Below are 246324 nucleotides of genomic sequence, written 5' to 3'. Positions count from 1 at the left end.
GTGAGGGGACAGTTGGTCTTTTTGTTTCCCCCTCCCCCCCCCCTCCTTTTTTTGCTTGCACAGGTTGCACTATTGAAAAATTGAGATTGTATAAACCTGGTCAAAAGCTGCAAGATACCAATATCTTGTAGATGTTAAATAAAAAGTTATTATTACTAATGAAGTGGACTCTTGTTTAGGCCCTCACTGGGGACTTTTAGAAATAGTCTGATGGGGCTCTGTAGAAGTTGGTATGGCCTCAGCATTCCAGGTAGCTTTAGAGTCTGTATAAAATTTGCTTAAATTTGAGGTATTGTTGAGGAAAGGGTAACATGACAATACTTTTGAAAACTGAATTGTTCCTATTGTACCTTTTTAAATTTTCCAGAGAATTGAGTGAGATGTGTGTTAAGTGATAGAACCTGATGAAAAGTTTAGGGCTTTCATCTTCTGTTTCTTTCAACCTGAGTTTGGTTATGTTTACCCAGTAAGTTTTCTTTGGATTTATTTATTCTTAGTGCCTAAAGAACAAATTGAGAGTCACTCTTCTTGTTGTGTACACTTTGCCCAGTAGACTCTCATCCTCAGTCTAGTCCATGTGTCTCAGGCAGTTACCCATATACATACCCATCAGTGTCCCTGTCAGAGCCACTAGGTCCAGCTGACAGCCATGAGCAGAGTTGTGTCCACCTTCAGGATAACCTCCAAGTTAGTGCTTCTGTTTTTAAGCTGGTGGTAAGGTGAATGTGAACTGGGGAAGGGAGGCATATCTAATTTGCTCCCTCCCATGAGATAAAATGTTGGGGTCAGGAAAAGTACTATGAGATTGTTTGACTCTTCCCCTTTCTGGGTGTGAGGGCATCTGTTTTAGCAGGTCCTGGCATTTTATGGTGTTTTCAGAACAGCAACAGCAGATTCTTCGGCTGATAGTTAAGTGATACTTCACTCACTCTACCCCAGATCATGCTGTCATGTTTGTTCTTAGAGTAGTCACCTTGATACAGAAGGGCCTATGTAGGTTCTGTTCTTTGTAGAACCTCCTTTTTGTTGTTTATTTTAAAAATAAGATCTAGAAACAAGGCATCTGAAAGATTTCCAAAAGGTGACCAGTGTGGATGGATGGGAGCTGGGGTGCCACATGCCCACATCTGTTGTACATGTATAGCACTGAGGGCTAGTGCCCAACCCCTGGAGGTGAATATCTGGCGTCTTATACCATGCTCCTACAAAAGTCAGCAAGTCTATGTTGGCCGCCAGGGAAGCTCCAGCATTCAAGGGCTTCTGTCAAAAATCAAGTCTTCATAACAGCTAATCTGTGTAAAATAGGTTTGTGTTTTTCAGGATCTAAATGCCACGTCTATACCCAGAGGCCTTGTTAACCCAACGTGAGTCCATTCGGCCTCTCCAATGCCTTTTTTCCTCTTTAGCAATATGACTCTGAGCATGTGGGTTTGATTGTAAATCATCAGGGTTTCAGAGTTCACAGTGCCGATCATGGTACAAACCACTCCCTGAGTCCAGAGCTGCTCAGTTGTCCTAGTTGGGGAAGTGGTGTTCCCCTCACTCAGCAGCCTCCACACCACAGGTTCTGTCTGCAGTCTAGCTGCCTTATCCAGAGAGGTTTTCAGTGTTGAATTCATGAAAATATTAACAAAGTATTTCTTTAAGCAAAATTTGATCAAAAAGTGGATGTGTTAAGCAATTTTCCTTTGCTAAATTGCAGATGCTCTTCTTATTTTCTCTTTACATGTATATAAATTAGCAAGAACCAGCATCCAAAGCAAGAATGTATTAATTCAGTAGCACTTCAGAAACCTTTTTGAGTTGCAACAATGAAGAACCTTTAGTTTTGAGTTTGCTCTATCTATAAAGGTAAAAGTTTTAGATTATGAAACTTTGGAGGAATATAATCTTTTAGAGCCACAGTGTTTTACTGTAGCCCCTGAGGCATCGATTGGCTGGTCTCCATATGATGCTCTATTAGAACAATTTCTAACAGGGAAGAAAAGGGGTGCCAGGACACCTCTTACACTTAGGACCCCCACCCCCCTTTCCATTTTAGCATGAGGGCAAAAAGCAATAGATTAAAGTGATAGCTGCATCTTACATTATGAAGGTAGGGACAGAAGTTCCCTTCAGGTCCTTTTCTTGGTAAGATGGGTCTTATCCAGGTAATCTCATTTTAAAAATGAACCTAAGCTGTACTGGGTAGTTTCTAAGAATGGTGCTATGAAGGAGCTACTGTTGGGCTGGATCCAGATGAGGAATGTTTTGATTAGTTCAGGAGTCCCAATGGCATACAACCACTGTGACAGTGGGCATTTGTTGTCGCCCTTGTGTCTGTGGTCTGCGTGGCTAACACCACACCCCATGCACACTTTGCTGCTGAATGTAGCAAGTATTCCGTGTTTGGCTGCAGCTCAGCAAGAGCATTTTCAGAACAATAATCCTCATTCAAGGCCAATTGTTCATTACAAATGCCAGTGTCTTTTAAGTGAAAGAAACATCTAGATACCTGCAACTCAAGCTTATTGGCTAGTAGATTTTTGTCTGAGTATGTTGGTGATATCTAGAGCCCACTCTCAGATGTATGCTGTACTTATATATGTGTACATATGTGTGTATATATAGAAATGAGAGTTCTTTTGAATTCTGAATGTAAATATTTCTTGTACATTTGGGACCCTACCTGCTTGTTTTTCCCTTTCCCCTCTTCCCTTCATTCCTATTTATTCTTTTGACTTCCCAAATGGGGCATCTTACTTTTTTTTTTTTTTTTTTTAATAATTTAGGAAAGTATGGAAAACTTGTTTTATTTGAAATTGTTCCTATATTTTGGTATTTAGTTTTGCATTTTGCTATAGAATTCCTGTCTGGTTTGTGTTAATGTTTTTCAACATGCTTGTTTGCATTTTTATTACAGTTTTTACTACGTGCAGTGCATTGTATTGGGGGGAGTGCACTTGAGTGCCATTTCTGATGCTGTCATCATTCATGTTCTTTGGAGGCTGTAGTGAGCCTGATGTTTTCACATCTTAAAAAAAAAAAATCCCAAAACTTGCTTGAAGCTCCTCTAACTTCTTCAGTGCATTTGGGATCAAGCCTAACTCTTGAGGAAACCTGACTTGCCTCTGCCCTTGAAATTTTCAGGCCTGTACCAAGTCCCAGAGCTCCAGCTTTCCACTGACAGGAACATCTTTGCACATTTGAAACAGTGGCTCATGGCCTGCTGCTGCTGCTGCAGATTCCTTGTGTTTATTTAAAGAAGTTGGGGCTGACTATACTTTTAAACCATATAGAACAATCAGAAATGTACTTTGCAGCAAACCCAGCTTTGGGTGCAATTTGTTGACCGTGTTTTTAACAGGTGGGAGACAAGCCTGGGAGAAGGTTGACAGGTAACTTTAGAGAATGTGCATTAAGGAACATCTGTCCTCCCTAGGAGAGCACCACCACCAGTGAATGCTGCTACAGCCTCCAGCACACCACAATTTCTGTTGAAGGGCCAACCAGTGAGTCTCCTCCGCTGCTGCTCTCCCCTATGTTGGGGACTTAATCCCACCCCCCTCCTTGTTCTAAGAATTAAACCCAGGGCTTCTTACATGCTAGGCAAGTTCTCTACCACTGAATCACACCCCAGTCCTGGGGACTTGACTAGGTCAGACATGAAGGTAGGAGCTGGGCTGGAGTAATGTGTTCTAATAGTGTTAGCAATAGGGAAGGCCCTGGGCTGGTTTTTAGGGACAGTGGCAATTATCACCCAGGAAGCAAAGATTTTTTGTGTGTGTGTGTGGGGGGGGGGGTGTTTTATGGTGCTGGGGATTGAACTAGGGCCTTGTGTATTAGAGGCAAGCATTCTACCAAGTAAGCCATATCCCCAGCCCAACATTGGGTTTTTACTTACAGATTTTGCACCTTTAAGAAAAATGTTCCTCTCTAGTTTTCAGGAAAGATTGCCCACTTCCTGGGCCTTTCCTTCATGTACAAATTTCATTCATTATTATTTAGCTTGGTAGACCAGTTGACATTTCGATGTTGTCTGCATTTGGAGACAATTGGGGCCTGTCACAAAGCCTCCCAGCGTAAGTTGCCCTGCTGTCTTTTCTGCTCCCAGCAGCAGTTGGCCCAGGTGGTTTGCAGCAGCAGGTGGCAGGGTTCAGCTAGGCTAGATTACCTGTCCAGCAGAGTTGATAAAGGAGGGAAGCCTGAGGAGCTGGTTCTTTTTTAATTTTGCAATTGTGGCCTCTTCAGGGCTGAAGGTAAGTCTGCAGGTTCCTTGGGGTGACACAACTGGCTTTTACACTTGCAGCCTTCTAACCTAGACCCTGCCCTGAGCAGGTATCTCTGGCTTGTAGGCACTGAGGGCCTTTCTCATTGTGGCAGTGTTTGTGGCACTGAAGAGGGTAAAGAAGCTGGAGTCTTCCCTCTGGCTCCCAATTAGGGGACAGAGAGAGCTTTTTTCCTACATAGCACATTGCAGTCTCACCACTATGCAGAAAAAATCATCCTGTTTGTGATTTTTATACTGAAACTGCAACTACTGATATTTTTCAATAGCCACTTGTATCTACCATCAACCATGAGAGGTGTGAAGAGGTATGCTGTATCTCTGCAATAAAACTTTTGCCAGGTTCTACCTCCTTGAGCAAAGGATATTTTCTACGTAGGCGTAGATCTTCCTTCTTTACTAGTCCGACATGGTGCATCTTGAGACGACATCTGGTGGAATCCAAAGACCAGAGGTGGATGTGAACTCTGGGTTGTCTTTGTTCTCTTCTTTCTCTTCAGTCTCCCTTTTTGTGTTGCTGCTCTGTTCAGGAGCGTCGGTGTGGAGGGTGCGCACTGTTCTCAGTGATGCTACACTGCTGCCTCGGATTGTCCTGGGAACACAGTACCAAGCGTCCAGAATCGACTGTCCCCACCATTTTGATATATGTGTAACTAAACATCTGTCTCATGCAATAAAGTGTGTCGGCTGCATCTAGCAACAAGGTTTACTCTTGCAAGTAAAAAGATCAACCATGAAGCAACAAATTCTGTATTTAGGTTTTTGTTTTTCTTTTTTCTTTTTTTTTGTAAAATTCTTAAATAAATAAATGAATATGCTTCTCTCTCAGCTTCTTCGCTTCTGTTGCCCTGTGTCAATGCCATCTCAGTCACCTAGAGAGCTGTTTTCTCTGTGGGAGATTGGGGCTTTTTTGTGGGCATTGTGTTTAAATGAGGCAGGAGGATCATGAGTTCAAGGCCAGCCTCGGCTGCTTGATGAGACCCTATCTTAAAAAAGAGAGGGGTGAGGGCTGGGATTGTAGCTCAGTGGTGGAGTGCTTGCCTACCATGCGTGAGACACTGGGTTCAATCCTTGGCACCATAAAAAAATAAAGAGGGGAGTGAAAATAAGGGTGCCTGGGGATGTGGCTCAATGGTTAACTGGTTAAGCACCCTTCGGCTCAATCCTCATACTACCAAAAAAAATTTTTTTCTGGAGGGTATGGAATTAGGAGAGGAACTGAAATCAGGAATGCAGCAAGGGCCTGGGGACCCTTTAAGGAGGCTATTGACCCCTGAGCCAGCACCAGGAAGCTGAATGTCTCTGGGATGCAGGTGGGTGGGCTGGAAGGGACTAGTCCCAGCATAGATGCACAGGGACTGACCCAGACGGCTAGCCTACTCCCACCCTAGAAGGGAAGTCAGGAAATTGGAAATGGAGGGAAAGCACCACCAGAGAGGGAAGCAGGGCTTATTTACAGCTGCCTACAGATAACTCTGGGTGCGGGGGTGGAGGTGTCTTCACCCTCCACAACTGCTTTAAGCCTTTACATGTCCCTGTGAGGTTTAACTGTCAACTGTTTACAGATGAAACAGACTCAAGACATCAAGAAAGCCTGCAGGGCTGGGGCCTGCTTCCAGCCAGGTAATGTGGGCCCAGAGCCGGCCCTGCTGTCTGCCAGACCTCTGTGCACACGGGCTGGGGGAGAAGGAGTGAAGCCCCAGGGTGGATTTCTTTTGGGGGTGTGTGGGTGGAATGCCAGGGATCAATCACTGAGCCACATCCCACCTCTTTTTTTATATATATTTTTAAGAGAAGATCTCACTGAGTTGCCCAGCACCTCCCCATTGCTGAGGATGGCTTTGAACTTTGATCCTCTTGTCTCAGCCTCCTGAGCTGCTGGGATTACAAACAGGAGCCACCTTGCAAGAAGTTTATGGAACGTGACCCTGATGAATTAAGATTTAATGCAATTGCTCTTTCTGCAGCATAGCTTGTTGATAATGGAAATACCAAATACTGTATTATTTGCAACAAAAGTTAAACTTCTGCTGCCATACACTAACTCAGAAATTCTGATATTTTCATTAACTTGACTAATTAAAAATTAAAAAAAAAACAAAACAAAACAAAAAAAACAAACAGGAGCCACCACACATGGCCCCCAGGATGAATTCTTAACAATGTTTAGAATGTGGCTAGTTCAGGTTTCTCTGTGGTGTTCTAAGTGCTTGAAAGAGTTGTATTCAATTTGTAGGTTGAAGTATGTAAGTGAATTTAAACAAATTTATGAAAAAAAAAATTTAAACAAATTTATGAATGGTGTTAATATTTAGGGGAATTAAATCTATCAAATATATGGGAGTGCATAATTGAAAAACAAAGGGAATGTTTTAAATTTCAAATAAATTTTTTTTTTTTTAAATTCTTTTTTTTAAGAGAGAGGAGAGAGAGAGAGGGGGAGAATTTTTAATATTTATTTTTTAGTTCTCGGCGGACACAACATCTTTGTTGGTATGTGGTGCTGAGGATTGAACCCGGGCCGCACGCATGCCAGGCGAGCGCGCTACCGCTTGAGCCACATCCCCAGCCCTCAAATAAAATTTGACATACTTGTTGAGCTTGAAGACTAAAAGGAAATTTATGTTTTAAAATTTATAACTTTTTTTTCTCTGGGGATTGAACCCAGGGGTGCTTTACCACTGAGCTCCAGCCCCTCCCCCCCCTTTAAGGTTTTATTTTTAATTTTTTAAAAATTGTTGATAGTTGGGGCTTGTGATATAGCTCATTTGGTAGAGTGCTTGCCTAGCATGCACAAGGCCCTGGGTACCAAAAAAATAAATAAATAACAATAATAAAAGGTGTCTACTTTTAAGAATTTGTTGATAGACCTTTATTTTATTTATTTATATGTGGTGCTGAGAATCAAACCCAGTGCCTCATACATGCCAGGTGAGTGCACTAGCAATGAGCCACAACCCCAGCCATATTGTTCATTTTGAGACAGGATTTCATTAAGTTGTGTAGAGCCTCACTAAGTTGCTGAGGCTGGCCTCGAACCTGCAATCCTCCTTCCTCAGTAAGTTTGATAAATTAAGTATTGGCCAGATAAGCTGGCACATGCCTATAATCGCAGCGACTTGGGAGGCTGAAGCAGGAGGATGGTAAGTTTAAGACCAGTCTGGGCAACTTAGACCCTGTCTAGAAATAAAGGGTGGGAATATAACTCAGTGGTAAAGCACTCCTGGGTTCAATCCCCAGTACCAAAATAAATAATAAAATAAATTGAGTATTAATTTAAATAAAAAATTAGAGATAAAAATTCTAGCAGAGCCTCCACCATCCTCTTGAGTTTTCTTGCTACAGTTTAATATGCTTTGACCTCATTGTCTTCAGTGCTTTCTTTGTCTCCGAGTCAGATTTTAGCTTTGCCATGTGTTGCCCTGATCTTGGCTCCACAGACTTTTGGCTCTGGCCATTGTGGTGGCGACTGCCCTTGTCAGCACCATCCCTGGCTTACACCCACCAGATCTCACTAGTGTATACTCCCCTCCCATTTGTGACAACCCAGAATGCCTAAGTACCCCATGAGGGGCAAAGTCATCCTTGGGAACCCCATTTGAGCAAATCAGCCATAAAAAGGCAAAAGCTCATGTCTGTGTTGTGTATGTGTACGCAAGTACACTTTTGTGTGCATTTCATAGAGGACAAATCCCATGAACAAAGGGCGCCACCCCTGAGATACAGAAAATACAAATGTTAGTGGGCTGATGGCTTGGAATGCGTACAATACCATTTCCATAAGTATGAATATTTATCAGCTAGTCATTTGAGAGCATGATGTAAAGAAGCCATCTGTGGAGGCCTTTATGGGGAGAAAGAAGCTAAAAGAAATGTGCAAAGTGCTTATTTTTAGAGTCCAATTCTCTGCAAGTTGGCTTCCTCCTCTGAAAGCTGCCCACTCTGGGTGTCAAGTGTATTACTGGGTTAGGAGAGGCAGTGCCATGCTCTTGAATCCAGATCATTGTTGACCAGAGAACTACCACTGAGTACATACAAAGGTAAGATGGCTAGGGCGATACTTAGTCTGAAATACATGATTTTACTTCTTCAGTTGGTGGTTTGCTTGAATAAGTACGAGCGCACGGCAACAGGCAGATGAGAAGGTACAGTGGAAACTGCTTTCCTGCTCTGCTGCCCCATTCCCTTTTCCATGCGGACATTCTGTTCAGTTTCTTCTTTTCTCTAGGAACTTCAGAGGGTACATTTTGCAGTCTCAGAAAATGGTCTAACATCTGTTGTTTAGTTCGGTTCCAGGTATGATTTCGTTTTTGCAAAGATTGATGTGAGAGCCCTTGGTTGCTGGAGAAATCCAAACTAGAATAATTAATAAAATTGTAGGGCTGGGGATGTGGCTCAAGCGGTGGCGCGCTCGCCTGGCATGCGTGCGGCCCGGGTTCGATCCTTAGCACCACATACCAACAACGATGTTGTGTCCGCCGAGAACTAAAAAAAAATATATATATATATTAAAAAAATTTTTAAAAAAAAGATGTTGTGTCTGCCGAAAACTAAAAAATAAATATTAAAATTCTCCCTCCCTCCCTCCCTCTCTCTCCCTCTCTCTCTCTCTCTCTCTCTCTCTCTCTCTCTCTCTCTCTCAAAAAAAAAATTAATAAAATTGTAGGAAGTTAGCTGGACACAGTGGCTCACGTCTGTAATCCCAGCAATTCAGGAGGCTGAGGATTTCACATTGCAAGCCAGTCTGGAAAATTAGGCAAGACCCTGTCTCAAAATAAAAGCTCAGTAGTAAAGTTATCCTGGGTTCAACCCTCAGTGTTTTCTTTTTAATTTTTTAGTTTTAGGTGGACACAATCTTTACTTTTTTATTTTTATGTGGTGCTAAGGATCGAACCCAGTGCCTCACACGTGCTAGGTGAACGCACTATCACTTGAGCCATATCTCTGGCCCAAATTTTCATTTTTTAAAAAATATTTTTTAGTTAATAGATGGACACAATACTTTTATTTATTTATCTTTATGTGGTGATGAGGGTCAAACCTAGGACTTAACACATGCTTGGCGAGCATTCTACCGCTGAGCCACAACCCCAGCCCAAACCCTCAATATTAAAAAAAAAGTTAGGAAATCCGGCAGCATTAACCTGCAGCCAAAAGTAAAGTGTTTGGGGTTGGGTTGAGGTGTGGCTCAATGGTAGAGCACTTGCTTAACATATCCAGGATCCTGAGCTCCATCCCAGCCCCGCCCTATGTGGGGGGGAGATCCCATCTTCATATGGATGTATGAAGATGTGCAGGCACACACACACTGAAAGCTGTGGAAACAGAAAGCTAGACAAATCAGTGTCAATGCAGGAATTGAGAGCTTTGTATTATTTACTTCAATTTAGGACTAGAGATGAAAAATGGAAACTTTGAGGAGTCTATTCCCACCAAAACCTTTTTTTTTTGAAGTGCTGGAGACATGCACATGCCGTCAAGTCCTCTACCACTGGGCCACATCCCAGCCCTGGGGATGGGTGTTACGTCCTCATGTTTGCGTGTCCCATCTCTGGCTTTCTATCCATAGGAAATCAACTTAAGGAAACCCTTGCTGGGTGTACCCCTGTAATCCCAGGAACTCAAAAGGCTGAGGCAGGAGGATTGAAAGTTTGAGGCTAGCCTCAGCAATTTAGGGAGACCCTGTTTCAAAATAAGTAAAAAGGGCTGGGGATGTGGCTCAGTGGCCAAGGGCCCATGGTACCACAAAACAAAACACTATTTCATTCAGCGTTTTCTTTCTTTTTTTTTTTTTTTAAGAGAGGGGAGAGAGAGAGAGAGAGAGAATTTTTAATATTTATTTTTTAGTTCTCAGCAGACACATCTTTGTTGGTATGTGGTGCTGAGGATCGAATCCGGGCCGCACGCATGCCAGGCGAGCGCGCTACCGCTTGAGCCACATCCCCAACCCCATCATTCAGCGTTTTCAATGCTGTGACTAAAGGATCTGACAATTCTAGAGGAGGAAAATTTTATTTAAGGGCTCACAGTTTCAGAGATCTTAGTCCATAGAAGGCTGGCTCCATTCTTCAGAGCTCCAGGTGAGGCTGAACATCCTGACAGTGGCAGAGGGAAGCAGGTCACTTCAGGGTGACCTGGAGGCAGAGAAACTCCACTTGTCCAGAGATACCACTTCAGTTACCACTCAAGTAACCCCTGTCTGGGGATTAATCACTGCCTGGGTTGACTCTTGACGGCCCAGTCATCACTCCTCTGAACCTTCCGCATTGTCTCCTGTGAGTTTTGGGGACACCTCACATCCAAACCATTAACAACACATCATCTTTGTTGACACAACATCTTTGTTGGTATGTGGTGCTGAGGATCGAACCCTGGCGAGCGCGCTACGGCTTGAGCCACATCCCCAGCCCTCGCTGACCCCTTTTATTGAGGAGAAGCTATTCAAATGAGGCAAGGGGTCAGGTTTCAGGGGGCTGAGTCCATCTTCATGATGTCCACTGTCGGCAGGTTGACTGACACCTGGGTAGACCACACCCAAGGGCACAGTAAGAGGAGGGGACACACACAAGGCACTTCCATGGAAGATTCTATCCTAAACAGGGCAAGGGGTTATATTACAAAGGAATAGGTGAGCATAGCTTCACCCATGGGGCTGTAGCAAGACACACCCATTTCTGTGACTGAGCGCCTCAGCACCCAGCTGGGGAGTGTAACTCAGTCACCCATAAGGTTGGCCTCCCACAAGTGGTGCTGAGGATTGAACCCAGGGCCTTACACGTGCTAGGCGAGTGCTCTGCCTCTCAGCCCCAGCCCCATGAGACCCATCTTAAAAACAAGACCTGCCTTGAGGGTGAGTGCATGTTGGAGCACTTGCCAGCATACTTTCTTAGGTCAGTGATCTCTAAACTTTTTTGATCCAATTGCAGGGTACAGGGGGAGCAAGGCACTGTAGCACTTGCCTGTAATCCCAGTGACTTGGGAAGCTGAGGCAAGAGGATCGCAAGTTGAAGGCCAACCTCAGCAACTTAGCAAAATGCTGTCTCAAATTAAAAGGGGGTTGGGTTGGGGCTGTGGCTCAGTGGAAGAGTGCTTGCCTAGCATGTGTGAGGCATTGGGTTCAATTCTCAGCACCACATACAAATAAAGTCTATTGACAACTATTAAACAAAATTATAAGGGTTGGGTGCGGTGATTGCATGCCTGTAATCCCTGCAGTTAGGGAAGCTGAGGCAGGAGGATCCTGAGTTCAAAGCCAGCCTCAGCAATAATGAGGCACTAGGCAACTCAATGAGACCCTGTGTTTAAAGAAAATACAGAGTGGGCTGGGGATGTGGCTCAAGCGGTAGCGCGCTCGCCTGGCACGCGTGCAGCCTGGGTTCGATCCTCAGCACCACATACCAACAAAGATGTTGTGTCCGCCGAGAACTAAAAAATAAATATTAAAAATTCTCTCTCTCTCTCTCTCTCTCTCTCTCTCTCTCTCTCTCTCTCTCTCTCTCTCTCTCCTCTCTCTCTCTCTCTCTCCTCTCTCACTCTCTCTTTAAAAAAAAAAAATAAAAAAAATAAAACAACAACATTTGTTAAAAATACAGAGTAGTGCTGGGGATGGGGCTCAGTGGTTTAGCACCCCTGAATTCAATCCCTGATACAAAAAGAAGGAAAGAGATCTGCTTAGGTGAGTTTTGTATATCGACAGTATTTAGCCACTTCCCCTTTGACAGTTTATAACTCTTAGAGGAGGAAGGGGGAAAAATCCCAATTCTTTTTGAAGCCTAATGAGGTGAGTTGAATGGTTTCCCCACCAAAGGGGTAGATGTAACTTTATGTGAAAAAAGATGTAACTCATTTAAGGATCTCCAGATGAGATCAGCCCAGTCTAGTATGCGCCCCTAATTCCAGAGAAAAGTAGAGGACACTCAGGGAGGAAGGCCATGTGAGGGAAGGTAAAGGCAGGCTGGAGTGAGGTGGCCACACACCTGGGGCCACCAGAAGTTTAAGGAGGCAAAGAATCTTCCCACAGCCTTCAGAGAGAGAAACTCCACTTGTCCAGAGAGATTATTCTCCAGCCTGGAGAATAATAAGTGAATGAAGTAGGGGTAAGGAGATGATCCCAATGTGGTAGGTGAGAAGATAGCTAAATAATACGCCATGGCTAGAATGGGTCCCCTCCCTGCCTCCTTTCTTTTCTCAGTATTGGGGGTTGAATCCAGGGGCACATTACCACTGAGCTACATCCCCAGCCCTTTTTATTTTATTATTTTGAGACAGGATCTTGCTGAGTTGTTAAGGCTGGCCTAGAACTTGTGATTCTCTTGCCTCAGCCTCCCAAGTAACAGGGATTACAGGCATGTGCCACTGTGCCTGATTAGAATATGTTTCTGGACAACATGGGGACTGTCCTTCCCAACTGCCCCTAGAATACTGTCTGTCAGTAGATGGTACACACATACACACACACACACATATACGTGACGATATTGATTCTATCTCTAGGACTCTATCTCCAGAAGAATTGAAAACATGTTTACACAGAAACAAAGAGGAAGACACATGGTCTCATTAGATGCAAAAAAAGCATTTTACAAAAGGGAACATGTTTTCATGATAAAAAAATCAGTCAAAAAGTAGGAATTGGGGCTGGGGATGTGGCTCAAGTGGTAGCACGCTCGCCTGGCATGCGTGCGGCCCGGGTTCGATCCTCAGCACCACATACCAACAAAGATGTTGTGTCCGCCGAGAACTAAAAAATAAATATTAAAAATTCTCTCTCGGGGCTGGGGATGTGGCTCAAGCGGTAGCGCGCTCGCCTGGCATGCGTGCGGCCCGGGTTCGAGCCTCAGCACCACATACCAACAAAGATGTTGTGTCCGCCGAGAACTAAAAATAAATATTAAAAATTCTCTTCTCTCTCTCTCTCTCTCCTCTCTCACTCTCTCTTTAAAAAAAAAAATATTAAAAAAAAAAATTCTCTCTCTCTCTCACTCTCTCCCCTCTCTCACTCTCTCTTTAAAAAAAAAAAAAAAAAAAGTAGGAATTGAAGGGAACTTCATAAAGGACATCTACGAAGAGCCCACATATAACATTGCACTTAATGACAAAAACCATCGTTACCCTCTGACCAAGAATAAGACAAGGATGTCTGCTATTGCAGCCACTTCTGTCAACATTGTACTGGAGGTTCTGGTGAGGACAGCTGGGGGAGAAGGAGAAATAGAAGGCATCCAACTGGAATCAAAGAAGTAAAACTATCTCCATTTGCAGATAACTCGACCTTACACACAGAGAACCTGGAGAGCCAGGGACAGTGTTGCATGCCTGTAATCCCAACGACTTGGGAGATTGAGGCAGGAGGATGGCAAGTTTGAGGCCAGCCTCAGGAACTTAGCAAGACCTTGTTTCAAAATAAAAAGGACTGGGGGAAGTAGTTCCATAGTAGAAAACCCCTGGGTTCAATCCCCAGAACTACAAAAAAGAAACCCCTGGGGCTGGGGATGTGGCTCAAGCGGTAGCGCGCTCGCCTGGCATGCGTGCGGCCGGGTTTCGATCCTCAGCACCACATACCAACAAAGATGTTGTGTCCGCCGAGAACTAAAAAATAAATATTAAAAATTCTCTCATTCTCTCTCACTCTCTCTCTCTCTCTCTGAAAAAAAGAAAAAATAAATACATAAAAAAAAGAAACCCCTGAAGATTCATGCATATACTGTTAGAGCTAGCAAGTGAGTTCAGTTCACATCTCTTGTGGGATACAAGATCATCATTAAGAAAAAAAAAATCAGTTGTACTTCTACGCACAGCATTGAATAATCCAAAATGAAATTAAGAGAATGGTTGCATTTATAATAGCATCAAAAACAATGAAATAGGGCTGGGGATGTGGCTCAAGCGGTAGCCCGCTCGCCTGGCATGCGTGCGGCCCGGGTTCGATCCTCAGCACCACATACCAACAAAGATGTTGTGTCCGCCGAGAACTAAAAAATAAATATTAAAAATTCTCTCTCTCTCTCTCTCCTCTCTCACTCTCTCTTAAAAAAAAAAATACTAACTTAAGTGTGAATGAAAAAAAAAAAAAAAACAATGAAATACTAAGCCAGGCATGGTGGTGTATGCCTGCAGACTCAGCCACTTAGGAGCTAAGGTGGGCTTTCCAGCCAGCCTGGGCAACTAAAGATCTGTCTAAACAAACAAACAAAATCAGCTTTAGGAATAAATTTAACCAAACAAGTAAAAGTCTTGCATACTGTGAGCTACAGAACATCATCAAAATTTTAAAAAAATTAAGAGAAATCAATGGAAAGACATTCTGTGTTTATGGTTTGAAAGACCTGGTACTGTGATTAAGTGGCTAGGGTGTAGCCCAGTGGTAGAGCACTTGCCTAGCATGCTTAAGGTCCTGGATTTGATCCCTAACACCTCCCCCTGAAAAAAATATGAAGATAGCCATACTCCCTAAATTGAGGCTGATTTAGTATTAGCTCAAATTTTTCTTATGTGGACAACCTGGTCCTGAAACTCATGTGGAAATAAATGCAAGGAATGAAAGCTGGGTGCGATGGCACATACCTGCAATCCCAGCAACTCAGAAGGCAGTGGCAGGAGGATCAAAAGTTTGAGGCCAGCCTCAGAAACTTAGTGATGCCCTAAGCAAGACGATACCGTTTCAAAAAATAAAAAGGATTAGTGATGCAGCTCAGTGGTAAAGCACCTCTGGGTTCAATCCCCAGTACACGCCCCCCCAAAAAAAAATTGTGACCCATAGAATGGGAAAAAAATCCCATAACCATTGAGAGTATAGCATGGGGGGGTTGGGGCTGTGGCTCAGTGGCAGAGCGCTTGCCTCGAACATGTGAGGCACTGGGTTCAGTCCTTAGGACCACATACAAATAAATAAACAAAATAAAGATATTGTGTCCATGTATATAACTAAACAAACAAACAAAATGAGTATAGTTTCTTCCAGCGTGGTGGTATACACCTGTGATCTCTGTGGCTTGGGAGGCTCAGGCAGGAGGATTGCAAGTTCAAAGCCAGCCTCCGTAACAGCAAGGTACAAAGCAACTCAGTAAGACCCTGTCTCTAAATAAAATACTAAAAAGGGCTGGGGATGTAGCTCAGTGGTCAAGTGTCCCTGAATTCAATCCCTGGTACCCCCCCCCCTAAAGAGTCTGGTATCCACAATGTATAGAATTCTTACAATTCAGCATAGTAAGACACATATCCCAATCAAAAGTGGGCAACTGCCAGCTGCAGTGGGACAGGCCTGTAATCCCAGCCCTCCGGAGGCTGAGACAGGAGAATCACAAGTTCAAAGCCAGCCTCAGCAATGGCAAGGGGCTAAGCAACTCAGTGAGACCCTGTCTCTAAATAAAATTAAAATAGGGCTGAGGAGGTGGCTCAGTGGTTGAGTGCCCCTGAGTTCAATCTCCAGTACCAAAAAAAAAAAAAAAAAAAAAAAAGTGGGCAAGGAATCAAAATAGAAGTTACCTCCCCCAAGGAAGATATGCAAATGATCAGTAGGCACCTGAAAAGATGCCCGGGTCACTATTCAAGAGGAAAATAGAAATCAAAGCCACAAGGAGATAACAGCTCTCACCCACTAGGGTACTTAAAAAGAAAAAAAGAAAAAGCTATTAGGAAATTCGGAAGCACTGGTGTTGATGTGGATAAATTGGAATCCTACACTGCTGGTGAGAATGTGAAAGGGTACAGCCACTAAGGAAAGGAGCTTGATAGTTCTCCAAAAGTTAAAGATGCCAGGTGTGGGGTATAGATGCCACCTGTAAGCCCAGCGACTGGGGAGAATGAGACAGGAGGATCACAAGTTGGAGGCCAGTCACTCAGTGACTTAGTGAGAGCTTGTCTCAAAAAATTAAAAGGGGGCTGGGGATGTGGCTCAAGCGGTAGCCCGCTCGCCTGGCATGCGTGCGGCCCGGGTTCGATCCTCAGCACCACATACCAACAAAGATGTTGTGTCCGCCGAGAACTAAAAAATAAATATTAAAAATTCTCTCATTCTCTCTCACTCTCTCTCTCTCTCTCTGAAAAAAAGAAAAAATAAATACATAAAAAAAAGAAACCCCTGAAGATTCATGCATATACTGTTAGAGCTAGCAAGTGAGTTCAGTTCACATCTCTTGTGGGATACAAGATCATCATTAAGAAAAAAAAAATCAGTTGTACTTCTACGCACAGCATTGAATAATCCAAAATGAAATTAAGAGAATGGTTGCATTTATAATAGCATCAAAAACAATGAAATAGGGCTGGGGATGTGGCTCAAGCGGTAGCCCGCTCGCCTGGCATGCGTGCGGCCCGGGTTCGATCCTCAGCACCACATACCAACAAAGATGTTGTGTCCGCCGAGAACTAAAAAATAAATATTAAAAATTCTCTCTCTCTCTCTCTCCTCTCTCACTCTCTCTTAAAAAAAAAAATACTAACTTAAGTGTGAATGAAAAAAAAAAAAAAAACAATGAAATACTAAGCCAGGCATGGTGGTGTATGCCTGCAGACTCAGCCACTTAGGAGCTAAGGTGGGCTTTCCAGCCAGCCTGGGCAACTAAAGATCTGTCTAAACAAACAAACAAAATCAGCTTTAGGAATAAATTTAACCAAACAAGTAAAAGTCTTGCATACTGTGAGCTACAGAACATCATCAAAATTTTAAAAAAATTAAGAGAAATCAATGGAAAGACATTCTGTGTTTATGGTTTGAAAGACCTGGTACTGTGATTAAGTGGCTAGGGTGTAGCCCAGTGGTAGAGCACTTGCCTAGCATGCTTAAGGTCCTGGATTTGATCCCTAACACCTCCCCCTGAAAAAAATATGAAGATAGCCATACTCCCTAAATTGAGGCTGATTTAGTATTAGCTCAAATTTTTCTTATGTGGACAACCTGGTCCTGAAACTCATGTGGAAATAAATGCAAGGAATGAAAGCTGGGTGCGATGGCACATACCTGCAATCCCAGCAACTCAGAAGGCAGTGGCAGGAGGATCAAAAGTTTGAGGCCAGCCTCAGAAACTTAGTGATGCCCTAAGCAAGACGATACCGTTTCAAAAAATAAAAAGGATTAGTGATGCAGCTCAGTGGTAAAGCACCTCTGGGTTCAATCCCCAGTACACGCCCCCCCAAAAAAAAATTGTGACCCATAGAATGGGAAAAAAATCCCATAACCATTGAGAGTATAGCATGGGGGGGTTGGGGCTGTGGCTCAGTGGCAGAGCGCTTGCCTCGAACATGTGAGGCACTGGGTTCAGTCCTTAGGACCACATACAAATAAATAAACAAAATAAAGATATTGTGTCCATGTATATAACTAAACAAACAAACAAAATGAGTATAGTTTCTTCCAGCGTGGTGGTATACACCTGTGATCTCTGTGGCTTGGGAGGCTCAGGCAGGAGGATTGCAAGTTCAAAGCCAGCCTCCGTAACAGCAAGGTACAAAGCAACTCAGTAAGACCCTGTCTCTAAATAAAATACTAAAAAGGGCTGGGGATGTAGCTCAGTGGTCAAGTGTCCCTGAATTCAATCCCTGGTACCCCCCCCCCTAAAGAGTCTGGTATCCACAATGTATAGAATTCTTACAATTCAGCATAGTAAGACACATATCCCAATCAAAAGTGGGCAACTGCCAGCTGCAGTGGGACAGGCCTGTAATCCCAGCCCTCCGGAGGCTGAGACAGGAGAATCACAAGTTCAAAGCCAGCCTCAGCAATGGCAAGGGGCTAAGCAACTCAGTGAGACCCTGTCTCTAAATAAAATTAAAATAGGGCTGAGGAGGTGGCTCAGTGGTTGAGTGCCCCTGAGTTCAATCTCCAGTACCAAAAAAAAAAAAAAAAAAAAAAAAGTGGGCAAGGAATCAAAATAGAAGTTACCTCCCCCAAGGAAGATATGCAAATGATCAGTAGGCACCTGAAAAGATGCCCGGGTCACTATTCAAGAGGAAAATAGAAATCAAAGCCACAAGGAGATAACAGCTCTCACCCACTAGGGTACTTAAAAAGAAAAAAAGAAAAAGCTATTAGGAAATTCGGAAGCACTGGTGTTGATGTGGATAAATTGGAATCCTACACTGCTGGTGAGAATGTGAAAGGGTACAGCCACTAAGGAAAGGAGCTTGATAGTTCTCCAAAAGTTAAAGATGCCAGGTGTGGGGTATAGATGCCACCTGTAAGCCCAGCGACTGGGGAGAATGAGACAGGAGGATCACAAGTTGGAGGCCAGTCACTCAGTGACTTAGTGAGAGCTTGTCTCAAAAAATTAAAAGGGGGCTGGGGATGTGGCTCAAGCGGTAGCCCGCTCGCCTGGCATGCGTGCGGCCCGGGTTCGATCCTCAGCACCACATACCAACAAAGATGTTGTGTCCGCCGAGAACTAAAAAATAAATATTAAAAATTCTCTCATTCTCTCTCACTCTCTCTCTCTCTCTCTGAAAAAAAGAAAAAATAAATACATAAAAAAAAGAAACCCCTGAAGATTCATGCATATACTGTTAGAGCTAGCAAGTGAGTTCAGTTCACATCTCTTGTGGGATACAAGATCATCATTAAGAAAAAAAAAATCAGTTGTACTTCTACGCACAGCATTGAATAATCCAAAATGAAATTAAGAGAATGGTTGCATTTATAATAGCATCAAAAACAATGAAATAGGGCTGGGGATGTGGCTCAAGCGGTAGCCCGCTCGCCTGGCATGCGTGCGGCCCGGGTTCGATCCTCAGCACCACATACCAACAAAGATGTTGTGTCCGCCGAGAACTAAAAAATAAATATTAAAAATTCTCTCTCTCTCTCTCTCCTCTCTCACTCTCTCTTAAAAAAAAAAATACTAACTTAAGTGTGAATGAAAAAAAAAAAAAAAACAATGAAATACTAAGCCAGGCATGGTGGTGTATGCCTGCAGACTCAGCCACTTAGGAGCTAAGGTGGGCTTTCCAGCCAGCCTGGGCAACTAAAGATCTGTCTAAACAAACAAACAAAATCAGCTTTAGGAATAAATTTAACCAAACAAGTAAAAGTCTTGCATACTGTGAGCTACAGAACATCATCAAAATTTTAAAAAAATTAAGAGAAATCAATGGAAAGACATTCTGTGTTTATGGTTTGAAAGACCTGGTACTGTGATTAAGTGGCTAGGGTGTAGCCCAGTGGTAGAGCACTTGCCTAGCATGCTTAAGGTCCTGGATTTGATCCCTAACACCTCCCCCTGAAAAAAATATGAAGATAGCCATACTCCCTAAATTGAGGCTGATTTAGTATTAGCTCAAATTTTTCTTATGTGGACAACCTGGTCCTGAAACTCATGTGGAAATAAATGCAAGGAATGAAAGCTGGGTGCGATGGCACATACCTGCAATCCCAGCAACTCAGAAGGCAGTGGCAGGAGGATCAAAAGTTTGAGGCCAGCCTCAGAAACTTAGTGATGCCCTAAGCAAGACGATACCGTTTCAAAAAATAAAAAGGATTAGTGATGCAGCTCAGTGGTAAAGCACCTCTGGGTTCAATCCCCAGTACACGCCCCCCCAAAAAAAAATTGTGACCCATAGAATGGGAAAAAAATCCCATAACCATTGAGAGTATAGCATGGGGGGGTTGGGGCTGTGGCTCAGTGGCAGAGCGCTTGCCTCGAACATGTGAGGCACTGGGTTCAGTCCTTAGGACCACATACAAATAAATAAACAAAATAAAGATATTGTGTCCATGTATATAACTAAACAAACAAACAAAATGAGTATAGTTTCTTCCAGCGTGGTGGTATACACCTGTGATCTCTGTGGCTTGGGAGGCTCAGGCAGGAGGATTGCAAGTTCAAAGCCAGCCTCCGTAACAGCAAGGTACAAAGCAACTCAGTAAGACCCTGTCTCTAAATAAAATACTAAAAAGGGCTGGGGATGTAGCTCAGTGGTCAAGTGTCCCTGAATTCAATCCCTGGTACCCCCCCCCCTAAAGAGTCTGGTATCCACAATGTATAGAATTCTTACAATTCAGCATAGTAAGACACATATCCCAATCAAAAGTGGGCAACTGCCAGCTGCAGTGGGACAGGCCTGTAATCCCAGCCCTCCGGAGGCTGAGACAGGAGAATCACAAGTTCAAAGCCAGCCTCAGCAATGGCAAGGGGCTAAGCAACTCAGTGAGACCCTGTCTCTAAATAAAATTAAAATAGGGCTGAGGAGGTGGCTCAGTGGTTGAGTGCCCCTGAGTTCAATCTCCAGTACCAAAAAAAAAAAAAAAAAAAAAAAAGTGGGCAAGGAATCAAAATAGAAGTTACCTCCCCCAAGGAAGATATGCAAATGATCAGTAGGCACCTGAAAAGATGCCCGGGTCACTATTCAAGAGGAAAATAGAAATCAAAGCCACAAGGAGATAACAGCTCTCACCCACTAGGGTACTTAAAAAGAAAAAAAGAAAAAGCTATTAGGAAATTCGGAAGCACTGGTGTTGATGTGGATAAATTGGAATCCTACACTGCTGGTGAGAATGTGAAAGGGTACAGCCACTAAGGAAAGGAGCTTGATAGTTCTCCAAAAGTTAAAGATGCCAGGTGTGGGGTATAGATGCCACCTGTAAGCCCAGCGACTGGGGAGAATGAGACAGGAGGATCACAAGTTGGAGGCCAGTCACTCAGTGACTTAGTGAGAGCTTGTCTCAAAAAATTAAAAGGGGGCTGGGGATGTGGCTCAAGCGGTAGCCCGCTCGCCTGGCATGCGTGCGGCCCGGGTTCGATCCTCAGCACCACATACCAACAAAGATGTTGTGTCCGCCGATAACTAAAAAATAAATATTAAAAATTCTCTCTCTCTCTCTCTCTCTCTCTCTCTCTCTCTCTCTCTCTCTCTCTCCTCTCTCACTCTCTCTTTAAAAAAAAAAAAATTAAAAGGGCAAGAGCTGGGCACAGTGGCTCATGCCTGTAATCCCAGTGACTTGAGAGGCTGAGGCAGGAGGATTGAGAATTCAAAGCCAGCCTCAGCAACAGAGAGGCTCTAAGCAACTCAGTGAGACCCTGTCTCTAAATAAAATACAAAAAACAAACAAACAAACAAACAAAAACCAGCTGAGGACATGGCTCAGTGGTTGAGTCCCCCTGAGTTTAGTTCCCAGTACCCAGTACCCCTTCCCCCCACAAAAAGGGCAGGGGACTTAGGCCAATAATAGAGTGTCCCCCAGTTTAATCCTCTGTAACACACACCCACACCCACATACACCACCCGAGTGACTATATTAATTGATTCCATTTCTATGACTCTATCTCCAGAAGAATTGAAAACATGTTTACACAGAAACTTGTATACAGATGTTCACAGCAGTAGCAGTGACTCAAATGTCCATAGATTTATGGAGAAACAAAAGGCTATGTCTATACAAAGGAATATTACTCAGTCATAAAAAGCAGCCAGAGTACTGACACATGCTACAATGTGGATGAAACATGAGAACAAGACACAAAGTATCTTCCCCAGGAGGCCTACACCCACCCCTTTGCTGTTGTCTTTTCTCTAGTGATTCCTGAGAAGTTCCAGCACATCTTGCAAGTACTCAACAGAAATATCCATAGGCATCAGAAAACAGCCTTTGCCATCACTGCTGCTAAGGGTGTGGGGCGAAGATGTGCTACTGTGTTGAGGAAAGCAGATGTTGACCTCATCAAGAAGGCTGGAGGGGGCCTGAGGATGTGGCTCAAGCGGTACCGCGCTCACCTGGCATGCATGCGGCCCAGGTTCGATCCTCAGCACCACATACAGACAAAGATGTTGTGTCCGCCAAATACTAAAAAATATTAAAAAAAATTAAAATCTAAATGTAAAATTACATATTAGCTTGTGTAAAAGGGGTGGCATTGACTTCTTCATGAGATAAAATGTCACTGAGCAGCCTTCCCTAGAGCTGGCCTGAAGCTGAGCAGGGGAGCTGGCCAAGCTGGGGAGGGAGTGTCTCCTGCACCTTTAGCCCTAAAGGGAAGGAGGGAAGGCCTGGGCGGGTGTTGCCTTCCTTCTTGGGCAGAGAGGTTGACGCCTTTGTCACCAGATCCAGAGATGATGTTTGAATGTGACTAATTAAAAAAACCCTGCAAACCATGGCGATTAAAACAACATAGAAGGGTGGGCGTTTTATGTAATTCGAGGAGCATTACTATTCAGACAGAACTCCAAAATATAGTACCTTGGGAAGGTTATTCATCTAACCCTAAATATGTTCAGTCCCATCCGGGGATGGGTGGGGGGTGGGGTGGGGTAGAAGGAGGGTCAGAAAATGCAACGAACTCCAGGGGAGCAGAAACTTGGACAAGTTCCTCTCTGGTTCCCTCAGCGCCTAGCACGGTGCCTGGCATACAGAAGGCGCTCCCCCTAAATCCTGGCACGAGTTAACGTGCAAAATTACGTGGTCGCGAGGGCGAATGTTCCGGAGGAGGAGGCCTCTCGCTTTTGTCAGTCTCAAAGGAGTCTGAGGTCCCCAAAGGGTTAAAAACCACTTAATACAGGCAGGGACATGAAATTTATTCGAAATCAATGTCAGGAACGGGCTATTCTAATCCTGGGGCACAGCCAGACCTGGGCATCTGGAATAATCTACGTGCTTGAGAGAAGACGGGTCGCCACCATTTTCTCCAGGTAATTTTCCACCCCTGCCCCCACAGTCCCCAAAAAAGTACTTCTCGGGTCCCGCTGGCTCCCTGGGAAGGGGCAGGGGCGCGCGGGCGGCGGCGGGGGGCGCGGGCCGGCACCGCCAGGACCCCAGCCCCCCAAACTTTGGCAAGTTGCGGGCGCCGGGCGCCGCCGGAGGCGCGGGGCGCGGCCGCGGGCGGAGCCGCCCCCTGACGCCGCCGCCCCTCCCGGCCGGGCCGGCCCCGCTGGCTCGGCTCAAAGTTTGCGGCCGCCCCTGCGCCGCGCGCCCGATGTATGGGTGATATACTGCGGCGGTGTCAGGGTGAGGGACGGCCATATTTGCCGGTGCGGCCCGAGCCGTCAACAACAAAAAGTGCGCGGGCGCTCGGCGGGCGCTCGGACGGGCGCGGGGACGCGGGGGCCGCCGCGCCGCCGCCCGGCCTCGCCGCCGCCGCCGCCCTCGCGGCCTGGCCCGGCTGCGCCCGGCGCGCCCGCCGCCCGGGGGGATGTCGTACAAGCCGAACTTGGCCGCGCACATGCCCGCCGCCGCCCTCAACGCCGGTAAGTGAGCGCGCCCGGGCCGCGCCCCAAGTGCCGCCAAGTTGGGGGCCCGCGCGCGCGGCCCTGCCCGGCGTGCCCAGGGGCTCCGCGGCGGCCGGGGGCGGCGGGCGGCGGGTCCCGGCCGGGGCGGCGCGGGCCGCCGCCATGATCCCCACGCCGCGCCGCCAAAGTTGGCTGGTGCGCCCCGCGCTCAGCGGCCGGGGCCGGGGCCGGGCGGCCGTGGGGACCCACGCCGGCGGCCGCGGGCGCGGGGCGCCGGGCGGGGGAGGCTTTCTCTCGCTCCTTTTTCCTCCGGTTTTTGGGCGGCTCGGCGAGGGCCCCTGCCGGCGGGAGGCGGGAGCAGCCGCGCGGGGGGCGCGGGGCGCAGGCCGGCTGCGGGCGCGCGTGCGGGGCCGGGCCGCGCGTGGGCAGGGCGGGGGCGGCCAGGTGCACGGGGCCGCGGGAGGGGCTGGGGGCGCGGGCGGCGGGAACTTGTGGCAGGGGCCGCGGCCTGGGCGGGCGCTGGGGGAAAGAAGTTGGCGGAGAAGCGCGGCTGCGGGGGCCTGCGGGCTTGAGGGGGCAGCGGAGCCCGGGTCTGCGGGGTCTGCGTCCCGGAGCCGCCGCGTCCGCGCCCCCAGGGCCACTCTGCAGAAGGCCGAGGGGCTCCTCTCCCACCCGGGCTGGCGTTGAGCGCTCTGGGAAACTCCTTCAGAAGTTGTCAGGCAGCTCTAGGCTCTGCCCAGGGACTGGCCCCAAGCACCGAGGGAGCCTTGGGGAGGGGTGTGAAACCGTGGCCTTTGGGGGTGACCGGCTTTGGGGCCCTCTCCAGGGCCCCTCCTCCTGAGGCACTTGGCTGAGAATGAACTTAAAAAGCGAGGTGCGTTGGGGGTGGGGCATGCGGAGAGGGCAAAGGGTCTGGAGGAGCTAGGGGACTTGCCAGGCTGGTCAAAAATGCCATGCTGGCGGCTGGCTTCAAGTTCAGGGCCTTGCCTGCAATCATTGATTCCAGCACTCTAAAATTCCCAAGAAAGACCCCAAAAGCGAGTTTTTTTTTTTTAAACTAACTTCTCAGGGGCTGACATTTGGGGTTTGGAAAGGGTTAAGATTCGGGGTGCTAGTGAGGGAGAGTTGAATTGCTCACTTGTGAGCTGAGCGCCCTTAGAACAGGCAGCCACGATTTGGTCTCTGTCACCCGCCTGGGGTCCCTAGACCTTACAAAGACAGGCTTTGTTGCCAGGTAGGGTTTCCTGTAGCCTTTTCTGTCTGTGTCCGGGTGGGTGGCACTGCCAGCCTGGACAGGGCTAGAGATCTTGGGCCTGTTGTGGGATACTTGGAGCGAAGGCCCTAACTGGGACCTTTAGGGCTTGGGGTCATAATGACAGAGGTGCCCACTGGGATCGAAGCCTCTCTGTTCTGGGTGGCTAGTACTTGTGTGCACCTTTTTTTCTTTCTCCTGTGGAGGAGTGCCAGGAAGAATACAGAGGTCCCCACCTGTCTGGGGTTTTAGTAGGAGGCCACCCACCTCCTGGGGGACCCCTTTGCAGAAAGCCCACTGTCCCCTGCCATCTGCATCCAAGATGGACTCTCACTGCCGCTCCTGCGGCTTCCCTGTCATCATTCCTCACGCCCTCCAGCCCTGCCTCCTGCTCATGGGTTGCCAAGCTGCGGCCTGGCCGGTGGTGGCAGTGGCGGAGTTAGACAAAGCCCCTGCCTCCCCCGCCCGAGAACCCCCCCAGGCGCCCCAAGTGGCGGGAAGGCCGCCAGCTCCCCAGGCCCAGGCTGCTCTTTGTCTGGCGTGGGGGCGGGGAGCTGCGCCTGGCCCCAGGAGCTTCCTGGCCTCTGCCAAGCCCTCCCAGCTCCCTGTACACTGTGCTCATTGTCTGAGATGCGCTGCTCCATGGGCTTGTGCTGACGTGGAGCTGCCTCTCGGTGGCCTCCCCTGGCCAGGTCCCTGTGTCTGCAGGAAGGAGTGGGCGTGAGCGGCACTCAGGGCCCTTCCACCAACTCTCCCTGGGACCGTGCATACCCCCAACACTGAATAAGGGTCTGGCCCTGGTGAACCAGGGTCCTCTGCCACTGCACCTGGGTGACGGGAATGCCAGTCTTGGAGCTATTGCTCAACTCCTACAACTGCAGTGAGGCGACTTATTCCTCTTCTCCCCATGCCCAAACCTTTTCCAAACCTAACTTCATCAAACTGTAGATTCTAGACCTATTGGGGAGCATTGCCTCTGACAGATGGAGAAACTGAGACCCAGAGAGGGAAGCACCTTGTTGAGGATCACACAGCCAGGGGTGGTACAGGTGCTATGGGCCCCTAGTCCAGTAGGGAAGAAGGGTCCAGGGGAGGTGAGAAACAGTGAAAAGAGCTCCAAGGAACAGGGCAGAAGGTGGTTCAGGGCTTCAAGGACGGGGCCAGCCCACCTCCTACCGGGCACTGGAGTCTTCTAACCACCTCCAAGTGCTGTGTAGTGGCATGCCAGCCTGTCACAGCTGCTCTGCCTTTCTGAGCCCAGAGTGATGTGATGGCCTGCAGCAGTCAGGATTGGAACCTAAGCCTCGGACTGTGGAGCCTGTACCCCCAGACCACATGCAGGCCACATCTGAAGGCTCTGGATACTGGGGTCTGGCTGTTATGGTCAGGGAGCAGGAGGTTGCCACCCTGCCTGTGTGTTGGTGGCTGTATGGCCATGGTTTCTTTTTTTTTTTTTTTTTAATTTTATTTATTTATTTTTTAGTCGTAGTTGGACACAATACCTTTATTCCATTCTTTTATTTTTTTAAATTTATTTTTATTTTTATTTTTTTTTTTAGAGAGAGAGAGAGAATTTTTTTTTTAATATTTGTTTTTTAGTTCTTGGCGGACACATCATCTTTGTTGGTATGTGGTGCTGAGGATCGAACCCGGGCCGCACGCATGCCAGGCGAGCGCGCTACCGCTTGAGCCACATCCCCAGCCCTATGGCCATGGTTTCTGTGGATGGGGGTCATAAGTATGCTTGTCTGCATCCCCATCCTGTGCAGCATGTCCCCATAGCACAGGTGTCTAATCATCCCCACTGAGGGGCTTAGAGCCTGGGCTTGGAGTGGACAGTGCTCAGTCCGGCTCAGGGTCTGGATCCACACTGGAGCACAAACCTGGGTCCCAGGGGGGAAACCGTGCAGGCCAGACCCCTAGGAAGACACCTCAGCTGCTCTCCCCAGCTTCTGGGCAGTGGGATTGTGGGGCGCTGGCTTGTTACTCAACCTCTTCTGTGGCTCTGAGCCTCTCTGCAGTTGGGGCTTGGATCCAGGGTTCTCAGGGCCCCTCCCAGCTCCAGCAGCCTGGGGCTCCTGAACTTCCTCCTGCCCCTCCCTTCGCCCATACCAAATGAGCAGCTGGTCTGTTGGCTGGCCTAGCACCAGCTGTCCATCCCTGGGGCCAAGTCCGTGGAGCCCGCTGTATGTGAGACACCGTTTGGCTCTGGGGGCGACAGGCAGGCAGCTGCTGAAGAGGACTAGGTAAATTCTCCATGGTTACCGCTGTTTGTAATTCTGCAGGACATCCTTTACCCGCTAATGGCCACTCGGACGCCATTATGGGTCTGCATGTTCCTGCCACTGCCCCCCACAACTCACATCCAGGAGGTGACATTCTTTTAGCTGGGCTCTGGACTGTACTTGGTCCCCAACTGCTGGCTACAGACAGCATGCCCAAGTGTTGCATTCCATGGGTGGGGCCTAGCCCTCCCCTCTCAGGGTGCAGAGCCCTCGGGGGCATAGACTGTCATCAATCCTGTCCCTTTTTGGGGGAGGAATGACATTGGCTCAGAGTGGTTGAGATGCCTGTCTGAGGCACACAGGCTGTGATGTTAAGAGTGCTGTTCTGGTGTGCAGGGTACCTGTCGACAACTGGGGCTGGGCTCAGTTCCTTCGAGACCTTCTGGTCTTCAGTCTCTGTTACATATTGTGTGCAGAGACCAAGCACACAAGAACAGGGGCTTCCATGTGTATGAGATCTTGGTCCTGGGGGACTTTGTAGCAGGGACATGGCTCTGGGTCACCAGCCTCTAGTGTGCAGGATGCAGGGACAGATAGTAAGGATTAGACTGAGAAGGGTAGATTTTGTCTTTGGTGCCAGTCCCCTCTTGTGTGGAAGGCTTGCGTGGCCGGGAAGGGCCAGTTATCAAGGCTGCATGTCAGGAACGTGACCTTTGGAGGTCAAGAGCAGAGTTCTCTGCCCTGTGAAGAGCAAAGATCACAGATGGTGACGTGGGTCCCAGTGTCCTTGCCTAGGGTGCAGTTAGCTAAGGCTGCAAGGTTCTTACCCTTCTCTCCTCCCTTACAGCTGGAAGTGTCCACTCGCCTTCCACCAGCATGGCAGCATCCTCCCAGTACCGCCAGCTGCTGAGTGACTATGGGCCACCATCGCTGGGCTACACCCAGGTAGGGCAGTGTGGGCGCCTGCAAGGTGAGAGGGCCTGGGGCTCTGGGGAGATGTGCTCATAGACTGAGGCAGTCTCCTCAAAACCTCGCCCAGCCCTGTTGGGTCATGGTTAGGACTTGAAGCGGCAGGATGGAGAGGTAGCCAGGACTGAGTGACAGGGGCAAGTAAGGCCTGACCGACTCTGGGCTGTAGGCTGGGTCAGAGGTAAGGCCTCCTCATCAGGAGCTGGCAGTTACCAGTGTGGTCCCCAAGTGAGTGGTTCTGCACTTAAGGGACTGCAGCCCCCCTTGGAAACCTCCAGGAGACTCGGGGTCCTCAGGGAAGGAGGGAGCCACCACTTTAACCACAACTCGGGAGATATGGTACCCGGGGAGGTTCCCAGTCCTCTCGCAGCCCTGGTCACCAGCTGAAGATTCTCTCTTGGGCCAGACCCCAGGCCGAGTTCTGGGGTTGCCATGGAGCCTGTGCTGGGGTTGAGGTGGCCTCTCTGTCACTGAGTGTGGTTCCCCAGCCATGCCCCGGCAGGCTGTCTTGTCCCAAGAGGAGAAGCAGGCCCGGACCCGGGAGAGGGACCGCCTGAAGAAGCGGCGACGGCGGGAGGACGGGCTGCGGCGCAGCCTGGAGCGGCAGCGCAACGCTCTGGCCATGCTGCGCCGGCGCCGGGAGAAGCGCGAGGCCAGGAGGCAGCTGTGCCAGGAGGCCGGGCGGCTAGGCTGGGCCTCGAGGCCTGCTGGCGAGGCCAGGGAGCAGAGGCGGCAGAGGCGGGAGGAGCAGGCGAGGGCCTTGCAGAGAGAGCTGGCTGCCCTGGTGCCACCGAGGGCTGAGCAGGCCCAGGAGGAGGAGCGGCCTGAGCCTGGCGCCTCGCTGATCTGGGTGCTTGCGGGAGCGCTGGCTGCAGTGGTCTGGAGAAAGGGACTTTCTGGCGGGTGGGCCCTGCCTATGGGGAGAACTGGGTGATTTGACATACTCCTGGCCCCGGCTGGGGTCTTGGAGTTCCCATTTCCACCTCACCTCGGGGTGGCTTCCATCTGCCATTGCTGTGGACACTCAGCCCCCAGAGACTCTCTCCTCATGGTCCCAGGGAACTCCCTGTGAATTCTTTTCCTGGAGACAGTTCTTTATTTTCCTTTGGGGTGGAAAGGAGCTTTCTGGGCTCTTGGGGGTCAGTCTTCTCTGGTGTTGTCCCCACAGTCTTGGGAGCCCACCCCAGGCTTTCCCTGCTCTGATCTTGCCCTGGGCTGTGCCTGTTTGTGGTCGGGGCCTAACCATGGCATTGGGGTCAGGTTCAATGCATTTGAAACCCTATCCTTGTGATTCTAGGGAACTGGGAATAGCCAGGTGCCCCAGAGCAAGTATGCGGAACTGCTGGCCATCATCGAAGAGCTGGGGAAGGAGATAAGACCCACCTATGCAGGGAGCAAGAGCGCCATGGAGAGACTAAAACGAGGTGAGCAGAGGTCCTGGGGGACCTACAGGCTGAACCAGTCACTATTTTGAAAGATTTTTTTAAAAGCTGGTCATGATGGCACATGCTCAGAGTCCCAGCTTCTTGGGTGGTCAAGGCCAGAGGATCACATGAGCCCCCAGGAATTTGACGCCAGCTGGGGCAACATAGTGTGATCCATCTCAATAAAAAAACTGAAAGGTCTTCTCGGGAAAATGCTAGAGGTAGAAAAGGGTCTCCTGCTCCATGGTCTGCTTTGCTGCCGTGCAGTGGGGTGGGGGCAGGGCCAGTGATGGCTGGGTGTTTCAGGTGGAGTTTGTAGTCCGCTGTCACTCTGGCATGCTGCATGAGAGGCCCTGCGGCTCCAGACCCTGAGGCCATGTTCCCTGCCTGCTCTGTCCCCTTAGGTGATACCAGCAGGGAGCCAGCTGCAGCAGGCTCTTCCTGGGCAGTGTTGTGCAGAGGTTGCTGGAAGGCCTGGGTTTAGGGCTTCTAGTTGTCCATGCTGCCCTCTGCTGTCACATCTTTGGCACAGGACCAAGGAAGGGGGCAGCCTGTCTTCAGTGTGGGGCACCCTCAGGTTCTTTAGTGCTGGAGGCGAGAGGAAGGTCAAGAGGGTGCTGTCACAATAACTCGGGAGGAGGATGTGAAGTAGCTTGCTGCCTCATGACATCAGATGCATGCAGGGAGAGGAGGATTTCTAGTTAGAGAAGTTGGCTGTTCACTGAGCTACATCCTCAGCAGTTTATTTATTATTTTTTTGAGAGAGGTTTTCCCTGAGTTCCCCAGACTGGCCTGGGATTTGTGACTCTTCTGTCTCAGCCTCTCGAGTGGCTAGGACTATAGGCATCTGCCACTGTACCCAGCAGAAAGCATTGTTGATAGGTAAACTATAGCCCATGAACTGAGAAAGGTTTTTATAGTTTTTATTGGTGGCAAAAAAAAAAAAAGTGATTTGGAGACATATGAAATTGAGACTTCAGTGTTCATAAATACAGATTGATTTGGACTGGCTACACTCATGGTGGTTTGTTCATTATGCCTGGCTGCTTTCACTATATGCTAGCCGAGTAGAGAAGCAGTGACAGACCCTGTAATAAATGCTGTCTGACGATTTGAGAAAGTTTTCTGAACCTCTGAGGCAGATTGTAAGAATACTGGGTGTGGACGCCTTGTTTCAGCTGCTGGTGATTTGGAGAGGTGATCATAGTGGCCTCTAGTCATATACTAGAATAGGATTTTTGGTGTCTGTTTAAATGAGATTAATATTTTATGAAGCTCAGTAGGGGCAGAAAGAAAAAGTTAGCCACCAAACCACAGAGAAAAAGTTGGGGAGCTTCATGGGCACAGGGCAGCTGAAGTTCCTGGGGGAAGGATGTCAAAGTGCACCAGCAGTTCCACAGGTGAGCAGTGTCTTCTTGTGCCTGAGGCATGTGGGCTGGGGGTTTCCTCTTACCTACTTGACACTGGCTCATCCCTTTCTAGGATTTAGAATTTGAAGAAGCCACGTTGTGTCCATAGAATTTGAAGAAGCTACATTGTGTCCAATGTAAAAGAACTTTTGCATTTTTTTCTGCCACCCTCCAACAGAATGTTGAAAAGGATAGCTTGCTGGTGCCACTCTGAGTGCAGGATAGATTTTAGCAGTACAAAGAGGTTTTTTTGCCTAGGAGCAAGGAGCTTTGAGAGGTGGGACTGTTAATGTCCCTTAACAGCTCATATATTTGGGTTTTCTATTGGAGGCAATGGTCCTCAATGTTACCCAAGGTGGTCTTGATCCCTGGGCCCAAGTGATCCTCCTGCACCACCCTCTAACAGCAGATACCATAGGTGTGCACCTCAACCCCGGCTTTGAGTTTTTTGCATGTAGTTCCCTTCTAGTCTGAGGTATTATTTTTATTTCTTATTTATTTATTTATTTGTGGTGATGGGGATTGAACCTAGGGCCTTGTGCATGTGAGGCAAGCATTCTACCAACTGAGCTATATCCCCAACCCCTTATTTTTAGTTTTTGCAGTGCTGGCAACCCAGGGCTGCACTCGTTAGGAATATCTTCCAACCTTTGAGCTATCCCAGCCCTTTTTTTTTCTTTTTATTTTGAGGCAGAGTCTCACTAAGTTGGCAAGGCTGGCCTTGAACTTGAACTTCTGGTCTTCCTGCTCTAGCTTTCCAAGCATCTAGGATTACAGGTGTGAGCCAACATACTGGGCACAATCTGAGGAATTTTTTTTGGGGGGGTGGGGGGTTTACCAGGGATTGAACCCAGGGGTGCTTCACCACTGAGCTATATCCTCAGCCTCTGTTTTTTTTTTTTTTTTAATTTTTAGTTGTTGATGGACCTTTATTTTATTTATTTACATGCGGTGCTGAGATTTGAACCCAGGGCCTCACGTGCCAGGCAAGTGTTCTACCACTGAGCCACAACCCTAACTCCCCTCAGCCTTTTTTTTTTTTTCCACTATTAATAAATTTTATTTCTACATGTTACTACTTTATAAATTCTTAATATCCCCTCAGCCTTTATTTTTTGAGACAGGGTCTTGCTAACATGCTGAGGCTGGCCTCAAACTTGTGACAGTCTGAGGGTTTTATGATGGATCCTCCTGTTCTGGAAAGGGTGCTGATTGGGTTGATTCCAGACCTCGGCTTCTCTTTCAGGCATCATTCACGCACGAGGACTGGTTCGGGAGTGCTTGGCTGAAACGGAACGGAATGCCAGGTCCTAGCCTCCCCACCAGCTTGGGGGTTCCTGGCTCTCTACAGCTCATCTCCCCTGTTCAGATGAAATACTCATTTTCAAAATGGTAACAGTTTAGTTTTTTTCTCCCAAGGTTCACAGTCTCAAAATATTGGGAAAAGATTTCGAAGTTAATTAGGATTTGCATTTTAAGTAGTTAGGAACAACCCAGGTTGTTTTTGTTTTTTAAGATGCATGTGAAGTTATTTTACAGCAAACTGTTGTTTGGCTCCAAGATACCAGTGTCTCCCTTTAATCTTTTGAATACTTTATGTCACCCAAATTGTTATTTGTACCTTTTCATAAGCTCATTTGATCCCAAGGACTTTGTTTTAATGCATCCTGACCACCTGCTTCACTTAGCTGGTCCCATGTGCCATACAGTGTAGATTCTGCTTACTGGCACTTCTTTTTTGCTTAAGCATTTGCATGACTCTTAGTGCTTTGAAGTCAATTTTAAGAGTGCACAAGTTATAAATACAGAAGAAAGAGCAACCTACCAAATCTAATAAGGACCCCGAAATTTTTCATACTAAGACTGTATGTAGATTTCAGTTTGTGTTTACTGTAAGTTGATCAAAACATCTGGAAGAAAATGACTAAAACTGTTTGCATCTTTGTATTTATTACTTGATGTAATAAAGCTTATTTTCATTAACAATGTGTATTGAGATGTATATTCCTTGAATTTCTAAGTGCAATTAAAGCAGTTCAGCCTTTGTGAAAGATTGGAGGTGACCTGTCAAAGGACATTTTCTGACATAGTTCAGCTGGGTGGAGAAAGGACGCGTTTGCTTTAGCTTAGGTAGGGAAGATGCAGAGTTGCACGATGGGTTTATTTAAGCTGTAGTTAAGTGTATGCTAGGAAACCTGCGGCAGCCATGGACTGCCCTTTCCGCCAAGGTGTTAGGAGCCACAGAGGCTATTTCTCATTCCACATGGTGGCGACTTGGGTGTGCGCTGGAGGAAGGGTCTGCTCTGGAGCTGAGAGGAATGACTCCATGTGGTGCTTTCCAGCAGTGCTTCCCACAGGGGCTCAGTTCATTTCTGCTGTGCAACCTCAGCACTGACCCCTGTGGTGAGGGTTTGCCTTGCTGAGGGGTAGACCCAGGAAAAGGGAGGGAGTTTTGCAGGTGGGAGGCAAGAGCAAGATCGACTGGTGGGCGTGGGCTGTGGTGGGGTGGCTCCTCTGCACCTTCTCCAAGCATGTGACAAAGGTGAAGAGGAGAGGTCAGCTTCTGTTCTTCCTGGCTGTGGCTCTAGGTCTGCCTTCCAATCTTACTGGTTTCTTGGCTCTCACTGAAGAGACTACTGCTCAGGGGAGGTGATGGGTAGGGTCCCTGACGCACCAGTGGGAGGCATGGAGAGCCCTGCTCCGATGTCAAAAGGGCTGGGCTGCTGGATGGATCAGTTTCATGGCAGGTGATGTAGGCCGGGTTTCTGGCAGTCTGATGGTGGCCCCCTCACCTCAGTATTTTCCCTACCTGCAAGCTGTTAACCATGGATATAAAAAACCCAGAGAACAACCACAAAACCAAACCTATAAGGTCAAGTCCAGAGTGATGCAAACTCACAAACACATCAGGTTTTGGAACCTTATTCCTAACACATCTGCTTGCATGTCAACACAGAATGACATGTTTTTCTACATCAAGAGACGTTACTTGGCAACATACAGTGTCTTAGTAAATGGGCAAGTAACTTGAGTATCTTTTTTTAACTTTCATCATCACTTTCTCTTACTCTCAAACCAACCTTAGGATAAATGAGATCTTTTTTTTGTTCAGGGATTTTGTTCAGTGCTTAACCACTGAACCACACATCCCCAGCCCCCTCTTTTTTTTTTAACTGTTTTTTTTTAAAGAAAGACAGAGAGAGAGAATTTTTATAATGTTTATTTTAGTTCTCAGCGGACACAACATCTTTGTATGTGGTGCTGAGGATCGAACCCGGGCCGCACGCATGCCAGGCGAGCGCGCTACCGCTTGAGCCACATCCCCAGCCCCCTCTTTTTTAAAATTTAGTTTTAGGTGGACACAATATATTTATGTGGTGCTGAGGATTGAACCCAGTGCCTCATGCATGCTAGGCAAGCACTCTACCACTGAGCTACAACTCCAGACCCTATCCCTATCCCTATTAAAAAATATATATATATTTAGAGACTGGCTTTGAATGTGTGATCTTCCTGTCTCACCCTCCCAAGCCACTGGGATTACGGGCATGCACCACCGCATCCAGCAAATTTCTAAAGGTTTTATACAATAGACAATCAGGACTGGGATTGTGGCTCAGTGGCAGAGCGCTTGCCTCTCATGTATGAGGCACTGGGTTCAATTCTCAGCACAACATAAAAATAAATAAAGGTACTGTGTCCATCTACAACTAAAAGAAAACTCAATCACATAAATCAATGGATAGCTTCAAGTAAGGTAAAGAATAAGCCAGGTGTGAGGGGAACACTTTAGTCCCCACTGCTCGGGAGGCTGAGGCAGGAGGATCACTTGATTCAAGAGTTTGGGGCCAGCCTGCCTTTCTTTTCTTTCTTTTTTTTTTTTTTTTTGTGGTTCTGAGGATTGAACGTGGGGCCTTATGCATTATAAGCGAGTGCTCTACCTCTGAGCTCTGCAGCAGCCCCAAAGACCCTTTCTTTGGAAAAAAAAAAAAAGGGCTGAGGTTATAATATTGGAAGGGTACCCATCTAGTATGTGTGATGCTCTAAGTTCAATCCCCAGCACGCCACCTACCACACTTAGACCCATGAGCAGGTAACTTCCAACTGTTGCCCAGGTCAAGAAACAACTCCTCCAGCCATCCTGGAAGCCACATCAAGTGCCTCCCCCCAAAAGTAGCCAGTACCCTTTTATAGTGACAACTTTTTTGTGTTTTATAGTTTTATTCCCAAAGTGTGCATCAATATTCACTATAGTTTAGTCCACCACTTAAAAACTGATGTCTGTCAGTTATTTCTTTAAAAGCTTTGTACCAGTGCTGGTGACAGGAGTCGCCACCATCTTTCCCTGGAAGCCTTCTGGCGAAGTCAGCTGGAATCAGTGATTACTTTCTCAGTAGAATTTTTACTTGATTCCCATAATTGTTTCAATAGTTTCTTTTTTTCTAGAGTTTCCTTTGCTCTTTTTTTCCTGTCTTGCTTTTTCTTTGCTGCCTCCCGTTTTTCTTTGTAAATAGGACTATTTTCACCATTGTAGAAAACATCCACTTTCTCTTGTAGGATTTTCCGAGCAAGCTTTCTGTTGTGATCAACAGATCTTGTCTGATGGCACTGCAAGAGATAATGTTCCATGATGTGAAAATCATAGGTGTCAAGAGATGGAAGGACCTGTGAGAAATCTGCCCTTTATGGTCTGGTCAGGCCAGGGAGGCACAGAGTTCCCCTGAGTCTGTGACAGTGAATACCATATCCTTCCTGCCTTTGCTCTAGGTCTTTGCCTCTTCTCACACCCCAGCTGGGTTATGTGACTTTCACTGTGTCTGTTTTATAGTTGTTATTTTTTTTTTCTTTTTGGTACCAGGGATTGAACCCAGGGTCGCTTATCACTGAGTCACATCCCCAGCACCTCCTTTTTTTTTTTTTTTTTTTTTGAAGAGATGGATCTCACTGAATTGTTTAGGGCCTTGTTAAGTTGTTGAAGCTGGCTTTGAACTTGTGATCCTCCTGTCTCAGCCTCCTGAGCTGCTGGGATTACAGGCGTGTGCCACCATGCCCAGCAGTTATGTTATTTTTGTTTAGAAGCAACAATAGCCTTTAAATAGCTTAAGTCCCCCCCCCCCCCAAAATTGTGAAAACATTAACTGATGATCTGGCTGTGACCAGGGAACAAACCCGTGCATCATCTATATGCACCATTTGTAAGCTAAAGACTCTATCTAATAGAGGAAAATACTATCTTTATTATTAGCCAATCACAGCATTCCTTATATAAAGGCATTGTCATGGGCAAATAACTTGCAAAGCTGGTTGACAAATGAAATACTATGAAACAAGAGTGAAAGAATACCAGAAGCAAGCCAGAAGCCACATGAAGTAGAAAGGCTCAATAAAAATTAATGATACAGGTTTTCAGAATTTCATTACTTGTGAATGACAGTTTTCCTTAGGAGGAAAAGAAAAGTGATTTGAGCTTTTAACTGGTATGCCCTTGGCTTCCAAAGTTGGCAGTAAAGTGTAGCTATCAGGAACATGGACCCTGGATTCAGTCAAACCTTGGGCAAGTTATGTGACGAGCATGGGGTTGTGGAGATGGAAAAAGTCAGTGTGTATGTACAGTTGCTTATAAGAGTGTCATGTGATGTGTGGGTATTTGCTACTAGTACCTGGGGACGACTCATTTGCCCCTGTGCTAGCTCTCTCTAGTGCCCTCCAGGCTGGTGTTGCTTTGGGGCCCTCTAGTGATAGATGTGTGGTAAGATGGGCTGGCAGCTCCAAGACCAGACCAGGAGACAGGTGAGAGCACTTCACCACTTGCTAGAGGTTCAGGACTGGCTGAGAGCTGGTGGTATTTTTGATAAGGGATTTTTTTTTTTTTTTTAAAATAAGGAGATGCCTACAGGTAGCTGTATAGAGCACTTTTTCTTCTGAGGCTCAACATGATTTGCTGGATGGGTAGGTGTCACTGACATTGACCAAAATGGCGCCAGAAGAACATGGAGGATGTGGCCATTCATTAGCCAGCCATCAGCTGATGGCTGCCACAGCTAGCAGGCAGCATGGGCCCACTTGCTGCCCCTCAGAGACCCAAGGCCACAGCAGTGCCACAGGTCTCTGGTCACCAGTAGCTAGAGTGGATTTGAAGGAAACACGCTACCCAGGGACCTGCCTTTACCAGCCACCACCACTTTGCCTGGTTGAGATGCTGCTGTGTAGGCAGCAACCAGACACCACCAGTGCTGCCTGCTAATTCAAGGATGGCACTAGTACCCTGGCTCCAGAGGGTCCTGGAACCAAGCTTCTAAGGCTGTATGGGGAAACTGGCCCAGGGCACAGGGCAGATCTGTTGGTAGAGGATGGCCCATGCCAGGATGAGAATGCCCTCAGCAAACACCACCTGCACTTAGGAGAAGCCCACTGTGGCTGCAGAGCCCCTGGCCTCTCCCCTCTACCTTGACAACGATGCCGGAGGGGATATGCTTCAGCACCACACAGTTGCTGGTTTTGTTGGTGGCTTGGCCCCCTGGTCCGTGTCCTTTCACAAACTGCTCTTCAAGTTCATTCTCATCCAGGGGAAGCAGAGCAGGACAGTCCTTCTTGCCTGCCATCTGGACCACCGTGGCAGCTATTCCTGGGGATAGCAGCGTCAGCTTCTCCCAAAGCCCAAGTCCCCGAGGCACTGTGCATAGTCTGGTCAGTGATGCAGGAAATTGGAATAAACCTGAGATGCTCATAAAGGATGTGGCTGGGCTTATTCAGGACCTAAAATGGACAAGGAAAAAGACCGGCTTTTCAGGAAGATGCCTTTGCTCTGAAGATGGCAGAACAAGTTCTAAGGCAGCTTTTAATACAATTCAAACGATGACTCACCCCACCTGAGAAGAGATGAGCCACTCAGCACCTGCGTCCAGCTGGCCTTGCCCATGGTGTCCTCCCCAGTCCATCCCTGCCAGCTAATAAATATCTCCTCCTAACAGGCCAAAAATATCTTCAAACCACCCAGAGGTGCTGTTCTCTCAGGAAAGAGAGGTTTGAGTGTGAAATTCAAAGGAACAGGGACATAACTTGATAATTATTTAAATAGCACATGAGGCAAGGATTAGGATGTTAATCAAATGACAGTATTTAAATGTCTGTGAATTTGAAATCAAAATGTAAAGATGACAGTATGACTCCATTTTAGAGCTGAGCTTAAACAGTCTGACACAGTAAACTTCACTATCAATCAATGTCATGATTGTTGTTTTTCAATGTTTCCAGTTTCATGAATTTGAATAAGAACATCTGTTCCCCTGGACACACTGCCAATAATGTGATCCAACTGGTCCTCATTGCTAGGACTACCAAATCAACCAAGTTTCATTAAGGTGCCTGTGAAATTTGAAACCGCATGTTCAGTGTAGTGAGGGTTAGGAGATGAAAAAGAGCTGGCCTCTGTCTTCATGGGGCTGACAAGCTAGTATGAGAAGATATTTAAAAAGCAAGTGAGAGTTGAGATGCTGAGGACTGAACACAGGGCCTCGTGGTGCTGAGCACATGTTCTACCACTGAGCTACATCCCCAACACTGGGAAAGTGGGAGAGGGAGAAGGAGAGAGAGAAATGTGGGCTATCTCAAGACATAGACATTTTGGGGGTAAAGAAGTAGAAAAGGGGCTGGGGATGTGGCTCAAGCGGTAGCGCGCTCGCCTGGCATGCGTGCGGCCCGGGTTCGATCCTCAGCACCACAAACAAACAAAGATGTTGTGTCCGCCAAAAACTAAAAAATAAAATATTAAAAAAATTCTCTCTCTCTCTCACTCTCTCTTAAAAAAAAAAAAGAAGAAAAGTACATTGTTCAATATGGAGGATGCTGGCCATCTTGAGTGAGAAGCTTTCTGGGTGAAGCAAGGAATACACAATTAAGGGAGAATGAGGGTCATTTAGAGATGTGGAAATAGCCAATAATAAAATATTTAACTACTTGAGATAGAGCATAAGGTTGAAATCACTTAGCTGGTAAATGAACATGCAGGAATATCAGCTATGAGGTGGTGGTGAATCCCACAGGCCTTTGCTTTTTTCAAAGGGACAAACCCAGATGAATCTGGTCTCCCCAAGAACAGGGAGAGCTATAGCCCTGGGCCTGAGTTCTAAATTGGAAAATGGGTGAATTAGCCCTTCTCCACCCATCCCACACAGGCACAGAAAAGACCAGAAAACAAGTGTTCAGGAGAGGGCTCTGTGGGTGCCTTGTTTGTTTAAGACTAATTTATCAGCCAGGTGGATGGTGGGAACTGCAGCTCTCACGCTTGCCGACGGTGTATTCGGTGTATTCGTTGGGAGACAAGGTAGTGAACAGAGGTGCTGCTCTTTGGTGACGGCTCTGCCAACTCTCAGGGGTGGGTCACTGCCCTAGCTCTGCCCTCAGCCTGTTCACCTTCCCCACACTGTCAACTGTGCCTGCTGACATCACTGAGCACACTCGGAGCTCTGGAGGAGTGTTGCGGGGGAGTGACCCAGGTGCTTTTCCTATTACTGAGTGATCAGTACCATTGACACTGAGATGACACTGGTCATCTTTGAATGACAAGACAATTCCCTCATCTTTACCTCTGCTGTTTATGTGGGACTATAATGAGACCTCACACGACAGGTTTTCCAACCTTCTGCTCTGCTAGTTCTCAATTCTATGGGTTATACGCATGTCTTCTTGTGGTGACCACGGCATGCTCAGTCTCAGTAGGCAAGGAACTCCTTGGCTGTGGAGGATATGTTTTGAAAGAGTGCCAACGAAAATGCGGCTTTGAAAACTGTTTTGTTTAATGTATGTGAAATATTTTACAAGTATCCTCAAGAAAAAGTCAGAAACTTCCTCCACAATCTCTTCAACAATGGACTATGCGTGGTAGAGAGAGTGGACGAGTCCATGTCCACAGTTCCCCCTCCCCCGTTTTTGCTCTCCATCTGCAGAACAAAATTCCTTTGTGTGTCAGCAGCTTCTGGACCCGAGAATGGATTCACTCTGGAACATGAGCCCAGAGCCTCTCTGGGGTTTCTCTTCCGCTCATTTGTGAATTGGAGGAGGCAGGACAGCACTGGTAGATGGTGCTGCGACAAAGAGAGGAAGACGCCTAGACGAGGCGAGCCCAGACAAAGCAGGCAGTGGAGAGATTTCAGAGCTGCTTTGTTACAGACCATTGTTCAAACCTTGGCTCTTCTGTCCCAATTCAGAGCTGACAGACATCCTGGAAGATCTCCCACCCAAATGAAGTTCAAGAAGGTCCTCAGTGTTTGGTTACTGGCTGCTTCCCTTAATGGTTAATTCCAATAGCCAAGCAGACAATTCTAGACTCTTCTAGTATCTCCTGGAGCTTTGGCCCTATTCCAATGACTGCTAAAAGCGACAATCCCCTTTCCCAACATCCAAAGAATATGGATTGTATTTCAGTTTTTGTGATATACACAGAGCAATCTAAAGTTTTTGGAGAACAATAAAACAGCTCAAATTATAGCTCATCATGACATTAAAAAAGAGAAAGAGAAAAATGGTAAAAAGAAGTGCGAGTAAGGAGAAACCAGCAGTCACAACAGCTTTGCCCTCATTCTGGGAGTGTGGGCTCTGAGGGCCGGCTTTGTCCCCACTTCCCTCTGCTCTTCCTTCCTCTGAGATGGCTTTCACTCTTAAACAGCTCATCAAAGTTTAGAGTAAAGCCCTCAGTCCATTTCAACTCAGAGATGACAGGTCTGAGGACTTCACAAAAGGAAATGTTAATTTCCTACTGAGTTTAAGGCATAGGTCTCAGGGAGCCCAAGGAGCCTATATCATAAAACAAAAATTAAGACATCTATAAAAATGATTCATGCCATAGCCCAGGACAGACAATATGCTATTGAGCTGTAGTTCTCAAACTTTAATACGGCCCCAAATCACTCGGAGTGCTTGTTATCAAGACATGGAAGCTGCATTCCATTAAGCTGCGCCTGTCTTCATCACTGGATCCAGAGAGCACATCCCCTCCTCTAGCTCCACAATCAGTTCAACACAAGAAATACAGCTAGCTGCAGGGATATAGGCTCAAGTCAGCACCAAGCCCAGATGGGACTGTCTGAGGTTAGAATTGGACGCAGGAGGCAAGGCCATACCACCAACAACTGCACTGCTCTGGGGAGGGTGGAGGGTGGTGGTACCTGCTGCTCCTTTAGTGTCCCTAAGACAGACAAAGCTACTTGATTTGAATCTGTTTTTAGAAAAGCACAAGATTTTGATCTCTGGACCTGTCTTCTAGATACTGTTTATTTAAAATTCACTATTTTAAGTGTTTTTCTTAGGAAGGGAGAGTACTGGTTTCCCTTAATCACAACTTTCACACTCTGCAACCTTGCAGAATCAACTGAAGGAGCCGATGTGGAGACTTACTGGAACAGGATGCTTGAGGAGAGATGTTCACAGCCAGGCTCACCACTCAAATTCCAATTCCAATGCGCCCCCTTCTCCACCCCGGAGTCTTTCTAAATCTGACGCTGGTTCTTCAGTGGGGAACAAGGCCTCAGATTCTGTTTTTCTAACCAGCCCCTGGTTGAGGCTATTGCTGCAGATCCAGAGACTGTACTCTGGGTGTCCAAGAGCTTTAAGCCAGGCTGCTGCAGGCACCCTGCACTTAAGGTCATGTGACTGCTTGAGGAGAGCCTGGGGTTGTAAAAGAGTGTGGTGGGAGGGTTGGGAAACCATCTAGACCAGAGAACTGAAAGATTGTTGATTTGAACTCGCAGAGAAGGTGACATGGCAATGCATGGATTGAAAAACTGGGTCAAATGGAAAGAATACAAAAAATGTTGCCTCTGTGGCATTAATGTTCCAGAACCCAACGGAAATATACTGCTAGCTGCACATGAATTCTAAGTTTTCTAGTAATCATACTAAAAATCATAAAACTGATTATTTATAATATATTTAGCACAATGTATTAAGAATATTATTTCAGGGCTGGGATTGTAGCTCAGTGGTAGGTAGGGCGCTTGCCTGGCATGCGTCGGGCACTGGGTTCGATCCCCAGCACCACATAAAAATAAACAAATAAATGGAGATATTGTGTCCATCCAAAAAAAAAATTAAAAAAAGAATATTATTTCAATAGGTAATAAACAGCTGGCATGGTGGCCCTTGCCTGTAATCTCAGCAACTTGAGAGGCTGAGGCAGGAGGATCACAAGTTTAAGGTCAGCCTCAGCAACTCAGCAAGACCCTGCCTCAAAATAAAAAGGATTGGGGATGTAGCTCAGTGGCAGAGCACCCTCTGCGTTCAATCCTCAGGGCAGGGGAAAAAAATACAGCTACTGTTTATTTTATTTTTATAACATTTAAGGTGAGAGTAGAATTCAGAAGGGTTGAGTAATTGCTTATTCATGTGAGTCTTCTCTCCCCTTCCCCAATAAACCACAAGTCTCAAAACAAAAAAATCCAATAAATGATGAAGGATCAAACATGTTGAAAATGTCTTTAAAAAGACAAAATGGCCTGCTGATGGCACAGAAGCTAAGAGAGAGGAGAATGACTTTCTGAGAGTGTGGATTTTTCTGTTGTTGCTGTTTGTTTGTGTCTGCAGTGCTAGGGATCAAAATCAGAGCTTTGTGCACCCTAGGCAAGTGCTCTACCACCGAGACACACCCCAGCCCTCAAAAGTGTTTTCTGATGCCCCCTACAAAATGGGAGTTAAAAGAAAGTAGCCTTTCTCTGTTTTTCGCATGTAGCTCATCCCCCTATACCAGAAGGCCTGAAGTCCTTGTAAGGGCTGACTTTCCTCTCCAAAGGGAACTGCTGGTGTCCTACAGGACAGGCATGGGGCTTCACGCTGAGGATAAAGCACCTCTTACCCACAGTCAGTGTTCACAGAGAATTATTTTTCCAACAAGTACAGCACAATAGATCCAGCAGGAAATGCAGAGCTGTCATCTTTGATTTGGGGGACCAGTGGAAAAGATGACGGCTCTGGGTCTGGTCTAAATGTAATAGGCTCACTGCTGCAGAGTTCAAGAGACAGGTAATGAAGTATATAAAGAGAAACATCCAATTCATATAATACTGACATCCTGTTCATCTTTTTTTTTTTTTAACAGAAAACTTTAAAGAGAGTTACACTTGTCCTATCTGTGAGCACCACTGTGATTTTCTTCTATTTATGGCATCTCACAGGAACCTTATAATTTATCAACTACATTTTAAAAACAGAAACACATAAAAGAGCAACAATAATACTACATTTTCTTCTAAAAGTCTCAAAGCCTATAGCCATTAATGATGCCTTGTATTTATTTAGTACTTAAAATGTTTCAAAGCACTTTAAAATGTATTATTGGATTTGACACAAATGAAGAAAATAGGGAAGGTACAATATATGGATTCTCTCAGGAAGACTTATCTTGGAAGATCACTGAGTTTTCAATTAATTTTTTTTTCTTAAGCTGTAGATAGACACAATACCTTTATTCTATTTATTTGTACTGGTGCTGAGGAGCGAACCCAGTGCCTCACACGTGCTAGGCAAACACTCCACCGCTGAACTATAACTCCAGCCCTGGTTTTCAATGTTTTTATCTTAAATATTTTTTTTTAGTAGTCAATGGACCTTTATTTTATTTATTGACACACGGTGCTGAGAATCAAACCCAGTGCCTCACACATGTAGGCAAGTGCTTTGCCACTGAGCCACAATCCGAGCCCCGAGTTTTCAATTTTTGAAACTAAGTTTATCCTTTCTTTAGCTTCACCAAATAGTTCTTTTCCTAGTAAAATGTCTCCCTGCCACTCTCTGTCCAGCATTCAATGTCTCAACTTTCTGTGTAACTTTGGCCATGTTTCCTCATCTGTAAAATGGAGACAATAACATCTAGGGTGAGAACAAATCCTACATGTTGCCACAAATGTAAAGCTCTAGTGCTCACTAAGTGGTAGCACTTCAACTGCCTAAACTACAAAGCTGAGGAACCTCTGACTAACATACCACATAAGTCATGGTCTTATGGCATAAACCCAGGCAATATACTAATTATTCCATGCACTTTTCGGAGTTCAGATTGAAAAGGCAGCTAGAACAGTGACCTGCAAGTTATTTTCTTTGGTTTGTCCAATTTAAGAAATACTTGGAAACCACAAAATTGCAGGAGACAGTTATTTGGTGAGGTCATAATTCTGGTCCATGAACTGGGATCATTATGATGCCAAAATACAGTTTGAATTCTTGGCAGGCTCCCATTGAAAGATAAGAACACTTACAGCAAAGTAAGCCCTGGCTCAAACACAGCTGTATCTAGGAATACAGAAAGAAGAAAGATATAGAAAAAATTAAATGTAAGGTTGGGGATGTAGCTTAATGGTAGACCAACTGCACAGCATGCTTGAGAACCTGGATATGATCCTAAGCACCATGAAAAAAATTTGAAAGTGAACCCAGGGCCTTGCCCATGCTAGGCAAGCACTCTGAGTTATATCCCCAGCCCATTTAAAAAAAAATTTTTTTTTGAGGTAGAGTCTCCCTTAGTGGCCTAGGTTGGCTTCACATTTGCACTTTTCCTGCCTTAACCTTCCCAAGTGGCTGCGATTATGATGTGAGTCACCATACCTGGCTTAAAGACTCATTATTTCTCATTTTATTATTGTGAAGACACCCCCCACCCCCACCACAGCAAATTGTTTGGATATAAAAGTCAATGACAGGGCTGGGGATGTGGCTCAAGCGGTAGCGTGCTTGCCTGGCATGCGTGCAACCCGGGTTCGATCCTCAGCACCACATACCAACAAAGATGCTGTGTCCACCGAGAACTAAAAAATAAATATATATATAAAAGTCAATGACAAAAAGTAACACCCTGGTTAACAGGAAATATCTCAAGTCATCAATGGCCTCTATTGCTCAATAGCTGTTTGATTACTTAAAAACTATTAATTTGAAGCTTTCAAGACAAACAGGAAATACTTGAAAACTTGATGTTATGATAAAACAATAAGGTAATCTCATACCATTATAAAAGTCATAATGAGTTCACTAATGCAAGGTCTCTGGCATGAGGGTTATTCATATTAGACAATTGTGTTATAAGACATTACTTGAATTTTTGAAGCCTCTGCTTTTAGCTTTCCTTGGACTTTAAAAACAGACATTCTTGGCTTGTTTACAAAGCTTTTTAAAATACATTTCTTAATCCAGTAAAGGCAATTTCCACTTTGAATTTTTTAAAATTAAGACTCTACTAAAGACATATTGGGGGGGGCAAGGGTTGTGGCTCAGCAGTAGAGGGCTCACCTAGCATGTGTGAGGCCCTGGGTTCGATCCTCAGCACCACATAAAAATGAATAAATACATAAAATAAAGTTATTATGTCCATCTACAACTAAAGAAAAAATAAATATTTTTAAAAAGACATATGGTGTAAGCAATCTTATCAAAATATATCACTGAATCATTTAATATGATAATATAATGTTAGATCCTGAACACATTGGCTTATTAAGACATTCATGAATTAAAAAGAAATTACCTACAAGTCCACTAAAATTGCTCTGCCAAAAACTAACTAAAAAACACACTCCCAGCGCTGGGGTTGTATCACAGAAGTAGAGTATTGCCTAGCATGTGTGAGGCACTGAATTCGATCCTCAGAACCACATAAAAATAAAAGTCCATCAATAACTAAAAATAATAATAAAAACTCCAAATACACTATCAAAATAAGTCTGATTTTGTAATCAAAAGCAATGATCAACTACCTTCTTCATGGTTAATAACTAATCACTAGTAATAGCTTTTAGGGCTAATATTTCTTTTCTGAAACAGATCTTTGGTTGTCTAGAACTCTTCTCAGTTCTTCTGAGTGCGAGATTCTATAGTGCCTCTCAGCCGAAATTAGTGATAATTTTTTTTTGTCTGGACCTGATATATTGTCACTGAAAATACAGCCAGGTGCTGAGAACATTTTGATTTTGGTTAGGTGTTACATGAGCATAATACTGATAGGTGGATTACCACACGGGGTCTGGGTTTCCATTTATTTAAGCCTCAGATCTGACACACTGATGGGGTTTTGGATGGAGACTGTTTTACTGTTGAAAATAATAGGTATTCTAAGGAAGTGCAATGAGATGGAGGCCTCCAGGCACATTAGTCATTCCAAGGAGAAATACATCCTTTGCATCCTGGCTTCTCAGTATCATCTCTGGCACACTTAAGTGACAGTACCTGCGAATTATCGCTCAGGCCAGGACACCGGGGGTAGCCTGACCGCAGGAAGTATTCGCTTAGTATTAAAGGCTAACTAGAAGAACATGCTGGTCAGTACGTATCAGATGGGCTGAGGCCCACGGGAAGTAAAGAGGCTTTCGGCGGTCTTCCCAAGCTTAGCAAGGGCAGTGCCGACAACTACTACATGCCACTCCCAGGACAGCACTTGCTGCGTGGCCACAGCTGCAGCCCGCTCTGCTTAACATGCAAATTAGACCTTTCTCTTCGGCCTCCGGGAACTGCTCTCTCCAGGGCGGGGATCCCTGCTCCTCTCCCGCGCCCCGAGGGCTTGAGGACCAGCAAGTCTACCCAAGCAGCTTAGGGTAAAACGCGCGCTGGGGTCGGGACCGGCTCCTGCTCCACCTCGCCACCAGGCCCCCGGGTAAGCTGGTTGTTTGACAGTTCGCAAGACCGGAAAAACTCAGGCGTCTGGACTCCCAGGTCTCTCCAGAGCCCTGGACAATCGTGAGCAGCCCTAGGGACTCTGCTTTCTTCGCGGATGCTTACCTGGTCTTGGCACGGACCTCCCTCCGAAAACGTTCAGAGTGAACCGCAGACCTGGGAGCGCGCAAGTGCGCACGCGCAGTACGCTCGAAGCGGTCCCTCACCTGCCGGAGGCGCATTCCCACTAACTGCGCATGCGAGAAGCTGAGACTTCTTTCCCGCGTGCAGCGGTAGGTTCCCAGAGAGCCAATCAGAGGGGAGATCTTGACAGTAGCCCCACCCCCCACACCCCTAGCTTCGAACCTTCCCGTTTGGCGCGCGGGGAAGTGGGTGGCAGATGCGCGCACCGCGCTTAGCCATCTCCGCCCCTTTCCGAGCAGCCAATCGCGGGAGAGACGCCGGACGCGCGCACGTCCCCTGGAGTTTAACGGTCGCGCGAGGCAGCTCGGCCGACCCTGACTTCGGCAGTGGGAGCGGTGGCCAGGTAAGTGACAGTCTGCCTGCGGAGAGCTGCTGGCCGCGGGGCATGGGGCACGAGATGTAGCGGACACCTGAGTGCGCAGATGGGCCAGGGTGAGGGGAGACAACTGTCAAGGGAGCAGCCCGGCCAGAGCTCACTGGCGTGTGGGGTTCTTCAGCGCTGCGTGCGCCTTTTCTAGACTCGGTGCCCTTGAGTGACACCCGCGCGGCCCAATCGCAGAGCGGCCTTTCTGAGGGGCAGGGGGGGCTTTTTTATTATTAATTAATTTCTTTCTTTTAATTGACAAGGTGCCTGGGTGCCTGAGTCTCCGCGGTGGTTTCTGCCACCAGCGCTTTTCTGTCCTCTCTGGTTTGACGCGGTAGCCGCCTCCAGCAATAGGGGCTGTGGCCTCCGCCCGCAGCGGTGCCGCGGCCGCCCTGCGGGGAGGACGCCCTGTCCACCTCCGGCTGCTGAGGGCCCCACCGGTGTTCCCTGTCCCCACCCCCGTTTTCTAGTGCGTGGGGGCGGGGGCGGGGGCGGGAGATTTTGTTGCTGGAAAAATATAAAAACGCCTCTGTTGCTATATTTATTCCCTATCAACTTTCCCTTTTTTAAAAACATTTTGCATCTTATGTCAGCCCCTCCCCCGTTTTGCTGACTTCACCCACCCCGCGCCCCAACCGGAGAGGCCACCCGGAATTTCTGGTTTTCCGTCGGGTTCCACCGCATCTAGTGGCCTGGTGGCCTCAGCGGGGGAGGTAATAGATGGGGTTGCAGATCCGGCCCCCTGGCGTGGCGCGGGGTGGCTGGGACTCGGGTGTGGAGCGGGCAGCCCCTGGCTTGTTCAATGCCCCGTTTGTCATTGGTGCTGGGCCGAGCCACTGGGGAGGCCTGCATTTAGCTCGGTCCGGTTACCCTGGGCTTTCACACCTGTCCCCGAAGGAGATGCTTCCTTGATGAGATGATAGCTTTTGGTGTAGTGCTTTTCTAAAACCAGGCCCTAGGAAGTGGGAGCCCTAGGTAATGGTCCTCGGTTGCACTCTTTAAAGGCTTCTTACTGTGATCAGCACAGGGTTTTTTTGTTTTTTTTCCCCTCCTTTTGTCTTTCTTTTCCCCTGGTTTCCTCAATTATTTTTAAATGCCTGAATTCGCAAAGAAGGAGGCATATTGTAATAGTTTAGTTATAATTCAGTTAAAATTTAGTTGACCTGACAAATAGTTTATTTTTAAAGAAATGATACATGCACAGAGTACAAAAGACTAGATAGTGCAAAGTTTGCTTTCAGACAGTAGGGAAACAATCGTGTTACCAGTTTTCTCTTTTTAATAATAAGCAGTTAAGTTCTTCTAGTCACTGTATGAAACTAACAAGAATTTATTAAGTGAACAATGAATGTAAGCATTCCAATTGTTACATAATAGGATTGTGTCTAGAAGCTTGATTATTAAATACAAAATTCTGAAAAAGATGCTGCTGTGTTCATAAATCACCCTTAATGTAGATTTTTAAATTGAGATCTATAATTCACATGCCATAAAATTTATCCTTTTCAAAGTGTAAGTTTCAGTGGTTTTTGATGTATTTACAAGGCTGTAGAACCATCACTAAATGCAAAACTTTTCATTACCCCCAAAAGAAACCCTGTACCTATTGCAGTCACTCTGATTCTTTCCTACCTGCGACTGCTAACAAATGTTAATCTACTCTCTGTCTCTGAATTTGCCAATTTAAGTATTTCATATAATTGGAATCATACATTATGTGGTTTTTGCGACTGACTTTTACTTAGCATTGTGTTTCATTCATGTTATAGCATGTACCAATACTTCATTCCTTTTTAAAGCTGAATCATACTCCATCATATGAATGTGCTACTTGTCATCATCCATGCCTCTGTTGATGGACATTTGGGTTGTTTCTGTATTTTGGCCATTGTGAATATTGATGCTGTCTTTAATGTATATTTTATAAAAGAAGTGAAGATTTCCAAAGTCACAAAAGGACAGTTGCTAAGTTAGTGGCTTTTTGTACAAGTATTTTTCCCCCATTCATTTTCAGACTCTCAAGGAAGTTTAGGATATTTCACAGTTCTGAATGTTAGCAACTGAAAATGCCGGTAGACGATGAAGCATCTGAAGATGACCCGGATTCAGTTTCCTCAAACAGTGAAAGAGCCTATATTTTCAAATAAGAGAGTATAACAATTTCTGTACACTATGGAGGATTTTGACTTGGTGAAAACCTTACAAAAAGCTTCATCTGTAGAATCTGATATCAAAAATCCTCCCCATTCTCTTGGATTGAGCTTAAATACTAATAGGTAAGAATGGGATAGATATTTTGTAACAATAAACTAAAATAACTTTATTTGCATAGTTTATCAGTTTATCCAAATAGTGTTATAGTTGCTGATTTAAATGTGTTAAAAAAAATCAGGAACTGTTCAGGAACAATTATTTAAGTTGAGAATAGTTTTAGTTCTTTTGTGTTTTTCATTTCTTCTAGAAAAATGTGTTTTTGCATGTGGAACATTGTGAGAAAGAACTTATTTTGCTAATTGTTTCTTTATGCTTTTTTAAATTTTTAATTTTTTGCTTTGGTAAATAAGAATATTTAAAAATTTTTGTTGGGGCTGGGGATGTGGCTCAAGCGGTAGCGCGCTCGCCTGGCATGCGTGCGGCCCGGGTTCGATCCTCAGCACCACATACCAACAAAGATGTTGTGTCCGCCGAGAACTAAAAAATAAATATTAAAAATTCTCTCTCTCTCTCTCTCTCTCTCTCTCTCTCTCCCCTCTCTCTTTAAAAAAAAAAATTGTTGCCTAACTATTATTTCTGCATTTTAAATTAATGGTACAACTAATGTCTTGTATTGCAGAAATACCTCAACAATCTGGAAAGTTTAAAAATTTTGTTTCCTAACTATTATTTCTGCATTTTAAATTAATGGTACAACTAATGTCTTGTATTGCAGAAATACCTCACCAATCTGGAAAGTAGAGATTAAAATTAAATATTAGGAACTAAGCAAAAAACAGACTCTGAGATAACAAAATAGTCAACAAAATGCATCTTATTTTTAAGCTATTCCATAGTTGATTTTTTGTTTTTGTTTTGTTGTGTTGGATGGAACCTGGAGCCTTGTGCATGCTAAGCAGACCCTCTATCACTACCTCTGAGTACATCCCAGCCCGGTGTGGGGTTTTTTTTGGTGCTGAGATTGAACCCAGGGGCTCTTTTCCACATTTCCAGCCTGTTTAATTTTTTTATTTTGAGATAGGGTCTTACTAAGTTTCTGAGGCTGGCCTTGAACTTGTCCTTGTGACTGGCAGTTAAATCTACATGATGAAACTAGATTATTAAAACTGTATAAATCCCTTATGAACAACATATCATGTTCTTCTTTCCCTTGAAATTTTAATACTCTACCTGTCCTAACTCTATTATTTTACTATTATTTTTCATTATTACCTCTTTCTCTTTCTCTTTCTTTCTTTTCTTTTTTTTTTTTTTAACAAATTCTTTGTGAAACAAAGCAGGGTATCAGGCTGGGGATGTGGCTCAAGCGGTAGCGCGCTCGCCTGGCATGCGTGCGGCCCGGGTTGGATCCTCAGCACCACATACAAACAAAGATGTTGTGTCCACCGAAAACTAAAAAATAAAATATTTTAAAAAATTCTCTCTCTCTCTCTCTCTCTCTCTCTCTCTCTCTCTCTCTCTCTCTTAAAAAAAAAAAAAAAACAAAGCAGGGTATTAATAAAAATTAAAATGACCTTTCAGTGCCTAGATTTTAAACAAAATTCAGTATCCTGAATAATGATTTATGTGTTTATAAAACAAATCTGAATTAATTAGGTTTGGAAAAATCAGTCTTCCTGGAAGGAATCACAATGAATAGGCTAAATAAGTCCTGAATATTTGCTGCTAATTTGCTTGGCATAAGCACCAGAACATCACACCAATGAGGGCATCCAGGTGACAAGACTTGACTGTAATTTTGGAAGTGGAGAGAGAGTCCCCACTACACAGGGAAGTGCTATTCTCCAATTAGGCCCAGATAGTGCTCTGGAACATAGAGATCCGCACCTGGAGACTGCTTAGTACCCGCTACCACAGACTCATTTCCTGCTGATTCTTTGGAGTGTTTTCATTATGCCTGAGAGGTCTTTCTGTTGGGTTTTTTTAAAAAAAAAATTCTAAGCACTGCCTGTTATTTTACTGATGTCTTCCTTTTGTAACCAGACTTATGATCAGATTTTCAACGATTGAGGTACCAATAGAAGGATTAAATATCAGTGGTTTTGTATTACTTTGCTAAATCTTGGATTGCTGAATTATTCAACACTTTGGTAGAATGAAGAAAACCATTTGAATTATTTATGTTTCAACAGAAGTAGTACAAATGGGGTATCCTCTTTCTCAGGGAAGACCAGACCCTCTGCCATTCAAGGTACAGCTGAGTTCCTAAACTCCTTAACGCACGAGCTACAGAACAGTGGAAAGACTGATTCGGAACTTTGGAAAAACTGTGAGGTATTGTATCTTGTTTTGTTTTATTTTGATAATTTTAAAATAATTACATTTAAATGAACTTCTACTGAATTCTATTATGAATTTGTATTCAGAAGAGCACAATACTTATTGTGGAAGTAGTCAGGTATGTTTGTTGGAGAACAATATTGAATGTAAAAAAGGTGATCAAAAATATTTTTGGGCTGGGACTATAGCTCAGTTGGTAGAATGTTTGCCTTGCATGCACAAGGTCCTGGGTTCAGTCCCCAGCATCATAAAAAAAAGTATTTTTGATGGGTCTCACAAAAATAGAAGGGAGACCAGTAGAGTAGAGGAAGGAGGTGGAGAGAGCGGGAAAGGGGGAGGCATGGGAAGTGAGTTCACCATGTTACACAGTGTCCACATAGGAAGACGCCATGGTGAACATGGCTTATAATTTTAATGCACTGATTAAAATAAAAATACTAGGGATGGAGATGTAGCTCAGTGATAGAGCACTTGCTTGGCATGAGTTCAATCCCCAGTACCTCAAAAATAAAGTCAATAAAATAATAAAATAACAGCGATAATAATAATAATAGAAGGGAGATCAGTAGAGTTGAGCAAGTGGATTAAGGGAGGGAGGAGGGAGGGAAAGAGAAGGAAAAAAAGTATTTTTTAACAATATATTAGTGATGAAACATTTGTATATTAAATATGAACTAAAATATCTTTGTTCAGAGAACTGAGAACCCCCATAATAATAATTAAAAATTACCATTAAAATTATTATTAAAGTAATTAATAATTAAAATTATTGGTCTTTAATATTTTAAGTAATTTATATGGAATTATCCTCATTTTGGAAAATCTAAATCCACTTTGAAGTATTTTGGCTGTTGTGCTTACGAGTTAAAGCTTCTAGTTAGTACTTTACCACAGGTACCTATTGTACCTTGCATTATATTGTTTTAGGTCAGCCTTTCTTCAATTCACAGATAATTATTATTTTTAAAAATATTTTTAGTGGGCTGGGGATGTGGCTCAAGTGGTAGTGCGCTCGCCTGGCATGCGTGCGGCCCGGGTTCAATCCTCAGCACCACATACAAACGAAGATGTTGTGTCCACCGAGAACTAAGAAAAAATAAATAAATGTTAAAATTCTCTCTCCCTCTGTCCCTTTCTCACTCTCTCTTAAAAAAAAATATTTTTAGTTGTAGATGGACATGATACCTTTATTGTTTATTTTTTTATTTTTATTTTTGTTCCCATTTATTTATTTATCGTTAGTTTTTTTTTAAAATTTTTTTTAATATTTATTTTTTTTTAGTTCTCAGAGGACACAAGATCTTTGTTGGTATGTGGTGCTGAGGATCGAACCCGGGCCGCACGCATGCCAGGCGAGCACGCTACCGCTTGAGCCACATCCCCAGCCCCTATTTATCGTTAGTTTTAAAAGAATTTTTTTTTTTAAAGAGAGAGAGAATTTTTTTTAAAAAATATTTATTGTTTAGTTTTCGGCGGACACAACATCTTTGGTTGTATGTGGTGCTGAGGCTCGAACCCGGGCCGCACGCATGCCAGGCGAGCGCGCTACCGCTTGAGCCACATCCCCAGCCCTTAAAAGATTTTTTGATGGACTTTATTTTGCATATTAATTTATTTATATGTGGTGCTGAGATTCGAACCCAGTGTCTCACACATGCTAGGCAAGCACTCTACCACTGAGCCACAACCCCAGCCCCCTTATTTTTATTTATTTTTTTTAGTGTGGTGCTGAGGATCAAACCTAGTGCTTTGCATGTGCTCGGTGAGTGCTCTACTGCTGAGCCACAACCCCAGTCCAAATTCATAGATTTTATATATATATATATATATATATATATATATATATATTTATTTATTTAAAAAAATATATATATATTTTAAATAAATATTATTTTATTTATTTTTATGTAGTGCTGAAGATTGAACATAGTGCCCCACACATGCTCAGTGAGCGCTCTACTGCTGAGCCACAACCCCAGCCCCATCATAGATTATATTGTGATAAAAAAAAAAAAATGTAACAGAGCGAGGCCCAATAAACTGGCATGCACCTGTAAACCCAGCTATTCTGAAAGCTGGGGTAGGAGGATCACAAGTTCAATACAGCCTGGGCAATTTAGTGAGACCCCATCTCATAAAAAAAGACTGGGGTTGTAGTGGTAAAGTGCCCCTTAATTCAATCCCCAGTTCTGCAAAAAAAAAAAAAAAAAAAAAAAAAAAAAGTAACAGTTGCTTTAGGGATATGTTATTCAGTGGTAGAGGATTTGACTAGCATGTGTGAGGCCCTAGGTCAGTCCCTAGTACAAACACACACACACACACACACACACACACACACATACCCCAAAGTAACAGTGAAAAGAAAACTTGTGTGTAAGGCTTTAGATCTAATAAAGTTGCGCTCTACTGAAAAACAGGGACAGTCTATCTTGAGCATTATTCAACAAAAACATTACCCACACCTTCTATTTATCCATATTGCAGGTTACATAAAAAAGGGGTAACGATGGGCTGGGGCTATAGCTCAGAGGCAGAGTGCTTGCCTAGCATGCATAAGGCACTGGGTTAAATCCTCAAAACCACAAAAATAAACAAATAAAGGCATGTTGTCCATCTACACGTAGAATTTTTTTTTTTTAAGGGGGTAACTAGATGTATTCTTATAATCTGAGTGATATGGGAGGCTGAGGTAGGAAGATTGCAAGTTGGAGGCTAGCCTGGGCAATTTAGTGAGACCCTGTTTCAAAAAAAATAAAATAAAATAAAAAGGATGGGGGGAGTAGCTCTGTTGTAGAGTGCTCCTGGGTTCATTCCACAGAACCGCAGCAGGGGGAAAAAAAAGTGGGGGAGAGTTGGTGGTACCCAAGCTTCTTGTCTTTATATTTTTGTATTAAATATTTAAAAAAAACTAATTTTGCTTATAAACTTTAAATTAAAATCTTTATTTTTAAAAAGCCATATCACATTGAAGGAATTTTTCTGTGAAATAGTTAAAATTTTTTTAACTAAGATATTTTATAATTAAATAGACTAGGTGGTTACAGCTGTTCAATTTGGTGGAAAAACAATGCCAAGAACAAATAGTTGCTCAGCAAGAACAGTTCCACAACCAAATTCAAGTAAGTAATCATTTATATTGATTTTCTTTTTTTTGTTTTTAGTATTTATAAGATTTTCAGCAAAACAATTTATACTTTATATCAATTTTTTTGTGAACTAAAGATATGTTTAGAGTGATATATTGTAAACATGGCATTTTTATAACATTTGTAAAAATGTGATGTGAATATAGTTTCTTACCCAATCTTTAACTTCTTGTCTGCAGCGTATACAGGAGGAGATCAGAAATTTAGTCAAATTGCAGATCAGTAATGGTTCCTGGGCTTCCAGTGATAAAAGTCCTTCAAGCAAACAATTATTTTCAGAAAGTCAGATGGGTTTTTTTTCTGAAAATAGTGAAAGAAATGAATCTGTTATTAGTTATCCCGAGCCTAAGGAGCCCGAGATGCAACAAGAAATGTCCACATCACAGCCAGACTGCAATGTGGACGGCAGCTCTGTGAGCAGTGGGTATGGCACCTTTTGTATCTCAGAATTGAACACCTACAAATCCAAGGACCCTGCAGAGCTCATGGAGCACACAGGCCTTCCCAAGGGACAATTCCCAGCACCAGGAGTGCAGACAGATTCGCCTGTAGATGGCGCAGGAAATGGCAGTTTTTATGCACAATCTCCCGAAGAGTTTTGTGAATCTTTAAAGGAAGATATTTCCAGTTTTCCTGATGAATTTGAACATAATTTTCTTGGTGAAAATAAGATTTCTGAAGTATACAGTGGAAAAGCAGATAGGTAAGTAGAATTTCTCCATCATTCAAGAGGATTTTTACTCGTTGATTACATTCAGAATCTAGTAAATACAGTTTCTCTTAACTGGACTGTAAGAGAATAAGATTTTTTAAAAAAATATGTAACAGTTTTAGGGCTGGGGTTGTAGCTTAGTGGTAGTGTGCTCACCTAGCATGCATGAGGCACTGGGTTCGATTCTCAGCACCACATAAAAATAAAGACACTAAGTCCATCAACAACTAAAAATTAAAAAAAAAAGAAGTAACAATTTTATCATTAAATTGATTTTTTATTTGTTGCATGTAGAAAATTGAAATAAAGTCTGCTATATACTAAGAACATTTGACTTTCTTCCCATTTGCAATATTATAAGACTATTAAATCTTAAGATAGGAGGCCTTGCCAGAAAAATATTTTTTATGTTTCTTACAGTGACTAATATACAAATTTGCTAAAAACTTAACAAATTATAATAATTACATTACTAGTGGGATTTTGTCACTCATGTTCATGTGATTTGAAACCAAAACTTATGTACACACATACTGTTTTTTTAAAAAATATTTTTAGTTGTAGATAGATACCTTTATTTTATTCATTTACTTTTATGTGATGCTGAGGATTGAACCCAGGGCCTCCCACATGCTAGGCTAGTGCTCTACTGCTGAACCATAACCCCAGCCCCATACTCGTTTGTAAAAATAAATAAATAAATAAATAAAATAATAATCTTGTATAATTTTGGAGTTTACCCTAAATTTTCAGTTTAATATCTTCACGTCAGATGTGTCAGCTAAAGGTGCTTAGCGATAGCAACACAAATCTTATTACCCTCCTCAAGTATAATTATTCATCTTTGCCAATGATTATGTTCTTTTTTAAATTAATAAGTTTATTCTAATTTGTTATACATGATAGCAGAATGCATTTCGATTCATATTACACAGTCGGAGCACAATTTTTTTTTCTTTTAAAGAGAGAGTGAGAAGAGAGGGGGGGAGAGAGAGAATTTTAATATTTATTTTTTAGTATTTGCCGGACACAACATCTTTGTATGTGGTGCTGAGGATCGAACCCGGGCCGCGCACATGCCAGGCGAGTGTGCTATTGCTTGAGCCACATCCCCAGCCCAACAATTTTTTATTTCTCTAGTTGTACACAAAGTATAGTCACACCATTCGTGTCTTCATATATGTAATAAGTGTGTTTTTTCTTTCTTTTTTGTTTTTTAAAGAGAGAGAATTTTTTTAATATTTATTTTTTAGTTTTCAGCGGACACAACATTTTTGTTTGTATGTGGTGCTGAGGATCGAACCTGAGCCGCACGCATGCCAGGCGAGCACGCTACTGCTTGAGCCACATCCCCAGCCCTTTTCTTTCTTTTTTTATGAACCAGGGAACTGAAGTACATCTCCAGCCACCCCCCCCCTTTTTTTAAAATTTAGACAGTGTCTCACTAAGTCACTGTCCTCAAAACTGTAATTCTCCTGTCTTTTTGGGGGTGAGAGGGGGTGGTACTGGGGATTGAACTCGGAGGCACTGGACCACTGAGCTGTTTTGTATTTTATTAGAGACAGTGTCTCACTAAGTTGCTTAACACCTTGCTTTTGCTGAGGCTGGCTTTGAACTCACGATCCTCCTGTCTTAGCCTCCTGAGCTGCTGGGATTACAGGCGTGTGCCACAGGCCTAATAAGTGTGCTTTAACAGTAGAGATAATATTTAGTACTTGAAGTGCTGGGGGGTGTGTTTTGGTTTTTGTTCTTGTCCATGGCCATGGACTATATGTATTGTTTTTTTTTTTAATTTTTTTTAAGAGAGAGAGAATTTTTTTTAATATTTATTTTTTTAGTTCTTGGTGGACACAACATCTTCATTGGTATGTGGTGTTGAGGATTGAACCCGGGCCACACGCATGCCAGGCGAGTGCACTACCGCTGAGCCACATCCCCAGCCCCCTATATGTATTGTTAATCACTGTTAGTCTCTTTGCTTTCTTTGCCTTTGGTAATTAGAAATTGAAAAAAGAAATTTAGGTGAATAACTAAAAACCCATCATCTTTCCCCTACTAGAAAAACAACTCCAAGCATTTCCCACTGAAGCAGTATTTATTGTGTTTTCCCTTATATGTGAAAGACAGTATCTAAAAAAAGTATCTTGGCTTTCTCTTCTTTAATAGTAAATCCATAACATCATGGGCACAAAAGCTGAAGCAGAACCAAGCCAAGAGAGCACATATAGAGGATGGATGTTCAAAGTCTAAGCAGGGGAGTGAGCATAGCAAGAGACCTCCCAATGAGAAGGTAGGTGCTGGTCCCCTCTCTGGCTGCCTGAGCTCTTGGGCTTGCCGAATTCTCAGTGTCATAATTTTTTTTTTGCTCTTTCTTGTTAATTGTTCAATTACAAATTTTTCTTTTATTTCAAAAGATTGAACATAATGACTTGCTGTAAATATTGCTTCTTTTGTAGCCTGGAAATTAGCTCATGAGGGATAAAATACTACAAGCATGGATCATTTGTAAGGGTCTTCTTTCTTTGTGAACTGTGAATGTTTACATTTAGCCTGAGAGTAACCCATTTAATGGTTTAATAAAACCCTTCAGGGCTGTGAGTGGAGCTCAGTGATGGGGTACTTGCCTAGCACATTTGAGGCCCTGAGTTTGATCACCAGCACCCCAAACAAACAGCAGAAAAACCCTTCAAATAATTCATATTACTATTAAGTTGTAAGGAGTAGTACTCTATGTATTGAAGCCTTAAGATGCCTTTATAAAGATATTGAAATTTGGACAAATATGAATTTGTAATCCAAATTACAAGAGATTGAATGTTTAAATTGATTGTGGCCCCCATGCCAGTTTAGTAGCTCATTAAAGAGTTCCAGACATGGAGTAAGTTTCAGTACTTTTTTTTTTTTTGGCGGGGGAGGGTGGGTGGGATACCAGGAATTCAACTCCTGGGCACTTAACCATTGAGCCACACATCCCTAGCCCTATTTTGTTCTTTTTTTTGTGTGTGTGTGTGGAGCTGGGGATTGAACTCAGGGCCTTGTGCATGTGAGGCAAGCACTCTACCAACTGAGCTATATCTCTAACTCTCGATCTTCCTGCTTCAGCCTCCCGAGCTGCTGGGATTATAGTCACGTGCCACTGCACTTGGCCAAGTTTCAGTATTTTGGTATAGCCTTTGTTGGTCTCAAGTATCATAGAACAGCATTACTTAGTATAATATGTTGAAATTGCGGGGCTGGGGATGTGGCTCAAGCGATGGCGCGCTCACCTGGCATGCATGCGGCCCGGGTTCGATCCTCAGCACCACATACAAACAGGGATGTTGTGTCCGCCGAAAACTGAAAAATAAATGTTGAAGTTCTCTCTCTCTCTCTCTTTAAAAAAATATGGGCTGGGGATGTGGCTCAAGCGGTAGCGCGCTCGCCTGGCATGCGTGCGGCCCGGGTTCGATCCTCAGCACCACATACCAACAAAGATGTTGTGTCCGCCGAGAACTAAACAAAATAAATATAAAAAAAAAATTCTCTCTCCTCTCTCTCTCTCTTTAAAAAAAAAATATGTTGAAATTGCAAGGTCTGGTCTTTTTTGTATTTTATTTTTGGTGTTGGGGACTGAACACAGGTCCTCATGTGTGCTAGGAAAGCATGCCACTCCTGAGCTACATCCCCAAACCCCTTATTTCTCTTTTCAACGTGTGATATTAGGCTTTCTAATATCATCCTTCTTTGAACTTTTTCAGATTTGTGTTCAGGAGGAGGGAAGTGAAGGTGAATACAGCTGCATGAAACATAAAAACTTTTGTAACCTAGAAAAGCCCTTTGGTGCCTCCTGGGCAGTTCTGTTCTTTTGACTCATATGCTATCAAGGATGGGCTGTCCTTGTGTGTGTGATAGCATGCAAACTTTTGGAGACAGATAAAAACCGCTTTTTTTGATGTTGTTCTTTTTATACGTGGCATAAATGGAGAATGTTCTCTAATGTAGTTTCTTCTGTTGTTTGGAAGGCCAAAACTGAAACTCCCATCTCTAAAATTTTTTTTTTTGGTACTGGGGATTGACATCATGGCCTCAAGTGTACTAAATACCTGCTTTACTGCTGAGCAACACCCCCAGCCTCAAGACTTTTCTCCTTTGTGTTATGTATTTGGTGGATTCAGTGGGTTTTTTTGTTGTGTTTTGTGATTGAATCTCAGTCTATATTTGATGTAGTCCAGTAGTTCCCAAACTTTTCTGCACATTAGAACCACCTGAGGAGGTGGAAAAACATACTTATCTCGGCTGCCAGGCCCAGGAGTCCTGACTGCCTTGGCGTGGGGGATAACCTGTGTTTGAGGAGTTTTAAAAGCTCCTCAGGTGATTCCTATGTGCAATGCAGTTTGGGAAAGGCTGGCCAGCCTAACTTTCCTCCTCAGGTCAAGGGTGAATCAAATTAATTTGATTTGCTACCGCTGCCTGCCTGTTGCTCAGAAATGCCCTTCTGACAGCATCTCTCCCCTGGCATCTGCAGGGCAGCCAAGAATCTGGCAAGAGGTGATGGTCCCCTCTGAGTCTTTTCAAAACCTTTTTTTTGGTCATCTCCTATGCATGTTTAATTTTTCATTTTTTTAGGTGAATGATATATTTGGTATTGAATTATTTGGGGTAAATCAAGTTTCTTTGTATTTCTGAACTTTGAATGATTTTGAGGTGTGCTGGTTGGTGAATCAGAGGCAGCACACTTGAAATGCATTCTTCCTGCATAATTCTGGCTTCACAGAGTGGGCACTTTCCTCTTGATCCTCTTTCCCTGTTGTTTTCAGTTTCATTCTAAAGGGGGAATGCTTGTCAGATTCTCTTCTGATCTAATTTTCTTTTTGCACAGTGCTGGTTTATTTTGAGTAATAGCTGCTTTGAAGTACATCTTGAAATTGTATATTGTTTAGCAATAGTGTTTTCTAGAGTTCAAGTTGTTCTTTGTTTCCTTGGTCCTTTGTCTTGGATAGAAGTGAGTCACCCATTTCCCAGGCTGTAGGACTTCTGAGTGTTTCTCCAGAGGGGCCCCTTGACTTGCATGATTAGCAGACCCTCGTGCTCAGCTTGGACTGGCTTCTTGAGCTCAGAGGGTTTATGTTTTAGAAGGGCTTTTTGTTGCACCATGCTTATATTTTCCTCCAGAGCAGGACATGTTTTCTTCAGTGGTGCCTTGTCTGCCTTCTGTGGGCAAGCTGCTGTGTGCAGGGAGCCCTGTGCCTATGGTGTCCACCCAGTGCACTGAAGCTTGTGCTTCAGTGCAGCGGGGAGAAGTATTCTACTTGGGATTGTTAGATTTGGACTTCTCCAGCCACCTTTCCTGGTCCAATAGGTAGGAGTTTTTTTTTTTTTTTTAATTTTTATTTTAGTTGTAGATGGACACAATACCTTTATTTTTATGTGGTGCCGAGCGAGGATCGAACCTAGGGCCTCCACATGCTAGGCAAGTGCTGTACCACTGGAGCCACAACCACAGCTCCAGGTAAGAGTTTTAAGAAAGGAAGTAGATTGAGGAATTTGTCTCTTGAAAAAAAAGAGGCTGAATGGTGCTTTATAGGCTCGTGTGATTAACGTCCTCTTGTAGATAAAGTGTTGCCATCTCAGTTACTGTTGCTCCTGCAGTGACTGCATGAGTGGTCATAAGCAAATACAATTTAAAGACTTTTAAGAGGGCTGGGCAGAGTCAGAGAATGTGAGTGAGGTGACCTGGGTGGATTTCCCCATGTAGAAAAGTTGTTTAGTTGCTGAGGGTTAGCCCAGGGAGTATATCAACCTCTGGAAACCATGTTTCATTTTTCTTTTCTGTTTTTTTTTTTTTTTTTTTTTTTTTTTGTACCAGGGATTGAACTCAGTGGCACTCAACTACTGACCCACATCCCCAGCCCTATATTTGTATTTTATTTAGAGACAGGGTCTCACTGAGTTGCTTAGCACTTTTGCTAGGCTGGCTTTGAACTCGTGATCCTCCTGTCTCAGCCTCCTGAGCTGCTGGGATTACAGGTGTGCACCATGGCGCCTGGCCACAACATTTTAAATTTGAAAACCTCTGTGAGTCAAGGATAAGATCTGTTTTCCTGTGACCTCAAGGAGTCAATAAACTAGGATTTACAAGGTGGAAGCTATTGAAAGATGCATTTCTACCTAATTAATACTATCCAGAAGTATTGGAGACAAATTTAAGCTTACTTTTAGATTCTAGCATTATCACTTTATAAAAATGGTGGAGTTCCAGGCACAGTGGCACATGCCTGTAATCCCAGTGACTTGGGAGGCTGAGGCAAGAGGATCACAAGTTTGAAGCCAACCTCAGGAATTTAGTGAGGCCTTGTCTCAAAAAATAAAAAGGACTGGGAATGTAGCTCAGTGGTACAGTGCTCCTGGGTTCAAGCCCCACTACCAAAAATTAAAATTAAAAAAAAAACCAAAACTTTTTAACGGGAATGAAAACTTTCATGATGGAGGAACTGATAAGAAAAGCTTCCATGGGGCCAGGTGTGGTGGCGTACACCTGTAATCCCAGCAATTTGGAAAGCTGAGGCAGGAGGATTGCAAGTTTGAGGCCAGTCTTAGCAATTTAGTGAGACCCTCAGCAACTTAGCAAGACCTTGTCTCAAAAATAAAAAGGGTTGGGGATGTAACTCCATGGAAAAGCACCTCTGTATTCAACCCCCAGCACCCCCACCCAATATAAATAAATAAATAAATAAAACTAAATAAAGGTTCTATGGAAATATCCATGATACATATCTCTGTTTGGAAATAGATTTCTTGTGGCAATCAGAGAGATTGTGAAGAGAAGTTAATACAGTATTTTTATCAGAATGGATGATAATAAGCATTTTTAGCCTTTTTTGTGTCTCATAACCAATTGTGTGTAAGAAATACTTTACTATTTAAGGTTCATATTATTGATATGTGATCTTCAGAATTAATTTGATTTGTTATAGTTGTAACAAAAAAAATTGTTAAACATTCATTTTTATCCTTTAATTTCAGGCACCTCAAATCTCTTTTGGAAGTAGACAGCAAATGATAAATACATTTTTGTTCTGAACTCATTAGACTCAAGTTTTCTCTTTGTAGTTTCACAGAGAACCAGAATGAACTTATGAATTACACAGGGGCAGGAAAGTCCTTCACTGTTGGTCCTCTTGCTTTGTGCTTTTATAACTAGGGAAAGCAGGACCTTCTTCCCCATGGACACGCTGTAGGTCTTTACCTGGTGTGGTGCTGGTAGTCACTCATTGGGTCAGTGGTGTGTATGCAGTGATTTTAGTGGTCTGGTGTTTTCTTTCTTGACTTGCAGTCTGATTTTGCTGCTGCTGCTGCACACCCTCGTGCTTTTTACCTCTCTAAACCAGACGAAGATCCAAGCTCGTGGATGTCTGATTCAGGAACAGGTATGGAAAACTTTTAATTTTTGGATTTTTTTTTTCCTTTTGCCCGCAAGGTTCTGGTTTGTTGGTTTAGTTTTTTTTGCAGCTGGCTGCATTTCCCACTCCATGGTGATACCACACATAGGGTAGGAGTATGGTTTGTGTGAAGGCGCCACATGTTGTGGCATCCCCTGGTAGCCATGACTTTCTTGCTTGCATTAATAAGTCTGTAAGGACAGAGGAATGAGGTACTTTTGCAACAATTTCAAATGGCTGCAAAAATCATCTCAGCCTTTTTAAGTTTCTCCAGAATGAATTAATAAATTCAGAGCCTCTGTGAGCCATTTTGTGCAATCCTTGGTGAGCTATTCTGGTCTGAGTGGCTGACAAGTTTAGGTAGCTCTTCTCATCTTTATATATTAGGGCTCCCTTCCTTTTTTTCCTTTTTCTTTATTTCCCACATCTAATTTATGAGGATGGATTAGCTTTACCTTACAGGTATCACAGGATCCAAGCCGGATTCACCTCCTTCCCTGCTGCCACCCGTGGAAGGCCTCCCCTCCCCATTTCTGCAAGCTTCCTGACAGCCCTTGCTTCCCCCTCCCCCCCCTTCATCCTCCAACCTGTCCTCAGCGGAGTGGTCAAAGGGGTCCTTTCAGAAGATATGTTAGGTATGCAACTCCTCTGCCCTAAGGCCTGCAGTGGTTCCCTGTTTCCTCAGGATAACAGAGATCCAGGAAGCCCAGCATGCCTGCTCCAGCGCAAGCCAAGTTCTCATTTCAGGGCTTTCTCATCAACTGCTTCCTCTGTTGAAAGTGTTCTTCTCTCCATGTGGGGAGACTTCCTCGAATGGTGAAAATGGCCACATACCTAGTAATCGCTACCCTCTCAGCTAGCCAACCCTGATCACCCTATGAAAATAGTCCTGCCTCCTCCCTGAGCCATTTATCCTATTATGAAACTTTGCGCTGAGTGCTTGTCATCTTGCAATCTCCTGTGTATCCTGCACTTGTTCACTTCTCATTCCTTCTGCCTCGCAGCCTGGCACAGTAAAAGACATTGTCTGTTTTAAAATGTATTTTAAGGGCTGGGGCTATGGCTCAGTGGTAGCGCACTTGCCTGGCATGTGTGAGGCACTGGGTTCGATTCTCAGCACCATGTAAAATAAATAAAGGTCTATCAACAACTAAAAAAAGAAAAAAATAAAATAAATAAAAAAGTAAAATATATTTTAAGCCAGGCACGGTGGTGCATGAGGCCCTAAGCAACTCAGTGAGAGCCTGTCTCTAAATAAAATACAGAATAGGGCTGGGGATGTGGCTCAGTGGTTGAGTGCCCATGAGTTCAATCCCTGGTACCCACACCTGCAAAATGTATTTTAAGTTGCACTAATTCATTTGGCTTTTAATAATATCTGTTTTAATATTTGCATCATTAAGTCAGGATTCTGACATGGTAAGGCATTTATTTGATTCTTTATAAAAATTCAGCTTGCTTTCCCCAGGTAGCCAGAAGCTAGTTCCTTGCTATTTTTCATCTTCCTTACATAGTACTAGTTATTTTAGAAAGCACTTTTGCTCTCTCCTCACTCCTTGTTGTTCTGTGCATTTGTCATGTCAGGACTGACCTACTGGAAGCTGGAGGAGAAGGACATGTATCGCTGTCTGCCTCAATCTTTAGAGAAGACATTTGTACCCTGCACCTTGGCAGACGTGTCACCGAACCAGGTAATGAACGTATGTGGGTGTGTTTGTGTTTTGTGACTGTAGTTAAGTTCTCCGTTGTAAGTTCTGTATTAGACTCATATTCCTTTGCTTATGAATTGTGTCTGACGTTTATTGCCTGTGTGATTTTAGAAAGCTTACTTATTAAAATGGAATTAAAAATGACCAGTTAGTGTTGTGAAACTAAATGAAATGCTTTCATGCCTGTCTTCAGCTATTAACGACTTCCCTTTTTCCAAGATCTTCTGATATTGATTTTCCATTCTGTCACATCTCCCACTGATCCATTTGTATCATAATTATGGGCAAATTAATTTGCTCTGTTTTCTTTGAATAAGAAAATAATATTTCTTTCTGTAAACATTTTATTTACTTCAGAATAACCAAATAAATAATACCATCTTGGATGTGTGTGTGATGTACATACTTTATTTCTGTATTTTGATCAGGTAATGAGAGACAGTAGACTGGGAAAGGAGAGAGAATCTAAGAAGCCAATGGTGAGGTAAAAAAATAGTGACATGTAGGAACAGACCGGGTAGTGGGGACATCAAGGTATTTGTAAGTATCAGACTCAGAAAGTGACTGGAACTAATATCCCAAACTTCAGGGAAGAAACAGACAGATGAACACAAGAGTTAAATGAATTTTGGGGAGGTGGGATAAACTAGTGAGACCCTGTTTCAAAATAACGCTTTTCTTTTCAATTCAGTGTTGGTTTCCATGTTTTTCTACATATCTTTCCACCACCAACAGTGATTCAATGGTTGAAATGGTGATTGAACAATTCTCTTTTTTTTTTTTCCTTCTGGTGCTGGGAATTAGACCCAGGGATGCTTTACCATGCAGCTGTGTCCTCAACTATTTTGAGATAGGGTCTCACTAATTTGCTGAGGCTGGTCCTAAACTTTCAATCCTCCTGCCTCAGCCTCCCAGGGTGCTGAGATTATAGGTGTGTGTGCCACCACACCCAGTGGTTCGACATTTCTTTAAAAAAAAGGCAATGGTACTGAGTTTTACCTATAGTAATGGCTTGCTTTTGACTCCCCTATAAAAATCATTGCTAAACATGGGTGGTTAACCCTTTCCTTAAATAAGGGCTCTCAGAAATTCCTTTGTAGTCTCCAAGATTTTTATTCTAAGCTGCTAAGACCTATTTGAAAAGTTTTGATGGTTTTGATATTTGCTTATGAGCAGGCAGTGACCATTATGTCACAACTGTTATTTGACTTAAAGCAATTGAAAGATGCCATTAACTACCGGAGGCATTCTCACTTCAGAATATTAAAATATGAAAGAAAAGAATATCATAAAAGTAGTGAAAATAGCACCTTATTGTCATGAGCTCTAAGTGTGAATGCCAGCTGCTCACTCAGGCCACCAGGCGGGGACTCTTCAGGCTGTAGCCTATAGCTGGAGTGCTGCTACTTGTCATGAACTTCAGGACTTGTGAAGGGCCTTATGGTCACTGAGTAGAATTCCAAAACAGGATTATGGGAATTGTACATTGTAAAGGTTTAGTTTTTAACAGATTAATGTCTTTAATGCATGCATAAAAAGTATAATTTTTTTTTTTAAAGAGTGAGTGAGAGAGGAGAGAGAGAGAGAGAGAATTTTTAATATTTATTTTTTAATTCTCGGCAGACACAACATCTTTGTTGGTATGTGGTGCTGAGGATCGAACCCGGGCCGCACGCATGCCAGGCAAGCGCGCTACCGCTTGAGCCACATCCCCAGCCCCTAAAAAGTATAATTAATTGTCCTGTTCAAAAGCTAGTTATAGGTTTTATTTATTTATTTATTTATTTATTTAAAGTTGTTGATAAACCTTTATTTTATTTATGTATTTATATGTGGTGCTGAGAATCAAACCCAGTGCCTCACACATGCCAGGCAAGTGTGCTACCGCTGAGCCCCAGCCCCAGCCCCTGGTTATAGGTTTTATTAAAAAATATTAATTCATGGTAAGCCAGGTGTGATGGGACCTGTGGTCCCACCTACTTGGGAGGTTAGGTAGAGAATTGGTAATCCCAGGAATTTGAGGCCATCCTGGGCAACATAAAAACAGAAAGGATTCCTGGTACACTGCAGGCTTTGTAGGTCTGGAAATGAGACATAAGCTCAAAGCTGTATGATGAATATCCTATCAGTAGATTTCTTGTTGGATCTATAATTTCATTTGCGGTAACGTCCACAGTTTAAATTTGAGGCCTAGGTTTAATTGGTACCTGTGTCACAACCTATGGGTTCCACCTTGAAATAATACAACCCTAAAGATTTACTATTTAAAGCTTTATAGTAATTCTGTGACATTTATAGCATAGTAAAGCCCTTGAGCCATATCCCCAACTGTTTTTATTTTGAAACAGGGTCTCACTAATTTGCTGAGGATGGTCCTCAGAATGCTTGAGAATGATTTTAAGCTTTAGAAATTAGTGTTGAGTCTTATTTTAATAATTAAAGAAGTTTATTTTTATTGATTAACTTATTTTCTTTAATTTTTTTAAATTGTAGATGGACACAATACCTTTATTTATTTATTTATGTGTGGTGCTGAGGATCGAACCCAGGGCCTTATATGTACAAGACAATCGCTCTGTCATTGAGCCACAATCCCAGCCCCTCTTTATTTTTTTATTATCTGCCAATTCTTAAAAAAAATAATAAATATTACCAAGTAGATGAGGAATTCTATCTCTGTATACTTGTCCCCATGTCACCTGAAATCAATTTGGCCAGAAGTTTTCTTGTCCTGCTTCAGTCAGTCATTGTGAGGTTTTTTTCCTTACCTGAAAACTTGGTTCTTTTTTAAGTGGGAGGGGTGTTGGAGTCAGCTTTGCATTGCTGTAATAAAATAAGTAAGATAATCAACTTAAGGGAGGAAAGGTTTTTTTTGGCTCTTGCTTTCAGAGGTTTGTTTGTGATTGCTTGGCTGTGTTGCTTTGGGGCCTGTGGTGAGGTTGTATGTCATGGCAGGAGCTTGTGGCAGAGAGTACTGCCTGCCTTGGATGCCAAGGGGCACAAAGGAAAAGGAAAGGTCCAGGGTCCCAACATCTCCTTAAAAGGGCCCACCCCGAACCTGACTTCTTTCTACCAGGCCTCACCTCCCAGTAGCGCTGTCAGCTGGGGATCATCCTTCAACACATCAGCCTCTGGGGATATTCAGAATCCAAATTGTAACAGGAATTACCAAGGGGTCATATTCTTTGGAAGTATTCATAGGCTGCTAAATAATTTAGGTTCAAATTGTCCTCTTGGTACTCATTGTTAGGAGATATGAAATTTTTTAATTCTGAAGCAACTTAACATAGGAAATTCAGCTTCCAAACTTGTATTCTTAATCTGACTGTCTAGATTTTCAATTTATTTAAAAGTCTTTCAAAAAATTTTTATGGTTCTTATCTTGATGTCAGTAAATTTTTTTCATTGTTGATGATACCAGTTAAATAATTTTGTTTCATATCTTTAAGTCTAATACTAGTAATGAGATGAAGCTCCTATCACTGAAGGATATTTATCATAAAAAGCAAAGGGAAAACAAGCAGTTACCTGAGAGGAATCTCACTTCTGCTTCCAACCCAAACCATCTTCCAGAGGTAGAGTTGTCACTGCTGAGTGGAAATGGAAGATGCTTCTGACGCTGACTCTTACCGTGAGCTTCCTTGTCCCCAGGAGGTGTAAAGCCTACTCACTGAAGGCGAGCAAAATGCCTGAGTGTGCCAAGGGAAACTTCTGGTTGTCTGTCTTATTTCTAGGTCCTTACTCTAGATCCGACGTTGCATATGAAGCCAAATCAGCAGATTTCGGGGATTCAACCACATGGCTCTTTGAATGCTCTTGATGACAGAATATCCTTTTCACCAGACTCTGTTCTGGAACCAAGTGTATCTAGTCACTCTGACATCGACTCATTTTCACAAGCAAGCAATATCACTTCTCAGTTATCCGGATTTCCAAAATATCCTTCAAATGCAAAAGCCTCATCAATGGACTCTTGGAAGAATCATGCATTCCAAAGTGAAAGTAGGACCAGTTCCACATTTCCTTCAGTGTACACTATGACGAGTAACAATATCTCAGTCAACACTGTAGATGAAGAGAACACTGTCATGGTAGCGTCAGCCTCAGTCAGTCAGGCCCAGCTTCCAGATGCAGCCAACAGTGTCCCAGAATGCATTTCATTGACTTCCCTGGAAGATCCCGTGATATTGTCTAAGTATGTATTTCGGTGACGGCTTGTAATGTTAACAGATTTTCTGTGATGTCTGATTGAATGATGAGAATGATTTTTTTTAAATATTGTTTTTTAGTTGTAGATGGGCACAATAGCTTTATTTTATTTATTTATTTTTATGTGGTGCTGAGGATCGAACCCAGCACCTCGCATGTGGTAGGTGAGCGCTCCACTGCTGAGCCACAACCCCAGCCCTGAGAATTATTTTTATTGAACCTTAGTAATGTATAAAGATTTAAAGATATAGCATTTTTAAGATAAAGCATCTAAAAACTAAGTAATCTGTCTTTTTCACTTTATTGTCAGCTTTTGGGGGATTAGAGACAACTGCTGACATAGCCAGTAAACGGGGGATTGAACTCAGGGGCACTCAACCACTGAGCCAAATCCCCGGCCCTATTTTGTACTTTTAAAATTTAGAGACAGGGTCTCACTGAGTTGCCTAATGCCTTGCTTTTGCTGAAGCTGGCTTTGAACTTGTGATCCTCCTGCCTCAAACTCCTGAGCTGCTGGGATTACAGGCCTATTGTGTATTTTTATATCTTTATGTCTAGAGGATGCTGAGCACACGGAGCATCTGCTTGTTTCCTTGGGGTGTGCACAGGAAATAGACTGTACTTTGCCCATGAGAATGAGTGTGCTCTTGGTTTCTCCTGTGGGAAGGAGAGGAGGGATGTGCTTTCTCAGTCATGTGCTTCACTCTTACCAGCAGGATTAGGCAGAACCTGAAGGAGAAGCATGCTCGGCACATAGCTGATCTTCGAGCTTATTATGAGTCAGAAATAAATAGTTTGAAACAGAAGCTGGAGGCAAAAGAAATTTCTGCAGTTGAAGAGTGGAAGAAAACCAATCAAATTCTTGTAGACAGGTAAAACTTACATTAACTATGAAGTTAGTGTTTTTCCAATTTGGATGTATTGCCTCTACATAAGTACAATCTATGTTATGATAATAAACCTTCTGAAAACATGTACTTAGGATTCGAAATTTTAACAGATACGTTTCCTAAGTAATTTTTTTTTTTTTTTTTTTTTGGTACTGGGGATTGAACTTAGGGGCACTCAACCACTGAGCTACATCCTCATCCTGTTTTGTATTTTATTTAGAGACAGGGTTTCACTGAGTTGCTTAGCATTTCACAGTTGCTGTGGCTGAATTTGAAATTGCAATCTTCCTGCCTCAGCACCCAAGCCTCTGGAATTACAGGTGTGCGCCACCTGTGCCCAGCCACCCCAGCTTTTTTCAAACTGAAAATTGCAAACAGGGTCATATATTGCAAGCCAGCTGTGATACCAGATATTATGTCACAGTTGCAACCCTGGGGACAATGTTCTCTAGCATGGCAGAGTCAGTGTGTTAATAAAAACAGTAGAATGCAGTTAATATGCACTTGACTATCTAAGTGGTCTTTCTTACAAGAGCAGTCTTATTCCAGGGTGGTATATACATGAATGATAGAGCACCTGCCAGGCATGTGCAAGACTCTGGGTTTGGGCCTGGGGATGTGGCTCAAGTGGTAGCGCACTCGCCTCGCATGCGTGCGGCCCGGGTTCAATCCTCAGCACTACATACCAACAAAGATATTGTGTCCGCCGAGAACTAAAAAATAAATATTAAAAATCCTCTCTCTCCTCTCTCACTCTCTCTTTAAAAAAAAAAAAAAAAAGACTCTGGGTTCAATCAATCTCCAACCAGACCTCCCAACCCACTAAAAAAGACCAGTTTTTCAGTATTTTATCTTTGAAGGGTATTAATGCATAGTGGTTAGAAGCATAAACTCTAGAGCCTGAGTATTTGGCTTTAGAATCTCAGCGAAGGGGCTGGGAATGTAGCTCAGTGGTAGAGCATGTTCTTTGTATTTATAAGGCCCTGAGTTCCATCCTCAATACTGCAAAAAAACAAAAAGTTCAGTGAGGCCCCTTACCCCCATGGGACCTTTAATCTAGGAACCCAATTTTCTTTAAAAAAAAAAAAATTTTTTTTTAGTTGTAGTTGGACACGATACCTTTATTTTATTTATTTATTTTTATGTGGTACTGAGTTCCGAACCCTGCTCCTTGAATGTGCTAGGCAAGCGCTCCACCGCTGAGCCACAATCTCAGCTCCTAGGAACCCAATTTTCTGTCTTTGTTATCTCATCTGTAAAATGGTACTGTTGATCATCATAACTCATAAGATTGTGAGAATAAATGTAATATGTTTAACGTAGACCTGGTATATAATCAGTAATAAAAATAAGACTTTTATTCCCAGTATATCATTGAACACTAAATCAAAATGGTGACTGAATTCTATATATTTTGTTATTTTGAGGTTCTATAATTTACAAAGGAAGTCTTTAAAAAAATTCATACTAAGTTTGAAATAGTACACAAGAATGTAATAAGTGTAATAACCTCACTGGGTACAGTGTCACATGCCTGTAATCTCCCAGAAACTCTGGAGGCTGAGAAGGAGGAAATCAAGTTGGAGGCTAGCTGCAACAATTTAGTGAGATACTGTCTGGGGATGCCGCTCAGTAGTAAAGCACTCCTGGGTTTAATCCCCAGAAACAAAAAAAAAAAAGAATGTCAGCTTTCCTACTCCAATCCCTGGTCTCAGCGTACTGTATTTAATCTTTCATATCCTTCCAGAAATTATAATGCACGTGTGCACGCGCGCATATATGTACACATTTTTTTTTCAAACTCAAGTCAAGCTATTTCTTCCTTCTTTCCTTCTTCCTTCCTTCCTTTCCCCCTGCCCCTTCTCCTTTCTGCTGGAGATTTATCTCAGGGATGCTCCACTACTGAGCCACATCTTCAGTCCTTTTTATTTTTTATTTTGAGACAGGGTCTTGCCAAGTTGCTTAAGGCCTCACTACATTTTTTTAAGATGATTTTTTAATATTTATTTTTTAGTTTTCAGTGGACACAACATCTTTATTTTTATGTGGTGCTGAGGATCGAACCCAGCACCCCGTGCATGCCAGGTGAGCGCGCTACCGCTTGAGCCACATCCCCAGCCCTAGGGCCTCACTACATTTTTGAGGCTCATTTAGAACTTTGCTGTCCTCCTGCCTCAGCCTCCCGAGTTGCTGGAATTACAGACATGTGCCACCGTGCCTGGCTTGTGAAGCTTTCTTTCTTTTTAAATTTTAAACACTAAATCATACATAACAAAATTCACCATTTTGAAGTGAACAGTTCAGTGGCCTAAGTGTCTTTACATCATTGTACAACCATCATCATCATCTGTCTCCAGAACTATTTTCATTTTGCAAAACTCAAACTCTTTAAACAGTCACTCCCTGTTACCTGTTTCCCCCAATCCCTGGCAACCATCATTCTGCTTTCTTCCTTTGAATTTGATTACTCACATAACTGGAATCATGCAGCATTTGTTATCTTGATCCTGACTTATTTCACTTGCCATGATCTTTTCAAGGTTCACCGTGTTATAGCATGTGTTAGTTTCCTTCCTTTTTCACATTCAATAATCCATTGTATGAAGTATCATGTTTGTTTAGCTGCTTATCTATTAAAGAATGCTGTAATAGAGCTGCTGTGAATACAAGTGTATAAATACCTGTTTGTACCTTGCTTTGTACTCTTTTTTGTGTGTGTGTGCTGGGACTGAACCTGGGCTTCATGCTTGCTAAGCATGTGCTCTACCACTGACCTACTCCTCATCCTCGTTGCATATATTTTTAGGAATCTCTTCCTATTTGTGGGGGTGTACAGGAATTGAACTCAGGGGCACTCACCACTGAGCCACATCCCCAGCCCTATTTTGTATTTTATTTAGAGACAGGGTCTCACTGAGTTACTTAGTGCCTCACTTTTGCTGAGGCTGGCTTTGAACTCCCAATCCTCCTGCTTTAGTCTTTTGAGCTTCTGGGATTATAGATCCTATTGTTATTTTAGCCTGTTATTTTCTCCAGATACTAGACCATCTTCAGAGTCTTTGGGATATATTTTACTATGGTGGCATCCTGGATCTCATCTAACATTTGAGAATTTGTCTTATATTACATATTTGGATCAGGTTTATATAATACATTTTAAGGGAAATGTTTTTATTTTGTAATTGAAACTAAACTTTTATGTTTTTTAGATGTGGCCAATTAGATAGTGCTTTGAATGAAGCTACTGGTCGTGTGAGAACGCTTGAAAGTAAGAATAACTTGTTGGAAATAGAAGTGGTAAGTATTATTTTTTTCTCATGATTGTTCTAGTGGCTTAATGTTAAAAAAACCTAGTTATTAACTGAACTCCAGAGACATATGATTAGTTTTATGATAACCCTGCTTACCTGTATCTTTTCCTTAAGAATCACTTATGAGCTGGGCAGTGGCACATGCCTGTATTCCCAGCAGCTTGGGAATCTGAGAGAGGAGGATCATGAATTTGAAGCCAGCCTTAACAACTTAGTGAGGCCCTAAGTAACTCAGTGAGTTCCTGTCTCTAAATAAGATGCAAGAAAGGGCTGGCAATGTGGATCAGTGGTCAAGTGCCCCTGGGTTCATTATCCAGTACAAAAAAACCCCAAAACTTACTAAGTTTGCATTTTGAGTTCTACTTTACCCTTTAAAATTCCTGTATTTTTTTTTTTTTTTTTTTGTGCTGGGGCTTGAGCCCAGGGCCTTGTACATGTGAGGCAAGCACTCTACCAACTGAGCTATATCCCCAGCCCTAAAGCTTATTTCTTAATTGGGATGTAAGTTGCATACCATAGAACTCATTCTTTCGAAATGTGCAGTTCAGTGGTTTAATATATTCAGAATTGTAGAACCATCACCACAGTCCATTATAGAATATCCTTAGCCATCGCCCCCAGTACTCTCCTCAGTCCTTGGCCACAGCTGCTCTGCTCTGTGTCTATGGATTTGCCTGTTCTGAACACTAATGTGAATGCATCATAGACTTTTGTGTCTGGCTTCTTTGACTTAGGCTCATCCAGGTTGTAGCATGTATCAGGACTTTATTCGTTTTTATAGTTGATTAATATTCCATTATATCGATGCATCACATTTTGTTTATTCATTCATCATGTGACTGATATTTAGATTCTTTCCCCCTTTTGGCTGCTTATGAGTGAAATTGCTATGTTTGTGTTCAAGATTTGTGTGTGTGATGTGTATGTGTGTATGTGTGCTGGAGATGAAAGATTGAATCCAGGGCTTTGAGCATGCTAAACATATACCTTATCACTGGGCTACACACGCAGTCCTGTGGACAAGAGTTTATGTGCATATTTTTAGTTTTGGTTTTTTTGAATATGTAATTTGAAGTGCATAAACTTTACTCTTAAATTACATTCTGTTCTCCTGTATTACCAAATTTTATTCTTTTTGTACATTAGCTTATAAACAAATTTTGTGTGTAATCCCAGCGGCTCAGAGGCTGAAGCAGGAGGATCGCAAGTTCAAAGCTAACCTCAGTAACAGCACAGCCCTAAGCAATTTATTGAGATTGTGTTTTTTTTTTTTTTTTTGAGAGAGAGAATTTTTTAATATTTATTTTTCAGTTTTCGGCACACACAACATCTTTGTTTGTATGTGGTGCTGAGGATCGAACCCGGGCCGCATGCATGCCAGGCGAGCGTGCTACCGCTTGAGCCACATCCCCAGCCTGAGATTGTGTTTTTATTTTTATTTTTTTTAATTTTTTTTTTAAAGAGAGGGTGAGAGAGGAGAGAGAGAGAGAGAGAGAGAGAATTTTTAATATTTATTTTTTAGTTCTCGGCGGACACAACATCTTTGTTGGTATGTGGTGCTGAGGATCGAACCCGGGCCGCACGCATGCCAGGCGAGCGCGCTACCGCTTGAGCCACATCCCCAGCCCGAGATTGTGTTTTTAAATTAAAAAAATAAAAAAAGCTGGGGATGTGGCTCAGTGGTTAAGCCCCTCTGGGTTCATTCCCTGGAACCATTAAAAAAAAATGTGCATTTTGTTCTGTATGTTGTTTCTTTTTTTTGTTTTTGTTTTTATTTGGTACCAGGAATTGAACCCAGGGGCGCTTAACCACTGAGCCATATCTCTTAGAAACAGGGTCTCACTGAGTTGCTTAAGGCTTCACTAAGTTGCTGAGGCTGGCTTTGAATTCAGGATCCTCCTCTCTTAGCCTGCCAGGCTGCTGGGATTACAGGAATGCGTCACTGCACCCAGCTTGTTTCTGTCTTTGATGGTTTTTTGTTGTTGTTGTTTTGTTCTGTTTTCCCAGTTATTTTTGTCTCCTTGAGTGTAAGCTTGACAAAGTTAGGCATTATCTTGTTTCTCTATAATCTTGTTTTGAGTTGGGATCTCTCAGTGTTGCTTTAGGCTTGTCTCAAATTCCTGGGCTCAGGTGATCCTCCTGCCTCAGCCTCCTAAATAGCCAGGACTACAGGCATATGCCATCACATCCAGCTTTAATCTTACATTTATAGTGCTCTGCTGCCTGGCAGACAGTGGGTATTCCAGAAATAATTGTTGAATGAATATTAACATATTAAATGCATTTTGAGTTTTCTGTTTTCACGTTGTGACAGTGGAGTAAGAAATCCTTCCCCCAAGTATTAAGGCTGGGCAACATATTCCAGCTATATGTACAGAATGATCTCTCTTGTGGCTGTGACAGTTTTGTCATTGAGGTGATCTAGAGGCACAACCTCAGACAGTAGCTTTCTGTCTTAACTTGTGATAACTTCATGAAAATATTCTAGTAGAGTAATATTTTCTGGTCTCTTCATCTCAGGGTATAAAAAAATACTATTTTTTTATTTCCATTTGTATGTTTTGAATTTTTTATATTTTAATGCATGGGCATTAATTTCTAGCTGTTATTGAAACATCTATTTTTTCATTTAAAATAATTTATTTTCGTCTTTACCTTGTAGAATGATTTGAGAGAACGCTTTAGTGCAGCCAACAGTGCCTCCAAAATTTTGCAGGAACGAATTGAAGAAATGAGAACAAGCAATAAAGAAAAAGACAATACCATCATTCGACTAAAATCTAGGCTGCAGGATTTAGAAGAAGCATTTGAGAATGCTTACAAACTTTCAGATGATAAAGAAGCAAGACTAAAACAAGAAAACAAAATGTTTCAAGATGTGAGTAACAAAAAATGGTAACTTAATTACATGGTTGGCTAAAAGTGGTTTACTTAAGTCTTGTACTGTACAAGCTATAATTAGGACTTTTTCCAAGTTTATTTTGGTTTGGGGTACCTTGGTTATAGCTGTAGGTTTATACCCTCCTGGGGAGGCAGCTGGGTCTTGTCTTAAAGCAGAAAGTCAGGGCTCTAAAATGCTGGCCTTGCTCCCACACCGTCTGTCTTTAGCAGACCAGCTTTTGAGCTATCATGACGTCTGTCTGGCAGAGTAAAATATTGTGAACCAGATTTAGAACAAGTTAGATTGAATTTTTTCACTTTGATTTAATTTCACTTAAAATTTAGATTTCTTGGTTTAAGGGCATAGCTCAGTGGTAGAGCAGTTGCTTGGTGCACATAAGGCTCTAGGTTTAGTCCCTAGTACTGCAGAAACACACCCTCCCCCGAAATGTGCTGGGTTTCTCTGTTCTCGCGACTAAAAGGCTCAGGGGTCACTCCAGTTAAACTGGGCTAACTGGGCTGCACGAAATAACCACACAAGAGACACAAATACCTTTTTCTTTGGGGTCGCTGTGACGGCTCCTCTGACCTTAAGGGTCTGCAGAAAGAGAGAGAGCGAGAGCACGCACTGACCCCTTTTATTGAGCAGAAGCTATTCAAATGAGGCAAGGGGTCAGGTTTCAGGGGGCTGAGTCTATCTTCATGATGTCCACTGTCAGCAGGTTGACTGACACCTGGGTAAACCACATCCAAGGGCACAGTAAGAGAAGGGGACACACACAAGGCACTTCCATGGAAGATTTTATCCTAAACAGGGCAAGGGGTTATATTACAAAGGAACAAGTGAGCGTAGCTTCACCCATGGGGCTGTAGCAAGACACCTACCTTCGGACCCAAGAAGGGTGGGGAAAGCTCTGCCACATTTCTGCCACTAAGCGCCTCAGCACCCAGCCGGGGAGTGTAACCCAGTCACGTGTAAGGTTGGTCTCCCACAGAAATTCATTTATTTAACATTGATACTGGATGGTTGTAGGTTGTATCTTTTTCTTGTTTTTCTTAATGTCTTTTTTCAGATTATTATGGTACATAAGTAATCTAATACCTGATAGGTTTAGATGTGCCTCTTGTTCCTTTTTTTTTAAAATATATTTTTAGTTGTTGATAGACCATTTTTCTACTTATATGTGGTGCTGAGATTCGAACCCAGTGCCTCATGTGTGCAAGGCAAGCTCTCTACCTCTGAGCCACAACCCCACAACTCTTGCATTTGTGATGAGCCGAGGTGAAATTGCTTAGAAGAATATAACGTACCATGTAGATGCAAATAGTTCTTAGTACTGTTTATAGCTGGGCGTGGTGGGGCATGCCTGTAATCCCAGCTTCTGAGGGGCAGAAGGTGGTGACTGAGGTAGGAGGCTCAGAAGTTTGAGGCCAACTTAACAAAATGAGGCCCCTCACCTATGTCTTTTTAAATAAATTACTTAGCTATGTGAAATTTTCAGCACTCTGCTTTTACTCTATTGAACAAGCAGCAAAATATAATGTGTAACAATTCTAAAAAACAACAGTATAGGGCTAGGGTTGTGACTCAATGTTAGCGCGCTCCCCTAGCACGTGGGAAGCCCTGGGTTTGATCCTCAGAACCATATAAAAATAAATAAATAAAATAAAGTTATTGTGTCCAACTACAATTAAAAAATAAATATTTTTTAAAAATGCAGGGGCTGGGGCTGTAGCCAAGTGGCAGAGCACTTGCCTAGCATGTGTGAGGCACTGGGTTCAATCCCTAGCACCACATAAAAGTAAGCAAATAATATAAAGGCATTCTGTCCATCTACAACTTCAAAAAAATAATTTAAAAAAAAATGAAGAAAAGGTGGGGTTGTAGCTCAGTGGTGGAGTGCTTGCCTAGCATGTGTGAAGCACTGGGTTCAATCCTTAGCACCACATAAAAGTAAATAAATATAGTTTTGGAAATATATATATTTTATTTTAGCTGAAGATAGATAATTGATGATAGTTGAATAAATAAATAAATATAAATAAATATATATATTTTTAAAGATTAGTACAGATTCTACTTTTGAAAATACTTAAAAGGCCTTAACTAACATCATCATAATCATCATTATTGTCATTATTTTTACTTTTTAAAAAATTTTTTTTGTAGTTGTAGAGGGACAGAATACCTTTATTTTATTTGTTCATAAATGATGTGGTGCTAAGGATCGAACCTAGTGCCTCACATGTGTTAGGCAAATGCTGTGCCACTGAGCTACAGCCCCAGCCCTGTTTTACTTTTGAAATTTCAAACTTAAAGAAAACTCACAAGCGTAAATCAGGAATTGTTTCTGTATTGCCTTTACCAGAATCACCAATTCTGTGTAGTCCTCTATCTGCATGACATTGGCATTTTGGGAGGGTGTGAGCTGTTATTTTGTACACTATCCCTTAATTGATGTTGTGATGTTTAATTTTGTGATGCAGTTCTTTGTTTTTCCTTGTAGCTCTTAGGAGAGTACGAGTCCCTTGGAAAAGAACACGGACGAGTAAAGGTAATGGATGAGGCTGCCTGTCCTGGATTTCATTTGAGGCAAGAGCCCCGTCCTGGGGACTAAGGAGCCTGTCCTCCTCCTCCATTCCTCCCTTCCTCACCCCATACTGTTTGAACGGAACTACTTACTCTCTTGGGTGGATACCCTTTTTTTCCCCCAAATGTCTGCCCTGCTTAACCCACAAGTTTGTTTCATTAATTTAACAGACATTTGCTGACTGGCTCTTGCCTTTGTGATGAGTGGAGGTGAAATTGTTTAGAAGAATAGATGCAAATAATTTTTAGTACTGTTTATAGCTGGACATGGTGGGTTATACCTGTAATCCCAGCTCCTAGGGGGCAGATGGTGGTGCCTGAGGCAGGAGGCTCGGAAGTTGGAGGCCAACTTATTAGCAAGACCTTGTTGCAAAATAAAATAGAAAGGCCTGGGGTATAGCTCAGTGGTGGAGTGCCCACCTAACATGCATGATGCCCTGGGTTTGATCCCCAGTACCACCAAAAATAAAAAATAAAGTAAAAATAAATACATGTATCCACACAGTTTACATTTACAGTTTTGATTTTTTCAAAACATGAGTATTTTTTTGTGGGTATGAGTTTATGAGTTTATTCATTTTATCTGAATTCTTAATTAGAGATCTGTTTGGCATCTGCATATATGAATCAGTGAAATCTCACAATGTACTGAAAGTAGAGTTGAGGAGTTTCTGTTGCCTGGAATGCAGGGTTGTGAATAAGGTCAGTATGAAGGCCCATGTAGCTCCACAGCCCCTCCAGCCTGCCAAGGGCTCTAGGGGTTTAGGGATGACTCACACTATATGTCAAACCTCATTACTGCAGGGATCTGTTTTATCATTCTATTAAGCTCTTAGTTATTTTTGTGGTTAAAATACATCCATTGGGATTGTTTCTAATTTGACAAAGCATAATGAACTTGACTTGGCATACTGAAGTGCTGTTGTAGGCCTGTGATCTGGGCTCTCTCTCCTTCCCCCTTTGTTGTCTGCATTGGTACACTCTGCCCCTGAGCTACAGCTCTAGCCCTATTTACTTATTTATTTATTTATTTATTTATGGTGCCGGGGACTGAACCCAGGGACACTTAACCACTGAGCCTCATCCGCAGCCCTTTTTTGTATTTTATTTAGAGACAGGGTCTCACTGATTTGTTGAGGTTGGCTTTGAACTCATGATCCTCTTGTCAGCCTCCTAAGGTCTCATTAAAACTATAGAGTGTGCAGAGACTGACCTTGGGAATATTTGTATAATTTGTATAATTCATAGCTAATTGGTTTGGTCTTAGTTTTGTCTCATGCATTTTAAAGGATACATCTGAATACTTCAGTTATCTGAATTTTTTCTTTATTTTCACAGGATACATTAAATGTAACTGAGAACAAACTGCTTGATGCACAAACTCAGATTTCTGATTTGAAAAGGTAAAATACCTCTAATTCTTCCTTTACGTGTCTGTATTAAAGAATTTTTGTTTTCTTGAGGATTTTTAAATAGTTTGAAAACTAGCTTTATCCTAGTCTTTCTAGTCTTTCTCCTGACGTGGAATACATTTGATCTTAGCCAGAGATTTTTTTTTTTTTTCAATTGTTGATGGACCTTTATTTTATTCACTTATTTATATTGGTGCTGAGAATCAAACCCAGTGCTTCACACATGCAAGGCAAGTGCTCTACCACTGAGCCACAACCCCAGCTCCCTTCGCCAGAGATTTTGAAGTGATTAGAACAGTACTGGTGATGATTGAGCCTCAGGGATGAGCACTACCCCAGACATTGAGTGTTTTCTAGCATTGGTAAGATCTGAGTGATATTTAACCTCTGAAAAGAACTTCAGGAAGCAGTTAGTGATCATAGGTTTTGGGTTTTTTTGGCACTGGAAATTAAACCCAGGTACTTTTACCAATAGGCTGCATCCCAGCCCTTTTAAATTCTGAGACAGGGTCTCACTAAATTGCTCAGGCTGACCTTGAACTAGTGATCCTCCTGTCTCAGCCTCCTGAGTTGCCGGGATTACAACTAGGTGCCACCATGCTGGCTCACTTATTTTTGTGATCCAAAAAGAAAATGAAAGTTTCAACCAAGTTTGTGGTGATCCACTTTCAGAAAGACCCAGTTTAGAGACTATATTAATCTGACTTGCTTAATTAAATCGGAAAAGAGTCATAAATAATCCATATTGCAAATGATTAGAAATATCTAAATTGACTTCAGAGCATATTTTACATTTGTGTTTGGATATAAATAATGTCCCTCGGGGCTGGGGATGTGGCTCAAGCGGTAGCGCGCTCATCTGGCATGCGTGCGGCCCGGGTTCGATCCTCAGCACCACATACAAACAACGATGTTGTGTCCGCCGATAACTAAAAAATAAATATTGAAAAATTCTCTCTGTCTCTCTCTCTCCCTCTATCACTCTCTCTTTAAAAAAAATAAATAAATAAAAAAAAATAATGTCCCTCATTTAGAAACGTTGCTGCTGTCTGAAGGACTCCTCACAGAGGAGGACAGACAGCTGTCTAAGAGTTCTCATCTTCCTGACTCTGCCCTGTGAGCCGTTCATTCAGTGAGAGCTTCCTTATCAGATTGGGATAAGCATCAGCCCTAAGAGCTATTCTTTCTCAAGCCTTCCTTGCATCAGGGTGGGTGAGAATTCAGGTTTAAAGACATATACAAAGTTTAAAAAAACAGAAGGCAAGGATATCCTGAAAATAATAAACTGACCTGAGTATTCTTCTGCTGGTATACTTGAAATGGACTTTTATTCTGAACAGGGTACAAATGAGACAAACTGCTTATAAGTTGAGAGTTGTTGGGGTATTTTTCCCTTGGCCTTTTTTTAAAATTCCAGAGTTTTTTGGGGGGTACTGGGTATTGAACCTAGGGGCGCTTAACCACTGAACTACATCCCCAGGCCCCACCCCTTTATATATATATATATATTTTTTTGAGACAAAGTCTCACTTATGACCTCGATAAATTGCTGAGGCTAACTTTGAACTTGTAATCCTCCTGTCTTAGCCTCCCGAGTTGCTGGGATTATAGGTGTGTACCATCACATCTGGCTTAGAAAGTTCTTTTCAATAGCTGTTTTCTGTTTCCATGTTTGTGAAACTGTTACCTTTTATACTCTGCATGCACAAATACATATTTGTCACAAACATTAGGATGCAGTTTATTTGTTATTTTAATTTATTTTTATTTCATTTATACCCTGCATGTTTTTGATTTGTAATCAAAATTATATAATTTTTTTTCTTGCCCTATTAAGTCTATTTGTTGTTCCATTTTTATTTAGTTGTAGTATATGAAATGTTCCTTTGAACATTTTTGTACTTGTTTTTCTCTTTTTTTTTTTTCCTGATCTTGTTCAGCTTTTAAAAATTTAATGATGGTAATTTACCATGAAAAAGGTTTATGGACAGACAACTCTTTTGTAATCTTTTCCAAGAGGGACTGCTTTGTAAGTAACTGTAGTTGAGCATATTTTCAATTTGTTGAAATGTACTTATTTTATTTTATTGCTTTTGAATTAGGACAATCTCAAAACTTGAAGCTCAAGTGAAGCAAGTAGAGCATGAAAATATGTTAAGTCTTCGTCATAATTCTAAAACTCATGTGAGACCCTCACGTGCCAAGTAAGTTATTTTATTTAACTTGGTAAAGCTAGAAGTAGGTGCACACTTCTATTAAAATGAGGAGCTCGTTGTCCAAATCATAAGAAAGCCATGGTTGAGTATCCTTATAGAACTTGGATGTGTATAAGCTGGGCTCAGTGCCATATTCTTATAATCCCAGTGACTTGGTCCTGTCTCAAAATGAAAAATAAGAAGGGCTAGGAATGTTCTCAGTGGTAAAGTGCTACTTTACCAGTCCCCAGTACCAAATTTGAATCCCTTAACCAAAAAACAAACAAACAAAAAAACCTTAGATGTGTATAAAAAGTTAATGATTAGATAATGTCAGTGTTCCTACACATAGGCATTTACTAAAGTAAGGAAAGAGTAGGTTCAAGTTGGGAAAAGGAAATTTGGAATATTTTGTATTTGACTCTTCAACTGTGGGACCTTAGGCAATCACATTTTTTTTTCCCCCTGAAGTTCAGTTTTATTTTCTGTAAAACTAAGCTAACATCTGAAAAGGTCTTTTAGCCCTAAAACTCCAAACATCTTATTCTTGTGTTAATGGCAGAACTTGTAAAGATGGATCTGCATTAGGTTGTATGTATTTTTCTTAGTTCTTTCAGAATTAGCATTGCTATAATCTCAGAGTATTATTTTTTCTATCCCTACCCCAGTGGTACTGGGGATGAACCCAGGACCTCACACAGCCTGGAAGCTACATCTCTAGCCTTCAGCCTCTCAGGTTGCTGGGATTTCAGGCATGTGTTACCATGCCCAGGCTTAGAAGATTTTTGAGTGGTAAAATAATGTCATTTTATTTTTACTTTTTAAATATTTCTTCCATGAGGAAAGGATGGAGAGAAAAAAAGAGTAGAAACAGAGGCTGGGGATGTGGCTCAAGAGGTAGCGCACTTGCTTGGCATGTGCGGGGCACTGGGTTTGATCTTCAGCACCACATAAAAATAAAATAAAGATATTGTGTCCACCTAAAACTAAAAAAAAAAAAAAAATAGAAATGGGGAGACTAGTTAGGCTACTGCAGCATTAGGAGAGGTGATGTTAACTGGATGGTAACCATAGGCATGAGAGATTCTGGAGATGAAATCCACAGAACATGGTTGTGAATTGGCTGGCAAGGCAAGAAGGGAAGGCTCAGAATAGCTCTTGATTTCTTATTGAACACCTAAATGTGACACATACAAAACTAGGGAAGGGATCAGAATTTCCATTGTGAATATTTTCGTTTGAGATTCACATAGATTCCAAGCATCAAGTGGGTAATTTTTTATATATATACTACTAGGGAGTGAATCCAGGGGCACTCAACCACTGAGCCACATACCCAGCCCTTTTTTGTACTTTATTTAGAGATAGGGTCTCACTGATTTGCTTAGGACCTCACTAAGTTGCTGAGTCTGGCTTTGAACTTGTGATCCTCCTGCCTCAGTCTCCCAAGCTTCTGGGATTACAGGTGTGTGCCACTACACCCAGTGGTAATTATAAACTTAAGTTTGGAGCTAAAAGTAAGGTCTTAGGCTAGAATTTTGAATATTGAGCCATTTTTTTCTGGGTGGTGCTGCAGCTACAGGATGGATAGGAATTGAGGGTGTTTGGTGAAAAGTGAGCTCAGCAAAAAATCCTGAAGAAACCTGTTTTGATACTGGGTAGAGGAGTTGGCAAAGGAATGAGAAAGAGCTGCTTGAAAACTGGGAAGACTGACGCAGTCCCTGGTGCCAAGTGCTGCCCAGAGGTTCAGCAGTGTGAGGACTGACGGCATCTATTGGATTTGTAAGGTAGAGGCTGCTAATGCCTAGATTCGGGAAGGAGTGATAGAAGTCAAACCCATTTGAAGTGTATTAAAAAGTGAATGAAAACAATCTAAATGTCCAACACCTGGAATATCCATGTGTTGTAATATATTTATAGATGACACTATACCATGTGACAGAGGTTGGCAAACTACAATCTTCAGGCCGAATCCTGAAGAATAGTTTGTACATTTTAAATGTTTGGAAAAAATATTTCATGATATGTGAAAAATTTATGGAATTCAAATGTCAGTGTCTGTAAATAAGTTTTCATTGGAATGTAAGCAAGATCATTCATTTATTGATTGTAGTTGCTTTTGCACAACTGCACCAAGGTTGAATAGCTATGATGTTTTTCTTTTTGAGGTTGATACAAGTCCAACTGAGGATACACGTGTTCCTAGGCAGTCACTCTACCACTGAGCTATATCTGCAGCCTTGTTTTTGTGTCTTTAGCATGTGTACAGCTCTGTGTGTATCTTACGGGTTCACACAAATGTAGTAAAAGTATCAAAACATGCTGAGCACACATTTAGTAATAAATGTTTTTTTTTTTTTTTTGAGGAATGAAAGAATGACTTTGTAGGGGGTCCCCAGGGGCTTTAATTTTATCTGTAGTGTCTCTCTATGTAAACATGTAAAGGGACCAAGTATAGGTGCATCCCTGCTATTTCAGCTACTAAGGTAAGGCAGGAGAATCTCAAGTTCAAGGCCAGCTTGGACAACTTAGGGAGACCCTGTCTCAAAAATAAAAGGATAGGAACTGGGGATGTAGCTCAAGGTAAAGCATTTGCCTAGCATGTATGAGATCCTGTGTGCAATCCCTAGAGCTGGAAAAAAAAATCTAAAGGATATGTAACAAATAATAAGATTTCATAATATTGGATGGCCATTGTGTGAGTATTACCTGCATGTCTATGCATGCTTGCAATATTTTATTAAGTGAACAGGAATCAATAAAGAATGAGCATTCAAATATAAAAGAATTTTTACAGCCTAATAGGAAAAATATAACCTCCTCAGTAAAAAAAATGGTAAAAGAATATCAATAAGCAATTTACAGAAATAGAAACCTAAATGGCTAATAGAAGTGAAGAGATGCACATTGTGATGAATAGGGAGGAAAGTACAAATTGGAACAGTAATAGGGTAGGGTCCTTGTCAATAGACTGGCCAGATGTACAACCTGATCATCCCAAAGTCTGGCAGAGATGTGAAGAAATAGGAACTCAAACTAGTGGTTGACTGGATGTCAGTGTAACTCATCTGGAGAGTGATTGACAATAGCCAGGAAGAGTGAAGAGGATGTATACACCCCAAATTCCATATTTCTATTCTTTTTTTTTATTCTAATTAGTTACACATGACATTAGGTTTTCTGTAGTGGTTGCATTTTGACACATTGTACACAAATGGAGCACAACTTCTCCATCCTTTGGCTGTACATGGTGCAGTGTCACACCAGTAGTGTAATTATACATGCATATAGGGTAATGATGTGTGTTGCATTCTACTGTCCTCCTCATCCTACAATCCCACTCCTCCCCTTACTCTCCTCTGCACAATCCGAAGTTCTCTCATTCTTCCCTATCCCCCACCCACTATGGATCACATCTGCTGATCAGAGAAAACATCTTCTTTGTTTTTTGGGGGGGGATTGGCTTATCTCACTTAGCATGATAGTCTCTAGTTCCATCCATTTACCTGTAAATGCCATAATTTCATTCTTCTTTAAGGCCGAGTAATATTTCATTGTGTATATGTACCACATTTTCGTTATCCATTCATATCTTGAAAGGTATCTAGATTGATTCCATAGTTTGGCTATTGTGAATTGAGCTGCTATAAACATCAATGTGGCTGTATCACTGTAGTATGCTGATTTTAAGTCCTTTGGGTATAAATCAAGGAGTGGGTGGTTCCGTTTCAAGTTTTCTGGGGAATCTCTATACTTCTTTCCATAGTGGTTGCATCAATTTGCAGTCCTACCAGCAATGTGTGAGTGTACTTTTTGCTCACATCTTCGCCAACATTTATTGTTGCCTGTATTTTTGATGATTGCAATTCTGATTGGAGTGATAAAAAATCTTAGAGTAGCTTTGATTTGCATTTCTTTGATTGCTAGAGATGATGAATATTTTTTCATATGTTTGTTGATCGATTGTATTTTTTCTGTGAAATGCCTGTTCAGTTCCTTAGCCCATTTATTGATTGGGTTATTTATTGATTCTTGATTTTACTTCTTGCGCTTTAGGAGTTTTGTTAAGAAAGTCAGGTTTCAAGCCAACATGATGAAGATTTGGGCCTACTTTTTTTTTTTTCTATTATGCACAGGGTCTCTGTTCTAGTGCCTAAGTCTTTGATCCACTTTGAGTTGATTTTTTGCAGGGTGAAAGAGAGAAGTTTAATTTCATTTTGCTACATATGGATTTCCAGTTTTTCCAGCACCATCTGTTGAATAGGGTATCTTTCCTCCAAAGAATGTTTCTGGTGCCTTTGTCTAGTATGAGATAACCATAATTGTGTGGGTTTATCTCTTTATCTTCTATTCTGTACCATTGGTCTACATGTCTATTTTGGTGCCAATACCATGCCGTTTTTGTTACTATTGCTCTTTAGTATAGTTTAAGTTCTTATATTGTGATGCCTCCTGCTTCATTCTTCTTGCTAAGGATTTCTTTGGCTATTCTGGGTCTCTTATTTTTCCAAATGAATTTCATGATTACTTTTTTCTAGTTCTATGAAGAATGTCATTAAGATTTTAATAGGAATTGCATTAAATCTGTATAACAGTAGTATGGCCATTTTGACTATATTAATTCTGCCTATCCAAGAGCATGGGAGATGTTTCCATCTTCAAAGGTCTTCTTAAATTTCTTTAGTGTTCTGTAGTTTTCATTGTAGAGGTCTTTCACCTCTTTTTTTTTTTTTAGATTTGAATAAATATAAATAAATAAATAAATCTAAATAAATCCAGGCTTTTTGGCACATGCCTATTATTCCAGGTATTTAATTTTTTTTTTCACAGCTATTGTGAATGGGATATTTATTGATTCTTGATTGTAGGAGTCTTGTTAGGGAAGTCAGGTCCTAAGCTGACATGATGAAGATTTGGGCCTACTTTTTCTTCTATTATGCACAGAGTCTCAGTTCTAATTTCTCTTGTAGTAGATTCATCACTTATGTATAGAAATGCAGCACATTTCCATTCTTTTTTAAAAATATTTTTATTAGTTGTTGATGTATCTTTACTTTACCTATTTATTTATGTGTGGTGCTGAGGATCAAACCCAGTGCTTCACACATGCTAAGCAGGCAGTCTACCACTGAGCCACAATCCCATCCCAGCACATTTCCGTTCTTAATTATTTACCTTAGATCAGTTTTTACATGTGTTAATTGTAGCATTGTTGAATGGTGATATATTAGAAACTAAACTGTCATAGCCAGGAAAGAGGATAAATAGCTTGCATTCATACTGTAGATAAGTGAGTAAAATGATAAAGCTATACATATAAACATGGATAAATCACAAACATAATGGTGAGTAGAAAGAGCAGTGTTAAAAGAATGTATACATTATGCCCTTATTTAAATGCAGCTATATATAAAAAATCTTATGTCTTACAATGAAAAACAAATATGGCAAGATCTTAGCATCTGTTGAAACTGAGAGTGGGTAGGTGGGTGCTTGTTGTGTAGTATTCTTTGTAATTTTCTAAGAATGTTTGAGTATTTCTTTTTTTTTTTTTTGGCTGCAGAAATTCTTTTTTTATTTGTTTATTTGTTCTAATTTGTTATCTATGACAACAGTGCATTTCAAGTCATACATATAGAGCACAATTTTCATGTCTCTGGTTGTACACAAAGTAGAGTCACCATTCGTTCCTTCATACATGTACTTAGGGTAATGATGTCCATCTCATTCCACCAGCTTTCCCTCCCTCCCCTTTGCCCTATCTAAAGTTCCTCCATTCCTCCCATGCTCCCCCCCACCATCCCCATTAAGGATCAGCGTCCTCATATCAAATGAGTATTTCTTAATTTAAACATAGGAGGATCCAGGCTTGTTGGCACATGCCTATTATTCCAGTGACTCAGGAGCCTGAGGCAGAAGAATACTAAGGTCTAGACCAGCCTGGGCAACTTAGTGAGAACCTGACTCAAAATAAACAACAATAAAGAGGTTGGGATGTAGCTCAGGGCAGAGCGCCTGGTTCAGTCCCAGTGACTCGGTGGCAGTGCTTGCTGGCATGCTGAAGACCCTGGGTTAGGCTCCTGGCACTGACTGAGTATTGACAGGGAAACAGGTAAGAGGTAACTCCTGTTGCTGTGAAAGGGCAGAGAGGAAGAGTGAGAGGGTGCTCTTGTCTCAGGGTTTGTTTTCTCCTTGAAGTTGGGCCTGAGGTTGTCAGGGGGCTGAAGGCTGGGAGTTTTGAGGTAGGTGGAGACAAGGACGGTGTAAAGAGTCACCTTGGAGGCCTAGAACTCACTGATGACAGAAAGGCATGTGGCCAGCATGTGCCAGTGGTCCAGCTGAGATGGCAATAGTGCATCTGCACAGTGGTGACTTCCAGCAGCGCTCAGCTGTGGAGGTGTGGATTGGAAATGAGCTCACCTTCACTTAGAAGGGTGGATTTGCTGCCAGTCAGATGGTGTGATGGAAGGTGCAAGGGGCAGGAAGTCAAGGCCCTGAGTAATCACGTGGACTCCAGAGCAGACACAGAGGAGCTGGGAGGAGTGGCGAATAGGAAGGAGTCTAGGGCTGGGGGCCAGTGCTGCAGTGATGCCCAGGTTAGGAGTCTGGAGTGTTGGTATTTTCTGGGGGGGTGTGGTCTCTGGTGACAACAAAGTCCAGTGATGTCCTCCAAAGTGCATGATTAAGAGAGGGTCAAACCACTGACAAAGGCACCAGAAACATTCTTTGGAGGAAAGATACCCTATTCAACAGATGGTGCTGGAAAAACTGGAAATCCATATGTAGCAAAATGAAATTAAACTTCTCTCTTTCACCCTGCAAAAAATCAACTCAAGGACAGCTCCTGAAGTCACCTAGTGTGAGGGCAGCAGTAGGTGTGGAGCAGATGGGACAGGTTCAAAGTCTAGCAAAGGGCTTGAGGTTAACATATAAAGGTGTGAACCTCAGACAAGCAGGTTTTTCATGATAACACAGAGACAGTTATAATCTAGAACCGTGTGTGCTGCTCAGTACAGTTGTGCTGATGGCTACATGTGACTATTGAAATTGATTAAATTAACTTTTCTTGGGGGAGGTTGTTGGGGGTTGCATCCAAGGGCACTTTGCCTTTTATTTTGAGACAGGGTCTAGCTAAGTTGGTGAGGCTGGCCTTGAACTGGAGATCCTTCTTCCTCACTCTCCCAAGTCGCTGGAATTGAGGTCATGTTGTATCACTGTGCCCAGCTAAAGTTAACATTTTAAATTAGCTCCTAGGTCTCACTGGCCACTCTTCAGGTGCTCAGTAGCAGCATGTGATTTGTGGCTGCTGTACTGAATGGTGCAAAAGAGAACATTTCTGGTTTTGTAGAAAATTCAATTGAACAGCATTGGTCTGAAGGAACAGGGACACTCTGCTTTATCTCCTTACCTTGATTGCTGCAGGGGAATAGAGGCTGTGGGGTGTGCTAGGAGGCAGCCAAGGGCGGTTGAGAGCTCTGAGTACCTGAATCTTAACTGCAATTCAGGAATATACAAGAGTAACAGAAACCCAAATCTTAAAATCATAAAATAGAATTCATGTATCTAAAATAGATTATTACATGTGGTTTTTAAGTCATTGTACAAATATGTGATACAGCCTGAAAGCAGATCGACATTTGTGCAGTCTAAGTTGAAGTGTGGTCTAAAGCCAAGTGCAAACCTCTCAGTGTTTCTTGTTCTGATAGCACGCTGGCAACCTCAGATGTCAGCAGGCGGAAATGGCTGATACCAGGCGCAGAGTATTCCATCTTCACTGGCCAGCCTCTGGACATCCAGGACAGGAAGGTGGATAATCAGCTGGAGGGAACCTGTGTTCCTGGGTAAAATAACTGTCACAAGGCCCATTTACAAATGTTATGTTTTCTTAGAGACTTGGTTGCCTTTACATGTTCAGAAAGCTACAAAGAGCCATCTCTCCCCCACCCCCATCCCTTTTGCAGTGGTAGGGATGGAATACAGGGCCTTGAGCATGCTGGGCAAGAGCTCCACCACTGAGCTACATCCCTAGCCCAAGAGCCAACTCTTTGGTTCTTTAATGTCTTAATTTCAATGACCTAGTTTTTAATCTTACTTTGCTAGGCTAATTTTTCTTCCTTGGCTCTGCAGTGATTCCCTGCCTGTGCTCAGGGACACAGCATGGGCTTGCAGGTTCTGACAAGAGATCCAGAGATCAAGCCCCCATGAATAAGCTCAGCCCTGTCCCTCAGGGTGCTAGACAAATGTATTTCTGAATGTGCAGGATGTTAAAGGATTGGGAAGCAATATATGCACGATCAGTTTTAAGCATTTTCATTATAAAGCATGAAACCTCATGGCTGAGATTGTAGCTCAGTGGAACAGCACTTGCCTAGCCCACGTGAGGCACTGGGTTTTATCCTCAGCACCACATAAAGATAAATAAATACAGGAATTGTGTCCATTTACAACTAAAAAATGTTTTTAAAAAGCATATGTACTCCTTGTGCAGTATAATTGTCTGCTCTCCTGTTACTCCATTAACGACTCAGAACTGTGTATAGACCTCGCTTGATCTACTCAAGAATTTAGAACGTTTATTTCTCTAGTTCTGGGGGCTGCAAGGGCAAGATCAGAGAGCAGCATATCAGAGGCTTGGAGAGGGCCTTCTTCCCATGGGCGTCTGCACATAGCCTGCCGTTGGTGTTGGCCAGGGAGAGTGCTGTCGTGTTTCCTTCTCTTTTTTAAATGAGGGTATTAATCCCATCATGAAGGTACCACTCTTGTGACTTCATCTAGGCCTAATTGCCTCCCCCAAAGCTTCACTCCTAAGTGCCATCACTTAAGATTAGAATTTCAACCTGTACATTTGGGGGTGAGGCAGATACATACAGGTATTCAGTCCATAGCACTTATAATTACAATTATTATTTAAGGTATTATTCTCCTCCTGAAAAGGATTCTTCTCCTGGAAGTTCACCAACAAGCTTCTTGATTAAAAAACAAAGAGAGACTTCAGACACACCAATCATGAAAGCATTAAAAGAACTTGATGAAGAAAAGATACTTAAAAATTGGGGGACACAGACAGAGAAAGAGGATACCTCAAGTAGTAAGTGTTTAGTTTATTCCTTGTTTAACAGACAGATTGATTTAAGTATTGTCCCTTTTCCCCCATTATATTACCTTCTTTAAAATTAAATTCTTGAATTAATACTGTGAAGTATTATTCAAATTATGAAACTGCTGCTTCAGCCCCACTTCATAGATAATTGAATCTCCTATTTAATAATTTATCACAGTCCTGGCATAACATGTGCTTTTTATATAAAGCAAATTGCATATTATGTTTTGATTATTAAAAAGGCTTATGTGGCATTCTTTTTTTTGGAGGGGGGTAGTATAAGGGATGGAACTCAGGGCCTCATGCATGCTAGGCAGGTGATTTCCCACTGAGCTATACCCAGCCCTAATGTGGCCTTCTTAAGGATGCTTGAAAAATGTCTACATACCTTTGTCTTGCATGCATGCACTAGAAAATTGTGTCAGACATTTAGTATTTTCAAAGTGAGGTGTAATGTTTCCTATTATTTCTTCCCTTTCTTAGTTATTGAGCATTTGTAAGAAGGATGAGAAGGGTCTCTAATGCTGTACGTTTTCACAGTTCTAGGTCACTAGTGTTTCTCTAGCTACCTGTGCTGAGGCCCGCTGCACGCCTTGCGTCTTTGGTGTTGCATCCCACAGCAATGTCTCCTAGTAAATAAATTAGTAACCTACTTCCTAAAATAAACTCCTGAAAATTCACCTTGAATTCCAGTTGTAAACAGGAAGCCAGAGTGAATTCAGTATTAACTCCCATGTTTTTCTTCATCAGTCCTTTTCTATCATAGTGGTGCATTTACTAATAACTGTCACAGCTGTGATGGTGAGAAGAGGCGCTGTGAGCAGGGCATGTACTCAGTGAAGGCCTTGTGCAGGGTGACATCTGTGATAAAGGCAGGTAACTGAAAACAGGTTTGATCTGATTTTTTTTTTTTCCCCTCACATTTGTCTGCTACAGAATTAGTGAATTCTCGGCAAACTGAATCTTCAGTCAATGCAAATCCTTCCCCAGAGAAATGTGCTCAGCAGAGACAAAAGAGACAGAATTCTGCTTCACAGAGATCATCATCTTTACCACCTTCAAATCGTAAATCCAGTACTCCAAGTAAGGATTAGACATGTGTGTCTCTTGGGCTGGAGAGAGTGATGTCTGAGTTATGTGTGCTATTTCCTAATGGTAGAGTGCCCTGGGCACCTGATGTCTAAACACAATCATTTTTAATAAGTAAAATTGTCTGGTTGCACAGATATTGCCAGCATCACTTAAGAAATCTCAAGTTTATTTAGTTAGTTAGAGGGGAGTGAGGGGAGGGGAGGGGGCCTGGGGGGTAGGAATGATAGTAGAATGAATTAGACATTATCATCCTATGTGCATATATGATTACATGACCTGTGCAACTCCACATCATGTACAGCCAGATGAATGAGAAGTTAATACTCCACTTATATATGATGTGTCAAAATGCATTTTATTGTCATGTATAACTAATTAGAATTTTAAAAATGAACTTTCACAAAAAAAGAAATCTCTTAAAGTTTATTTATTTTATTTTTTATTTTTTTAAAATATTTTTTTAGTTGTAGTTAGACATAATACCTTTATTTTATTTATTTATTTTTATGTGTTGCTGAGGATCGAACCATGCTCTACCACTGAGCCACAACCCCAGCCCCTCTTAAAGTTTAAGTGAGATATTTTTGTCTGTCCAATAAATTGTTTGCAATGGATACCACTTCAAAGATTTTGATGGTAGTAGACAGTTATTAAAAATTCATTCCAACAAATCAGTTCATGCTAGTCTAAAAACAGAAAGTGCTCTGATATATTTGACCTCAATTACTTGGGATCAGTCACCTCTTCTTGGCCATTTACAGGTTTGTTTTAAAATTGAGGCATTGGATTTCTGTGCTCAGTTTCTCCCTCACGACAGCTGAGGACTTGTCCTCACAGTGCCATGCGGTTGTTGTGGGGGTGTTTGCTCTGCATTGCTTTCCCATCTTAGTTTAGTCCACCTGGAAAACCCTGGGCAACCAGCTTGGAACCAGAGCACTAATGTTGTACTCTGCTTTACTCAAACATCAACAGGGGTTCCCTCTAGATGTCAGGGTTATAGGTTATTTTTTTTTAATTTTTTGTATTCTTGTTTATCTCTCAGGAAGTTTTACAATGAAATTGTATTCTTTTTAAAATTAGGAAAAAGTCATCTGCTGAAAAACTTTGTTCTGCTAACATAATGCATGTTAAAGGAAAAGAATATTTTCTCTGTTTTCTTTTTTAGCAAAAAGAGAGATTATGTTAACACCAGTGACTGTGGCTTATAGTCCAAAGCGATCCCCTAAAGAAAATTTATCTCCAGGATTTAGTCATCTACTTAGCAAAAACGAAAGCAATCCAATTAGGTAAGTTCTTCAAAACTGGAATAGAACATACATTACTGATTTTTAAAATGTCAACTTATGCCTCTGGCTATCAGTAATTTTTCAGTTACCAGTGGGAGTTCTGTGGGTTTAAATCATTTACATCAAAGTCATAGTAAAAATAAAACACTACAGTGTGAGGAAACAGTTCTTAACCATGTAAACTTGCTTCTGCTAGACTTTTTAGTACCACCTCAGCATCCCATGCAGCTTTTGGATGTAGGACAAGTTTTTTTTTTTTTTTTTTTTTTTTTTCTGAAAAGGTTTTATGACACAGGGAAACTTTTGAACCATTTGAGTTAGAACATGGGCTGCACAAGGATGGCCTTGGCGCCAGATACAAGTTCACCTGCTCCTGAGCAACTGTCCTTTCCATGATAGGGGCAGACCTTGGGGAGGGGAGGACCTTGCCTTCTGGTCCATAAGGTCTCGGGAGGTCACTTAAGCACACTGAACCTCAGTTTTTTCTTCTTAATAAATGGTAATAACGATACCGACCCTGCTTATTTAACACCGTTATAAAATGAGATGACATAGCTGGGTACAGTGGCACATGCCTTTGATCCCAGTGACTCAGGAAACTGAGGCAGGAGGATCTCAAGTTCAAGGCCAGCTGCAGCAACTTAATAAGGCCCTAAGCAACTTAGTGAGACCCTGTCTCAAAAAGTGTTGGGGATGTGGGCTCAGTGGTAAAGTGCTCCTGGGTTTAATCCTCAGTACCGGTGGGGTTGGGGATGAAATTACATAATGTTTGGGTAAGTGCTTTAAGTCTCTAATAAGTAAATATATATACATATATATATATATATTTTGGGGGGGAGGGGGAGAGTCCTGGGGATTGAATCTGGAGGTACATAACCACTGGCCCACATCCCCAGCCCTTTTTTATATTTTATTTAGAGACAGAGTCTCGCTAAGTTTCTGAGTTTGGCTTTGAATTCACGATCCTCCTGCCTAAGCCTCCAGAGATGCTGGGATTATAGGCATGTGTCACCATGCCCAGCTCTAGTAAGTAAACATAATTTGTGTTAAAAAATAATTATTTGAAACAGGAATGGTGGTACATGCCCGTGGTCCCAGCTACTCAGGAGGCTGAGGCAGGAGGATCATAAGTTCTAGTCCAACCTCAGGAACTCAGAAAGACCCTGTCTCAAAATAAAAAAAATAAAAAGGGCTACGGATGTAGCTCAGTGGTAGAGCACCCCTGGGTTCAATCCCCAGGACCAAAAACGAAAATAAATATTTGATTTCAGTTTTAGAAGATCACGTGACCAGCTTTTTTTAAAAGAAGAAACGATATAAATATGTGACTTAACTGGATACCAGCTCATCTTTCTAGTGGAGATAGGGAAAATTAGTTAACATTTTTTTCTCACAAGTAACTTGCTTCATTCAATAGATTTGATATGCTTTTGGATGATTTAGATACTGTTCCTGTGTCCACATTACAACGAAATAATCCAAGAAAACAGCTCCAGTTTGTTCCTCTAGATGACTCAAAAGGTATCTTTTCCCACAAAATTATTACCTATGGGGGTAGTCATTTTTTCCAAGAGTCCAGTATCTTTTCAAGTTCTAAATATTGTCTCGTGATATCCTATGCTCACATATTTTCTACTCCAGGGTCTCTAAAAGCAAGCATTCGTGATGCTTCATATTGTTATGTCAGTGCTGTTATTCTCATTGGAAAGTTGTGACGCTGAGATATGGGGATGTTAATGTTTAATTACCAGGGCTGTACTTTCCAGTTATTCTCTTTACTTTTAAACTCTATAATTTATAAGCAACTTAGGCTTTGGGTAATTTTTTTTCTTTTTTCTCATTGTATTTGAGTTTGGAGTAAGATAATATATATGATGAAATCACTTGTGTAGGCCCTCAGAATGTTAACTGTTCAGGGTTGGTTTATGTTCACTAGAATGTGATGAGTTTTGTTTAGTTTTTAAACTTTTTTGGTTGCTTTGAGTTTACTTGAAGTCCAGTTACATTTATGTAGCATTTGCTTAAGGGAAATTCCCTTCACTTAGGGAAGCTTGAGAGTTGACAAATTAAGAGTAAGGCTTGTAGAGTTCCTTTGAGAAGAAGCACTGAGTACTATGTATGCTCGCTTTTGGGAAAATTGATAAGAAATTTCTTTGTTTTCTGACAGAAAAAAGATATTTAGAAAATGCCACTGACAACCATGGTAATCATAACTCTTGCTCTGAATCCTTGCCAAATGGAATGAAGAAAGCATCTGTGAGATCGGCCTGGGAGAAGAATAAGTCAGTTAGCTATGAACAGTGTAAGCCTGTTTCAGTAACACCACAGGGTAATGATTTTGAGTATACGGCAAAAATTAGGACCCTAGCTGAAACGGAACGATTTTTTGATGAACTTACAAAAGAAAAGGACCAGGTAAAATTAACAAAAATATTTAAAAAAAAATTTCTCTGAACTAAGTGCTTATGTCTAAGAACTAGTTAGAAGGGAATTATTGAGTCAGCCCCTACCCAGGGAATTACCCCAGTACTGAAGGTCATATACTAGAAATATAATTGATGACAGAGGAAACTCACATTAAGCCACAGTGGACAAGAAGAAAATATAAGGCTGAAGTCTTTTCCTTCCATTCTATGTCATAAACCTCTCCAGTAATTAGAATAATTTTGTTTTTATTTAAATTTTTTGTGTTAACAGATTGAGGCAGCACTAAACCGAATGCCTTCTCCTGGAGGAAGAATCACTCTGCAGACAAGATTAAATCAGGTGGGATGTCTGGCTGGACTCTGCGTTAGAGGCTTAGTGCTAGTTGGTGCTCCACTTATCCAGGGCAGTAAACTCAGGGCACACTGAAGCAGTGTGACCCTTCTTGGTGGTTATAGTCATTTTATAACTAACTGTGTGCGGGCTTTACATGCTAGCTTTTAGGAGTGAAAACTGATTTTACCTTTAGGCTTAAGGAAAATGGTGTTCATGTCATTATAACTTGGGAACAAATGGCAGTGTTTTATGTTTTTTTTACATTTTTTTTTTCCGGTGTTGAAGATGGAACCTAGGGCCTCTTCCATGCTAGGCAAGTGCCCTAACCCTGAGCTACCTTCCCCAGTCCAGTGAGCACCTTTGAACAGATTTCACATTGTTAAGCTCATGCCCTTATGTTAAGTCTCATTTTCTGTTTGCCATCCCATCTCTGCCCATATCTGACATTTTTTTTTAAGCCCTTCCTGTGTGGTAAGCTTGGGAAAAGCTGCATTTTTGCAGTTGGAATGACCTTAGAGGTTAAAAAGGGCAAAGAGCTAGAGAAAGAGCTCTGATTCCATTACCAGGCAGGAGGTAGTGCAGGCATTGTGGCTTCTGTACATCTTTTCAAAGAGAATTATGAAATGATGAGACATTTTAAAAAATCTGCTTTTAGTAATGTTGTATACATGACAGCAAGTATATATCTCTTATTGCTTTCCAGTGCCTTAACTTCAGTTAAAGTTCATTTTCAGTCTGATCTATGATACCAGAAAGAACCAAAGAAAATAGGACTTTTTCTAGGGCTTGTACTCTACCTTCCATTTTTTTTTCATTTTTTTAATATTCGGAAATTTTTTATTGAATAATTTATAAGAATCAATATAGGAAACTCTCAAAATAGTTTAGTAGGAATGCAGAAGGAAAACTGGATACTCTAGTAAACCAATCTGAAATACTTAATAGATTTTTATATAATGAACATTGTAAGTTATTTCTGGCTCTTAAAATAAGATTTAAAGGGCATTAGTTTTTGTGCATGCATGTCAGTGCTGCTTCAATCCACTAAAAACAAATGATAGCAAAAAAAGGGTCTGAAGATGTTCACATGATTCATAAATGAAAAAAGAGATGAGAAATGTTCAGCTTCACAAATGAATAAGAACGGTACACATTTAAACAAAGACATCAACTTTTTATTAGCAGGAATTTTTTGGGCAGTGGTACCAGGGATTTAACTCAGGGGCACTCAACCACTGAACTACATCTCCAGCTCTATTTTGTATTTTATTTAGAGACAGGGTCTCACTGAGTTACTTAATGCCTTCCTTTTGCTGAGGCTGGCTTTGAACTTGCGATCCTCCTGCCTCAATCCCCCAAGCTGCTGGGATTATAGACGTGCACCACTGTGCTTCGTTTATTAGCAGGAATTTTTTAGAAAATGAATTCTTAGATGTATAAAAGCTTATTTCCATACACAGCAGGTAGAAGTAGAAATTGTCTCAAACCTTCTGGAATACAATTTGACATATATCCAAACCCTCAGAATTTTACATTTCTTCAAACCTAACACTTTTTTACTTCTGGGGATGATTCCTAAGGCAGTATTTACAGATACTGCAAAGAGAAATGTTTAAGAAATATATTGTTCCAGGCGTGGTGGTACATGCCTATGAATCCCAGTGACTCAGGAGGCTGAAGCAGAAGGATTACAAGTTCAGAGCCAGCCTCAGCAACTTATCTCGAGGCCCTGTCTCAAAATAAACATAAAAAGGGTTGGTGTTTGGCTCAGTGGTAGAATGCACTTGGGTTCAATCCATGGTACCCAAAAAAAGAAGAAGAAATGTATTGCAATCTTATTTATGGGATTAAAAATTCTGAGCAACCTAAATTTCTATTAAAACTTTTTAAAAAATTCCTGGTTTTATATATTATCAGTGATGGAATAGTGTTTATTAATTTAAAAGGGTATTGTAGAAATATATATTATTTATTTATTTATTTATTTTTTAATTATTTTATTGTTGGTTGTTCAAAACATTACATAGTTCTTAATATACCATATTTCACAGATTGATTCAAGTGGGTTATGAACTCCCATTTTTACCCCGTATACATCACATCAGTTACATTTCCATTGATTTACAAATTGCCTTTCTAGTGACTGATGTATTCTGCTGTCTATCCCATTCTCCACTGTCCCCCCAATAAATATATTTGATAACATGGCAAGAAAGTTCAAATGAAAGATATTTTGAAATATTAATTTGATTTAAGTTTGATTCTGTTTTTATTTTTTTTAAAGTGTGCCTATCAATTCACGATAGCAAGATTGTGGAACCAACCTAGATGCCCTTCAATAGATGAATGGATAAAAAAAAATGTGGCATTTATACACAATGGAGTATTACTCTGCATTAAAAAATGACAAAACCATAGAATTTGGAGGGAAATGGATGGCATTAGAGCAGATTATGCTAAGTGAAGCTAGCCAATCCTTAAAAAACAAATGCCAAATGAATTCTTTGATATAAGGGGAGTAACCAAGGACAGGGTAGGGACGAAGAGCTTGAGAAGAAGATTAACATTAAACAGGGATGAGAGGTGGGAGGGAAAGGGAGTGAGAAGGGAAATCGCATGGAAATGGAAGGTGTTCCTCAGGGTTATACAAAATTACATATAAGAGGAAAGGAGGGGTAAGAGAAGAATAATACAAGTGGAAGAAATGATTTACAGTAGAGGGGGTAGAGAGAGAAAAGGGGAGGGGAGGGGAGGGGATGGGGGAGAGTAGAGAATAGGATAGACAGCAGAATACATCAGACACTAGAAGGGCAATATGTAAATCAATGGAAGTGTAACTGATGTGATACAGTAGTCTGTATACGGGGTAAAAATGGGAGTTCATAACCCACTTGAATCAAACTGTGAAATATGATATATTAAGAACTATGTAATGTTTTGAACGACCAACAATAAAAAAAAAATAAAATAAAGTGTGCCTATATACAGAAAATGTATTTTACGTGTTTAAATTAAATAATAGTTAAATCAGGTTTTGTTTTTTGTTTTTGGTATCAGGAATTGAACCCAGAATGCTTTACCACTATTTCCCCAGCCCAATTTATTTATTTATTTATATTTTTATTTTTTTGGTACTGAGGACTGAACCCAGGGCTCTTACCACTCTGGCTTTGAACTTGCGATCCTCCTGAGCTGCTGGGATTACAGGCATGTGCTACCCCACGATGCTGTTTTTTTCCTTTTTAACTTAGAAATTTTTGTCTAAAGAAAGCTATTTGATTTTGTGTAAGTGGGATACAGCACTGATCTCATATACCCTGCTCTTGTACTGTTCTCATTTTGTCACAAAGCAGTATCCCTTTCTGGTTGGCTCTCCTGCTATTTCTGTAATTTCCATATACTGAATGTGCCAGACATGTTGAGACTATTATAAAGGGCAGCAGTTATTTTAAAGGGTTGAGAAGCCTATTCATATTGTTTAGTTTAAAATAAATCAATAAGACGATTTGTGTTGAAAGCAAAATAATCTGCAATCTTAATGTTTATATTAGCTCTTTTGCTACAAGAAAGGTCAGTTTTGTGGTAATAATAGAACCAACAAAGGTGATGTAGAATTCTCATTACTCTTTCCCCATTATTTTCACCTAGGAAGCCTTGGAAGATCGTTTGGAAAGGATCAACCGAGAACTGGGCTCGGTTCGAATGACACTAAAGAAGTTCCATGTTTTGCGCACCTCTGCAAATCTTTGAGATTTGTAGCCATTAAATTTTGAGACATTTTGTTTGCACTAATGTATAATTATGCACTCAGAAGAGGCGAGCTATTTTGTACTGTTTCTAAGCCTTCAAACAGTAGTTTTACAATCATGCTATTCTTACACCTGCTATTTTATACTTCAGATGGCCACATATTTTCAAGATATTTTTGTTATGCTCAGGAATCTCTTCTATATTTTACTATTTAAAAAGCATTATTTTTAAATAGTATATCTTCAATTTATATCGAGAATAAGGAAATGTAAACAGGGCAGGCAGCTTGTTTCTAAACAAATAGTGTTGTCCTTTTACAATGAACTTTGCACACCAGTTTTATAAACTTGTTCTACATTGTAAATATAACTCATTTTTTTATAAAAATAAATGCTTAACAGCTTCCATAACGACAGACTAACACATGCTAAATACATTTTAGCATACCTTTCAGTGGTGTGGAGGTTTACAAAAAATGATGATACAAGTCCTATTGGAAACATGTTTTAAAGTAACTATCAGATAGTAATACTGGATTATTGGAAAGTTTTGAAGGCTCCATAAATATTAGTCATTTTATTTCCCTAAAACCTTATTGTTTATAAGGAAATAAACAGAGGGATATAATTCTCTAATTTTGTCTCATGTATAGTACTTTGAAAAAGCAATTGGAGAGCTGTAGGCCTCTGCTCCCCATTCTAATCTGACTTGTATCCCCTGGACAAGAAAGGCATGGGTAAAGCCTTGATGAGACACAGGGACATACCCTAGCCATCTGTGTCACCCCACGAGGAGCCAGTGGGACCCTGGTTTCCTTACAGCAGGTGACTTCGGCTGCCAGTCAGTTATCTTCCAGGCCTTTTCACCCCTCTCCACCTCCTCCACCCATGCCAGAAGGAAAAGCAAATACTCCAGTTGTCTGTGCTTCAAGATCCCAAGGTTTGGACCAGTGTTCTGCCTGTTTGTGGACAGGGAATGTGTCAACAGAACCTGCTGCCGTTGCTTGACCTGGCTAGAGGGCTGCAGCCCACTGTCTGGGCAGTGCTTCCTGGTTCAGAAGCAGCCTGTGGGCAGCAGCAGGTTAGGATGGCACTGCTTAACCTCCAAAGTTTTTGCTGGCCAGTCAGACCTAGTGCCCACACATTCAAGCTCAGCATGAGTTGGTAAATAGACTGATTAGACACAGGGACATATATTTAGTTGGTAAACAGAACTGATTCCCACTGGCAGTGCTCAGGTTCTAAATCCTGGTTTGCTTTTGAGCGTTTTCCCCCCCTTATGTGGCTCTTAAAAATATGTATTTACAGTGCACCAGTTCCACTCAATGACTCCTCAAGGTATGCATGCCTTCCTGCAGGATCTCCAGTGGTTGTTGAGCACCTTTCACCCCACATCACCTGTCTGATCTCCAGGCGCATCACCTGTCTGATCTCCAGGGCTAGGCCCACATCCCTGCTCCCTTCTCCCTGTGGGGATTCTTAGGCAGGAAGAAAGACCCTTGTGACGGAGCACCTGAACTTTTGCACTCAGCTTCTGCAACCAGTTGAAGACTTTGAGCTAATCAGAATTACTTATCAATAGAATCAAGTGCCTTCCTTCTTGATTTTGTCTTCTAGCCCCCCCACCCCAAACTTCTAGTTAATAGTAAAGAAGAAGTTCATTTTAACAGCTTGGGTGTAAACCTAGTAAAGGTGTTGGCTTTATTGGTGATATTCCCTTTAGTGTGTGTGTATATATGACATTCAAAACTAACTAAAACGGGGCAGTGATGCATGCTTGTAATCCCAGCAGCATGGGGGGCTGAGACATGAGGATTGCAAAGTTCAAAGCCAGCCTCAGCAATTTAGTGAGACACTAAAGCAATTTAGTGAGACTCTGCCTCAAAATATATATAAATAAAAAAAGGGCTGGGGATGTGGCTCAGTGGTTAAACACCCCTGGCTTCATTCCCTTGTATCTCCCCCCCACACACACTCAAAAAAATAAAAAAATTGGTAGAATATTTCATTGTCCCCTACTTTAAAAAAATTTTTGTTGTTGTTGATGGATATTTATTTATTTACATGTGGTGCTGAGGATTGAACCCAGTTCCTCACACATGCTAGGAAAGCATTCTACCACTGAGCCACAACCCAAGCCCTGTCCCCTACTTTTATTGTAAAGACTACTACATTCTTAAGAGTAAGGAAGTTGTCATTCCTTGCCAAGGAGTTATCTTCTGAGTAGCCTATAATTGGCTTATTCCAAAAAAGGCATTAAGCTCCATCAAAACATCTTCTGTGCCTCTCCGAAAGCATATGCTTTCATTTTTGAAGTGTGTAATAGATTGGAACTATCAATTATTTAAAAAAAATTTATTCTTTTTTTTTTCATAGCTGTAAAGAAGGGACCCCAGGGAAATTCTTATAGCTGTCTTTCCCTAGGTGATGAATATCTTAGGAATGCTCCAGGGGAACACACGTGGGCCTAAGGTAGGAAAGGTGGCAGTCTTAAAGAGCATCCATTATTACCCCAGGGAGGTAAACTATTTTTGTTGCTGGGGCTGTGTTTCAGTGAAAAACCAAAGTGAACCTTCCACTTCTGGGAAGTGCCTTCTAAAATGCAAATGGCAAGTCACCTCTCCTGAGGTCCAGTTTTGCCCTTTTCTTCCCCATACAGAGCCTATCCACAGGAGCCAGCAGTGGCTCCTGGCCACATCTCCAGCTGGAGCTGGAGCAACTATAGCTCACAGCCAAGCTGAGGCAGTGCACAGCTGGGCACAGGGGTTGGAGAGGGGAGACTTGGAGCCAGGCAGACCAGGGTCACACCCTGGCTCAGGTCTGCTTTCCCCAGCTGATAGGATCCCTTTCATTAATGAAGATTCTGTCAAGGACCTGGTGCTTAATAAGTGTGCATAAATAATACCTTTAGATTCAGTATGAGTTAAGTGGGGTTTTAAGGGAACAGTTGCTTTTGCTCCCCCCCCAACCCCCCTACCCCACCCCCCGTGATACTAGGAATTGAACTCAGTGCCTCACACGTGCTAGGCAAGTGCTCTACCACTGAGCCTCAACCACAAGCCAAAAAAGGGTTTTTTGTTTTGTTTTGTGATATTGGGGATTAAACCAGTTGGTTCTCTACAACTGAGCTACATCCCACCCAGCCCTTTATACTTTGTTTTGAGACAGGGTCTCTAAATTGCTCAGGCTGGCCTCCAACTTTCAATCCTCCTGCCTCAGCCTCCTGAGTCACTAGGATTACAGGTGAACTCCACCATTTCTTTTAAATAGGATTATATCCAAAGCAATGACCTAAAAAAAAAATACATCTTCGGTTGGCATTTCTGTTGGGGGGTCTAAGATGGTCTTGCTCCTTGAAAAGAAAGTGAGAAAGCGAGAGAAGGGCAAGTAAGAAATCGAGTAAGAAATGAAGGGAAGAGACCAGGCAGAGATCCACACAAAGCTTTATTTCTCAAAGCTGACAAATAAAGGCCGTCTTTCTATAGAGAGGAGAGAGGCCCCGAGATGTTTGGGGGTTCAGCTTTTGTGAGGTTGGGGTTTGGAGTTGGAGCTATGGCACTGTGGGATAGGTTCAGGGCTAGGCAGGTGGGAATGGCATGGGATTGGTTTAGGTTGATGGCATCATGGGGCTTTCCAGAGCAAAGGGGTCGTGTCCTTCTGAGATTGGCTTAGGGTTATGGTACCATGGGGTAGGTCACTACCTAGGGGGTGGGGGTGGGGAGTTCAGGTAAGAGGAAGTACAGGAAAGTGAAAATATCTTGTAGGATGGCAGTTAACATTTAAAATGGCTGCTCAATGTTAAATCAAGACCCTATACCCTTTGCATGAAAACGTGGATTTTCTTGGAGTCTAAAGGAACGTTCCTCTGGCGTGGGTTTTGTTGTTCTTAATGATTAAAAAATTTAAAATGGATAACCTATCAAATGTTAGTTCAGACAGTAGTTTGATCTTAATAAAATTGGTGATTTGGGAATTTAGGAAAAAAATACAGACTGTTTTCCTAAAAGTTATTGCCACTGCAATAAAAATAACTTTTCCTTCAAGTGTTCCATGAGTAGACCTCTGCAGGTGATGGGGTGGCCTTGAACAGGACCATGTGAAGGAAGTACCAGCCACTGGGCCCCTAAAGATTTAGAGAGGGGGCTGGGGATGTGGCTCAAGTGATAGCGCGCTCCCCTAGCATGCACCACATAAATGTAAAATAAAGATATTGTGTCCACCTTAAAAAAAAATTTAGAGATGACCACTTGGAAATTGATAACCAACCAGAAAGTGTATGCCTTTTAAATTCCAGGAAAGCGGGGCTGGGGATGTGGCTCAAGCGGTAGCGCACTCGCCTGGCATGCATGCGGCCCGGGTTCGATCCTCAGCACCACATACCAACAAAGATGTGTCCGCCGAGAACTAAAAAAAAATAAATATTAAAAAAATTCTCTCTCTCCCTTTAAAAAAAAAGACTAAAAAAATAAAATAAAATAAATTCCAGGAAAGCCAGGTGATTTGGTGAATGCTGTTTGAATTCGGAACATTTTATTACATGTATAGATGAAAGGTTTATATGTAATAAAATGAAAGGTTTAAAGAAAAAAAAATAAAATGAAAGGTTTATATGTAATAAAATTAGACATTTCATCCTTTTAATTTTTAAATAATAACAGTTTTTACTAAATTTTAATGTTTATTTGCTCTGCATGTCTGAGAACCAAGCTTTAAAAAATAAATGTAGCTGGGTGTGGTGGCTCACACCTGTAGTCCCAGCTACTTGGGAGGTGGGAGGATCACTTGAGTCCAGGAGTTCAAGACCAACCTGGGCAACATGGTGAAACTCAGTCTCAAAAAAAAAAAAAAAAAAAGCTGGGTATAGTGGTGCACACCTGTAATCCCAGCGTCCGGGGAGGCTGAGGCAGGAGGCTCACACATTCAAAGCCAGCCTCAGCAACTTAGTGAGATCTTGTCTCTAAATAAAATATAAAAAGGGCTGGGGATATTAACTCGGTGGCTAAGTGCCCCTGGGTTCAATCCCCGGTACTAAAAAAAAAAATAATAAAATAATTAATTAAAAATAGATGTACATCTAGAGCCCTTTAGGAATCATAAAGGTAAATCATATTTGTCATAAGTGAAATATGTCTGGTTATGAGACTTTTTGGGTCTCACTAAACTGATTATATTGCACAATTTTGCTGGAAATAATTTCCTGCCCTGTCAAGAGCTCTGGTTTGATAATGTATTAAAAGATACCAGTATTCTTAGGGCCTGTTTCTAAGCCTTTTCTCATCTGATTTGTGCTTTATCTCAGTAGAGACCTCAGCTCTATGAGGAATCAAGCCATAAATTTGCACTTGCTGGACGTTGTGTACCATGTTGTCACTATGACTATAGATTTCAAGGACAATTATGTATTTAACAATTTCACAGTGACCAATAATGTGAAAAAAATGCTTCACATATAGTGCTCTGATGGGTAGAAGATGACAGTGCTTGTTGCAGTTGCTTTAAATCTAGTCAAACGTTGGAGTAATGAGTCATCAAGCTCCACGAGACCAGGGATCATGTCGTCTTCTCAAATATGGCACATATGGACATTTAATAAATATTTGTGGATGTGAACTGTCTTATGGTATTAGTGTATTTATTCATACCTACTTTGGCGGTACTGGGAACTGAACCCAGGGATTCTTACTACAGAGCTATATCCCAAGCCCCCCCCCTTTAAATATATATATTTTCGTTGTAAATAGACATTTATTTTTTTATTTACTTGTATGTAGTGTTGAGATTTGAGCCCAGTGCCTCACACTTTTTAGGCAAGGGCTGTACCACTGAGCCACAACCCCAGCCCTCTCTAGCCCTTTTTTATATTTTGAGAGGGTCTCACTAGATTACTGAAGCTGGCCTTGAACTTGTGATCCTCCTGCTTCAGTCTCCCAGTTGCTGGGATTCAGGTGTGTGCCCCCATGCCTGGCTGAGATAGTTTTTAATGGTGTTTTTAAAGTCTCAGGCATATATAAGTCCTTGAAGTTACCTCATTTGTGTATAGTCATCAAAATGCTACAGCGGGGACTAGGGTGTAGCTCAGTAATAAAGCATTTGCCTAGCATATGTAAAGCCCCAGGTTCAATCCCCAGCACTGAAAAAAAAAAGTTATAATGGGGACTGTAGCACAGTGGTAAAATGCTTGCCTAACTTGCTGGGCCCTAGGTTTAGTTCTCAATGCTGGGGAACGTTTTAATAAAATGCTACAATGATGTTCTGTCTCGGAGCTCAGTTCCTACTGACTTAACAGAGCAAAGTTTCAAAGAGCCTCACCCTGGAAATGTTCCAGAAATCAATCTTATTGCACCGTAGGGCAGACTGATGGAGGGAAGGAACTGAGGGGGCAGTATTTGATGGAACACCTTTACTCACCTTGGATGGGAGGGCAGTGGTGGCTCTCCTGGCCCTTTCAGGTTGAGCATCTGCCCACAACCCAGAGGGATGAATAGCCTGTGTGGTTGGCACTCCTTTACTTTGTCTCAACATATCCCTTATTTTTAATTTTGTTGGGGGGAATACTGGGGATTGAACCCATGGGCTCTTTATGCCTGAACATTTCCAGCCCTTTTTATTTTTTCAGACAGGATCTCACTAACTTGCTAGGGCTTCACTTATTTTCTGAGGCCATCCTGGAACTTGCATCTCCCTACCTCAGCCTTCTGAGTTCCCAGTCAGTGGGATTACAGGCATGAGCCACTGTGGGGCCACCGTGCGGCCACCGTGCCCAGCTTGGACCTCTTTATTTTCATCTTATGCTTGCCCTTCCAGGGAAGTATTCCACACTCTCTAGGCCACATAAGGTGATACTAAGTGATGGCTCCACTAAGTTCCATGACTTCAGGTTTTGGCAAACGGTCTGTCCTAGCTCAACCTAAATGCACACTTCCTGTTTTCCTGTCAGTCTCACCCAAGCACCCTGTTGGTCTCTCCATGTGCCAGGCGGAGGCCTGTCGGGATGGAACACCAGGGGCAAGCTGCCTCTGCGCCTCGCCCAGCTCCTTTCGCAGGTGGGGACCAGGGCTCCGAGCATCCTCCCCGGCGATGGCTGTCCCGTGCTGATGGCCCGCAGGCGCCCCGGGCCTGCTGGGGTCTTGGGGAGGACCCGGCGCAGGTTGGCGTGGGTCCGGGTCCGCAGCCCAGCACGCAGGTGGGGCTTCGCCCGGCCGCCTCCGGCCCGCGCCCCCATCCCAGTGCCCGGGCGGCCTCGCCGGCGGCTCCCCGCTTCGCCACCGATTCCGGAGCGTCGTTTTCAAAGGCGAGCTGTTAGGAGCCGCCGCTCCGCGACACTCGGGCGCCCCGGCGAGCCGGGTTCTTCCGGCGGCAGCGGCCGGGCCCGGAGGGACGCCCCGCGCCGCTCCCCCGCGCGGCCGGAGGAGGCGCCGCGCCTCGGCGAGTGGGGGAATGCGAGCTGCGCGCGCGGGCAGCGGCGGCTGAGGCGCAGCGGGGCGCGGACAGTCGGCCGCGCGGCCCCCGGAGCAGCGGCGCCCCGACGGCCCGGAGCATGCCCGCCGCCCGGCCGCTCGCCCAGGGCCAGCCGGCGGCGGGGGCGCGCGGGGCCGTGGGGCGCAGCCGGCCGGGCCGGGGCCGCGGGGCCCGCGCTGCCCCGGCGGCGGCGTGAGGTGGCGGCGGCCCAGCGCGATCGGAGGGACTAGCGGCGGCTGCGGGCGGGTGAGTGACCGCCGGGCCGGGGCGGAGGGCGGCCGTGCGGCCCGCGGGAGCCCGAAGCGCCCGGCGGAGGCCGAGGCTGGGCGGCGGAGGGCGTGGCGAGGGGACCCGCGGCCCGGCGCGTTGCCGAGACCCGGGGCCACGGCCGGGCGGCGTAAGGGCGATCCCCGCCCCGGGGCAGGTGTCGCGGCAGCCCGGGGGCAGGTGCGTGCGCAGCGCCGGGCCCCGCACCCGGGGAGGCGCGAGCCGGCAGCCCGGAGGCTCGGTTTCCGCGGGCTTCTTCCCGGCCCTGGCTGGGTGGGCGTCGAGGACCCCAGGATGGGCTGTGTCTCTCTCTCCCGCCTTACTGGGAGGTGCCTGCTCATCCTCGGGCCGGCAGCTTCCTCTTCCACCACCCTGCATCCTTTCTTATCAGTGGTGGGGTTTGGGGGCGGCCTGAGAGGGAAACTTTAGTGTCCCCCTTCCTCAATGTGCACTGATCCCCACCCCACATCCTAAATGGAAATCCCAAGTAAACACAGTGCCTGCCACACTGATGCCATTCCAAGGCAGGTCCTCTAGCATTGTCCCCTTTCAAGGGACTTGCTGCTCCTGCATAGAAATCCTAGGCTCCTCCTCCCCCACCCCTCCTTATCTCCGAAACACTGTGGCCTACCTTCCCCCTCCCTGCCTGAATCTGGATGCTTCAGGAGCATCTTTCTTTGTCCACTGCCAGCTCCTCCCCTGTCTCTAGGAGTCAGCAGAACTGTTGGGGTAGCAGCCGTGCTCCCCCAGATCCCCCACCCTGCATCTCAGGGGAAAAGGTGGTCAATACTCTCTTCTCTGAATCATTCCTCGCACCCAAGCCAGACTCCTCTTGCTGCTCTGAACCCCACTGCAGTTTATCTCTGTGGCTCTTATCACTGTCTGCCTTATTTTATAGTTACTTTTGTGCCTGGCTTATCTCCTCTCCTGGACTGTGAGCTACTGGGGTGGAGTTTGATTCATCTCTGGCCCCCAGCCTGGGTCAGCATCCTGTGTGCAATCAGGGCCTGTGGAGTTTAGGGCCTGCATGGAGCAGAAACCCCTCTGGGCTTTCCTCAGGGACTCTAGCTTGCCTGACTGAGGGACTGTTGTGGGTCAGTTCTCCCATTAAGAGACTGTACTCTGATTGGAATAGCTATCCAGCTCTCTCTCACTGCAGAGAGCCACAGTGAGTTAGGAAGAGCTGTTGTAGGGAGTGACTTGCCAAGGGAACAGGACAGCATATTCACCGCTGGAGAGATAGCCAGGTCCTGACTGTGAGTTCTTCGGGTGGTGAGTTGAATGGCTTATCTGCTAATACTTGGGAGGCACCTGGGTAGAGAATCGACCATGGGAACCAGGAGATCTGGTTTGCATGCCTGGCCTGCCCCCTAACTTGCTGTTAACTAAGTCACTTGGTTTTTCTTGGTCTTGTTTGCTCCTTTCCAAACCTGGGGCCTGGGGATGTGGCTAGTGGTAAAGTGCTTGCCTGGCATGTGAGGTCCTGGTTTGGATCCCTGATACTGCCCCCCCCCAAAAAAAAAGAGGGTGGGGGAACCAAATTTTAAAGAAAATTCATCTGCATGTACAAGGCCCGAGGATCTGGGACCCATTCACCATACCTGTCCCCCGCCACCATGTCATCCCTCACACTCCATGCTCCAGCCCTCCCAGGCTATCTCGAGGTTTTCCAAAGCGTGGTGCTCCTTCTCTATGTGCCTCACCTCTTCAGTGATGGGGACCCAGTTTGCTTTCCCTGGCCTTCCCAGGTAGAGTCGACCCCCTCTGCCTTTGCTCCTCCCCAACCCCTCTTGCCTTTCCATGTGCCTCCCCGTGGACTGTGAGCTTCCAGGCAGTCGTGGTAAATTCTCTTTCTCTGTCCCCAGTACCTGGTGTGCAGTAGGCACTTGGGAAAATGTAGACTAGGTGGTGAGATTGGCCTGGACAGCCCCTGAGAGCCCTTCTTGGCCACAGCCCGGAGTGTCCCTTCTCTGTCACATTGCCTTCCTCCCTGTCCTGAACCTGTTTGAACACCAGGCAGTGCTCTCCTAAAAGCCCTTCTGGTTAAGTCCAGGCGGCTTGGTGTTTGAGAAGAGCCAGTCATGGAGGATATGCAGTTATTCAGAGAGATAAAAGGGGAAGTGGCTGCTCCTCTCTTGTTCGGGAAGGATGCTGGGGGCTGTGTGCTCTGGTGTGCATGGAGGACAGCGATAGTGCTCTGGGCTCTGTTTGCACAGGCAGAGGCTGCTGTTGGTGACCATGTGGTCAATCCAAAGTGAGCTCAGGATCTTCCCTTTGCTTAGCTGAGACCAAACCCTTTGCAGACAGTCACCCCGGAACCTGTTTAACCCCCTGCCTCCCGATGCGTGTAGAGCTAAGTGGTCTTTGCAGAGGTCATTTGGTCTTTGTTTATGTTACTGAATACCCTGGGATGTTATCAAAAAGAGGTGTCACAAATCCCTGTCTGGTCTGTTCTAAAACCATGATCTGAGGCATTGCCCCCTAGGCCAACAGCTTCTGACCGTGTTTCTTATGAAAACTTGGTTTTAGAATTTAGGGCCAGGCAAACTTTGCCTTCCCTGGGAAACTAAGCTGCTTTCTCCTTTGATAACGAAAAGAAAGTGGGGAAGGAAAGCATGTTCTGCTGGCATGCCCTGCCCCGTACCGTGGTGCCCAAAGGCCAAGTACCCTGCAGGTGGGTGGTTCCTGCAGAGAAAGAAGTTGAGACACAGGGACATCAACTGTTCTGACTGAGTCAGATTTGTATTCATTTCTGTCCGACTTTTTCTATACACATTGTCTTTTCCTTCCTTCTTTCCTTCTTTCCTTATTTATTTATGCAGTTCTGGGAATTGAACCCAGGAGTGCTTTACCACTGTGCCGCATCCCCAATCCTTTTTTGTTTATTTTGAGACAGTGTCTCCCTTAGTTGCTAAGGCTGGTTCTCAAACTTGTCGTCCTTCTGCCTCAGCCTTCTGAATAGCTGGGATTACAGGCATGTGCTGCTTCAGCTGGCTCTGTGCTCTTTATAAGTCATCATAAAAGGTTTCTGGAAAACAGTGGACAGATAGTGAATTGATACAGGAAGTCACTTTTCACCTAACCCCTGCTTCTATCACAGCAGTGTGGCTGGGGAGATGTGTTCTCAGCACCCCAGGCTGTTTGTGGCAATTGTTGCTTGAAGGCAGGGTTCAGCAGGCAACTGCCTTTCTGGTTGAGGAGATCAGGGTTGGCTTTTTGGGAGAGGGACACTTGACTGGCCTCAGCAAGAGTCTAAAATCTGGGGTGTTTACAACACCCCGTCAGAACATCTGGTGGGAAAGGAGATAAGTGTTCCAGAGCCTCCCGCAGGGAGCCAGGCTTTGCCTTTTTCAAATCCTCTATGGCTTTGACACAGGGTCTGAGCTCATCCCCCCTGCCAGGGAGGAGAGACTGAGGGGGACAGAACTGACCTTGCACAAGCCACTATGCCAGCCTGGGACCAAGGTGCCTTGTGACCAGGTGGCTCCTCCTTTATGTGGAGGCTGGCGCTGGCCCCGTACATGGGTCCTTTCTTTCTGGACAGTGGGTATAAGGCACTGGCTTCCTTAGGCCCAGCCCAGCCAACACCAGGACAAACCTCTGCCAATTTCTGTGGCCAGAGATGGGCAGAGCTGTGTGAGGAGGGCAGGCTGGCGTTCACTCCAGGCGCTCACTGGGAACAGCCCTTGCCAGAAGATAAAGCAGAAGTGAACCAAGAGGCAGGGATCCACTAACAGGCCACCAACCAGGCAGTCACCCTGTGGAAGAACCCTCTGCTTGGTGACGCCCCGCGTCCGTCACAGCTTTCTTGTGAGTGCCCCTGACATCAGGAGCAGCAGCAAAGGGAGTCGTGGGTGGGGAGGAGCAGGGAGATGCTGAGGCTGGTGGAACTCAGATCTGGAGCGACAGCTGGGACTGCTGTCGGGCGTGGGCATGCCAACCTGCAGCCACAGAGCAGGTGGCCCTTCGGAGCGGAGCACCTCTGTAGGAGGGCACATGGACAGTTGAGTCTCGTCACTCCTGGTAGTTGTATTCCACAGTCACCCGAACTCTGACGATGCCAACCCGAGCCTCTGCTGGGCCAATGAAGTTTCTGTCAGTTGACGATCATGCAGCCTTACCTCACGTGCATTCCTGTCAGAAGACACCTTATTTAAGGTGTTTATTGGACGTTGAACCTGTGGCCAGCAGCCTGGGACTTGTGCCTAAAGGAAGCCCGTTGAGAACACATGGGACCTTCTTGTCCTCTGGAATGCAGCCTGTGGCCTTAAGCCTGGGGACCTTTGAGAACAGTGAAGTCACCAACAGAAAGCATAGACATGTGACAAACAGGGACCTGAGCAGGGCAGGGCAGGACGCTTGCTTTCAGCGGGAGCTCAAAGGAGAAGGCGGAGTGTGGCCCTGTTCCACCTCAGCACAGGCCACCCACACTTCCTGTCAGTGTGCACAAGTTTGACCATGAACCTGAGAACACTGAAGCATTGATTTGGGGGTTGCAATTAAATTGTAGTGACAAGGTGAATCCACAAGTATGGGATTCACAAATACTGAGGATCTGCCGTCTTGGACATCACGTGTGTCCCCTCATGTCTCCAGCCAGGTCAGGGCATGCTGCTGCCACCCGGCCAGTTCCTGGTGAACGAAGGCCCAAGCTCAAGGCTGTTGGGCAGGTCCTTGCATTTGCTCGTCATAGGCGCTGGGGAAAGGAGGCCTGTCCTCTCCACTTCCTGCTGGCTGGTGCCCATCTCCCCTCTCCAAAGTGGAGGAGGGACTCTCCTCATGCACAGGGGGTGACAGCACTCAGTGTGGACCTGGGACACATTGTCTTTGCTATAAGGAGCTGAGAAGCAGGCCTGGGCCCAAAGGAATGACCCTCTTAAGGAGGTGTTTCAGGCCTTCCCACAGCCCCTTGCCTCAATCCTGGCTTTGACCCCTGGAGTTCAGCTTCCGTGTGCCCCACTGAGACTTGGTGCCAGGTCCTGCAGGTTGCCATTCCTTCTCTCCAGGCTGGTTCTCGCTGGCAACTAGGGGCTCCCAGCCAGGTCTGCCCGTGGGCCTGCTGTGGGGTGCACTGGGATGGGGTTGGAGTCAGGCCCTGCGGCCTCTGGCCCGCCTGGGGCAGGCCCACCTGGCCAGACACTAGCAGCTTGGGACAGAGACAGGGGTAAAGGTGTGTGAGGCAGTAATAGGTGGTCATTCCGGGTCTGTTACGAGGGAGCAGCTCCCATGGCCCAGAGGCAGGGCTTGCCACAGGTGCAGACAGGCGCCTATGGCTGGGCTGGAGGCCGGTGAAGTGCTCTCCCTGGCACTTTGTAAAAATTGACTTTTCACTTGCACATTTTTTCTCCCATCCAGAGGGAGAAAAACCAAGCATTTTTTGCAATTAGAACTTTCCGCACTTGGGTAATCAAACTGAAAAAAGCATTTAAGCCCTTTGAAAACCGCACATAAGTAAGGCTGGGGAGAAGGGGTGGGGGCGCTCTCAGCGGGTGGCCAGACTCGCAGGCAACTCGGCGAGGAAATAATCATTTCACATTTATTTGGGGTTTGCTGGTTGCAGCATATTTCAATTAGTTCGTCAGTGCTGTGCATCTGACAGGCCAAACGTTTATTGTGGTTGGACCATCTGGGAGGTGGGAGGCCCACAGCCTTCCCCGTGGCAGCCGGTAACTACCAGGCGAAAGGAATTGGCTTGCCGTGTTGAAGAGCCCCAGCTGACGCTCACGGTCACCCAGGCCTGCGGAGCTGGAGCCTGCGCACCCGGCCGAGGCCTGCACATGCTCAGGCTTCATTTGCCCCCACGCCTGACATTTTCCAGCACAGCCAAGCAAAGTCCTGAAGTGGCCACCCAGACTCTTGCTCGGAGAGACTGTTCTTCCCTCTCCTGGGAAGCCTACTGGCCACAAGGGCCCCTGGCCTGGCCCAGCCCCTGCACAGCTGTCAGGGCCATAGCTTACTCATCATGGTCTACACAGCAGCCTGGTGCTGGTTCCGAGCCTGGTGGCCTGTGTGGGGAAGATGCTGGTTGGAGCACAATTTGTATTAAGCCATCAGGGAAGGAGCTCCTCCGTGTGCCCTGGGGAGTGAGGTGGCCTGGGTGTCACCACAGGGCAGCCAGGGGCGCGTTTCAGATTCTAGCCGTTTGCGTGCAGCTGTGCTCCCTCCTATACTGTGACAGAGGATGCTAGCTTGATGTCTGTTCCCAGCCTTGGGTGACTCACCAAGGCACGGTGAGCCCATGGCTGTGACCGCCACGGTCGTCCTCCCTCCCTGGGCACCGGGTGCCATGGTGCCTGACCCCCTGCCTTTTACTTCGTTGGGCTCTTCCCCTCGCACAAGTTTGCTTTCCTGAGGAATGTTCTGTCCAGCTTCCCTGCGGGGGCCTGGAGAGAGGGAGGGAATTAGAACCCAACTGGAGAGCCAGAAGGAGACTGGAAAAAACCAAGTCCAAGGGCCTGACCTTACCACGAAAAGCAATGACTTTCCATTTCCCCTAGGCCCCGGGATCCAGGGCTGGGCGCCGGTGTTGGTGGCTGAGCAGGATTAACACTCAAGGACGCACTGCTGAACCAGAGGCCGGCTCGTAAAACCTGGGATGTCCGGTTCACTCGAGGGTGTCCTGGTGGCCTGGCAGCAGCAGAACTGGTGCCTGGAGGGTTCAGGCTGATGGCACCCTGACCACACTCGCGCAGGCTGGCCCTGGATTATGGAACTTTTCTGCCACCCAGACTCTTGCTCAGAGAGACTGTTCTTCCCTCTCCTGGGAAGCCTGTTGGCCACAGGGGCCCCTGGCCTGGCCCAGCTGCTGTACAGCTGCCAGGGCCATAGCTTACTTGTCACAGGGTTTGCACAGCAGCCTGGTGCTGGTTCCGTACCTGGTGGTCAGCGTGGGGAAGGTGCTGCCTGGAGGTGCAGAGGCGAGGACCCTCCCGTCTCCTCTACCCCGAGTCCCAGCACATAGTGCAGAGTGCCTCTGCCCATCACACTCTGGTTGACTCACCGATGCAGCTGCACCCATTTTGTATGTGAGGACACCGAGGTTCAGAAAGGTCATGATCTGGCCCCCTGTCATGTTTTCAGAGAGGGACCCTGTGATTAAGAGGTCATGATTTAGGCCTAGTCACAAGCAGTTAGCCGCTGACCCAGACTCTAGGCCTATGAGGTCCCCACCGGTCACCCTTGTAATATCACCCGTGCCATGGGCTTCCATTGCTTTGCAGAACCCACCAGCACCTCCCGACCTTGTAGTCTGACCTTCTCAGTTTGAGTTTGTACGGGTCGGCCCTTTCTTTTGTTTCCAGAGGGGAAAGCGGAATCCCTCTTCTGTTTATTCTACGGCTTTTGATTTTCAAAACGATGCCAAAGGGCTCCATGGACAGAGGGCAGACTCCCCAAGACAGGGCCACATGCCCCAGGGTCCCAGATCCTTAGAATTCTGAGGCCAATTCTGATGCTGCCATGAGGTGTCCTGGCCAGCTGGAGGGCAGAAGCCAGGCCCTGGGTGTGGTCCTGAGGTCCCAGGAGCGGGTATGCCTGGAGTCAGGGCCTTTCCCTGCAGGGAGAGCGTCTTCCAGGTGGTGAGCACCGCTGGTGGGGGTCCTCCTACTCAGTCTCCTCTCTGCTCCACCCGGGGAGGGGAACGTTCAGAAGACCATAGTTCTGTGGGCTGGGACTTGTCCTGAGCCAGAGTCGGCGTGGTCCCTCCTTCTCTTCCACCTGTTCCCTGCTTTCTTCCTCCTAGAGAGGAGTGAGGCCCCAGAGCCAGCCTTGTGAGGAGGGCACCAGGGAGCCAGCCAAGGAGGGGGAGGCTGGGACCCTGCCACATCCTCCTGCAGGTGCCCAGCTTCGTAGTTGCTCTGGGCTCTGGAGCAGAAGAAGCACTAGGTCTGTGGCCTCTGGGTTGAGAGGATCAGGAGGGGACACAGGCCCAGTATGGGAGCTTAGGACTCAGTCCCCTTCAGCAGGAGCAACAGGGTCTGCCTTCCCCAGGAGGCTAGGTGTGTTCTGAGCAGCTGAGGCCACACCTGCCTCACCGTCCTCTCAGAGCCAAACAGTGGGGCCCACAACTTGTTCCTCTTGGTTTCCTCCGAGTGCCTGGCCTGGCTCTCAACTTGGAGAAGGAGCCAGATAAATCTCTGAATGAAAGAAAACTTGAGGGAGGTGGTCTGGGGAAGGGGAGCACCAAGTCCTGCCTAGAGACCCAGGGACCCCCAAAGTCAGCCCTGGGGCCTCAGCCTGGGCCACCTGCTCTCCTGATGGCAGATTGCCAGTTTTCTCTTATTCATATGACAGTCTTGATGGGGTGCTTGGAGTAACCCAGTATCTCAGTCTGTGGCTGTGTTCAGGCCTTGGATGCAGAGAGAAGGTTCTAGCATACTGGGCACATGGGAGGGTCAGGAAGGATGCTGGGATCCCAGTGGGAGAGGAGGGGCTTTGGGGAGGCTTTGAGTGCAGCCAGAGAAAGGATGGAGGGGCAAAGTTTTCTTCTCTTTTATTTTATTATTAAAATTATTTATTTATTTATTTATTTATTTATTGGCACCAGAGATTGAACCTGGGGAGCTTTACGCTGAGCCACATTCCCAGCCCTTTTTATTTTTTTGTTTTGAGACAAGGTCTCACTAAGTTGCCAAGGCTGGCCTTGAACTTGTGGTCCTCCTCCTCCCAAGCTGCTGGCATTACAGGCATGTGCCACCACACCCAGGCTCTTTTCTTTTTTTATTGAGGTGAAACTCACATCACGTAAAATTAGCCATTTTTAAGCCCAGGGTTCAGTGGCATGCGACCTTGGCACTCTGAAAAGGAACCTCCATCTCTTGGCAGTCACTCCCATTCTCCCACCCCCAGCTTGGTGTCCATGCGCCTACCTGTTCTGGACGTCACCTGTGGCCTTTGGGGTGTCGGCTTCCGCAGCATCATGTTTTCGGGGTTCAGTGGTGTGGCAGGCATCACTTCTTCAGTCCTGTGTGTGATAAAATGTGTGTGATATAAAATCTACCGTTTTGCACACAGCCTACTGGCTGTGGATACCTGGGCACCACACAGCCTCATCACTGTCCATCTCCCGAATGCCCCCCCCCCCAGGCTGAAAGCCTGTCCCCATTAAATGACAGCATCCTGCTCCCTCCCTGGCCCCTGGCCACCATTGTTCCACTTTTTTTTCACAAGGGGGAATCATAACAGTGATGTCTTCAGGGGTCCCCCACGTTGTAGCATGCATCAGAATTTTCTTCTTTGAAAGGTGAATAATAGTCCATTGTGTGGACAGACCTCATTTTGAGTCTCTGTTCATCCTTCTGTGGGCTTTTGGGGGTTTCTGGGCCAGTGAGACCTTGGCTTTGGTTTGCCTGTGGATGAGGAACAATAAGCCCAGAGCCCCAAGTCCACGTCTTCCGAGCCTTGTTCTCTGTGTTTGTCCCAAAAGGGGAGCAATGTCCCTCCTGGGGATGCTGTGGACCAGGTTCCTGGCTGGGAGGGATCTTCATCAAGGAAGGTTGGAGGGTCTGCCCCGCCCACCTGGGCCTGGAGGGGAGGGGCCTGCCTGTGGCCTCCTCCTGCTGAAAGCTGCTCCCCTGGTGGAGGTTTGGGGCAAGGTCCTAGAAGGGTAGCAGGCAGGTGTCCTGGGGCCTGGTGGCCTTCTGGGTGCTTGTTGACTCCCAGCAGGTAGGGGTAGGACAGATGAGTGGCACAGGGCCTCCCAAAGTACTGTCCCCTGGGCCCCCTCCCGTGGAGCTCCAGGAAATAAAATCTGGAGGATGATACCGGCAGCCTCCCTGGTGGCTGAGTAGGAGCTGAAAGCCAGCCTGGGACTCCCGAAGTGACACTTGCCTTCATTAAGCTAATTAACTTTGGATGTGAATTAGCTCCGCCAGCGAGTGACTTAGGAAGTCCATCAGCAGTGGGGTTAGTGTGGCTGCAGCGGAGCCTGGGAAGGCATGTGCTGCACATTTCCGCATCCGCCAATTAAGGGTGCTTAATTATTAACTCAGGCTGGTGGCTAATGAGGAGGTGCACTCCTTGTGCTTTACTTGGGACTTTTAAGGCTGTTTACAAATCAGCAGGAGCACGGTTTCTAGTCGCTGTGGGCCGTGTTCCCCCTGATAGAGGAGCTGGGGCGAAGGGTGGATTCCTGCAAGGTCACATGGACTGGGATGGAGGTTCTGACTGGGGGGCTTCAAAAAACAGCAGCAAAGGGCCTCTGTCTTTAGCCCCAGGGTAGATCTCCATTTTCATTTCTAGTGTTTAAACACATGAAAAAAATTGAAGGTGATCTATGTTCATGGTAAATTGACAAAATTTAGAAATCTAATAGCTTTAAATTGCCTGTCAACTGATGAAGAAAGTGTCTGCCCATAGAATGGAATATTATTCAGCCTCATAGAGGAAGAAAATGCTGACTTACGGGAGGACGTGGATGAAGCTTAAGGACATTGTGACAGTGACAGAAAGACCAGCTCTGTGAGAGTCCACTTGAGCAGGGCCCTTAGAGTCCCCAGATCTAGAGAATCCAAGTGGAAAGGGGCTGCCAGGGCTCGGGAGAGGCCTTCAGACCACCATCAAAGGCGTGAGGATCAGTCGGCAAGGCGGAGAGGCTCTGGAGGTCAGCACAACACAGGACCCAAGTCAACCGTACTGTGCTGCACATTAAAGAATCTCAAGAGGGCTGGGGCTGTGGCCAATGGCAGAGCCACTGCAGGGGGCTAATGCAGGAGGCCCTGGGCTCCACCCCAGCATGGGGGGAAAATAGGTTCAGAACAGAAGGTAGTATTATTGTTGTTATTATTATTTGGAGACAGTGTCTTGTTATGTTATCTAGGCTGATCTGGAACTCCTGTTCCAAGAGATCCTCCCTCCTCAGCCTCCCAGTCCTGGGACTACAGTGTGTGTGCCACCACACCCAGCTAAGAGGATAGATTTCACTTGAAGTGTTCTTACTGCAACAATTTTTTTTCAATCAGTTGTTTGAAAATGATTGAAAAAACTTCCAATCAAAGGTGTTTTTTTGTGTGTGTGGGGACAGATGGACCTGGGATTGAGATCAGGGGTGCCTTACCACTGAGCCACATCCCCAGTCTTTATTTATTTTATTTTATTTTGAGACAGGGTTTTGCTAAGTTGCTTAGAGTCTTACCAAGTTGCTGAGGCTGGCTTTGAACTCACAGCCCTCCTGCCTCAGCTTCCCAAGTGGCTAGGATTATAGGCGTAGCCACCATGCCCCTCAGAAAAAGGTTTTAACATCAGATAATTTTAAAACCTATAAAATGAGAAGCATAGTGTTCCTCAGTTAAAAACTTTGTTTTTAATGTCCACCGAACCTGTAGGTTTGCAGGTGTGTTCCTGCCACTGGGACAGATTCTGCCCTCATCCTGGCCATCTCTGTTTGACCTCTGCCCTTCAGTGACCTGGGCTGGGTATGGCCAGGCTGAGCTCAGACTGTGAATGCTGGTCGGTGTGGGAGTGGCCGGCTGATGCACACCTGTCTCTGTGAAAGGTCGCTTTCCTAGGAATGTCTGTTCACAGGATTAGGTTCCCAGGCTAGCCCACAGTCCATCACCCAGCTGAATTACTGAGTTTCATTTCTACCGGGTACAGAATCCCATGCTTCTGTGCCGGGTCCACACTTCATCGTACCACTTTGGAGTTAGCCCACTGTACAGATGGGAAAGCGGAGGCCCTGGGAGGCAAGGCACTGTCCTCAAGTTCCCGTGGCACCTAGATTCAGATCCAGCCTGGCTCTGATCTGTGCTGACCTGCTGTTTTTGATAGTTTGCCACTGGGTCCTGTGTGGGGGTTAACTACTAAGTAGCCCGCTGGGCTCCTGTCCTAGGACTGGGGCACTGTGGGAACGTTTTGGTTTGGCTGGTGAGCCTGTCCCGGGAACACCTGGAGAAGGAGCCGTCTCACTGTCAGCCTTGTGGGGAGCCAGCACCCGTGGCCTGCCAGGAAGGGCGTGTTTGTGTGTTCAAGAACACTGGTGCCCCGAGGGCCTTCCGGGCCTGTTGGAGTGCGACCTTGACTGCACAGGGGTGGACAGCATCCCGAGCGGGCTGTGCCCTTCTTGCCTCTCAGAGGCCTCTTCGAGGTCAAGGTATCATCCAGATCCTGAGCTGCTCAGAGCCCCACGTAGCTGGAGCCCAACAGATGGGGCTTCAGCAGGTAGAGGGTCTATTTTTAGCCCCACAGCCTCTGTCACCTGGTCACTATGGAGATACTGAGCCAGTGCGTCTCCTCCCAGGGAGGAAAGGGGTCCTGTTTGCTTCCTGGAACTTGTGGGTCAAGGCCTCCGTCAGCTCGCATGTGTACCCGTGTGTGAGAGGCGGCAGACAGACTGGGAGAGACAGACAGTGACGGAGACGGGAAGGTGCTGCCTCTGCACTGAACTGCCCCTGGGGCTGGGCCCTGTGTTTGGGCAGTGCCACGGCCGTCTCTTGGTTTGGCTCAGGAGTCTGGGGGCCTGATTTGAGCAATGCTGTATGACCTTGGGCCAGGTTGCTTAACCTCTCTAGACCTTCATGCATGACAAGTTGGGGTGGCAACTCCCGCCCTGCCTGCTTCTCTGGATCTGGTGACATCATTGATTGGAGCAACTTTCAGTCCACGGTGAGAGGCAAGCGCTGTGAGTGTGTGTGTGTGTGTGTGTGTGTGTGTGTGTGTGTGTGTGTGCCAGTAATGATTGTGTTGCTAGGGCCGCCCTCAGGAGAACATCCAGACCCCTTCTGCCCACTCCACATCTTTCTGCTCTTTTATTTTGCCTTCTCTACTTGAAGGTAGAGAAAGAGGAGGTTGAAGGGGAAGACGTTCCAGTCCCTTTTGTACTTTGTCATAACAGACATATCCAGGAAGGGTGAAACAGTCCCCCACCCTATCTACCTTGTTGTCCTCATTAGAGCTTATAAAAATCTGACATTGTGTCAGATTCACAGCCCCGCCCACAGTGTGCAGTGACACTCAGTGCATGAGCTCCTTTCCCACGGTGGACATAACTGAGGCTCAGAAAGGTTAAAATATGCATCTAGAGTCACACAGCCAGAACCGAGTCCCCAGGGTCCACACCAGCATTTGTTCTTTGCACTGCTGTGCAACTGGAGGGGAAAAAATGGACACAGCAGCAGGCCCTGGAGCCATGCTGCACCCCTGGGGGACCTGCCTCTGCCCTCTCTTTAAAATCTCAGATTCAACTGTTGTCCAAATTAAGAAATAAGATGGAATAGCAGGTGTTGGTGGGGATGCAGGGACACAGGAAGGCTCTGCGGAAAGGAGTCTGGCAGGTCTTCACATATTTAAATTCAGAATCACATGTAGCCAGCAATTCCGCTCCTCAGTCAACACCCAGGAAAAGTGAAAGCAGGAACTGAAGCAGACACTCGTTCACCAGGGTTCATAGCAGCACTGTTCATAGTAGCCAAGAGGAGGAAACAGCCCAAGCACCCAGCAGCAGATGAGTGGTCGCTCCAGACAGTGGAATATTATTCAGCTGTGAACAGGAATGAAGCACTGATACAGCCTCCTGCTCTGATGAGCCTTGGAAGCTTGACGCTGAGTGAAAGAAGCCAGACACAGAGGACAAAACAGCATGATTCCACTTATACAAGGCCCCCGAAGAGGCAGAGACAGAAAGTAGAATAGAGCTTACAGTGATAGATGGAGGGAGATGGAGCTGTTGTTTAGCGGGCAAAGCGCTTCTGTTTGGAATGATGAAAGTGTTCTGGAGATAGCACACTTAAAAGTGATTGAAATGGTGACAAATACAGTGGCATATACCTGAGATCCCAGCAACTCGAGAGCCTGAGGCAGGAGGATCTCAAGTTCATGGCCAGCATCAGCAACTTAGCAAGGCCCTAAGCAACTTAGCAAGACCCTATCTCAAAATAAAAAGGGCTGGGGGTGTGGCTCAGTGGTTAAGCACCCCTGGGTTCAATGTCCATTATCTCCCCCCACCAAAATAAAAATGATTAAAAGTGGGGGAAAGAAAAAAAAAGTGACTTCAGGCTTTCAGGGTTGTTCATGGATACTCGTAGAACCTCAGGTGGCAAGTGGGGCCAGATCCTGCAGTTGGGGAGCCTTGCTGCCCCTGCAGCCTGCCCACGACCTCCCACTCGGCAGCGCCCTGAGCTCCTCTGTGGGGTGCTCCTGGCAGTTACCGTGAGGCACAGGGACATCTGTTTCTGTGGAAGACTGTGCCCTGATGCCGGGCATGTCCCTGTATGGCTTTCACTTGGCCTCACACAGTGGAAAGATAAACACCTTTTCAAGGGGCAGATGCCACCTGCCCACAGTCCCTGGGTCCCATGCTGCAGAGTAAGTGGGAGATGGCAGTGCCGAGGGGCACCAGCTGCAGGCTGGGCAGCAGGCAGTGGGTGGGCAGAGGATCCCCAGGTCCCATGCAGGCAGCCTTGCTGTGCCACGGAGCTGCTGGGGACCTTGAGCTGGTCCTGTGGGAGCTTTTGTTGGCTGCCTCTGGCTGGACCTGGTCTTTAAGGAGAATGTATGGGAGTGGCCGGCACCGTGCTTGTGCCCCCCAGAGATGGACAGCATGTGGATTCATCCCTGTCTGGCAGGGGTGGGAAGGGCCCTCCTTTTCAGCAAGCTGTTACGGTCAGCCGGGGCTGTCGGCACCTTCTGTCAGGACTCTGGCAACAGGTGGCCTGGACGTGTGGTGGAAGGGCGGCCAGTGGGCAGGGCAAGGCCCCGTGACAGGGGAAGGGGCAGTGTGCTTGAGGGCGCCCCATGGAGGTAGGCTTCTCCTCGGCCTTGTGGAGGCCCCTGCTCCAGCAGACCCATGGCACCCTCCCTGAGGTCTCTCTGCTGGTGTCCCAGGGTCCCCATAACAAAGTACTTCAGACCAGGTGGCTCCAGCCCACCCAAATTTCTCGTCTCACAGTTGGGAGACCAGGAGCCCACCTCTAGGGTGTCGGCAGGGTTGGCTCCTTCTAGAGGATTCCATGCCTTTCCCAGCTGTGGGGGTGGCAGCATCCTTGGTGTCCTTGACTTGAGGACTAGTGGATCCACTCTGCCTTGGTCATCGTATGGCCGTCTCCTGGTGTCTCTTCCTCTTCCTCTTCCACTTATTCGAACCCAGGGACACTTTACCGTGGAGCTGCACTAGCAGTCTGTTTTGTTTTTTATTTTGAGACATCATCTCACGAAGTTGCTCAAGGCCTCGATAACTTGCTGAGGCTGGCCTTGAACTTGGGATCCTCTGCCTCAGCCTCCTGAGTCACTGGGATTACAGGTGTGAGCCACCAAATCTGGCTCTCTTATAAGGGCACCCATCTCTTATAAGGACATCCTGAGGACACATCCCACCCTGGGACCTCCCCTTAACTAATTCCACCTGCAACAACCCTATTTACAAGCATGTGTTTCTGAGAAGGAAGTGAATTTGGGGGCCTCTTCAACCCAGAATGGCTCTGTGCTCGCTGCATGAGTGACTTAAAAGCCACCTTGTGGGTCTGCTTAGATGTGTGCATGCAGAAGGGAGGCGTGTCTGGTGGCCTGGGCGTGCTGTGGGGCAGCTCCCACATCTACCCTCTTCCTGTCCAGGCCCTCCTGCCCCTGGCCTCTACATCCTGAGCACACCGCCCTGGCTAACTCCTGACTCCGCTGGTTCTTGAGGTGGGAGCCTCAGTGCCTTTTGGGGGCAGGCCATGATGTGCGGGGCTTCTGTTCCTCTCTGCCGAGCTCTCAGAGTCCTTGTGTTTCTCTTCCCTCCCCCCTTGGAGCCAAGAAGGACGTAGGGATAGCCCCGTGACCTGGGCAAACCAGCTCCCGCTCTGAACTCGCCTTCAGCCTGCAAGTGAAGGTAGCTGACCTGGGCATCTCAGAAGGTGCCGTGCAGTCTGAATTACTTCTATTGTTTTACTGCTGAGAACACTGTCAGCAGGGAGGTGCACCCTGGGTTCCCCCACAAGCCAGGGCCCCTGATTTCCACCTTGTCCCCGGACACTCTGTGCCCCTTCTGTGATGAACCTGGTTCCCACGTGGGGTCCTCACTGTGTCCTGCATGTGACACAATGATTCTTTTTTTTTTTTTAATATTTCTTTTTTTTTTTTAGGTGTAGATGGACACAATGCAATGCCTTTATTTTTATGTGGTGCTGAGGATCGAACCTGGGTCCCACCCATGCTAGGCTAACGCTCTCCCGCTGAGCCACAATCCCAGCCCGACACAATGATTCTTGAGTGCTCACCTCTGTTCCCCAGGGTGCACACTATGCAGGGGTGTGCACGAGCGTGCGGTCTTTCCTCTGTCCCTCTCCTCCTGGGCAGGAGCTCCCTGTCTCCCCAGCACAGGGCTCATCATGCGGGGTCATGGAGCACTCTCAAAATCCTAAGTAGGGCTGGGGCCGTGGCTCAGCGTAGAGCGCCTGCCTCGCACGTGTGAAGCACTGGGCTCGATCCCCAGCACCACATAGAAATAAATAAATAAAGATTAAACAAAATTATGAGTAGATGGATAAACACCAGGATTCTACTAAAAGAGAGAGGAGGGGAAGGGTAGAGGCCAGGAAGATCTGCGGAGTTCAGCACCCATCTCAGAGGCCGAGGGGCAGGCAGCAAGTTCACGGTGGAGGAGCCTCTCCGGTCAGCCCTGACTTCGTGCCAGGGCCTGTCTGAGGGACACAGACTGCCCCATGTGTCACCTCAAAACAGGGTTCCAGGGCCAGCGTCATCCAGAGAGCCATGCCCGAGAGGCATTGTTTTGTGGTCTGTGGCCAGGCACCATCACCCCCTGGTCATTGAGACAGGGTTTTACTCTGTGGTCCAGGATGGCTTCAGCCTCCCTGGCGGCTGGGACTAGAGGTGAGCCCCCGGCCGAACCTGGCTCTCATCATTAATTAATCTTTGTTCTAGATTCAGGCTGAGGCGGTGGTCAGGAGGAGGTGGGACCTAATGGAGGGGCGGCTGCAGGGTGCGTGTTCTGAGGGGACACAGTGGTCGCCTTGGGCTCTCACAGTAGGTAAACTGGAAAACAAGCAGAAGAACCACAGTGAGACCGTGTGGCAGCCAGTTTAAAATAACTTGCAGTGGCTTTCCAGTGTGTCAGCGGAAACACTGGGTGAGCTTGACTCGATGGAGACCTCTGACACCTGTGTGCTTGGGTGTCAGCAGCCACTGGCCCTGTCATCTGGTTCAGTGAGTGACATGCAGGCAGTTGGAGCCACTGCTGCCTCTCTGGTGCCTCCTGGGACCCAGCATCCCAGAAGATGGGGGGATAGTGGTGTGCGCGGTGGGGTGCAGAGTGCTCAGGTCTTCCATCAGGGTTATTCTGAGGAATCTCCTAGAATGTTCTGGAACACATTTGCAAACACTTCCATTGCATTATGGGGGCCAGACACCCATGATCTGCATCCTGAAGGATGACTGCAGCCCCAGCACAGATGAACCATCCTCTTCATGTTCTTTGAGGGAGGCTCTCAGAATGTCCCCTAACTTCACAGGCCCTGCCCTGGCACCCACAAAGCGCCTGCTAGAAGCCTGAGATCCCCTGCAGGTTGCATCTGGCAGCCAGCTGTGCCCCTCCCCCACCCTCGTCCTCCTGGGGGCACTTCTCTCCTGGCTTTCCTTCAGTGGTGAATACTGGAGGGGTGAAGAAGGTGGGAGGGTGATGGGGTGCATCCCCCAGTTTGCTCAGGCTGAGCCCCTAAGTGGCCTCCCCTCCCCCTAGTTATTTTTCCTTCTCTCCCCCATGTGGTTTTGCTGCTTTTCATTTTCCCATATTTCAACCACAGGTGTTTGTACGGCTGCCCGAGGGGCCAGTGCCGTTCTCCATGACTGATGTCCCAGGGCTTTGCGACTGCGCTGAAGCTCTGTGGCCTTGGCCGCTCGTTGGCCCACTTCTGAGTGGCTGAGGTGGCTATCATCCCACCTGGCATGCTGGACTGAGCAGGAGCTGGGGGTTAACGGGGCAAGAGCTCCCCACACCGGGCACACAGAGTCCCCAGAGAGCCCCTAAAGTATAGTCAGCTTGCCGGGGAGTCTGGCCCCTTCAGAGTTCAGTTTTCTGATTCTTTCAGACCATAGAAAACACTTCACAGAATTAACAGTCTGTAACGTGCGTCCAACAAACGTTTTGAAATTGTTTGGACCCCTCATTATTTTCTTAGTATTCTGTTATTTCCAAAGAAACTTTAAATGTTGGCATTTTAAGACATAAAATAGATAAAATTTAAAAATTTTAAAGCTCTGCTCAACCCTTCAAACCTCAGCTCAGTCATGTGGCTGGTGGCAGGCGCTGCCCTCAGATATTCCTGAATCTGCTTTTGGAACCTAGACAGCAACTAATCAGGTGTTTCCCTGCCTTTCCTCCCAGAGCTCAGTTTTCTAGTTTGCAAAGAACATTGTTTTTCTGATGGTCGCCTCCAGTGTTCATTCACACGGTGGTTCACTCACTCATTCTTTTGTCTGTTAAAAAGAAATGACAAAGCATTGCGAAGGTCATTTGTGTGGTGTGACGTGGCGCTGGGTATTGGCAAGGTTCTCAAGGTAAATTAGATTTGTCCCTTGATTTATGAAACCCTCAGGTATAGGTTACAGGAAAGTGATGGAGTGTACAAACCGGGGTCCTGAGCATCACTTGGCAAGTGGTTTGAGCCAGTGGTGTCCTGGGCCTGGCACCCCCCCCCCAGAAGGGCCCCAAAGTATACCCACACCTGTCTTCAGAGACAGCAATGTTGCTGGGCTTGTGTGTGTGCTTTCTGGGGGATTCTCTGTAGTATGAATATATATTATTTAAACACACACACACACACACACACACACACACAGAGTTGCCTGCGGCTGTGCGTCTGCTTTTTGACTTAACAGGACGTGAATCCCAGAGACAGCTCCTGTTGGTTCACTTAGAGTTGCCTGGTTCAGCTTCTGCTTCGTTTTCTTCCCCTTTCTTATTTTAATTTTTGGTATTGGGGATTGAACCCAGGGGTGCTTAGCACTGTGTCACATCCCCAGCCATTTTTAAAATTTATTTTGAGGGCTGGGGATGTGGCTCAAGCGGTAGCGTGCTCGCCTGGCTTGCGTGCGGCCCGGGTTTGATCCTCAGCACCACATACCAACAAAGATGTTGTGTCTGCCGAGAACTAAGAAAAAATAAATAAAATATTAAAATTCTCTCTCTCTCTGTCCCCCTCTCTCTCTCACTCTCTCTTTAAAAAAAATAAAAAATAAAAAATAAAATTTATTTTGAGACAGGGTCTTGATAAGTTGCCGAGGCTGGCCTTGAACTTGCGATCCTCCTGTCTTGGCTTCCGGAGTCCCTGGGATCACAGGTGTGCACCGTCGCGCCCGCTGAAGTTGCCTGGTTCTTCCAGTGATGGGCTTAGCATTCTGCGGATGGCTGCCCTTCACTGGACCAGCCAGCTCCCTGTTGGTGGGGTCTGCAGTGCTAGAGAGAGGCAGGTAAGCTGTAGCAGGGGCCTGGAGCAGGTGGGCCTCCTGCAAATGCAAGCTCGCACCTGCAGAACGCATTCCCGAGGTGCAGCTGCCAGGTCAGCGGGGTGAGTTCCTTCTGCTGGTGACAGTGATGGCTGAATTGCTCTCCATGAGGGGAGTGCCAGTGTGCACTTCCGGTTACAGTGTGTGAGTGCCAGCCAATGGCTTTTAACCTTAAAACCCCAGACAAGGAAGAGCTTTTAAGTGAAATGAAAATCTGGAGCAATGTTCTGGGTGAGCAGTTCCTCCCTGGCAAGAGCTGCAGTGGTGGTGCCTGTGTGGGCATGATGGAGAGGGTGCCCTTGGGGTCTGGGGTCCTTCCTGGTGGGAGGCGAGGGTGGGCAGACGCTGCCTTGCCCCTCCTCTGTCCACTTGTCCATCATAGCTGCTCCCTGGACACCCACAGGTCTGACCTGCTCAGAGCCCTGGGAGCTGTGTGTAGGGGACACAGATGTGTCCAGGAGAAGGCTCAGCGGGACTCCACGGACCTGTAAAATGAAAAGTCGTTTTCCCAAGTATGGGCATTCCTCCCACAGAGCTGTAGTGTGCAGAGGCGACCCGGGGCTGCCAGGGCGGGAGCAATGGGCCTAGTGCTGGGCGGGAGCCATTTTGGATGGCAGTGAAGTTCGCATAGCACCAAGGGTACCCAACTTGCCTCGAAGCTGCCCACCTCCCGTGACTTGGGCCCCTGTGCAGCTTGGCAAGTGTTAGGTCTACTTACCACACGCAGCTGCAGTCACTGTGGCCCCTGCCCCCGCATCAACAGAGGCACCGGAAGAGGCAGGGAAGGTCCGACCTCAGAATAGAGAGAATGAGTGGGGCTTTGTGAGCAGCCCAGCCCTCCACTATGCTGCTTTGATTTCACCTTTCAAGGTGAGAGGCCGCTGGGCCTGGGGCTGCCGGCCTGCTCCCTGGGGTTGGGAGGCCACAGGGAGGCAGTCGATGCCAGACCCAGAGAGGGTTCCCTGGAGGGAGCTCGGGTGGGGCCGGCCATGGCTCTGTGGCCAGAGACCCTGTTGTGCAACTGGGGAGGCCTGGGGCTGGCACCGGGTCCACTCTGGGGCATCACTTCCCTGTGTTTTAACGAGTGCACCCCCAGTGACTGCTGGATGTTTTGGAGTAGTGCAAGCAAAGCTTCAGTGACCTGATGTGGTCTTTGTTCGATTTTCCTGTTTCCTCAGAGGCTCAAATATCTGCAAAAAGAACATTTGCATGGCTCGCCTAGAAGCAGGGGAGCAGAGCAGGTCCTGTCTGGGGCTACCTGGTGCCCCGCACAGGTGCTCAGAGGGCATGTCTCTGCTGGGCTCAGGTTCTGACCAGAAAGAAGGGACCTGGCTCTGCATGGCCACCCTGCCTCAGTGAGGGGCTCGTGCTTTGTGAGTGAAAGCATCGGTTATCCCAGATGGTGGTTCTCAGGAGACGCAGCTGCTGAGTTAGCACTGTCCCAGGGCGTGCCCATGAGCTTACTCACCTGGCCAGGGGTGCCTTTGACAGTGGATGAGCCTCTTGCCCCATCTGGCCAAGGGCTCTGACTTTGATTGCCATCCTCTGTCCATAGGTGAGGTTTGGGGGCTTCACTCCATTAGTCCAGGGACGCCAGGGACCCGCTGAAGGGTGTGTGGCCTCAGAGCCCCTGACTTGGGCCAGCGCATCCCAGCACTCAGGAAGCTGCTGAGAGCCACGTGGTGAATGGACAGCCCAGAGGCCCAGGAGGCAGGTGCTGCCCATGCTCACACCCAGGCCGAGCCTCTACTGGCTCCTAAACCTCGACCTTTGTTCTCCAGGCTTGGGACACTAAAGGTGGGGCATTTTAAATCCAAGCAGGAGATCATTAGGAGAAGACCTTGAACCCGAGAGCTCCTGTCCTGCTGAGAGCCCTGGGAAAGCCCTGTGGGTCCTGCCAGCCAGCGCTGTGGGGACAAACGCGCTCCTGGGCTCCTGGCCGTCAGGGGGGCAGCTCCGTCTGCACTCAGGGTCACAGTGATTGGAGCCCACAGCCTCCGCAAGGACGGTCAGTGCCTGCTTCTCGTTAGACAATTGCTGCTTCAGAACGGACTCGGAAGGGGACTGTCCCCCTTTACTAAAATTAAGAAAATAATAAACCCACGTACATTCCAAACTTAAAAAGAAAAAAAAGAAAAGAAAAAGTGTTTAGCATCAACCCTGGGAAAAATAAAACAATCCAGGGCACACCCAGGGGTGTAGGAACTCAGGAGCTCCCACTGGGCGACCTGAGGGCCACCGTCCTGTCCTTGCCGTGCCGCTGCGTGAGGCCCAAGTCCTATGGAGCTGGCAAAGCATGGCAGAAGCTGCATCGGACAGAGTCCCTGAGGTGTCCCAGCAGTCCCTGAAGTTGCCAGGAGGCCTCTGCCCCGGTAACCATCACTGCCAGGTGCCCGTGCCTGGGATGTGGGCACGTGAGAGCCCTGCGCTCCACCTGTAACCCTGTGGGGGGCGGCAGGGACCGGGAATGGGTGAGGGCCACGTCTGGGTCCCTGCGGCCCGTCCCCCTCAGGGCTGAGACACAGTCCTCATGGAAGGGCCATGTGTTCACCAACACACCGCATCCAGTAGCCAGATGGTCCAAACAACCCATCGCGGCACGGTATGTAAATATTTTCCGTCATTATCGTGGTGCTGCCATGTTCACATTAAGGAGGATTAAGAACTACACCGAGGCGTTCTCCAGCAAGAGCCAGTCAGGCCCCAGGCAGTGCTGCAGAGCCGCCCCTACACCCTGGAGTGGGCAGCTTTTGAGGTGATGTGGTCCCTGCTGGCTGGGCTCAGCTGTAGACTATTCCCCTCAGAGCTCCTAACCCTGGGAAGTTCACCTCTCGTGACCCGAGTGCTTTCCTATTGGGTAGAGCGTGCTGACACAGCTTATTTCCCTCATTGCTTTGCCTACTGGGAAGCACGCAGCTGGGATTTATCTTCATTTGCTTGTCGATTGTCCTCAGTAAGGAGTCTTAGCCTAGATTTGTCTTCCTCTCCTTTGGTTTCCTTCTTTGTTCCTTTCCTGGTTGGGGTGGTGGGGGATGCAGTGAGCCTGCATTGTAAGGTTTCTGGGAGTAGGTGGCGTGGAACGGCATGAACAGGCCCCGCTGTCTGCCCAGTGTGCGATGGCCGGGTGCAGAACCAGCCTGTGTCTGGCCTCTGTGAATTACCAGCTACATTGGTGGCTCCGAGGTGGGCCTGGCCTAGTTCTGCCATGTCTTTCGATGCCGATGGGTAGCATTAGTCTGGGGTATGGGTTAGTTAGGATAACTAGGGCTGGCAGCGGGGCCACAGGGCCCTCGGCTAGTGCTGAGGCTGCTCTTCACCCCTGGAGCTGTTGAATTGGACAGTGCTGTGCGGGTGGCCACAGTGGCCGCAGGCAGTGAATCAGCGACCTGAGCCCTTCCTACTGTGGTTGCACTGTCCCTAGGGCTTCCCTGGAATCCCACCCTGGATCTATCAGTCAGCTGGTGGGTGCAGGGAGGGAGGCAGAGGGAGGGAAAGAGGGCACACATGGAGGACTGGGTGGGACCTCTGTTGGGCCAGGCCTGGGGGTGGTGTCCTCTTGTCCCAGGGCCTCTTTTAGCTCCAGGGATGCTGGGTCCCAGGAGGCACCAGAGAGGCAGCAATGGCTCCAACTGCCTGCGTGTCACTCACTGAACCAGATAACAGGGCCAGTGGCTGCTGACACCCAAGCACACAGGAGTCAGAGGTCTCCAGGGGACTAAGGAAGAGGCAGTTAGAAAGCCAGATGGCGTGGAGCAGATGAACAATTCATGAAGGACACAGGGGAGGCCTCCAAGGGGACATCGCAAGGGTCCCAGTGAGTGTGTCTGCCCCTGGATGCAAGTCCTTGTTCTTGGTTCAGGGCTTGGGCTGTGTGTCCACATTCTTGTCTGTCAGGACCACAAGCTAGCAGAAGTGGGAGCCATGGACAGGCCTTTTAGAGACCATCCAGCCCCGTCCTCACCTGCAGAAGGGGAGCCAGGGTCTGGCCAGGGGAGCCAACCCTCACAGAGTTGGTCAGTGGGAGCCCTGCTCTGAACCCCACCCAGGGATCCCCCATGGCACACAGGGCATCCTGTCCACATCTGCCCGGTGTGTGAATTCCTGCTCTGGTCAGGGCAATGGGGAGTCTGGGAATGAAACCATGGGCTGACATCGGGCTGATGGGTGGTGGCCTGAGTCCTCTGTGGGGTCTCTCAAGAGGTTCTGGCTTTGGCACAGCTGTTGACATTCATACCAGCCTTCTCCGGTAGCCACCCGGGACACCAGGAGTGGACAGTGGGTTCTTCCCAAGGCTGGCTTACGCGCTGCCCCTGGCAGTGACTCGTGTGTGGGAGAGCGAAAGATGTCCTTCCCACGAGCCCTAGAGAGCCTGACAGGGGCCTCTACCTCTGCAGTGGAGGGCTCGGACTCGGCCATTGTGTTGCTGGCGAGTGGCAGTTTGGACGGGCTTTGTGCAGATTGTATCTCTCTGATCATGGGTGTCAGCTGGGACCGCTGGACTTGGGCTGAGCAGGCATTTCCCAGGTGGCCCTGCTCCTGTGGCTGGCGAGGCGTGCCCGCGCGTGGCTGGGTTCTTCACGGCTTCGTGACCTCCAGGCAGGTGGCTCCCTATGTGGCTGCTGTCCCCCCAGAGTGGAAATGCAGAAGCATCCGATCCTGCCACTTTCCACCTTCCTGTTTCTTAATTTCTTTTATTGCAATAAAAATATACAAAACATAAAATTGAACTCTTAGCCATCTTTAAATGCACAGCCAAGTGGCATCAAGTGACTACGCAGTTATGCAGCCACTACTACCATCCATCCACAGGACTCCTTGCACGGAAAACTGAAATCCCATGTCATTAGATGGTGTGGCCCTGGCTGGGCACCCACCCCGCCACTTCTTGGTCTCTGAGCCTGGCTGCTCTGTCTCCTCGTGTAAATGGAGTCCTGCGTTGGTCATCTCTTGGTGGCAGGTTGATCTCGCTCGGCACAGTGTCCTCCAGGTGCATCTGTGTCATAGCGTGGCACAGTAAGTAAACTTACTCTTTACAGTTGTGTGCATCATATGGATGGAGCAGGTTTTGCAGGCCCCACGCAGATGCTGTGAACATGGCGAGCAGTTTCCTATTTGTAGGCCGCCTCTCGCCTCTCGGCCAGGGCCTCCTGTGGCATGGGTAGAAAGCTGGCACAGTGTCATTCCAACCCACTCCTGGTTGGAGGGCAGGCTGGATTCAAAGGGTGTGGCCACTGGAGGCCACCAGAGGAGCAGCCCATCACAGCCACTTGAGGAAGGATTCTGCAGACCTGCTCAGGCAACCCCACCAAGGCCTGGCTCTGCCCGCCAAGGCTTCTGGAATGCTCTGGAATGCATGGGTGCCGTAGCCCTGGCGCTCTGGGCAGGGCCCGTGGAGGAGCTCCAGCCCCAGCCCAGCTGTTCCCTCCCTGGAGGGGACTGCAGTTGCTCTGCATCTTGCTTGCTGATGGCTGCGCCTCGTATTACATAATCTGTCATTCTGTGCTGCACCAGGCCCTGGTTACTTGTCAAAAGTTTCCAAAAGCCAGTTGTATCAGCTCCAGGCAACTGGGGGTGCTGCCTCTCCCTCATAGTATTAGTCACTCTGTACTTGGCTAAATTTAACTTTTTATCATCCAAATGATATTTTTGTGGGCTTGGGATTTTACATAATGCTACCAACTGCTGCAGGCTAAGAATTTCTCCTTTTTGTTATGCGTGTGCGCGCTTGTGCACTTGTGCTGGTTTTTTTCCCCTGTGAACTCTTGCACACTCAAGCAAGCACTGCTGGGTTCCTTCTCTCCAGCTCTGCCTTCCCAGGTCTGGGTTTCATGCCTCCAGGCTCCGCCATGGCCGCCCACCCACTGGGAGAGGAGGAGTCCTTCGGCCTCACAGTGGCCCTCTGACCCTTCGCACCCCTGTCACTGCAGAGCCCTCACCCAGGGTCTCCTGGGGCCCCTCTGCCTCTAGCAGACTGGGCTTGGGAAAGAGCAGCATGCTCATGAGCAGGAGAGGGAGGAAGCTGAAGGGACAGCAGTGAGAGAAGCAGCCAGCCTCCCCGCGGGGTCTGGGTGGCAGGCCCTTCCCTGGGCCCGGGGGGGGGGGGGGGGGGGGAGGGGGACACAGGCGCAGGCGGGAGGCCCAGGGCTGTTCCTGATGAGAGAGTGGGTGGAGACCCGCTCCCAGGAGGGCCTGGCCCAACATGTGGGGAGGTGGGCCTGTAGGGCAGCCATTCTAGCCCCTGGAGCCCCTTGCCTGGAAATGGCTGCACAGTGGGCCCTACCCGGGGGTCTCATGGGCCTGGAGGTGCCTCCTTCCTGGTGAGGAAGCAGGGTCAGCTCAAGAGGGCAGAGGAGTAGAAATAACAGGACAGAGGCAGTGACCTTCAGTGCTTGGACCAGGCAGTTGCTTTGATTGGCTGCTGGACTCAGGCTCTGTGACATAGCCACTAGTGTCCACTGCCTCTCAGATAAGGAAGCCAAGTCCAGGGAGGCTCAGTGCTGCTCTGTCCTCAGAGCCAGGCTGTGGTAGACCAGGTGTCTGTTCTGTCCATCTGCAGGCCTTCTCAGCCTCTGGCTTTGTCACCTCTCCAGGCTAAGTGGCTTCCCACTTAGTGGCTGACCCGCCCAGACATCGGATGCCAGCTGTGCCCTGTGTTCTTCCCTGGCATCCTTAGGCCGACTCTGGCCTGATCTGCCCTCCCAGGCACTGGTTTTCAAAATGGATGGTGTGTATGGCAGGATCAGGCAGAACTGGAATTTGCCTCTGGTCCAAGGACAAAAGGGACACTCACTCTTTTGAGTTTTGAGAGTTTTTCAAAATGCACATGTATTTCTTGATTTAAATTAAGCAACATTATTTTATTTAAAAATTAGGAACCCCCAGGTATATATACTCAGAAGAGTCAAGATTACATGTCCACAGGAAAACTTGTTCACAAATATTCTCATCAGCCTTGTTCAAACAGCCAAAATGTAGAAAGAACCAGCTGTCCTACAGCAGACAGGTGGAGAAACAACGTGGCCAGTCTACACAGTGGAATATTACTTGGCCATTAAAAGCAGTGAGTCACTTCTGTGCGCCAAAGGCCGGAACTGAAAGCATAATGCTAAGTGGAGAAGCCAGACACAGAAGGCGCCTGTGGGTTCCATAATGCCAAAGAGATACAGAATACAGTGTGTGGTGTCCGGAAGAGGCAGACCCCTAGAGGCAGAAAGCAGATGGGTGGTTGCCAGGGCCCGGAGGAGGGAAGACAGGAAGTGACCGCTCTTGGGCACAGGATTTCTCTTAGGGTGATGAAATGTTTCAGATGTGAGTGGTGCTGGTGGCTGGACACTTACACAGCCCCCACCCCCAGTCCTCCAGCCACCCGCCTCAGGCTCCATGTCGACCAGGGGTGAGGCCAGCTCATGACACTACCCACTTGCTTGGAACTCGAGCTCCCAGCCAGGGCCAGCTCGAGACACGCAGACGTCTGGGTAGGCTTGCAGCTTGGCGCCCCTTCAAGCCGGTATTCTTTAAGTGTTTGTTTGACATTTATTTAGTGGGGATGAGGAGAAACTGATAGGCTATTAATAGAAACCGTATAGAGAAACAGATTCACTTACTCGTTCACTCCCACCGCCCCACTCGGCACCAGGGAGCTGAGAGATGTTTAGGGAAGCAGTTCTGACTTCTGCTGTTCTTGTGGGTCTCCGAGGCTGTTTTTGTTTTGTTTTCTGTCCCCTGTGATTCCCCACGTCCTTTGAGAGGCACAGTGAAGGCGTAGATTGAAAACTCTCAGGGGTGGAGGGCTTTCCTTTAGTCCCTGGGCCCAGCAAGTGGGGGGTGGGGTGGGGGAGTGGGGATGTCACTTGGTTTCAGACCTTTGGCCCCAGGACCTTGGCTATGGTCATCAGGGTGCCTCCAGGGCTCTCAGCAAGGAATCCCGTGTTGTTGTGGGTTTCGTTTCCCTTCAGGGTGTGGACTTTATGTGAGGGGGTCAGCAGCTTTCCATGTCATTGCGGGGGTATTTTGTGCCCTGCTGATCTGGCTCCTCACCAGATCCTGCCTTCACTTATTGGACTTTAAAAATACTTATTTTGGAGGGGGGGATCAGAAATACCATTCCCCTGGCACCCCTCTTTGTGTTCCAAGAGCGCCTTTTTTCTCCTTGCCCCTGTGGATCTAATTCTGCTGGGTGTGAGTCACCATTGACCTTCTCACCCACGGGGAGGCATCCTGAGGTGTGGAGGGGCCTTGCCTGCCAAATCCGGTCACCCTTGGCCGGGGTGTCACCGTGGTGAGCACTCAGCCTGTGTGGGTTTCCTGACCTCCCAGTGGGGGGACGTTGCTGACTCTGCTGTGTTGGGGTGGCAGTGACCCTGAGAAGCAGGTGTAGGGCCCTGCAGAGGCCCCTGAGCAGTGTGCAGGAGCCCGGGAGCCGCACCTGCTCTGCAGGGCCCTCTAGGACCTGGGATGCTTTATTGTGCAGGGTCCATGTGGTCACGGACTGAGGCCCTGGAGCTGAGGGCGGAGGCGGGCTGCCGAGGAGCCTAGGTCCTCAGAAGCTGTCTGCAGCCCTGGCTGTGGCTTCCCTGGGAGCGTGGGCTGGTGGGGGCGTGTGTGAAGAGCCCGTTCCCGCACCGCCCACTGCCTGCACCAGGCTCTCTGCGCCTCCCATTCCCTCCTCTCCTGCTCTGGCTCCTGCATCTGTGCTGCTCGCTGGCAGTTGATCACTTTGTCATTCCGAGCCTCCATTCAGTTCCCCTGGGGTTGGCGTATACCTGTCAAGACCTGCTCACCCTCTAGGAGCACAGACGGGTGCCTGAGGGGCCAGGGCGCCTGGCTCAGCCTGTAAAGCAGGGCTGTCCTGGATTTGGGGCTTCGGCTCCTGGACCCATCCAGCATCCACAGCCTGCAAGGGAGCTGCCTTCTGGCCGTGGTCATCAGGGGTGCCTCCCAGGCCACTGCCTGCTCCCTGCACATAGGTACAGGGATTCCAGGATGTCTTGTGCTGCACTGTAGCCTGGGGGTGTCCTGGGTCCCTGTTGGAGCCCCAGACTGGGTGGCAGCTTCAGTGGCATCTGTGGGGTCGGTTGGACTCAGGAGTCCCTGGAGGCCTCTCTCTCTTGCAGTTCCATTGTGTGCTCATCTTGGCCTTGGTGCTGGCAGAGGGGGCGTCCCGTCCCATGGTCCAGCTGGAGGTCCTACATCTTCTGACTGAGTGCTCTGGGGCACACACCCCTGCTCTTCTTCCTGCTTTGTCTAGTTGTCCAGCCCCTCACCCGCCCCAACCCACAGTTTGGGGTCCTCTGATCCCAACAGGGTTCCTGGGTGAAGACCCTAAGGCTTCCAGGAGGGGAAGGAGGCAGCTGCGCATGCCGGTATGGGTCCAGCTCCCAGCAGTTCCCTCAGCACGGGGCGGTGTTAAGGTGCAACCGTCACCAGTCTAAGCCAGAACTTGCTCCCTGAGAGCATCCTGGACTGGGTCGCTTTGTAAAGTGGAGACCCCCCTCACTCAGATGTCCCGTTCTATCCTCTTGTTCCAGGGGGACCGGGCTTCACGTTGTTGCTCTGGTGAGACTGGCTCTGCTGACCTCCCTGCAGATCAGCATGGGTGATTGGGAGTCCCGTCATCTCACCTCCCTCCTGTTGGGCTTCTTCCTGCAGGATGCTGGCACGTGTGTCCTGGTCCCCGACACCCTTCTGTGGGCCTACTGATCCGTTCCTCTTCGGTGGCAGGGACATCAACGGAGCCACTCAGACCTGCAGGTAAGGCCACGCCCTACACAGTGATCAGCCTCCTGGCCTTCAGGGTTTGGGTGTGCGGAGCCCATTGCCCTTTCCTCCTCCCTTAAAACCCTGACCATCTGATCACGTGGGGTAGGTTGTGTTCATTGATTATGCTTCTTACAAATATTGGTCTATCTTCCTCAAATAGGAAGGACCTACATCCTATGTCTGGTACCTCTGGATTCCAGATTTGATACCACCCTGGGGCCCCGGTGGCACCCTGGGTGGCTCTTTGCCACTCCTGCCCCGTGCTACCCACTCTTGGACCCTCGGAGTTTTGCCTTGAAGATGGCGGCTCCTTCCAGAGCAGAGCCCTGGCTCCAGCCTCGCCCTGTTGCCCACCAGCTGTGGTCAGTGGTCAGTGGTCAGTGGCCCAGAAACCAGCATGGGCGTGTTTTCACGGATACTCTCCCTCTGGGCACTTACTCCCCAGAGAGAAATGGAGGCCAGTGCACTAGTGGCCGCCTCAGGACCAGAGATTGAATGGCAGATTCCTGGCACCCTCCACCTTCTGCCTGGCAGAGAGCAGAGCCCCGCCCGCCCCCTCCCGCCACGTGTCTGGCCTCTATACTTCCTATGCCCCACCCTGCCCTTTGTTCATGCCGAGGCCTTTGGTGCCTAGAACAAGAGCAGAAGTGGTTTCCTCTCCTTTCCTGGACTCCCCTGCCCCCTGCCCCCATGTACTCTTCGGTTAGTGTGAGCTTTGGGGTCCTAGAGCCTGGGTCTTCCATCCAGGAAAGCTCAGAAATTGGGGAGGGGGGCAGTTGAGGTCCCTAGCCTCTGCTTTGTGGGGCTGGCCGCGGCCTTTCAAAGCACCATCTATGCCAGTCTCACAGCAACGCTGCCCAGCAGCCACTGGCGTCTTGTTTCACAAGAGGGAGTCAAACCTGAGGTGCAGAGATGGCAGATGTCAGGCTCACAGTCACACAGCTAGTCAGCGCTGGCTTTGGGACTGGACCCCAAGTCTGAACTTGGGAGTCTGTGGTCTGAATTTCCAAGTTTAGCCCCTGACGCAGGGACCCTGGTTCAGGCCCAGGCCCAGGCCTGGATTGCAGCCTGGCTCCTGCCCTCCCAGGCCTCCCTCCTTGCTGGGTGGGTGCCTGGCAGGGTGCCCAGGGCCCAGGCTGCCTGTGGCAGGGCGAGTGTGTCCAGCTGAGTCTCAGGCGGGCGCTGCGGGCTGTTTTCTTCTCCGACTGCTCACCCTCTTTCCTTGCTGTGAAAAGGCCCGGGTGTGAAGGGGCGAGGGTGCTATGTTGTGTCTTTGCTTTTTGTTTTGTTTTAGTTCACTTTCCGAGGTGTCTCAGCTGCTGGGTGGGGGTGGGGCGTAGTAATGCTCAGCTCTGACGCCAGGCTTCTCCAGGGGTCATTGCTGCTCACTGGGGTTGTGCCACATGCTGGGGGCCTTGGCCTCCCCCTCAAGGCAGGAACCTGGGTGAGCTGCTCCGAGGGACCCTGCCCCAGCAAGCCTGGGCTTCCTGCTTCCTTTCTTACAGGAAGGGGTTCTTCTCCTGCTGGGCAGCTGCATTCCAGAGGGGGTTGCAGAGAGGACATCCTGTGCCTGCTTCCTCTGGAGGTCCTTGCTGGGACCCACAGTGTCCTCAGGAGTTCTGTATCCACTCACTTATCCTGAAAATATTTATTGAATATTTATGGAATGCTTGGCCTGTGCCAGGTATTGCCCCAGGTGCCAGGCACACAGCTGTGCCTGGGGCAGACAGGAGTCCCCACAGGCCGGAGCCGCTGCCCTGCGTGCTCTGTGCTTTGCTGGTGCTGCTCCAGTGTCTCCCGGCTCCCTCCTCCTCCCTTGCCTGTCAGGTTCCATTTCAAACACCTCCTTTTCTCTGAAGCTCTTTGCAGGCCTCTGACCCACGCTAGCTGCCCCCCTCCCCCGTGTCGTCACAGTTGTTCCGATGACAGAATTCTTGGCACCATACGCCAACATGGCAGGATGGTCAGGATCACCCCCTGAGCTCCTGGGAGCTGGTGGCTACGATGGGCATAGAGGCCATTGTGCTCTGGGCAGAGGGAGGTTGCGGGTGGAGAGAGGCAGCCCTGGGCAGGGGTGGCTGAGAATGCCCCTCCAGGCTCTCCTCGGAGCCCCAGGGCTTATATTTAGACAAGTTCCTTCCTCCAGAGGAGCAGGGAGCCTTTTCTTTCAGAAGGTGGGGCAGGGGTAGGGGGTGGCAGTGGGGGGCCGGACAGCACTGGTGTTTCTCGGCACAGCCTGGCCATAATCTGCATCCACTGACTCAGAGTGGCATCCAGAGAGAGGGTCTGCCCCAAAGAAGGGGCCCCCAGAGGGAGAGCCCCACCCCAGCGCTGCCCTCCTGGTTGGAGATGGTTGAGTGGAGCCGGAGCCACTGTTCACCTGGCGACCTGGTGGCAGACACAGGGGGAGGGTCTGGGGCGCAGGCAGTGGCTTCCTTCCGGACTCCCCGTGGGAGGGGTGTTTCCTGCCATTGTCTCCGTGACAGGCCTTGGCAGGGGGACTGCCTCCTGAGGAGGAAGAGAGCTGAGAACTGAGGCAGGACCTCCACCTGAGCAGCAAGGGACACAGGCTCCTGGTGGTCCTGGCCTGGCCGGGGAGGAATCCACCTTCGCCAGCCCACAGGCCCTTTTCACCCCTCCTCTGGGCAGTTCTGCCCCCTGGGAGCTGGCCTAGGCTGGGTGGGTGGGTAGGGAGAGGTTAGGAGGCTGTCCACCTAGAGAAGAGGGAGGCCAACGGGAGAGGAGGCCTCAGAGCAGGAGGCTGCCCTGAGGTCTGTGAGGACAGAGCTTCCTTCTGAGCTCTTTGTGGTCCCCATAATGCTGGCAAGAGAGCTGGGAGGGACCTGACTCTGACCCGTGTCCATGTCCTGGCTTGACTCTCAACTCCAGCCCCCTCCAGCTCTGCCAGGGGCTTCAGCGGGAGATCACTGGGGCCTCTCCCTGCTCCCTGCCCCTCCCCCAGGCTGGTCTCTTCAGCCTCCCGTCCTTCAGCCTTCCGCCCAGGCAGGACAGCAGTCAGTCACAGAGGGTCAGTGAGAACCATTTGCTGCACTGCCTTCCGCAGCACCTGGCTCCCGAGGCCGAGCGGTGAGAGGAGAGGGGTGAGTGGCATGGGTGCTGGGGACCAGACACCGGCCTGTCCCTAAGTGCGGTGCCGCCACAGGGCCTGTGCCATGCTTGCCCGAGGTTCAATCTGTGCCTGGCCGTGTCTCCCTCCCTCCCGCCTGTCTTCTGGTCCGAGCTGCCTGCACCTGTTTGCGCCTCCTGCTCCCTGGACATTGGTGGGGAGGTCCTCCTGCCACTCCTCTCAGGCAGAGTATGCGGTTCTTTTCTTTCCATAGTCACCCACTTAACCCTAGAGCTGTATGGTCATTTTTATTCCTGGAGAGGGTCCAGAGCTAGGAATTCTCAGAGGGATTCCCAAGAGGGTATTCAAGCGGGAGGGTTATGTGGCTCTGCGTTCCCTGTAGTAGTACCAGTGACCCCACGGTGGGTCCAAGTGTGTGACAGCCATTAAAAATTCTGCAAACAATAGACCAACAGGGAGTGGAACAGATGTTAGATGATGATCAAAGCTAAACAAAGCTGAAAAGAAGGCCTAAGAAGGGACAATGACACAAAGGCCTGGAAAAGGTGAGGGAGAGAGCCAGGAAGGTCCCCTGGGGAAGAACATATGGGCAGAGCAGACAGCCTGTGCAAAGGCCCTGAGGCAGGAGCTGTTCAAGAAGCTGGAGTAAGTAAGGGGAGGAGGTCAAAGAAAAATGAGCCTGCATGGAGTAGGGCCTTGTAGGTCAGGTCGGGGCTTTGACCTTGACTCTGAGGTGCTGCGAAGCTGCTGAAGTCAAGGGCCAGTATCCAACTTGTATTATAAAAGGATGGCTTCTGGCTACTGTGTTAAGGGTGGGGTGCAGAGAGGGAGTGGAGAGACCAGGGGAAATGATGGTCACAGCAGGAGGTGCAGGGCGCCTAGACCAAGCTGGCACAGGGGCCTTTGCAGCACATGGTTAGCACCCCTGGGTTCAATCCCTTGTACCCCAGCCCCCAAAAAATAGAAAACAAAATCTTCTAGGTCCGACTTTTCATGTAAGCTCAGGGGAAACAGACTCCTTAAAGCTGCCTGTCTAGTCACACAGCAAATGGTTCGGCCCAAAATCGGGGCTTTTGGAATCAAACATTTCTGCAGCTGGACCAATGGGTGGCTCAACTGGTGGAGGTTTGGGGGCTAGAGGGAGAAGGGCTGTCCAAGGCCCAGGAGACAGAGCCCTGGGACCCTTAGTGCCATGGCCAGGAGATGAGGCTTTGTGAGCTGAGGATCTTGGCATCCTCTGGGATGGCACTCTGGGCAGCGTTAGACCTTAGCTGGGCTGCAGCCTTGATGTCACCTGAGGCCCTGGCCGGATCCGAGTGGAAGTTCCCAAGTACTATCCATTCATTGTTTATCGAGTAAGGTATCCCAGTCCTCAGGAGCCCACAGTCCCAGGGGGGCAGACAGGTTGACTAAGGAAGCACATGCAGTGGTCCTAAGCCCACGTTTGAGGTGTGTGCAGGGAACTGTCAAGGTCAGGGCATCCGTTGTTGATCCAAGATAAGGCACTGAACACTCTCTGCAGCCACCAAATACCCCTGGTGAGCACAAGCCAGAGGCCCATGTCCACCAAGATGTTCTGTTTGAATCCATGATTTAGTCTATTAATGCAGGGGCAACAGGGGCTGGGGGGTGGCTCAGTGGCAGAGTGCTTGCCTCATGTACAGGAGGCCTTGTGTTCCATACTCAGCCCCACCAAAAATAAACAAAAAACCGAGAGTGGGCAGCAGAGACTGTTTAGGGTCCGGGTCTCTGCCCTTCAGCTGTGTCACTGAACTCTGAGGACTGACTTGGCCAAGTCCACTTGCTGGGAGGCCCTGTGGGCTCATCAGTGTGCTTCTTTGGAGGAGAAAGAAGGCTGGTCTCTTTTGTGTTGGCTTGCAAGGCTGCTCTGGTGACAGGCTGTACCCAGCAGGGTACAGGAGGGGCTGTGCTATCCCAGTTTGGCAGGGGGAGACCTGGGTGTCACCTGTAGATTCTTCAGCACAGGGCTGTGTGGGGAAGTGGAGGGAGATCTTGCTTTTGCTCTTTTGGGGGAGGTTGAAGCTGGAGGCCAAAGGAGGCATAAAGATCCAGCTGGACTTTTCCCTTGGCAATTTAACTCTGATCTTTCCCGCTCGCAGTAAACTGTCCAGGAGGGACAGCTTGGAGGCCGCTGAAATGGTTGCTTTACAAACTGCCTCCAGCAGCTTCCCTTTTCTAGGTGATCACAGGACACAGCTGAGGACCAGAGGTGGGGGAGCAGGGACTGGCCTCCTGGAGGTGGGGAGGCTGGCCAGGTCGGTGCTGGGAGCCTCTTGTTCTTGTGAAAGCCAGAAGTTGGTGCCTTCCTGAAGCTGGGATGGTGGAGGCAGTGTAGCAAAGAAACTAGAAATAGCTTGCTGTCCTTGAGGGAGGCAGCTGCAGCATCCCCTGCCCCATGTCCCTTAGCCCCCTCCACTTGTACTCCAGCCCTCTCGTCGGATGCAGCCCGCTGGGCCTGCAGCTCCAACATACATTCCCTGGGGCTCCACAGCATTTCCCTGGCGATTCTCAGGTGTAGACCATGCACCAGGGCCCCAGAGGCTGGGTGCTATGCCAGGTTGTGCCCCGTGTTGTCAGGAAGCCCTCTTCCTTTGGCTTCTGTTTTCCCAAAACAGAGGAGCTTGTGGGCTCAGCCCGCCCCATGCAGGAGGGGAGGCCCCAGTTGATGGCTAACCGGCGCGAGACCCCTGTGTGCCTGAGCTGTGCTGTGTGCTGCAGGTGAAAAGAATGAGTGTTTTGAGGGGCTTGGGAAGGGGAAGGACCCCTCTACCCCCACCCTGTGCTTGAAGTCCCTTCGACCCTTCCCCCTGCCAGTCAAGCGCTGCCCTCTCTCCATTTTCATTCCAATAATGGATACCCTTGGGAAATAGGTCACATTTGCTCCCTAGCACTCTACTGTGGCCAAGTTCACTAACCGAAGCAGGAAGCCCCACTAGTCAGGGAGACTGAGGCAGACAGGGTGGGGGAGGGGCGTCTCTGCGGGGCCTTGCCCCCTCTCAGATTGGCCCAGGATCCGCCCATCTGATGTCCCACTCAAGGACACATCTGAGGTGACAGGTATTTTTTTTTTAATTTTTTATTAGCTGTTAATGGACCTTTATTTTATTTACTTATTTATGGGTGGTGCTGAGAACCGAACCCAGTGCCTCAAAGTGCAAGACAAGTGCTCTACCTTTGAGCCACATCCCCAGCCCCACGGTGTGTTGTTTTTGACCATTAAGGCTCTCCCATAGATGGCCTAGGTGTGGAAAGGCCGAGGGTTACAGCCCAGAGCACTGCCGGGCACTCAGTTGGCATGCAGCACCAAGACCTTCCCTAGTGAGGCGGCTGCTGGCTGCCCCTGAGCCACCCCGCCCCGGACACCGCCCGGTGCCTCAGCTTCCCGTCTGTGGAACTGGAGGACATCAGGACCTGCTGTATGCTGTGCCCTCTGGTGCAGAGTCTGCCTTCTGGGTACTGCCCCTGGACCACTGTCCTCTCCTGATTGCCCTGCGGATCTCCCCCACCCCAGGAGCTGTGCCAGGTAGCAGTGACCGTGGGGACCTGAGAGGTTGAAGGAGGGCTCTGGGACAGCGCTGGTGGGACAGCATACAAACTCAGGCCCGAGGTGAGCTCTGGGCACAGGCACGTGCAAGTCGGGTGTTAGTCCTCGAAAAGCCACAGCTCTGGCACTACAGGGCAGAACCCAGCCACAGCTCTGAGCGGCACCAGGCCCTGCTCTGTGACTGGCCAGACCCCTGGGGCGTCAGCACGACCTGTGGAGTCTGCTCAGGAGCCCTGTGGCTGCAGGTGTCGGGAGCCCCACCCACCCTAGCAGAGGTGCCTGCAGAGCCTCTGTGCAGCAGCAGCTTCCCTGTTCTCCACAGAAAATGGGAGGCAGATTCAGAGGGCAACCATGGCTGTCCTCCATCCCGTCAGCCAAGGGAGTCTCGATGAGGTTCTGCTCTTCACAGTTTTCCCCCCCAAAAAATGACAGCTCTGGGACAGAGCTGGATGGGCGTGGCCTGAGTTCCCACTGTCCCCTGGCAGACGTTCACTGCCAGGCAGTGGGATCCAGCAAGGAAGAAGAACTGGCCTTCTGGGATGGGGGATGGATGCAGGTTAGCGCTCACTGTGTGTGCGGGACAGGAGGCAGGGGTGGGGAGGCACAGAGTCCAGGTGGAGCAGGGAGAAAGCAGCCACTGACTGCCTGTAGGAGGGTTAGAGAAGAAAGGGCATTTTAGCTGGGCTTTGAAGGGTGCAGAGGAGTTTTCCAGGAGAGAGGGGGAAAGGCAGAGGGAATGGCACACATTGAAGCCTTCTGCTCTCAAGTGTCTGGGGAGTGCCAAGGAGCACCAGGCTGCTGCAGTGCAGGGTCAGGGGTGAAGGGGCGGAGGCTGGGGCCTGCACTCACCTGATCCCAGGATGGAGAGACTGAGGTCAGGGGACTCCTCGCCACCCTACAGGTTCCTATGACTTGTGTGTTGCTACCACCAGGGAGGAGCCACCCTTCTCCACTGCGTGTTCAGGGTCTCGCCAGGCCCCTCCCATGATGGGGTCTCCTGACACCCCCTGCTTGCCTCTCTAGCCCCAGCCTGGTCTTGACTTAGCTCATGCTCCTCCTACCCCCTGGAGCTCTGGCCCCTTCCAGGCCTCCCCTGAACATCTCCCCCAGGCCCCTTTGGGGAAGAACCTCATTTGCAGGCGGACCTCAGAGTGCCCGTTGCCCTCCTGGGAGCTCTCGGGTGTGGGATTCGTGCCAGTCTCAGCCAGAATGCTGTTTTTTTGGATGAGGACATTAAGCTCCCAGAGCACCAGCCCTTTGCTCACCGTGCTACTGGGGATGCAGCCGGGTTTGAACAAGGTTCGTGTGGGCTCTGGAGGCTGAGCCTCTGACTGCTTTTCCCTCCAGGAGATCCTCAGTCAACTGGACACTGAATCTGGAAAGGAGTGGGCCTCCTCCGTCCACTCCCCTCCCATCTCCTTCCCTGCCTGCAGGCTCTCTCTGCATCTCCCTCCCTACCTGGGGTGGGAAGCAGTCAGGTAATCAGGACCCACACCCGCTGTCCCACTGCTGGCCAGGGGCCAGGGCAGGAGCAGCTCCTGCAAGCCCTGGCGCAGGTGACCTGCTTTGTGAGCCTGTGCCTGCTAACTCTGGTTCTCTCCCCCACCCTGAGCTGAGCAGCAGCTCTGATCAGCACTGACGTCAGGGAGCCGTGTCACCTTTGGTCTACCCTCAGCCTGGCAGCTGTGATGTATCGTTCGGACGTGTCCCCTGCCTCACTGCAGAGGGCCGAAGCCAGTGGGGGAAGAGGGATTACGTTGCTCCAATCTGGCTGTGGCTGCCTCCCTGGCCCTGTCCAGCTGTTCCCGTTCCCCACTGCCAAGCAGCAGATGTTGGGGTGAGGTCAGCCTGGGAGCTGGGGACCTGCCCATCAGCTTCACGTGAATGTCTTCCAGGCTATTTCTGGTCTTGCCATTATCCCAACGACTTCAAGCGATAAATATAGACACAGATTGAAAAGCCCCAGTGGCGGGCAGCGCCGGGGAGCGTGCGGAGGGGCCGGCTATAAATAAGCCTGCTGGAACACCCCCCAGCCAAGCCGCCACCGCTGCGTGTGCTTGCTCGCTTGCTCGCTCAGAAAGACAGCCTTCCTCCCCGACTGCCAGAGCGCACTTGTTCCTGCGGGGGGAGGGGGGACGGGAGAAGGCGCTGTCCACTCTGTCCTCTGGTCTGTTGGGGACCTTGGATGGCAGGGCAGGCTGCTGGACCTGTTTGGCATTGGCAATGCTTAATTTCTTACAGAAGAGAAACGACGATGGACCCAGATGAGGGGTCCAGGGGCAGCAGGGCTGCAGGGAAGTCGTGGTGTACTAAGGATGGTGGCCCCAGTCCAGGCGTCGCTGGGCCTAGAGGACTCCAGGGCCCTGGGTGGGAAGTCCCGCCAGAGGCCGGCTGGCACAAGCCTCACGCTGCCGTCTTTCCCCCACGCGGCCGCCCTGGCTGGCTTTGTCTGTCCTCTGGTCCCGTCCTGGCTGGAAGCTCCTGACTGGCCGGCTGCTAGGCACGCTGCAGGGTTCTGGCTCCCCCATCGCTCACCCCCTCAATGCCTGCCTCCCCTCCCTTCCTTCCTGGATGTCCCTGCACTCTCCTTGGTCTCGTCCCCTCCCCACCTTCCCTCCTCTGGGCTGGCCAGGAACAGAATCGAGCTGGCGAGGATCAAGGGAGCTCACCATGAATAAAATCCCGCTGCTGCGCAGCCACCAGTCCTGGCAAGTGGCATTCGTGGGCCTGTCCCCCTTCTGCAGCCTCAGGAAGCAGGGCCCAGAGCTGGAGTGTGTGAGCTGCTTGTGTTGCATAGATAAATGTCCTAGGAGGTTTGTGGACCGCAGATGGAGGGCTGCCTGTGTTGCACCCTTGTGGGAGGGGGTCTGTGCCCTCCTGTGCTGCAGAGCTTCCCGGACAAAGGGAAGCATCTGAGGGAAGGGTCCTTTTGACCTTTTGAGGGGCAGCATGTCTGTGGTATTCAGAACTGAGTGTGAGCTCTGAGCTCACAGTGGTGCCAAGAGGAGCCAGGTCCAGAGCTCATGTGCCACTGAAGGGGACAGAGCCACAGGCAGTGGTGATACCTGTGACAATTCCAAGCCCTAGGGGAGTAGGTGGGCTTCTGCCCCTGAAGTGTTGACCTATGAACTGGGCCCTGGGAACGCGCTGAGTTCTCTCAGCACAGAGGTGGGATTGGGTGTAAGCAAGGCCTTCTAGGCAGAGGAGAAGCCTGTGCCAAGGCACTGAGGCAGGGCAGGCACCCTGCTCCTTTGTGACAGCCTGGTGGGGATTGTGCTGTGGGCAGCTGAGCTGAGCAGGGACCCCGCGGGCCTTGTGCGTGGTTACGGAGTTCATCATCTTGACTGGGGCAGCGTTGAGCTTTAATCTAGAGAGGGACATGCCCTGATGTGTGTACTAGAAGCTCTGTCTGACTTCATGTGAGTGACAGGTCAGAGGCAGGGGAGGAGAGGCAGCCTAGTGACAATAACCACAGTGTCTTGCTTTGTCGAGTACCCAAGGGTTCTGCCTTTCACAGGGCCTGTTAAGTACGTCCGCACATGGGTGTGTGTCCCAGAGTCCATGATTTCTACAGATGGCCGTGCTGAGCCCCCTTCGCAGGGGCTGACGAGGCACCTGTGCCAAGCGTAGACCCTTCGGTTCTAGTTGGCTTGGCTGTCCTTGTCACCAGGGGAGTGACTTTGTCCAGCAAGCTTGGCCCTGTGGTATTCCTGGTCTGGATTACTCAGCACTGGCACGGGCTCCCTTGTGGGCTCTGTGACTCGGCCACTTGAGGTGGTGCAGGGCGGGCCCTCAGATCCTCGCCTGCCAGCTGGACCTCCCCAGCCCCTCCCGGGAGAAGTAGGTGAAGGGGACATGCGTGTGGGATATTTTCGTGTGTGGTTCTGCGCATGTGGCCTGATAAGCAAAGTGGAGAAGGGATAGGCTCTGGCTGTGATCTTGCCGGGGGCAGGGGTAGAGTTGGCGAAGGACCCAGGCGTGAGAAGCTGGCAGGGCCACTGCCTCGGGGGTCAAAGATCTTCAGTCCCCAGCATCCATTTATTAGATGGGGAAACTGGTTCCCTGGAGGTTGGGGAGGACCCTTGTTCAGAGGCGCACGAAGGACTCCGCAGGGCCTAGTCCTGAACCAGCAGGGGTGCTGGGCCCCCTTGGGCCCCCTGTCAGAACTCCTGTTCCGCAGCCTGCAGGGTTGTTCTCCTTTCCTGAGTAGGAGATGGGAGGCCGATCACACCCACTTGGCTCCAGGGAGCCTGAGGCTTTCCTGTACCCTTGGCTGCCATCCCCTGTGCAGACCAGGGACATAGAAACACGCTGGGACGGCTCTCTCAGGGGCTGGGGTCCTGAGTCCTAGAGTCCGAGGGATTCCAGCTCCACGGCCTCAGATGGCCCTTCTGAGCTTCCCCACAGTCACATGGCAAAATAGGAGTCCTAAAGTGTTGGCCTGCTGGGGTTGGCCTAGGATTAGATGAAACCAAATGGAGCAGGCCAGTGAATACATGTGGCCTCACTGACCCATGCAGCTGCCCTTTAAGGAAATGATGGCCCCGAAGGCACAGAGGGGAACCGGCTCAGGAAGGGCGTGACTCTGAGGGCCACAGCCCAGCCTGGTGCTGTTCTCAGAGTGGCTGTCCCTGCTCTCCTCCCCCAGGCGTGTTGCAGGCCGCTGGGGACAGTGGGAAGGGACCTCTGGCCAGTCAGGGTCCACCTGGGTGACCTTGGACAAGGCTCAGTTTCCTCATCTGTCCAAGGGATTGAGCTTGCAGCCCAGGCCTGCGTTTGCAGGACTTCATTTGTTTGACAGATACTTTTAGGGTCTGGGAGCCAGTCTTGTGCTCACAGCAGAAGGTTGGGGGAGATTTTGAGGAACCTTCCATTTCTTCCTCTGGTCTTTCCTGCAGACCCTCAGCCAGGGGAGGGAGGTCCTCCCTCCTGGGGAGGAGGGAGGAGGATCCTGTCCCACTGGGAGCTGGGGCGTGGCCACCTCCTTCACAGGCCACTGTCCCATCACTGCCTCCCCCTCTTGGCCCTGTTGGAAGCTGGTGTTGGGAGGTGGCAGCTGACCTGGGGACCCCACGCCACCGCCTGCTTTAGTGGCTTCAGGAAGAGCACTGCCTGACCTCAGATGTGTCTGTGCAGATGGAGGTCGGTGATTTATGGAGCCGTGGGGAAGAATTCCTCCAAACATCAGCTTCCCAAATTCTTGGTTTTAGGCCGGAATGGGAGACAGCTGTTTGGATAACATCCCCAGAGGACTCTGCTAACTCTGGGCCAAAGCAGATGATAGAGACTCCAGTGTCATGTGCAAGAGCAACATGCACCAGGGAACAAACCTGGGGAGCGAGTGTGGGCTCCCAGGCCATTAGGACCCAGGGCCACCAGGGTCACCTCCCCCAGGAAGCCTTCCTGACTCTTTGGCACCTGGCCTGCTTTCTCAGGCTCCAGGACCCCTGGAACACTTCAGCTTCTTTCTCCTGACCAAAGTGGAGTGGCTCTGAGCTGAGGCCACCTTCTTTATCTAAATATTTGGTTGGCCTGGGCTGACGATGCCCAAATAAGACAAGTCCTTCTGAAATGAGTCACCTGGCTCGGTTGGCCAAGCTGGCAGCTCCACCAGAGACAGCTTGTGACCTCACAGTGTGGCAGAAGCAGCTGCCTCGGCCTGGTGAGTCTGGAGTGCTGGACGATGCTTTGTGTCCCTGTGGCCCTGCTTGGACCTCTCACACAGCCCCTGGCACCAGCCCACAGTAGCCTCTTGCTTGGATCCCAGGCTGTGTCCCAGAGAGGAGGGGCTGATCCCAGGACCTCGGGCAGGAAGCCCTCTGCCGGAGGGTTCTGACAGCACTGGGTGCTGGCCCAGGTCTCCTGGCTCTGCACCGTGCCCCAAACTCCCCCAGCCCCACTGCCCCAGCCTCGGCCTGGCCTGACCACTGTCGCCCTGCCCATGAGATGCTCGGATGTCTGGTGCTAGCAGGGCTTGTCCAGGATGTAGCTGGGACCTGATGAGGGACCCTAACTGCAGGGCAGAGGGGACTCCACTGCAGAGCCTCCTCCAGCAGCCAAGCTTCTCCAGCACCCATCTTAAATGGGCGGTCAGGGTCTGTTGGTTCATCTCCTGCATTTTAAAACAAGCCTTATTGAGGTGCAGTTCAGATACCATACAACCCGTCCATTTAAATTTTTCAATTCAGTGGTTTTTAAAATGTTCAGAGTTGGGCCAGGCACAGTGGCTCATGCCTATAATCCCTGTAGCTCAGGAGGCTGAGGCAGGAGGATCACAGGTTCAAAGCCAGCCTCAGTAACTCAGTGAGGCCTTGTCTCTAAATAAAATATAAAAAAGGGCTGGGGATGGGGCTCAGTGGCTAAGCTCCTGGGTTCAACCCTCAGCACCAAAATAAAAAATGTTCAGAGTTGGGCAACCAGCATCAAGATTTTAGAATTTTTTTTTTCATTTCCCCCAAAAGGAACCTGCAGACATTATTATCCCCACGCCCCTGACCTCCACTGACCTACCCTCCATGGAATTGCCTCTTCTGGACATACTGTTAAAATGGAATCCTGCAGTCTGACCTTGTGTGTCTGGCGTCTGTCACTTAGCATGTTTTCAAGCTTATTCATGCTGTGGCGTGGACCGGGACTTCCTTTTTGTGACTGAGTCACAGCCCATCACATGGATAAACCACATTTGATGACAAATATCGTTTTAAAGGGTGATTTACGTCTCAAACACGGTTCTGCGTTGGTGAAGGGTTGGGGACCGTGCCATGGACACTTTCCCAAAGAGGAACAGGAACACTTTCCTAGAGAGGCTGGGGGCACAGAGCCTGCAGCTGAACTGGGAAGTGATGTCTGAGGTCCCTTCGAGCAGACACTTGGGAGGAGGGACGGTTGAGGGGACTGGGCGGGGGTCCTTTTGGGGTTCCCTGGCAGCTCTCTCCTCTCTGGGAGACCAGGGGAGGTGATACGCTGGTAGGTGAGCAGAAGGCTGCCCAGGGCAAATGGCTCTGCTGGAGGGGACAGCAGGAAAGGACAGGCAGAGCCTGAGCAGCAGATCTGAGGCCTGGAGGAACCTGACGAGCAGACCCGGAAACAGAACTGAGATTGGAGCCAGCCGGACTGATAACAGCGGGGCCTAGGAAAGGGCGGCTGAATCTGTGTTTACTCTTGTCTGTCTCCACTCTTTGGTGACTGGTAATCCTGCTTACAGTCGTGGCAGAGCTTTCTGGAGAATGAAGTCGCTTTATTTAGAGATCAGGTCCTCTCTGCTGGGCCACACCTGAGCTGGGCTGGTTCTTGGGCCCAGAGGCTGCAGGCAGAGGTCCCAGCAGAGTGGGGACCTCTGCTTCTGCGGGGGGCCTGCCCCACTCCCCAGCACACCAGTGTAGGACACTGTGGGGAGCATTGCTGCTGGGCCCCTTCACTCCAGGGACACCTCTGAACCTAACCCAGGGCAGGAGAGCCAGGCCGCAGGGACAAACCTCGCCCGTGGGGAGTCTCCCTGGGTCAGAGCCTTGACCCACACACTCAGTGGCCTTCTCTTCCACCCTGTAAGGTGGGTGCAAGAGGACACAGCCATGGGGGTCTCCCCACTGTCCATGACCTGTGTCTCTAGCTCCCGAGGCCACGGCTTCTCTACAAGATGGAGAGGCCCAGAGTGGGCTGCCATCTCCCTCCAGCCTGCCCGGCACAGGCTGACAACCATGGGGCCCTTGGAGAAGTTAGATCACGGCTTTTTTCCGTCAGTGCTGGTGAGAACGAAGTGGGGGAGACTCGTGAGCCCTGGCAGCAGCAGTCCTGACGTGTTTTGTACCAGGGTCCTGGGCCCCTGCATGGCTGTGAATTGTGCTCCCCGAGAGGCAGCACCTGCGGACACAGATTGCTTAGTGTGGAGAGCAGGTGGCCTCCTAATGAAGTGGCTGTAGGATGGGATCCTGCTGCGAAGGCAGGCACCTTGGCAGGGAGCAAGGTGGCAGAACCGCGAGAGGAGACTCCCCTGCTGTTTCTGTAAAGCCACTGGTGGCTGTGGCTGGCCCTGGCAGCAAGGGGATGACCTTGTGAGCGGCCTAACCCAGTGCCTCCCCTCCTAGCTCTGGTCTCCTGTACCCGAGGCCGTCTCCACACCGCCTGGCTCACCATCGTTCTCTGCCTGAAGTCCCTGGGTGGCAGGTCTGGTCAGCAGCAACCTGCAGGGGTCTCGCTCTCCCTGGGGGATACATTGAGGACTTAGCTTACCCAGATGTTAGAGTAGCCCCTGGTTTTTACCGAGGGTGTCCTGGGCAGGGCCTTATATGGGTGGCGTCTGGTCACTTCTCTTCATCTTTGAGCAGCCCCTGTGAAGTGCCCTATCTTGCCTCAGGGCTTAGATGAGGAGACTGAGGGAGGGATTGCTGGCTGACCTTTGGCTCCTTTTGGAGGCCTAACTGCCCCGAGGGTTCTCATTGAGAGCAAGCCCTGCAGAACCAGCCCTGGCTGGTCCCTAACACTGGTGAGGCTTGAGCACCCTCACAGAGTCCACCTCGATCTGCAAAACGAAGAGGACCGCCCAGGGCCCAGCCCCCACCCCAGGCCATGCCCTCCCACTGAGCAGGGCTGACCTGTGTCTACAGGATATTGGAAAGGACAGCATGACTTCCCCATTGTAAAGACGGTGTGGCTTCTGCTGTCTTCCTCTTGGATCCTTTGCTCTGGGAATCCAGCCACCATCTTGCATGGGCTCCTCTGGAAAGGTCTGGAAAGGTGATTAGGACCTGCACTGACTCAGTAATGAGAGTGAGCTACCTCGGAGCGACTCTTCCAGCCCCAGCCAAACCTTCTGAGGCTGGCAGCTCATCAATGTCTTGACCATAACCCATGCATGACCCTTGGCCAGAACCACTCAGCCAGACCTGCAGCTTGCTGAGCCACAGAAGCAGCATTAAGTAATACGTACGTATTGTTTCAAACCACTGAGTTTTAGACGATCTCTACGTCTGTGGATAACTCACACAGAGCTCTGTAAATGTCAGCTCCCTTTCTGCTGCTCCTCCAAGCCACCTGGGTTCATGGGTGACTCTCACTGTTTCTGCTGGCTGCAAATATGCCCACTGATTGCTCTGACCATGTTTGCAGACTTCAGTAGGCCTTTTCCTATAGAGCTGTGGTTTGTCACATCCAGAACCCCAAAGGGCTCACCTGCTTTCCTGCTCCTTAGAACAGTTGGCCTTCGGCCTGAGTTTGAGGGCTGGTTGGGTCAGGCCAGTGTAGGGAACAGGACCCAGCTGTGCCTGGAGCAGCAGATGGCCTGGGGTTCTCTGGGTTTCTTTGCATAATGGCTATAGCTGGGGAAGGAACAGGCCTGTTCAGGATCCTCTTTGTTGAGTCTGGAGGGAAAGTTCTATTCTCTTCCTTCTCTGCTTTCTTCCTCTCTCCCTTCCCTTGGCCCAGCCCTGTGGCCACCCGACCCTCTCCCTTCCCTTGGCCCAGCCCTGTAGGCCACCCGACTCTCTCCCTTCCCTTACCCAGCCCTGTAGGCCTCCTGAGATTGTAGGACTTGCTTCTTTCCCTCTCACCACAGGCTGGTCCCCCACTAGCAGCCACTGAGCTGCACAGAGGGGAAACTGGAGGACTGAGCCCTCTCCAGCTTCCCGCGTGGTGGGGGTGTGCTTCCGTGCGTCGCCACCCCCTTGCTCACATCAGGAAGCTAAGCGAGGCTCTGAGGCAGACCGCGTGCCCCTGGGCTCACCTAGGACCCCACTTCTGGACCCCACAGGGGCCGAGAGTCTGAGGGTGGCCTCGGCACTCTGCAGCACAGGGGGCTGGTTTGCAGGCCCACAACAGTGGCTCCTGAAAGCTTCTCTTAGCAAGCGGGAGGCAGTCTCCAGGTCTTTTTTGTGTGTTGCTCATTTATTTCACCCTTTTTTCTAATACCTGCTGTGTGCTTCCAGCTGTGGGGACACCAAAATAAACCAGAGAGGGCCCTACCCTTGGCTGGTAATTACCAGGGTAGGTGGACATGTGTATAGTCAATCCAGTAGCAGCCAACATTCATGGGGTGCTTATGCACTTAGATGGCCGGTGTGCTGGTGGACAGAGATCCAGACTACGTAGGCCAGGGGAGAAGAGCGTTTCTAGAGAGGGTAATGGGAGTGGCAAGGAGGGCCTGGGGGCCTGGGGTTCCACATTCTGGCTGCCCTGCTGCTTCCAGCCTAGATCTTCCTGGGGCCTGCTGGAAGGCAGCCTGCTCATGAAGACTTGCCTGTCCCTGTCCTTTCCAACCAGAGGCACTCCTCCCCCAGAGCTTGCTAGAATGTTTGCTAGAATCATCTATGCAAGTGTCTGGGCCTGGAGCTTTTTTGGGGGGCAGGTAACCCTTGACTGACATTTTAAATGATCGCAAGCTTACTTATTCCAGCCATTGCTACTTTCCTAACCCCAGCAGCCCTTCCCCCCCACCCCACTTCCCACCCCTACTTCCCACCAACCCTCCTTGTCTCTAAAGCCATCAGTAGAGTCCTGAAGACCACTCGAGTGCAGGCATTGGTCTGAGCACTGGATTTGCAGTGGCAGGCCATGTGGAATCTCTGCCTAAACTATGCTCTTTGGTGATACAAATGCCAGGAAGAAACAAGCAAAGGGAGGGGGAGGGAGAGGGAGAGGTGCTGGTGGGTTTACATGGGATGGTCAGAAAGGACCTCTCTGTGGAAACCTAAATAACCTTGGGAAGCAAGACACATGATACCTGGGAAGAGAACAGGCGCAAAGGTCCCCAGATAGACGTGTGCCTGGCGGGTTTGGAGACTAGAGGCCAGAACAGAATGACAGAGGAAAAGCAGTAAGACAGTGGAGCAAGTTGAGCCCTGATCTCAGAGGGCTGGCAGGCCCTGGTGAAGGCTGGACTCATCCTAAGCATAGAGGAGCCCTGGGAGGATGTCAAGGTAGGGTGACATCCTCTCACATGCACTCACATTCTAACATGGGAACTGTGGCTACTGTCAGCTCAGAGCTTTGCAGGAATTTTAGGAAGTACCCTGGAGGTCAGGCAGCACCTTCAGATCTCGGCCATTCCCAGAATCCCTTGCCTGTGTGGGGTGCCCCTGGAAAGGTCAGGGCCTCCAGGTGTCCCCTGGGTGCCCTGAGGCTTGGGAGACCTCATGATCGCAGCTGTGGAATACTTCCCCAGCACCCAGCCCTGGCACCGAGGGAGTTAATTGCACATTTGGGTGTTGACCAAAGCAGCTGGCCTGGTGGAACAGTGTGTGCAGGTCTTGGGCCTGACCTTGGGGTCCCTCAAGATGCACCTGGCCTGTCCAACCTTCCATGGCTGTCCTTGAGGGAGCTGCCCTGAGAACTTAACCATCAGGATTCCAGAAGCTCATCAATTCCCCATGTCAGAGCTGCGAAAGTGACTGGGGCTTCCCTCTCTGCCTCAGTTCTTGCTCCCTCCCTGCTTCTCCTGAGACACCCTGTGGAGCAGTAGTGACAGCTTAGGCCTGAGAATGGGGTGGGGGGAGTTGTGTCCAGACTTCACCACCCCCTAGCTGGGGGCAGGTCTCTAACCTCCTGGGGTTTCATTCTGCTTGCAAAAACATCTGTAATCCCAGCAGCACAGGAGGCTGAGGCAGGAGAATGGCAAATTCAAAGCCAGCCTCAGCAAGCCTTTGCAAAGCCCTAAGCAATTTATCAAGACCCTGTCTCAAAATAAAAAATGAAAGGGCTGGGGATGTGGCTCAGCAGCTAAGCACCCTGAGTTCAACCCTGGCACAAAACAAAACAAAACAGGAACTAAAGGATCAAATCAGTTCATTTGCATGCTTCAGTAGCCCTGCCTGGGCCTTCCCTGGCCTGCTGGCTGGCCTTGAGTGATTAGTGTTGCCTGATGGCTTTTGAGCTTTCTGGGACAGCTGCCCTGATCCTCTTAGGAGGGGCATTCCTGCCTGTTTGGGGGACTGTAATCCTGATCCATTTATCCTTACCATTTCCTGACTTAACCACATCCCAACCATATGCTGAGTGGCACGTGTGGGTCACCTTGTTAGTCCTCGAGCAGGCCCCCGAGACCTGTATGCTTTCCCTCCCCATTTTGTAGAAGAGAAAATCAAGGCTTGGGAAGACAGAGGAACTTGCCAAAGAGCTCTGGCTGGTAAATGGAGTGGGTGCTGGGAGGCCGTGTAGCTAGCTGCTGGCTGAGCTGGGCTGAGCTGGGCTCTTGGACTGTCATTCCCGCCCCTAACTACACTCCCTGGCCCTGGACCTTCCTTACATCTTTCTGATTGTAAATGGTCAGAGAGAAACTCTCTGTATAAACCTGAGTTACATGTGGGAAGCAAATTACCTAACAATAGGGATGTGCCTTCCAGGGATAGTTGAGACGGGTGGGCAAGCCCTCCAATACCCTGGAGAGGGCAACCCCTGAGCCCTCAGGCCCTGCCTGTCCTTTGGCTATTGTGAGTTTGGAATTCTGGCTCACTGAGGCTGGCTAACATGAAGAGTCTTTCTCTGAAGGTCCCTGGGTTCTCAGGTGACAAGAGAGGAACTGTGTACTTCCGAGCTGGGCTGTAGGTACAGGGTTCCACCTGGCACTGGGGCAGACTGCAGAGGGACCGAGCACAGCCCATGTGGCATTGTGGCCACTCCAGGTCTTCACCTAGCATCCTGGAGAGTGGACCCGGGCTTGCTTGTATGATCTTGTTGAGGTGGTAAAGTGTACAGAGCACAGAGGTGACCCTTCTCGCCACCTGGGAGTGAGCAGGCAGTGGCACCACATCCGTTCCCAGTGTGGGGGACATGGCCCTGGCCATTTCTAGAACTTTCTGTCTCCCCAACAGAAACTCCATGCCTATTAAATAAGAGTCCCTACCTCCCGCCGTACCCTCTGTTCTCTTGCCTCTGTGGATTTGCCTATTCTGAGCAGTTTATGTGGATGGAGTCATCTCTCTTAGCATCATGTTTTCGAGTTCTTCCATGTTCTTGAGAGGTGGATTCTTTAAAACAAAACAGAACAAACAGGGTGTTACCAGGTGCTGCAGGAAAAGAGACCAGCAGGAGAAGCCCAGGTCCTGCCCTGCGAGGCCAAAGCAGGTGGTGATACTCGGGTTGCCCTGCGGGGACTCCTCAGCTCCTGGGCCTGCCTGTGGGCGTTTTCCCAGAGGAGCACCTGGAAATCCAGGGCCCAGGCCACATTCGGTACTCATGGTACATGTCACAACTCTAGGTCCCCCTGGATCCTGGGGTCGGGGGGCTTAGGCCTCTCCTGTCTCACTTTTCCCATCTTTGAAGGGTCCTCAGGCCCCAACTGCCAAGAGTTATCTCTGACCCGATGAAGCCTGTATCCCAGAGCCTGGCCAGAGTGGACCTTGTGTGCCTGTGGGAGTGGTGGGAAGGGGCTGAGCCGTGCTTCTGAGACCGTGATTTTTTTATTTATCAGAAATTAATTGAGGGGCGTTGGTGTTTCCGGACTTAGGAGGAGCTGACGGGTCATGGGCTCTCTGAAAGCACAGGGCTGGTAATCCGTTTAAAAAAACATTTTCTTCTTCTTTTTAATTTAATGGAGGAAATCATTAGCTGGGAAATTGGTAGAACGGATTTGTTCCTGTTTTGAGGAGGGGGAGTGGAAGAGAACATTCACTCTGATTGCTGCTTGTTCTGGAAGTATGGCCGCCAGCTATTCCCCCCAGCTGGGCCTGGCCTGGGGAGGGGCTGAGGGTTGAGTGGGGGGTGCCAGGGGCCTCTCCCTGGGCCCAGGTGGGTGGCCTGTGTCGGCGATGGCGAACTTCACAGTCCAGGCAAACCTGTCTTGACTCCCAGTGCACAAGTCCTTCCCGCCAGCCAGAGTGCGGGGTGGGGGTCCCAGAGATCCCATGCTTGAGTCCTTGTTCCCAGGGAAACCGGAGCAGGACCCCTATCTGGGAAAAAGGACTACGTGCCTCTGGGGCTTCATCCAGTTCCAAGGGGAGGCAACTGGGTTCACCCTAAAAATAACCCACGATGCAAACAGCTTCCCCCGTGCAAATGTTTTCATGTCTGTGGTCAGACGATTTAAAGGTACAGCTGTCTCCCACTGTCCTGGTCTGCTTGCTTTTCCTGGAGCAGAGAGGGCTCTAGGTGACCTGGCCTCCTGGGGTTGCTACCCGCAGGCATCCTGGTTCGGGTTGCCTCGCTGCTTCACTGCTGCCCTCTCCTTGGACACCTCCTCCCCAAAGGGGACCCTGAGCCTGGCAGGCCGTGGTTGCCTGTGGCTCTCAGCAGGCTCTGAGGGTCCCTTTCACAGGGCAGGGGGTGCAGACAGGCCTGGCCTAGTCAGTCACCCTTCAGGGATGTTGGATGCTTCGGTGGGTTCTGCCTATTGTCCACTCAGAAAAGCAGGTAAGAAGCTCTCCGAGGGGGCACCTGCAAATAGCTAAGCAGTCATGGAGAACGTGAGAGGCAAGCACTCAAGGCTGTGGGCCCAGTTCCCAAACAGGGCTGCAGCTGGCTCTAGGCTTCTGGACGCCCGGGCAGGCCTCTGCCTTTCCTTCCGGGAGCTGGGTTCCAGCTCTGGTGATCTGGGTGTTCTGGTTCTTCTGGCTCCGTCTCTCTTCACTGCCATGCTGCCCTTGCAGCTGCTGTCCTATGAGAGCCCCAGGCTCACTGTTACCCTGCAGCGGGGAACTCTTACCTGCCCATGAACAATTCTCCCTGGACATGCCATCTCTGAGGGGAATGCCACAGAACAGTCAGCCATCTGGAAGAAGCCTTCTGTGACTTATGTGGGCCCTGTCATGTTGACTATGGCCTTCCCTCAGGGTGGGCTTGGGACTCCAGGGCAAGGGGCTAGGCCTTGTAGTGGGGCTGGGAGTTAGTCTACAAGTGGGGCCTGGGGGAGGCAGCTATGACTCTTGCCAGGTGCAGATCCGTAAGGCACTAAATGTTCCCTATCCATCCAGCCATCAGTTCATCCTTCCATCCATTCACTCATCCATCCACCCATCTACCCATTCACCCACATACCCATCCATCCACACACTCATCCATCCACACACCCATCTAACCACACATCCACCTAACCATTCATCTATCAATTTATCCTTCCATCTGCCCATTCATCCATCCAGCCATTTACACACCTATCTACCCACACACCCATCCACCCATCTTTCCACACATTCATCCTCCCATCCACCCACACACTCATTCTCCCATCCACCTCTCCATTCACCCACACACCCATTCTCCCATCCACCCACACACCCATTCATTCATTGTTTCATTCACCCAAAGGATTTGCCCCGAGCCTGTGTGTGCTGGGCTCTGGTGGTACAGGGGTGGGACAACTGCCCAAGTCCCACCCCTGGAGCCTCCACCCTAGTGGGAAAGATAGAAATCTTAAGAAAGAACATGCCACATCTGGAAGATGTGTGATACTCTGAGAGATGGATGCGGGGCTCGGAAGGACAAATGTGGTACCGTCCACCATGATGTGGTCATACCATGAGGAGTCAAGTGTGTAGAGAGGGAAAGTGGAGTGTGGGGGAGGGGCGGGCAGGGTGGTAGCTGTTTGGTGGGTTGGGGTTTGGGAAGATGAGAGGTTCTGGAGATGGCGGTGGCGGTGGCAGGACTTCGTGGGCATACTTACTGCCACTGAGGCCTATGCTGAAAAATGGTTAGGGTGGCAGATGTCCTGTGTTGTGCGTTTTGCCACCATTTAAAAAAGCAAAAGGAAGAAAAGCACGTAGAGTGTGCGACAAGGATCACACTCTGAAGAAGACCTGGAGCCTCGGGCGTTCGAGGGCTGGGGTCGAAGTGGAGTTTGAAGTGAGGCCATCAAGGAGGCCCTAGGAGGGCCGTGAGCAGAGGCCAGTGCAGGGGAGGAGCACAGATGCCTGCTTCTCTGTACTCCGCACCTCTGCAGGACATTTAGAGAGGGTCCCTCCAGGCCTGCCATTGAGGGAGGCAGGGACAGGGATGCAGGGAGCCAAGAACAGGCTTCGCAGGGTGGAGACAGACCCGCGCTGGTGACCCGTGTTCCAGGAGTTCCGATGCTTCACGGCCATCTCTCGGAATTGAAGGAGGGTGGCTCCACGGGACACCGGAGTGGGCGAGTCCCCTGTGTGAGATGGCAGTGTTTGCACAGAACCTCTGCACGTCCCCCCATGGCTAAAGGGTCTCTAGATGACTCACAAGACTTAGCATGACGCCACTGCTCTGAAAGCATTGCTGTGCCGCATTGTTTAGGGATAATGAGAAGAAACACCTCTGGACATGTTCAGGGCAGACGCAGTGTGTCCGAATGTCTCCAGTCTGCAGCTGATTGGATCTTGGATGTGGAAAGGGGGCACGGTGCTTTGTGGTTGGGTGTACCCTTCTGTTGTGTATCTGGAGCCTCTATTCCCCCCGCCCAAGGCTTCTCCTCCAGATGGTGGTTCTGGGTGGTTGGGACAGGAGATGAGTGGCTTACTCCATTTTCGGTCCTCGCTGTCCCGCTCTTAGGCACACAGCTCTTTGCCTGCCTGGTGAGGGGGTTGAGGACTGGAAACCCTAGCAGGGTGTATGCTTACACAAGCCCCCATACCACCCCGGGGGCCGGGCCCAGTGCAGACCCACCTTTGCCACTGCCTTGCTGCGTGACCCCAGAGGAGCTTCTATGTCTCTGCATCTGCAGTGAGAAGGCTGCACAAGTCCTGCCTGGATTCTGTGCAGACCCTCTGTGTCAGAGGAGCCTTGAGAGCAGCCCACGGCATGAGAGGGTCTCCCTGAGCACTGTCCTGGAGCCAGGACCCTCTCTCTGCAGATCCTGCTGGGGGGTTCTGCCACTGCATTGGGGGTGGGGTTCCACTCCTGCAGCCCCTGCCCGGACATTCCAGGGATGGCCTCAGGAGTTGCTGGGGGAGACGGGGAAGAGGGTTCTAGAACAGGCAGAGAGCAGGGTCCATGGTTCAGAGACCCTGTCATTATGGAGTCTGAGAAGCCCACTGCCCGGCTGGCAGCTGTTTGGTTCCCTGAGAATCTGACCACCCTCCCCCTGTCCTTTTAGAGGGGTCTCTGGGCCAGGCTGCAGACAGAAGCCAGCGCCACTGGCCAGACGCAGAAGGTAAGTACAGAGAGGAAGGGGAAGCCACGAAGACCCAGGAGCCAGGCCTGGGCCCGTGCCCGTTCGTGTTCTCCACCTCCTCGTCCACAGGGCTGCTCCAAGCAGGGCGCACACCACTGGCTTCTTGTGATTTGTTTCATCTCAGTTGTAAATGAGTGGAATTGGGTCCTGGGTGGTGCAGGTGTGGAGCGTGCCGTCGCGGTGGGAGTTCTGCTGGCAGTATTGGCCCTGCTCTGGGGCACCCCCAAGGTAGAGATCCTTGTCCCCACTTTAAAGGTGGAGAAGTCGAAGCTTCCAGGGGATGACTCATGAGCCATGCAGCAGGGGTGCAGGACGGCTCTGGAACTCAGGCTCATCTTGTTTTGGAGTTGGGGGTTGGAGTTGATGCAGGCTCCCTGGGACAGAGGAGATTGAGGCCACTTAGGGTCCCTGCCTTGGGCTCCAGGCCAGGCAGCCTCCCCTGTTTGCCATCCAGTGAGGAGTGTTGCTTAATGGAAAGATGAGGTAGGAATAGTGCTCAGTTTGGGGCCTCTGAGACCTGCAACTTGAAGACCAAGGGATAGGGGGATGTCAGGACACTTCCCAGGGCTCTAAAAAATACCTCATTTGAAAAGTGAGAGGACAGGAGCTAGGGGTGTAGCTCAGTTGGTAAAGTGCTTGCCTCACATGCACAGGGCCCTGGGTTCAATCCCCAGCGCCACCAATAAATAAATAAATAAATAAATAAATAAATAAATGTGAGAGGACAATAGAAACAACCCAGGTGTTCATCCACTGATGAATAGATAGATAAAACATTGTCTATTCACAAAATGATATATTACTCAGCCAAGAAAAAGAGTGAGGTAGTGACACAGGCTACAACACACAAACATGATGTTAAGTGAAAGAAGCCAGTTACAAAGGGCCACTTCCATTCATGTGAAATGTCCAGAACAGGTACATTTGTAGAGACAGGAGGATGGTGGTTTTGGGGGGCTGAAGGGAAGAGGAAATGGGAGTAACTGCTTCACGGCTCTCCTCTTGGGGTGAAAAGAATGGGTTGGAACTCCACAGAGGCGGAGGTTGTACCATGTCATGGATGTATTTCATGCCACCAAAGTGTACGCTTTAAAATAGTTAAAATGGTAAATTTTATGTTATATGTATTTTACCACAATAAAAAAAAGAGTGAGAGGAAACAGTTGACTCTAGGTAGTGAATCCATGGATGCTCCTTCTGACGTTTCCTCCTTTGCCATATGCCACAAAATGTTGAGGGGAAAGTGGGGGGGCGGGCAGGAGAGAGAAGCCCACAGCTTCAGGGACAGGGTCTACTGCCAGACCCTCTGATGCTTCTGTGTCAGTGCAGCGGCCCTGGGGACCCTGTCCTGGGGCCTGGCCATCAAGCAGGCGAGGGGAGGCAGGACATTGGGTGCTGCCCTGTCCTTCGGCCCCCCAAGGAGATCCCCCGAGGTGGCACCAAGGCCTTCCAGGCGTCCACTGCCCCAGGCTTCCCCACTCTGTCAGCCTCGCAGTGGCTTGGTAGAGCCGGTGGTCTTGTCCCTGTTGGTAGTGAAAAGATGGAAGCCCAGGGACATGGCTGGGCTTGCTCTGGTTCTGCGATCTCCAAAAGGAGAAGCCGAGGCTCCCGCCCAGGCCCTGGCCCCTCCTCAACCCCATTTCTGTAGCCTCAAGTGTCTGAGGCCAGTCCTGGAGCCAGAGGCACCCAGCAGCGATAGTAGGGATGGCAGCAGCCGGGCAGGCGATGCAGCCTGCTGTGGCCCAGCCCACAGCGTCCAGGAGCAGCCTCCTCCATGGGCTCGTGCCAAGCAGCCTCCCTTTCCTGCCTCCTGCCTGGGTGGTGCTGGGCCACTGAAGCCCTCCCGTAGGTGGGCATCCCCTCCTTCCCGAGGGTGGGAAAATGTGACTCAGGATTTGGCAACTGATGTTTAGGAAGAGGGAGGCAGGTGTGGACCAGCAGTGCCTCCCTAGGCATCAGGCTCGAGTGCCACTCAGGCCTGGGAGGGGCCTGTGGGCTCCTCAGTCCTGGGGTCTTGACCTCTGACTAGCCCTGCAGTTTGAGAATGGAGGCTTGAGGGGGGGTCTGCGTGCCTGCCTGAGGGTGGCCAGAGCATACCCCTCCAGCCTCCCTTTCCTGAGGGCTGCGGCTTTTGTCTGCGGGTTCAGCTGTACCCCTCCCAGCCTTGTCACCGGGGCCCGGAGGCCTGGCCTGGGGGAGGCTGCAGCAGCAGAACTGTGGGATTGGTTCTCCGCTGACGCCTTCCCTCTGGCATATGGCTCCTCCGCCCGCCTTGAGCTCTGCCAGCGGCTCCCCTTTCTCCATGGCAACTTAGCTCAGTGGTCCCAGTGGAGGAGAGAGAATCAATTCTCTCTCCTTCCCGCCCTCCCGCTCTGCTCCCCACCCCTTCCTCTCCGGCCTGCCTTCCTCCCTCCTCCGTCATCCCTGCCCGCTGTGGCTCCTCTGTCCACCCAGCCTGGGACCCGTGCTGGCACCCTCTAGGCATGGACTGCCTGGGGAGCCCTGGGCCTCGGGCGGCTCCCTGACACTGGCACCTGAGGAGCTCAGCGATGCTGCGGGCATGGGGGCTGCTGGATGAGCCCCAGCCCAGCCCCGGCGGCCAGTGGTGCCCGCTCTGACACGTGGCCCCCCGCCCCTTACCTCTCGTTGGCTTCCTGGAAGGTAATTTTCTGCTCCTTTTGAAACATGTCACAGACATAGGATGGGTTTATTAGCGAGGAAGGCTCCGTCTTGACGCATGGGCTGCTTGTTTTCTCTCCAAGGAGGCGGGATGGAGGGAGAGAAGGACCAAGAGGCCTGGCCCGGCCTGCTCGAGCTTGGAGGGGCAGGGCAGAACAGGGTGCATGGGCTTCTCCTCTGGAGAGTCTGATGGCTTGGCTTCTGCCTCCTGGGGCTGGGGACAGCGCTCTGTTGCGCTCCTGTCTTCCGCGGTGGCTGCTCCACAGTGCACCGGTCTCTTTCCTCGAGCGTGGTCCAGCCGGGAGAGGGGAGGATATTTCGAGGCGCGCACGTGCACCCCAGCAGGCTGGGCTCCGGCTGCGCACTGGCTGTTGCTCCAGCCAACACTTTATCCTCCGAAAATGGGCATTCAGTCGGGGGCGGGTGTCCCCCACCCTCAGGATGTCCAAGAAGACAGTGTAGGGGGACCTGTCTGCTGGCCGGTTCCCGGTGGAACACCAGTGTCCTGTGTCGCTTGCAGAGGCCCTGTGTGTTTTGGGACAGCCCCTCAGCAGTCTGGTTCAGTCAGGTCCCGACAGCGGCATTCAACTTGGCTCCCCAACGTCTCCTCCAAGGGAGCGGATGATGGTGACCGTGAGTGGCCCAGCCCAGGAGGCGAGGCCGCTCCCCCGCTACCTCTGCTTCCTGTGCAGCAGCGCTGGAAAATAGAACCCGTGGTTGTCAACAAGAACGTCTCCTGTGTTGATGGAAAGTGAGGCCAAAGAGACCGGATTTAGCACCCAGTTCTTAGAAGCTCCGGGCCTGAATGGTGTCTGAGCGTGAGCCTGTCTGATCTTTAAATAGAAAGCGCACGCCGAGTAGCCCTGTCTGACTTGGGGAGCTTCAGAGCCCAGTGCAGGTATCAGGGAATCCGCACCCAATTCTAACAAAGGTGTGCAGCTTGGGAGGCTGACTGCAGAGAAGCCCAGCCTTTCAGGTATGTACCGTGTGCCAGGTGCCAGCGGAGTCGGGAGGGAGCGTGCTGGCTCTACCAGCTCAGAGTGGCGCGGCAGGCTGAGTGCTGTTGATAAGGTCAGGCTCACGGCCACCTGATTGGGTTCTATTTTGGTTTGGGCATTCTCTCTGACAGATTGCCTTAATAACAGCAGCAGAGCCTTGAAGGCGGCCGGAGGCAGGACTCCCTGTGCAGTTCTGTGGTCGGGTGTTCATCTCCTGCACCGCCCGTTTCTTTACAGTGGCCTCAGACCCCAGATTCTTGGTGCTTCCCTGTGAGCAGTGAGATGGGTCCTGCTGAGCAGGAAGAGAGGAAGGCTTTTGTGTCTGCAGACATCAGCGCTGTCCTGTTTTTCCTCTGCTTGAGTCTGGAGACTCACCCAGACCCTCCTGGCATCTGAGTGTTGTGCAGGCTTCTTAATGACATTGCCGGTGTCTGGATTCTGGTTGGCTGGCTGTGAATTCTGATCGGTTAGCAGTTGTGTGATGGGGAGCGGGTGTGTGTGCTGGTCTTGTTTGGTTTGGTTTTGGTTTGCCTGTGAATGGAAACTCTGATGTGACAGTTACAGGCCAGCCCTTGAGTGCCCGCGCCCTCTTGCCTCTGCTCAGCCTCCGTGGAAGGCTGGTCCTGCAGTGCTGAGGAGGGGGTTCCTCTGCCTTCAGGTCCCCATGTTCTCCCACCGTGATCCGCCTGCATGGTCCACCCACACAGCCAAGTCGGACAGCCAGGGCTTGGCCGAGGAGCAGAGGCAGGCTCCCCCGCCCCCGGCTGCCTGCCGTGGGCCAGGTGGGCCCCAGGCTGCCCCGCCTGCCCGTCCCTCCCTCCCCTCCTTCTCAGAGGATGCTCCGGAGCGTAATTGCATTTAGCGGTGCCTCACTTGACAGCAAGTGCAGAGCACAGAGGGTGTGAGAGCAGCTTGGAGAGGCGGGAGCCCTGGCTGCCAATGGCTCCTGCCGGCGAAAGTGTGGAAAGCTCATTCCAGGAAAAGTGGAATAATCGCCGAGCTGGCTGGCTTCCAGGCGGTGAGTTATTCTTCTTTAATTCGACCGAGTGCTGTATTCAGGGAAGGGCCCCGTGGAAAGCAGTTGGCAGACCTCAGGGAGCCCCTGAAGCTCTGAGGGGACAGTTGGCTTTGTCTTTTCCTGAGCTGAGGTCCACTGCCCAGGCTGTGCGGGGGACAGGACAGACAGCTCAGACTTGGGTGGGGGATCCTGGGGCTTAGGACAATCACCTGCCCCGGAGGTGCCTCTGTCCTCAACCAGCCCTGGGCCCAGCTCCTTGGGAGTCTCTTGGTGGTATTCCATGAATGACAAATGACTTGAACTGTGCAGGAAGAAGGCAGCTCCAGCTCCCACCAGCCTCCCCTGGTCTCCTTGAACACACATAGGCACACTCGCACAGCCCTCATCCACTGTGCACACACCCACATGCACATGTGTGTACACCCCACAGATGCACCTTTCCTTCCTGCTCCGTCCTGGCTGCTTCCTGCCCATGCTAATGTTCCCAGCACTGTTGGACCCCACAGCCACCCTTTATGCTTTCCAGCTCCGCGTCTCTCCAGAGGCAGCCTGTCCTTGTCCACTCTGGAGAGCTGCCTCCCTCTGTTGTCCCTTTCCCTCACCTGAGGCTGTGCCGCTCCGTCTGGTGTGTTCCTGGGGTGGGCATGGTTCTCTGCAGGGCAGCCCCAGGTGCCAGCCCTTTGAGGGTCTCCACCCCCAGGGAAGGGACTCATCAGAGGGAGACTACTCAGCTTAGGGTGCGCTGAATGCAAACCTGTGTGTGCACGTGTGTGGCATGTTATGAGTGTGTGCATGTGTGGCATCTGCTTGCCGGTGTGTATGCATGTGTATGTGTGTGGGGTCTATGTTCGTGTGTGCATCTGGGGTATGTTGTGTAGGATGTGTTTGTGTGGTGTGAGTTTAGTGTGCTGTGTGTGTATGAGTTGGTGGGTATGCTGTGTGTGTGGTGTGCCTGTACATTGATGGTGTATGTGCGGTGTGTGTGGTGGTTGTGTGTACATTCCATGCTATTTGTGTTTGGGTGTCCTGACTTCACATCCATTCCCCCCTGTTTCTGGCTCTGTTTCTGGAGTCAGGTGGGCAGACTCTTTCACCCCTTACTTGATCTTCACCATCTCATGGGATTTTATAGTTTATTTTTAAAAAATTTTTATTACTAGTTGTTCAAAACATTACATAGTTCTTGACATTTATGGTTTATAATCACCCCTTTTTACATGCCCCAGATCAAGTCTCGGCTGACAGCTGCCTTGGGCAGAGCCACAGGTCCATCTCCGTCGGGTCCACTCCTTGTTTCCTCGTGCAGCTGTCTGCAGCGCTGGGCTCTGGGGTGAGGACTAGACCCAGCCCCTGCCCCTGGGAGGGACCTACAGAGGAGGCTTGGTCTCCTTCTGTCCCATCCCATCATCTCAGGAAGAGAAAAGGAAAGCCAAGGACGGAGAGCAGTTGGGGAGGGGGTCCCACACCCAGCCCCCATCCTGGCTGCCATCCCCACCAAGGTATGCGAGTGACTTTGCAGAAGAGATCCTAGTGGCCCAGACCCAGTGCACTCTGCTCGGCTCTGGTGCAGTGGCTCTTTCTTTTAAAGACCTTTACATTGTCCTGCTCTGGGGCAGTGGCTGCGCTGTGGGGTCTGTTTTATGCTGAGGACTTAGGCGTAGGTGGCTCCATGAGGTGGGAGGGATGCTACCCATCAAGAGACCTGTGCCTTGGTTTCCCACCTGTAATGTGGAGAGAGCACGGTCTGTGTCACGTACCAAACACAAAGGACAGACGTGGGAACGAACATGTGCTTTGGCAGTGGCAGAGGTGGTAGGGCTGTTGTGGGTGAAACGTTCCAGGAACTTCCCTTCTAACGAACTGGGGCAGATTTGTGTGCCCCTACAGATGTGTGAGGGAGAGGGGGGCACAAACATAAAGTAAACAGGGGAAAAGGCGGGCAATCTGCACTTCTAGAAGAGTGTGGAAGTTCCTGTTAGTTTTGCAATTTTTCCATATGTTAGAGATTATGTGAAAATGTTTTTAAAAATTCTGAGGCGTTTGAGGGTTCTTCTAAAGGGTAGACAGAGAGGAGGGTTCATACCTTAAGGATCCTACAAGAAGCTAAATGAAAAAACTCAAGTCCTGTCCTTGTGGGAGTGGCCAGCCAGTCCTGGGGGACGAGGAGCCGTGGGAGGCAGGGTTCCTTGGACACAACCTCAGAAGTTGAGCTTCTTCCAGGATCCCTGACTGAACTTGGGATTCAGGCTTGGGTGCTTTCCCCAGGGGCTCTGCCTGATGCCTGAGCCTCTCCTGCAGAGCTCTGGGTGCGAGGGAGTTGGTTCCTGCGCTTTCTGGACGAGATGCTGCTGCTTTTGGGTTCAGTGTGCAGCTTCGGGTTCCCCCCATAAGTAAGCTTTGTGGTCCTCTGCTGCTGCCCAGCCTCATGACAGCCCCTTTCAGATAAATGTCCAACCTCAGAACCTAGACAGCTATTGAGAGGGATCATCAGACCCAAGGTCTGAGAGTCTGGGGTCTTTCCAAGCTAACATTATCTCCCATAAAGCCAAGCTTGGTGGAAATGCCTGAACCAGGGGTCTGAATGTGCCCTGTCAGCCTGCAAAGTGCTGGTGATGTTTTGGGAGGGGGCTGTTTGTCAGTACCTGCCCACTCTGTGCCTCAGTTTCCCCACCTTGTTGCTATAGCAAGAGGAACTTCCCTTACCAGGTGCTTGTCACCTCTCCCAAAGCAGGGTGCGGTCAGGGCAGAGAGCAAATCAGGAAAGCTGCCCTTGTCCCCGCTCTGCCATCAGCCTGGTTGTGAGATCCTTGGGACTCCCTTGGCCTCTCTGAGCCTGTTTCCTGGTTTGTGTGACAGGGTTAACGAAGGGCACACTGGGGAGGCTAGGAGGGACAAAAGGATCGTGTCTGCAGTGCACTTTGTTCCGAGCCGGTGCCCTTGTAAAGCTCTTCACAGCCTCCTAGGCGTGGGCACACCGATCACAGCCCGTGGCAGTGAACAGGCTTTGTCAGAGGCAGCGTGGACAGGGAGCGGGAGGGCTGCATTTTAACAGGCTTGCCCCTGGTCTCACTTGCCTGCAGGCCCCTATTTGTAGCATGACTGGACTCCTGGGATGGAGCAGATCGGGACTCTGCTGGTGGAGACATCCCCGGGCCCTGAGAGCAAAATATGGGGGCTACATAGGCCCAGGTTTGGGTGACCCATGGGACTGTGTGACACATGGTGGCTCCCAAATCCTGTTGCACCTCAGTTTCCTGGAGCACAGAATGGGGCAGGCAGGTGGCCCCCTGGCCATGCTATGAGAGTCTCCAAGGCTCCGCTCCTTGCCCTGCTCATGGAGGGGTGCAAGATAGGGTGATGGCTTCACAGGGCTCTCTCCAGATGGCCACTCTGTACTGGAGTCCGTCCTAAGTGCCAGGCCAAAACCACGGAGCCAGCTGTGCCCAGCTAGCCATCGGCTGCAGAGCACTCCCGGACCAGGCCTGCCTTCCAGGACAGGCAGTGGTGCTCCCCAGCCTTCAGCTCTCCCCGACAGTCCCCCATCCCAGGTCCCAGCAGGCAGCACCAGACTGGAGCTTAGGTGTGGCCATCGTGCCAAGGAGGGGCCTCCCCTGGACCCTGAAGGAAGACAGGGCCAGAGTTCCCATGTAAATCACCAGCTGGCACTCCAGCAGGAGGACAGGAGCCTGCTAGCTGTCCTCACTGCCGTCTCAGCCCTCTGCCCAGCCCACCTGAGCTTGGCCTGCTTCTGCCTGTCAGGTAGCAGTCACACACTAGGGCCCTCAATCAGACCAGATGGATGGTGAGGCTGAGCACAGAGACCCTGGGGCTTCCCCAAGTCACTTGAAACTACCTGGGACTATAGCTGGCAACACCCCTTCTGAGCCAGTTGGGTGGATGTGTGAACAGGCACATGGATGCTGGGCCCTGAGGGCATCTCCCCCTTGGCTAGGCTGGGCCCTGAGGGGTGTCCCATCCTCCCTCCCCCTGGCTAGGCTGGGCTGAAGAACCTGTTGTTGGTTCCCTGGAATAATTAGAAGGAATGGCACAGAGCTCAGGCCTGAGCTCCCTGCTCCTCCTTGGCAGAGGCCTAGCTGTGTGAGCTGTCCCTGCCTGCACACTTCTGGGGCCCTGGGATGTGGCCCTGCTGGAGCCTGGCCTAGATACCTGGAGATGGAGGACCACGCAGGGCCAGATACCTGCTCCAGCTCTCAGGGCCCTGTTACTGTTGCTTGATGTGAGCTCCTGTCTGCAGCCTGGTGGCATTCAGTCACTGTCCCAACTCCCCCCACTGGTAACCCCAAGAGCCATGAACCAGGCTGGGTTAGGGCCAGGGCAGGGTTGCTTCCGCCAGGGCTCTGTGAGATGAGCAGAGCCTCTGAAATCCACGTATCCACCTCTCCTGGGGACTCTGCTGCCCCTGGGTTCTCTCACTCTACCTCTGTCCTCCTGCAGAGCCTCCTGGCTGGATCTTGCCAGATCTCAGTAAGAACCTATTGTGTGGGCACCAGTGTGTGAGGCCGGAGCTGGGTCTTGCTGCTGCCAGCAGTTCCTGAGCACATTGCATGGGGATCATCAGCTCACTCATTGTGATCTGTTCCATGCAGGGACACAGAAATTGAGAGGAATGACCTGCCCAAGGTCACACAATGGCTTAGGAACAGAGTTTAGAATTGAAATTATTATTCACCTAACAAATATTTGTTGGGCAACTTCTCTGGCTGAATCCTGGGAAGCCACTCTGAACAAAGCTCAGGGCCTGAACTCGAAGGCAAACTTGCGGCCACAGGACAGGCTGATAAAGGCCAGCGAAGTCAGCGCAAGGTGTCCCCGGGGCTAGGGAAGGCTTCCTGGAAGACTGAGCCTGAGGGGACTGGAGTCCAGCCTTGGCCCCTTGTTCTCACTCTCTAGGGCCTTCCCCTTAACCTGGAAGGTGTTTAAAATGCAGGTTCCTGGGCCTCTGGCAGGAAGCTGTGAGTCAGTGGATCTGGGTGGAGGGTGTCTGCGTCTGAACCAGGCCTACCAGGCTTTGGGGTTTGGAAATGCTGGGCTCAGTCGTCTCAGAGCCCTTTGAGCCCTGCAGACATTACCAGTCCCAAGATGGTCCTGAACACGTCCCTTAGCTTGGTTAGCCCACAGAGCTGGGACGAGGAGATGGCTCACCACTACTGGTGCCCCCTCCTTGGCTGGGTCTCAGAGAAATGCTTGGTTTCAGCCCTGAAGCTCTCGGAAGTCTTGGCCAACTCCCTGTGCCCATCCTGAGAGGATCCCCAAAACTAGTGACAAAGAGATGTTGAGCAAGGGGCAGTGTGGGGCCTGTGTGTCCAGATCTTCCATCCAGTGTGCCTCCCTGGGTTGGGACATATACCTGGGTCAGTACTGAAGGCCACTTGCCTAGAGTTGGTGCACCCCAGGAATTTTGGCTGGGCAGGGCAGGCCTCACCTGAGGGTCTAGAAACGGCTGTCCAGGTGCCAAATTGGGAAATCAGAGAGCATAGACGGGCTGGGTGGCAGGAAGTCCACACACTATGGCCTGAGTGGCTGCGTCCCCTCCAGCATATTAGTAGCCTGGACGCAGATGGACTGCCCATGTTGGCTCCTTAAGTGCCCTGGGCTTATTGGGCTGTAGCCCTGGTAACAGCCTGGCAACAGGCTGGCTCAGTTCCACCCAAGTGCTGGGCTCGCCCTCCCAGCCAGGGTGCCTCTGGCTTATCTCCTGCAGGCCCCCAGAGCAGAGGACCCTGACTGACACACATGTGGTCAAGCCTGGGTTGTACTGTTTCCCAGAGCCACAAGCCCAGGGTGCTCCTCTCTTGGGCTGCCATAACAGTGCCGTAAGCCAGTGGCTTAGACAGCAGTGGTATATTCTCTCACAGCCCTGGAGGCCAGGAGTCTAAGTCAGGTGTCTGCAGAGCCTCTGAGGGCTCTGAGGCACATCCTCCCCTGTATCTTCCAGCCTCTGGTGGCTCCAGGACCCTTGGCTCGGGGCTGCATCACTGCAGCCTGCCTATCTTCCCATGGCCCCACCTCTGTGTCTCTGCATCCCCTCCTCTTCTCATAGGGACACCTGTCACTGGATTTCATCTCAAGCTCCTTAATTAGTTACCTCTACGAAGACCCTACCTCTGAGGTTCTGGGTAGATGTGAATTGGGGATTGCTGGGGAGGGGGATGCTATTCCACCTGCTATACCCTGTAGGCAGGATGTCACTGTGATGGCCAGGGACAGTAGAGTGGCAGCTGCCCAGGAAACAGATGTGTATCTTTTAGCAGCCTCAGACCCGTCAACAGCCAGGACAGCTTTGCTTCCTTCCCTGAGCAGAATCAGAGACTGAAGCAGGGGGTGGCTCAGGAGACAGGCGTCCTGGCCAGATGCACCCTTCACACACCCACTTTAGGGGGTCCAGGAGAAGAAAGTCCAATGGAGCCCTGAAGAGCCAACAAAGCCCTGGGTTGATTCCCAGGGAGGCGAGCTCTGCTCAGCTCTGCCGGGTGTGGAACTCTCTAGCAATATCTTGGTGGCCAGCACAGATACCCCTGCCAGGCCTTCCCTGCAGGCCTGGCCTGGGCTCTTGCTCCTGGCCGGCTGGTGGGTTTGTGGGATTGGGAGAGCTCGCACAATGGTCTGCCTCCAGGGCATCATCAGCTTCCCCGGCCATTCCCATCCTCCATCCTCCTGCCTCTGCAGCCAGCCCTATTCCACCCACAGGTGTTTGTTGAACACCTGCTCTGGGTAGGGCAGTGTGCTCTGTCCCTGGACCAGATGGTTCTCTCCCTTTCTCTGAATGGCAGCAGCTAGTGACCAGCCACTTCCCCCGTGACAATGATGGGAGGAACCCTGGGTGCAGTGGAGGGGTCTCTACTTCCTTCTCCTTGGTTTCTTGGATGTTCCTCAGAGAGCTTTTTGACCTTATAGATGTATCGGGCAGCTGCTCTGACCTCAAGAACTGTGGTCACTTAAGAATGGACAGGTGCCTCATTTGGTCCTCCACCCTGGTGGCTGATGCCTGCAGGACCAGCACTGTAGATGCTCTGCCCTGCAGAGATGGCCCTGGGCAGGGCCTGGAGGGGGTCTCAGGCACTCTCCTGGCAGTGGGCGGGCCATTCCTGTCAGTGGGTAAACTGAGGCCCAGAGCAGCGAAGCAACTTGCTTGGAGACAGAGTTTGCATGTGGTTGGCTCTGTCTGACCCCAGGCTTTCCTGCTGCATCTTGCTGCCTCCAACTCAATTTTGTTTGCCTCCCCCAACTGCCTTTTTTCTGCAGGGTGGGGGTGTTGTGCTTGCCTCCCCCGCTTTCCCCGTTCCTGCTGTTCTGCTCGGGGCTGCTCAGCGCCTCCTCACCTCCCACCCTGTTGACACAGGGCTGTTGCTGGGCTGGTTTTGTTTTTGACCCAGTCAGCCTGGCAGGGAAGTGGCGGGCGTGTGCAGAGCTTCCCAAAATAGCCCCCCGCCCCGCTCCCCACCAAAGATAGAGGGGCCAGACTGTGTGCAATGGCTTGGACCAGTGGGAAGATGACTCAGTTCCCTGCACCCGTCCACCCCCTCTCCTTCTTGCTCTCTCCTCCCGTTACCCCCAGACTGGGAGGACCCAGAGGCTGCTGGGGGCTGCCGGTCCAGGGTGCTGGTTGGGATGGCTGTGGTGTCACCCTGAATCCAGGATCAGAGGTCCTTATGTCCTCTCTGTTCCTAACTTGCTCGATGACCTTGACCAAGTCCCCATGTCCCTCATGGCTTCTGTTATCTAATTTTAACTGGGGAGAGGGCACCTTCTCCCCTGCCTCGCAATGCTACTTGGAGGTCCCAGTGGGTGCTGGGAATGTCGTGTGATGCAGAGGGACACAACAGTAATATACCAGGCATCATTTCTTATGATCATGAGCGTCCATGGGTAGGGCTATCCTTGTCATCACTGTCATGAGCACAGCCACTGCCATTTCCTGTGCTGGGGATTTACATGCATTGTCCCTTAATGGGGCCCCATGCTCACCCTTTAGCTGCCTTTGGTATTAGGCCTAGTCCTATAAGCATGAGAACAGGTCAGTAAGTTTGGGTAGCTTGCTAGAGGGCTGGCACCCTGGCCTGCGCCCTGGCCGGCAGGTGGGGCCTTCCTTAGGGGAACCCTGCCTGGCCCTAGGTTCTTCCCTCCAGACCCTGAGCCTAGGCTCTTGGAGGAGTATCTGGAAGGTACCATCTCCATTGAGACAGGGAGCACTGGTATAGGATAGAGGCCCACAACTGGCCCTGCCTCAAAAGAGAGTCCCCAGGCCCCAGGTGACTGAAGGGACCATCCACGTAAGCACCTCCTTCCTACTGTGCATCTAAGCAACTTCGCAGAGCAGTCAGCAGGCGTTTGTTGGCACCAGCTGCCCAACAAGCCCGCAGCCTGCTGCCTCCCGTGAGCCCTGGAAGGCCTGTGGCGCTCAGCTTTGCAGGTGAAGGAACGCCGCTCAGCCAGGAGGCCAGGCCCCAACTGGTGAGGACTCTGTGCCTGGGCTCCCGCCAGGTCCATGTGCCCCCAAGCCCAGCCCAGCTGCTCACACTGGCTCTTGTCTGTGGACAGGGCTTGGCCTGATCAGGTCCTCCCGGATCTCTGTGTACACAGTGTCACGATCGAATTTGTGGGGGACACTGCTGTCCATGCGTGTGCGTGCATTAGGTTTATGTTTGCATTTGGTTTTGTATGTTACTGATGCCCTTGGATTGTGTTCCCCAAGGTCAGAGGGCCTGGTGAGCTTTCACGGGGAGGCACATGTAACCCGCCTCTGAACCGCGCTGCTGTGGGCTGAGGCAGGGCTGAGGTGCAACTGGTTTGCGACATGTGGTGAGATCATTGACATGCACATCCACGATCCCTTACTCTCGATGCCGAGATCCAGCAGCTCCGAAAGCCAAACGCTTTGTCATAGCTCATTTGGCAGCAAAATCTCTTGAACTGAGGTGAGGCTATTTATAGTCTAAGCCAGGCTATTTATAGCCTTTACGTTTCCTATACTCATGCTGTTAACTGCGTTTGGTTATTGGGTGCTGAGGAATGTGCAGTATTACCTGTCTCAAGTACAGGAAATTCTGAAGTCTGTACTTTACTACTGCCCCTAAATAGCATCTGCTCCCTGCTCCCCCAGGGTCCCTTCCCTGGAATTCCTGGAGTCACTCACAGGCCCTGGGGACACCACCACCATCCCCCAGATGCCCAGAGGCTAGGCCTCCTCAGGATCACATGGGCAGCTGAACATGTACTGGTTTCCAGACCTTACCAGGGTGCTCTCCACCCTCATACTGAACACCTCGTTGGCTCCGTTACCAAACCTTGTACAAATGAGTGAACTGAGGCTGAGAGAGAGGTAAGAGGGCCAGCCTGGGCTCTAACTCTCTCTTCCATCCTGCTGCCTCTGGGGCTAAGCAGAGAGGGGCCTGGCAGGAGGGACTCCCCAGCCTTGGATCTGGCGGAAGGTGAGTTCACCCCAGGGTGGCACTGGGGTACCTGGTCCACATCCTGGCCTCTTCCCTGATTTCACCTGGCTTGGTTTACCCTTCTGCAGAAGGCTCACAGGAAGGAATGAAGAATAGGTTCATGGATACCTAGAAGAGTTCAAGGTCAGGGTGTGAAGGATGTGTGAGCAGCCCTGAGGGGAGCACCTGGCAGTGTGCAGGAGCTGTCCCTGGGGCCCTGGCCCAGCTATTGCAGAAGGATACCTCCTAATCTGCACTTCCCTTGGGTCTGTCTCAGACACCCGGCTCCAGGGAGTAGTCACACCTGCCCTCACCTGGCCCTCTCCTGGCCCACTGGCCTGCCGTTTTCCTCAGGGTACATTCAGGCAGTTAGCTCAGCTGGACTCTCCCAGCACCCACCTCGTGGGGAGCCAGGAGGCCGAAACCTGACTGCTGCAGTGTCAGAGGCCGGAGGCCACTGCCTGGGACAGCGGAGACAGCTCTTGGGAAGCAGGTCCTGTGCCCAGCCTGCGTGGGGCAGGTCTCCCAGGGCCCAGGTAGCATAGCAGGGTTGGGGACAGGCCTTCAGCGCTCCCGTCAGGAAAGAGCTCTCCACGCACTTCACACTCTTGGGATCTGAGGCTCCCCAGCTCTGGCCTGTTCCCACTCTCCGTCCTCACCTGTCTGGTTCCCGTGCAGGGGCAGGGCCAGACCACAAAGTCCTGCAGGGAAAACTTGAAGGTATTTCTCATCCTCGGTGATCACTGGCCTCCATCTTAACAAACCCTGTGTGTTGGCCCCTGATTGAGCTGATTGAATGAGGGGAGAGCCCAAGGCCCATGATGTTGGGAAGTCACCCTAGCTCCTGGCCTGGGGCCTTCCAGGAGAGGACGTGATAGTGTCCAGTGTCCCCATCCACCAGGAGGTCCTGCTGGATGGGGGCTGTGTACTATAGTTGTTTCCCATTGCACATCTGTCGGGGGGAGGGAATTAGTGGCAGAGTGAACCTGAATGTCCATGAGTTATCCACCATGGCCACGCTGTCCTCACACCTGCCTGTCAGTTGGAACCTTCAGGGTGAGAGGGGTCATCTCCAAACTGAATAGGATTTGTCTCCAGGCAACGTGAGGAGAGGCTGCAGCCTGGGCCTCCCCCAGCACTGCCTCCAGCCTGGCTGAGCTCAGTCTGGGCCCTCCTTCCCAGATGAGTAAGCAGAGGCGGGGCCATGCCACACACAGAAGTGGCCCAGCTTGACCGACCCCCTTCCCCTGGCCTGTGCCAGGACTCACTGCCACCACTGGGACCTTGAGGCAGAGCCCAGGACACCTCAGAGCTGACTCAGGGGAGCTGGGCCGGTCAGGCCAGGTAGTATTCTAGAGGCAGAGTGAGGTTGGCACCACCAGGGAGAGGACAAATGGGGCTGGCGCCTGGAGGGGCGTGGACACATGCTGAGAAGTGACACTCCAGCTCCTCCTCTGCTTGCCGTCTGGCTCCACTCGCATCTTAGAGGCGTGATTAAACCATCTTATTAGTGTATCAGGGACACCCTTATTGACGGCGCTCTCCGGGAGCCGCCACCCCCATCCTCTGTGTTTCTCCTGGCAGGGAAAAGAGGAGGGTGGCTGGAGAGAGGCTGGCAGAAGACTGGCTTGGGATCTGTGGGAAGGATCTGGGTTAGAGGGAGGCAGAGAATCCCGTAGCCTGAGCTGCCCTCGGCGTGGTCCAGGAACACGTGGCTCTGAGCCAAGTTTGCTGATGTGTGATTAACTCACAAATAGGTGTGCAGAGTGGTGCGGTGTGTACACAGGAGCCTGCTGTTCCTACGAAGCGGTGTCAAGATGTCACTGAGCCGGGTTTATTTTAGTTCCCAGTATTGTATCTGTTTAGCACCCAGCACAAGTGGTGCTGTGCCCACCGTGGGCAGGCCAACAGCAGATACCTTTGCAAGGTCCCCCAGGCCCTCTGCAAGGTCGCAGGTGCACAGACAGTGCCCACATCTTATGGACAGTGATGCATGTCCAGAACATGGGGTGCCAGGTTATCCAGTACCTGCCCTCCACCCCAGGACCAGATTATGCCATGTCTTTTTTTTTTTTTTTTTTTTTTTTGAGAGAGAGAGAAAGAGAGAGAGAGAGAATTTTTTAATATTTTTTTTTTATTTTTTGGCAGACACAACATCTTTGTTTGTATGTGGTGCTAAGGATCGAACCCAGGCCGCACACATGCCAGGCAAGCGCGCTACCGATTGAGCCACATCCCCAGCCCCTATGGCATGTCTTACTGGACTCAGAGGCAGGATTTCTGCATGATTATACAGGGAAGAACACTTAACTGATCGGGAGTTTTAATCACTTTGTGACCTTGGGCAGAGTGAAATGTATTGTTCTGTGCTTTAGGAGACAAGGATCTGCTCAGCACATGGATGACAGGCAGAAGGTCAAAAGATCAGTCAGCCCTTTCCTGGTTGTGAGTGACAGAAATCCCATTTGAGCTGGCCAAGGCAGAAAGGGAAGCTAACCCACAGGGGTGCAGCAGGCCTGGGCACCAATGCCACATGCTCGATGGGAGGGAACACAGCTGCTGATATCTTTCTGGCCTTTGCATCAGGACAGGACTGACCCACATTCTCTGTTTTTAATCCTGAGGGAGGAAAGAAAAGTCCCCAGGAGGTATAAGCAGGGTGAGATCATGGTGGCATAATCTTCCTCTTCTAATCTGCTTAATATGGCAGGAAAAAATAATAGTATTAAAAGCTCGTATCCATGTGGACACAGATATGTTTTCAATGGAATAGAAACCTGAGGGATCCCAGAAAGACAGGGGGAAACTCTAAACCACAGTGTTTCAAGTGAATGGTTGGAAGACAGGAAGCCAAACCAGCGCTCGGAGGAAAATTTATAGTCCTACATTATTTATTGAGAGACAAGTAAGATTAAGAGTTACTGAACTTAGCTTTCAACTCAGGAAGCTAGAAAAACAAATAACCTTCCAAGAAAATAAAAGAAGCAATTAAAATGAAGACGAGGCCGAGCACGGTGGCACACACCTGTAATTCCAGTTGCTCAGGAGGCAGAGACCGGAGGATCTCGAGTTCAAAGCCAGCCTCAGAAACTTAGTAAGGTGCTAAGCAACTCAGATCTTGACTCTAATGAAATACAAAATAGGGCTGGGGATGTGGCTCAGTGGTGGAGGGCACCTGAGTTCAATCCCTGGTACCACCCCCCAAAAAATGAAGATGAAAACTGAGTTGCATTCATCAATCATCCCCAAACAACAATGCTTTGAAAGGGCTAAGAAAAAAGAGAGAAACCGAAGGAAGGAAGGAAGGAAGGAAGGAAGGAAGGAGAAGACACTAAGACAAAAAAGAGGATGTAGCTATGAAAGAAGAAAATAATGTCTTAAAATAAAAAATAAAAAGTGTGTGAAGGGGTAGCTCAATGGTGGGGAAGCCCTGAGTTCAATACCCAGCACTGGGAGGAAAGGAGGGAGGGAGGAAGGAAGGGTATGTGCAACTTCTTGACAATCAATTAGAAAACCTGAGTGAAGTGTATGTTTTTCTAAGCAAATAAAAATGACCAGAATGGGCTGAGGCTGGGAATCAGTGGTAGAGCTGGCATGCGTGAGGCACTGGGTTGATCCTCAGCACCTCATAAAAATAAAGTAAATGTACTGTGTCCATCTACAACTAAAGAAAAAGTATTTTTAAAAAAATGACCAAAATGAGCTCAAGAAAATCCTGCTCCTAAATATCTCTTGGTTAGATTAATTATTTAAGCACATACAAAAAGATGTTATAACTCATCTTACAGGGGACCCTGTCCATGTACCAAAGTCAGAGAAGGATAATGCAGCAAAACTCAGACCAGGCTTACGTTCTGAAAAACAAAACACACCCAAATAAAATACCAGTGAGTTTCATTTGGCTGAATATTACAATATGCATATAATATTATGATAATATATGTGATCAAACAGAGTCAGCCCTAGAAGGAAGATACAGTATTAGAAAATATTTTCACATAATCTGTGATACTATATATATATTTTTTTATTTATTTATTTTTATGTGGTGCTGAGAATTGAACCCTGGGCCTTGCACATGCTAGGCGAGCATGCTACCGCTGAGCCACAACCTCAGCCCCAATACTATATTTTTTAATGATCGAGCCATTCAATCCTAGATTATACAAGCAGATGACACTTGGCTGGTGCTGAGCGATACTGGGAAAACTGTGTCTTGTTGCTCTTTCCTACCTGCTGTTCCTGTCATAGGGACAGGTCCCCAAGTCCAGTGGACACCTGAATCCGGTGATAATTGACCCTGTAAGAAAGTCATGAAAGCTGAGTGCAGTGACACACGCCTGTAATCCCAGCAACTTGAGAGGCTGAAGCAGGAGGATCACAAGTTCAAGGCCAACCTCAGCAACTCAGCCAGGCCTGGTGCCCGGTCTCTCAGTGGTAGAGCACTCCTGGGTTCAATCCCCAGTACCACCAAAAACAACAACAACAACAATAATAATAATAATGAAGAAGAAGAAGAAGAAGAAGCCCACAGAGAGAGAATGCCCATGGCAACCAACGCAGGGATTCAGTCAGTGCCGCTGCTGGCCAGTTTTGCCAAGGCTCAGGGCAACCAGCAGAAAAGGAGAGGCAGGGAGCAGGCTCTTCCTCGAGCTTCCAGGAGGAACCGCCCTTGTGGGCACCTTGATTTTGGATTTTTGGCCTCCAGAACTTGAGAGGAAAATTTTATGATGTTTAAAACCTCCTGGTTTGTGACACACTGTAATGGTAACCCCGGGAAAGGTCTCCCCATGTCCACCCTGCAGGGAGAACAGGGGGAAGAGGGAGTGAACTCAGACCACCTGCTGGTTCAGTAAACCTCCAGCTTAGAACTGAGAGCCAGCTCCCCCAGGCCACAGCCCAGGCGCCTGGCAAAGCAAACAGAGGTTGTCTGGAAAAACAGAGCCTTGTCCTAAGTGCCCAGAATTTCCACAAATAACTTCCACAGAAAATGAGCAGCCAGGCAGGAGATGTATGGTGCCTAACAAGCAGGAGGCCCTGGGTCCCATCCAAAGTGTCACAAAAATAAAAAGCAAACAAAGAAACACAGTCCCAAGAGGTGACCAGGCACCGCAAGCCAGGACAACATGGACGCCTCGCAGCAGAAACCCCCTCCAGGGACGTCAGAGCTGCAGGTTGAAGCGCAGCAGTGCGAAGGCCATGCACTTAAATGAACAAAGGCCAAGTTGAGATAAGTGCAGGAGCCAGGAGCTCCAGAGTGACAGAGCAGGTTTGCAACAGAATCAAACTGAGCTCTTAACAGGAGAGAAGCCGGACCTGGAGAAAGGGTCAGTATCGGAAACCAGGTGGGAAGAAAGCCTGCAGGATGCAGTACTGGAAAGAAAACGAGCTCTAGGAGTTAGGTACACAGAGAAGGGAAAGTCTGACCATCATCTGCCCAGAATTCCAGACGGAGGAGAGAAAGATAAGTCAGAGTCCATTAAGCAGGATCTAACTCTCCAGAGACAGCCCATTCCCCTCTTGGCCATGGGCCAAGCCCCCAGAAACCCCAGGAAGCCAAACCCTTCGTCTTGACCTCCCTTCTTGGTCAGCTCTTCCTGCCTGTGGGTATCCATGAGCATGTACAGAGAACTGAGTGATCCTCAAGCTAGGACCAGGTGTCAGTGAGGAGTAGACCCTGAGAATATTGAAGACATTATCCCAAATCTGGCAGGGGCCTTTCCCAGCACCTACTAACTCGAGGGAGTTTGCATTGTAGGGTGTCAGAATGGCATTACTTAGAGTTTAGCAGTGCACAGCCTGTGCAGCTGAAGGAGGCAACTCCAACTCAACCGGCTCTGAGGCCTTTCCTTCCCAGGTATTCACCCGTGGGGCTTTCCAGTTCCGACCAGTGACTTTTCCTTTGTGTTTTCTTTCCTCCCCCTCTCCTTCCCTGGAGAGGGATGGCATCCATCATCAGCTAGAGGGTTTTATGGGGCGATGAAAGGAAGCTAATAGCTCTGTAAAGAAGAGCCAGTTACCTGGGAAGCTTTCCAAGCATGCTTCACCCCTGGCAGCTCTGGGAGGCCTGGGGTGCAGGCCACAGCCGTCAGGGCTGGATTGCAGGCCAGGGAATGTAGACTGTAGGCTACATCCACCGGCCCCACTGTGTGGCCTCTTCAGGTGACTCAGCCTTTCTGGGCCTTTCTCTTCCCATCTGGCCCTGATGGCTCCCCTCACTGAGTTGCCAATAGGACCATCAGGGCAGTGTCTGATCCACTGTGATGTAAAGCACCGTCTGAGCTGGTCTCACTGGGGCCATGCTTGGCTCTCCAAAGCCTGCCCATGGGAAGGGGGCTGGGGTGGCCCACTTCCCCTAGCCCCAGCGCCCCGCAGCGGCCTGGCTGTCTGGCCCTGCACACACCCTTGGGGAAGGAAGTCTGGCTGCAGGCATCTGAGTCATGGACGCTGTCAGGAAGGAGGGCCTGGCAGGGAGGGAGGCGCTCTATTCTTGGAGGAGCTGAGAGCGGGGCTGAGGAACTGCGAACAGAGCAGCTCGGGATGGCGCTTTGTCTGCCTGTAGTGGGTGGCGGGAACATTCGCCAGCCACCCTTCTTGAGCACCTACTAAGTGCTCTCTGGCCCCAGTCTCGCCTCCCTCTACATTCACTCTTCCAGCTGCTGGAATTATAGCAACAGATGAGCCGGGCGGGCGAGGTCCCTGCCCTCCCGTGGCCTACAGTAAACAAGTCAGCTCATTCCAGAGCGCGGCGCCAGAGCCCACTGCTGCAGGGACAGGGAGGGCATGACATTTGGACCAAGACCCGGAGGATGACAAGGAGCAGCTGTGCCCAGGCCTGGGGAACAGGCACTTACCAGGCACAGTGGCAGCTGGGAGCTGAGTGTGGTGTGTTCCAGGAAAAGGTAGCAACGGGTGGCCAAAGTGTAGCCATGCAGGAGGTGTTGCTGATGGGAGGCAGGACCCCAGAGGGAAGGTGGAGGCCGGGGGTAAGCCGAGTGTCCACCAGACTGTGCCTGGACAGGGGAGCCTGCTCAAAGCCCATGGGTGTGGGGCATGGCACTGGAGGCTCCGCCTGCTGGGGGCCCAGGAGGGAGGACAGGATCATGAGGAGGCCGGAGAGGGGCCATTCAGCACAGCAGCCCCATGTGTGGGGGACCTCCAGCAGATCCTAGTTCTCCACTGTGGCCCCCTGGAGAAATTTTGTTTTTAAATTGTGGCAAAGTCTACATTACCTACAGTTCTCCAGGACATTTTTACGTGTCCAATTCCGTGGCACTAAAAGCATCCACACTGGGCTGGGGCTGTAGCTCAATGGTAGAGCACTGAGGTTTAATCCTCAGCACCACATAAAAATAAATAAATAAAGATATAATGTCCACCTACAACTATAAAAAATATTTTAAAAAATCCCCACCCTCTATATCTGTCACCGTCATCCAGTTCTCCACATTAAACACTGTCACCTGGTCCCCCCGACCCCTGGCACCCCCTGTTCTCCTTCTTGTCTCTGTGAATTTGACCTCATGTAAGTAGAGTCAAACAGCATCTGTGACGGGTGTTTTCCATTGGCGTGTGACCTTCGAGGCTCACTCAGGACCCAGCATGTCTTTTTAAGGCCAAATAATATCTCCTCTCAGGTTTTGGTAACTTTTGTGACATGATCTTCCCCATAGCTTCGAGGCTTCCTGAGGCCACCATCCTGGTCCTCTCTACTCTCAGTACCTACAGAACCTGGCTCCTGGAAGGTGCCTGGTGGACATTAGCTAGAGGCCTGGAGTTTGGTGTGGCCTGGGTTCAAAGATTCTATGACATGAGGTTGGAGGTTCTGTGAGACTAGGGAGTAAAAGACCCCTTTCAGGTTGTGGGGCTTTGGCTCCCAGGCGACGATCCTGTGCATACAAGCCACCTAGGGAACTTGTTAAAAACATATTCCCAGGTCCCTTCCTCTCCGGGCTGGAGCCCGTGATTGGAAAGAGAGACTAGCCTTTATTTCTAACATCAATTGAAAGCATTACAGCAAAACCAAGTAACACCTCTTTGATGGAGTTTAAGTGGGGCTCTCCCTCAGCCGGAAGGCTTGCACTCACTACAAGCTAATTTGAAAGAAGAAACCAAAAATGATTTCTCTAAGTCATGCATCTTTGTAAAAAAGCATAAAGCAGCGCTGGCCCCTCCCGCTGTGTGCAGATTTGGACGCGACCACCGTTTGCCCATCAATAAATACTGCTAGCCCTGAACATACACTGCTTACATTTTTGCAGCTTTGATTCCTTCCAAAAATGGGGGCACCTTTGCCGAATTTTCCACTTTGGAGGATTCCTCTGAGAAAGGAAGAGCAAAAAAGCTAAAAAGTGTTTGTGAACCATAAAGTGGTATCATCAAAGCTGGGGGCACACGTTTGCACAAACGGAGGCAAATCAAGATGGAGATGGTGCTGTTCTTAAACTGGTTTTCCCCCGGCTGTTCAGTAAGAAACACCTGACTCCTCCACTTACAGTTAGGGATGAGGGAGCTTAGTGACACAGAGTCACAGTCTCCTTAGTTATAAAAAGGGGGCCAGGGCCACATTGTACAATACTGTTCTGTCATGAGAAAGAATGAGCCACAGCCCCCTGCTGCCCCTGACCTTGAACACGTTAGCCAGCGTGCAAGGGGACAGACACGGCAGGCCCCATGCAGGTCGAACCTGATTATATGACATATCCTTGGAGACAGAAAGAAGGTCAGTGGCTGCTTTGGGGTTGGGGTGGGATGGGGTGGTCATGGGAAGTGATGCTAATGAGTGTGGGGTTTCTTTAGGTGAGGAAAATGTTCTGGAGAGCAGATAATGAGGGTGGTTGGTCGCCCCACTGCCAAGACACTAAAAGCCACTTTAAAGGGGTGAATGACATGCCTGTGAATTATAACTCCATAAAATCAGCCAATCAATGAGGACAATACGCCTAACTGAGGTGGTGGTGACGATCCCTTCTTTCCTGCAGCCCAAGTGTGTACAGTAATGGAAGGGATTTATGAACCAAGGGATGCGCTCACCCGCCTGGTTTTCCAGATGTGCTGCTCGAGGGAGGGGCCGTTGCGGGTGGGGTTTGATGAGACGCTCATGATGCCCCAGAACTGTGTATTTCCTCCTCTGTCCCCCTCGCAGTGTGCAGGAAGAATTGGGGGATGGAGACCAAGTCTTTGACCTTTTTGTGTCTTTAAGGAGCATCAGGTTAATTACAGTCCAGGGAGCTAGGGGCAGTTTCTCAGCTGGGGCTGTGCCCTGCCAGCCAGGGGCTTAGAACCCTGGTGGCACGCTTTTCTGGTTCCATGAGCCGGGAGGGCTTGAGGGGGCAGGACTTGTGACATTCCTAAGATGTTACCACAGGGTTTGTGCCTCTCTAGACTGAGGTCAGCTTGCAGACCTCATAACACCAGCTGGCTGTTTGGAACATAAAGAAAATCGTAACTGATAGGCACCAAAGGACTTGGCTGGGAGCCCTGGGGCTGGAATCTCATCCTGTGGGCTCCAGGCAGAGTTCACTGGTGGGTGTGCTGGCCAAAGGAAGAGGGAAGCGTCCAGGCAGACACCTACTCCAGGACAGCACACACCGCTGACAAGCCTCAGGGGGTACCTGCAGCAATGGCTTCTGTTAACTGCAGCAATTCAGGAGAATTGATGAGGATTGGCCACCCATTTGGCCACAGGGGGCCATTGATGACCTTCATCAATGCAGTTTTAGTAGAATGGGAAGGGTCAATGAGTCAGAAAGAGATTTAGGGGTGAAAGAGTGGAAGTGCAGGTCTCTCTGATCTTCTGTGGGAGGTCTGTGATCCGAAGGGGAGCAAAGAAATGGGAAGGTACCAGGAAGGCCAGGTTGGGGTCGGGGCTCTTGCTTGGTCTCCCTGTCTAACTGTGGGAGCTGCTGGCGTGTGAGTGCTGATGGGGGCAGTCTCTAGAGAGAGGGGAGCGCAGCAGGAGGAGGCTCCCCAGTTCCTGAGATCTGGCCTCCAGCGGCAGATGTCTGCCTGCCTGCCTGCCTGCCTGCCTGCCTGCCAAAGGGCAGCAGGTGGATTTGATGCAGCAGTTGGAGGATTTGATGGCAAGAGCTTGAGGAAGTGAGGAAGACAGGCCCGGGAGCGGGAAGTACAGGAGCCAGGTCAGGGTAGCAGGTGGCAGGGGCTTGGGGGAAGGACGGTGGCTGCTGCTGATGTTCAGCAGGTGTGAGCGTCACTGCATGTCACAGCCCATTTTGGAGCAAGAGGCCCCTGGAGAAACTCCCAGCTGTGTCTCTTCACTGCTCTGGTGTCCTGGGCACTTCCATGGAGCTTGGGTTTCCTGAGGGGTTGGTGGCGCCCAGGGTGGTTTTGAGGCAGGGCCTTCGGCACAGCCAACTCCCTGAAATGGGCCCTGAGGCCTCCCTGCCCTGGAAGTGCTCCCTGCTTCCAAGCATCTCCAGGGGTCCTCCCTGCCATGAGCCCCAGGAGCTGGGGGCTCTCTCCCCTCAGCGGGTGTCATTTCTCAGGCTGGTGGGCTCCCAGCAGGATGGTCTCCGTGCTGTTGCTACAGCAGTGGCCCATGGGGAGGGCCAGATGGGAGTGAGGGTGGAACCAAGTGAGCCCAGGTCTGTGTTCACATCTGAGCCTCTCGAGTCACTTGGTGTGGAGGACCCAGCTTTCAGCTGTCCTCACTGTTCCACGGAGGGCACCACACCCAGAGACCACGTGGTATGGTGTGACTCAGTGGCCAGCTCCCCCAGCCCCCAGGCCCTGGGATAAGCACTGTTTCCTCTCTGCCCTTGCCCACCCAGCAGAGGCTGCGGAGCTGGCAGCCAGGGCCAGAGAGCAGGAGCCATAAAAGTGGGGCTCCCTGACCAGTGGCCGTCCTCGAGCAGGACACCGCCTTCTCCCAGGTTCTTTTGTCCTCTGCACCCGCTGCTTCCAGGAGCTGCCCTTTGGGTTGAGGTGTCACTGATGCAATTCCCTGCAGAACCCTGCACCCCTGTGGTGTCCCCAGGTGGCAGTCCTGCAGTGGCTTGGCAGTCGCCCCAGCTTGGCGATCCAGACGTGCAATGGTGAGATGGGTGGCTTCCGCGGGATCTCGGGTGGCTGCAGCAGTGCCCAGGGCTCTAGGGCTTTCTGAGCCCTCCTCCACTCTCAGCAGGGTAGGGCTGTGTCCCACTCAAGGCCTCCTTCATCCTCGTCCCTCCCAGAGCAGGGCAGCTCAGGGGGAGGAAGCCTGAAGTCAGGGTCCCGCCCTCCTGCTCCTTGAACCTTTGTCTATTTATAAAGTGAAGGTTGGGGAGCCCCGTGTCTGGCAGATGAAGTAGAGCTGTTCTGGGGTGGGGACATGGTGGGGGACAGGCCCTTTGCTGCCTAGAGGCTGGTGGGTGCTGACCACATGTCCAGAGCAGTTCCACCCCAGGCCTTGAGGCTGTCTTCCTTATACACCCACAATGACCCTTTTGCCCATGTCCCCCCCCCCCAATTATTGCTAGATGCAGATGGACAGGGTGGCAGTTGACTGTGGCCTTTGCTAGTTAGCCTCTTGGCTGCTCAGCAGGGACTTTCCTAGTGCAGGAGGCTGAAGTTGCAGAGCATGTGAGCACCCAGGTCCCGGGGCCCTCTCCCCACCCTGACCAGAGCTCCCCCGTCCCCCACCAGCCACCCTCCCTTCTACTGCCAAAGTCGAGGCTCCGCTGGTCTGGCTTGGAGCAGCTTCCAGATTTAATAGCAAATGCAGCTGGCCTGCGTCTGGACAGATTCCGCCCTCCGCGTCCACACTGCTCACTCCTAAATTCCATCTGTGACGTCAAAGCCCAGCTAATCACGGAAAAACAGATTAAGTCTTGTAAACTCCTTCTCCCGCCTCCCAGTCAGGGAGTCTCAAGGAGCCACCCACCTCCCTGCTAGCTCCAGGCCCTGAGCCAGCCCCACCGCAGATCCTCCTGCAGGCCAGTGGCCCCTGCTGGCTTCATCCCTCTCCCTGCAGTGGGAAGACCCTGGAGCTCCTAGCCCTGGGGTCCCAGCAAGGTGTTTCTGTGGGAGGCTGTGCCTATGGTTCCTGGGGTCCAGTCACACCTCCTCTCTGCCTGTGCCCAGAGCCCCTGCCTAGGCACAGCACATACCTAGCACCCTGTCCAGGGCTGGTCTCTCCTGCTCCCATGGCCTCCTAGGAAGGGAGGCCACCAAGTGGCTCCCACTCTAACATGTCTTGTCCTGTTGTTTCATCAGATACACCAGTGAATATAGGGCTGGGCGGCCTTTCTTGGGCCCTGAACTCAGGTGTCTGGAACCCAAGGCTTCTCTAAAGGCTGGGCCCACCTGCCATGTTTGGGGCCCCAAAGAGATTCCGTGTCCTCCTGGGAGAGGAGCCATAGGGACTGTGCATGTGGGGTTCATCCAGACCCGGCCTGACTTCCCTTGTAGAAGGGCCTCTGGAGACCTCTGTTTTTCCGTTTTTCCCTCTCCCTGTGCTGGGCCCAACGCTGTCCTGCACAAAGCAGAGAGGATCATTCTGCTACCCATCACAGCTCCCAGAGACAAGCTGGAGCGAGCGTCTGCTCCCACCCACTCAGCCCGAGGGGGTGTGCTCTGGGTGTCTGGGTGAGGTTCATGCACTGGCTGGGGGTTAGGATGGCTTCTCCACGTGGAAGAGGTGCAGCCCTGCTCCCTGGCCTCGGGCTCACAGGAGGAAGACCAGGAGGCCCTGTCCTGCCCAGCAGGAGTGTGTGTGACCATCATCTTCAGGGGGCTTGTCCCTCTTCCTGGCCTCCGTGCTGAGGTGTCGGGCCTTTTCCCCTATGGCAGTGGGTTTAGTGTCTGCACCTGAGGCTGGCACCCAGCCAGGATGGCCACAAGCCCTGTGTCTCAGTAACTCACCCTCCAGATCCTGCTGAGTTGCATGCCAGCTGTCACTAGCAAGCACTTTTTAACACAATATCTCATTTAATCCACAAAACAACCCAACAGCACAGAGACAATCCCCCCCCCCATTTTGTAAAAAGTAAAATGAAAGATCGAAGAAATTAAGCCATAGTGGGTCACATTGAGGAGGGGGCAGAAGGCTTAGCTGGCGTCTGTACTCATGTCACTAGTGGCCACCTTTGGCCATTGAAACACACAGTTCAAACTCTGCTGCTGCTCCTCTTTATAAAAATCAAGTTGTGCAGAAATGTCCAAATAGAATTCACCCTGATTCCACTAGTCTGAGGCAGCTCGTTCATGAGCATTTGAATAGTTCATTAAGGCTGTACACGAACAGACCTATACAGAGTAGGGATAATATTATTTATTTTTAAGTTTAAAAATACATTTTGAAAATTAATATCAGGGCTGGGGCTGCAGCTCAGTTGTAGAGCATGTGCTGAGCATGTGCAAGCCCCTGGGTTCAATTCCCAAAAACAACAACAACAAAATAATAATAATAAAATTTATTTTTTTAGCATACCCATTACCTCAAATATGTAAAATTTGATTTTACTTGAATTTAGACATAATGAACCAATTTCTATGCTATGAAAATTGAAGAAATTATATTTCCACCGCCATTATCCCACTTTTAATTTTTGCTAGGAACATTGTTGAGTTTTTGTTTTGTTTTGTTTTGGTACTGGGGATTTAATTCGGGGGCCCTTAACCACTCAGCTATGTCCCAGCCCTTCTTATTATTTTTAAATTTTGAGGCAGGCTTCTCACTAAATTGCTTAGGGCTTTGCTAAATGCTGAGGCTGGCATTGTACTCATGATCCTCCTGCCTCAGCCTCCGGAGCTGCTGGGATTATAGGTAAGCACCACCATGTCTGGTTATTGAGGTTTTTATACTGTTTTCAATAATCAAAATTGCCAAGATTGCAAAAATATTATTCAGTATCCGTCAGGATTTCTCTTATTATGACTTAACATTTGATTGGTTGGATTTCAGCATCTGGTATTTTTTTTTCAAGAAGACTTTATATATGTCTAAGCCACTAAATTTGTTTCAGAATGTTGGTTAACTTTATACTTAACAGGAAATATAGCCAGGTATAAAAATTTTGGTTCCAGCCCCGTGCTGTGGCACACACCTATAATCCCAGTGACCTGGGAAGTTGAGACAGGAGAATTGCAAAGTTCAAGTCAGCCTTAACAACTTAATGAGGCCCTAAGCAATTTAGTGAGACCCTATCTCAAAACAAAAAATAAAAAGGGCTAGGATGTAAATCAGTGTAGCTCAGTGGTAAAGGACACCTGCTTTAAATTCCTAGTACCAAAAAAAAAAAAAAAAAAAAAAAATCTGGTTCCAGCCAGATGTAATCCACAGCAGCACTGTTCACACCAGTCCAAACTTCCAGCCAGGCTTAGGGTATTTGCCTGTAATCCTAGCTACTCTTCTGGAAGCTGAGTCAGGCCAGCCTGGGCAACATAATAGAGATGCTGTCTCAAAACAAAAACAATCCCATTTCATAATGTCTTTCTCTTAGAATTCCATATGTATCATTCCACTGGTTTCTGAAATTGTGTTGCTGTGGAGGGATCCAATTCTCCCCACCCGTCTCCCTTCACCTCCCACTTATATGGTCTTTTATCCTTGAAGGTCGGTATTTTTTTTCAGATCGTGTCTTGCTCTTCCCCTGCTTTATTCTGATTTATTTCAGAAGCACACCAGCTAGGGTTTGGGTTGGATTTCCTTTTGCTTCTGAATCTGTTATTTTGTCTTATTCTTCTTCTCCATTGAATTTTGTGTGACTTCTTCAGACCATCCACCACATCTCTAATTGTTCATTTTATGCTTTTTCTGTTGATTCATGGTTTAATATAGCTTTCTGAAAACATCGCTGATGCTTTTAATTTTATTTTTTCCCATTTCTCCCTTGAGCTCGGCTATCTCGCATTCACCTTTCGTCTCTTTCTATTGTCAAGTAATTTCTTTTAAGGTCCTGTGTCTCACATGCTTGCTTCGGCAGCATATACAATAAATATCCATATCTCTTTTCTTCCATCTCCCTGCTCCCTCCAATTTTAAACAATTGTATCTGCAGTCCCCTTGAGTGTCTAGAGAACTCTTTTGCCCAAAGTCTTTTGGTATTTGTCTGGACGATCTCTCTGGTGGTGTGCGCTCTTTGTTTTCCCTCCCTCAACACATAGGACCTTGTGGGTTTCTTTCAGATGATTATTCTTTAGTTCCCTTTCTGCTTCTGGGGTGTAGAGAGTGTGAGGAATGTTCTGGAAGAGTTTGCAGCGACATTTTGGGCTCATCATCTGGAAGACTCTCTTGCTAGAGCTACTATCTACCCTTGGCCCTGGAGGGTTCAAGGCTCACGAGGTCTTTGTGTTCACAGCAAAGTTCTTTCTGGTCCTTGACCACCTGTGTCATGGCTGCACCAGCATGGTCTCCCCGCCCTCCCAAGGCCCTCTTCTCTCCTGGCGTCTCCCTTAGCTGGACCCCTGGGTTATGATGTAGAAACACCACAATTTTTCCATCGGAGCACCTCTTCCATTCCATAGTGAGATGTCACACCTCTCTATGAACTCAGTAATCCGCAGCAGCACTGTTCACACCAGTCCAAACCAGAAATCACCCAAATGCCCATCAAGGTATAATAGTTGGCTAGGCACAGTAGTGCCCACCTGTAATCCCAGCGACCTGGAAGTTTGAGTCAGGAGGATCAAAAGTTCAAGGCCAGCCTCAGCAACTTAGTAAGACCTTATCTCAAAAAATAAAAAGGAGGGGCTGGGGATGTGGCTCAAGCGGTAGCGCGCTCGCCTGGCATGTGTGCAGCCCGGGTTCGATCCTCAGTACCACATACAAAAAAAAAAAAAAAAAAAAAACAAAGATGTTGTGTCCGCCAATAACTAAAAATAAATAAATATTAAAATTCTCTCTCTCTCTCTCTCTCTCTCTCTCTCTCTCTCTCTCTCTCTCTCTCCCACACACACACTCTCCCTTTACAAAAAATAAAATAAAAAGGAGTGGGGATGTGGCTCAGTGGTAGAGCACCCCTGAGTTCAGTCCCCAGGACCAATAACTTGGAAGGAATATCATGTCAATCACAAAAGAAGCCACTCAGTGTGATTGCATGTGAAGTTTCTGGTCCTATAGGTCAGAGGCAGGTGAATGTTGGCAATTCATAGGCTTCAACCTAATATAAGGCACACAACCAGATGAATGGCAGGACTGTCCATGGCTGGGGGATGTGGCCAGAGGGACATGGGGGCTGCTGGGGCTGTTTGGTTTATTGTGTGGTTTTGCATTGCTAGGGATGGAACTCAGCTGGCCAAGTGCTCTGCCCCGAGCTGCACCCCAGCCCCAATTTTCTATCCCTTGATGTGGGTGCTGGTCATATAAGTGAGTTTAATCATTGAAAATTCCTAATTATGGGGCTGGGGATGTGGCTCAAGCCATAGCGTGCTCTCCTGGCATGCATGCGGCCCGGGTTCAATCCTCAGCACCACATACCAACAAAGATGTGGTGTCCGCCGAGAACTAAAAAATAAATATTAAAAACTCTCTCTCTCTCTCTCTCTCTCTCTCTTTCTCTCTCTCTTTCTCTCTCTCTCTTTCTCTCTCTCTAAAAAAAGAGGAGAATGCTGAATGTTTCATAAAAGAAAATTCCTAATTATGACTGACAGTATGTGAACATTTTTGTATGTGTGTAATACTTCAAAATAAAGTAAAAAGCAGTCGGTGCGACAGCACACACATGTCATCCCAGCAGCTAGGGAGGCAGAGACAAAAGGATTGCAAGTTCAAAGCCAGCCTCAGCAAAAACGAGGCACTAGCAACTCAGTGAGACCCTGTCTCTAAATAAAATACAAAACAGGGCTGGGGCTGGGGCTCAGTGGTCGAGTGCCCCTGACCGCAATCCCCAGGACCCCCCGCCCCAAAAAGTAAAAAGCCAGAAAACAAACAAACAAACAAAAAGGACAATTCCTTACCCCTCCCAGGATGCACCCCTGCCTAGATCTTGTCATTTGAATGTGAGAGCTGTGGCTGTGACTTTGAGAGGGGTATCTGTTGGGGTCCAAGGTGGAGTGTGATAGCCCTCAGGTTGTTCCCTCCTCCCAGCTCAGATGTTACTGGACCTGGCCTGCGGCCCTCACAGTCTAAGGCTAGGAATGTAGCAGTTTCCCTGCTCTCTTAGCCAAGTGACTGCTCTGCCTTGAGAAGCCCCTCCATGTTTGCAGGCAGGACAGTGGAACTGAGACCCTCTCTCAGGCCATCTCTAGCAGGATGCCAGGTGCACTAGTGTGGCGCAGCTGGGGGGAAGCAGGCCCATGCTCTGTGTAAGGAAAGGCCAGTGCTGGACCAGTCGGGACGTTAGTGCCCTCAGAGTGAGGCCCTAGAAAGGACTCCCAGGTGGCCAGCACCCAGAAAGCTCCAAGCTCATTCCCCAGGATCCGCTCCTCTTCCAGAGGCATCCTAAGAGGGCACTGAGCTTGCAGCCTTCCCAAGGAGCAGCCCAGCTGGGCATGGGGTGAGCATGGCCTTCCAGGGCTTTCTGTGCAGGAAGGCCTTGGCTTCTGTGTTGAAACACACATCCTAACACTCAGTGTCATGTCTTGTCTAGTGTGTGTCTTTCTCTTAGAGGGGAGGCACCCCAGAAGTCTGTGATGGTCTTGACACTGACTTTCAGGGGCTTAAGGGTGGGCCTGGCTGCCTCTGTCTCCCTGGGATTTGACATGGCTGTGCTAAGTACTGATAGGAGGTTGCTCTGATGAAGCAGCTCATGCTGGCCGCAGGGCCTTTGCTCATGCTTTCTTCAGCTGCAGCATGTCCTCCTTACAACAGCTTTCCTCCCCACCAGGGAGGAAAAACCAGTCAGGTATCACTCAGAAAGGTGTTTCATGCCCAGTGTTGGCGTGCCTAGGGGAAGGCTGGGCAGTGTGGTTGGGTTGCTTATCAACATCTATGAGCCTGTGCCCCTACATGAACCCACACAGGCCCACTCTGGCCTTTCTGAAATAACCTCCTGGCCCAGCTCCACCTTCGCAAAGGCCTTCCCAAGTCTCCCAGCACCTGGGAGCCCTCCTGCCCTCCCTTATTCTGATGACACTCGTGGTAATCATGGAAGCTAGCTGGTCTCAGCCCCACTTTGCTTGAGGAGCGACACAGGCCCAGTGACCTGTCCTGGGAGGCCACATGGCTAGTAGAGGCACTGTCCGGCTTTATAGCTGGATCCCCGAGGGGACCCACACTGTGACCTCTGTCACAGTTGCATGGCTGTTGGAACTGAGTGCTCTAGGAAAGAGGAAGGAGCAGATGGTGTGACACGGTCCCAGCTAAGCGCCACACGACCGACCCGATGACCTCAGAGGCTCCTTAATGCCTTGTGGGCAGAGGCACAGTCCCTTTTCTCTAGCCCAGCCTCAGACAGAATTGCAGCCTCCGCGTTCCCGTCGCCTGATGGTCCTCAGAACGGTTGTCTGGCCACTCCCTGGGCAGCCCTAAGCTTTGCCGCCAGCCCAGCTCCACAGGGTGATGGGCTGCCGTGGGTCTCTGCCGCCAGGCTGGGCCTGCACATGGAGATGTGGCCGCCTCCAGTGGGGCCACAGCGCACCTGACAGCTCATCTTTGGAAAGTGTCCTTATGGGCCTGGTCTAGACCATGCTCAAGGAGCCTCTGAAGCCTGAGACTTGAGCCAGTGCCAGCTGCTGACCCACGCTGAGATGTCATCCCTGCTTTCGCTTGAGGGAATGGAGGTCTTTAAGGAGGGTGCAGGGCCCAGTGCGGGGTCCTGCACCACCCAACCCAGCGCTGCAGCAGCGTTGGGGGGCCCAGAGCCAGGGCCCGGGGTGATCTGATTTGGGTGTGCGTGTACATGGGCAGGTCATTCACCAGGGAGACCCCAGGAGTGCAGAGGCGGAGACTTGAGGTTTCTGAAGGACACCTAAAGAGTGTGTCTGACCTCTTACTCAGGGATAGAATGGGACTGAGTCAGAGTCTCTCAGGACGATGGCATCCACCCTAGGACTTGGGGATCAAGCCTGAGGCCCGCACACTGCGTACGTGTAGGTACCACGTGGCTCTTCTCTGCTCACCCAGGTCAGCCAACCTTAGGCTTTGGTGAAGAGCCTCACATGGAAAAGCCCTGGAGCAGCCCCATGGAACCTCAGCATCCCACTCCTGTACTGCCTCATTTCATCCAGCTCCTTCTCCCAAGCATTGGGCGCTCTCTCCTTGGTGTGTGTCCCTAATCAGGGGTCTGAGCCATCCTCTTGGCTAGTTGGAAGTTCATCCAGGTGTCAGATTTCTTGCTGCTTCGGCTGAGCAGGGCTTCTGTTTCACACCTTCCCTTGGGATGAGGTGCGGCCTGGAGGTTGTAGGGACGTCCCTTCTCTGTCCTGTGGCCTCAGTGTCCAGCCACACTTGAGCAGAGCATGCAGTCCCAAGCAGGCAGTCCCAGAGCTGAGTGAAGAGGAAGTCCCGGGGGGCAGCCCTCAGCCTCAGCTTTCTCTACTTGGGCCCCAAATCGGCCCCTTGTCCCTGTCACCCAGACCCTGAAGAAAAGCAGCAGTGGCCTCTTTCACCTGAGCACAGCTCTTGCCCTGGGCAGTGAGGTGAGACCCGAGGCTGCCTGGGGAACAGACAGGACGCCTAGAGAGTGTCCAGGGAATAGATACATGGACAGTCGGCTGGAGACAGGAAGTCCCTCCGCCCCAGGGCAGGAGTGGAGCTCCCAGGGAGGGGCGTCAGGGGGTGCCAGTGTGTCCAGGTGGATCAAGGTGTGTCCAGTGGGGGAGTCTGTAGTCACAGGACTCTCAGGGGGACCCCGCCAGGGTCCTCCCTGGCTCCAGGGTTTGTCCTCTCTATGGCCGACAGAGGTGCAAGCTCCTAGGTGTATAAAGTAGACAGGTTCCAATCGGCTAAGAGAGCGTGTATTCTGACTATTTAAAGCTGTCAGATGAGGGAACTGGATCTGGGGGCCCAGTGGGCTTTGGGCGTGTTCCCACCTGCTATGACGTAAGCAGTATGGGGTTGTTGGGACTAACAGGGGCCATCTCTGGCCCATTGGTTTGGTGTCCCCCTGCCCCGTCTCTCTCCCTGAAGGCCATATTAAAGGCTTCCTTCAGTCCTCTGTGCCCATCTTCCAATATTCTGGTAAACATACTTCTCCATCTTGCTGAGGTTCCTTAATGCTTTAATGCCCCGCTGGTGCCACGTGCTCCATTCAGATGGTGCCCTGGGGAGGCTGCCGAGTGGCCGGCTCTCTCCACTTAGCTGGTGCCCTGACCCAGCTGCCACCCTGGAGTGGCCTTTCTGAAATGCCCTCCTAGTTCTGCCAAACCCCATCTCAGAAGCCTTCACTCAACTCCCATCAATGGCTTTGTGGGACCTCGGGCAGTCACAAAATGACGTTTTCAGTGAAGGCTGCGGGTCCGGGCCTGGCTCACAGAGGATGGCTTCCTAATGTGATTGCTTGCATCAAACTGAAACCAAACTTCAGATCCCGTCTTCTGCCGGGACGCAGTGACTCCGTTGCCCCTGGTGACAGGAGCAGGACCGGCTGCCCCCACACAGAAGGGCTGGCCTGCTAACTTTCAATTCCTCACGTCTGTTTTTCACCTTTTATTTATTTGGCTTCTTTCCCACAATGGGCCGTCTCCATTTGCCACATCACAAGGGCCACCCACAGGGACTGGGGACCCGTGCTGCGGTTTGTCAGGACCCCGAGGGAGCTGTGCCCTCTGCCTGGCCCTCGGAAGCTATCCTTCCCTCCCGGGACTATTGGTTGATCAGAGCGGACACACAGCCTCCGTTCTCCCAGCTCTGAAGATTGCTGAGCAGACAAGGAACAGGGAGGCTGAGGAGGCGAGGAATTCACTCAGGTCATCCTGCTGGCCCAGGCTAGGGTGGACACTAGAATTCTGGCCTGGGTCTAGATCAGGCTTTCCTCTGTGCTGTGGCATTCACCAGCCTTTACAGAAAGTGACTGTCCTGTCCTCTCTCTCTTTCTCTCAGGAGCCCTTGGTGCATTCTGTCATGGTAAATTAAGGAGCCTCGTCTAGAAGTCCTAACTCGCAGTTCCCCATCGTCGGGAAGGCTGGGACTCCAAGATGATTATAAAGGAATATCGGATCCCTCTGCCGATGACCGTGGAGGAGTACCGCATCGCCCAGCTCTACATGATACAGGTGGGTCTGGGGTCAGTGCAGACAACCGCGGGCCTGGGCTGGATTTCTGGCTTCCAAGCATGATGCTGGGCACCCAGGCACACTATGTGGCACCAGAGTCTTTGTTTTTGTTTTTGTTTTTAATTTTTTTATTATTAGTTGTTGAAAACATTACAAAGCTCTTGACATATCATATTTCGTACATTTGATTACACACCAGAGTCTTTGGCCAGCACTGTTCCCTCAGGACTAACTCTGAGCCCAGGTCTTAGCTCAGACTGCAGCCACCAAGTACCCGGCCTGGGGCTTGAGCATCAGGCACTGGTTGGCCTGGCTCCAGGTCTGGCAGGTCCATTTCTGGGGAGAGTTCTCCTCCTAGTTTGCACACGTGAACCCTCCCCCTGTGTCCTGGCATGGCAGAGGAAGAGGGGCGGGGAGAGGGAGTGGGAAAGAACACTCTGGTATCTTTTCTTCTTCTCGTGAGTCTGTGAGTGTGCTGAGCCATCCCGGGCTCTGAGCTCATGACCTCATGAGCCCTAACAGCCTCTGAAAGGCCCCTTCTCCGGAGACCATCGTACTAGGGGTTAGAACTTCACTGTGGGAATTTTCAGGGGACACAACATTCAGTCCATAGCACCCCATTTAAAAGACAGGTACTTTGAGGTCAGAGAGGTTCAGTGACTTACCCGAAGCACGAAGCCTGTCTCCCAGATCTCAGACCCCCACATTACTATGGTTGCTGCCATTTAAACAGCACTGTGGGACACGTGCCTGGTTCACAGTCTCACGTGAACAGCCATGTCTCACCCATTCCCAGGAGACATGGCTGCTCCCTCCTCAGTGCCTGCCCAGCCTGGAACCCAGGATCTGGAGCCCAGGATCCTGGCTGCTCTGGCCCTGACACCAGACCTCCCCCATGACCCCACCCACTGGGGTCCTGGCTGGGGTCTTCGCTCTGCAGGATCTTCCAGTCCAGCTCTCCAGCCAGCCTCCTGCATGGTCCAGTGTGGCCTCTGCCCAACCTGTCCATTTTCCTTCAAGCTGAGGGCCTTAGGGCCTCCCACTGATTAGGAACCTGCTTGGCCTGTCTCTGGCTCCTCTGGGCACACTGGGGCCTCTGGTCTCTGCCCTGGGCCAGCTTCTTGCTGAACAGTCTCCTGGTCACCTCATCACATGAGCTGTCGGGCAGAGGGGCGCTGCTGCTGGCAGGGCCTGGACCTCCCATCCCTGGGTTTGCCTGGGTCGGGGGTATTATGAGCCCCCAGCAGAGCCTGGAGACCCAGCTCCTGCCAGGGAGGAGTTGAATGGAGCTACAGGGATTGGCCAGGCTTGCGGGGAGGAGAGCAGGAGGTGCTGCTACAGGAGGACCGCTCAATTCCCTCTCGAGCCACTTACCCCTTAATTATTTCTAGAGTGGGGAGAGGAGGAAGTTTAAATCAGGCCCAGCTCTTAGCACTCTGGAAATAGCTCAGTTCATTCTAGGACCAGGCCCATCTGCTACAGCTGCCATTTGTCCTGCAGCTTCTCAATTCCTGCCCTAGCAATGAGCCCCGACCACAGCAGGCAACCCCTCCACTGCACCTGGCCTTCCAGGGTGGATGATGGGGGTCCAGGAGGATGTGCCTCCAGCCTCTGGATCACCCTAAATCTGCTTCTCTCCAGCACAGAACCACCCATGACTCTGGGCCACCCCAAATACCTGCCATTTGCACAGCATCTGTCTTTATGTCTTCCGTGAATGTGGCTGTTAAGCAACTCGCAACCCCTGTGTGATGGCAGACTTCCTCTACGCAGCCAAGGCCCTCCCAACCTGTGCAGTGACATCTTTTTTCTTCTGCCTCTCTCACATTTTTTATTAGTACGTTATTATCATACGTATTGATGGGATCATTGTTACACATTTGTTTATGCACACGATATAGCAGTATGATTCGGCCCTCCCCAGCACTCCCCACCTCCCACCCTTGCTCCCTCTCCTCCAGCCATCTCCCTCTGATTTTCATGACATCCCCCTCTCCACACCTTCCTATTCCTTTTTTTCTCTCCAGCTTCCACGTAGTGGAAGTGCAGACAGCCGTGCAGGAAGTGCAGAGAAAACATCAGACCCCTGACATTCGGAGTTTGATGTATTTCACTTAACATAATGGTTCCATCCATCTTCCTGCCAGGACATAGTTTTGTTCTTCTTTACGGCTGATTAAGCTCCGTTGTGTACATCTACAACATTCTCTCTATCTGTTCACCTGTTGACGGACACCTAGGCTGGCTCCAAGTTTGGCCACTGTGAATTGTGTGCAGCGTCTTTTGATGAATGCTGAACTGTTAACCAGGCGCATGGTGGGTGGAGACAGCTCCCCACCTGCAGACCAGGAGCGCCCAGGAGTGTCGGCCCTCAGGCCAGGTGGGGGCCTCCTGGTACTAGCTGGGCTCCTCAGCCACTCTGAGCTTCCGGTCTTTCCCTGTAGTCCTTCTGGTCAGCAAGCACACATCTTCTTTCCTCCCCACATAGGCAAAACCAGTCAGGTGTCACCCAGAAAGGTGTTTTGTGCCCAGTGTTGGAGTGCCCAGGCGAAAGCGGGCAGCGTGGCTGGGGTGCTCACCAACACAGGTGAGCCCGTGTCCCCACGTGGACACACACAGGAACACTCTAGTTCTCACCACAGCCACCTCGCTGGCTGCTCTCAAGCACAGCGCAGCCTCTCCTCTGAGACCCCTGTGGAGGACCCAGGCCTCTGCTCAGCTGACTTGGTGTCTCTCAGCCCCTCCTCATGGCCCACACTGGCAGAGGCAGGAAGGTTGAGCCTCAGCATTGTGAAGACACTATAGCCAGGGACCCCAGAGCAGATGTGTACAGGGCCAGCTTGAGGTCGAGGTATGGTCTGTTTCCAGGCAACAACGCAGCTAAGAATCTCAGTCTTTTGGAGAAAGGGTGGGCTTTTAGGGCCCAGCTGACCCTGAGCTGAGTCTAGTCCTGGTGAGCGGGCGACTGAGTCTCTCCAAGCTTTGCTTTCTTTGTCTTTTACATAGCTGGCCTCTCACAGAACACTAGCCAGGAAGGGCTCTGGAAGCCAACTTCCTGTTCTACAGGTAGGAAAATTGAGCTCCCAGAGCCAGGACTGGAACCCAGCTCCTCCAGCTCCTGGGTGGCCTCTCTGGCCTGGAGAGCTCTGGGACTCCTGTAGGGCTGCAGGGGAAGCTACTACCAGCCTCAGAAGTGGGGGTGCCTTGGCAGACAGGAGCAGGGGGCCAGCGAGAGAGGACAAGGCACCCCCACACCCAGAACAGGGAGAGAGGCAGCCTCTCCAGGCACCAGCACCTCCCCATACCTCATCCCATGAGAGGGTCCTGGTGGGAAGTGGCGTGAGCTGTGCCCTCAGGCCCTCGGGTGGACAGGGAGGGCAACAGAGGCCAGTGGGGACCGTCCAGATATGGGGACTAGAACACAGGCACTTGAGTGCGTCCTTCCTGTCCCTGAGACTCCCACTCACAGACAGAGCCCATCTCCTGAGGCCCTGCACATCTCACAGGGCCAAGGGTTGCTCCTCTGTTCTGTGGTCTCTTGGCCACTCCAGGGCCTGTGGCACTCGCTCTTCCCAGCCCCACGTCCTGTCTTCCACTTGGCCCACTCCTTCTGCTCCTGCACTGGCCCCTTCCTGCCCTGACTTTGGACCTGGAGTCCTGGGGTCTTGAGTCCCTGTGGGGAAGGGCTTAGAGGTCTGAAGATGTCAGAATCCGCACCTTGACATGTGCGAGGTTTGCTGTGTTAGTCGGACCGTGTTAAACAGTAGCTGAGTCCACAGGCTTCTCTGTGCCCTGCCTGTGCGAGGGCTGATTGCAGAGGCGAATGGGGTGACACCAGCGTGTTCCAGGAGATGATATGGATGCAGCCACCTAAAACACGGGCAGGAGTGGGGGAGAGCTGGCAGAGAGTGGGGGACAGGTCAGTGCATGGGCTCAGGCCAGCATGCCAAGGACCGGCATATTCTGTGCTAGGCCTTAAGAGGCGGCCGCATTTTCTTGAGAGAGTAGCAAGCTCAGTCCACCCCCACTGTGCTGCCCACAGCTGGGCAGCATCTGGGAAGAGGCCTTCCTCTGGACCTGCTACCACGGGAAGGTCTTGGAAAAGATGGACGGAGCTCCTGTGGCCACGCACCTTGCCCATGCCTGGGCAGCACCCAGCACACACGGTGTAGGGTTACTGGCTGGGAGCATCCACTAAGGCTCAGCCAGGGCTTGCCACCAAGAGAGGAGCGGAAGGGCTGGACCAGGACCCTGGACAGCTCTGAGGGCTGCCCTGCAGGGGCCCTTGGTCTTGTGTCCTTCCCTCTTGGGAGCCTGGCAGCACAGCTCAAGGACAGGAGGCAGGGACCGGGTAGCTTCCTGAGTGGGCAGAGCGCAGCGTGACTGGGAAGAGTGTGCTCCCACGTGGCACAACAGCCGTAGCGCGCCAGGCCCACAGGGACCCCTGGGCAGGGCTGGCTGCCCTGGGCACACCAGCTCCAGAGTTCCTGATGACAGTGGCTAGAGCTTACTGACTCACTCTTCACCACACATCTACTATGCGGAGGCGTCAAAGTGCTGGGTCATGCAGATTCCAGGGCCAGCCAGGACCAACTGTGGCCCTTGCCTGAGGGTACCCCACTGTCCCAACCCCACAAGTAACCTAGACATCCATAATGTCACTGGTGATGGTGGCAGCCCTGAGCCTGAAGCATTTAATCCTCCTGATGACCTGCAGAGTTGGTGGCAGTGCCCCCTAGGGGCAGGAGTTCAGAGATGTCAAAGAACTTGTCCCAGTGTCCACAGCTGGCCCCATGGAGCCAGTCTCTGGAGACCTAGCTAGCTTCCTTTGCACATTGCAAGGTCTCCTGTGGACCCCCCTCTTACCCTCTCTGAAATCACACCTTCAGGGGATTGGATCAGAGATGCCATCTACCCCTTTACATAGCCCTACCCACAGCATCCCAGGACTCAAGTACTCATACACATAACTCAAGGTCACCTTGAATCAGCCAGGCCAGGTGGTGTGATCAGCCCACAGTCACCACATGCTGGGGAAGAGTCTGGTAACTGAAGGCTTTGTGGCTGGGCAGGAGGCGTGGAGGCCCCCTCTGAGAGATGAGGAACTCACCTGCTGGGCAGCGGGGGATGAGCAGGGGGTGCTCCTGTTTATCCAATGGCAGCTGAAGTCCAGCTACAGGAGCCATTGTGGGTGCTACCAGCTGATTGACTAGTGTCCCCCAAAATCCATGTGCAGCTGAACTTCGGCTCATGACTGTGATTTGAACTAGAGTCTTTACATACGTAATCTATTAAGAATCTTGAGATGAGGTCATTCTGGACTTAGAGTGGACCCTAAATTGAATGGCTATTGTCCCTATAAGAAGAGGAAAGGACAGGCTGGGTGTGGTGGCAGGTGCCTGTAATCTCAACTATTTAGGAGGCTAAGGCAGGAGGATCACAAGTTCAAGGCCAGCCAGGGCAATTTGGCAAGACTTTGTCTCAAAGTAAAAAGTTTAAAGGGAATGGGGATGTAGCTCAGTGGTGGAGTGCTTTTCCAGCATGCACCAAGCCCTGGGCTCAATCCCCAGCACCACAAAACAGAGAGGAGGAGGAGAGGATGGAGAGAGACACGGGAAGACAGGCAGAGAGGCAACTGATGTCACTATGCTGAAGAAAGAGTCCCCAGAGCTGAAGGAGGCAGGGAACGATCCTCCCAGGAGTCTCTGGTAGGCTTGCCGGCTCTTCTAGGAGCGCCTGGGAAGGACAAGGTCCAAGTTGGCGTGAGTGGGGACATTTGCACAGCATCCCAAACACCCTGTAGACTAAGTGGAAGAGACCCCTCCCCCCACCCTGCTCCTTGTCAGCTTCCCCCTGCCCTTCTGCACCCTGGCAGGTGGGGCATGCCATTAGAGACTCCTGCAAGTTTCCTGACAGCCCTGACCTCACATCTCTTCTCAGAGCGGTTTTTTCGTAACAAAGAAGCATAAGCGGGGTGGCTTGAAACAGCAGGAGTTTATTCCCTTGTGGCTTAGGATCCCAGAAGCTGGGCATCGAGGTCCCCACAGGGCCCCTCCCTGCCAGGCTGTGGGGGAGGGCGCTGCCTTGTCTTCTAGCTTCTGCGGCTGCAGGTGTTTCCTGGCCTGTGACAGCATCACTCTAATGACACCTGCAGAGACCCTAGCTCCAAATAAGTCTCATTCTGAGGTTCTAGGTGCACGTAAATGTGGGGGTGAGGAGGACATTCCAGCTGCCTAAACCAAGATGTGGGCAGATAGGTACCCCACACACTTTTGGTTTTAGGAACTGAGACCAGAGGGAAGTGACCTGTCCGGCCTAGGGGAGTAGCCACAGAGGTGAGCTCAGAGTCCATTTAGACCTTCGGCAAGTATTTGCCAAACACCTGCCTTGTGCTGAGGGGCTTTCCCCGGGGCAGCTGAGCAGTCCCTGGAATCAAGAGGGTCACGGCCAGCTCTGCCACTCAGAACTGTGGACAGGTGACTACCTCTCACAGTCTCCTCCTCATTTGCAAATTGGGGTCACAGTAATACTGCCCCTTGCTCAAGGGATGGTGGGGCAGCTGAAGGAGAAGGTCATCTGAGGCATGGGCACAGTTGAGAGCATTCGGGCCGCAGGCGTCTGGCCCTCGGTCCAGGAGTCCTTTGAGAGGCAGAGGGATGGCACCTGACTTCATCTGTGCCTCACCAGGTCTTCTTTCTTCTGAAGCCTAGACTCGGGAGCTCTGGGCCATGAAGAAGGAGCACCTCTTTGTGCTCTGCAGAGGGTCCTGCCCCAGGCGGGAGGCAGCACCCTGGGAATACCTCTGTGTGCACCTGTGCACATAGGTGTGTATGCTTAGCTTGGTGCCAAGTGTGTGTGCGTGGAACATGCCTGCTGTTCAGGAAACTGACTGAAGACAGCCCTGACCATGCCGTCACATCCCCATGACTTAAAGTCACCCACACCTCAAGCATGAGGTTTTCTGCATGAGCAGAAAACTGACCTTTTGGGCACAAGGAAAGTCATTTGTGGCAGAGACACTTAGAGGTGACTCAGATGTCATCTCTGTCAGACAGGGTCACCAAGCCCTATCCCACTCCTCACATTTGACCTTTCTTAAATCTTAGTGAGAACAGGAGTCAGGATGGGGTTTACCCACGTGTCTCACCTGTTTAAAGTGTACAGGTCAGAAGTCAGCATGTCCACAGAGATGCGCCATCACCACAAATGATTTGAGCACATTTTCATCACCCAGAAAGGAGCCGCTGTCCGTCCCCCCACCGCTTCTAGCCCCTGGCAGCAGCCTGCCTGCTTCCAGGTTCTGGGTTTGTGTTCTGGACATCTCATCTCAGTGGGACCCTGCAACCTGTGGCCTTCCCTGTCTGGTTTCTGTCATTTAATGGTTTCAGGGCTCATCCACATTATGGCAAGTACCAGTAGTTGGTTCCTCTTTGCCACTAGCCACTCCCTCACAGGAGCCCCCATATTTTTTGATCCACCATCTGTTGGTGGACATGCAGGTGGTTTCTGCCTTTTGGCTACTGCACTTAGATGTTCATCTACAAGTTTTTGTGTGGATACAGGTTTTCCCTTTTGCAGGGCATATGCCTGGGTTGTGCAGCAACTCTTGAGTTTGACTTTCTGAGGACGTGCCACTCTGTTCCACAGCAACTGTGCCACCTTACATTCCCCCATCCACGTGTGGGGTCCGTCCCTCCACCTCAGGCCCTGCTGCTATCTATTCCCAGGGTCCTGCCCCGGGGTGAGGCAGCACAGGGGGAGTGAAGTGCTGCCTCATTGTGGTTGGGTTTGCATTTACCTAATACTAGTGGTGCTGAGCATCTCTTCAGGTGCTATTTTGGCCATTTGTATCTTCTTTGGAAAAACGACTATTCACACCCTTTGACCATTTTTGACTTGGGTTGTTTGTCTCATTGTTGAATTTTAAGAATTCTTTATATATTTTGGATATGAGCTCCTCAAAAAAAATTTCTCCCATTATGTAAGCTTCTCTTTTCACCTTCTTTTTAATGTCCTTTGGAGCACAGAGGTTATTAATTGTGTTGAAGTCTAGTTTATCTGGCTTTTTTTTTCTTTGTAATTGCTTAGGCTTTTGGCATTATTGTTCCAAGACCATTCCTTAATCCAAGGTCATCAAGATTCATGCCTGTGTTTTCTTCTTATGGTTTTATAGTTTTAGCTCTTATGTTTAGGAGAACGTGTTTTTAATGAGCTGTGAGCAGCAGCCATGAGAAAGTCAGTCTTTGGGAGTTTGTGGACTTCTATGTTGCCTGGGGCCTGGGAGAATCCCTCCTGTCTGGCACCTGGCTGTGTGGCCTCACACCTCATTTCCGCCCCTGGCCCTCAGTTTCCCCAGGGCATCACACACAGGTTATCTCAGGATGTGTTACTGTCAGTGTCTTTGCCTTCGGAATCTCTTCCTCTAGAGACAGCTGCGAGCACATTCTCCTTCTGCTCTGCCCAGAAAAGCCCTGAATCCATGGGCCTTTGGCTCCTGGAGGCGCACACATCCCACATGTGTGCTGCGCACACACACACACTGACACCCTGAGCGGTAGCCCAACACAGGATCACAGACCTCAGTCTCCCAAGTCATGTGCCAAGCTTAGGAGACTGGGATCAGGCTGTTTGGTAGCAGGGGACACTCCTAGGTGCCCCCTCCCTCCAGTGAGCCCTGTCCCTTCCAGCTGTACTGTGAGCTGACCCATCCACCCCCCAGCTGTAGAGTAAGTTAGATGTCAGGGCTAATGGTCAGGAGATGCTACTGGCCCTGCTGGTAGACTGAGTCACCCCTAGCCAGGGCAGCAGGAGAAGAGACAGATCAGAGGATACTTGCCGGTCCATCTGGAAGGAGGTGCTGGGGTGGGGCACTGAAGGGAGGCGACCAAGCACATGGGGTCGCTGAGGGTAAACTCATTACCCCCCAGCACCCCTCCTGATAGCCTGGCCCACAGGGTCCCTGATGGCCTGGCACTCTGTAGGTGGGATACTCTGAGCTTGGGTACAAAGCAGCTCCCAGCACGGCAGGGTGCTGTGCCTCCTCCTCTGTCTCCATGCTGCCCAGCTGCTCCAACATGGGAGCAGGGCTGTCCCCTGGGTGGGCTCCATCTCCTCACTGTGGGATGGGGCGGCAGCTCTGAATGCGGAGGGGACGTGGGCCTCAAGGGTTAGCTGTGTCTGAGGCAGGCCCAGAAGGCTCCACAAGGCTCCTGCTCAGGGAGGAGCAGTGGTTGCCCCTGGGGACCACCTCTCCCAGGAAGCCTCTTCCCTGGCTGCACTGGCTCCCAGTATGCTGGCCTGCCCTGCATGGCCGCTGTCTCCATGTCTTAGCCCCAGCAGGCTCCACAAGTGCCTGTGTCTGATGTCCTGCAGGGTGACAGGGGACCTAGTGCTGTGGCCACGGGAGGGCCTTCCTCCCCAGCCACATCCTCTGGACCAGCCCTTCTCCTCTGCCCTGCGACCTTACAACCCAGCTGCCATGTTAGTGGCTGATCCAAGACTAGAAAACGAGGCCAGGCAGAGAATCAGACGTCCTAGCTCCTCGCTCTGTCCTTCAGGGAAACACCTGAGCAGCATGTGGACTTTGAAGGCTGGAGGATCCCCGCCCCACCCCAGGCTGGGATGAAGCTGGCACCTGGCAACTGCAAGTGGAGGCGGCTATCTTTCCCCAGAGGCCCTGCCAGGGGGCCAGTCAGCTTCCCCTGGCAAGTTGGCGTTCCCCTTGGAACATGGCTCTGTGGCAGGGTCCCTCTGGCCTGGCACTCTGTAGGTGGGATACTCTGAGCAACCTGTTGCTGTTTTTTCCTTTGGTTTTGTTCCTAATTCTCTTCACTTTTTTTTTTTTAAGTTATGACACGATACCTTTATTTTATTTATTTATTTTTATGTGGTGCTGAGGATCGAACCCAGGGCCTCACACACGCTAGGCTCCACCACTGAGCCACAGCCCCAATTCCCTTCACTTTTTATTCAAGGATGTACATATGCAGAAAGAGTATGATCCGTGAGCACCTGCCAAGGTGGGTTCCCATCCAGTGAACATCTGGGTACGCAGCAGGACATTCTCAGCCCCAGCAACCCCCCATGCCTCCTTGACATTGGAGCCCTGCTCCCAGAAAACAGCTCCCAAACTGTCATTCACCCACCATGTAATCTTCCCTTCTAGTGTGTTCGCAGAGTGCGTGACCAGCCATTACCACAGTGATTCCAGAATATGTTGAGAGCTGGGAGTGCAGCTCAGTAGTAAGAACCCACGTTTAGCACCTGTAAGGCCCTGGGTTGGCTCCCCAGCACCCCCAAGAAAAGTCCATCAGAATATTTTGATCACCTCAAAAGAAACCTGGACCCATTAGCAGTCACCCTTCATTTCTCCCCACCTCCCAGCCCCAAGTCCCCACTACCCCACTTTCTGTCTCTGTGGATTTGTCTGTTTTAGACATTTCACAGGAGTGGAATAATATCTGTGGTGTTCTGTGACTGGCTCCTGTCATTCAGCACAATGTTTCCAAGTTGGCCCACCTTGAAACACATATATCTGAATGATATCCTTTGATGCAGGTGGAACGTATTTCATTTATCCATTCTTTAGTTGACAGACAAGTTTGGAAGAACTGAAGTCGTCTGAAGGCCTGGTGTACAAGCACAGTCTCCCCCTTTTATCTGCAGGGATACATTCTAAGACCTCTGTGGTTGCCCGAAGCCATGGACAGTATCAAACTCCTATGCTTCATTTTTCTCCATACAGATCTATGATAAAGTTTAATTTACAAATTAGAGAGCTGGGCATGGTGGGGCATGCTCATGATCCTAGCTACCAGAGAGTCTAAAGCAAGAGAATTACAAGTTCAAGGCCATCCTGGGCAACTTAGCAAGACCCTGTCTCAAAATTCAAAAAGAAAAAAATATATATTTTTTATATATTTTTTTCACAGTAAAATAAGTTTCAGGGAAAAGTTTAACTAGGCACAGTAAGAGAATAACAACTAATAACAAAATAGAATAATTATAATAGCATACTATAATAAAAGTTATTTAACAAATACAAATTGTCTATTTCTGGAATTTTCCATGAAATGTTTTCGGACTGTGGTTGACCTCAGGTCACCAAAATCACAGAAGGCAGAACTGCCGCTCAGGGGCACTCAGTGTCTGTTCAGCCCCTGTTCTCAAGTCTTTTGTGCACGCAACCGGAAGTGTACTTGTTGGTCATGTGGTAATCCTATGTCTCTCTTTATTTTTTTTTTTTTTATTTTTAGACCTTTATTCTGTTCGTTTATTTATTCGTGGTGCTGAGAATCGAATCCAGTGCTTCACACATGCCACGCAAGTGCTCTACCACTGAGCCCCAGTCCCCCTGTGTCTCTTTTTGCGAAACCTCCAAACCGTTTTCCACCATTTTTGCATTCCCCCCATTTTATGTGCCCTTCCATCCCCAGCAGCAGTGTACAAGGGTCCCAGCTTCTCTATACCCTCTCCAGCACTGATCGTCTGCTGGGTTTTTGTTTTTAATCTTAACCATCTTAATGGTCCACTGTCTCTCGAAGTTTGATTTGCATTTTCCTGATGACTAATGGTGTCAGCCTCTTCTCACCTAGGTTTTCTGTTCTGCTGCTGCTTCTCTTTTTAACGGTGGTGGCCAACCACTGAAATGACTCTCAGACCCACTAATGGGTAGTGGCCCACGATTTGAAGAGCAGGCTAGACTTTCCTCTGGGCCTGGTGTTGTTCTCTGTGCCAGGAGATGGACTTCTTAGTCATTTCTGTCTTCTCTGGCAAAAGGGTTGTTCAAGTCCTTTGGCCACTTTTGAATTTGGGTTTTCTGTTTTGTTGTTGAGTTGAGTTCTTTATATATTCTGGATACAAGTCCCTTATCAGATATGATATACAAATATTTTCTCATGTTCAGTGGATCGTCTTCACTCTCTTGATGCTGTCCTCTGATAAATATTATTTTTAATTTTTTTTAAATGTACCAGGGACTGAACTCAAAGGCACTCAACCACTGAGCCACATCCTCAGCCCTGTTTTGTATTTTATTAAAGATAGGATCTCACTTAGTTGCTTAGGGCCTTGCTAAGTTGCTGAGACTGGCTTTGAACTTGAGATTCTCCTGCCTCAGCCTCCTGAGCCACTGGGATTACAGGCATGCACCACTGCACCCAGCTAGTTGTAAATTTTGATAAACCAATTTGTCTACTCTTTTGTTGATTATGCTTTGGATATATTTAAGAAACCATTGCCAAGTCCAAAGTCATGAAGATGACCTATTTCCTTCTAACAGTTTCATAGTTTTAGTTCTTACATTTAATTCTTTGGTCCATTTTCATTGTATTTTTGTGTGTGGTGTGAGGTAGGGTCCAACTTCATTCTCCCACATATAGATACCCAGTTGTCCCAGCACCGTTTGTTAAAGACTAGTCTTTCTCCATTGGATGGTCTTGACACTCTTGTCAAAATTAATTGACCTTGGGCTGGGGATGTTGCTCAAGTGGTAGCGCGCTCGCCTGGCATGCATGCGGCCCGGGTTCGATCATCAGCACCACATACAAAGATGTCATGTCCGCCGATAATTAAAAAATAAATATTAAAATTCTCTCTCTCTCTCTCTCTCTCTCTCTCTCTCTCTCTCTTAAAAAAAAATTAATTGACCAGCCATGCATGGTGGCACACACCTATAATCCCAGTGACTTGGGAGGCTGAGACAAGGAGGATCACAAGTTCAAAACCAGCCTGGGCAGCTTACCAAGACCCTATCACAAAATAAAGTCGAAAAGGACTTGGGCTGCAGCTCAGTGGTAGAATGCCCCTAGGTTCAATCCCCAGTGCCTCCAATAAATAAGCAAATAAATAAATTAATTTTAAAAATTAATTGGCCATTAGATATATGGTTTATTTCTAGGCTCTGAATACCATTCCATTGATCCTATGACAGTACCATACTGTTTTGATTTCTATAACTTTGTAGCGAATTCTTTTGCCTGATATTCTTTGTTACCTGATATTGATATTGCCATTTCTGCTTTTTCTTTTCTGTAGTAAGTGTTTATATAGGAAGTGTGAGTCTTCCAGCTTAGTTTTGTCTTGTTTTCAAGATTATTTTGGCTATTTGGGGTCCCTTGCAATACCATATGAATTTTAGTATTAGTTTTTACTTTTCTATAAAAAAAAAAGGCCATTGGAATTTCAGTAGGTGCTGCACTGGGTCTGTATGCTTCTTGGGGGATTATTGCTACATTAACAATAGTAAATCTTCTGATCGAAGAACACAGGATGTTTTTCCATTATTTAGGTCCTTGGTTTCTTTCAGCAATGTTTTGTAGTTTTTAGTGCACAAGTATTTTTATGGAGCTACTTGATTAAACCTATTCCTAAATATTTATCCTTTCAGATGCTATTATAAATGTGGTTGATTTCTTTTTTACTATTTATTTTTTAGTTGTACACAATATCTTTATTTTATTTATTTATTTTTATGCGGTGCTGAGGATCAAACCCAGGGCCTCACATGTGCGAGGCAAGTGAGTGCTCTACACCTGAGCCACAACCCAGCCCCTGATTTCTCAATCTCTTTTTTGCAGTCTTTGTTTCTGTGTGTTGGTCTTGAATCCGGCCACTTTACTGAATTCATTTATTAGGTCTAATGAATTTGGAAGAAATTTGGGGGGGGTTTCTGTATAAAGTTCATGTCCTCAGCAAACAAGGACAGCTTCTTTCTGTCTTCCTGATTCAGATGCCTCTTACGATTTCTTTTTTTTTTTTTTTTTTTTTTTTTGCCTCATGACTCTTCTAAAATCTCCAGTCCAATACTGAGTGAAAGCCAGAAAACAGGCATCCTTGCCCTGTCCTTGCCCTGGGACACTTTTAGTCCTGGGACAGGCAGGAATCAGCAGTGCTGGGCCTCAGAGAGGGGATCTGACCACAGGGAGCTTGGGCCACATGAGCTTGGGTCTAATTTGGGAGGGTCCTGAAAGGCCTGGGCGGAGCCAGCCTGTGGCCAGAGCCTATCTTCCCATTCTACACCCGGGCTTGGCCTACAGGGCCCCTGTCCTGTGCAGAAGCTTTAACCACACACTTCATCATGCTTTTGTCCCCACAGAAGAAAAGCCGAAATGAGACCTACGGTGAGGGCAGCGGCGTGGAGATCCTGGAGAACCGGCCGTACACAGACGGCCCTGGCGGCTCGGGCCAGTACACACACAAGGTGTACCACGTGGGCATGCACATCCCCGGCTGGTTCCGCTCCATCCTGCCCAAGGCGGCCCTGCGGGTGGTGGAGGAGTCCTGGAATGCCTACCCCTACACACGAACCAGGTGCGCCGGCCTCCACCCTCCTCTGCCTCCGTCTGGTGGGAAGAAACCCTACAGATCCAGCAGTGGGAGTCTATATGGGCTCAGCCCCTGCACTCACAAGGGTACTAGGCTGTGTCCAAGACCAGTGCCCTGAAGGGCCCCAGGGCAGTTACACACAGAAGAGGGAGGAATATACCCCATGCTTCCCAGATCCTCAAATGGAGGCCACAAAGAAGGTGGTATTCAAGCCAGGGTTTCTGAGAAGGCCCAAGGAGTGCAAACCAGGGGGCTTTCCCTGCTGTGAAGGAACGGAGGGCAGCCAGATGCCCCACGCCACCTCCACCCAGACCTCCGGAGGGGAGTCTGCACTCCATGCTGAGCAGGGCTTCTCTCGGGTCTTCACTCTGTACCAGTGTGCAGCTGAGCACTGCTGGGGTGAGGAATGGGGGCTGCTCCAGTCACTCCACGTGCTGAGCAGGCAGGGTCCCCACCCGCCTTCCAGGGCCTCCTTCCTTCCTACACCGGGGAGTACCAGCTGTTCCCCTGTTGCCAGAGCTGGCTCTTGTGGGGTGGGGTGGCGTGTCCTGGAGTAGGGCTCAAGTTCCACCAGCTCCATGTACAGTGCCCTACCTGTGTGACATTGCCACCACCATGAGCATGTGGACTCCAGACGCAGCTTCCAGAAGCTCCCTTCCCTGTCTCCCCGCTGCCTAAACCCAGCCCTCCTCCTCGGTGGCTTGACTGTTCTGGGGACAAGGTGACAGTCCAGAGGGGACTGGGAAACCCATCTTGGCCAGGCCTACACTCCTGTCCCTCTCCAGCTGTGCCAAAAGGCCAGGCGGCCACCTGCAGCCCCCAGGCACAGCCCCAATGGCCGCCGTTTGCCCCCAGGTTCACCTGCCCTTTCGTGGAGAAGTTTTCCATCGACATCGAAACCTTTTATAAAACCGATGCTGGGGAGAACCCGGACGTCTTCAGCCTGTCTCCTGTGGAAAAGAACCAGCTGATGACAGGTGAGCAGGAGGCCCTGCCTGGCCGCTGTCTGTGCCTCCCCCACTGTCCCCCTCGGCCCCAGCGTGGCCCCATCCTGGAGGCAGGTTGGGGTACTGCACCCCAGGAAAGAGGCCTCTCCTGCTCACAGCCCTGCCCCTCCAGCCCCAGAAGCGCACCGGCGGCTCTTGGGAAGCCACCCTAGACTGGCATCCTCATATGAGAGCCCAGCCCATGGGGGCTGTGGCGGATGGGGGCTGTGCCATGATGGCTCCGTCCCACAGCTGGAGCTGCCATGCAGGAAGCAGGACCCACTCTACTAAGGAAACCAGAGAGCAGGGTTTTCATGAGAAATTTCTACTTTCCCAAATGTTGAAAGATAATTCAATAAACTTAAGCCTAATCAAACAGCAGGCCTCTGGGGTCCGGGCCCAGCTCCCCAACAGCTGAGCCGGCCGGGTCCTCCCAGTATGAGCCTGTGTGTAGGTGCCCTGGCCCAGGTGCTGGTCTAGCACCTCGTGTGGCAAGAAATGGACAGCGTCCCACTGCACACCCGTCATCTCATCACAGCGGCCACCCTGCCCCATACAGACCTGGGCAGTTCCCAAGTCCCCACCTCAGTCCACACCACTGCTGCCAGGACACCACCTTTCCTGGGAAGCGTCCCTAGCCTTCTCTCTGTCCCACGGAAAGACCCTCTAGGGCCTCCTCCATTACCTGCTTTGCCAGGTGGTGGGCACGCTGACTGTGGGGCTTGAAAGGCACGGGTCTGGCAGTCGGAGAGCTGCCCAGGGCACCTTGCTTGCTCCCCCATGTCCCTTCCACATGCGAGGTCTGGGGCTTTCCGAGGATGTGGGCATGGAGGGTCTGGCAAGGGTGGGGTGCAGGCCAGGCAGGTGTGACCACTCACAGTGTCCCCCAGACTTCATCGACATCGTCAAGGACCCTGTGCCGCCCAACGAGTACAAGGCCGAAGAGGACCCCAAGCTGTTCCAGTCAACCAAGACCCACCGCGGGCCGCTGTCCGACAACTGGATTGAGGAGTACAAGAAGCAGCTGCTGCCCCTCATGTGTGCCTACAAGCTCTGCAAGGTGGAGTTCCGCTACTGGGGCATGCAGTCCAAGATTGAGAGGTTCATCCACGACACTGGTGAGCACCCAGCCCCAGGCATGCGGGCCGCGGCCCCGCTCCTCCCTGCCTCCCTCTCCTCGGCCCACTTCTGCTTTAGTCCTGAAAGGTGAAGGCAAAGCCCTGTTCACCTCCCACCCCCACCCCCAGCTTATCTTACCTTTCATTATTTATTTTTTAAAGTTTACTCTAATTTGGTATGTATGACAGCAGAATATGACACATAGAGGGCACAGTTTTTCATATTTCTGGTTGTACATGACAAAGAGTCATACCATTTGTGTCTTCTTATTTTAGTTATTTATTTATTTTTAATATTTTTTTAGTGGTTGATAGACCTTTATTCTATTCATTTGTATGTGGTGCTGAGAATCAAACCCAGTGCCTCATGCATGCTAGGCAAGCTCTGTACCACTGAGCCCCAGCCCCAGCCCCTTCTTATTTTTATTTTTTGGTACTGTGGATTGAACCCAAGGGTGCTCTGCCACTGAGCCTCATTCCCAGGCCTTTTTATTTTAGACAGGGTCTGGGTAAGTTGCAATGACCTTGAATTTGCAATCCTCCTGCCTCAGCCTCCCAGGTCACAAGACTTACAGGCACGCACCACAGTGCTTGGCACCCCCAGCTTATCTTGGCCTTCCCTGAATGCTATGCACAGTTTCTGCTGCATGTGCCCCGGGCTTTGTCCTGTTGTTCCTGCCCCCATTTGTGAATGATAAGTGTAGCCTACACTCGACTCTGGGGAGTACTCACTGAGGGCAACCTCCCTGCTGCCCATAGGGCCCCTGGCTCCCAGGCCTGTTGGCTGTACCTGAAAGGCTGCCGGCCCAGCCCATCCCACAGCTCTGCACCTCCTGACAGGGTGGGAAGTTCTGGGTGGCAGAATGGCTCAGGCATTGTACTGTCCTTCACACCCACCCAGCCTTCCCAGAGCAGGTGTCCCCACAGATGCCTGGGCTCCCCACCCAGCAGGTGCTAGCCAAGGCCCTCACCACCTCTGAGCCCTCAGCACCTGCCCACCCGGTCGCTGTATGTCAGTTCCCATCTGGTCCCGACCCAGGGCTCATAGCCCTACGTTTACCCCAAGCAGACACCGTGTGATGCCATTAGCAAGGGTTGCTTATCTAGATGGGACAGAGCCACACTCTGATAACATGCCTCACACCTGTCACGCTGGTGCTTGATGACCACGAGGGCAGGCATTGTCACCTGTGGATCCAACATGGCCAAACCAAAGCAGGCATCCCCAGCCACAGTGGAAGGTGCCCACAGCAGTGCTGCCTGACCTTAGAGGTCGGTGCTGCGGCAGAGCCCTGGGGCCCAAGAAGGCTGGCTTCTGCTCGGAGAGGCAGAGATGCCCTGTTGACACGGCAGTGTCACCAGCTCCACCCCCATGGCTGCTCCTTTTCAGGGAGCTACTATGTGTCCATCAGCAGGGGCCAGGGCAGGTAGCAGGAGAAGGAAGACATCCCACCCCATTGAAGGGGACACATCCCTGCAGTCTGGCTGTCTAACCACATGGATGCTCAGATCATCCCAAGTCACCTCCTTCTTTACCCAGGACTCACAAGCCAGGACACATGTCCCCAGTTCTAAGCAGAAAGGACAGTGTCCTGGAGACAGCCTGGGTGTCTGTATCCCCAGCCCAGCTGGGCCATACCTGACATGGCCATGGTCCCCACTTCCTGCAATGGAAGTTAACAGTTCTCAGCTCACAGGAGCGTGAGTGCTGGGTGGGTCTCCCACACTGCATGGCCTGCCTGGCCTTTCCCTTTCTCCACCCCAGGGATCCATTCATGTCAGGCTTCTCCAGTGTCAGCTCACTTCAGGTCCCTGCAGAGCCCAGGCTGGGACCCTGGCCCAGAAGCCAGTGTGCCCCTCTGCCCTCCCTGCCCCACATAGCCTGAGAGCCTGGCCAAACTACAGGGATCTCCAGCCCCAAAAAGTCAGCTCTCCTCCCAGAAAGGAGAATGGGGCTGGAGGGGAGGGGACAGTTGTGACACCCAGTCCCAGCTCTGTCACATAGCGACTCTGCAGCTCTTCCCTGAGACTTGCTTTCCTTGCCTGAGAAGTGGGTGTAGTGGCGCCAGTTACACAGGGCTGCTCCAGGACAAGATCATGGGCTGCAGAACCAGGGAGGGGGCACAGCACAATCATGTCTGCTGCTACGAACATTAGTGTCCTCCCAGGGAGAACTGGTGAACCCATGTGAGCTGCTTAGCATAGCCTCATGCTGTTCCGCATAGCCTTAGCCTTCCCCCCTGGTGCTAAGCCCTTCCAGCCACCTCAGGCTGAGGCCATTCCCCATATGGGTTGGAACAGCCCTGTGAGGCCATCAGACAGTCACAGACAAGGGGACAGGCTCACCAGTATGGTATCTGAAGCCACCCCACCGCTGGGCTGGGGATACAGACCTCCGGGGCCAGGAGGGTACCATGGCATAGCGAAGGTGGGCAGACACACCCCACAGGTGGCAGGCCAGGAGGCGGGACTGGGGAGGGGAGTGCAGAGGAAGCCCTGTCATCCTGAGGCCTCTTGGAGGGCCCCTCTGCACTCTCCAGGAAGCAGAAGGTGCGTGCCCTGGGAGCCAGGAGAAACATGTTCCAGAATGTTCAGAGCCGCGAGACAGAAAAATGATGCAAATGAGCCAAAAGCCACCGGCAGGAAAAGGAATAATAAAATGTGGTGTTTCCAACACATAAATGCCATGCAGCCGAAAGCCCAGTGCCCCAGAGCCCCACACAGGCGTGGATGCAGGTGAAACTCACCCAGAGAAGCAAGTGGAAGGAGAGTTCACACAGCGTGACTCGTACATGTAGATTTCAAACACAGCCCAACAGCCCAACACGTGCAGAAAAACACACCTGCCAAACGAGAAACCAAACAAGTGGCAGATGTAAAATCTAGGGCAGACTCTTACAGGGAGGGAACACGGGCCGGGAGGTGTCACTGGGACAGTCTATACCTTTGCTGGGTGGTGAGTGTTTGGTTTCTTTTTAGCGTTTCTTTTAAGCAGCTTCACGGAGGCATGGTTTTGTGTGCCATGCAGCTTACCTGTGGAAGGACAGCCAGGTCAGTTTCAGGACAATATTCACAGCTGTGCACTGAGCTTCCCATATCCTGTCACCCCAGAGGGCCCCTTGTTCCTGGCTTGTCTTTCTCCTTAAAAACCATATGATTGTATCTTATTTTATTTGCATAACATATTCTTATCTATCTCACATGTAAAATATAGTCTTTTGAAAGCATTTTTTAAGCCAGTCATGGTGGTGCACACCTGTAATCCCAGTTACTTGGAGACTGAGACAGGAGGATTGAAAGATGGAGGCCAGCCTCAGCAACTTAGTGACACCCTGCCTCAAAATAAAAAATAAAAAGCACTGAGGATGTAGCTCAGTGGTAAAGCACCCCTGGGTTCAATCCCATTTTGAACTTGAACTTGAAATTGGACAGGAAAAGTAGACTGGGCACTGAGAGAGGAGACTTAGGAAGTCCTACTCCACTTCCCAAAGGGCTAGGACTTCCCCCCAAATCTGGCTTCTGACCAGACACCTTACCTAGGAGGCCCCTCCCCTCTGAGTGTAGAATCACTATAGGTTTGTGAGGCCACCTGGGAGCCAGTCCCCTCATTTTCCAGATAGAAAAGATGGGGCACACTCAAGTCTGACCTGCAGCTCCAGGGCAGCCAGCCTGGGGCTCCTGGTTCAGTCTCAGACTGACGATTCCCCTGCACCTACGCAGGCCTGCGGCGGGTCATGGTGCGGGCCCACAGGCAGGCCTGGTGCTGGCAGGATGAGTGGTACGGGCTGAGCATGGAGAACATCCGGGAGCTGGAGAGGGAGGCGCAGCTCATGCTGTCCCGCAAGATGGCCCAGTTCAGTGAGGACGAGGGGGCTACCGAGCTCGCCAAGGACCAGGACACCCAGGACCAGGCATCCGGGGTGCCCCCTGAGCCCAGCAGCAGCCACGGGGAGCCCCTGGTGGGGCGTGGCCTGAAGAAGCAGTGGTCCACGTCTTCTAAATCGTCCCGGTCATCCAAGAGGGGAGGTGAGCCCTAGTGCCGCCTGGCCATGTGGTGTCCCTGTCTGCCCTGCCCCCCAGGCAGCCTGTGCCATTGCTGGGTTGCTGGGCCTTCCAGCTCTGAAAATGGCCTCTTTCTCATGGACATTGTGAAGCTAAGCCTGCTGGGGACAGCCTTCTCTGACTGGCACCAAGCCAGGCCTAGCTGCAGTGAAGCCAGGTCCCCCCACCCCAGCAGGCCCCACCTGAGCACGTGTATGGCCCAGGGTGAGAAGGCCCCACCTGAGGAGCAGGACTGGCGGCTCCCTGACACCTGCAGGAGGCTTCGCCTCCCAGGGGAGCCTACAAGGCCTAGGAGGAGGGTGAAGTGGAGCTTCCCTTTGCAAGCCCCCGCTCCCTGGACCTGAGGAGTGAGGCACCCCCCGCCACCCCCCACTGCCCTGCAGCATCACACCCCTGTGAGGCTGCTGCAGCTCAGCTTAAGGAATCTCTTCAGGGTCAGACCCAAGCCTACCAGAGCTCAGGTCCTGGACTCAGACCCCATTTCCTCCTGCCCCACGTTCTCCCTGGACCTCCCTAGGACGGCTCTGCCCATGTCCGCCTAAGCCTCAGGTTTCCACCTCCCTGCTGTTGCCTGCTCCGCAGAGCCACTGGCCCTTCCGCTGCAGGCCAGTCAGTCAGTCTGGGATTTTGCCTTGTAGCCAGCCCTTCCCGCCACAGCATCTCGGAGTGGAGGATGCAGAGTATTGCCAGGGACTCTGATGAGAGCTCAGACGACGAGTTCTTTGATGCTCATGGTAAGTGGACGGCTCTGAAGCCCTTGGCCTATCCTGGGAGAGGCAGGGAGGGGTGTGTGAGGGTGGGCACAGGGCCTGGAGGGTGACTTGGCCTCACCTAGGGGCACTTTCCCTTGAGCGCCAGTCTCAGGCTAACCTACCCAGAAGTTGAGATGTGCCTGTGGGCCTGCCTGGAGGGGGCTGCTCTCTCAAGACCACCCCAAAAGGACATGCACGTCGCACGGGGACATTTTTCCATTTGTGAATTTATTTCCATAAGAAGTATAACTTACAGTGTTATAAATTTTATAGTTACTTAATCTTGTACTTAACCTTGTTTATTCCTGATTAAATTAATGCCATTAATGTAAACTAAATATGCACCTAAAGTAGACACTTTAGAAAATGCAATAAGCAGAAATAGAAGAACTGCTCGTTTCCCCGGATCCTGGCATAAACACCAGAAGCAGCCTGTGCCGGAAGATGTGAGCGGGGCCTCCTTGCTCAGTGCCTCCTTGCTCAGTGCCTCCTTGCTCAGTGCCTTTGCTGTCCCCCTCAGTGAAGCCAGAGGGACCAGCGGGCAATACAGGGAGATGGCCCTCTGCAGGGTACCTGGCATGGCAGGGCCCAGAGACAGGGATGTGTCCACAGGCTTGCACAGGGCAGGGGCAGCGAGAGCCCGCTTGTGCCACCACCACGACTGGGAGGAGCAGGGGAGCCAGCTAAGTGTGGGCATTTCAGTTAATTAGCCATCAGCCCGGAGGGGCAAGGATGTGGGGAATAGTGTCCAGGCAAGAGAAGGTTCTGGGTTTACCCTGGTCCAGACGACACAGGCAGGCTGCTGAGGTGGGGAAGGGGTGTCTTTGGTGTCCCACTCATCCCAGGCTGGCTCTTTGTCCCTGACAAGAGGAAAATACACAGCTAGTATAGAAAATGGTGTAGAAGCAAAAGAGTCCTGGGGAAACTGGCCCAGGAGCCATTCAAGGCCAGAGGAGGGGGCCAGCAGGAGCCCAAACCCAGACAGCTGCTGGGCCCCAACAGAAATCCTAGGAAAGCAGAGAGGAGCACCAGGGACGGAACTCGTGGTGGCTGTGGGTTAGTCCCCGCAGGAGAGGGGAGGAAGGCAGGGGCGGCTGCAGGTGGACACAGCAGCACTCCTTGCCAGCTGCTCCCTGAGCTGCCGCTGTGGACGTTAAAGACGTCAGCTGGTGAGGGATACGCGGGGTATGGCTCAGCCATGAAAAGGAAGGACATACTGACAAGCCTCCAGCAGGAGGGACCTCCAGAGCACAACACTGTGTGAGAGAGGCTCGCCACAAAAGACCACATCGCATGGCGTAGTGCTGCAGAGTGACCAGAATAGGCGAGCGCAGAGAGAAAGGACTGCTGGCCAGCGGCTGCCCAGGGAGGCCGGGGAGGCTGGCCACTCTTGGCTGGGGTTTCCGTCCAAGGATGATGAAGGGCGCTGGCCACGCAGCTTTGCAAAGACACTAAATACCACTTAAAATGGTTTACACGGTGAATTTTATGTGGTATGACTGAAAAAACAAAAAAGTCAGGTGGTGTCAGGTGCCTGGCTGTCCTGGTGAGGAAGGGAGCGAGCAAGATGCGTTGGGCGAAGGCCGGGGAGCTGGAGGCTCCCAGTGAACACCTGCTGAACACCCCCTCCACAGAGGACCTGTCTGACTCGGAGGAGATGTTCCCCAAGGACATCACCAAGTGGAGCTCCAACGACCTCATGGACACCATTGAGAGCCCAGAGCCAGAGGACACACAGGGTAATCCACCCAGCTCCGGCACAGTGCTAGGCACCCAGGGGCCGGGGGAGGGACCCAGGGCTCCAGTTCCCCTTGTGGCGGTTACAGCCTCTGCAGGGCCAGCTGCGCCCTGCTAACCGAGGCTTCTGTGTTGCAGAGAGTCTGTACGGCCAGAGCAGCCCAGAGTTCAGGGTGGCCTCCAGTGTGGAGCAGCTGAACATCATTGAGGTGGGTGCCTGGGAGCTGCCACCTAAGGCTACCTGGGAAGGGGCAGGGCTCAGAGGGACAGTCCAGGGGCACAGGAGGCGGAGCTCCGCACTGCACCTCACCCCTGCGCTGGCCCTGGAGGCTCCTTCCCTTGCCGCCCTACTAGGGAGGTGCCCGCCCGCCCTCTCTCTAAGGCCCCTGAGAACCAGGGACAGCAGGCAGCCCCCCAAGAAGACCTTGAGCAAGTTGCACCTGTGGAAAGTACAATGAGAAACTTGTAAATTCCAGATCAAAAATAAGATCCTCGCCTTGTGCCCAGCCTGTCTGAAGAGCAAAAGACAGAAGGGGAGGAAGCAAAAGCCCCCCAGGCAACAGTGATGTGGCCCCGGCTGCAGGCGGCCTGCAGGAGTCAGGCAGTGCTCAGTGTGTCCAATAAAGCTCTTTGTGGAACCTGTGTCCGCTTCAGGGCTTCTTTGCTGGAGCTCCTGCCCCCCTCCACCTGCGGGCCGTCAGAGCTGTTTGCACTGGGGGCTGGAGTCCCAGGACGCAGTCACCACACTGCCCAGGACCCAAGCTGCCTAAGGTGGATCGGCCCCTCCTCGGGTCGCCTGGGGAGTCTGGCGCAGGAGCATCCCCACCTCCCCCCCTCCTGGGGTTCTCTGCTCTCAGGTCTGAGGACAGTGGGTTTTGCAGCAGGGGCAGTGGGCAGGGAGACGGATTTCCTTTGCTGCCTAAGGTGGATCAAGCCAACAGGCCCCTCCCCACCTGCAGTGCACACAGCTCTGACTGCCCCCCAGGGGAGGGCAGAAGGGGCCTGGGGCTCGGGACCTGCCTCTGGATGTGCAGTGGAACCCAGCACTGATCCTGGGTGCTGCCGTCCCCAGTCAGACCCCCGTGCTTGCAAAAGCCCCCACACGGCAGCCTTTCCTGACGGAAGCAGGCAGCTTTACGGAGACACTGACCAGGGGTGGGGCATGACCCGGCTCTCCAGAGCTGTCCCCACGGTTCCCGGGGGCTCTGTCACCACTGGGGCTCAGGCAGGTGTAGTTCCTATGTCAAACTGAACGTGGGGATGGGTGTCTTTCTGGACCTGCAGGGGTCCCTGAGTAGTCCCCAGTGCTGGGTCCAGCCAGACAGGCACAAACAAGACTCGGCCCTCAGTCATCTGCCCTGCCTGGGGGACCAAGCACTGCTGGACAAAACTCCCCTGCCTTGGACATGTCTTCATGCCTTCTCCTCGCTGTGTTGGAGAACCCCTCCTTAAGTGACATGGATGGGGCTGTCCAGATGTCACCCTGCCAGGCCAGCCACCAGTGGGCAGTCCCCCCATATGCACACAACGCCATGGCCCATACCTGGCTTCAGCACCTTTTTCTGTCCCCTGCCCACGCCCCGAGGATGACATGGCACACACAGCAAGGACAGCCCAGTAGTCCCTCACTTGCATCTCCTGGCCACCCACAAAGAAGCTTAGGAAAGGAGCAGGGGGGGCCTGGGGACAGGGCCACAGCCTGTGGCCCATAGCCTGTGCTGAGCTTTGGCAGGGGCTTTGGGCAGTGCACCACAGGATGGTGGCCCAGTCCCCAGGCCTCTCCTGGGCCCACCACCTTGTCTCTAGAGGACAAGCAGTCTACACATACCTATGTGATCTAGGGTCCACTCTGACCTCACAGCAGTCCTGGCCAGCAGGAAGGTGGGATCATGACCTTCGTAATCAGGGCCACAAACCTGTATTGTTCTTTCTGCTGAATGTTCTGGAGCCCTGCCTCTGCCAGGATGTCTCTGCTCTTGGGGACCTTGGTCTTAGATTCCAGGAATAGCAGGACCTGGAGACCTAAGGACGAGAGGAGGTCCAGGGAGAGCTTGGCACTGTAGACAGAGCGGTCGTATCACTGCCCTGACCCTGGCCACTCCTAATAACCCCTGTGACTCTAGCCAGTGGTGGCCCTGTCTGCTCCAGCCAAGACAGACCCTTGCCTGGACACCCATAGGAGCAGCAGGCCCCAGAGGCCAGGCCTGGCTGAGCTTCTGCCTCTTCCCCATGCCAGGAGACCAAGCAGAAGCCACTGCCTAGGCCCCCCAGAGACATGGAGCTTTCAGAGGAGAAAGCTGACCCCCCACACCCGAGTCCTCTGTGCCCATGGTCAGGCCTCCCTGCTCCAGGCTGCGGTCCTTGCAGGGGTCTGAGGGACGGGAGGAAGCTGCCAAACCCCAGGCTCCATAGCTGAGTAAACAAAATTGGAGCCCTCAGAAGGAGCATTTAGGCCTCCCTACAGTGTGACAGGGGCCTGGCAAGGAGTTGACCCCCTTCCTCGCCTGTGCAGGACGAAGTCAGCCAGCCACTGGCTGCACCGCCCTCCAAGATCCACGTGCTGCTGCTGGTGCTGCACGGAGGCACCATCCTGGACACGGGCACCGGGGACCCCAGCTCCAAGCAGGGAGACGCCAACACCATCGCCAACGTGTTTGACACCGTCATGCGTGTGCACTATCCCAGCGCCCTGGGTCACCTTGCCATCCGCCTGGTGCCCTGCCCCCCTGTCTGCGCTGACGCCTTCGCCCTCGTCTCCAAGTGAGTGCCATCTTCCCGCTGTACCCCCTCTGCCCACAGGGAGGGCATCACAGAAGAATGCTGTCTCCCACCTGCCCTGAGCATCAGTGGCCCCCCAGTCCAGATGGCCCGAGCTGCGTTGAGCCTCCTCTGCCCGGAGAGGGAGAGCCTACGTACGCAGCCTCAGCTTGGAGTCCAGGAGCTGGGACCAGGGCTGACTCAGTTTCCAATTCTGTAATGTTGGATGCAGATCCAGTTGGCAGTCCTGGGCCCTGGCAATGGCCCCGGGCTAGACCTAGGACTGTCCATGAGCACTTGGGGCCAGGTAGCTCTGTCTACCCTGCTGCCCCTCCTGACCCAGCCCCCCTCCCTCAGCCTCAGTCCCTACAGCCACGATGAGGGCTACCTGTCCAGCAGTCAGGACCACATCCCCCTGGCCGCCCTGCCTCTGCTGGCCACTTCCTCACCTCAGTACCAGGAGGCAGTTGCCACAGTGATTCAGAGGGCCAACCTGGCCTACGGGGACTTCATCAAGTCCCAAGAGGGCGTGACCTTCAGTGGGCAGGTAAGTGGTGGGAGGGTGGAGAAGGAGGACCATGCAGGGCAGCTGGAAGAAGGGGTCTTCTTTCCCAGCCAGCAGGGTGGAAACATGGGCCCGGGCCTCTCCTTCCTGCAGGTCTGCCTGATTGGGGACTGCGTTGGGGGCATCCTGGCATTTGATGCCTTGTGCCACAGCAATCAGCCAGTGTCTGAGAGTCAGAGTAGCAGCCGCCGTGGCAGCGTGGTCAGCATGCAGGTACCAGAGCAGGGCCATGGTGGTGGGATGCCCCTCCCTTGGCCCCAGACCTCCACAGAAACGTGTGTCATGTAGAGCAGGTGCCCTTACCTGCTTCAGGGCACCTGGCCACTACCTGGCCCCATGTGGTGGCCCACAAGCAGCGCACCCGGCAGAGACTCTGAGGTGAGCTCACTCAGACCCCCAGCCAAGCTGCGTCTCTTCTGTCCATCAACAAGCCATCACCCAAGGCCTTGAGCCTACAGGCAGGACCCGAGTGCACAGAGAGGCCTGGGGAGTGGAGGAAGCCCAGTGTCTCTTGCTGAGAACTCAGGGAAGGTGCCCAAATTGCAGGTTCACCCTGGGCCCGGAAGAAGCCAGGGGAGTACTTCTCAGAATCCATAGAGCTGCCAGCCCTGGTACCCAGAGGTGGCAGAGCAGGCACATGGCAGCTGGAGAATTGTAGCATGGCCAGTCTAAGAGAGCATGTGGCTTCACAGGCCACAAACCAGGTCTGCCCAGATGGAGTGGGCTCTGGGCCAGGCAGTGTGATAGGGGACCCTGTCTGTTTCCCAGCAGGAAGGGAAGACACAAGTTCCCCTGCAGCAGAGTGGCCAGCAGCCTGGGGGAGGTCCCCCAGGTCTGGGGTGGCCAGATAGGCCAGGAATAAAGGTTGCTAGGCCTGAGCCGCAGGCTGAGGGGCAGGAGGAGACCAGGGTGTCCCCTCTGCTTCCCCGCTGGCTTCAGTGGGAAGCCTGAGCAGGGCATCGGCCAGCAGGAGGGAGGGGCAGCTCCAGGAGGCGGCCACCCAGCAGTGAGCCTCCGTGGGGCCATTCCAGGATGCTGAGCTGCTGTCCCCGGGCACCCTGGGGAATGCAGCCCACGGCTCCAGTGGCAGTGGCGGCGGTGGCTCCAGCCTGGAGAGCAGCCGGCACCTGAGCCGCAGCAGCACCGACATCCCCCGCAGCACTGGTGCCGAGGACTCCAGAAGGCAGCTGCCCCGCAAGAGAAGCGACTCGTCCACCTACGAGCTGGACACCATCCAGCAGCACCAGGCCTTCCTGTCCAGGTGGGCTCAGGGGACAGGCCAGGTGAGGAAGGAGGCTGCAAGAGGGAGGGGGCATCACAGAGTCCCTCTGGAAGCAGGGACTGGGGTCTCTGAGGTCCTGGGGGCTCTGCCAGGTGTCCTGTTAGGGCTCCTCTGGCTTATTGGGTACATGGTCTGTGTACGCCCCAGGCCACCTTGAGCCACGGGAAGCAGGTTGTCCTGGGGAGGTACAGCTGAGCAGGGGCAGGGCCAACCAGGGACAGTGTGGCCTCAGTCAGGGCTATCCCAATGGTGGTAGGCTCCCTGGAGAGGCCACTGACAGTGTCCCCACAGGTGCTGGGCAGCTGTACCCTCAGGACAGCACAGGGCAAGTCCCTGAAGGGGCCATCAGACCCAGCCTGTCCCTCCTAGGCTGAGGGAGGGTGGCCCTGAGAAGGACTGGGTGTGACCTGGCACATCCCACCACAGCCTGCATGCCAGTGTGCTGAGGAACGAGCCTGGCTCCCGCCGCTCGAGCAGCTCCACCATGCTGGATGGCGCCGGCGCCCTGGGCAAGTTTGACTTTGAAATCGCAGATCTCTTCCTCTTCGGGTGCCCGCTGGGGCTGGTCCTGGCTTTACGGAAAACCGTCATCCCTGCCCTGGATGGTGAGAGCCTTGTGGGGCAGGACAAGGGGCACAAGTTGGGCAGAGGTCTCAGTGGACCCCTGACACAGGCCATGGTGATGACCTGGGCCTTTTCCTGTCCCCATCTACAAAGGACCTTGGCCTCTTATTTCTGCTCCACCAACCCAGTCACTGGCCCTGTCCTCAACACCTGCTGGTCCATTCCCTTTCCAAGGTGTCCAGAGCAGAGGACATGGGACAGTGGAGGTCCAGGAGAAGGAGGCACAGCCCAGGGTCACATGGGGACAGACTAGCCTCCAGGTGTCTAGTCTCCCTTAGAGTTTGAAAGTTCGTCACTGTATATCCTCTCACACTTGCACACTTGTTCTTAGTAGGTCATTATAACTTTTTCAATTAAAAACTCTGTGAGAGCTGGCGAGGTGGCACACACCTGTAATCCCAGCAGCTTGGGAAGCCGAGGCAGGAGAATAGGGAGTTCAAAGCCAGCCTCAACAACAGTGAGGCACTAAGCACTCAGTGAGACCCTGTCATTAAATAAAATACAAAATAGGGTTGGGGACATGGCTCAGTGGTGGAGTGCCCCAGAGTTCAATCCCTGGAACCCAACCCCCATCTGAAAAAAAAAAAAAAAGAAAAAGAAAAAAACTCTGAGAGCCACAGGGCCCTTTGTGTCCAGCACTGGCCCAGCATGCATGTGATGCCCAGGTGCCATCCCAGCACCCACACAAGACATTCCTGGTCCACAGAGGGAAAGTGACCCAGCCAGATCCCAAACTGAAAGGCACGCGCGGCAGAGACCACCTGGGACCCGGGCCCCACCCGCCACCCAGTCTCCTTTCTCTGCCCCAGTTTTCCAGCTGCGGCCAGCCTGCCAGCAAGTCTACAACCTCTTCCACCCCGCCGACCCCTCTGCCTCCCGCCTGGAGCCCCTGCTGGAGCGCCGCTTCCATGCCCTGCCACCCTGCAGCATCCCCCGCTACCAGCGCTACCCGCTGGGGGACGGCTGCTCAACGCTGCTGGGTGAGAGGTCCCCCCCCCCCCGGGAAGATGACAGTCAGCACCCTGTTCTGGAGGGTGGGGCGGCCCAGGTACGAGAGGGCCAGCAGGAGGACACCCCTCCTGAAGGGCACCTGGTGCAGGAGCTGCTCCTTATTCCTGGGAGTTCCTGGAGACTCTGGTGACTTCCACCTTTCAGAGGGCGTGGTCAGGGCTTCACCCCTTGGGAGCAGGCAGGAGGAGGACCCTTGCTGGGTTGGAGGACCGGTAGGCTGGGCCCTCGAATGGCAGGCAGTAAGCCCAGAGATGGGGCGCTCGGTGGGTGGGGCCCCCCACAGAGCCCCCGGCCTGTCCCCCAGCCCCAGCGTGTGTCCCAGCATCTTGTGGTGTCTGGTCCTCGAGGAGCCAGAGTCTACGTTGGTGTGTGTACGGACAGCCCATGCAAGTGTCTGTTCTTGTCCTCTGTTCTCTCCCATCTGCCTCCAGTCGAGACCGTGCAGAGAAACCCCGAGCTGGTCCTGGAGGGTGGCCCCCTGGCCCCTCTCCCCCATGGGGACGGCTTCCTGGAAACCAGTATCCCCGTTCCCGCGCTCACCTGGCAAGATGGGCCCCGCCAGAGCCTGGGCTGTGCCGAGTGTGTGTACCCCACTGTGGTGACGTCTGCTTGGCTCCTGCCCCTGCCCCCTGCCCCCATACCCCCTCATGCCCCCTTTGGCTACTCAGAGTTCAGGGGACCTTGATGGCAGGCAAGCAGGAAGGCAGTGGGGAGTTAATCTTGGTGCTTTTTTTTGCACACTGGGCTGAGAGGACCCAAAGGAAAAATAGTTGTAGCAGCCCAGAGACAGACAGAGGCTGCCCCAGAGTCACACAGCTTGCCAATAATAGTCCAAGGGTGCTGGCCTTCCTTTTTGTGGCTTTTGGGAGTAGATAAGAGGTAGGATGAGGCTGTGCCCTTCCTCAACACCTAGAAAAATTTGATTCCAGCAAGGAGTTGCGGTCTCTGGTTCCCATTCCTTCCCCCCTGGAGATGCTCAGCCTCCCTCTACAACCCATGCAGCCTGGCTCCTCTGCTGAGCCCTGTCCTCCCTGCCCTATCCTGTCCTCAGCCCAAACCTAGGTGAGCCTGGCTGGAGTCCTCAGCACCTGACTTTGTCCCCATTTATCATGGCCCATGCGTGAGGGATGCCAGGGGCAGAGGCTGCCTCCTCTCTGTCCCCAGCATATCTAGGGCCCCTGTTGCCAGCACCCCTCCAGCACAGGGTGGGCTGCCTCTGCCGCTGTGAGCTGTGAGTCAGGTGGGTTGGGTCAAACCCAGAGGCCCAGAAGGACCCCGTGCTGCTGGACTGCCAGAGACCAGCTGAGGAGCCACATGTAGGGCAGGGAGTGGCCATAGGGGGAAAGCCCCTCACCTCACCTCCACACCCTGTGTCTGTGTCCATCTGTCCATTCTTCCCTACCCCAGCCTTCCTCCTCCCCTTCCCCAGATTATGCCCTCAGCAGTGGCCCTGAGCTGGCTACCCTTGGCACAGCCACATCCCAGCCCACCCTAGCCCAGGAGCTCGCTGGACCCAGCACATTGCCCCCAACACTGCTGGGGGGACGAGGGGCCATGCTGGGCCTCGCTTACCTGGGCTCCTCTCCCCATCCACCTGTAGCAGATGCACTCCAGACTCACAACGTGGTCTTCCAAGAGCATGCAGCCCCCTCATCGCCCGGCACGGCCGCCACCAGCCGAGGCTACCGCAGAGCCAGCGAGATCAGCATCGCCAGCCAGGTGTCAGGCCTGGCCGAGAGCTACACGGCATCCAGCATCGCCCAGAGTGAGTGCAGCCACCCGCGCCCTCCTCACCATCACAGCAAGGGGCCTAAGCTCCAGGGGACAGTTGGCCATGTCCAGAGACATCCTTAGGTGCCACACTGGGGAGGGGGTGCTGGGGGCATGGGGCTGGCAGAGGGCAGGGGGGCTGCTGAACAGCCACAGGACCTAGGAAGCCCCCACAGTGGGCTAGCCAGTGGACCCTCCTGGGAGGGTCCTGGAGAGAAGCTCCACGACCGGCCCCTCCCAGAAGCCTCTCCGCACTGGAAGCAGATGCAGGTGGCACACCCTGAGCTGGGCATGGGCTCTCTGGGCTGGGGCTGGGGGTGTTTTGGGCAGTGCCGACTGCCTGCAGGGAGAGGTGTGCCCCTGGCCCCAGGCCCTGTTCTCGCAGCATCCTTGGGGCTGGCTGTGGCAGTGTGGCTGAGTCGCTGCCCTATTCTTGCTTCTCAGAGGCCCCCTCAGCGCTCAGCCACACCCCCAGCGTCAGGCGCCTGTCCCTGCTTGCCCTGCCCTTCCCACCCCCCGCCACCCCAGGGCCCCATCCCCGGGCGAGCCCCAGCCTGAACAGGGCCCCCTTCCTCCTTGGCGTGGACATCGGAGAAGGTACCCACCACAGACTCTAACCCGGGCCACTCTTGCCAAGCATGCTCACCCCTCACCACCAGGCCCTGCCACCTGTGCCCCCGCTGAGGCTAATGGGACTGGAGGCTTGGGCTGGGAGGACACAGGCATCTAGGGAGGAGGGACAGTGGTTAGGGTCAGCTGGGGACCCAGGGGACCCTGAGGAGCTGGGAAGAGACCAGGTAAGGACCAAGGGAGCTGCTTGGGGTCCTCTGTCACCAAGGCTGTGGGCAGAACCCAGGGGAGCCAGGACCCATAAATAGGCATGTCTGCTGGCTCCTCCTGTATGCAACCTTATCTCCAGGGCGAGCGGTGGCCCAACCCGAAGTGGCAGAGCAGAGGTGCATGCCACTGTCCCTCTGGAAGTCCTGAGGCCTCCCCACTACCCTGGGGCTGAGGAAGGCAGCAGCCCCTGCCTGAAGGTTCAGGGAAGGACTCCTCAGAATCTGTGACACCTGGGGACAAATGATACTGCCTTCAGACCTGGACTTGTCCCCTGCTTCCTCAGGCCCTTGCGGAGACCTTCAGTACTTCCATGGGACACTGCCACAGGGCCACCCGCTGGACCCTTGGCTGCCTGGGTGCGGGCCTGGTGCCTTCTGCCCACACAGCTGCTTGCCTGTCACCAGCCTAGGAAGAGATCTGCTTTGCCTATACCCCGAGGAGTCTGGGCCGAATAGGCCTGAAGGGACAGGTGACCCTCTGGGTCCCTGCCCATGTCTCGGCCCCACCCAGTCATGGTCCCTCCTCCCTGCAGTTGCTGCTAAGTGGTGGGGCCAGAAGCGGATCGACTATGCCCTGTACTGCCCCGACGCCCTCACGGCCTTCCCCACGGTGGCCCTGCCCCACCTCTTCCACGCTAGCTACTGGGAGTCAACGGATGTGGTGTCCTTCCTACTCAGACAGGTACCGGGCCATTGCCCAGGCAGGAGAGCTGGACACTTGGGGCCCCTTCCTCTGAGGCACCAGGCTCCAGGCAGGAGGGAGGAAGCTCTGTGCATGATGAGTTGGCGGGTTGGGGGTGGGTGGAGCGCATTTGCATACACAGGACAGAGGGCCTCTGGGGGCTAGAGGCAGACTGGAGTGGATCAAATGTCAATCACTTGAACTCCGCTGGCCTCCAGGGTGGCTGGGCCTCTCACTCCTGGAGCAGCAGCCCTGGCCTGAGCCTGCCCTGGCATCTCTGTCCCCAGGTCATGAGGCATGACAGCTCCAGCATCTTGGAGCTGGATGGCAAGGAGGTGTCGGTGTTCACCCCCTCACAGCCCAGAGAGAAGTGGCAGCGCAAGAGGACACATGTGAAGCTGCGGGTGAGGGGACGTGGCTGTAGTCCTATGTGACCCTCACAGGTGGCCCCTATTACAGAGGAGACTGAGTTGCAGAGAAGCACAGGTCTGTTTGAGCCTCGGTCTCTGCAGTTGGGGCCATGAGCCCATTTCACAGCAGGAAGGAAGCCCAGCAAGGACGTCACTTGCCCAGGGCCAGGAAGTCGGGTGGCCTCACTCCTCAGGCCCAAGGGAGCATGCACTGAGCCTCGGAGACCCCAGCTGCTCTCCATGCCCCACCCTGACCCAGGCTAGCTCTCCCCTCCCCAGAACGTGACGGCCAACCACCGGATCAGTGACGCAGTTGCCAACGAGGACGGCCCACAAGTTGTGACAGGCCGGTTCATGTATGGGCCCCTGGACATGGTCACCCTAACCGGGGAGAAGGTGAGGAAACAGGGGGACCTTAGGGAGCCTGCACATCCCCTTGGCTGAGGCACCTGGCGTGAGGAGGCTAAGGTATGACCAGCTGTGACCACTCACCCCTGCTCACAGGTGGACGTGCACATCATGATGCAGCCACCCTCGGGTGAGTGGCTATACCTGGACACACTGGTGACCAACAGCAGTGGGCGTGTCTCCTACACAATCCCTGAGACACACCGGCTGGGAGTGGGGGTCTACCCCATCAAGATGGTGGTCAGGTATGCACCTCCAAGGGGTGGCAGGACAGGGCCCGCCTCTGGGGGGCAAGATGAGGGGCTCTGGTTGGTTCTGACAAGCTGTCCCCACTGGCCAGGGGAGACCACACGTTTGCTGACAGCTACATCACTGTGCTGCCCAAGGGCACGGAGTTTGTGGTCTTCAGCATCGACGGCTCCTTTGCCGCCAGCGTGTCCATCATGGGCAGCGACCCCAAGGTGCGGGCCGGGGCCGTGGATGTGGTGCGGTGAGTGGCCCCATGGGCACAGTGAGACTTTCACAAGGTGGGTGGGCTCAGCAGCAGGAGGCTCCTGCATGTTAGGCGAGAGAGACCTGGTGGCACCAGGATGAGGACCTGCGTGGCCCTGGACCTTGTGGGTCCAGGCCTGGAGCCTTAGGCCACCATGACTGTGGGTGGCCTGGTGTCCAGTTCCCTGGAGAGGAAGGCTGGTGAGAACAGGCAGCTCTCCTGCAGGGCTGCAACTGTGGGGCTCACTGGGTCACTGGAGGGTCTGTTGCCACGTCACTGCCATTTCTATTGACATGTTGTCTGAGCCCAGTTAGAGATGCTTTTCTCAGTGGCCCAAGCAGGGCACTTGGGCTGGGCAGGAGACAGGGAGGCCCAGAGGGAGGAAGAGGCAACATGGGACACCCGGGCCTGCCCCTCGCCCCAGGCACTGGCAGGACCTGGGCTACCTCATCATCTATGTGACGGGTCGGCCGGATATGCAGAAGCAACGGGTGGTGGCGTGGCTGGCCCAGCACAACTTCCCCCATGGCGTGGTGTCCTTCTGTGACGGCCTGGTGCACGACCCACTGCGGCACAAGGCCAACTTCTTGAAGCTGCTCATCTCTGAGGTGGGTCCAGGGAGAGGGGGCAGGGCACAGATGGGAACAGAGGCCGTGCCCACGCCCACACTGTCTTGCCCACAGCTGCACCTGCGCGTGCATGCGGCCTATGGCTCCACGAAGGACGTGGCGGTCTACAGCTCCATCAGCCTGTCCCCCATGCAGATCTACATTGTGGGCCGGCCCACCAAGAAGCTGCAGCAGCAGTGCCAGGTGAGTAGGCGAAACAGGGTCCAGGGAGCAGCTGGGGTCCCTCCACTGACGGCCCGTCCTCCTCACTGCCCCTGCAGTTCATCACGGACGGCTACGCAGCCCACTTGGCCCAGCTCAAGTACAACCACCGGGCACGGCCAGCCCGCAACACCGCCACCCGCATGGCACTACGCAAGGGTAGCTTCGGCCTTCCTGGCCAGGGGGACTTCCTGCGTTCCCGGAACCACCTGCTCCGCACCATCTCAGCTCAGCCCAGTGGCCCCAGCCGACTCGAGCGGACGCAGGGCCAGGTAGACTGTGAACAGCGAGGCCAGCGCAGCATGAGCATGGCGGCCAGCTGCTGGGGCCGCACCATGACAGGCCGGCTTGATCCAGGGACAGCCACGGGCCCCAAGTAGGGCACCGTCAGCGAGGCACCATGGTCTCTTAGGCAGTGCTAGGCCAGGGTTCCAGCTCCACCAGGAGGTCTGGCCTAAGCACATGCAGGTGGCTGGGGAGGAACAGACACGCCTGAGAGCTTGTCCCACGGCCCACTGGAGGACACAGTCCATGCCACCCAGTCCTCCCAGCCCTGCCTCCTGTCACAGGGCCTGTGGGGTCCAGCATATCGTGGAAGACAGCAGGACAACCAGTCAGGATGACAGAAGGACCAAGACATCCCACTGAGCCTGGCCTGGGGAGGCACTTCTGGACATTGTGCCCTGTGTTGATCTCCCAGCCTCCTGGTGCCAGGGGTGGGCCTGGGCCCATCCTGCCACCTCCCTGTCCACTATCCTCCACCCCAAGGTCCCCTCCATTTGGTAGCAGCTCCAACAGGGGTCCAGCCTGCTTCTCGTTGACTCCAGATTCTCAACTGTCTGACCTCACTGGTTTTGCCCTGGTTTTTGAGTGTGGGACCCTTTACCATCTATGGCTACAGACTCGCTGACATGCATGAAAACTCAATATCTGCTGATCCAGGACCTGTTACCACACAGAAGGTTCCAGTTTGGCAAATCCGTGTGCAAGCAGGAGAGCAAGGCCATATCTTAATTCCTGCAGCCCTGCCTGGCCTGCCAGAGCCATGGCAGCCCTGGGACCCCTGCCCGCCTGTCTGCCTGCCCAGCTGGGGCCCAGTGCCGTCACGGGGCTGGTGTTATTTCCAGCCCTGAGCACAGCCCAGGCATGAGGCCAATGAAACACAAGGCCGGCTCCCTCGTTGTCCCACCTTGGGCCATGGGGCCTGGACAAGCCTGGCCTCTTCTCCTTGCCTGCCATCGGTAGGGCCCCAGGCCGTGGCCCACCCACCCGCCTGCCCTCCGAGTTTCTACGCCTTTCTACTTCTCAACCTGATTTCTATGAGGTTTTTTTAAATGAGCAATCCTCGGCTGCTTCCTTTCTTAACTCTTTCAGTACCAAGCGCAGCCCCTCCACATTGAGAACACCCAGCACTGTGACGGAGTCCAGCCTGGTTCTGGGTCCCGTGGGCCCCACCCTAGCCCACTCATCGGGGTGCGGGCTCCCTGCCTCACCTGACCCATTAATTCCACTGAATTTCTATGGGGGAGGGGGGTTGGGACAGGGCCACACTTAGGTTTTTTAATGCCAATTCCGTTTCAATGCTGAATCTAAGCCACAGCTCGCTTGCTAGCTTAAGGGCAGGCAGCCAGGACTTCACTTCTCACCCACACCAGGAGTGCTGCGCCCGGGCCTGACACCTGTCTCCCCTTCCCAGCACCAGGCAACCTCGGCTGCCGGCCCAGGTTCCTCCACCATCCCCAAGGCCCCAGACAGCCCTCCAGCCACTGCACTCTGTTCCTGAGACTCTGCCAACCTGGATACAGCTCAGGGCCCTGCGGGCTGGGCTGGGGAGGTGTGCAGGCTGAGGGCAACTTTCCCCATGTGTAGATATGTACAGCCAAAGGGTCATGTAAATGTTCTCAAATGGGGGCCTATACAGAGGAAGAGCTATTTATTTTGTGCAGAGAAAACACCTGGGGGATGGAGCCTCCAGGGCTATTCACATTTAAGATGTAGCTTTTTGTTGTTTCAGGCATATTGTATAAAGCAACGACTATTTTATGGACCAAGTACCCTCGTAACTGTTGCAGTGAAAGTGCAATAGCTGACCCCTTGCTCCCAGCAGGAGTCGCTGGCCCGACAATCACAGCCCTGGCCAGGGGCCCCTGTGGCCAGTGCCACCGCCTCTATCAGCCCCATCTTGCCCCACCTCACCTACACCTCGGTGACTAGCCATCCAGAGAAGCACCTGGAAGTCCTGGGCCCGCCTGCAATAAAGGCTAGGAGGCCCTGTGGGCAGACTCAGCCTCTCCCAAGGAAGCCCCCATGGCTCCGCACCCCCCACAGCCTGCCCAGTCATCAGCCATGCCAAGGACAACAGCAATAGTCCCCTGGGCCTCTCCCAGGCCCTCAGCCATAGACGGTGAGACGGGCAGCCTCCCTCCCAAGTCTCTTCTATATCCAGGTCTGCTTTCTGCCTCCCTAAGACTCCTTTCACCACACTCTCCCGAGGAAGCACCAGTTTTTCAGAAACCAAGAGAGGGAAGGGCAAAGTCCTTTAAATACCAAAAATGTTTACAGTGTTGGGTGCTGAGCTGCAGGGCTCAGGCCCGACCAGTCGTAACCAAAGGGTGAGGCAGGCCTTGCTGACTGCCACCCCCACCCCAGGCCTGTTAGAGTAGAAGCCTTAGTCCACCCCACCCACCCCGAACCCCAGGACTGAGCCTCAACCACCACCCAGCTCCACCACCTGCCTTCTCTTTGATTTCTAAAGAAGGATTCAGCAGAGACCCACCCCTCCCTGGCTCAGTATGAGCTGCCTGCCTCCTGCCCCACCCCATCGCAGCCTTCACATCTGGACCCCTCCCGTCTGTCCTCGTGCTGTCTGTCTCTGGGCCATGTGTGAACAGTGTCCTGACTCCCTCCCTGCTGTCCCTGCATCATTGGGCCTGAGTGTGCTCTGTATATGTCACTGTCTGTTACACCAATTAAAGAAGCAGGAAGGCTTCCTTGTGATCTCTTTACTGCGGCGGCACCCCGGGGTTCAGGTTGGAAAAGGACCTGTCTAAACGCATAAACCCACCCAGTCAGTGCCACCTGCTGCTTGCAGTGTCACCAGTACACTCATGCAGGACTTGTGTCCCTTCCAAGGCATAGCCGAGTGAGGCAGGTTTGTGAGCCTCTCTGCTTTACAGGGGACACAGCAGTAAGCCACCTAGCCCTTACCTGTTGTGATCTGTGAAATGAACTGAGCGAAGCTGCCTCTCCCCAAGCATAAGTGGGTCCCATTGAAGAGCTAAGACTGATTTGGGACTAAGCCATGGAGTCAGATGTAGTGCAATCGGCTGACAGATGAGCAGCAGGGCAGAGAGGGCTGGGGCCCAACATCCCAGCTTTCCCCAAAGCTCCTAAAGCCCAATGCCCCCTGGAAGTTCACACCAACCTCCCCAACCCTGACCACAAAAAGCAACAGAGCAAGAAGTCTAAGACCAGAGAACATTTAATATCAGGTACACTGCCCTTGCTCTTTCAGGAGGGGTTACTGAGGCATCCGTAAGCCTCACCTCTAACCTTGCTCCTGAGGAGGCTGGACTGGCTCCACAGGTGAAAAGCCATCAGCACCGGTCAGTGTTGCTGCTGCCCGCCCTGTGGCCAACCTCCAGGCCATGGCACGACACTGTCCACAGGCCTCAGTCGGCCAGGGGCCCTCAGGGAAGCAGCCCAGCTCGCATCTGGAAAGCTAGGCCATCCCCTCGGGTGGCTTGCTAGGGAAGAAAACATACAGAAGTAGGACATCAGAGACAGCTGGGGGCAGACCACAGGGAAAGGGGCAACACCAACCTTATTGATTTCTCTGTGTCGCTCTTTGGTTACGATTTCCTCCAAGACCTCACCATCTCCCTTAATGAGCCTAGGGTGGGAGGGTGTCCATCAGCAAGAAACAGGCTGAGCCCCTAATGCCAGAGCAACCAGCAACGGGTCCCCAGGGCTCAGGCCCCACCAGCTCGAGCAGGGGGGGCCTGGGTGCCAATTCGGCCCCCACCACCTTTGGGATTGGGATGGAGGGAGCCCAGGTAGGCTGCCTTGCCAGCCTGCACTACCAGTCTGGGCAACAGTAGCTGCTTGAAAAAGGTCTCTCATTGAGACCCTTACACCAGGCAAAGGGGAAGAACAGCTGATATGTCACCAGTGACAGTTTTCTCCCATATTGGCCTTTTTGGAGCAGCTGCAACCACACCCCACTCCTCCTGAAAGCCCATGTTCTGGGTCACAACTCCCAGGTACACCACTCGGGGCCTGCCTGTGCCTGGCACCCCCACCTGGTGCGTCCCGTCTCGGGGTCCACCACTTTGCGGATGACACTCTGCCGAGCATCCCACTCCTCCTTGGTCATAGGCTTCATGGCCTGAATACGAGACTTCTGCTCGTCCGTCAGGACTGGAAAGGAAGATGAGAGGAGACTGTGGGCAGACCTGGGGAGGGGTTCTCTCCCTCCTGCACAACGGGTGGCACAGTACCTGGGCCATCGTCTTCCTCCCCGGTGGATCTGTGCCACTGGTCCAGTGAGGGGCCAGGCAGAGCTTCGGCCTGGGGCACCTCGGCCTTCTCTTTGCGCCTCCTCTTCAGCTTCTTTTTCCTCTTCTTCTTCTTCCTCTTCTTGTCCTTGTGCTTTCCCCGCTTCTTCCGACCATCACTGGAGGAAGAGGAGGAGGACGAGGAGGAAGAAGAGGAGCTAGAAGAACTGGAAGAAGAGGAGGAGGAGCTGGATCGTGGTCTCCTCCGGGCCTTTTGCTTGCTTCTCTCTGTGATGCAGGGAGAAGGTGAGGCTGGAAGGCCAGGAGGGCAAGGAGTAAACCTTGGTCCCCTTGCTCTGGCCTTTGGTAGGACCAGGTCTATCCAGTGAGACGCTCCCTGCCAGGCTCTCCAGAAGAGATCAGTACTCTCCTGGAGAAGCACCTTCCGGGCTCCACAGGACACCGTCTCATGGGCAGGAGGCCAGGCTCCACCTCTCATAGCTACACTAAGTGAACCCTTAGATCCACACTCACCAGCTGGGCAGGGCCCAGTCTCCTCCCTGTCTGGGGGGTTCTCCAATTCTCCACTCTGCACCCCTGAATGCTCTCATTCCGATTTCTCCATAGCCAGTCCCAGCTGCCTGCAGCTGCCTGCGGAGAAGTTGTTGCACCCCCTTTCCCAGTCTCTGGGGTCCTCACCCTCTGTCCCCGAGGCGGTGCTGGCCTTGCGACCTTGGGATCCAGAAACTGAGCAACTCCTCGAGGCGTCCCTACTACTCTTCTTCCTTCTCTTTTCTGACCTTCGACCCCGGGAGCGGCTGCGACTTCTCGAACGCTTGCGAGAGCCAACGTGAGCCATAGCGGCGCAGGCTGGCAATGGGAAGAGACGCGTTTAATCCGCGGCTCTCTGGAGCCGGACCGCAGTGTGGGCTCCAATGGGGTCTGGTTCTCAGGGCCCCCGATACCCAGCACCACAGCGGGGACCCGCGCTATCCCCTCCACCCCTTTGGAGACCCTGGCTTCTCCGCCAACTCCGGGACCCCGCACGTCAACCCCTTTAAGGTGCCGCCCTCGCCCGGACGCTCCACACCTGCGCACCAAGCGCGGCGTCCTGGGAACCGACAGCTTTGCTCAACCGCAAGGGGCGTCCCGAGTTCTTCCCCGCGCGCTCCCATCCTCCACCCTACTCCCTTCGCGGCCTCGCCGCCTTAAAGAGGGCCTCGAGACTCTCCTCTTCTCACCTCAACCGCCCATCGGATGGGACCGCCAGCTCCACACCCCGACTTCGCAAGAAAGCAGCAGCACGGTGGCTTCCAGACCACTTCCGGCCTGGAGCGGTGCGCGGGGAGGCTGTCCGGGTGGGAAGCGAGGCGATGCTGCCTTTAGTTCTGAAACCGCGGGTTCCGTCTCCGGAGCGCCCATCTCTTTGCAGAGACCACGCTGGTGAGGGAGCCCACTCCCGCCGCTCCGCCCTGGGACACGTCTCCAGCCTGGCGCCAGTCCCCGGGCTCTCAGGCGCCTCTCGTCCATTTATGCCACAGCCGCACCGTCTTCCAAGACTGCGCTTTGGGTGCCGTACCCGCATCACCCACCTACCTAAAGCCCCATCATCCCGCGCGCCACTTTCCTCCCTGGCTGGTCTGCGAACCTGTCCGCCCCATCTGACTGTGAGATCCCAGCAGAGACGTCCCTGTCTTTCTAACATATATACCCAGTAATATAGAGGTCGCAAACTCAAGTGTCCATAAAGGGACGGAGAGTTAATGAAAGAGTGACCACAACCCTTTCTAAAGTACGCAGCTGAGACTCCGCTCCAGGTGGCTTTTGCAGTATGGGAATGTGACTGCGTGTTTCCACGTCTTCCCTCCTTCCGGAGGAAGCTAAAATTCGAGATTTCAACCTGGAGGGACTGGGTTGTGGCTCAGTGGTAGAGCACTAGCCTAGCATGTGTGAGACACTGGGTTCAATGACCTTTTATTTTATTTATTTATTTATTTGTTTGTTTATTTATTTAATTTAAAATAAAAGCCTTTTATTTTATTTATTTACTAGCACTGCATATAAATAAATAAAATAAAAGGTCCATTAACAACTAAAAAAAAAATTTAAGATTTCAATATGGAAACACCTTGGTTTTCAGATGTGTAGCCCCCAAAAAGCACAGCTCTGTGTACACACCTCATCAATCTTAGGGCCACCCAGTTATAAGGTCTTCAATAAAAATAACAAACACAGCCCAGGGCTGATATAAATCACTTTATCTGTGTTAGGTCATTGGATTCTCACAATAGCACCTAGAGCACAGAGGTCAGTGGGTCACCCGTGGCCACACAGTGGAAAGTGGCAGAGCCAGGATCTGAATCCAGGTAGTCTGGCTCCAGAAATCTGTTCTTGATTTCTCCAAGTAAGCCTTTTACACCCATTCAGAGGTTGCAATTGGTGCTGTCCACCACTAATACTCTTCATTGAAGGCCTCCTGCAGCCACTGGGAGCCACCCTCCCCTGGAGGCAGATGTCTGGGAAGTTACTCCTGCCTTTGCAGCTCCATCCAGGAGCCACTAACTGTTGCTAGGAACCAACTGGTGGGAATTCTAGCTCTGGAGCTCCCCAGGAGCAGGCTGATGCTGGACTGTCACCTGAAACCACATCTTTGTGAAGCCACTTTCAGTACCCTCTCCTGCTTCCCTACTCCCCTCTGAGGATCCACCCTCCATGAATCCCATATCAAGCTCTGCTTCAAGCAAACCTGCACTAAGCCAGCCTACCTCTGGAAATAATGACCCAGATGCTGGCCTAACCTTTTGATCCAAGGAGTTCCATGGTTGCAAGTTTATTTCTGCCCCTTCCAACCTGAGATGGCAGGTCCTCACTTGCCACACCACCTCCCCACCACCACTGGGCCAAACCAGGCTCAAGTTAGCGCACACACATCCACCGTGGTGGGCTCCTCCCGGGTGAAGCCATCGCCAAATCCCTCGTCGTCCACCAGGTCTGGCTCACGGCAGCACATAGGACAGAGGCGGTTGCGCACAGCAGAGGCCCGGAGCCACACCACGAGGTTCCAGCGCTCACCAGTGCCTAGCGGCCGGGCCCCATGCAGCTGTCCGCCCCGGTGCAAGACACCCTGGCCCACCACATGCTGCACCTCCAGGGGCTCTGTCAGGGCTGCTGGTGCCTGCAGATGGCAGATCTCAGGCCTGGGCACTCATGGCTGACCCAGATCCTGTCCCATGGGTCTGAAATACTCACCTGGAAGAGGCCTCCAAAGTATAGGGCACCTCCTGTGAAGGCCTTGCCCAGGGCCACATTGAGAGTGAGCTCAGCATTATCATAGTGGCAGCCCAGCTCACGGTCCTGGCCTGGTGCATATTTGACCACAAAGGCGCGGTGACTGTCAAGCTGGCCCCCACCACAGTCTGGGTACAGCAGGGCCATCAATGGCTGCAGGAAGCGTTCCCGCAGTGGTGTCACCAGTGGTTCGTCCAGGCCCAACTCATGCAGCAGCACCTGGAAGAGGATGCCTGTGGTAAGCAGGAAGACTGCTGGGGCCTTATCCTGCTTCCCTGGGTGAGGGATTTGCTATTAAGGACAAAGCAAACTGATACCATCACACAGTTATCTACCATGATCTTGCTCTGCAGGCAGGGATGGGCAGCTTGCTTGCAGCATCTCAGATATGTCTCCCATCCTAGCTGCCTGGACTCCTCAGGTGGGTGCATGGGCCAGGCCTCACCTACCCCATAATGGTTCATGGTGTTGGGCCTTCCCTTGGGCATGTCTGACTGCTCAAAATGCTCCAGCTCCTCCAGCAGGGCTTGGCAGAAAGACGCAGTAAATACAGGCACCCGGTAGATGCGCTTCTCTTCTGTGGAGGGAGACAAGATAGTAGGTTAGAGCTCTGAAGCAAGGTCAGACAGGCTTGGGTCTCAATCTTCTCATGAGCAGGCGCGGCTTTTCACTGTCCCCAGCCTCAGTTTCCTCATCTGTACAGTAGAGATAGCGAGGTCCCTCACTTCTCAGGACCACTGCCTTGCCCCATTCTGAAGTCACTAACTGGTACTGTGAGCAACTGTGGGTTCTCTTTCTGAGCTCTCCAGGGGTCAAGCTGATGCCAGACTGTCATTTGAAACTATACCTTTGCAAGGAAGGTTGGTCAATGAATGAATAAACAAATTAATACAGATGCCCTGCTCCTGGCAGGTTGTTCTCACTGGCCCTTCCTGTTCCTGCTGGTCTGGTTTTTGAGAACAAATATGATAGGTGGGAGGACCCAAGTCTCTATTGCCCAGGTATCTTAGGCTGCCACCCCCAAGTCATGCCATGCTCTCACCTGACACTGTCTGCAGCCGCTGGAGAAGGCTTTGGAGGTCTGCACCTGGGGATGCACTGTACTCTGCAACGGACAGAAACTCAGGAGCCAGAGCTGCATCCTGGGGGCAGAACATAACAGCTATGGGGAAGACAGCACCCCAGGCCTGAAAAGGCTGCTTCCTCCCTCCAGTAACCAGCTCCCAATTTCCCTGCCTAGTACCTGCAGTGAATTGTAAACCTCTGGCCGTGCTGGGTGGTAAGAACTGGCGATGAGGGCTTTCCTGGCAGCTGACTCCTGCCCCAGCCTCTGCCGCCGTGCCACCTCCTGCTGAAGCTGGGGTAGCACAGGGATAAATTATCATACAGAGCCTCCCATTCCCCTGAAGCCATGGTACAGATGAAGAAACTGAGGATCATGAAGGCCAGAGTGGGGCCCAGGATGGAAGGCAAGTCTCCCTATACTCCTGAGTCAATTGCAAATACCAAACTACTAGTTGAAAGGGACTTCTAGAAGAGGAACTGCTAGGCTGGATGGGAGGAGAGACCCTGGAGGCACCTCAACCAGCTGGGCCCACTATAGGGAGGGGAATGGTCACAGTCAAATCCTGTGTTACAGAGGCTGCAAAAGACTCTCTTAGAAAGCCACCAACTCTAACCCCCAGGTGAGGGAAGAGGTGGGAGATGAGCAGCAACCTCAGCCTGGGGGGGGGGGGGGTGTTAAAAGAGCCAAGGATGTAGTAGCCCTGGTAATCTCAACTCCATCCTCTGTGAGACTTTGGGAAAGCAACCCCCCTCTTTGAGACTCAGTTTCTCATCCCAAAATGTGTCTACCTCACAAAGCTGTTAAGAAGGGCATGACATAGACAACTTGGCACTTCTCCATTTCTATTCTTCTGGTGCCAGAACGCAGGAGTAAGGGTGAGGGGAGCAGGAAGCAGGTAAAGAGGACTGAGGAGTCCTTCAGCGATCGGAGACTGACAGGCCAAGGCTGGGAAACCCCTCAGACTGCTGACACAAATCTAGAGGAAGGGCCAAGCTGCAGTGCAGGGAGTGGGGGAGTGTTACCTCTGCCAAGAGCTGTTGGAAGTCCTTGGTGCTGACACAGCCTCGGCTGCGCAGGATCTGGGAGCAGAAAGACCAGTGAGCATGATTGCGTGACTTTGTGCAAGTCCTTTAACATCTCTGAGCCTCAGTTTCCCCTCCTTAAAGTGGAAATGAGAGCCCGTACGTCACGGGATCCTTCAGAGAAGGAACTGCGATGACCGCGTTAAGCAGAGCTGGGTTCCCAGTTACTCCCACCAACACCAAGAGAGCATCCTGAGCCAGGGCCTGCCCTGCGCGCTCTACCCTCATGTTCCTTCATTCCCTCCACACGCGGCTCACTAACAGGAGATGCTATCACCCACCCCCCCTTTAAGATAGGGAAACGGAGGCATGGAGAGGAAAGTCATTCTTCTCCTAAGTGAGGCTCCGTGTGCCGTGGGCAAACCAAACCATCTCAGGGCCAAAGGCTCCTCCCCAGCCTCCGCCCGCTTCCCAGGAAAGCCAGCAGAGGACACTCACAGGACCGTAATCCTGGCGCAGCTGCTGCTCGCTACGGAAGCGCAGGTGCAGCCCGTAGCGCGCCACGTACAAGTTCTCCGAGCAGAAGCAGGCACAGCGGCAGAATCGCCGCGGGGCCCCCGCCGTCGCCATGGTGAGACGCCGCGCGGCTCAGCCGGATTCCCGAGGAGCACTTCCGGGTACGCCCCCAACCCGGGAAAGGTGCGCTACGGCGACCAAGGGGCCGTCCTTAATTCCCAAGAGCAGAAAAGAACGAAGACTATCCTCTCCAGAAAACGGTCAGAGGGTGGAGTGGGGGGAAAACGTTCGCGGGCCAAAGTGGAGCCGACGGCTTCGACAGAGAGCACGCGGCCTCCACGTTACGTCTCATAATTTCTCCACTACGAGGCACGAACTAATGACCCCACTTTACAAATAGGTGAACTGTCACAGCCTCACTGGACGCGGAAAAGCAGGGACTCAGAACAACAAAGCCTTTTATTTAAACGCTGCCCCCCTCTTCTAGGCTCCTTTGGAGAACCGGCTGACCCCACCCCGCGAGGCAGCCGGGTCAGTTAGGGATTGTGAGGTCCGGCCTCATTTCCTCCCGCAGCTAAGGAGCCAGCGATTCTATGCGTCTGAGCTCCGGTTTAGCATTTACCCCGCACCCTTGCCTGGCGCTCCCAGGGCTTAGCCGAGAACTCTCAAAACTTCGCAGCGCGGCTCTCCGGAGTGTCTCCACGAAAAAGCTCCGTCCCTCGCGACTTCCGGCAGGGATCGCAAAGGGGGCCGGGTGGGCTAAGCCGTGTGTGGGCGGGGCACTGGGCGCGGTCTGCCGGAGGCCACACCTCACGTCTGGATTGCGTTTGAGTTCCGCAGAGCGGCAGAGAGGGAGATAAGTACGTTAAGCGGCAGAGAGGGAGATAAGTACGTTAATGTCCTCCGGGCAGCGTCCCCAGCTCTGCGAGGCCCACCACCGCGCGCGCACGCGCGCACACACACACACACACACACACACACACACACACACACACACACACACACACACACTCCTCCGCGGTCCTACCGTCCCGCCGCGCACCCCGCGGGCCCAGGTCTGCAGAGCCGCATCGCTCAGGGGAGAACTAAGGCGCCGAGAAAGGGAGGAAGTGTCCTTTGGAACTGGCCCCATCCTGCCGTAAAGTTTCCTCCATGGCTCAGCGTGGTGTAGCGTTGAGCGGGGAAGGTTTTACCCCAGAGGTGACTACAGGTGACAGCTCCTCTTGTCCTATCCTTCCCTCTACCCAGACCTACGCTGAGGGATTGGCCACCCACCCTGTCTCTTTCCATCCGCACAGCAAACCTGAACTAGGTATTCTCGTATCACTACATTAAAGATGAGGAAACTGAGGCTCTGAGAGGTGCATTGACCTACCCCAGGTCACACCGCCTGTAAAAAACAATATGGGGCTGGAAAACAACAGTCTGCCCTGAGACTCCTCCCCTTCACCATGCCCCACCCTTTCCCCACCCCAGGGAATCACTGAGTTGGGGGATTCTGTGGGACTTTGGATTTTTCTCTCTGCTGCCTTCTCCTTTCCTCCAAGTGTCCTCACGGGCACTCACAAACGTTGTCATTCATACACCAACGCGCACTGACTCATCTTCATGCACACACACTGCAGTACATCCTTACATCCCCCCACACACTCGTACATGCACTCCCGTCCTGACGGTCAGCACCTCCTCACACACATTCCCATCCAGAAGCATTCTCACACAGTGTCACGCGTTGGCGTGCATGCACCCCCTCACACTCTCACCCACACCCCACACAGTGGCAGGCACTCTCGTGCACACGGGGGCAGCTCAGCCCTCCTTCCTTTCTTCTCCATAGAAAGCTGAGCTCCAAGCCCCCCTGCTTTTGGGGGCCAGCGTCTCATTGAGGGGTTCTTCTTCCTGCCCGGGAGAATCTAAGTCACCCTCAAATGCAAAATCTAAACTAATTAGTGAATAACAAAACACAAATATTCAGAAATATATTTACAAAAGGTGAAGCCCCTGATCGATCTAGTCCACATGGGCTCTGGAACTAAACAAGGAAAAATGGCTCTGGAGGTTTATTTAAGGGGGTATATCAAAGGCAGGGATAAGGTTTCAAGGGCGGAGTCTTGCTTGAGGATGTCTTGCAGTCAGCAGGTTGATTGATAGCAGGCCACACCCATCTCAGGTGCTGTGTGGGCCACTGCAGAGTGGGATAGAAATTCACATTGTCCCTGGGCAATTGACCAGAAAAATTGTCCACAGCCTATAAAAAACAATATGGGGTTGGAACCCAACAATCATTCCCAGACACCAGGTGTCTCTCTTCACTAGCTCCCATGCACAGTGACCCACATATTATCCCATGGATGGCTCCTGACACCTGATGCTGCCACAGAAAGAGCCTGGGAAACCCTAACATCCTGTGACTCGGGTCACTGGCTGTACTCTCCGGATGTCTCCATCAACACATTTAGGGTTCCAAGCCTCCAGCTAGCAAAGCCTCTTCCTGCCCCCGGCATCCTAGGAGACCAAAAGAGCCCCTCATTTCTGGGCCAAGGCTACAACAGCCTGACAAGTTTTCACACTGGCTGTGCAAGAGCGTGTATGCACGTGGGAATGCACCTGACTCTGTGGAGGGGTGTTTGGAGCTGCATACAAGCTCTCTGCCCACATAAGTTTTCTAAGGCCACCATAACAAATAGCCAGAAACTGGGTGGCTTAAAACAATGAAAATGTGTGCTCTCACAACTCTGGTGGCCAGTTAGATAGCATGGTGTTGAGAGAGCCGTGCTCCTGCAGGAGGCTCTAGAGGAAGAGTCTTCTCTGTGTCTTCCAGCTCTAGTGGCTTTGTGGCCACGACACCCTGGTCTTTACCTCTGTGTATGAGACCTCCTCCTCTGTGTATATCCGTCCCTGAGTGTCTTATTAAGACACTTGCATTAGAGTTAGGTAGGGCCCGCTCTCACAATCCAGATAACCTCATCCTGGGGTCTTCATGACATCTACAAAGACCTTTTTTCTAAATACAGTCACATTCACAGGTTCCAGGGATTCGAATGTACACCTGTCTTTTTTGAGAGGGGCGTCATTCCACCCTCAAGAGCTCTCTAGTCGGGTGTGGAAGACAGGAGTAAGCAAGAAAACAAATTCACAAGCCATTTTCTTCCAATCAGTTGCAAATGCTGGTAAGGCAGGTCGGGAGAAGAGAGGGAGAGAGGCCTGAGAGCAGCTGCTCTAGACAGGGCAGCCAGGCAGGACCTGCCCCCTCAGGAGTGACGCTCAGCTGAGATCTGACCACTGCAGCAAGATGTGGCAGGACGTGATTCTAGACAGGGAAAACGAAAGTCCTTTGTCCTGCAGTGAGAAGGAGCTTGGTTTCATTAAAGAATAGCAAAGTGTACAGGGGCTGAGACAGGGAATGAGCCCCGGTTCTGCTGGGACCAAATGATTGTGCATCAGAGGCCATGCTGACACTTTAGGTTTCACTTATGTGAGGAGGGAAGCTTTTTGATCCTCACTACAAAAACTATGAGAAAAATGAGGCCCAGAGGGTCACCTGGCCCACCCGAGGACAAACGGCTCATAAGTGAGCTAGTATGGAATTCAACCCAAGTCGAATTCTTCTGAGTTATTCCCAAGGGGCAGTCGGGTCTCCTTCAGTGTCCCCTCTCCTCATATGTGAGATCACTGGGCCATGGGGATCCTGGAGCCCAGCCTGGGCCTCCTGAAATTACTGGGCTTCCCCATGGAGGAGGTGACCGTGAAAAGAACCTGACTCCACAGCCCAGAGAAGCTCAGCCAAGAAGGTGCTGAAGGTTGTACAGTTGTCTTGATTGCCCCGTGATAGTAAACGGCCCTACTATCCAGACAGGGATCTGTTTCCCCAGCTCAATGTTTCCCCCTAATTGCCTGGGGTGGTCAGTCCCCCAGCCTGGTCCCAGGAAGCCCCCACCCCCACCCCCTCCTCTGCTCCTCCTGATTGGACATCTCTCTTTGCAGCAGTTTGCAAGTTTATCAGCTCAAATAGGCACTCCTCAAGGGCCTGTCCTCCTTGAGGACAGTGAGTGACCTCACTGCTATCCTGTTCCAGCCTGGGCTTAGTCACCAAGGGAACTGTAGCAAGAGGAGTCAATAAGCATGGAATCCGGACATGCTTCCTTGTTCACTGCTCCAGGTCCTGTTAATTTCATTTTGCAGATGAGGAAACTGAGGCTCAATGGAGTGTAAGGGCCTATGTAGGGTAGTAAGTGAGCCAGGTGCAATGGCACACTCCTGCAATCCCAGCAACTTGGAAGGCTGAGGCAGGAGGACTGCAAGTTGGAGGCCAGCCTCAGGGACCTGGCAAGGCCCCAACAACTTAGTGTGGCCCAGTCTCAAAATAAAAAGGATTGCAGATGGAGCTTAGTGGTAGAGCCCTTGGGTTCAATCCCCAGCACCAAAATAAATAAATAAACCTAGTGAGTGGCAGAATTAGAACACTCATGAATTAAAACACACTTCTATCTGCCTGGAGAGTGGTGTGTGTGTTACACATGTGTCATGTTTGTGTGTATAAATACATGTAGATATGTGTATGTGTGTTGATGTGTGTGTGTGTCTGTGTGTGCACAAGCTTTATAAATTGACAGAGCCATATACAAAAGAGAACATAAACCTGGTGTGTGATCCCAGCTACTTGGCAATCTGAGGTGGGAGGTTCACAAGTCTGAGGCCAACCTGGGCAACTTTGTGAGACCCTGTCTCACAGTAAACTTTAAAATAGAAAGGGCTAGGGATGCAGCTCATGGTAGGGTGCCCTTCCCCACCAAAAAAAAAAAAAAAAAAAGAAAAGAAAAGAAAATGAAAAGGAGGGTTACAACTCATAAATGTACAATCTGTGAATTTTCAAACTGGACATACCCATGAGACCAACACCCACACAGCGCCCAGCCCCACTCTTAGTCACTACCCACCTCCTAGGGCTGATCATCGCCCTGACTCCTAATAGCAAAAGTTAGTCTCATCAGTTCTTGCATTTGATACAGAGAAAACCATATCATGTGCTCTCTCCTGCACACTCTGCTGGGCACTTTCCTGCACACCGCTTCTTTCACTCAAGACCGCATCCTTGAGATTGGCCTATGAGCTTGAGTGTAGCAGTTGGTGTAGCAGTTTTTCTAGACTATTTCAGTGAACTTTGAACTGTTTGCTGACCCTTCCTGCAGTTGGCCAGCATTTGCATTGCTTTTGTTTTGGAGATGTTGTTAAGGAAACTGCTACAAACATTGTTTTTAAAATGTGTGATAAAAGATGCATAAAAATTTAACATTTTGACCAATTTTTTTGAGGGGGGTACTGGGAAGTGAATCCAGGGGCACTTAACCACTGAGCCACATCCCCAGCCCTTTTTTGTATTTTATTTAGAGACAGGATCTCACTGACTTTCTTAGCGCCTCACTTATGTTGAGGCTGGCTTGGAACTCACTATCCTCCTGCCTCAGCCTCCAGAGCCGCTGGGATTACAGGCATGCGCTGCCACCCCTGGCTTCTGACCACTTTTATTAGATGTTTGTTTTTAGAGAAATTTTAGGTTCACAGCAAAATCTAG

At 50.0% G+C, this 246324-nt stretch overlaps 6 protein-coding genes and 1 long non-coding RNA gene across 25 annotated transcripts; 4 read left to right on the top strand and 3 right to left on the bottom strand.

The window, feature by feature from the left end:
• Positions 1-22752: 22752 nt before the first annotated feature.
• CDK2AP1 (cyclin dependent kinase 2 associated protein 1) lies at positions 22753-32681 on the top strand. Of its 3 annotated transcripts, none has more exons than XM_081284631.1 (4): positions 22753-22879; positions 27741-27838; positions 29160-29286; positions 31942-32681. In XM_081284631.1, the coding sequence occupies exons 2-4, from the start codon at positions 27770-27772 to the stop codon at positions 32007-32009; spliced, it is 264 nt and encodes an 87-aa protein (XP_081140757.1). In that variant the 5' UTR covers positions 22753-22879; positions 27741-27769; the 3' UTR covers positions 32010-32681. The 3 variants fall into 3 exon arrangements, with proteins under 3 accessions (XP_081140757.1, XP_081140756.1, XP_081140755.1); XM_081284630.1 differs by lacking the exon at positions 22753-22879 and adding an exon at positions 23145-23195; XM_081284629.1 differs by lacking the exon at positions 22753-22879 and adding an exon at positions 23202-23434.
• A 2215-nt stretch (positions 32682-34896) lies between these two features.
• On the bottom strand, positions 34897-46596 carry MTRFR (mitochondrial translation release factor in rescue). Its single transcript, XM_081284628.1, has 3 exons — positions 46449-46596; positions 37142-37451; positions 34897-35303 (listed from the first exon to the last, which is right to left on the bottom strand). Exons 2-3 carry the CDS (start codon positions 37421-37423, stop codon positions 35061-35063), a joined length of 525 nt encoding a protein of 174 aa, XP_081140754.1. The 5' UTR covers positions 37424-37451; positions 46449-46596; the 3' UTR covers positions 34897-35060.
• Positions 46597-46715: 119 nt separating this feature from the next.
• MPHOSPH9 (M-phase phosphoprotein 9) lies at positions 46716-104131 on the top strand. 8 transcript variants are annotated; one of them, XM_081284623.1, is made up of 24 exons: positions 46716-46869; positions 48905-49166; positions 51237-51378; positions 54414-54503; positions 54710-55233; positions 57409-57532; positions 62555-62648; positions 64245-64351; positions 67819-67944; positions 68104-68564; positions 69295-69450; positions 72678-72765; positions 75442-75657; positions 78167-78214; positions 79588-79652; positions 81764-81865; positions 89563-89697; positions 90769-90944; positions 91893-92039; positions 93214-93334; positions 94752-94855; positions 95502-95749; positions 96032-96100; positions 99743-104131. In XM_081284623.1, exons 2-24 carry the CDS (start codon positions 49063-49065, stop codon positions 99842-99844), a joined length of 3549 nt encoding a protein of 1182 aa, XP_081140749.1. In that variant the 5' UTR covers positions 46716-46869; positions 48905-49062; the 3' UTR covers positions 99845-104131. The 8 variants fall into 8 exon arrangements, 7 of the variants coding, with proteins under 7 accessions (XP_081140749.1, XP_081140746.1, XP_081140747.1 ...); XR_014020881.1 differs by lacking the exon at positions 67819-67944 and having other exon boundaries at positions 69292-69450; positions 95502-95636; positions 99743-99805; XM_081284619.1 differs by lacking the exon at positions 67819-67944 and having other exon boundaries at positions 46717-46869.
• A 143-nt stretch (positions 104132-104274) lies between these two features.
• Positions 104275-105025, top strand: LOC308645297. The gene is made up of 3 exons (XR_014021177.1): positions 104275-104395; positions 104447-104911; positions 104943-105025. It is a non-coding gene; the product is annotated as an uncharacterized lncRNA (long non-coding RNA).
• Positions 105026-107314: 2289 nt separating this feature from the next.
• PITPNM2 (phosphatidylinositol transfer protein membrane associated 2) lies at positions 107315-232212 on the top strand. Of its 7 annotated transcripts, none has more exons than XM_081287052.1 (27): positions 107316-107547; positions 136651-136752; positions 195541-195713; positions 209809-210023; positions 210894-211015; positions 211915-212142; positions 215863-216168; positions 216843-216938; positions 218591-218695; positions 218832-218902; positions 221206-221453; positions 221808-221997; positions 222109-222228; positions 223047-223276; positions 223724-223902; positions 224731-224901; positions 225364-225513; positions 226536-226697; positions 227147-227299; positions 228075-228223; positions 228511-228627; positions 228913-229029; positions 229138-229286; positions 229382-229531; positions 229959-230142; positions 230218-230346; positions 230424-232212. In XM_081287052.1, exons 3-27 carry the CDS (start codon positions 195636-195638, stop codon positions 230742-230744), a joined length of 4140 nt encoding a protein of 1379 aa, XP_081143178.1. In that variant the 5' UTR covers positions 107316-107547; positions 136651-136752; positions 195541-195635; the 3' UTR covers positions 230745-232212. The 7 variants fall into 7 exon arrangements, with proteins under 7 accessions (XP_081143183.1, XP_081143178.1, XP_081143177.1 ...); XM_081287051.1 differs by having other exon boundaries at positions 107317-107547; positions 226533-226697; XM_081287056.1 differs by lacking the exon at positions 215863-216168 and having other exon boundaries at positions 107317-107547; positions 226533-226697.
• A 1615-nt stretch (positions 232213-233827) lies between these two features.
• On the bottom strand, positions 233828-236832 carry ARL6IP4 (ARF like GTPase 6 interacting protein 4). 2 transcript variants are annotated; one of them, XM_081285391.1, is made up of 6 exons: positions 236102-236242; positions 235560-235730; positions 234864-235148; positions 234666-234783; positions 234187-234256; positions 233828-234110 (listed from the first exon to the last, which is right to left on the bottom strand). In XM_081285391.1, exons 2-6 carry the CDS (start codon positions 235717-235719, stop codon positions 234054-234056), a joined length of 690 nt encoding a protein of 229 aa, XP_081141517.1. In that variant the 5' UTR covers positions 235720-235730; positions 236102-236242; the 3' UTR covers positions 233828-234053. The 2 variants fall into 2 exon arrangements, with proteins under 2 accessions (XP_081141517.1, XP_081141516.1); XM_081285390.1 differs by lacking the exon at positions 235560-235730 and having other exon boundaries at positions 234864-235087; positions 236102-236832.
• Positions 236833-237105: 273 nt separating this feature from the next.
• OGFOD2 (2-oxoglutarate and iron dependent oxygenase domain containing 2) lies at positions 237106-241612 on the bottom strand. 3 transcript variants are annotated; one of them, XM_081285387.1, is made up of 7 exons: positions 240735-241608; positions 240237-240293; positions 239392-239505; positions 239191-239290; positions 238598-238725; positions 238110-238367; positions 237106-238035 (listed from the first exon to the last, which is right to left on the bottom strand). In XM_081285387.1, the coding sequence occupies exons 1-7, from the start codon at positions 240864-240866 to the stop codon at positions 237772-237774; spliced, it is 1053 nt and encodes a 350-aa protein (XP_081141513.1). In that variant the 5' UTR covers positions 240867-241608; the 3' UTR covers positions 237106-237771. The 3 variants fall into 3 exon arrangements, with proteins under 3 accessions (XP_081141513.1, XP_081141514.1, XP_081141515.1); XM_081285388.1 differs by lacking the exon at positions 239392-239505 and having other exon boundaries at positions 240735-241611; XM_081285389.1 differs by having other exon boundaries at positions 237970-238276; positions 240735-241612.
• Between the last annotated feature and the right edge of the window lie 4712 nt (positions 241613-246324).

Source organism: Spermophilus citellus, assembly GCF_964194105.1.
Source record: "Spermophilus citellus genome assembly, chromosome: 3".
Classification (NCBI taxonomy): domain Eukaryota; kingdom Metazoa; phylum Chordata; class Mammalia; order Rodentia; family Sciuridae; genus Spermophilus; species Spermophilus citellus.
The sequence above is the reverse complement of the archived record's forward strand: the minus strand, read 5'-3'. Positions and strand labels throughout refer to the sequence as shown.

Bases quoted from the DNA above. Each gene is read 5' to 3' on its own strand.
- PITPNM2 (XM_081287051.1), top strand. From the start codon at position 195,636: ATGATTATAAAGGAATATCGGATCCCTCTGCCGATGACCGTGGAGGAG. The intron at 216,169-216,842 runs GTGAGCCCTAGT...TTTGCCTTGTAG, and splicing joins CCGGTCATCCAAGAGGGGAG to CCAGCCCTTCCCGCCACAGC. The intron at 229,287-229,381 runs GTATGCACCTCC...CCCACTGGCCAG, and splicing joins CCCATCAAGATGGTGGTCAG to GGGAGACCACACGTTTGCTG.
- CDK2AP1 (XM_081284629.1), top strand. From the start codon at position 23,380: ATGTCGTACAAGCCGAACTTGGCCGCGCACATGCCCGCCGCCGCCCTC. The intron at 27,839-29,159 runs GTAGGGCAGTGT...TTGTGATTCTAG, and splicing joins CATCGCTGGGCTACACCCAG to GGAACTGGGAATAGCCAGGT. The intron at 29,287-31,941 runs GTGAGCAGAGGT...CTTCTCTTTCAG, and splicing joins CATGGAGAGACTAAAACGAG to GCATCATTCACGCACGAGGA.
- MPHOSPH9 (XM_081284623.1), top strand. From the start codon at position 49,063: ATGGAGGATTTTGACTTGGTGAAAACCTTACAAAAAGCTTCATCTGTA. The intron at 78,215-79,587 runs GTAATGGATGAG...TTATTTTCACAG, and splicing joins AAGAACACGGACGAGTAAAG to GATACATTAAATGTAACTGA. The intron at 92,040-93,213 runs GTAAGGATTAGA...TTTCTTTTTTAG, and splicing joins TCGTAAATCCAGTACTCCAA to CAAAAAGAGAGATTATGTTA.
- MTRFR (XM_081284628.1), bottom strand. From the start codon at position 37,423: ATGAGCATCTCAGGTTTATTCCAATTTCCTGCATCACTGACCAGACTA. The intron at 35,304-37,141 runs GTAGAGGGGAGA...TATCTCTTGCAG, and splicing joins CCTCCGGCATCGTTGTCAAG to TGCCATCAGACAAGATCTGT.
- OGFOD2 (XM_081285387.1), bottom strand. From the start codon at position 240,866: ATGGCGACGGCGGGGGCCCCGCGGCGATTCTGCCGCTGTGCCTGCTTC. The intron at 240,294-240,734 runs GTGAGTGTCCTC...TTCTGCTCCCAG, and splicing joins TGCGCCAGGATTACGGTCCT to ATCCTGCGCAGCCGAGGCTG. The intron at 238,726-239,190 runs GTGAGAGCATGG...CTCCCTCCACAG, and splicing joins GCGGCTGCAGACAGTGTCAG to AAGAGAAGCGCATCTACCGG.
- ARL6IP4 (XM_081285390.1), bottom strand. From the start codon at position 236,565: ATGTTAGAAAGACAGGGACGTCTCTGCTGGGATCTCACAGTCAGATGG. The intron at 234,257-234,665 runs GTGGGGGTGCCA...CTCCCACCCTAG, and splicing joins CCCGAGACGGGACGCACCAG to GCTCATTAAGGGAGATGGTG. The intron at 234,111-234,186 runs GTTGGTGTTGCC...TTTCTTCCCTAG, and splicing joins GACACAGAGAAATCAATAAG to CAAGCCACCCGAGGGGATGG.